At 45.0% G+C, this 288358-nt stretch overlaps 1 protein-coding gene across 1 annotated transcript; it reads left to right on the top strand.

Annotated features, from left to right (window-relative positions):
* Positions 1–116311: 116311 nt before the first annotated feature.
* LOC141258750 (uncharacterized) lies at positions 116312–240651 on the top strand. Its single transcript, XM_073673830.1, has 3 exons — positions 116312–116420; positions 234088–234212; positions 239419–240651. Exons 2-3 carry the CDS (start codon positions 234094–234096, stop codon positions 239984–239986), a joined length of 687 nt encoding a protein of 228 aa, XP_073529931.1. The 5' UTR covers positions 116312–116420; positions 234088–234093; the 3' UTR covers positions 239987–240651.
* The last annotated feature ends 47707 nt before the right edge of the window (positions 240652–288358 follow it).

Below are 288358 nucleotides of genomic sequence, written 5' to 3'. Positions count from 1 at the left end.
GCTGGTGAGAGTGGACTGTGTGGAAGACTGGGTGGTGCTTGCAAGAATGCTGAAACCTTAATCTTCTATCCAACCGACCACCTGCTCACACTGCTGTGGCTTCAGAAGTGGTGTTTCTTACCTCCCTGCAAAGTGGGACAGTAACCTATGTGTCGTGGATGGGTGTGTTTCTTGGGTTCCAGCAACAGGCGCAGTCGCACCTGCTCCACATCCTGTGTGCACCATCATCAGCACTTCCACTTACCCATCCCTTATGGCACTCATTATACAGTTTGCAATTTCCTAGAGTAATTGATAATAAATGTTTTTAATAAAAAAAAAATTTTGGCACCTGCAGCAGTCAAAGCATTTTTTTTTAGTTTAAAACCACCGTAATTTAACATAAAGCAGGTTCAATTGTGTGGATGACAATACAGTGCATTGTTCACAAAAGAAAAAAAACATTTAGTCACCAGAAGCACGCAAAGCAGGGCTGTCGAGTTGGAGTCGTGGATTCGGAGTCGGTGTCCATTTTGGTGGAGTCGGAGTCAGTATAAAATGGAGCTTTTGCTGGTACTAAAAAAAGCAGCTTTTAATTTGCATAAAAAAATGATGCAAAAACGCAATGTGTGAATATAGCTGTAATGCACACGCCCGGGCTGAGTGGCGTGTGCGTGTACAGTATATGTAGTGATTCCACTGGACCGTGCCGGAGAGTGAATGCCTGGAGGGCCGTAACTAAGTATCCACCCGATCCGACTAGGGTCGCACGACGGCATACGATGCCAGTGCACCAAGGAGGAACCGAGCAGAGGGACCAGGTGCTACTCCAGGACAGACCCCGGACACGGCTGTTGACCCACACAGGGGAATACAGGAACAGGCAGGTGAGGCTGGCACACAGACTGCAGGGTATAGGCAGACACGGCTGGTATGCAGACTGGCGGATGCTGGTAAGCACGACTGGTATGCAAGCAGGGAGGTACTGGCAGGTACGACAGGTTGGAGCACCGAGTGGATAGGACCCAATACAGACTAGGATTCAGGAACAGAACCGCAGATGCGGTGGACAAACAGCAGAGTGAGGCCGCCCATAGTGCCGAGCAAGTGCAGAATAAGACGAGACTGCCTGAAGCGGTGAGAGAGAGAGGAGCAGGATAAGGCCGCCTGGAGCGGTGAGTGAGAGAGGAGCAGGACGAGACTGCCGAAGCAGCGAGCAAAGGGTCAGAGCAGAGCGAGACTGCCGGAGCAGCGAGCAAAGGGTCAGAGCAGAGCGAGACTGCCAGAGCAGCGAGCAAAGGGTCAGAGCAGAGCGAGACTGCCGGAGCAGCGAGCAAAGGGTCAGAGCAGAGCGAGACTGCCGGAGCAGCGAGCAAAGGGTCAGAGCAGAGCGAGACTGCTGGAGCAGCGAGCAAAGGGTCAGAGCAGAGAGAGACTGCCGGAGCAGCGAGCAAAGGGTCAGAGCAGAGCGAGACTGCCGAAGCAGCGAGCAAAGGGTCAGAGCAGAGCGAGACTGCCGGAGCAGCGAGCAAAGGGTCAGAGCAGAGCGAGACTGCCGGAGCAGCGAGCAAAGGGTCAGAGCAGAGCGAGACTGCCGGAGCAGCGAGCAAAGGGTAAGAGCAGAGCGAGACTGCCGGAGCAGCGAGCAAAGGGTCAGAGCAGAGCGAGACTGCCGGAGCAGCGAGCAAAGGGTCAGAGCAGACAAGAACCGCCGGAGTGGTGAGCAAGGAAGAGCAGAGGGTACAGGGCTCTGTTCACATGGAACAGACTGGAAGGGAAAGTCAGAACCAGGTACACACAGGATACTTGCAATGAAGTAGTGAGTGGACTCTAAACTCACAAACGGGAGTACAGGGACAATGAGTAGGAGTTAGGTACGGGATCAGATTCTGCAGGAAAAGGGAAGGTACGGACATAGAGAAAAACAGGTAACAGGCTAGGAGAGTATTCAGACAAGAACAGACACAGCAGCAAGATACAGGAGCGGGTCTAGGTATGCGGCCCCTCAAAGGCGGAACGAAAAGGCTAGGAGCGTGTTCAGACAGGTACAGGCAAGATACAGGAACGGGTCTAGGTATGCGGCCCCTAGAAGGCGGAAAGAACAGGCTAGCAGCGAGTTCACCCTGGCCTGGAAATACAGCCTCCAGGATAGGCATAAGACAACAGGCTAGAAGATAGTTCAGACAGGACACAGTTCAGACACGGGAACTGATACCGCAAGGCAGGAAACATAGACAGGACCTGGCACATCAGTGACAGGAAACCAACTGACAGAACACAATGCTCAGGCATGGATTCCAGGGAGGAGCTGGGTTAAATACCAGGTGACAGCAATAGGCTGAGGACGCATAAGGGGTGTGCCTGCAGCAGCTACAAGAAGCAGGAAGTGATCGGGCGCCGCCCTTAAGCAGCAGAAACAGAGGCAAGTAGACAGCATGGAGGGAAGCCAGGCTAGCAGACTGGACTGGAGATCAAGTGCGCGCTCTTGCACAGTGGGAGATGGACCACTATGCAAGGACGCCGCCAGGTATGTTACAATAGCCTTGTGGTCAAACTCTTACTTTCAGTGGGTGAACTATTTCATCCTATGTTTTACAGACGCTGCTGTCAAGATTTTTCGAAAGGTTTCTTTCACTTCATTATTCCTTAAGCTGTAGATCAGAGGATTCAATATAGGAGTTAAAAGTGCGTAAATCAGAGAAATATATTTTAGATAAGATGAAAATCCTCCTGCCTGCCCCATGTACGTGGTCAGAAGTGTAAGAAAATACATCAGGACCACAGTGAGGTGGGAAGCGCAGGTGGAGAAGGCTTTAGATCTTCCATGTACTGAACGGATTTTCAATATGGAAATAATGATACAAACATAAGAGACCATAATGAAGACAATTGGTGATAATAATGTAAAAAACCCAACGGCAAATATCATTAGCTTATAAAAGGAGAGGTCACCACACGCCACCTCTAGAAGAGCCAAAACCTCACAAGCAAAGTGGTTCAATGTGTTCTCTTTGCAGAATACAAGAGGTCTTATCATAGTGGGAACAGTCGATATAAGAAAACTTCCTGCCCACATAATAAAAGTGATGTTCCTACATACCGTCCAGCTCATAATGGTGATGTAATGTAAGGGGAGGCATATGGCGACGTACCGGTCATAGGCCATCACTGCAAGTAAGATGCACTCATTTACTCCTAGAAATAGACTAGTGTTCATTTGTACAAGGCAACCAATGATGAAAATCTTTCTTTGCTTAGAAAATAGATCAAATAACAATTTCGGAATAGAACATGATGTGACGCACAAATCCAGGAAAGATAAATTACATAGGAAATAATACATCGGAGTATGTAACCGAGGGCTGACGATGACGGAGAGGATCAGGAAACTGTTCCCCAGGATGGACAACATATATAACACAAAAAAGATAACAAACTGTAAGATACAAGCCTGAAAGTTCTGAGAAAACCCAATCAGGATGAAATGTTTGATCACAGTTTGATTTCTAAGCTCCATGCTACATTTCACATTATATTGTCCTCAGCCCTGAAATACAATGTATAAAAAAGAGTGGCTTTGTGTTAACATTTATTTTCTTTACATCATTTTTTAAAAAGTATCTGTGACTAATATTCAATGTAAAGTGCTTAACATTTTGTATCTCTTTTGTGAATCTAAACTTAAAACTATTTTATTTTCTAATTTCCTGACATGTTTGGCTGCATTTATTACTTATGTTCTTAATAACAACATATTTATTATGAAACAATAATTATATTGCAAAATTATGATCTCATTAATATTCATTGAAGTCTAGAAATCGACCATTTCCATGTGATGAAGATAAAGTTACACAATTCAGTTATGATCAGGAAATCCAGCCATGTGGATTCATCCATCCTACTTCTTCATGTCACGGTTTACTGTATAAAGAACAATTTCCAAACCAAATACATTGTTACTTTGGATATAACACAAGTTTATTTTATGTCATACATTTTGGGTATCTAATTGCTGATTTCTTGGAAGTAAATTCCAGAGTTCGAAAATAACATTAAGCCTGATGTAAGAAAGCGGAGGCAGAACAGATAAGAGTCAAGTATCTCGAAAAGGGTGACGCAAAGGAAGACACCAATCATGCCATCGTTTGATATTGTATATACCAAACATCCCATGGCAGGTAGGGATGAGATTGGAAGAAGTCTGAATCTTGCAGAAGGTCCCTAAAGTCTGGACACACTGGAATTCTAATTAACTATATATTTTTTTTCTCCACCCAAAAAATTGAACTGCTTTTTCTCAGTGGACGTGAAGGATGGTCATATTGAAAGATGGCAGATGAATTTAATTCACATCTTCTAAGGAGGAGTCCACTTGGCTTTTCCACAATAGCGAAGGTGGTTCGATATTGCAAAGAAAACTTTATACGAGAAAAAAAAAACTATTTTACTAGTGTAAGAAAAATAAATATATAGAAAAAATAGTTTGCGCTTAATAGGACCAACAGTGCTGCGGGCAATTGAGGACTCGTTTGAATGTAGTATCCGAGTGTCCCAGTATACATAAAAATAAGAATTAGCTATATATCTCAATATACTGTACATGAAGTAAAGGAATTAATTATACATCCTTAAAAAGTCCCCAAGTAGATACTATATGAGGGATTAGCACTAATAGTGTTATGGTTTTTAGCTACGTATAAGAAATATTAGTTAGCATAGGCTATTGGATCGTACCGTCAAATGAGGTCCGCTATCAAAGAGTTGATATCACTCACAGAGCAGTGAGGAGTGAGAAATGTACCTCATGCTGTCAGTCTGAAATCCCGATGATATCAGTTCGGCGTGCTGTTTGATGAGAAGATCCAAAGTGCATGAGCGGTGCCCCAGCTGGGCATTTTTATTACTTACTACAAAGTCAAAAGTTTCCATACACTAAGGCTACTATGACTTTAAACAATTCTGGACTGCCCATATGATGATGTTATGTGTTTGGAAGCTTCTGATATGCTTTTTGGCAACATCAGAGTTAATTAGAGACATACCTGTGGATGTATTTTAATGCACACCTGAAACACACTGCTTCTTTGTGTAGCATCATGGAAAAGTCTAAAGAAATCAGCCAAGATATCAGGAAGAGAATTGTGGACTTGAACAAGTCTGGCTCATCCGTGGGTACAATTTCAAGATACCTCAAGGTGCCTCATTCGTCTATACAAACAATTATATGCAAGTACAAACAAGATGGGAATATTCAGCCATCATACCGCTCAGGAAGGAGATGGGTTCTGTGTCCCAGAGATGAATGTGCTATGGTCCGACATGTGCATATCAAACCAAGGACAAAAGCAAAAGACCTTGTGAAGATGATGACGGAATCTGGTAAGATTGTGTCAATATCCACAGTGAAACGAGTACTGTATCAACATGGGCTGAAACGCCACTCTGCCAGGAAGAAGCCATTACTCCAAAAGAAACATAAAAAGGCAGATTAATGTTTGCAAATGCACTCAGGAACAAAGACCTTAATTTTTGGAGACATGTCCTGTGGTCTTATGAAACTAAAATTGAATTTTTTGGCATGATGACCATCGTTACGTTTGGAGGAAAAAGGAGGAAGCTTGGAAGCCTAAGAACACATCCCAGCTGTGAAACAAGGGGGTGGCAGCATCATCTTGTGGGGTTGTTTTGCTGCAGGAGGGACTGATGCACTTCACAAAATAGATGGCAGCATGAGAAAAGAAGATTATGTGGCAATACTGAAGCAACATCTCAAGACATCAACCAGGAAGTTGAAGCTTGGGCGGAAAAGGGTCTTCCAAATGGACAATGACCTGAGACATACTGCTAAAATGGTAACAAGGATAACAAAGTCAATGTTTTGGAGTGGCCTCCACAAAGCCCTGATCTCAATCTTATTGAAAATTTATGGGCAAAGCTGAAAAGGCTGCGAGCAAGACGACCTACACACCTGGATCAGTTACACCAGTGTTGTCAGGAGGAATGGGCCCAAGTTCTGACCAACTATTGTGAGAAGCTTGTGGAAGGATATCCCAAACGTTTCACCCAAGTCATTCAGTTTAAGGGGAATGGTACCAAATACTAATGAAATGTATGGAAACTTCTGACTTTGCAGTAAGTAATAAAAATGCCTTAAAATGACTCACCCCCTGGGCCGTGGGGCACCCGGAACCGGGCTTCAGTGCGATGATGGGGCTAGTAGTGGCAACCTGATCCCGTGGCTCAGGGTTGTCAGACCAAATGCTGTGGCAGTCTATTTTTAGAGCTATGAATGTCCGACTACACCACCCGTGGATTGCGGTCAGGGATGACCGCCGCTGCAAGGCATACCGCTGAGGCTGATGTTGATATGCAGCACAGGGATAGGATAACTCCCCACGGGAAGAGTGTAGCCTCAGGGCAGTGTAATAGAATGCTGGGAGTGATGGTGCAGGCGCAGCATAAATAACACAGAGTCCGATGATGCAGTCCAAGGTTTTTACTCACAGTTGTTATCCATGTCACTGCCCAAGCCATGCTGCGTCCACCAGGTGAGGGGCTCGGTCAACCCCCAGGCAATTCAGGAGTATGGCACAGGTCCCCCTCCAGTCCTTTCTCTGGCCTCCCGTGCCCCACCAGTGACCAAACTTCTGTCCAGCTGCCGTGGATCTACAGTTATATGAAAAAGTTTGGGCACCCCTATTAATCTTAAGCTTAATGTTTTATAAAAATTGGTGTTTTTGCAATAGCTATTTCAGTTTGATATATGTAATAACTGTTGGACACAGTAATGTTTCTGCCTTGAAATGATGTTTATTGTACTAACAGAAAATGTGCAATCTGCATTCAAACAAAATTTGACAGGTGCATAAGTATGGGCACCCTTATCATTTTCTTGTTTTAAATACTCCTACCTACTTTTTACTCACTTACTAAAGCACTTTTTTTGGTTTTGTAACCTCATTGAGCTTTGAAGTTCATAGCCAGGTGTGTGCAATCATGAGAAAAGCAACTTAAAGTGGCCACTTGCAAGTTGTTCTCCTGTTTTAATCTCCTCTGAAGAGTGGCATCATGGGCTCCTCAAAACAACTGTCAAATGATCGGAAAACAAAGATTATTCAACATAGTTGTTCAGGGGAAGGATACAAAAAGCTGTCTCAGAGATTTAACCTGTCAGTTTCCACTGTGAGGAACATAGTAAGGAAATGGAAGAGCACAGGGACAGTTCTTGTTAAGGCTAGAAGTGGCAGGCCAAGAAAAACATCAGAAAGGCAGAGAAGAAGAATGGTGAGATCAGTCAAGGACAATCCTCAGACCACCTCCAGAGAGCTGCAGCATCAACTTGCTGCAGATGGTGTCACTGTGCATCGGTCAACTATACAACGCACTTTGCACAAGGAGAAGCTGTATGGGAGAGTGATGCGAAAGAAGCCGCTTCTGCAAGCACGCCACAAACAGAGTCGGCTGAGATATTCCAAAGCACATTTGGGGAAGCCAATTTCTTTTTGGAACCAAGATTGAGTTGTTTGGTCATACAAAAAGGCGTTATGCATGGCGGCAAAAAAACACAGCATTCCAAGAAAAACGCTTGCTACCCACAGTAAAATTTGGTGGGGGTTCCATCATGTTTTGGGGCTGTGTGGCCAATGCCGGCACCGGGAATCTTGTTAAAGTTGAGGGACGCATGGATTCCACTCAGTATCAGCAGATTCTTGACAATAATGTTCAAGAATCAGTGATAAAGTTGAAGTTACGCAGGGGATGGATCTTTCAGCAAGACAATGATCCAAAACACCGCTCCAAATCTACTCAGGCATTCATGCAGAGGAACAATTACAATGTTCTGGAATGGCCATCCCAGTCCCCAGACCTGAATATCATTGAACATCTGTGGGATCATCAAACTTAACTGAACTGGAATTGTTTTGTAAAGAGGAATGGTCAAAAATACCTTCATCCAGGATCCAGGAACTCATTAAAAGCTACAGGAAGCGACTTGAGGCTGTTATTTTTGCAAAAGGAGGATCTACTAAATATTAATGTCACTTTTCTGGTGAGGTGCCCAAACTTATGCACCTGTCAAATTTTGTTTGAATGCAGATTGCACATTTTCTGTTAGTACAATAAACCTCATTTCAAGGCAGAAACATTACTGTGTCCAACAGTTATTACATATATCAAACTGAAATAGCTGTTGCAAAAAAAACAATTTTTATAAAACATTAAGCTTAATATTAATAGGGGTGCCCAAACTTTTTCATATAACTGTATGCGGGCAAACGTGGGCCCCGTTTCCCGCTATCCTATATGGTGCCTTCCTAGCAGGTTTGGCGGGGGGTCGCACCAATAGATGATCACGACCTCCGGTCTTTGGCTGAGGGATGATTTACCTCCACCATCTTGGGAATCCGGTACCCTTATTCTGCCTGACCCTTCACCCGATATCTCGTGGGTTCTTAGGGTCCCTTCTGCCTTCTTGTTTCTGGAGCCTTTCTACTCCTCTGTCTCTCCTCTTTCCTTCCTTCTCCTCCTTCACTACTCCTCTCTGGCCCCGGCCTTTTCTCTAGGCCTGCCTTCTGAGCAGAGCTCCTACAGAGCCTCTGCTCCCTGTCACCTCTCCACTGTACTGAACCCCCTCCTAAGATGGCCCCCACCTTTTATCTGCTTCTCTGTGTCTGAGCTCAGGTGTCCTGCACCCAATGAGCTCCTTCCTATGCTCCCAGAAACCGTCCCCTACTGCTCCTACATCACTGGGTTCTCTCCCCCCTCCCCACTCCAGCCAGGGACATGGTCAGTTGTGCCTGCAATAAATGGGAGCACCTGCGAACTGTCCCCCGGAAATGAGGAGTGTGTGTGTGTGCAGCTAACTGAGCCCTAGTCCATACTCCATCCTTACCTGGAAGTGGAATATCACACCTCTGGTTGAGGTGCAACACCCCTGTAGCAACCGAACCCTCGGGGCGCCACAAAAACATTCTCTCTCTCTCATTATTCTGCCGTTTGGCAAATATTAAAAATTATGGTATAATCCTAATTGACCTAAAACGAGAAAGGTTTATTCTGATTTCATGTCAGATATTGAGAATAACATGCAGATGTGTCTTTTTATAAAGTGGATGGAAACTTCTGGTTTCAACTGTAGCTACATCAAGTTCAACCTTTCTCCACCAATTGTACATTTTGTCATTAATCTAACTGAAATCCACAATGTTATGTGTATCGAGGAAATCATTGAGCCCTTTTTTGAAAGCTACTATAGTGTCGGCCATCCCTACCTCTTGTGGTCATCATTACACAGTCCAACTGCTCTAAATTTAAAGAATCCTTTCATATTTAGCTGCCGGAATCGCTCTGAGATGTCTTTCTTCTAATCTAAACAAACCCAACTTTTCCAACCTCTCATATGAGAGGCCTCCATTCCTTTGAACTGACTCTAACTTCTGAAAATCCTTTTTAAAATGTGGAGCCCAAAACTGGATCCCATATTCCAGATGTGGCCTCACCAGTGATTTATAAAGGGGTAACGATACATTGGGATCGTGGGATTTTATTTATCTTTTTATACACCCTAGAATCTTGTTTGCTTTTGCGGCTGCTGTCTGACATTGAGTGCTGCTGCTCAGTTACTTGTAACCAGAATTCCCCATCATTCTCTTCTTCTGAAGTCCCAAGTATACTCCCATTTAACCCTTTTGCGACCACAGGTTTTCTGTTTTTGCGTTTTTTCCTCCCTGTCTTCCCAGAGCCATAACTTTTTTGTTTTTCAGTCAGTATGGCAATGTGAGGGCTTGCTTTTTTGTGGAACAAGTTGTACTTTTGAACGACACGATTGATTTTACCATATGGTGTTCTGGAAAACAGGGAAAAAATTCAAAGAACTGTCAGATTTTTTAAAAAAGTGCAATTTTACAATTGTTTTTTTTTTTGTTTTTTTTTTACAATGTTCACCGAATGCTAAAACTGACCTGCCATCATGATTCTCCAGGTCATTACGAGTTCGTAGACATCAAACATGTAGAGGTTCTTTTTTATTTAAATGGTGAAAAAAAATTAAAAGTTTGAAAAAAAAATGGTACCATTTTCCAAGACCCGTAGCGTCTCCATTTTTCGTGATCTGGGGCCGAGTTTATATGATATAACAATGATTATCACATCATTCTCATAAGGAAACTCTTCTTTGATCAACATGTCGCACTCGAGATACAGAAATTAAAAAGTTCAATAGTTTGTAAAAATGGAATCCGCAGAATATCACTGATCACGTTCAATATACAAAAGCAGAAACAGGACTGGAGGGAAGATGGTGGAAAACCCATCAGGAGCCTTTAATGTGCAGCTGACGTGTCCCTCTATGTAGATAATGAAGACGCATAAAAGAGGAAATATTGAAAGTGAAGGAAAAAAGCAACAAAAATAACTCAAAATAGTTTTGACATGAGGTGATGTGAATTCATAGAAGTTGGAGTGTTTTCCTCCTTGGGTGAATTGATAGCAATCACAGTGGAGGGATTTGATATAAAGTGGTGTAAAGCAGTGGGAAAAAACACAGATTTCTCCTTTACATTTTTTTTTTGAGGGTCTTGAAAGATGTAAAGAAAAAGTATAGACATAGTGCATTCTTCCACTTAGTGCGTGATTGACGGCTACGGCTCCAACAACAATAATCCGGGCAATAAATGTCCAAAATGTCAAGATCCATAGATTGGGTTTTTCTTCATATTATTATTGCTGCCTCTCCCCAGGATTGATAAAAACCTACAATGCTGTCCTGTGATAATTCCTGTGATAGCTTAGATACAGCCTAAGAAATACCTGTTCAATTATTATGCTTTGGAATAATACAGTACAAGAATGTAATTATCCAAAATAACATTTTAAGTGAGTTATAAAAGCTAAAAGAAGTTACAAAACTTTTAAAAATAATAACTCACATTTTTTTTATTGAATATTGTTCATAAAACAGCAGCAAAAAACAGAATTGTCTCTTTAGGTATTCTGCTACTAAAATATAATGGGCTGTAAGAAAAACTCTTGGCTGTATGTACAGCAATATGTGCGGCAGAACAATACTCTGAAATCACAAAAATCATAACCTAACACAACTACATCAGCGGAAAAATATAAATGTTATGACTTTCAAGTTCCAGTGAATCTAAACCAATGAATTCTGATGAGTCCTGAAGACCAACATGGACTTTGTTGCTAGATGAGAATATGAAATACACAAAAAGAAGTTTCTAAGGAGACGAGTAATATGTGTTGTGTAAGACGTGGCAGGAGCGCACATTCATCTGCTGTAGACATCTCTTCACATGATAATGGGATCCGATCATTTCTACTTCAATGAAAAGACACAAAGCAGAATAACAACCCCAAGTAGCACCCGACAATAAACCCAAACCTGCTGCTTGTGGATGGAAAAGCTAAATCAGGAATGATAAACTCCCTCCTGCTGATTCCTGCATCGTTCTACCTCATTACATCTCAATAAATATCTATATGAGCGCATGAGCGAGTAACTCCCATATGGAACTCATTGTCTCCAGGTAGAACCTGACAACTCTCCATACACCCAATTATTTCTATATTAATGAATTGTTTAATTATACTCTAGATACATCTATCTAAGCCCATGTAGAATTTTTCTCAACACTATACTCCATGTATTAGCTTCTGATGTCCCCATTATTCTCTCCGCATTCTCCACAATGATCATTTTTTTACTATTCAAATCAATATTACCTAGTGGAGGACTTTTAACCAAATTTTTCATGTTGAGCTGGACACAAGATGGAATAATGGCTGCAATGGTGAATAAAACGTTTGTGTTATTTTATTCATTCCGTCTCTGTTACAGAGTTCACTGAAACCCAAATACTTGGCACAGAAAATGAGTTAACGTTTTAGACTTCAACTGTGTGTTATCATATTGGTTTTTCTCGGGATATGAACTTATTCTCCCTGCATGATGCTGACTGCTGATAAGTGAGCCCTAAAATGTTCGGACCTTTGTTACTCAGACCCAATTCCTAATGATCAGATACTCGTTTCGAGTAACAAGTCAATGGGAAATCCGAGCATTTTTACTGCCAGACCCTACAAGGAGGTCTGGGGGCAGTGAAAATGTTAAAATAGATGGAAAAAAGTGTTGAATAGAAGGAGAACAGCATGGGGAAGATCCCTGGAAGCATCTCTAACTCCCAGATCGCTTCTGAGAGCAATGCTGTCGCACTTAAACTCCACTTTAAGGACTGACAATAAAACATTCAAAATCAAAGAGAAATTGGAGTTTGCAAGAAAAAAATGTGAAGAAACATTCTTTCTTGTATAATGACGTTTATGTATGGCAAAATTTAAAAAGGATTAAAAAAATAATTTAAGTAAATCAAAATAGAAATTTTTATTAAAAAATTGGAAGTTTCAGTCTAATTTATGAAGGAAGCAACAACTGTCAAAAATTAGATGGAAGAGGGACTCAGATACACCCTGTATAAGGAGGGCCTCATACAAATTCTGTTCAAATTGTCATGTAGTAGTACTGATAAACTCATAAAGGCTATGCACTAAGTGTAAAGCCTGGAAAAAATTACAAGAAGGGTCATCCATATACCCTTGAAGGCACCAACTGTAATTCCTCATTCAAATATTGTGAATAAAGGGTAGCTGTGGTAATCCTACACTTATAAAAGCTCTGCACACAGTACAAAGCCTGCCAGATAATACAAACAGGGTCAACCATAGACCCCTGAAGGCACCAACTGTAGTGCCTCATTCAAATATTCTGAACAAAGTGTAGTGGTACCCCTACAGTCATAAAGGCTCTGCACACAGTGCAAAGCCAGAGAAAAATTACAAGCAGAGACATCCATAGAGCCTTGAAGGCAACAACTGGAGGACTTCATTCAAATATTGAAGTTTCAAAACACTTTATGTGCTGCTGTCATCTGGTGGTTTGAAATAGTCGGGGCTAATCCAGGCTTTGTTCATTTTTATCAGAGTGAACCTGTCAGAATTTCTGATGACAGACGTAAGCGAAAAATCGGCAAACATGCAGCTTACCTTGACAAGTACGAGTAAGTCTGGCAAATGGAGGTAGCTTTTCAGAAACTGCTGAACCACTAAGTTGAGCACATGGACAAAGCATGGTACGTGTGTGAGCTTGCCAAGCTTTCAAGCAGCCTTGAGGTGCCTGGTTGCAGGTTCAGTAGAGATCAGTCTGGTCTATTATACCTTTCAATATTTCTGTGGCAGTGTGCTGTTTGTCTCCTAGACAAATTAGCTTCAGCAGAGCCTATTGCCGCTTCACTGAGGCAGAGCTTCCAGCTTTTAGCAGATGTGGACGGCATCCTCTGAGTTGAAAATTCAGAAATGGAGGATGAGGAAGAGAAGGAGGAACTGGTGTAGGAGGAAATGCTGATAGAAGTAGGGACAGCAATCCTCGGTGTCAGTAGCACATGTGCCGTGCCAGGGTGGGTCTCAGCCCCAGTCTCCACAGTGTTCCCTCAGTGTGCTGTCAGGGAAATATAGCGCCCCTGGCCACAAGCGCTTGTCCACGTGTGTGTCGTTAAGTGGACAATCCCAGTAAGTGCCTAGATCACTAGTATCCTGGGACTCAACATGGTGGGAAGAATGAGGATCGCGGAGAGGATTAAGTGATCCAGACTGTATACTGGTAAGACTGGATCGTGTGGAAGATTGGGTGGTGCTGCCAAGCATGCAGGAAGTTTCATCTGCTATCTAACGACCACCTTTTTGCACTGGTGTGGCTTCAGAAGGGGTGTACCGTACCTCCCTGCAAAATGGGACAGGATCCTATGTGTTGTGGATGGGTGTTTCTTGTGCCCAAGCAACAGGCGTACTCGCACTTGTCCCACATCCTCTGGGTCTACTTGCATCATCATCAGCACTTTCACTTCTCTGTCCCTTACCGTATGACTTACGCATTTACTAATTGCTAGGTGTCTTGAAATCAAGTATATTTTTAATAAAAAAATTGGTCACCTGCAGCAGTCAAAGCTTTTTTTTTTTAGTTTACTATACCACCGGAATGTAACACAAAGCGCGTAAAGTGTATGGATGGCAAATTCAATCTATAGATCAAAAATTTAATCCAGAAATTTTTTTGAAAGTTTTTTTGGAGTGTTATATACCAACATAATGTAACACAAAGCAGATAATACTCTATAGACAATAAAGTCAATCCAGAAAAAAATTGGAACTCTTTTTTGAAGAGTTACTTATTTACCACTGAAATTTAACACAAAGCTTGTAATACTCTATGGATGACTAATTGAATGCAGAAAAATTTTGACAGCTTTTTTTGAGTGTTATATATAGAGATGAGCGGTGTTCAACTCGAACTGTTCGCCAATCTCAAATTCGAGCTGTTTGGGCGGTGTTCGAGCCGTTCGACGAACCGGAACGATTTGCAAAAATCCGGCTGTTCGAGGTTATGTTTGATAACTGTTCGTGCACCAAAATCGTAACTGGATTTTTTGACAGTAATACTGTCAATCAATTTTAATAGACAGTTTCAGTGTAGAGTGGGTGGGGGGAGGGGCAGGGGATGGATCTCTGCAGAAATAATACCGATCTCCATTTTTTTTTTTCCCGCATTTACAGTGGGGCAGTGCAGTCTGTCAGCCTATCAGCAGCGCACAAACGGAGCGAACAGCTTTTTTTTCACACAAGCAAGGGCATGTGTCATTGGCTGTGTATGTCACATGTCCTTGCCCTATAAGACCCAGCCATTTTCCCCGTTGCCACCATTTTCTCACTGCTGCAGCTGAGTGTTAGATGGCACCGCTGCTGCTGTGGGCGCTATACTTTGTAACTGTGTGAATTGCAAGCAAATTTGCTCTAAAATAGACAGATAGGTTTAGGGAGTAGGGACTAGTTTGTAATTGCAGCCCTTTTGAGGGCTAGGTTACAGCAGTTCCTAGCACTTTTTGCCAGGCAGGTCTGTGCCAGTGCTGTGCAAGTGTTTTTCACAGTATTTGGCTAAATCTAGCTAAGCCTATCCTTTTGGGCATCTATAGTCAGTGGAGTTGCCTAACTGTGCTCAAGCTACACAACATGTATATCTAATACCAATTTTTTACTGCACCTAGCTCAGTAAATACTTTTGGGCCTGTAGCAGTGTCTAATACTCATTGTAGTAGCCAATCTGTACCAAGTTACACCACGTTTGTATTTAATAACAATATTTTACTGCATCTAGCCCAGTAAATCCTTTTTGGCCTGTAGCAGTGTCTGTTACGCATTGTAGTAGCCCATCTGTACCAAGCTACACCACCTTTGTATTTAATAACAATTTTTTACTGCGTCTAGCCCAGTAAATTCTTTTGGGCCTGTAGCAGTGTCTGTTACTCATTGTAGTAGCCCATCTGTACCAAGCTACACCACCTTTGTATTTATTAACAATTTTTTACTGCATCTAGCCCAGTAAATCCTTTTGGGCCTGTAGCAGAGTCTGTTACGCATTGTAGTAGCCCATCTGTACAAAGCTACACAAACTTTGTATTTAATAACAATTTTTTCCCTCATCTAGCCCAGTAAATACTTTTGGGCCTGTAGGAGTGTCTGTTACTCATTGTAGTAGCCCATCTGTATCAAGCTACACAACCTTTGTATTTAATAACAATTTTTTACTGCATCTAGCCCAGTAAATACTTTTGGGCCTTTAGCAGTGCCTGTTACTCATTGTAGCAGCCCATCTGTACCAAGCTACACCACCTTTGTATTTAATAACATTTTTTTACTGCATCTAGCCAAGTAAAACCTTTTGGGCATAGGAGCAGTGTCTGGTAGTCAGTGGAGTATCCCATCTGTACCAAGCTACACCACCTTTGTATTTAAGAACAATTTTTTTACTTCATCTAGCCCAGTAAATACTTTTGGGCCTGTAGCAGTGTCTGTTACTCATTGTAGTATCCCATCTGTACCAAGTTACACCACCTTTATATTTATTAACAATTTTTTACTGCATCTAGCCCAGTAAATCCTTTTGGGCCTGTAGCAGTGTCTGTTACGCATTGTAGTAGACCATCTGTACCAAGCTACACCAAATTTGTATTTAATAAGAAATTTTTACTGCATCTAGCCAAGGACAACCTTGTGGGCATAGTAGCAGTGTCTGGTAGTCAGTGGAGTAGCCCATCTGTACCAAGCTACACCACCTTTGTATGTAATAATTTTTTACTGCATCTAGCCCAGTAAATCCTTTTGGGCCTGTAGCAGTGTCTGTTTCTCATTGTAGTAGCCCATCTGTACCAAGCTACACCACATTTGTATTTAATAACAATTTTTACTGCATCTAGCCAAGTAAAACTTTTTGGGCATAGTAGCAGTGTCTGGTAGTCAGTGGAGTAGCCCATCTGTACCAAGCTACACCACCTTTGTATTTAATAACAATTTTTTACTGCATCCAGCCCAGTAAATCCTTTTGGGCCTGTAGTAGTGTCTGTTACTCATTGTAGTAGCCCATCTGTACCAAGCTACAACACCTTTGTATTTAATAACAAGTTTTTACTGCATATAGCCCAATAAATCCTTTTGGGCCTGTAGCAGTCTCTGTTATGCATTGTAGTAGCCCATCTGTACCAAGCTACACCACCTTTGTATTTAATAACATTTTTTTACTGCATCTAGCCCAGTAAACACTTTTGGGCCTGTAGTATTGTCTGTTACGCATTGTAGCAACCCATCTGTACCAAGCTACGCCACTTTTGTATTTAATAACAATTTTTTGCTGCATCTACCCAGTAAATACTTTTGGGCCTGTAGCAGTGTCTGTTACACATTGTAGTAGCCCATCTGTACCAAGCTACACCACCTTTGTATTAAATAACAATTTTTTACTGCATCTAGCCCAGTAAATCCTTTTTGGCCTGTAGCAGTGTCTGTTACGCATTGTAGTAGCCCATCTGTACCAAGCTACACCACCTTTGTATTTATTAACAATTTTTTACTGCATCTAGCCCAGTAAATCCTTTTGGGCCTGTAGCAGAGTCTGTTACGCATTGTAGTAGCCCATCTGTACAAAGCTACACAAACTTTGTATTTAATAACAATTTTTTCCCTCATCTAGCCCAGTAAATACTTTTGGGCCTGTAGGAGTGTCTGTTACTCATTGTAGTAGCCCATCTGTATCAAGCTACACAACCTTTGTATTTAATAACAATTTTTTACTGCATCTAGCCCAGTAAATACTTTTGGGCCTTTAGCAGTGCCTGTTACTCATTGTAGCAGCCCATCTGTACCAAGCTACACCACCTTTGTATTTAATAACATTTTTTTACTGCATCTAGCCAAGTAAAACCTTTTGGGCATAGGAACAGTGTCTGGTAGTCAGTGGAGTATCCCATCTGTACCAAGCTACACCACCTTTGTATTTAAGAACAATTTTTTTACTTCATCTAGCCCAGTAAATACTTTTGGGCCTGTAGCAGTGTCTGTTACTCATTGTAGTATCCCATCTGTACCAAGTTACACCACCTTTATATTTATTAACAATTTTTTACTGCATCTAGCCCAGTAAATCCTTTTGGGCCTGTAGCAGTGTCTGTTACGCATTGTAGTAGACCATCTGTACCAAGCTACACCAAATTTGTATTTAATAAGAAATTTTTACTGCATCTAGCCAAGTACAACCTTGTGGGCATAGTAGCAGTGTCTGGTAGTCAGTGGAGTAGCCCATCTGTACCAAGCTACACCACCTTTGTATGTAATAATTTTTTACTGCATCTAGCCCAGTAAATCCTTTTGGGCCTGTAGCAGTGTCTGTTTCTCATTGTAGTAGCCCATCTGTACCAAGCTACACCACATTTGTATTTAATAACAATTTTTACTGCATCTAGCCAAGTAAAACTTTTTGGGCATAGTAGCAGTGTCTGGTAGTCAGTGGAGTAGCCCATCTGTACCAAGCTACACCACCTTTGTATTTAATAACAATTTTTTACTGCATCCAGCCCAGTAAATCCTTTTGGGCCTGTAGTAGTGTCTGTTACTCATTGTAGTAGCCCATCTGTACCAAGCTACAACACCTTTGTATTTAATAACAAGTTTTTACTGCATATAGCCCAATAAATCCTTTTGGGCCTGTAGCAGTCTCTGTTATGCATTGTAGTAGCCCATCTGTACCAAGCTACACCACCTTTGTATTTAATAACATTTTTTTACTGCATCTAGGCCAGTAAACACTTTTGGGCCTGTAGTATTGTCTGTTACGCATTGTAGCAACCCATCTGTACCAAGCTACGCCACTTTTGTATTTAATAACAATTTTTTGCTGCATCTACCCAGTAAATACTTTTGGGCCTGTAGCAGTGTCTGTTACACATTGTAGTAGCCCATCTGTACCAAGCTACACCACCTTTGTATTAAATAACAATTTTTTACTGCATCTAGCCCAGTAAATACTTTTGGGCCTGTAGCAGTGTCTGTTACTCATTGTAGTAGCCCATCTGTATCAAGCTACACCACCTTTGTATTTAATAACAATTTTTTACTGCATCTAGCCCAGTAAATACTTTTGGGCCTTTAGCAGTGCCTGTTACTCATTGTAGCAGCCCATCTGTACCAAGCTACACCACCTTTGTATTTAATAACATTTTTTTACTGCATCTAGCCAAGTAAAACCTTTTTTGCATAGGAGCAGTGTCTGGTAGTCAGTGGAGTATCCCATCTGTACCAAGCTACACCACCTTTGTATTTAAGAACAATTTTTTTACTTCATCTAGCCCAGTAAATACTTTTGGGCCTGTAGCAGTGTCTGTTACTCATTGTAGTATCCCATCTGTACCAAGTTACAGCACCTTTATATTTAATAACAATTTTTTACTGCATCTAGCCCAGTAAATCCTTTTGGGCCTGTAGCAGTGTCTGTTACGCATTGTAGTAGACCATCTGTACCAAGCTACACCAAATTTGTATTTAATAACAAATTTTTACTGCATCTAGCCAAGTAAAACCTTGTGGGCATAGTAGCAGTGTCTGGTAGTCAGTGGAGTAGCCCATCTGTACCAAGCTACACCACCTTTGTATGTAATAATTTTTTACTGCATCTAGCCCAGTAAATCCTTTTGGGCCTGTAGCAGTGTCTGTTTCTCATTGTAGTAGCCAATCTGTACCAAGCTACACCACATTTGTATTTAATAACAATTTTTACTGCATCTAGCCAAGTAAAACTTTTTGGGCATAGTAGCAGTGTCTGGTAGTCAGTGGAGTAGCCCATCTGTACCAAGCTACACCACCTTTGTATTTAATAACAATTTTTTACTGCATCCAGCCCAGTAAATCCTTTTGGGCCTGTAGTAGTGTCTGTTACTCATTGTAGTAGCCCATCTGTACCAAGCTACAACACCTTTGTATTTAATAACAAGTTTTTACTGCATATAGCCCAATAAATCCTTTTGGTCCTGTAGCAGTCTCTGTTATGCATTGTAGTAGCCCATCTGTACCAAGCTACACCACCTTTGTATTTAATAACATTTTTTTACTGCATCTAGCCCAGTAAACACTTTTGGGCCTGTAGTATTGTCTGTTACGCATTGTAGCAACCCATCTGTACCAAGCTACGCCACTTTTGTATTTAATAACAATTTTTTGCTGCATCTACCCAGTAAATACTTTTGGGCCTGTAGCAGTGTCTGTTACGCATTGTAGTAGCCCATCTGTACCAAGCTACACCACCTTTGTATTAAATAACAATTTTTTACTGCATCTAGCCCAGTAAATACTTTTCGGCCTGTAGCACTGTCTGTTACTCATTGTAGTAGCCCATCTGTACCAAGCTACACCACCTTTGTATTTAATAACATTTTTTACTGCATCTAGCCAAGTAAATACTTTTGGGTATGTAGCAGTGTCTGTTACCCATTGTAGTAGCCCATCTGTACCAGGCTATACCACCTTTGTACTTAATAACAATTTTTTACTGCATCTAGCCCAGTAAACCCTTTAGGTTCTGTAGCAGTGTCTGTTACGCATTGTAGTAGCCCATCTGTACCAAGCTACACCACCTTTGTATTTAATAACATTTTTTTACTGCATCTAGCCAAGTAAATACTTTTGGGTATGTAGCAGTGTCTGTTACCCATTGTAGTAGCCCATCTGTACCAGGCTACACCACCTTTGTACTTAATAACAATTTTTTACTGCATCTAGCCCAGTAAATCCTTTAGGTTCTGTAGCAGTGTTTGTTACGCATTGTAGTAGCCCATCTGTACCAAGCTACACCACCTTTGTATTTAATAACAATTTTTTACTGCATCTAGCCCAGTAAATACTTTTGGGCCTGTTTCAGTGTCTGTTACTCATTGTAGTAGCCCATCTGTACCAAGCTACACCACCTTTGTATTTAATAACATTTTTTTAATGCATCTAGCCAAGTAAAACCTTTTGGGCATAATAGCACTGTCTGGTAGTCAGTGTAGTAGCCCATCTGTACCAAGCTACATCACTTTTGTATTTAATAACAATTTTTTACTGCATCTAGCCCAGGAAATCCTTTTGGGCCTGTAGCAGTGTCTGTTACTCATTGTAGTAGCCCATCTGTACCAAGCTACACCACCTTTGTATTTAATAACAATTTTTTACTGCATCTAGTTGTGTAAATCCTTTTGGGCCCGTAGCAGTGTCTGTTACTCATTGTAGTAGCCCATCTGTACCAGGCTACACCACCTTTGTACTTAATAACAATTTTTTACTGCATCTAGCCCAGTAAACCCTTTAGGTTCTGTAGCAGTGTCTGTTACGCATTGTAGTAGCCCATCTGTACCAAGCTACACCACCTTTGTATTTAATAACAATTTTTTACTGCATCTAGCCCAGTAAATCCTTTTGGGCCTGTAGCAGTGTCTGTTACTCATTGTAGTAGCCCATCTGTACCAAGCTACACCACCTTTGTATTTAATAACAATTTTTTACTGCATCTAGTTGTGTAAATCCTTTTGGGCCCGTAGCAGTGTCTGTTACTCATTGTAGTAGCCCATCTGTACCAAGCTACACCACCTTTGTATTTATTAACAATTTTTTACTGCATCTAGCCCAGTAAATACTTTTGGGCCTGTTTCAGTGTCTGTTACTCATTGTAGTAGCCCATCTGTACCAAGCTACACCACCTTTGTATTTAATAACATTTTTTTAATGCATCTAGCCAAGTAAAACCTTTTGGGCATAATAGCACTGTCTGGTAGTCAGTGTAGTAGCCCATCTGTACCAAGCTACATCACTTTTGTATTTAATAACAATTTTTTACTGCATCTAGCCCAGGAAATCCTTTTGGGCCTGTAGCAGTGTCTGTTACTCATTGTAGTAGCCCATCTGTACCAAGCTACACCACCTTTGTATTTAATAACAATTTTTTACTGCATCTAGTTGTGTAAATCCTTTTGGGCCCGTAGCAGTGTCTGTTACTCATTGTAGTAGCCCATCTGTACCAAGCTACACCACCTTTGTATTTATTAACAATTTTTTACTGCATGTAGCCCAGTAAATCCTTTTGGGCCTGTAGCAGAGTTTGTTACGCATTGTAGTAGCCCATCTGTACAAAGCTACACCACCTTTGTATTTAATAACAATTTTTTCCCTCATATAGCCAAGTAAATACTTTTGGGCCTGTAGGAGTGTCTGTTACTCATTGTAGTCGCCCATCTGTACCAAGCTACACCACCTTTGTATTTAATAACAATTTTTTACTGCATCAAGCCCAGTAAATCCTTTTGGGCCTGTAGAATGTCTGTTACGAATTGTAGTAGCCCATCTGTACCAAGCTACACCACCTTTGTATTTAATAACAATTTTTTACTGCATATAGCCCAGTAAATACTTTTGGGCCTGTAGCAGTGTCTGTTACTCATTGTAGTAGCCCATCTGTACCAAGCTACACCACCTTTGTATTTAATAACATTTTTTTACTGCATCTAGCCAAGTAAATACTTTTGGGCCTGTAGCAGTGTCTGTTACTCATTGTAGCAGCCCATCTGTACCAAGCTACACCACCTTTGTATTTAATAACAAATTTGTTACTGCATCTACCCAAGTAAAACCTTTTGGGCATAGTAGCAGTGTCTGGTAGTCAGTGGAGTATCCCATCTGTACCAACTACACCACCGTTGTATTTAATAACAATATTTTTACTTCATCTAGCCCAGTAAATACCTTTGGGCCTGTAGCAGTGTCTGTTACTCATTGTAGTAGCCCATCTGTACCAAGCTACACCACCTTTATATTTAATAACAATTTTTTACTGCATCTAGCCCAGTAAATCCTTTTGGGCCTGTAGCAGTGTCTGTTACGCATTATAGTAGACCATCTGTACCAAGCTACACCACCTTTGTATTTAATAACAATTTTTTACTTCATCTAGCTCAGTAAATCCTTTTGGGCATAGTAGCAGTGTCTGTTACTCATTGTAGTAGCCCATCTGTACCAAGCTACACCACCTTTGTATTTAATAACATTTTTTTACTGCATCTAGCCAAGTAAAACTTTTTGGGCATACTAGCAGTGTCTGGTAGTCAGTGGAGTAGCCCATCTTTACCAAGCTACACCACCTTTGTATGTAATAACAATTTTTTACTGCTTCTAGCCCAGTAAATCCTTTTGGGCCTGTAGCAGTGTCTGTTTCTCATTGTAGTAGCCCATCTGTACCAAGCTACACCACCTTTGTATTTAATAACAATTTTTACTGCATCTAGCCAAGTAAAACTTTTTGGGCATAGTAGCAGTGTCTGGTAGTCAGTGGAGCAGACCATCTGCTGTACCAAGCTACACCACCTTTGTATTTAATAACATTTTTTTACTGCATCCAGCCCAGTAAATCCTTTTGGGCCTGTAGTAGTGTCTGTTACTCATTGTAGTAGCCCATCTGTACCAAGCTACACCACCTTTGTATTTAATAACAATTTTTTACTGCATATAGCCCAATAAATCCTTTTGGGCCTGTAGCAGTGTCTGTTACGCATTGTAGTAGCCCATCTGTACCAAGCTACACCACCTTTGTATTTAATAACATTTTTTTACTGCTGCTAGCCCAGTAAATCCTTTTGGGCCTGTAGCAGTGTCTGTTACGCATTGTAGTAGCCCATCTGTGCCAAGCTACACCACCTTTGTATTTAATAACAATTTTTTACTGCATCTAGCCCAGTAAATACTTTTGGACCTGTAGCAGTGTCTGTTACTCATTGTAGTAGCCCATCTGTACCAAGCTACACCACCTTTGTATTTAATAACATTTTTTTACTGCATCTAGCCAAGTAAATACTTTTGGGTTTGTAGCAGTGTCTGTTACGCATTGTAGTAGCCCATCTGTACCAAGCTACACCACCTTTGTATTTAATAACATTTTTTTACTGCATCTAGCCCAGTAAATCCTTTTGGGCCTGTAGCAGTGTCTGTTACGCATTGTAGTACCCCATCTGTACCAAGCTACACCACATTTGTATTTAATAACAATTGTTTATTGCACCTAGCCCAGTAAATACTTTTGGGCTTGTAGCAGTGTCTGTTACTCATTGTAGTAGCCCATCTGTACCAAGCTACACCACCTTTGTATTTAATAGCAATTTTTTGCTGCATCTAGCCCAGTAAATCTATTTGGGCCTGTAGCAATGTCTGTTACTCATTGTAGTAGCCCATCTGTACCAAGCTACACCACCTTTGTATTTAATACCATTTTTTTACTGCATCTAGCCCATTAAAACCTTTTGGACCTGTAGCAATGTCTGTTACTCATTGGAGTAGCCCATCTGTACGGTTATGCAGCGATACAAAATAACCAATGGTGCCCAAGCTTATGGCCTATGTATTGGGCTGAACAAGTGCTGACAAAAAAACAGACACTCCTGGAACTCTTCTCAATAGTGGTAGCAATAGAAATATGGGGCGCTCGCCAGGCTAACATACGCTTCATAACAAAAAACACCAGCCTAGCGCACTGCATTAATAAGATGGCATCATCGTCTCTCCCAGTGCTAGGCCTAATATGCTAGCTAGCATTCCTGTGCCTAAAACACAATGTATGGGTCCGCAATAGCCACGATGCTGAGGGGTCTAACGCTGCTGCTAATGCTTTATCACAATTCAATTGGCAGATTTTCACAGAGCTCCTCCCCAACTCCCACCCATCGGGCAACAGTTGCCTACCCTCCCTATGGGATCTAGTGGCGAATAGTTGATGCCATTAATCAGAGCGTCAGTTGCCCCATTGACGTGGCAAGCATACGGTAAGACATGGGAAGAGTGGACACGACTAGTAGCAAGCAGACGGGTTGACCAATGTGAACAAGCCAGATTACAAGTCACCATAGAATTTCTACACCAGCTAATGATGAGGGGCATATCAGGGGCGTCAGCGCAGTGGTGTTTGACCGGAGTAGCATTTCACTTCCAACTACCAACTACTACTTCCAATTGGGGAGATGTGACAAAGAGATTCATCATCAGACAATCCATAAAAGGGTGGAAAAGGGGTCAGCCAAGTTAGAAGTGCAGACGTCCCGTCCCGTGTCACTAAAACTGATTTCTCACATCATATCCCTAACACCATTAACATGACACTCACAATTTAAAGCAAAACTACTGTCTACTGCATTTGCGATCGCCTTCTTTGGGACACTACGCAAAAGCGAATTAGTCCCTCAATCCAAAATTACCACCAGTGGAAGCTTATTACACCAGGACGTAGTCATAGCCAATAATGCAATACGTCTACGCATACGCAAATCGAAAACGGTTCCAGCGGGCAGGGGCACGTGGGTACTTCTACAACCCACAAACGGTACACTGAGTTGGGTAACAATAGTAAAAACATATATAACCATCAGATCACAAAGTAATTTCTTCCTATCACACATTGATGGAACGCCATTTTCAACATACCAGTTCCAAGCTATATTTAATAAATGCATAACATCGGCAGGGAACCACCCCAAAGATTACGGGACACACTCATTCCGCATAGGCGCGGCCATGGAAGCAGCAAGAGCAGGACTGTCAGAAATGGAAGTTCAGAGGATAGGGAGATGGCGATCCATGTGTTTGGCAAGATATATAAGACCGGACTTGTTATCCTAATGTGGTTTGTTTCTTTTACAGGTGACGCTAAGCCAACAGTGAGGGTGATAGGCCACTCGTATATATATTGGGCAGAAAAAAGGGCGAAAGTCCGCCCAGGCGGGAGGAAATTAGAGTTTCATAACACATATTTCAACTGGAGAGGTATTAGAGGCCTGCAATGGCCACAGGTACTAATGGAGGTAATCAAGGTAGGGAGAGAGCCAAGAAGTCCAGTCATCTTGTTTATACAGGCCGGGGGAAACGACCTAGGTCATCACAAGAGCGCATAACTAATGGCAATAATGAAACTAGACACTGAGCGCTTCAGAGAATTTTTCACAAAACTAACTATAGTATGGTCAGAGATTGTGCCGATAGCGGGATGGCAAGGTGCGCGAGCCATCACGGCCATCAAACGGACAAGGCGGGTAATAATTATTCGGATGGCAAAATTTAGAAGAGACAGAGGCGGTGTAGTGATACGATACCGACAACTGGAAGGAGATAAGGCAGGCCTCATACGGGCCGAAGGTGTTCACTTAATGGATTTAATGGATATTTGACTGGACATATTCCTGTCAGGACTCCAGGACGGAGTGGAACAAGCGTTAAGAGTGATGGATGGGGGTCAGAGTCCTGCATACGAGTACGCAGGATCCTCCGTGGCCTGGAAATAGAAAGGACATGTTGGAGAGTTACACTTGTTGGCCAACTTGCCGGTGTGGAGGCACAGGGCATGCTGCAACAAGCTGAATTATTTTAGAAATAAAATGCCTTTCTAATGGAATGAGTATAAATAGTTAATAAGGCTGTGACCGAACCTCACCCATCCAGTTGTAAGAGTTACATTATTGTATTGTCAAGGAAAGGGGGGCGGTAGGGGGGCTGAACGTCTGGGTTTGGTTGGGGGTCCCCACAGTCTGCCTAGGCTAGATGCAGTTAAAAATTCTTATTAGATACACAGGTGGTGTAGCTTGCTTCAGAGCTGGGCTACCACACTGACTAGCAGACACTGAAGCTTTGGAGCAGACCTCTGAGTAAACAGCTCTTCAGACTCAACCATCTGTGTTATCCCAAGCCATAGTGTATGTAGTTTCTTACGGTTAAAAGGGGGGGGGGGAGCGACCCAACCCACCTGGAATTGACGATGCCAACGTCACTTAAAACACAGCAAGGGGACTCCAAAAAGAGTCTCCATTTTTTCCAAAAATTGTGGCACAGACACCACTTGAGTGGCATCAATTGCCCCGGAGTTGCTTAAAACGGTTGGTGAGGTGATTTTACCAAATCCTCAAGCTTTTAGTCTCCCCAGGATGACACAGGGGTAGAAAAGTCCTTGCGGATCCATGATTTGTTCATCTTTATGTATGTGAGTCTGTCTACATTCTCAGTGGACAGCCTCATGCGCTTATCTGTCAGCACACCACCAGCAGCGCTGAACACACTTTCAGAGAGAACGCTGGCTGCAGGGCATGACAAGATCTCCAAGGCGTGAGTGGCGAGCTCCGGACATTTTTCCAGATTAGAAGCCCAAAATGAGCAAGGGTCCAGTGACACAGTCATGGCTTCGATTTTCACTTGGAGATACTCCTGTACCATCCTCTCTAGGCGTTGACTATGTGTCAGACTTCTTGTCTCCTGAGGCCTTGCAAAGGATGGGCTAAAAAAGTGGTGAAACGATTCCACAAAATTGCTGTTACCAGCAGATACTGTGTTACTGTTACGATTTGAGTGATGAAGACTCGACAGTCCCACGGTTGGCAAGTTAGAACTGTGAGATTCTGTTATGATCTGCTACAAGAACTAAGGAAAGATAGGAAAACTGTCCCTACAAGAGGACTAAGCTGATTCCCTACGATGCAGCGGGCAACCTGTTACTTGTGAACAGACCCGCCTTCGTCCTCATCTAGTCTGAACACAGACCTATAGATATAAGGGAGGGGTCCCTAAAAGTACTAAGGACTGGGACAAAATTGGACACCTCCTAGCAGAAGTTGTAGTGGAGCAAAAAGACAAATAGACAAATATACTTATAGGACCAAGGACCAAGCAAACTATAGAGATAAGTACAAAGCACCTGGCTAGGTTAAGAGTCAAAGTAACACTGAAGTCCAGCAAAGCCAGAAGGGTGGAGCTGGAATAAATAGGCAGCAGGTCACGGACCACAAAATAGTAAAAAACTAACAGGAGGGTTCTAACAGTATCCCCTCTTCTATGAGGATCCTCTGGATCTTCCAGGCCCAGGCCTATCAGGAAACCTCCTGTGAAACGCTCTGATAAGTCTAGGAGCAGAGACATCATCTGCCCTTACCCAGGAGTTATCCTCAGGACCGAAACCTTTCCAAGCGACGAGATACTGCAATCTCCCTCTATGCCTTCTGGAATGCAGGATACGAGAAATTTCATATTCACCGTCTTCCACCACCGGAGGAACTGTGACAGTGACATCCCTATCCGATACATCAGAATTTTTCAACAAGGAAACACGAAACACCGGATTAATCTTCCAGGAGCAGGGAACCTCCAACCTAACAGCAGACTGGTTAACCACCTGAAGCACCTTAAATGGTCCCACAAACTTAGGACCCAATTTCTTAGAAGGAATCCTCAACCGCAGATTCTTTGAGGACAACCAAACCATGTCACCAACCGTAAACAAAACCTCTTGACGTTTCCTGTAAAAATACTTCCTAGACTTTTTGTTAGCCTCTTGAAGGTTACAACATACATCAGTCCAAACTCTCTCCAAATCACTGGAAAAATTCTCCTCCTCCGGCTCAGCCGACACCAATTTGGAGAACGAACCAAACGACGGATGTCTCCCAGTACAACAAAAAAACGGAGAACACCCAGCAGAAGAGGATGTATGGTTGTTAAGAGCAAATTCAGCAAGTGGCAGAAACTCAGACCACCCCTCTTGATTGTCTGCCACAAAACTGCTCAACATCCTGGTTCTTTCTTTCTGTCTGTCCATTAGACTCAGGATGATACCCAGATGAAAATGACAAAGGGACTCCCAACCTGTCACAAAAAACATGCCAAAAACGAGCCACAAACTGAGGTCCCCTATCAGAAACAATGTCGGTGGGAACGCCATGGAGTCTGACCGCCTTAGCGAGAGTCTTAGCGCAGGGTAGTTTAATGAAAGGAACCAAGTGACACATCTTGCTAAAACGGTCCATGACCACCCAGATGACAGTGAAACCCTCGGACACAGGAAGATCAGTAATAAAATCCATAGCAAGATGCGTCCAAGGTGCACTAGGAACCTCCAGAGGGCAAAGCAACCCCGCAGCAGGAGTATGTGAAGCCTTTTATCTAGCACACACCGTACATTGACGCACCCATTTAATGATTTCCTTCTGCCACCCAGGCCACCAAAAACTGCGACCTACCAGTCTCTTAGTCTCAGAAATTCCTGGATGACCTGCCAACCGAGACTCATGATACTCCACAAACAACTCTCTCCTAAAGGTTCTAGGTACAAACAACCTCCCATGGGGAGTGTTAGATGGGGCATCCTCCTGGGCTTTCAGAATCCCATCTTCCAAAACGGAGTCCAATGCTGCTATCACAACTCCTTCCTGTAAAATGCTCTCCTCCTCCTCGGTACCAACCATGGGAGAAAAGCTGCGAGATAAAGCATCAGCTTTAACATTCTTAGTACCCGGGATATAAGTAACAGAAAAATTAAACCGCGAAAAAAAAAGTGCCCACCTAGCCTGACGGGCATTCAAGAGCTTGGCAGCATCTAGATAGATCAGATTCTTATGATCAGTGAAAACCTGAATGGGAAATTTAGCACCTTCCAAGAAATGACGCCAATGTTCAAATGGGAGTTTGATAGCCAGCAATTCCCGATTACCAACATCGTAATTAAGTTCGGTTTCAGAAAATTTTTTTGAAAAAAGAGCACAGGGATGAACCCCATCCTTGTTCTCCTGAGACAAAACCGCACTGACCCCCACCGAAGAAGCATCAACCTCGACCAAAAAAGGCTTGGTTTCATCAGGCTGCATAAGGATGTGGGCAGAACTGAACCTCTCCTTGAGATACATAAAAGCTTCAATGGCCTCAGTAGTCCACTGGACCGTATTCGCACCTTTCCTGGTGAGATCGGTCAGCGGCTTAACAATTATAGAAAAATTCTTAATGAATTTTCTGTAATAATTGGCAAAACCTAAAAATCTCTGTATCGATTTTAAACCAAAAGGCCTAGGCCATTCCTGCACAGCCTGAACCTTCACCGGGTCCATCTCAAAGCCCTCGCTGGAGACAATGTAGCCCAAAAAACGAATTCTCTGCACAGCGAACTCGCATTTCTCCAGCTTAGCAAAAAGTGAATTGTCACTTAATAACTGCAATACCTCACGTACGCTCTGCCAATGAGACTCCAGATCTGGTGAATAAATCAAAATGTCATCCAAATACACCACCACATTCTTACTAATCAAAGGTCTCAGGATGCCATTAATAAGGTTCTGAAAAAATGCAGGTGCATTGGTAAGACCAAAAGGCATAACCAGATTCTCAAAATGACCCACCGGAGTGTTAAAAGCAGTCTTCCATTCATCACCCTCCTTCATTCGCAACAAATTGTATGCCCCCCGGAGATCAATTTTAGAGAACCACTTGGCCCCCACTAACAGGTTAAACAAGTCAGGAATTAACGGCAGTGGGTAGGAATTGCGTACGGTAATTTTATTAATTTCGCGAAAGTCCAGACATGGACGTAAACCGTCGTCTTTTTTTTTTACCCAAAAAAATCCAATAGCCACAGGTGACTTAGAAGGTCTAATGTGACCAGCAGCCAAGCTCGTCTGTATGTATTCCCCCAAGCCTTTTCTTTCAGGGATAGTAAGATTAAATAAGCGACTCTTGGGAAGAGTAGCTCCAGGAACAAACTCAATGGTGCAACCATAGTCCCTATGAGGAGGTAGAATTTGCGACTCCTCCTCTGAAAAAAACTTTCAAAAATCCTGAATAGGTACAGGTAATTCCCCTCTTTCCACAGCAACAATGCGACCGTTACAACATTTATCATAACACTTAGGACTCCAAGATTTAATCTCATTAGTAGACCAGTCCAGTAAAGGATTGTGCAGTTGTAACCAAGGCAAACCTAACACTACTGGAGAAGGTAAATTATTTAATACCACTAAATCCAAATTCTCTTGGTGAATACCATTAATAGTGAGGGGAAATTCAAAAACCTTGTGAGTAACACATTTCAAAGTAGTGTTATCAACAGCAACCACAGAAATAAGAGATGACAAAGGTTCAGGTTCCAATTTAAGTTTTTCCAAAAATCCCTTATCAATCACATTCAGTGTAGAACCGCAATCCACAAAAACCTGAAATTCAATCAACTCCTCCTGCAATGAGGTACTCCCTGAAATAAATACTCCCTTAGAGTTTAAACAAGCAATACGGGCATAACTGACCTTTTTTTTTTTCTTTGTTTAACAGAAGCTCACAGTTCTTAACAAAATGGTCAGATTTACCACAATAAAAATACAATCCCTTGGAAAACCTGCGGTCTTTTTCCTGAGAGTGTAGTGAAATCGCCCCAATCTCCATCCGTTCTCCGTCGTCCGAGCAGACCCTCTGATGACTAGGAGCTGCCATAGCAGGAGTTTTCTCCTCATTAACCCTGGCACGCAGTCTCCTGTCCACCCGTATAGCTAATTGCATGGCTTCTTGCGAGTTTCCAGGTGCAGGGAAAGCAATCAGCAGATCCTTAACCATTTCACTTAAACCAGCAAGAAACAAACATTTTAATGCTGAATCATTCCATCTCACTTCAGAAGACCACCTTCTGAAGTGTGTACAATAATTTTCAACATCACCTGACCCCTGCTTTAAACATCTCAGCTGTGTCTCAGCAGAAGAGACTCGATCAGGATCGTCATACAACAACCCCATAGCAGAAAAAAAATCTTCCACTGATCTAAAACACGGATCATTAGGTTGGAGAGAAAAGGCCCATCCCTGTGGTTCCTTGTGCAAAAGTGACATGATAAACCCAATGCACTGTGATTCATTCCCAGAGGACCTGGGTCTCAAACGAAAATATAATAAACAAGCATTTTTAAAGGAAAAAAAATCTTGTTGTTTACCATAAAAAAATCAGGCAGTCCTACCTTTGGTTCAACAAAATGCGCTCCAGGACAGCTACTCACGTGTTGTTGGAGCTCGGCCACCTCAAGAGACAATCCCTGTAGGCATTGAGCCAATTCCTGAACAGAGACCATGCTGATCTCCAGATCTCTTTCCTTAGGATTTCTTTTTTTTTTTGGATTTTGGGCTGGACTTGCTGTTTTGATCTGCTAAAAGAACTAAGGAAATATAGGAAAACTGTCCATACAAGAGGACTATGCTGATTCCCTACGATGCAGCGGGCAACCTGTTCCTTGTGAACAGACCCGCCTTCGTCCTCATCTAGTCTGAGCGCAGACATATAGATATAAGGGAGGGGTCCCTAAAAGTACTAAGGACTGGGACAAAATTGGACACCTCCTAGCAAAAGTTGTAGCGGAGCAAAAAGACAAATAGACAAAAATACTTAGAGGACCAAGGACCAAGCAAACTATAGAGATAGGTACAAAGCACCTGGCTAGATTAAAAGTCAAAGTAACACTGAAGTCCAGCAAAGCCAGAAGGGTGGAGCTGGAATAAATAGGCAGCAGGTCACGTGACCACAAAATAGAAAAGAACTAACAGGAGGGTTCTAACAGATTCACTACGTGCACCACTGGTGTTTTGTGGAAAAGCACATGTGAGATTTTGCAACAGCCTCTGCTGATACTCCTGCATGCGTGCATCCCTTTCTATGGCAGGAATTATTTCGGCAAATTTACTTTTGAACCGGGTATCTAAGAGTGTGGCAACCCAGTAGTCGGGATTACTTCGAATTCTGACAATCCGAGGGTCATGTTGCAGGTAGTGCAGCAAGAAGTCACTCATGAGTCTTGCGCATCCAGGAGGACCAAGTCCTTGTTGTGTCTGTAGCGAGGAAAGAATCATGCTTCCTTCCTCTGCCCTCTCCCCCCCAACCTCGCACAACAGAAATGTGATCAAGGTCTCCCTCATCTGATGAGTCTTTCATGCCCATTGCCAGTTCGTCCTCCACTTCTTCCTCAGCTCCTGCACCTTCCTCAACAGATTGGCTGCTACAATGCGCTCTGGTTAATCCCTCTCCCCCACCCTCCCATGCCTGCCGCCTTGGTGCTGCCAACCATCTGGACCTTGGAGATGTTATCCCTTCCGCATACAACTCCTCCTCTACTTCCTCCACCTCCTTTTGTCCCACCACCTGACTCCGAATTCTGTTTAACGTGTGCTCCAGCATGTAAATCACTGGAATAGTCATGCTGATAAGGGCATCGTCAGCACTAAACATCTTCGTCGCCATTTCAAAACTGTGCAGAAGGGTGCATAGGCCCCACCTCTGGATCTCGTTGGCCCAGGCTATACATCAGAACGTATTGCACCAGGGCTTGTCGGTGCTGCCACAGTCGCTGCAACATGTGCAGAGTTGAATTCCACCGTGTTGGCACATCGCATTTCAGCCGGTGAACTGGCAGGCCCAACGACTTCTGTAAAGATGTAAGTCGTTGAGCTTCGGGATGCGAACGGCGGAAGTGAGCACACAGCGACCTTGCCCTCTGCAGAAAGCCATCTAGTCCGGGATAGTGGGCTAAAAATTGCTGGACAATCAGGTTCAACACGTGAGCCATACAAGGCACGTGTGTGACATTGCCTCGGCGAAGGGCCGCACCCAGGTTTGCAGCATTGTCGCACACGGCCTTCCCTGGTTTCAGGTCCAGTGAAGACAACCATTCATGAAACTGGGTCTCCAGAGCTGACCACAGCTGTGTGACTCACATTTCCCAGACATTTCAAAGTAAACATCGCCTGATGCCGTTGAGCCCTACTGCCAGCATAGTAAGGAGGTGTGCAGGATTCCTTCTGCGCAGTTAGAAAGTGGGTGGCATTACCAGACAGGCTTTGGGTGAAGGTGGAAGACCGAGAGGAGGTTGAGGAGGCAGAAGCAGTGGAGGAACTTCTAGATAAAGAGTATTGGCGCACAACTCATGGAGACGGCAAGACTTGGACAGCAGCCCCTTGTCCTGCTGTCACCATAGTTACCCAGTGCCCAGTCAGCGACATGTAACTCCCCTGTCCATGCCTACTCGTCCAAGTATCTGTGGTGAAATGCACCCTGTCACACACAGAGTTTCTCAAAGAAGCGGTGATGTTGTGTGCGACATGCTGGTGGAGCGTAGGCACACCTTTCTTTGAGAAGCAGTGCCGACTGGGCATCTGGTACTGGGGCACTGCGACGGACATAAGGTCTCGAAAATCCTCTGTGTCCACCAGGCGGAAAGGCAGCACTTCTGTAGCCAGCAGCTTGCAGATGGTGAAATTCAAACTCTTAGCTTTGTCATGGCTACGAGGAAATGGTCTTTTACATGTCCACATCTGAGGGACCGAGGGCTGGCTGTTGTGCTTAGACAGGGTTGAGTAGGGTGTCCCCGGCAAACTGCCAGTCTGTGAGGAAGATGCAGGCGGACATGTTAGGTTGCCTTGATCCAAAGATGGTGCTCTCGATGTCGGAGAGCGCTCAACACCAGCTGGTGTTTCCACTTCCAAATGAAATGATGACCTGCCAATCATGCTGGCTGTTGCGGGTAAGGAGGTGGCAGGTCTGCGTCCAAAAACATGTGTGACTGCTGTCCCCCCAGTCACAGAGGATGAAGAGGCCGTGGATGCACAAGATGGGGCAGACGGTGGTTGGCACAGCCGGCTAGGCCGCATTGTAGCACAGTGAGCTTCCCACTACAACTTATGCTTCATATCCATGTGACGGTTCATGCATGAAGTACTTAAACTATGGATTTTTTGGCCTCTACTTAGCTTTTGGTGACAAATGTTACAGATAATACGAGTTGGGTCATCCTTATCGATCTGAAAAAATGCCCAGGCTATGCAAGGCTTAGCACCCATGCGGCCTGAAGAGCCACCATGACTTGTGGTCAGAGGCAGAGTTGTGGTTGAGGATGCAGTTGTTGACGTGCTTCCAGTACTCCGTCTCTGTCCAGGAAGGCGCAGCCTAACCTCGTCGTCAATAGCATCCTCCTCCACCTCCTCTGCTGACCTCATCGACTGGCTGACTGTGGGTTGACAGTAAGTGGGATCTTCAACTTCATCATCATCACCCTGTGTGTTCTCAGACCCGTCTTCCTCAGAGCCAACCTCTTCCTGCCCTGACCGAAAAGTCAAGTTGTCACTCCAATCAGGTATTTGAGTCTCATCATCGTCTTCATCATTGTCTCCAACAACAGGAGTTACAGTTTGGGAACGAGGGTCTACATTATGCTCAGAACCTTCTTCATCTGGTCCTGGATCCGACTCATAAAGATTCTGAGCATCAGTGCAGACCATTTCCTTGTCTGGATTAACAGAAGCTCTGGAGCAGACCTCCATTTCCCAGGCTATAGTATGAGTAAACAGCTGTGCAGACTCAACCATCTGTGTTACCCCATACTCAGACGGGCAGCTGGAGACTTGGGAGCTGTGAGGAAGCAAGTGCGATTGGGGTGACACCTCTGAGGACTGGAGTATTTGTGATGTTGAAGTTGAGGTGGAGGAGAACCCACTTAAAGGAGCACTTGATATTCGTTGAAGCACCTGCTGTTTTTGTGCCTCATCTGGAATTTGTAGCGATGGGCGTGTCCGTAAGAAAGGAATCGTATCACATTGTCCACGAAAAGAAGTAGACATCTTAGTTTGGCTGGAAGATGGTCTTTCTTCTGCAGATGTTACTCTCCCCTCCACCGCAGGGGGGCTCGACCCACCAGCGGACAGGCACCAGTATTGGGAGAGGGGGGCTGGCCGTCAGGGTCCACCGCGGCTCTGGCACAAACCCGGCGACGCGGAGGTCGCATGGGCAGGAACAGACTAGCCGTGTTGGCTTTGCACTCCAGCATAGTCCCTCTGCCCGCTCGCGCCCGTAACCTCAAAGGAATGCGCAAGCGGCTTTTCTTCCCAGGGTTGTTCCCCGCCCAGCAGGAACGTGGGGGAGCTCAGGTCGGCCTTCCACTGTACTCCCTTACCTCTCTCGCCCTCTTTCCTTCTTCCGTTCTCCATCTAACCCCTCGGCTCTGTGGTGTCCGCTCTCCCTCCAGCTCTCTCCTTCTCACAGGTGGACTACCGCGTGTATTCACATTGTGGCGAATCTTTTGGGCCCAGGCATAAGAAGTTGTCGAGGTAATGGATAATATTTGCCCCCTTAGAAACGTCCATTACAACCCATTCGAGGAAGCAACTAAACGCCTCAAATAGTGAGCAGGATCTGGACCACCCCATGGGCAAACAGCGATCTATATAGTATGCTCCTTCCCAGAACAGCCCAATAGGTGGACACTATTCGGAGGCACAGGTAGTAAGTAACCGGAACACCGTATCAATGTCTGTTTTGGCAATTAGGGTGACCCTTCCCAACTTCTTGATCCGCCTGATTGCCTTGGCAAAGGATGTACAGTATATACTACTGTACTTGGTTCCGCGTCGATGTTGTCGTTTACTGACCTGCCCCTTTGGATATGACAAATGGTGGATTAGTCCGAATGTATTGGGTTCCGTTTTTGGCACAACTCACAACAGGGATACCACTACGTCTTGTAAGGAAAGTGTTCTGAATGGAACCGTCATTCTACCTAAATATATTTCTTTTCTTATTTTTCTTATCACGAGTACGACGTCTGGGCGTTGGTAGGCTGATTTTAGATTTTTACTCCAGCCTTTCTTGATTTTAGAAGGGCATGACATGCCTATATCTGGGTCTCCCCCTCCTTTTACTCCTCCACCTCTTTTCTTTTCGCATGACTATATGTACTTGTCACTTTTCCATGTGTTAGTTGTGTCTTCTGAGCAGTTTGTCAGCTTTTGGACACCTTTGAAGGTGTTTTCTATGTGTTTCTATGTGTTTTTGTTTGCCTGCCATTGGTTTTAACGGTGTTCGACGAACAGTTCGATGAACAGTTCAGTGACCACACCGGTGTTCGACAAACCGAACTGAACCCGAACACTACGGGGGTGGCTCAACTCTAGCTATATACCACCAAAATGTAACATAAGGCACATAATAGTCTATGGGTGACTATTTGAATGTAGAAAATTTTTAAACTTTTTTTTGAGTATCAAATACCACCGAAATGTAACACAAAGCACGTAATACTCTATGGATGACTAATTGAATCCAGAAAAAAAATGAACGCTTTTTTGGAGTGTTATATACCACCAAAATTGAACACAAAGTATGTAATCCTCTATCGATGGCTATTTGAATCCAGAAAAAATTTGAACCCTATCCTCCCTCCATCACCACTCATCCACATCTTCCCCTCTCTCCTTCCCTCTCCCATGTACAGCTTCCATGCTCTTCTCATCTTTCTGAAAAATCTCACTCCATCTTGTCTGAAGATATTGCACAAGAAACTATTTCACAAATTCAAAAACTACTTGCGCTTTCTCTTTTTAATGCTTCTACTTATTTCAGGGGATGTCTCTCCTAACCCTGGTCCTCTCTCCACAACTTCAACCCCTCCCCCACCATGCATATTAACCCTGCTAACCGTATTAACATAATTTGTACTCCTTCATCTCCCTCTTTTAATTGTGCACTCTGGCATCCATGGTCGGTATGCAACAAGCTTCCTGTCCTACACAACTACTTTCTGACTAACTCTCTCAATCTGCTGGCCCTCACTGAAACCTGGATTCAGGATACTTCTGACACTGTTTCCTCTGCCGCCATTTCTCATGGCGGCTTACATTTTACCCATTACCTGAGACCTGAGAACCGGCATGGTGGTGCAGTCGGCTTACTCCTGTCCCCACAATGCACTTTCCAGGTCATTTCCCCTGTTCCATCACTCTCATTACCTTCTTTTGAGGTCCACACCATCAGGCCCTTCCATCCCCTCCCCCTCAGAGAAGCAGTCTTATACCATCCACCTGGTTCACCCTCCCAGTTCCTTGACCATATTTCTGCCTGGCTGATGCACTTCGTGTCTTCAGAATTGCCAAATCTTATCCTGGGAGACTTCAACATCCCCATCAACAGCCCCACCTCCCCATCTGCATCTCAGCTTCTATCCCTAACCACTTCTCTTGGCCTCTCACAGCTTTCAATCTCTGAGATACACAAAGACGGGAATACCTTTGATCTGGCCTTTGTCCGGCTCTGTTCAATCCTTTACACAGATTACTCCCCTCTTCCCCTCTCTGACCACAACATTCTCTCCTTCACTGGCTTGCCCCAGCACACTCCAACTTATCACACACTCAGAAATCTACAAGTCATTAACCTTCATACACTTACAGACTTCCTACACTCATCACTGTCCTCAATTTCCTCTTTTTTTCCTTTGCTGATCTGGCTGTAAATCACTACAATGGCACTCTCAGAAGCACCCTTGGCCAAGTAGCTCCCCTCACCCTCAGAACTTGCAAACACAGAGTAAAACAGTCCTTGCTCACACCACAAATTTGATTTTTCCAGCGATGCTCTAGAAGTGCCTGTGATGAAAGCCGGCCGGTGGGTGCAGCTCTCTGGCGCCCCCTTACCTCTCAGGTCAGTCAAGGTACTGCACCTAGAGAAAGTAGTGCCAGGAAGCTGCAACCAGCGCAGGGAACACGGTAGAGTGTTCCCCTTCAACGTCACTAAACCGTAACGTCACTACACAGCACAACTCGCTAGCGCCCTCTTAGCCTCAGGTCAGTCAAGGAACTGCACCTAGGATAAGCGGTCGCCAGAGAGACTGTCCTGTAACCTACTGGGTATCGGGGCCCTCTGTAGTGAGGGGGGTATATATATCTTCCTTGGCCACGCCAGGAATATATATATCTGAACCTCCGACCGTCACTACCAGCCTTCCCCAATCCCCAGTTGGTATGCTGCCACCAGTCCCTATTTTAGATATACGCCCAGTCCGTGAATGGGCCTATATCGGGTCAGGAACCAACCCTGGGTAGCGTTTTTGGCTTGAGCCGAGCTCACACGGACGTGCGTTCGTTATGCAGAATAAAAGGCAGGCCCACAATTACTTGAGGTAATTGATTATAATAATACACTAGATACACGATATACAACTAAATATACACAGGTATAAGGTCAGGCTAAACTATACAACAATGGAATACAACACACAGAATCACCACAGCATATCAGTTACCGGTTTCTTGATTCTCTTGTGACGCAGGGAGAGGATTCTGCGGTCGCAGGCACGGTTCTTTGTTACAGGCTGAGGCCTACCACCGCATGGTCAAACTGCTCCTCCCCTTGGTGGCCTCAGCTGGTGCTCAGATGTTCAGCACCCCACTCTTGGGTCAAGACTGACTTGTCTCTTGTCTGTCCTGCTATCTTACCTGCCCCGTCCCGCCCACTGCTGGTGAGGTCAGCTGGCTCAGTCTCCACCCTCAGGTCTAACTTCGATCAGAAGCCCAAATTCTAAGGAACCCAATAACTTCTTCTGGGATGGTCTCAGGATACCCCCAGGGGTTCCCATGGATTCGGGCCGCCGTAACCGACCTTTTGATATCAATTATGATACCATACGGTCCTCAGGAATGGCTCAGCGCTATATCTTGGCTTCCAGAGCACGTACAAACGTCTACCGCGGAGGCTTGTGTGCGCAATGGCTCCGGGACGCCGTGATATTTTTTTATTGGCCCATCCCACGCAACATGCGTGTACTTTTCATGTTTCTATATCTTATGCCTCCATGCTTGTGACAGACAAAGAAACTAGTCCTATGGGACAAATGGTCAGGTACAGATAGACGAAGCACCCCCCCCCTGCTGGCTGTGTTTCCTCTCGAAGTCTTTGAAGCTCCTAGCATTCAAGTGTTAAGTAGGCCCCGGGGCTTCTTATCTTACAGGAGCCTGGATGGGGGGAAACTATCTAGTTGACGTTTTAACAGAAGGTCCCAAGGGTGGGGGCTGCTGAAGTGTGGCCATCCCTGGATATGATTTATCATTACCAAGATGGCGGCTACAGGTTCATCACACCTCCCCCTATACGAGGGCGCGAGGGGGTAGCACATTCCTGTATTCCCCTGTGCGTCCTTCTGCACCCTCCCCTTGCCGGGATAACCCGTCAGCGTTACCGTGGTCACGGCCTCTTCTGTGGCGAATGGAGAAGTGGTACTGCTGGAGAGCGAGGCTCCAGCGTAGCAACCTGCCATTCGACCCAGAGACCGGGTGTAACCAGCTGAGGGGGTTGTGGTCCGTCTCCACGGTGAAATGGCTCCCGTACAAGTAGGGCTGCAGACGCTGCAGGGCCCATACAATTGCCAGGCATTCTTTTTCCACCGTGGAGTAAGCCACCTCCCGGGGCAGTAGCTTCCTGCTCAGGTACAAGACAGGATGTTCCTGGCCTGTCGTGTTGACCTGACTTAGCACAGCACCGAGGCCAAAGTCACTGGCGTCGGTCTGTACCACAAACGGCCGGTCGAAGTCGGCAGCTTGCAGTACAGGGGAGCTACTTAGGGCGGCCTTGAGTGCCCCGAAAGCTGTCTCGCAGGCGACTGTCCAGTCGACTGCGACGGGCAGCTTCTTCTTGGTGAGGTCCGTCAGGGGCTTGGCCAGGGTGCTATAGTGTGGGACGAACCTCCTATAGTACCCGGCGGTCCCCAAGAAGGACATCACCTGCTTTTTGGTCCTAGGAGTGGGCCAGGATGCGATGGCATCCACTTTCCCCGGTTCTGGCTTCAGAACCCCCCCGCCTACCCAGTGACCCAGGTAGAGGACCTCACTCATGCCCAGCTGGCACTTTTCCGGCTTGATGGTCAAGCCTGCCCGGTGGATCCGACCGAGCACCTGCCGCAGGTGCTCTAGGTGATCCTCCCAAGTGGGACTGAAGACTGCAATATCGTCCAAGTACGCAGCCGCGTACCCTTCAAGTCCCTCAAGCAGCGTATTGACCATCCGCTGAAAAGTGGCAGGGGCATTCTTCATGCCGAATGGCATCACTGTGGACTCGTACAGTCCAAAAGGGGTGATAAAGGCAGAGCGTTCCCTTGCCGCGGGGGTCAGAGGAATCTGCCAGTACCCCCGGCTCAGATCCATGATGGTTAGGTACTTAGCCCCGGCCATCCGATCGAGCAGGTCATCGATGCGTGGTATGGGGAACGCATCGGTGGCCGTTACAGCGTTGAGCCCCCGGTAGTCCACGCAGAACCGTGTAGTTCGGTCCTTCTTTGGTACGAGGACTACAGGCGAGGCCCACGCGCTGCTGGATGCCTGGATCACCCCCAGCTTCAGCATCTCGTCTATCTCTTGGCGCATGTTTCCCTGCACCTCGAAAGAGACCCGATATGCTGAACGCCGGATCGGCGGGTGATCGCCAGTGTCCACGTCGTGGACAGCCATCTCAGTCCTTCCGGGCAGGCTGCTGAACAGCTCCCGGAAGGGGTGCAGGGTGGTCCCCAGCTGGGACCGTTGGTCCTCCGTGAGCTGGTGGCCAACCCCCACATCCTCGATGGACCCACCCGCCTTGGCTTGGGTGAGCAGATCCAGGAGGGTTTCTACCTCTCCTTCCTCGGGAAGGTTGCACACTGGGTGGGCAGTCGCTTCCCGCTCATGATGAGCCTTCATCATGTTCACGTGGAAGGCCTTCCTCCTTCCACGGGCGTGATCCAGGGTGACCAGATAGGTGACGGCGTTGAGTTTCTGGTGCACGAAGTAGGGACCTTCCCAGGCTGCCTGAAGCTTGTTCTGTGGTACGGGGACCAGTACCCACACCTTTTGACCCACCTGGTAGGTCCTCTCACAAGCATTCTGGTCGTACCACCGCTTCTGGTCGGCCTGGGCCTGGGCCATATTGTCCTGCACCAGCTTTGCCAAGGCCATCATCCTGTCCCGGTGGCGCACGACATACTCGATGACCGACACCTCGGGGGTGGCCAAATCCCCTTCCCATACTTCCTTCACCAGAGCCAGGGGGCCCCGTACCCGTCGCCCGTACAGGAGCTCAAAGGGGGAGAACCCCGTTGAGGCCTGCGGAACCTCCCGGTAAGCAAATAGGAGGTGTGGGAGGTAACGCTCCCAGTCTCTCCCGTGGGAGTCGACCAACATCTTAAGCATCTGCTTTAAGGTGCCATTGAACCGCTCACACAGGCCATTAGTCTGTGGGTGATACGGGCTGGCCACCAGATGTTGCACCTGCATTTGCTTACAGAGGGACTCCATCAGCCGCGACATGAACTGGGTCCCTCGGTCGGTGAGCATTTCCTGGGGGAAACCCACTCTGGAGAAGATCTCCAGTAAGGCGGTAGCCACCTTGTCGGCCCGAATGGACGACAAAGCTACCGCTTCCGGGTACCGGGTGGCATAGTCCACTACCGTGAGTATGAAGCATTTCCCGGAGTGGCTGGGAGTGGACAGAGGTCCAATAAGATCCACAGCGACCCTCGAGAAAGGCTCTTCGATGATTGGCAGAGTTACCAGTGGGGCTTTGGGGAGCGGCCCCGCCTTCCCCACCCTCTGACAGGTGTCACACGAACGGCAGTAGGCACCCACCGCGGCTCCCATCCCAGGCCAGTAGAAATGCTGAGCTATCCTGGCCTTGGTTTTAGCGATCCCTAGGTGTCCGGCCATCGGAATCTCGTGTGCGACCCGCAACAATTCCGCCCTGAACGGATAGGGTACCACTAACTGTCGGTCCCTGGGCCACGCCTCCGGTGAACCCTGCTGGACCGTTACCCGGTACAGCCGTCCCTGGTCCCAGACCACCCGCTCGCAGTCTGACTCCATGGGAGGCTGTGCCGCCTGTTCCTTGAGAGCTTTCAGGCTGTCGTCTGCTTCCAACGCAGCCTGAAATTCCTGACTTGATGTGGCCAGAATCGACGAAACTGCCACATCCTCTGTCAGCCCCTCCGGGCATGTCACCTGGCCGCTGTCTGACCCGGCAGACACTTGGTCAGAAGTGGGGAAGCCGTCGGACCTCTGCAAGGCTCCTTGGGCTCCGGCGCTCCCACTCCTGGTGACAGCGGCTATGACCGCTGTGACCGTGGGTAGTGCCCGCTTCCCCTCTGTTTCTGACCAAGCCGCCCGATCAGGCAGGCTTCCTAGGCTTTGGACATCTCGGATGTGGGGAACTCCTGCCCTGGGGTCTTACCTGGCGGCTCCTCTCTTGGGACACCCCCACCCCCCATGGCCTGTTCCTCCCCCTGCAGTGGGCCTATACTCAGCAGCCTGGATACCCCTGGGAGCCCTACACTGCCGGTAGCTGCCCCCCTCTCCATCCCTGAGCTTCCCTCTACAGAATCCTGCCCGCCCCCTCCCTCACCGGAGGACAAGAGGTCACGGCACGCCGGCTGAGCACCTCTGCGGGCATCCCCACACTCCCCACCTGCTTTCACTAACCCTGTTTGTGTTGTGTCTGTGCAGGTGTTACCCTCAGGTTTCACTCCCTCCTCCTCAGCAGGACGCACACTACATACAACATGGTTGGCATTAGCAGCAGACAAATCAATACACTCTTGGGGGGCCGAACTTGGGGGTTCAGAGGGTACATACTGCGATACTAGACGCCCCAAGTCGGTCCCTAATAAAACATTTGCGGGAATATTTGGCGTTACTCCCACCTCCCGCATCCCCCTCCCGGCACCCCAGTCCAAATACACCATGGCAACGGGAAGGGCCGGCTCCACGCCTCCAACCCCGGAGACGGAAAGAGTCTTTCCTGGTACCAAGTCCTGGGGGGACACCACCTCAGGCCGTACCAGTGTTCGTTCAGCGCCAGTGTACCGCAGTCCCATGACCGCAGAACGGCCTATGGTGACGGGTTGGATGTTGTCCAGGGACCTACCACCACCCCCTCCCACACACAAAACATTGGGCGCTCTCTGGGACTGGGATGGGGTCTTTTGGCGCTGGGGACACTCAGCCCTAAAGTGTCCTGGTTTGTTGCATAGATGACAACGTCTTACGTCTGGTCCTTGCCTGGAGAGGGCAACAGGGGGATACACCCCTTGTGTTCTAGGGGCCGGGGAAACAGGGGCATGATTGGGCTTACCCCCTCTCCAGGTGCTGCTGGCAGACTTCTTCAGCTCAGGCGCCCTGTTATTGGCATACTCGTCTGCCAGGGCGGCTGTAGCAGAAGCCCCTGTTGGTTTTCGGTCACGGAGGAACTGTCGGAGGTCCTCTGGGCAGTTCCACAAGAACTGCTCCGTGACGAACAGTTCCTGGACCTCCTGGCGGGTAGTAAGCGCTAGACCCGAGGTCCAGTGCTCTGCGGCTCTCAACAGCGCCCGCATATGATCGGTCCAGGTGTCCTTGGGGCCACGCGGCAGGCTCCGGAACTTCTGGCGGTACGACTCGGGAGTGAGGTTGTACTGCCGGATCAGGGCCCGCTTGATGCAGTCGTAGTTCTGTACCTCCCCGGCAGGTAAGTCCCCCAAGGCATCCAGGGACTTACCCCTCAAACGGGGGGTCAGGTATCTGGCCCACTGATCCCGGGCCAGATGGTGCTGAAGACAGGTCCGTTCAAATGCCACCAGAAAGGAGTCCAGGTCCCCATCCTTCTCCAGTAGAGGGAAGTCCTCAGCTCGGACTTTGGACGACTTGGTCTCCTGATGGGTTGGTTGCTCTAGCGGAAGCCCCCGCTGGGCCAGGTCCAGTTGGTGCTGGCGCTCCGCAGCTCGCTCTGCACGCTCCGCAGCCTCCCGGCACTCCGCAGCTTCGCGCTCCTCCTCCGCTGCCTTCTCTGATGCTGCCAGGAGGGTTTTGTAGACGGCATCGCCATGAGACTGGAGACTTGCCATAGCCGCTTGTAAAAGGGCTTGTGATCTGGACAGGCTGGGCTGGGTAGGTGGTGGGCAGCCCACTGCGGGACCGTATACTGGGGACTGGCTCCCTGAGGTGCCCGGGCTGGACTCCTCCTCGCCATGAGTAACAATGTCCTCCCCTCCTGCCACACGGACCGTAGCATTAGCCTCCTGCAGGGTCTTGCTCCTGGTGCCGTCTGCCATCTTGGTAACCGACACCGCTGCAACCCTGAGTTTGCACACACCTTGTTATACTTTTAGCCTGACCGTCTAACGTTGGGCTGACCTTAAGACTCCAGCAGTGGAAGTTACCACTGGCAGTCTTTAGTGCCTGGGAGTAGGGGTCCCACAACACTATTATTCTGCAATCCCACCGCTCTGCCACCAATGTGATGAAAGCCGGCCGGTGGGTGCAGCTCTCTGGCGCCCCCTTACCTCTCAAGTCAGTCAAGGTACTGCACCTAGAGAAAGTAGTGCCAGGAAGCTGCAACCAGCGCAGGGAACACGGTAGAGTGTTCCCCTTCAACGTCACTAAACCGTAACGTCACTACACAGCACAACTCGCTAGCGCCCTCTTAGCCTCAGGTCAGTCAAGGAACTGCACCTAGGATAAGCGGTCGCCAGAGAGACTGTCCTGTAACCTACTGGGTATCGGGGCCCTCTGTAGTGAGGGTGGTATATATATCTTCCTTGGCCGCGCCAGGAATATATATATCTGAACCTCCGACCGTCACTACCAGCCTTCCCCAATCCCCAGTTGGTATGCTGCCACCAGTCCCTATTTTAGATATACGCCCAGTCCGTGAATGGGCCTATATCGGGTCAGGAACCAACCCTGGGTAGCGTTTTTGGCTTGAGCCGAGCTCACACGGACGTGCGTTCGTTATGCAGAATAAAAGGCAGGCCCACAATTACTTGAGGTAATTGATTATAATAATACACTAGATACACGATATACAACTAAATATACACAGGTATAAGGTCAGGCTAAACTATACAACAATGGAATACAACACACAGAATCACCACAGCATATCAGTTACCGGTTTCTTGATTCTCTTGTGACGCAGGGAGAGGATTCTGCGGTCGCAGGCACGGTTCTTTGTTACAGGCTGAGGCCTACCACCGCATGGTCAAACTGCTCCTCCCCTTGGTGGCCTCAGCTGGTGCTCAGATGTTCAGCACCCCACTCTTGGGTCAAGACTGACTTGTCTCTTGTCTGTCCTGCTATCTTACCTGCCCCGTCCCGCCCACTGCTGGTGAGGTCAGCTGACTCAGTCTCCACCCTCAGGTCTAACTTCGATCAGAAGCCCAAATTCTAAGGAACCCAATAACTTCTTCTGGGATGGTCTCAGGATACCCCCAGGGGTTCCCATGGATTCGGGCCGCCGTAACCGACCTTTTGATATCAATTATGATACCATACGGTCCTCAGGAATGGCTCAGCGCTATATCTTGGCTTCCAGAGCACGTACAAACGTCTACCGCGGAGGCTTGTGTGCGCAATGGCTCCGGGACGCCGTGATATTTTTTTATTGGCCCATCCCACGCAACATGCGTGTACTTTTCATGTTTCTATATCTTATGCCTCCATGCCTGTGACAGACAAAGAAACTAGTCCTATGGGACAAATGGTCAGGTACAGATAGACGAAGCACCCCCCCCCTGCTGGCTGTGTTTCCTCTCGAAGTCTTTGAAGCTCCTAGCATTCAAGTGTTAAGTAGGCCCCGGGGCTTCTTATCTTACAGGAGCCTGGGTGGGGGGAAACTATCTAGTTGACGTTTTAACAGAAGGTCCCAAGGGTGGGGGCTGCTGAAGTGTGGCCATCCCTGGATATGATTTATCATTACCAAGATGGCGGCTACAGGTTCATCACAGTGCCGAACACCTATGGAGGAAAATTCGCACAACAGAAAACTTTATCTACTATAAGTTTATGTTAAGAACCTATAACTCTGCCCTTCACCTCGCCAAACAGACCTACTTCACCACCCTGATTGCTGCACTATCCAACAACCCAACAAAAATTCTTCGATACCTGTCACTTCCTCCTCAGTCCTAAAGTGCGTGCCCCTATCATTATTATTATTATTATTTATTATTATAGCGCCATTTATTCCATGGCACTTTACATGTTAAAAAGGGGTATACATACAAGAACAGTTACAATAATCTTGAACACAATGTGAGAGCGACTGGTACAGGAGGAGCGACGACCCTGCCCGCGAGGGCTCACAATCTACAAGGGATGGGTGAGGATACAGTAGGTGAGGGTAGAGCTGGCTGTGCAGCAGTATGGTGGAGCAGTGGTTACTGCAGGTTGTAGGCTTGTCTGAAGAGGTGGGTCTTCAGGCTCTTTTTGAAGGTTTCCACGGTCGACGAGAGTCTGATGTGTTGGGGTAGAGAGTTCCAGAGAAGAGGGGAAGAACGGGAGAAATCTTGTATGCGATTGTGAGAGGAGGAGATTAGAGGGGAGTAGAGAAGGAGATCTTGTGAGGATCTGAGGTTGCGTGCGGGTATGTAACGGGAGACTAGGTCAGAGACATATGGAGGAGACAGGTTGTGAATGGCTTTGTATGTCATGGTTAGGGTTTTGAACTGGAGTCTCTGGGCAATGGGGAGCCAGTGAAGAGATTGACAGAGAGGAGAGGTCAGGGAATAGCGGGGAGACAGGTGGATTAGTCGGGCAGCAGAGAGTGAGGTGTGAAAGTGTTGGAAGGGAGGCCACAGAGCAGGAGGTTGCAGTAGTCAATCATGGACATTTGTGCTGAGAATCTAACCTCCTACTTCATGGAGAAAATAGAGAATATCCGTCGGGAAATCAGCTCCCAGCTACCAAGTGCCATGACTCCCATCCCTCCCCATATCTCCTCTGGCTCACTCTCCATATGTGACTCAGTCACAAAAGAAGAAGAAGTCTCCAGGCTTCGTTCTTCCGCTCGTTCTACTACATGCACTACTGACCCCATTCCCTCACACCTACTCCAGTCTCTCTCTCCAGTTGTCACTACTCACCTAACTGAAATCTTCAATCTGTCCCTCTCTTCTGGTATCTTCCTCTCCTCCTTCAAACACTCTATCATAAATCTATTATTAAAACAAACCCTCTCTTGACCCATCCTGCACAAACAACTACAAACCAGTTTCCAATCTCTCTTTCATCTCTAAACTCTTGGAGTGCCTGGTCTTCTCCTGCCTTACCCGTTATCTCTCTATATACACTCTTCTAGATCCATCATAGTCTAGCTTTTGCCCCCTGAAATCTACATAAACTTTACTCATCAAAGTGACCAATGACCTTTTGACAGCAAAATGTAACGGCGACTACTCTGCTTATTCTTCTTGACCTCTCTGCTGCTTTCGACACTATTGACCACCATCTCCCACTCTCTATACGCCACTCAATTGGCATAAAGGACAGTACTCTCTCTTGGTTCTCTTCTCTCTCTACACGTCCCCAATTGGACAGACAATCAGCAAATTTGGCTTTCAGTTACATCTTTATGCTGATGACACACAACTATACACTTCATCCCCTGACATTACCCCCAGTGTACTACAGAACACCAGTGACTGTTTATCCACAGTTTCCAACATGATGTCCGCTTTCTATCTGAAACTCAACCTTCCAAAACTGAACTTCTTCTGCTTCCACCATATACTAACCTCTGTAAATCTGACATCCCCCTCTCCGTATGTGGCACCACAATAATGCCGAGCCAGCAGGCTCGTTGTCTGGGTATTAAGTTTGACATCAATCTTTCCTTCACCTCCCATATACAATCTCTTGCCCGCTCTTGCCGCTAGGACCTGAAGAACATCTCTAGAATCCGCCCCAGTCTCACCATGGAAGCAAAACATAACCTCACTGTTGCCCTCATCCACTCCTGCTTTGACTACTGTAACTATTTATTAATTGCCCCCCCTCACTCGACTTTCCCCTCTCCAGTCCATCCTTAATGCAGCAGCCAGGGTCATCTATCTGGCTAATCGTTACTCGGACGCTTACCCACTGTGCCAGTCATTGGACTGGCTGCCAATACATTGTAGGATCCAATTCAAATTGCTTGTTCTCAGCCACAAAGCTCTCCACAGCACGGCACCCCCTACATCTCTTCCCTCATTTCTTTTTATCTGCCTACACGTTCTCTACACTCTTCAAGCGATTTTCGACTAACATCTGCACTAATCCGTACCCCCCATTCCCGGCTCCAAGACTTCTCCTGAATTGCACCTATTCTTTGGAATGCTCTACCCCAAGAAATTAAGATGAACCATAACTTACACGGTTTTAGGTGTTCCCTAAAAACACATCTGTTTAGGGTGGCCTATCATGTTCCCTAATCAAAGTCCCTTTATATATAGCCCATTCACTAGTTCTCTGAGCATAATTCTCCATCAAACTTCACCGCAGATGAAAGCACTACAGAAACTGGATGGTGATGAACTCATGCAGCCTTTATCTATCCCCCATTCCTTCAAGATGGCTGGACCATCCTTGTAAATAATCCACTGTACTTTGTGTCACCCCCACCTCATTGTAGATTGTAAGCTCTTACCAGCAGGGTGGTCATTATTGTTGCTTTAATTATTGTATTATCTTTAACTGTTGCTTATAACTGTTGTGCATCAACCTTTGAATTGTTGCAGAATATGTTGGCGCTAAATATTTAAAGATTATTACTATTATAATATCATTATTGAGCGCTTTTTTGAAGTGTTAAATACCAACGAAATGTAACACAAAGCATGTAATACTCTATGGATGGCTAATTGAATCCAGAAAAAAATTTGAATGCTTTTTGGAGTGTTATATACAACCAAAAATGTAACTCCCTCCCTAGGCTAAATGGAGAATGTATCTGATACAGTCAGTAAAGCACAGGATTAGCCCTTAGAAGGACTGTTAGTATGATGGTTCAGCAGGACACCAGTATCAACACTAGAGGACTCTGATTCGTTAAACTGTGCACACACTAGCCTGGACAACCACCCTCGCTCTCCAATAAGATCTGTCCCTGAGGTTTACATTGGTGTTAGTGTGCCGAGCGAGGCGGCACCTGTTCTTTTATAACCCCTGATGATGTAGTAAGGCCAGCCAATCACAGTAATGCCACTACCAAGATGGCTACCGCATTACAGTGAATGCCGGGCAATCCCCGCAAGTTTATTGGCTGTGTAGCAGGATCCAAACATGTGGGGCAGAGATTCAAGCTTTAAATCCATGCACCGGCCAAAGCTCACCGAGTGCCGAGCATATTCGAGAACCCAGATACTCGAATGATATCTGAGTATTATCGATCACATTCACTCTTCCTTAATTATAAACAATTGAATAAAGAAAAAAGGATCAACAGAAGAAATGTACTAAACCTGATATTGCTGGGTTGGCTCTGACTCTTAGACTCTTCTGAAAGGGGATCTCTTTGTTTTTGTGGGATTAACGCTACAGAACCACAGCACACTGTGTCTCCCAGGACTGACAATTTTTTATAGTTTGGCATATGATTTTATTAACACAAGTCACAGCGACATGCCTCCCATCTGGTGACTAATAACTGGGCTGGTCATGGGATGTGGCTATGTCTTTTTACAAAATTATGGGATTCACAACTTCTACGACATCTTTGCCCATGGAGGTCTCAGGCGGTAGATATTTCTGCTTTGTTTCCTATCACGATTTTATCTATTCATAGAGAGGGAACATGGCATACATATCGTCATCCATCTGCCCAATATTAATTTGGAGCTGTTGCCGCAACCGCCCAGTGATGTAAAATTAAACTTTATGTTTGCCACTCGGAAAATATGACTCTTATATCTGTCATGTCTATGCTGTTCATAAAAATCTCAATATTTATAACTGATGTGTTAAATAAGCTATCTTCTTGCCTTTCTGGTTACATTGAGGCTAGAGGTGAAAATTTATCTTCACCGGCCATAAATCTGTCAGCCCTGCCTAGTCTGTGAGCAAACAGATAATCCTCTTTAATTGTAACATACCTGGCGGCGTCCTTGCATGGTGGTCCATCTCCCACTGTGCAAGAGGGCGCACTTGATCTCCTGTCCAGAATGTCTCTCTGGCTTCCCTCCATGCTGTCTGTTTGTGTCTGTTTCTGCTGCTTAAGGGCGGCGCCCGATCACTTCCTGCTTTTTGTACCTGCTGTGGGTCACACCCCTTGTGCGTCCTCAGCCTATTGCTGTATGTCACTTGGTATATAGCTCAGCAGCTCCCTTCTATCCCTGCCTGAGCATAGTGTTTCCTTCAGTGTGTGCTTGCACTCTGAAGGTGCCAGGTCCCGTCTCTTGTCTCCTGCTTTTTGTATCAGTTCCCGTGTCTGAACTGAGTCCTGTATGTCTCCTGCTTTGCGGTATCAGCTCCCGTGTCTGAACTGAGTCCTTTCTGTGTTCTCTTGTCTGTCCTGTCTGAACACGCTCCTAGCCTGTTCCTCCTGCCTTCTAGGGGCCGATTACCTAGACCCGTTCCTGTATCTTGTCTGACCTGTCTGAACTCGCTCCTAGCCTGTTCCTCTCGCCTTCTAGTGGCCGATTTCCTAGACCCGCTCCTGTGTCTGGTCTGTCCTGTCTGAACACGCTCCTTGCCTGTTCGTTCCGCCTTTTAGTGGCCGATTTCCTAGACCCGCTCCTGTGTCTGGTCTGTCCTGTCTGAACACGCTCCTTGCCTGTTCGTTCCGCCTCTCTGGGGGCCGTATTCCCAGACCCGCTCCTGTATCCCTCTGCAGTGTCGGTCTCCTCCGTACACTCAGTTCCAGTCTGAACTCTCTCCTGTCTTTTACCTGTTTTGCCTCTATGTCCGTTCCCTTCCTTTTTCTGCAGAGTCTGAACTCGTACCTAACTCCTGCTTGTTGTCTCTGCAAGTACTGTGTGAGTATCTGGCTCTGTCTTTCCCTTCCTGTCTGTTCCGTGTGAACAGAGCCCTGTCCTCCCTGCTCAGCCTTGTCTGCACTCTAGCTGAGCTTGCCTGTAATCCTCTGCCTGTATTGTTCCTGAGTCCCGGTGTGTACTGGGTCCTATCCCGCCTGTGTTCCTACCTGCTAGTGCCTCCCTGTCTGCACTCTAGCTGTGCTTGTCTTTACCCCCCTGCCTGCATACCCGCCTGCCTGCATACCAGTCGTGCCTGCCTATACCCACCAGTCTGTGTGCCAGCCTACCAGCCTGTTCCTGTATTCCCCTGTGTGGGTCAACAGCCGTGTCCGGGGTCTGTCCTGGAGTAGCACCTGGTCCCTCTGCTCGGTTCCTCCTTGGTGCACTGGCGTCGTATGCCGTCGTGCGACCCTGGTCGGATCGGGTGAATACCTAGTCACGCCCCTCCAGGCATTCACTCTCCGGCACGGTCCAGTGGAATCACTACCAATCACACGCACACGCCGCTTAGCCCGGGCGTGTGCATAACAGCATGCTCAGGCCATGGTTCCCGTTGAGCCCCATGGCCTTCGCTCTTTGAGAAGTTTTTCCAGCGAATACATGCATTAAAATAAATAAATAAATTTTTTTTTCCCCCTTTAGCTGAGTTCCAGGCGAATTACGCACCCGTCCAGATGGATCTATCAGCTCTCGTTCCTGCGGATCCGCCACGTTACTATGGGGATCCAAGACAGTGTCGTGCATTTGTGGAGCAATGCATGCTACACTTTAAGGCCTACCCTCTCTATTTTCCTTCCGATTGGGCTAAAGTGGCCTTTATGATTGACTACCTAGCGGGTGATGCCTTGAAATGGGTCACCCCTCTATGGGAAGCATGGGATCCTGTCATCCTTGACCTGCAGGCCTTCCTGGTGGCCTTTCGTATGGTCTTCGAGGACCCTAACTCTGAAGCCCCTGCTGAAGCTTCACTTCCCAATATCCCGGAGCAGCCCCGACGGGTAATGTGTGTGGGTAGCGCAATAGTCCTCCAGCCCAATGAGACTACTGCCCACCCAGAATCCTCACAGGGTGACTACGCTTTCCGGAATACTTCTCTCAACCTCAAGAGGCAGTCCAGACGTGCTAGACTTAGAGGCAAGCCGTCACGCCAGGGTCTGTCCTCCCTGAGACCTCCTGACCCCAACCTTGAAGTCCCTACTGAAGCTTCATCTCCCTGTATCCCGGAGAAACCCCAATGGGTAATGTGCGTGGGTAGTGCACCAGTTCTCCTGGCTGAAGAGACTTCTGCCCATCCAGACTCCACACAGGAGAACTTCCTGCACCCGGCATCAGATGCTTCTCTCTCTTTAACCGGTGTGCATGTCCAAGGATGCTCCAAAGCTGTGGTTACCTCAGAGTCTGTGCACCTCTACTACCTGGCGGAGGATCCCCTGTTGCCTCCTGAACCCTCCGGGATACCACTCGATGACAAATGGAGAGAGACTTCTCTACACCCGGTACTCAATACTTTGTCCGCTTCGTCCTGTGAGCCTGACAATGGGTACCCCAAAGTGGTAGTTACCTCCGAGTCTCTACACCCCTCCGACCAGGCGGAGGATCTCCAGTTGTCTCCTGAACCCTTCGGGGTGCTACCTGGTAGCGAAAGGACAGAGACTCTCCTATACTCTGTACCTGATACCTCGCTCGCTTCGTCCAGTGAGTCCAACCTAGTGTACTCCGAAGCAGAGGTTACTCCTGAGTCTCTACACCCCTCCGACCAGGCGGAGGACCTCCAGTTGTGTTCAGAATCCTTCGGGGTGCCACCTGGTGGTGAATGGACAGAGACTTTCCTATATCCTGGATCTGATACCTCGCTTGCTTCGTCCAGTGAGTCCGACCTAGTGTACTCTGAAGCAGAGGTTACCCGTGAGTCTCTACACCCCTCTGACCAGGCGGAGGACCGCCAGCTGTCTCCAGAACCCTTCGGGGTGCCACCTGGTGGTGAATGGACAGAGACTTTCCTATACTCGGTACCCGATACCTCGCCTGCTTCCTCCAGTGAGTCCGACCTAGTGTACTCTGAAGCAGTTGTTTTCTCTGAGCCTCTGCACTCTTCTGACCCGGCGGAGGACCTCCAGTTGTTTCCTGAATCCTCCGGGATACCACCAGATAACAAAGAGACAGTGACTTTTCCTCATTATGTACCTGATAACCCGTCTATTTCTTCCTGTGAGCTTGACAAGATGTACCTCGAAGCAGAGATTACCCTTAAGTCTCTGTCCCCCTCCAACCCAGTGAACGACTGGTCCTCGAATTCCCTGCGGAAGATTCTGGCAGGCCTGAAGAAGAGGGGGCGTAAGGGGGGAGGTACTGTAACATACCTGGCGGCGTCCTTGCATGGTGGTCCATCTCCCACTGTGCAAGAGGGCGCACTTGATCTCCTGTCCAGAATGTCTCTCTGGCTTCCCTCCATGCTGTCTGTTTGTGTCTGTTTCTGCTGCTTAAGGGCGGCGCCCGATCACTTCCTGCTTTTTGTACCTGCTGTGGGTCACACCCCTTGTGCGTCCTCAGCCTATTGCTGTCTGTCACTTGGTATATAGCTCAGCAGCTCCCTTCTATCCCTGCCTGAGCATAGTGTTTCCTTCAGTGTGTGCTTGCACTCTGAAGGTGCCAGGTCCCGTCTCTTGTCTCCTGCTTTTTGTATCAGTTCCCGTGTCTGAACTGAGTCCTGTATGTCTCCTGCTTTGCGGTATCAGCTCCCGTGTCTGAACTGAGTCCTTTCTGTGTTCTCTTGTCTGTCCTGTCTGAACACGCTCCTAGCCTATTCCTCCTGCCTTCTAGGGGCCGATTACCTAGACCCGTTCCTGTATCTTGTCTGACCTGTCTGAACTCGCTCCTAGCCTGTTCCTCTCGCCTTCTAGTGGCCGATTTCCTAGACCCGCTCCTGTGTCTGGTCTGTCCTGTCTGAACACGCTCCTTGCCTGTTCGTTCCGCCTTTTAGTGGCCGATTTCCTAGACCCGCTCCTGTGTCTGGTCTGTCCTGTCTGAACACGCTCCTTGCCTGTTCGTTCCGCCTCTCTGGGGGCCGTATTCCCAGACCCGCTCCTGTATCCCTCTGCAGTGTCGGTCTCCTCCGTACACTCAGTTCCAGTCTGAACTCTCTCCTGTCTTTTACCTGTTTTGCCTCTATGTCCGTTCCCTTCCTTTTTCTGCAGAGTCTGAACTCGTACCTAACTCCTGCTTGTTGTCTCTGCAAGTACTGTGTGAGTATCTGGCTCTGTCTTTCCCTTCCTGTCTGTTCCGTGTGAACAGAGCCCTGTCCTCCCTGCTCAGCCTTGTCTGCACTCTAGCTGAGCTTGCCTGTAACCCTCTGCCTGTATTGTTCCTGAGTCCCGGTGTGTACTGGGTCCTATCCCGCCTGTGTTCCTACCTGCTAGTGCCTCCCTGTCTGCACTCTAGCTGTGCTTGTCTTTACCCCCCTGCCTGCATACCCGCCTGCCTGCATACCAGTCGTGCCTGCCTATACCCACCAGTCTGTGTGCCAGCCTACCAGCCTGTTCCTGTATTCCCCTGTGTGGGTCAACAGCCGTGTCCGGGGTCTGTCCTGGAGTAGCACCTGGTCCCTCTGCTCGGTTCCTCCTTGGTGCACTGGCGTCGTATGCCGTCGTGCGACCCTGGTCGGATCGGGTGAATACCTAGTCACGCCCCTCCAGGCATTCACTCTCCGGCACGGTCCAGTGGAATCACTACCAATCACACGCACACGCCGCTTAGCCCGGGCGTGTGCATAACATTAATTACCTGTTCACGTAAGGGGTCCCCTTGCACCAGGGTCATCTGTAGGTCATAGCCTTGTTTCAATATTCACTATTAACTATGAAATGGCTTGTAGATTTTACAATTACATCTATGACAAACCCTTCGCAATCACACAGTTTTGTTTGTCTGATCTTTAGAGAGTCTCCTCAGGTGTCTAAAATTACTGGGTGTCTGCATACATACACTTGGAAGAAACTGGAAAATGTGCTGCGCTTTATGAAAGAAAGGACAAACAATGTATGTTTAATAATAATAATCTTTTTATTTATATAGCGCCAACATATTCCGCAGCGCTTTACAATTCAGACAATATCGTCGCTGTCCCCATTGGGGCTCACAATCTAGGTCCCCTATCTGTATGTCTTTGGAGAGTGGGAGGAAATCGGAGAATACAGAGGAAATCCACAAAAACACAGGGAGAAGATACAAACTCCTTGCAGATGTTTTCCTTGGTGGGATTTGAACCCAGGACACCAGCGCTGCAAGGCTGCAGTGCTAACCACTGAACCACCGTACAGTGCTAACCACTGAGCCACCGTGCTGCAAAATACACTTATACAGAGATTATAGCAAAACCAAAAAACTAAGCTGGACATTTCATAGGCAAAATCTGAGAAAAAAAGCCACAAAAATGAGCATATATTCCTTAAAGCAAGTAAATCAGTAAATGGTAATAGTGCATGTAAATAACATTGGGTACTTAGTTAACGCTATATAGATAAAAACGCATAAAAGCCATTCTACCATGACACAGTGCATTCATCTGGACGGTTCCAACCTGTCTCTAGTATTCAAACCTCACTTTGGGTCAAACGATGTCAATGTGAATAAGGGTAGAGCAGAACAGGGCCAGACTGAGACACCCTCCCATGGAAAGCTATACACATGGAATATTTAGCTCCGAAGGGGGGGCCATATTCCTGTTTGTACAAAATACAAGAGATTAGAGCAAAAATAAAACACTGATCTGGACTATAAGCTGGTATACATGCAAAGTGTAAGTGCACATTCACACTGTGGACATTTCACAGGCAAAACCCATAAAAAAAGAAAAATACACAAATAAGCATATAACCTACAGCAAGTAAATCAGTAAATGGTAATAGAACTAGTGATGGGCAAGCACTAAAATGCTCGATGCTCAGGTCGAGCACATTGGAATACTCGGGTGCTCGGTCCGGGTAACGAGCCCAATGTAAGTCTATGGGAAACTCCAGCATTTTTCAGGCGGCTCCCCCCAGCGGTCTGCAGAGGCCCTTAAAACTGCCCAAATCGACGGGAACAGTGGTCAAATGACATGGGGACAGCATGGGGAAGACCCCTGGAAGCATTTCTGACTCCCAGGTCACTGCTGTCAGCAACGTGGTCAGAGTATTACACCACTTTTACAGACTCACAATAAAACATACAAAAACAAAACCAAAATGGATTTTCCAGGGAAAAATGTTAAGGAACATCCTTTCCAGGGTAATGACTTGTATATAAAGGCAAAATAAATAACCAAAAACAAAAATGCTCCTCCACACCTTGGGCTATATTCACACGTAGTGTTTTTGATGCATTTTTCCACTTTTGCATTGCTTTCAACTGTGAAAAAAACCCTCACCAGTAAATGTCATTTTAACATTTTACAACCTTATCTTCCCATGTGGTGTGTGAGATATAATCAGACACATAGTGTTTCATTTCTGAAGGAGGGACTACTGAAAGTCACAAAGCCTATTTTTATAGGGCCACCAGGCGTTCCTTACAATTGTTAAAGGGCCAGCAGTCGGCCCCCACTATTGTTATAGTGTCATTAGCCAGCTCTGCTTTGTTGTTCCCATTATTAAAGAGTTGGTCTCCTATACTGTTATTGCGTATGCAGTGACTGCAAGGGCTGACAAAAATTTGAATGCACCCAAATACCCCTTTGAAAAGACATAGAGGAGGGTCTCAGTAAAAAAATGTTCCTATTATAAAGGAGTGTCTCTCCTATAGTGGTAATGCCCATGCTGTGAATGCAAGGGCTGCCTAAATTTGTGAAATACCCCAACACCAATTTGAAGACACATAGAGGAGGGCCTTTGCAACAACATTGTTCCAATTACAAAGGAGCAGTTCTGCTATACAGTTATTGCATATGTAGTGACTACAACGGCTGCCTAAGTTTGGGAAATACCCCAGGACCAATTTAAAGACACATAGAGGAGGGCCTCAGTAGCAAAATGTTTCCATTAGAAAGGAGCAGTTCTGCTATAAAGTTATTGCATATGCAGTGACTACAATGGCCGCCTAAATTTGGAATATACCCAGTACCAATGTGAAGACACATAGAGGTGGGCCTCAGTAACGACATTTTCCCATTAGAAAGGAATGGTTCAGCTGTACAGTTATTCCATATGCAGTAACTACAATGGCTGCCTAAATTTGGGAAAAACCCCATAACCAATTTAAAGACACATAGAGGAGGGCCTCAGTAACAACATGTTCCCATTAGAAAGGAGCAGTTCTGCTATACCGTTATTGCATATACATTTGTGGCACCCTGCTATTACAGGTACCACAGGACCCAAAAGGGTACATGGATGGACTTCCCCACAAGAGGCCCTCATTACATAACAGACACCTCCACCCTTCCACCTCATACCACCAGAGGGAGCCTGTTAGGGATTTATATACTGGAGGGTGGAGTTAGGCAGTCAGAGTGTGTGCTGGCACAGAGATCAGTAAAGAAGCAGCATGTGAGCTGCTGTGCTGAGGGCCAGCCAGGGCCTAAAGCACCTGCTGAAGCCTCAGGGCCTAGAGCGTGGCCGGAGGCAAGGAGAAGAGTGAGAGGAGTTATGGGGGCAGAGGAGCATCTGAAGCTCACCCCAAAACACAAGCCGAACACCGAGTCCGCGCCTACAGGGTCCTCTACGCCCAGTAGGAATAACCGGTATACCAGGAGGATTCTAAATCCCTGGTCAACCTGAAGCTACCATCATTTTACAGAACTAGGAACCACGAAGGCCCCAGCATCCAGGGATAGTGGTAGCCAAAGAAAAGTTCTACTACAAGCAGAAAGGTGAGAGAGTGAAACAGCATAGAAGCTAGGCCTAGTTCCAGGCTGGCCAGAAGCTTTAGAGAAAGGAAGAAACGGACCAGGAGGCCTATTACCCGCTCACTGGGGAGAGTCCAGAAGTGCACTCTTCCTAATAGGTACCCTGGACCATACCTGCTGTTACACCTGTAAAGGTACTGAAGCGAATCCCCTGTGTGCGTGTCCGTCATTCCTCTTGACCCTACTGGGCCATCTCTCACCTGCTTCCCTTTCATCAACTCTGCCCCGGCGGCCCGCTCCGCCTGTGGGGAGCAGAAAACATCCCATATGCCATCCCATCACCCCCGGAGGTCTGCAGCAGCGCCGGTACTCATTTCCGGGAACGACAGGTGGTGTCACGAGACAAAACTGTTAACAAACCCCCTTTTAAAGAGTGACCCCAGGGTACGGGCCCGGGAGCCGACTGCCGTGACATCCCACAGAAGGTCAAGGCCCGGGTACCGAGTCACCCCCCCATATCCCTCTGGGCGAGTCACATTGACTATAACAGCTGCTTAAATTTGGGAAATACCCCAATACCAATTTAAAGACACAAAGTGGTTGGCCTCAGTAACAAAATGTTCTCATTATAAAGGAGCGGGTCTCCCATACTGATCTTGCATATGCAGTGACTGCAACGGCTGCCATAAATTTGGACGCACTCCAATGCCCCTTGGAAGAGACATAGAGAAGGGCCTTATTAATTTTTTTTCCAATTATTAGGAGATGGGTCTCCCATACTGTTATTGCCTTTGCAGTCAATGCAAGGGCTGCCAAAAATTTGGAGGAACTTCAATGCCCCTTGCAAGAGATGTAGAGGAGGGCCTCATGAAAAAAAATGTTCTCATTATTAGGAAATGTATTACGCTGCTATCATTCGGTGGTTTTGAGAAGTCTGGCCCAATCCAGCCCTTGTTCATTTTGATAAAAATCAACCTGTCAGCATTATCAGTTGATAGGCGGATTCGCCTATCAGTTATAATTCCCCCAGCGGCACTAAAACCTGCTCTGACAAAACGCTGGCGGCAGGGCAGGCCAGGACCTCCAAGGCGTAGAGAGCCAGTTCATGCCACGTGTCCAGCTTGGATACTCAATAATTATAAGGCACAGAGGAATCATGGAGAATGTTGGAACGGTCGGCAAGGTACTACTTCAGCATCTTTGTATAATCCTCCTTGTGGGACTATCCCACGCATCAGGGCCTGTGCAATGGGAGGGTCTGAAAAAACTGTCCCAGAACCTTGACAGTGTTCCCCTGCCTCTGCTGGATTGTATTCGTGTCTCTCTCGCCTGTACTCCTTGGTTGTCCAAGGAAGTGCGACTACTGCCGCCAGCGTTTTCAGACGGGAATTTTTTTAATAATTCTGCAACAAGGGCCTTCTGGTACTGCCCCATTTTAGTAGACCTGTCCGCCGCGGGAATAAGAGATAGAAAGATCTCCTTGTAGCGTGGGTCTAGAAGTGTCACCAACCAGTAATGACTGTCACCCTAAATTTGGAGAACGCGAGGGTCACGGGAAAATCAGTGGAACATAAACTCAGCCATGTGTGCCAGATTGCTAACAGGCAAGACTTCTGTGTCCTCACCAAGAGGACGACTGACCATGCTCTTGTCCCCATCCTCCTCCTCCTTCTCCCTTCTCCTCAAGCCATCCACACTGAACAGACGGTATGACAGTTGTGCGGGTAGTACGGTCTATAGAACAGGAAACTAGCTCCGGTTCTTCCTCCTCCTCTTCTTCCACATTGTCACCCAATCCACATTGCGATGAAATAAGGCTGGGCTGTGTGGAATCACCCTGTATAGTTCCTTGCTCCATCTCATTGTGCTCCACCTACAATGCCTCCTCTTTAATTGTGAGCAGCGTTCGTTTCAGAATACAGAGAAGCGGGATGGTGACGCTAATTATTGCGTCATAGCCACTCACCATTTTGGTGGAGTCCTCAAAGTTTTGGAGTATGGCACAGATGTCTGACATCCATGACCACTCCTCAGCTCTTATGTGTGGAGGCTGACCTGAATACCAACGGACATTTTCAAGCTGGTACTGAACAACTGCCCTATGCTGCTCACAAATCCTTACCAACATCTGCAAGGTTGAGTTCCAACGCATGGGGACATCGCACACCAGTCGGTGAGCTGAAAGCTGCAAACGCTGCTGAATCAGGGCAAGGGCGGTAGAAGCTGGAGCTGACTTTATAAAATGGGCACACATGCGGCAGATCTGCGACAGATCTGGGTAGGTTTAGAGAAACTGCTGAACCACGAGGTTAAGCACATGGGTCAGGCATGGTACATGTGTGAACCCACCTTTCTTCAGAGCTGCCACCAGGTTCCAGTCATTGTCACACACGACCATGCCTGGCTGTAGGTTCAGTGGTGACAGCCACAGATCTGCCTTTTCTTTCAGAGCTGTCCACAACTCCCGGCGGCCTGTTGCCGCTTGGCCAAGGCAGTGCTGCAGTGCTTCCAGGTTCTGACTTACGTGGGAATTTCAGAGATATAGGCTGAAGACGAGGAAGAGGAGTTTCAGGAGCAGTAGAATGTGGGGGCAACCCTGATTGACCCAGGGCCCGCAATCCTGGGCATCTTGAGGACGTGTTATGTCCCAAGGTCTTACTGGGTCCCAGGTTTCACTATATTAACCCAGTGTGTCATCAGTAAGTTGTACCGTCCCTGCCCACAAGCACTTGTCCATGTGTCCGTGGTTAGGTGGACCTTCCCAGTAACTGAGTTGTTGAGGGCACGGCTAATGTTCTGGGACATGTGCTTGCCATCAGGTTGCAGAAAGCTTCCATCTCCATGGGCTTAAAAGACAACATTTCGAGTGCAAGCATTCGCTAAATGTCTGAATTTAGTAGTGTGGCCTATGGGGCGTTTGCTGCGTATTTGCTCTTGTGTTCCACCACTGGGGCAGGGACAACTGAACGCTGCGCTGGGACAAGGACGTGGACGTGGTTGTTGATAGTGCTAGTTGAGAGTGTGCAACGACAGGTGCAGGGCAGGAGGCATCTTTGCATGCGCCAAGGACAGGGGATTGGCGTGCACACACAACAGCGGAACAAGCAGTGGTGTCACCCACAGACACTGTTTCTGGACCCTGGCATTCGTCCGACTTAGTCGGGTGCTTTGCTGTCATGTGCCTGATCATGCTGATGATGGTCAGACTGCTAGTTTTGCTACCCCTGCTGATGCTGGCCTGGCAAATGGTGCAAATGGCCTTTTTGGGGCTATCTTCAGATTTTTTAAAAAAGAACCAGACTTGGGAAGACCTAACAATTGTACTTGCAACTTCCGTTGTGTTGGTGTTCCGCTGAACGGTTTCCCGCCTTGTGTCTTTGACCACCACACTGCTTGTTCCTGCCTGTTATAGTGATATGCCTCCCTCCCCGTGTGTGCTGCTGTCATCGTTCTGTATGTCGATGTCACCTTGCCAGGTTGGGTCAGTAACTTCATCGTCCACCACCTCGTCTTCCACTTCAGCACCCTGGTCCTCCTCCTGACTTTCTTGTAATTGTGTCTCATCATCATCATCCACCTCTTGCAACTGTAATTGCACTTTCCCACCGTCACCTTCGCGTGACTGTGTCTGCTCAAATATTTGGGCATCGCAACACGCGTTCTCCTCTTGCCCTGCTTGAAGCTGGTCAGGCAAGAGACCCAAATTTTTAAATGGAAAAGTGAACAGCTCTTTAGAGTGTCCAAGTGTGGGATCAGTTGTATCCAGGCACTAGGCATGGTGGGAGGAAGGAGGATCAGGGTGATGAATATGTGGTCCAAACTCATGGCTACTGAGACTTGACTAGAAATGAGCGAATTTCGGTTCGGAATTGTTCGACGAATATTTGGACATTCACCAAATTTATTTGTCGATAAATTCATCGAACATTACTTAACGCCATAGAGTTCAATGGTGGACCAAAAAAAAGCATATACTGTACAACACCTTCAAAAGGGCCCAAAAGCTGCCAAAACACATCAAATTAGAGGTAGAAACCAGGAAAGTGCCATCAATTGACCCAGAGTTCAAGTACTAAAATTATTATTACTATTATAACATTTATTTTGTGGTGCGTTACATGTGAAAAGAAGTCACCGACTGGTACAAGAGGAGAGAGGACCCTGCCAGCCGGGGTGCACAAACAATGTACAAGGGATGGGTGAGAGTACAGTAGGTCAGGGTACAGCTAGTAGTGCAGCGGTATGCTGGAGCGAGGCTTACCTCAGATTGTATGATTGTCACAAGAAGTGGGTATTCAGCTTCCTTTTCAAGGTTTTCATGGTAGGCGATAGTCTGAAGTGTTGGGGTACAGCGTTACACAGTAGGTGAGATGCATGGGACAAACGATTGTGACAAGAAGAAAGTTGAGGGAAGTAGAGAAGGAGATCTTGGAAGGATGGGAGGTTGCGTGCAGGTAACTAGTACAGGGAGACTAGGTCACACATGTATAGAGGAGAAAGGTTTTCGATGGCTTGGTATGCTAAAGTTAGGCTTTTCAACTAGAGTCTCTGGGCAACAGGAAGACAGGGCAGGGATTGACAGAGGGGAGAAGCCTTGGAATAGCGGGGTGACAGGTGTAATAATCGGCCAGCACAGTTTAGGAAAGGTTGGAGGGGTGCGAGAGTGAAGGAAGGGAGGCCACAGAGCAGGAGCTTGTAGTAGTCGAGGCAGGAGATAATGAGGGCGTGCACTGGTGTTTTTCTAGATTCATGGTTGAGGAATGTGCGGATCCCTAAGCTACTTTGGAGTTGGAGTCAGAAGCAAGTGGAAATGGCTTGAATCTGACATTTGAAGGACTGATCATAGTCAAGCTCGTGGGACTGGGGAGAGTGGGCAGCCATTTACTTTGATGGATAGGTCAGTTGGGGGGAGATGAATGAGAAGGTGGAAAGATGATGCATTCAGTTTTATCCATGTTCATTTTTACAAATCTAGCAGAGAAGAAAGATGAAGTACAGGACACACATTGTGGGATTCTGGTTAGTAAGGAGGTGACATCAGGTCCAGAGAGGTAGATCTGTGTGTCATCAGCATAGAGGTGATACTGAAAGCAGTGAGACTATAAGCTGTCCCAGGCTGAAAGTGTAGATGAAGAAGAGCCAGGGTCCTAGAACTGAACCTTTAGGGACACCGACACATAGGGGTGAGATGAGGAGGTGGTGTGCGAGTGGGAGACACTGAATGTCCTGTCGGTTAGGTATGAAAAGATCCAAGACAGGGCCAAGTCTGTGATGCCGAGAGATGAGAGTCTGTAGTAAGAGGGTATGGTCTACTGTTTCGAAGGCAGATGACAGGTCTAGGAGAAGGAGGACAGAGTTGTCTTGCTTGGATTTGGCAGTTACTAGGTCGTTGTTGACTTTATCAGAACAGTTTCAGAGGAATGGAGAGGTTGGAAGCCTGATTGTAAGCGGTCAAAGAGGAAGCAGTAGGAGAGATGGAAGGACAGTTCAAAATAGACGTGTTGATCCAGTAGTTTGGAGGCATAGGGGAGAAGTGAGATGGAGCGATAGCTAAATATAGGATGGGTCAAAGGAGGGCTTTTAGAGGATGGGTGTGATCGAGGTATGTTTGAATCATGATGGGAAGATGCCAGTTGCTAATGACAGGTAGAAGAGGAGGGTTGGGCTTGGGATGAAGACTATGGTATGGCTTGGAATGAGGTGAGATGGTAATGGGTCAAGTTCACAGATGGTGAGATGTGATTTGGAGAGAAAAGATGTTCTTCCATGTTGGCAGAGAAGCTGGTTTTGAAGGAGGAGAGTCTAGTCATTATAAGAGGCTGTTGGAAGTTTAAGCAAAAGCTTTGCCCTATATTGTCAATCTTCTGCTTGAAGAATCAGGCTCAGTCTTCAGCTGAGATGAGAGGAGAGGAGAGGAGAGGGAGAGAGAGCTGGTGGACAGAGGAGGGACTTGAAAGTACTGAATAGCTGTTTAGGGTTGTGAGACACTTATGATATGAGAGATGAGATGTAGGTTTGTATTGCTGCAATGACCAATAGTGCAGCAAATTGAAAACTTCTGTTACTGCACTCCACTCCCTTTCTTTGGCAGTCGAACAGCGGTATGCCTTGTAGATGAGGGGCAGGAAGAACATGTGCTCCAGTAGATGACAAGTGCTGCATCAAGTGGCCTCTGCTCCTCTTCCTCCACTTTAACATTAGACACGTTACAGTCCTCAGAGGTGCCACCCCAATTTCTATTGTTTTCACCTATGTCACAACTCTCCAACTGGCCAACTGACTGTGGGGAAGCCTAGATGGGCGAATCTGCAGAGCTGTTCACACACTCTATTCCGGGGCATCAGAGGTCTAATCCAAAGCTTCACAGACTCAAGACAGAGAAGGCATGTGTGGTGATTCCCAAAATTTTTTTCAGTTGATCTGGGCCCGGGCGAAGTAGGGTCCGAGAAGAATCCAAACCCTCGTCACCAGACGTTAACCTCCTGGGGGTGGGCATGGATGGGTTGGACAAAGAAATAAATACACACTAGAAAATGGAGAACTAAACTAATATACAAAAGGGGTTGGAAAACTAAACTACTAAACAGCTAAGGTTGGAGAATGAAACAAATATTCACCATAATATGGAGAACTAAACTAATAAGAAAAAAGGGGTCGGAGAACTAATATTCTAAAAAGCTAGGGTTGGAGAACTAAACCACTACACACCAGAGGATGGAGAACTAAACCACTAGACACCAAGGTGTCACTACACTGCAAGTATTGGAATCCCCAAGGCTTGCGGGACAAACCTCTGCATCTAACACTTCCTCAAGTGCATCTGCATCCTCCACCTCATCTAGGGCCTCCGCCTGTGCCCTCAACCTCTGCCTTAATGAGACACATGTTTCAACAGTGCAGAGAGAATCCCCCCCCCCCACCTCCGTACAGCGTAGCCAGGGCTCACCGCAATCAGGAAGTGTTAAAATTAATATGTCTTGGATATCGCAGTTTGAGCAATGGCTGTCTCCACTGAACCTGGAGAAAGGGAAAGCCGTGTGCGATAACGGTGCAAACCCAGTGGTGGCCCTACGCCGGGGCAACCTTAGACACTTGCCTTGCATAGCTCGCATCCTCAACCTGATGGTACAGCAATTTCTCCTCCACTATCCCAGCCTGGATGCACTGCTGTAGAAACCACGGTCTCTGCGTGCTCACTTAAAACTAAAAAAAGTGCAGGATCTTTAGTATAAAAGCCAGACTGCTAGACAACGAGCAAACTCCTTCATGATGATGGAGGCCACCATCTCCTTAACTTTCTGGTACTTTTCTGTGGAAATGAGCTTGTCTCCAACCAGCCAGGAATATCCAGTGTATGGCAAGCCACGGTTTGGTATTCGCACCCAGTACCAGAAGTAAAGCCATCCACAATTTCCGTACCTCAGGAATTTTATTTGGTAGACTGGCTGAGAAAACATTAGTATCTCACAAAGGAGCTGAAGACACTGAGTGACAATAGGTGCAAGTTTCTCCAGCGTGACCTGTTTGTTATTTTTAGATATCAGAGGGAGAACATAACTGGGCTTTACCAAGGTGCCATATTGCATATTAAGTCTTATAGACCCTGCACTTGAGGCCTTACATTCTACAGGATGGTGGGGAAGGAGACCGTAGGTTGTGGAGTTGCATTAGCTCCAGAGGTGTCAGTGAGGCAATGGCAGGCTGTAGGCTGTCTTGAAGAGATGGGTTTTCAGGTTTTGTCTGAAGGATCCGAATGTGGTTGCTAATTGGACGTGTTGAGGCACAGAATTCCAGAGGATGGGGGTATTTGGTAGATGTAGTGGAGGCAATTGGGTGAGGAACAAATAAGTGTGGAAAGAAGGAGGTCTTGGGAGGATCGGAGATTACATAATGGAATATATTGGGAGATTAGTTCAGAGATGTATGGAGAAGAAAGGTTATGAATGGCTTTGTAGGTCAGTGTTAGTAGTTTGAACTGGATACGCTGGGCAATTGGGAGGCAGTGAAGGGATCTTATAGATTGCAATCTTATGGATTGCTGAAGCAAGTCCACAGCAAAAAAACAGCCATAGAGTGTCCAGGAACCTTCACACAGACTTTCACACAGACTTTTTCTTAACCAGGGATGATCCTCGGCAGGGTTGGACTGGCCCACCAGAGAAGATGTTACGGTGAATTGAGAAACATGTTGTGTGCTCAGTGAAACAAACACAGCAGGCATGTCCACTTCTGTTACAGCTGACAGGCTCTCACTCAGCCTGACTGGAGAGAGTATACAACCGTAGATTCTGTGGTCGGAGACCTACGTGACAATACTTGGCATGGTAACAGAGTAGGAGGAAGAAACAGCAGATGCATTTGATGGGGCGGCTGATGGTTGTTTATTGAAGACCAATTTTGAGTTTCATGTTTGTGTACCCCTTTGTGGAGAAAAATATCTGCACCAAATAAATAATTTCACTACAGTATAACTATACTAATGGATGGGGACCAAAACCGCTTCCACTACAGCCAACCCAGGAGATGGAGACCTAACCAGGAGTTTTCACATTTCCCTAAATTAGGGCCTAAGACCAAGAAAGTGGTATCAATTTCACTAGAGTAGAAGTAGTATAGTGGAGACCAAAACCCAATCAGGATTCTTCACATTTCCAAAAATTTGTGGCAGACACCAGCAAAGTGGCATAAATTTCACTACAGTAGAAAAAGTGTAATTAGGACCGACACCTCTTCCAGTACAGCCAACCCAGTAGATGGAGACTCAATCAGAAGTGTTTACATTTCCCTAAATTAGGGCCTAACACCACCAGAGTGGCATCAATTTCACCAGAGGAGACAGAAACATATTCCACTACAGCCAAACCCAATAGATGGAGATCCAATCAGGTTTCTCCCCATTTCCATAAATTAGTTGCAGACACCAGCAAAGTGGCACCAATTTCACTACAGTAGAAATAGTGTAATTAGGTCCGAAACCTCTTCCAGTACAGCCAACCCAATAGATGGAGACTCAATTAGAAGTGTTTGCACTTTCCTAAATATGGGTCCTACACCACCAAAGTGGCATCAATTTCACCAGAGTAGGAGTAGTTTAACACCTTTCTGGCCCAGGGCGTATTAATACATATATGTGCCCTGGGCCTCATGGGCCCGATACGTATTAGTACGCCCTATATTTAATGCGACACCGCGACTTCGGTCACGGTGATCGCATTAAATTTCCGGTGCCATCTTACCTTAGGGTCGATGGCGCCGGCATCTCTTACCTTAGGGTGGATGTCGCCGCCCCCCCACACCCACGAACGCTGTGATTGGCTGTTCAATTCTGAACAGCCTGTCACAGCATTTCTCACTGTTTCTGGCAATCAGATTGCCGGAAACAGTGATGTGCAGCCTAGGATCGGTGCTCCTAAGATCCAGGCTCCTGGATCTCCTACTCCGGGGTCTCCAGCTCCATGTTCTGCTGCTGCAGATCCTGCTCCAGAGTCTCTTCCAGAACCTGCTGCTGATCCTGCTGCTGAAAGAAGAACAGAGAAGACTTGGTAAGTCCCTCTCTGTTCTCCCCTTATCCACCCCTATCCCTACCCCCCCCCCTACTTTTACCCCCAATTCCCCTCCCCCCAGTTTTTTTTTTTTCGTGCGTCCTGCATCGGCCGAGCGCTGACCAGTGACTACGTCACTGATCAACGTCCGTGCTCGCTGCTTTTCTGGACTTTTTTTGGCCCTGTCAATTCTCCCCCCTCTACTTTGCACCACCTCCGTACGTGCATCCAGCAGCCGCCGAGTGTTGATCGGTGACGCAAATCACCGATCAGCACTCGCGCTCGCTACTTTACCTTTTTTTTAACCATTTTCTTTCAAAGAGGGCGGTCGCGTTGTCTGATTGTGCGTCGTGTTGGGCCTTGCGGTGCCATAGAAGCCTGTGACACCACAATTGCCACTCCTGCTCCAGAAGACATCGTACAGAAGACATCTTACAGAAGACATCTGAAAGACGACATCTGAAAGATGGCAACTGTAAGTAGGATTTTTTGATCCATCCTCATCCACCCAAAATCCCCCTCTCTCCCTTCTCCTCCTTCCCCCCTTCCCTGTTATGATCTGCAACATGTCCTAAGGAATGATAGGGGAAAGCTGTCCCTACAGTAAGACTAAGCTGAATCCCTACAATGTAGCGGGCTGCCTGTTCCTTGTGAACAGACCCGCCTTAGTCCTTGGCTAGCCTGATCGAAGACCTATAGAATTAAGGGAGGGGTCCCTAAATGAACTAAGGACTGGGACAAAAATGGGACACCTCCTAAACAGAAGTTGTTGCAGAGCACAAAAGACAAACTGACAAAAAGTACTAGAGGTACCAGAGGACCATGCGAACTGACAGAGATAGGCACCGAAGCACCAGGCTAGCAAGACAGTCAAACAACACTGAAGTCAAGCAAAGCCAGAAGGGCGGAGCTGGAATATATAGGCAGATGGTCACGTGACCGCAAAACACAAGATAGCAAAAACTAACAGGAGGGTTCTAACAGTACCCCCTCTTCTATGAGGATCCTCCAGATCCTCCAGGCCCAGGCCTATCAGGAAACCTCATGTGGAAAGCTTTAACAAGCCTAGGAGCAGAGACATCATCCGTCCTAACCCAGGAGTTGTCTTCGGGACCAAAACTCTTCCAGGAGACAAGATACTGTAATTTCCCTCTATGTCTTCTAGAATTCAAGATACGAGAAATTTCATATTCGCCGTCTTCCACCACAGCAGGAACTGTGACAGTGGCGTTCCTATTAGATACGTCAGCCTTTTTCAATAAGGAAACATGACACACAGGATTAATCTTCCAGGAAGTAGGGACATCCAACCTAACAACAGACGGGTTAACAACCTGAAGCACTTTAAATGGACCCACAAACTTAGGACCCAGTTTTTTAGAGGGAATCCTCAACCGCAGGTTCTTCGAGGACAACCAAACCATGTCACCCACAGTAAACAAAACCTCTTTACGTTTCCTGTCAAAATACTTCTTGGACTTCTTGTTAGCCTCTTGCAGGTTACAACGTACATTAGTCCAAAATCTCTCCAAATCACCGGAAAAATTCTCCTCCTCCGGCACCGCCGACCCCAATTTGGAGAACGAACCAAAAGACGGATGTCTCCCAGTACAACAAAAAAAGGCGAACACCCAGCAGAGGAGGATGTATGATTGTTAAGAGCAAATTCTGCGAGAGGCAGAAACTCAGACCACACCTCTTAAGTGTCTGCCACAAAACAACGCAAACACTGTTCTTTCTTTCAGTCTGTCCATTCAACTCTGTATGATAACCAGACGAAAATGACAAATGAACTCCCAACCTGACACAAAAAGCACGACAAAAGCGAGCCACAAACTGAGGTCCTCTATCAGAAACAATATCCGTGGGAACGCCATGGAGCTTGACAATCTCCTTAACAAACGCCTTAGCGAGTGTCTTGGCGCAGGGCAACTTAATGAATGGAACCAAATGACACATCTTACTAAAATGGTCCACGACCACCCAGATGACAGTAAGACCCTCGGACACAGGAAGATCAGCAATAAAATCCATAGTGAGATGCGTCCAAGGCACACTAGGAACCTCCAGAGGGCAAAGCAACCCCGCAGCAGGAGTATGTGAAGCCTTTGACCTAGCACATACAGTACACTGACGCACCCACTTGATGACTTCCTTCTGTCATCCAGGCCACCAAAAACTGCGACTGATAAGTCTCTTAGTCTCCGAAACTCCTGGATGACCTGCTAACCGAGACTCATGACACTCTACAAACAAATCTCTCCTAAAGGCTCTATGCACAAAAAACTTCCCATGGGGAGTGTTAGATGGAGCATCATCTTGAGCTTTCAGAATCCCATTCTCCAAAACGGAGTCCAATGCCGCCACATCAACTCCTTTCTGCAAAATGCTCTTCTCCTAGGCACCGACCGTAGGAGAGAAGCTGCGAGATAAAGCATCGGCTTTAACATTCTTAGTACCAGGGGTATAGGTAACAGAAAAATGAAACCGAGAAAAAAAAAGTGCCCACCTAGCTTGATGGGCATTCAAGCGCTTGGCAGCATCCAGATAGATCAAATTCTTATGATCTGTGAAAACCTGAATAGGAAATCTAGCGCCTTCCAAAAAATGACGCCAATGTTCAAACGCAAGTTTAATAGCCAGCAACTACCGATTACCAACATCGTAATTCAGTTCGGTTTCCAAAATTTTTTTCGAAAAGAAGGCACAAGGATGTACTCCACCCTTGTTCTCCTGAGATAAAACTGCTCCGACCCCCACCGATGAAGCATCGACCTCGACCAAAAAAAGCTTTGTTTCATCAGGCTGCATAAGGATAGGGGCAGAACTGAACCTCTCTTTGAGACACTCAAACGCTTCAATGGCCTCAGTAGTCCACTGGGCCGTATTCGCACCTTTCCTGGTGAGATCGGTTAGAGGTTTAACAATTACAGAAAAATTCTTAATGAACTTCCTGTAATAATTGGCAAAACCCAAAAATCTCTGTATAGATTTTAAACCAATAGGCCTAGACCATTCCTGCACAGCCTGAACCTTCACCGGGTCCATCTCAAAGCCCTCGCTGGAGACAATGTAGCCCAAAAAACGAATTTTCAGCACAGCGAACACTTGGGGGTTCAAAGTGCTCACCACATATCTAAATAAGTTCCCTGAGGGGTCTAGTTTCCAAATAGGGTCACTTGTGGGGGGTTTCCACTGTTTAGGCACATCAGGGGCTCTCCAAACGCGACATGGGGTCCACTGTGAATTCCAACTAGTTTGGCATTTAAAACTTCAAATGGCGCTCCTTCCCTTCCAAGCCCTGTCGTGTGCCCAAACAATGGCTTTCCCTCACATATGAGGTATCAGCGTACTCAGGAGAAATTGCAAAACAACTTTTGGGGCCCAATTTTTCCTTGTACCCTTGTGAAAATAAAAAATTGGGGTCTCCAAACTCGACATGGGGTCAGCTGTGAATTCCAGCAAGTTTTGCATTGAAAACGTCAAATAGAGCTCCTTCCCTTCCGAGCCCTGTCGTGCGCCAAAACAATGGCTTTCCCCCACATATGAGGTATCAGCATACTCAGGAGAAATTCGACAACAACTTTTCGGGTCCAATTTCTCCTAGTACCCTCGTGAAAATAAAAATATTGTGGCTAAAAGATTGTTTTTGTGGAAAAAAAAAGATTTTTTTCACGGCTCTACGTCATAAACTTTTGCAAAATTCTTTTGGGTTAAAAGTGCTCACCACACATCTAAATAAGTTCCCTGAGGGGTCTAGTTTCCAAAATTGGGTCACTTGTGGGGGGTTTCCACTGTTTAGGCACATCAGGGGCTCTCCAAATGCGACATGGGGTCCACTGTGAATTCCAGCGAGTTTGGCATTGAAAACTTCAAATGGCGCTCCTTCCCTTCCAAGCCCTGTCGTTTCCAAACAATGGCTTTCTCTCACATATGAGGTATCAGCGTACTCAGGAGAAATTGAAAAACAACTTTTGGGGTCAATTTTTCCTCGTACTCTTGTGAAAATAAAAAATTGGGTTCTAAAATAAAATTTTAGTGAAAAAAAGTTAAATGCACATTTTTTCCTTTCACGTTCAATTAATTGGTGTGAAGCACTTGAAGGGTTAATAAACTTATTGAATGTGGTTTTGAGTACCTTGAGGGGTGCATTTTTTAGAATGGTGTCACTTTTGGGTATTTTATGTCATTAAGGCCCCTCAAAGTGACTTCAAGTGTGATGTGGTCCCCAAAAAAATGGTTTTGTAAATTTTGTTGTAAAAATGAGAAATCGCTGGTCAACTTTAAACCTTTATAGCTCCCCAATAAAAAAAAAAAATTTGGGTTCCAGAATTGTGCTGCTGTAAAGTAGACATGTGGGAAATGTTATTTATTAACTATTTTGTGTGACATATCTTTCTGATTTAACTGATTTAAGGGCATAAAAATTAAAATTTTGAAAATTGCAAAATTTTCTAAATTTCTGCCAAATTTTTTTTTTTTTTCACAAATAAACGCCAGTGATATCGAAGAAATTTTACCACTATTGTGAAGTACAATATGTCATGAAAAAACAGTCTCAGAATCAGCGGGATCTGTTGAAGCGTTCCAGAGTAATTACCTCATAAAATGACAGTGGTCAGAATTGTAAAAATTGGCCTGGTCATTAACGTGCAAACCACCCTCGGGGGTAAAGGGGTTAATGGAGACAGAAACCTCTTCCACTACAGCCAAACTCAATAGATGTAGACCAAATCAGGAATCTCCACATTTCCAAAAATTAGTGGCAGACACCAGTAAAGTGGCATCAATTTCACTACAGTAGAAAAAGTGTAATTAGAACCGATACCTCTTCCAGTACAGCCAACCCAATAGATGGAGACTCAATCAGGACTGTTCACATTTAAAAAACTTAAGGCCTATGTCCTTTCCATGGCCTATAGATTGGAGATGGTTGAGTTCAACCTCTAAGCTTTGTTATGTGTAGTGCTCAAATGACATGGGGACAGCATGGGGATCGCCCCAGAAAGCATTTCTGACCCCCAGGTCACTGCTGTCAACAACGTGGTTAGAAGTATTAGCCATTTTTACGGGCTCACAATAAAACGTTCAAAAACAAAACTGAAAGTGCTTTCCTGTGAAATATGTTAAGGAACATCCTTTCCAGGGTAAAGACTTGTGTATAAGGTAAAATAAATAACCAAAAGCAAAAATACTCCTCCACACCTTGGGCTATGTTCACAAGTAGCATTTTTTATGCGTTTTTGCACTTTTGTATTGCTTTCAACCGTGACAAATGCATTCACCGGGAAATGTCATTTTAACATTTTACAACCTTATCTGGCCATGTGCTGCGTGACACATGCATACAGTGCTAAAAAGACATGGAAGCATATCTGACACCCAGGTCACTGCCTAAAAGTGTGCCCATCAGAAGTCATCCTTGCCGCATCAGAAGATGCAGACTTGCAACTATCACCATGCAAGTTCTTGTCCCAGGGCAGTGTTCAATTGTACCTCCCCTATTCCTTGCAATGCAAGCGAAAGTATGCAGCCTGCCACCCACCCACCCCCAGGCTGCAATACCATACTGCTTGCTTGCTTGAACTTGAAATTGGGCCTTTTAGGCATGTGGAGGCGGAATCTGGCCACCACGTCATGGCTGCGTCGGCGGCCTGGTATCCATACTCAGTCCCCAGCTGCCCGGCGGCTGGGTGTCCATGCTTGGTCCCCAGCCGCAAGGGGGCAGCCGGGTGTCCATACTCGGTCCCCAGGCACCCCGCGGCCGGGTGACCACACACGGTCCCCAGCCACCTGGGGGCGGCCGGGTGTCCGTAAACGGTCCCAAGCTGCCCCTATTTGCCCTGGTGTGCCTAATACACAAGCGCGCATACTAAAACATTACCTGTGCCCTCCCCAGTGCATTTAGTGGGAAGGACAGCCTAACCACAAACATGTGGACTAGTGATTGTGGCCAGGTATGGTCCATCTCACTGACGCCTTCACACTGGGTTAATATTGTGGAAGCCGGGACACAGTTGGACACTGGCATGCAACACGTCCTCCAGACATAGAAGATTGCGGGTCCTGGGTCAATCAGGCTTCAACACAAAGTTCAGAAGGTAGACAGCAGCAGTAAATTATTCATGATCATGAGGCAATCTATCTCCTTAGCTTTCTGTTCCTTGGAATGCAAGCGCATGTATGTAGTAGCTGCTAGGCCTGAGGATTGCTGGATGTTTTCCTGCTACTATCCCAGTTCTATGACTCCCATTAAAACAAAGCTTCAGGTGATGAATGATGGATGAGGTGGTAGCAAAGGAGAAAGAGCAGGAGGAACAGGGACCATTCACATCAATATCAGGCCAGTCAACCACACGTGTCTTGTAGGATATGTTTCTGTACCAAAAGGAGCAGTTCGGCTACACAGTTATAGGGCATACAGTGAGTGCAATGCCTACCAAAAATTTCGAGGCACTCAAATGCCCCTTGGAAGTGACATGGAGGTCAGAGGGCCTTAACTAAACCGTTTTTTCCATTTATAGCAACTGGGTCTCCTGTACACTGTTGGCCTAAGCAGTGAATGGAAGGCTTTCCAAAAATTATGAGGAACTGCAATGCCCCTTAAAACAGACGTGGATTACAGCGTACTAAAAACCTTCTACCCATTATTGGGGAGTGGGTCTCCCTTAGTGTTCGCCTATGCATTGAAAAGCAAAAGCTGACTAAAATTAGGAGGAAATGCAATGCCCATTGGAAGAGTCGTGGAGGTTAGAGTTAATTAAAAACAACATTTCAATGCCCCTTGGAAGAGACGTGGAGTTCAGAGTGGTTTAACAAGACCAATTAAATGCCCCGTGGAAGAAACGTGGAGGTCACAGTAGCTTAACGAGACGGTTTTAATGCCCCTTGGAAGGGACGTGGAGTTCAGAGTGGTTTAACAAGACGGTTTTAATGCCCCTTGGAAGAGACGTGGAGGTCAAAGTAGCTTGACAAGACGATTTCAATGCCCCTTGGAAGAGACGTGGAGTTCAGAGTGGTTTAACAAGACAGTTTTAATGCCCCTTGGAAAAGACGTGGAGGTCCCAGTGGAATAAAAAGACAATATCAATGCCCCTTGGAAGAGTGGTGGAGGTGGCAGTGGAATAAAAAGACAATATCAATGCCCCTTGGAAGAGATGTGGAGGTCACAGTAGCTTAACAAGACGGTTTTAATGCCCCTTGGAAGAGACGTGGAGTTCAGAGTAGTTTATCAAGACAGTTTTAATGCCCCGTGGAAGAAACGTGGAGGTCACAGTAGCTTAACGAGACGATTTTAATGCCCCTTGGAAGGGACATGGAGTTCAGAGTGGTTTAACAAGACGGTTTTAATGCCCCTTGGAAGAGACGTGGAGGTCACAGTAGCTTGACAAGACGATTTCAATGCCACTTGGAAGAGACGTGGAGTTCAGAGTGGTTTAACAAGACGGTTTTAATGCCCCTTGGAAGAGACGTGGATTTCAGAGTGGTTTAACAAGATGGGTTTAATGCCCCTTGGAAGAGACGTGGAGGTCATAGTAGCTTAACAAGACGATTTTAATGCCCCTTGGAAGAGACGTGGAGTTCAGAGTGGTTTAACAAGACAGTTTTAATGCCCCTTGGAAGAGACGTGGAGGTCACAGTAGCTTAGCAAGATGGTTTTAATGCCCCTTGGAAGAGACGTGGAGTTCAGAGTGGTTTAACAAGACGGTTTTAATGCCCCTTGGAAGAGACGTGGAGTTCAGAGTGGTTTAACAAGACAGTTAAAATGCCCCTTGGAAGAGACGTGGAGGTCACACTAGCTTAACAAGACGGTTTTAATGCCCATTGGAAGAGACCTGGAGTTCAGAGTGGTTTAACAAGATGGTTTAATGCAAGAGCTGCCAAAAATTAGGACGGAGGAACTTGCAATGCCCCTTACAAGAGCCATGCAGTACAGCATATGAAAAACATTATTCCCATTATTGGGGAGTGGGTCTCCCATAGTCTTTGCCTATGCCTTCGAAGCAAAATCTGCCAAAAATTAGGACAGAGGAACTTGCAATGCCCCTTACAAGAGCCATGCAGTACAGCATATTAAAAACATTATTCCCATTATTGGGGAGTGGGTCTCCCATAGTCTTTGCCTATGCCTTTGAAGCAAAAGCTGCCAAAAATTAGGATGGAGGAACTAGCAATGCTGGCAACAAGGACCACGGTCACCCTGGTGGTATAGTGGTGGTGGAGGCTGAGGATAAGGAGAAGAGCAAAAAACAGCCGAAATGAGGGAGCGTATACCCATGTGTGGGTATGAAGCGGTGCATGGGAATACAACTCCAGAAATAACACAGTGGATTTGACTTTATGTTACTCTGCTGTCATTTGGTGCTGATGAGAAGTCTGGCCCAATCCAGCCCTTGTTCATTTTGATAAGGGTCAGCTTGTCAGCATTATCAGTTGACAGGCGAGTGTGCTTATCAGTTATAATTCCCCCAGCGGCAATAAAAACACGTTAGCGGCAGGGCAGGCCAGGACCTCCAAGGCGTATAGAGCGAGTTCATTCCAAGTGTCCAGCTTGGATACCCAATAATTAAAAGGCACAGAGGAATCACAGAGGATGCTGGTACGGTCGGCAAGGTACTCCCTCACCATCTTTTGAAACTTTCCACTCCTTGTGAGAATACCCCGCGCCTCAGGGCCTGTAAGCTGGGCAGGTCTCAGAAAACTGTCCCAGAACGTTGACAGTGTTCCCCTGCCTCTCCTGGATTGGAGTTGCATCTCTCTCGCCTGTACGCCTTGGTTGAGCAACGAACTGTGACCTCTGCCGCTAGCGTGTTCAGATGGGAATTTTTTTAACAGTTCTGCAGCAAGGGCCTTCTGGTACTGACCCATTTTTGTAGACCTCTCCACCTCAGGAATAAGAGAGTGAAAGTTCTCCTTGTAGCGGGGGTCTAATAGTGTCACCAACCAGTAATGACTGTCACCCAACATTTTGACAACGCGAGGGTCACGGTTAAGGCAGCGTAACATAGAGTCAGCCATGCGTGCCAGACAGGTGATGGGCAAGACTTCCGTGTCCTCACCAAGATGATGACTGACCATGCTCTCATCCTCCTCCTCCTCCTCCCCCCTGTCCTCAAGCCACCCACGCTGCACCGACGGTATGACAGTTGTAGATGTACTACCATCTACAGCGCATGATACCAGCTCCTGTTCTTCCTTCTCCTCCTCCTCCTCTCCCTCATTGCCCCCCAATGCACATTGGGATGAGATGAGGCTGGGCTGTGTGTAATCAATCGCCTGCTATGGCTTCTTGATCCATCTCATCATACTCTGGCTGCAATGCCTCCTCTTTAATTCTCTGCAGAGAGCGTTGCAAAAGACAGACAAGTGGGATGCTGACACTAATGATGGCGTCATCGCCACTCAACATCTTGGTGGACTCCTCAAAGTTTGTCAGGATGGTACATATGTCAGACATCCAGGTCCACTCCTGAGGCCTTATGAGTGGAGTCTGACCTGAATATCGATGGCCTTGTTGCAGCTGGTACTCCACAACTGCTTTCTTCTGCTCACAAATCCTTTGCAACATGTGGAGGGTAGAGTTCCAACGTGTGGGACATCACACACAAGTTGGTGTGCCAGAAGCTGCAAATGCTGCTGCAACACAGCAAGGGCGGCGGAAGCTGTAGCTGACTTCCGAAAATGAGCTGACAGGCGCCGTACTTTGATGAGCAGATCTGGCAACTCGGGGTATGATTTAAAAAACCGCTGAACCACGAGGTTAAGCACATGAGCCAGGCATGGTACATGTGTGATCTCACCTCGCCTCAGAGCCGCCACCAGGTTACGGCCATTGTCACACACGACCATGCCTGGATGTAGGTTCAGCGGTCTCAGCCACAGATCTGCCTGCTCTTTCACAGCTGTCCACAACTCGCAAGCAGTGTGATGTCTATCACCAAAGCTTATGAGTTTCAGCACAGGCTGTTGCCGCTTGGCTGAGGCAGTACTGCAGTGCTTCCAGCTTGTAACTGATGTGGTGATATCTCAGATGGAGGCTGAACATGAGGAGGAGGAGGAGGATGATGTGCAGGAGCTGTACACTGTGGGGGTAACTCTGACTGACATAAAGCCCGCAATCCTCGGTGTGGGGTGGATGTGTACCGTCCCAAGGTCCGACTGGGTCCCGGCTTCCACTATGTTTACCCATTGTGCCGTCAGGGAGATATATTGTCCCTGGCCACAAGCACTTGTCCACGTGTCCGTTGTCAGGTGGACTCTCCTAGTAACTGCGTTGTTGAGGGCACGGCAGTTGTTTTGGGACACGTGCTTGTGTAGGGCGGGGATGGCACACCGGGCAAAATAGTGTCGGCTGGGGACCGAGTACCGAGAGACGGCCACCGCCATATGGTTGTGGAAAGATTCCGTCTCCACCAGCCTAAAAGGCAGCATTTCCAATGCAAGCAGTCGTGAAATGTGCGAATTTAGGACTCTGGCCTGTGGGGCGTTGACTGCGAATTTGCACTTTCGATCAAAGGTCTGGGATATGGACAATTGAGCGCTGCGGTGGGACGTGGACGTGGACGTTGATGCGGTTTCTTGAGAAACTGCCATAACAAGTGAAGACTGAGAGGAGGGGGCATCTTTGCATGCAGTATGGACAGGGGATCGCCTTGCATTCTCAACATGGGGTTCTCTTACACACACAACAGCGGAAGAAGCAGTGGTGACACCCGCTGACACTGGTCATGGACCCTGTGGTTCGCCCCACAAAGTCGGGTGCTTTGCTGACATGTGCCTGATCATGCTGGTGGTGGTCAGGCTGGTAGTTTTGTCACCCCTGCTGATGCTGTCCTGGCAGGTGGAACAAATGGCCTTTTTGGGGTTATCAGCAGAGTCTTTAAAAAAATTCTAGACCCTGGAAGACCTACCGGTTGTACTGGCAACGTCCCTCATGCTGGTGTTATGGGGAACGGTTGCCCGCCTTCTGTGTGCGGCCACCACACTGCTTCTTCCTGCCTCTTGGTGTACTCTGCCTCCCTCTCCCTGTGTGCTGCTGGCCTCACTCTCTGTGTCCTCCTACCATGTTGGGTCAGTTACTAGATCATCCACCACCTCCTCCTCTTCCTCTTCCGCACGACTGTGCTCCTCCTCACTTCGTGGCAATTGTGTCTCGTCATCGTCCACCTCTTGTGACAAATTGCCAGCGTCACCTTCCTGTGGCCGTGGCTGTTCAAATATTTGGCCATCGCTACATGGGATCTCCTCTTCTACCACTTCAAGCAGAGTAGGTGAGGGGCACAAATCTGGAAATGGACCAGTGAACAGCTCTTCAGAGTGTCCAACTGTGGGATCAGTTGCTCTTTGACGACACTCGACATGGTGGGAGGAAGGAGCATCAGGGTGAGGAGGAGTATGCGGTCGAGACTCACGGCTACTAACACTTGACCGTGTCGAAGACAGACCGGAGGTGGTGGTGCCCAGGTGAGTGGAAGTATTATCTGCTATCCAATTAATAACCTGTTCACACTAATCAGTTCGCAATAGTGGTGTTGTTGTGTGCTTCCCTAGTAATTCGGTCAAGAACTGGGAGCGAGAAGATGTGGCTGTTGGTTGTGGCACATTTTCACCTTGGCCACGGCCCCGTCCTATGCACGCACCATCACCAGAACGTCCAGTTCCACGTCCCTTGCCATGCACCTTGCCCATTGTAAATGAAGTAAAATATCTTACACTCGCACTATCAATGGCAAAAGGGTAATAAAAAGGAGATTTGAACCATGGAAGAGGAAAACCACAGTTCTAGTTATCTGGCCTACAGCAGAATCTTTTAAACAGATTTATTTGTGTCTGAACAGTCAGCGAGACACTGAAACTGGATTACACCCAGATTTAAACCGTGGAGGAGGAAAACCACAGTTCTAGTTCTCTGGCCTACACCAGAATCTTTTAAACAGATATATTTGTGTCTGAACAGTCAGCGAGACACTCAAACTGTTTTTTTTTATGGAAAAAATGGAAAAAAAGTGGATAATACAGAGATTTGAACCGTGGAACTGTAAAACCACAGTTCTAGTTATCTGGCCTACACCAGACTCTTTTAAACAGATATATTTGTGTCTGAACAGTCAGCGAGACACAGAAACTGTTTTTTTTATGCAAAAAGGTGGATTACACCCAGATTTGAACCGTGGAAGAGGAAAACCACAGTTCTAGTTCTCTGGCCTACACCAGAATCTTTTAAACAGATATATTTGTGTCTGAACAGTCAGCGAGACACTCAAACTGTTTTTTTTATGGAAAAAAGGCAAAAAAGTGGATAATACAGAGATTTGAACTGTGGAACTGCAAAACCACAGTTCTAGTTATCTGGCCTACACCAGACTCTTTTAAACAGATATATTTGTGTCTGAACACTCACAGACACACTCAATTTTTATTTTGGGGTGGAAAAAATACCAAAAGGGTAATAAGACGGGTATTTGTACAGCCTGACTGAGGAAAAAAAAAAAGAGGATTTAGATGAAAAAAAAAGGATTTTTCCTGGCACCTGAGACCTGGGGCTAAGTCTAGCAATTTGAAAAGCAGCACACAGGACTGTAATGCAGTGTTTGTTGGTATAACCACTGTGTCTCCTATACAGCCTGCCTGCCTGCCTGCCTGATATGTGGGATGGATATTAGTCCTGAGAAGGACTGTTTGTTTGATTTTGCAGGCTTTAGAGACCCTACACTACCTATTTCGTAGTATAAATCTCTCCTTAGCTCAGCAGCACTCTCTCTACACCGTCTGATCCGGAGCGACTGTGTCCAAGATGGCGGCGCCCGGTTTTAAATACTCAAGGTGACGCTGTGGGGCCAGCTAATCACTGTAAAGCCCACAACCAACATGGCTGTGGCATTACAGTGACTGGCTGGCAATCCCTGCATGTTCATTGGCTCTGTAAAGAGCGCCAAACGTGCAGGGCGGAGACCCAAGCTCCCGCCCGAGTAACAAGGAAATGCTCGGTGCTCGCCGAACATCCCGAGTAGTGAGATGCTCGGGCGAGTACCGAGCAGTGTCGAGCATGCTCGCTCAACACTAGTGAACAATCTTTTATGTGACCAGAACTGCGGGACCGAGGGCTGGCTGCAGTGCTGAGAGAGGGCGGAGTACGGTGAAACAGACAAACTGCTGGACCGTGAGTGAGGTGCAGGTGGAGATGTTACGGTGGATTGAGAAACATGTTGTTTGCTCAGTGAAACAAACACAGCAGGTGTGACACCCCAGGGGTCTGGTTGCCACAGTGATAGAGATATTATGTCTGAGAGCAGGTGGGAGGTCCTTTGGTCAGGGATCCTGTGCATGCCACACCTCCTGCCCAGTCTTGGGAGGGGAAGAACTTCCCCTATATAAACCCGGGGCTGAAGCAGGGTGAGCAGTCAAGGAGAGTAGAGACAAGAAGCAGCATAGGAAGAAACAGCAGAAGCTCAGTGGGAGCAATACTACTACGAGTCAGGGGCTGGCAGCTGCAGAGCTCGCCCTGACTGAGAAGATTTCTTACCGGACCCGGAGTCCGAGGCTGTGGGGACTAATTCCTACCCAGCAGCAGAATCCATCAGGCAGGGGATTTCAGGTCCTCTGGCCAAGAAGCCCGAAGGCACGGTCACACGCGTGGGACCAGCACCGCCATCGTGGAGCGGAAGCCATTAGAAGGCCCCGAGTCACCGGCCATACGGGTGAGCACCACACGGTACACTCAGGGACGTGGGCTACTTATATCCGCTTCTAGCAAGGTAGCCAGAAGAGTACAGTCAGTTTGGGAGGCCTACAACTCCGCCTGGCCAGGGGAGATCCCATCTGCTCAAGGACTGACCAGGCCCCGTTCGCTAGCAAGTACTCCGGGAGGGTCTATCGTTGTTACCAGTAAAGACCCTGAATTACACCGCACCGTCTCTGAGTGGTTCCTGCTACCCCCATCATCCACGTCGGCTGCCCTGAGGCCATACCCCTTCCGTTGGGGGTTATACCATCCCCGCTGCACCATCCATCCACCGGCCTCAGCGGACTGTCCTGCAGCGGCAGCTCCATAAGCTGCATTCAACGGGTGGCGTAGTCGTACTACATCTACTACCGTCCAGTTTGACTCCCTGGGCACGGACCGGGTCACCGCCACGAGACTACAACCCTCAACAGATCCGGCTCCGGGTAAGCTCCCGCGTGCGCAACGCAGCGCGACACAGGCCCAGGGGCGCGTCAACTTTGGCGTAGTCGGCAGGATTTCGTGCCCGCAACCACCGGGTACTGCGTGCCTGAAAAAGAGACTTTTAAAACTTACCATCCGTGAAGTTTTCCCGCCATCGGTGAAGATTCCCGCCATCCGGCGCCATTTTCAGCCTTCTTCCCGCCATCTGTGAAGATTCCCGCCATCCGGCGCCATCTTCAGCCTTCTTCCCGCCATCCGTGGAGTTTTCCCGCCGTTGGACGCCATCTTGAGGACGCCGCGCGGGAAGAAGAGGGGCGTGGACTCCGAAAGCGCGCGAGAACTGAAGCCCCGCCTCACGTCCGGACGTTGCGTAAGGTCCTGGAAGGAGCCCAGCAGACGCCGACGTCACCGGAGCGCGACGGAAGGTCCTCAACCCTGACGATCTACTGCGGAGCCGCGGCCTACGGAACAGGATCATCGCAAGGTAGGCCACGGTCCACTAGGGGGGAAGAAGATGTCGGATGCGGAGGAGAGCTTCATTGCCTCAACCCCCGCCAGCGCCACCGCTGCTGCAGTTATGCCCTTCACCATGCCCTATATCCCGGGAGCAGCTTGGCTACCCCAGTACTCAGGGGAGTCACATACCCTGCATGACTTTAGAGAAAAGCTGGATAGCCTCTTCCAGGTGTACCCCCTCACAGAAGAGCAAAAAGTGAGCATCCTGGTGGCTCAACTAACCGGGGCAGCCAAAAGGGAAGTAAAATCCTGGCCACCTGGGAGGAAGACTGTCGCAGGGATACTAACCCGGCTGAAGGACACCTTTGATACCCGCACCTCAGCCGAGATTAAGCTTAGATTCTACGGGTGCAAGCAGCGAGCGCATGAGAGTATAAGGGACTATGCACTAAACCTACAAGAGGCCCTGAGGGCCATTAAGCAGACCGACCCTGATGGAGTGGGAAACGAGGACAGGCTCTTGACCGAACAATTTATAGAGGGACTATATTGTAATGCCCACCGAACCCAGTTGCGGGCGATGGCCTTACAGGATCCCCATCTGGGCTTTGCACAGTTCAAGGACAGAGCCATCCGGGTGCTCCGAGAACCGGCACCGGGTGGCGTTGTGACCCACAGGCGCCCAGCTATCACTTACCACCAGGAGGCGGCGCCCTTGTCGGCAGGGCCTGTGGGAGCTGATGCGCAGGCTTTGGACAATGACCCGGCTCCAGACCTACACCATCAGGTCCAAGAGCTAGCTAAGAGCGTTGCTGCGCTAACCCGAACTGTGCAGTCTTTACAGGTTTCCACCCCAGGGAAGATCCAGCTGGCATCCGGACCGGAGGACATCCCGTGGCGTCGACCAAGGAGGACCCCACCGGCCAGAGGAAGACCCAGTGAAGACGGACGACCCATCTGCCGCCGCTGCAATCAACCCGGACATATGGCAAGGTACTGTTCTTTAAACGGGCACACCCTGGGGTAGAGGGCCAACCCCCAGGAAAAAGATCACCAGGCCCATCGAACTGGCGCGACAGATATGTGGGAGGATGTCCAGTCTTGCCTGTGGTACTGGATGGCATTCCCATGAGTGCCCTACTGGACACCGGGTCACAGGTCACCACCATCCCGTACGTGCTCTTTAAGCAGTACTGGAATGACTCGGATATTACCCGCTACCCTGACGACGACTTGAGTATCATCGCCAGCAATGGCCAGCCCGTGCCACAGATCGGATTTAAAGAGGTGACCATCAAAATCGGTAGAGTCGAACTGGCAGCACAGGGACTGATCATTGTAGATATTGACAAACATGAGAGTCACCCAAAAATAACTCTAGGAACTAATGTAATTGAAAATTGTCTTGCAGAGGTGATTTTCCTTTTACAGCAGGTTGCCAAGAACGCCAGCTCCGGCGAGCAGCGGGTGCTCCAGAAAGAGATCCGGGCACTGATGCGACGGCAACAGGTGGAACTCTCCGGCGGTGAGATTGGTAGCGTAAGAATGTGTGACCCTTTTCCTATTGCCATGCCCCCAAAAAGTGAAATGATGATTTGGTGCCGGGCAGCTATTGGTCTGAGAGGTAGAGATTACCAGGCAATGGTAGAACCAGTTTACTCAGACAGTAGGCCCACCATCTTGACAGCACGGGGGGTGGTTAATGTACGCCATGGGAGGGTGCCCGTTCGCATAATCAATATCGGGAAGAGGGAAGTGTACCTGCCCCGGTATGCCACGCTAGCCAAATTATATACCATTAACCAAAATGCTATACAATCTGTGGAACCCTTGCCTCCATCTCACCCGGAGGAAGGTAATGGCTCTAAGAAAACAAAGGAGGACTGGTGTCAGCAACTACATTTGGGTACTGACTCCACTCCCTCACATCAGAAACAGGGAGTCTATCGGGTGGTTCAAGAGTACGAGAGAGTGTTTAGTAAACACCCGTTAGACTTCGGGCGAGTCAAGGGGGTAGAACACCACATCCCCACGGGAGACCATCCTCCCATAAAAGAGAGGTATCGACCCGTACCCCCTGCACACTACCAACATGCCAAGGGGATGCTTAGAGACATGAAGGAGGCTGGGGTGATCAGGGATAGCTGTAGCCCCTGGGCAGCTCCACTAGTCTTAGTCAGAAAAAAAGACAACACCATGAGGATGTGTGTAGATTACCGGAAAATCAACCGTATCACACACAAGGATGCGTACCCCTTACCAAGGATAGAGGAGTCATTGGCTGCTTTAAGATCTGCTAACTTCTTCTCTACCTTGGATCTCACTAGCGGGTACTGGCAGGTTCCTGTAGCAGAGGCGGACCGGGAGAAGACCGCATTCACCACCCCGATGGGACTTAGCGAGTTCACCTGCATGCCGTTCGGACTCTGCAACGCACCAGGAACCTTCCAACGACTAATGGAGTGTTGTCTGGGCCACAGAAACTTCGAGACGGTCCTGTTGTACCTGGACGATGTCATCGTATATTCCAAGACGTATGAGGACCACCTGAAACACCTGGCGGAAGTGTTCGAAGCTCTGGCGAGTTACGGCCTAAAGGTGAAACCCTCCAAGTGTCACCTCCTGAAGCCAAAGGTGCAGTACCTGGGACACGTGGTGAGCGCTGACGGAGTGGCTCCCGACCCTGATAAGATCACCGCAATTAAGGAATGGCCAAGCCCCTCCAGCGTAAAAGAAGTGCGGCAGTTCCTCGGGTTGGTAGGCTACTACCGAAGGTTTATTCCCGGTTTCACCAAAAAGGCAGCACCTATGCAGGACCTCCTGATAGGCCAGTCCCGGAAGGCCAAGAACCAGAAGCCGCCCTTCAAATGGGAGGAGCTGGAAGAAGAGTCCTTCCGCCAGCTGAAGATGGCCCTCACGGGGGACGAAATCCTGGCGTACCCGGATTATAGCCAGCCCTTTATCCTCTACACCGACGCCAGTAACATCGGGCTAGGAGCCGTACTGTCCCAGATCCAGCAGGGGAAGGAACGAGTAATCGCCTACGCCAGCCGAAAGCTGCGACCCACCGAAAGGAATCCCGAGAATTACAGCTCATTTAAGCTAGAGTTCCTGGCCGTAGTATGGGCAGTCACCGAGCGCTTTAAGCATTACCTCGCTTCTTCCCGGTTCACCGTGTACACGGATAACAACCCGTTGACACACCTGGACACGGCAAGACTCGGTGCCCTGGAGCAGAGGTGGATGGCCCGTCTGTCCAACTACGAGTTCACAATCAAATACCGGGCCGGACGCTCCAATACCAACGCGGACGCCCTGTCCAGGATGCCCAACCTGCCGGACGAAGGAGAAGATCCGGAGGGACTGGAAGAAGTTGAACTCCCTGCGTTCCACCGTCATGGGACTATCCAGTACTCCCACCGGGTAAGGAGTAAGCAGGCTGCTACGTTGAACCCCTTACCTCACTACAACTGGGCGGAAACGCAAGACAGCGACCCTGCCGTCCGACTGGTGAAGGAGATGCTGACTCGCCCGGAGGCTTGCCTTGAACCAGACGCTCCGGAGGAAGCCAAACAACTATGGGCGGAGAGGAGTCGACTGTTCCTTTACAAGGGGAAGTTGTGCCGCAGAATGGTTAACTCCCGGACGCATGAACTACTCTGGCAAGTAGTGGTGCCACGAAGAGACGCAGCCATGGTGATGGAGGCATACCACGACGGAGCTGGACACTTCGGGTGGAAGAAGCTGGAGTTCCTGCTGCGCGAGCGATTCCACTGGGTAGGCATGAGGGGAACCATTGAGAAGTGGTGCAGAGACTGTGGCCCGTGCAACCTAAGAAGGAAGGATCGTGCCAGCCAGAAGACTCCCCTGCAGTTCATCGTCACCCGGCAGCCGTTGGAACTGGTAGCCTTGGATCATGTAAAACTGACCCCAAGCAGAAGTGGCTACGTCTACGCACTAACCATCGTGGATCACTACTCCCGGTTCTTGGTTGTCGTCCCCGTCAAGGACTTAACAGCTCGAACAGCAGCGAGAGCCTTCCAGCAGCATTTCTGCCGTCCACACGGGTACCCGGACCAAGTGTTGACAGACCAGGGACCTGCCTTTGAAGCGGAGGTCTTCCAAGAATTCTGCACTCTGTATGGCTGCCGGAAGATAAGGACGACACCCTATCATCCGCAAACTAATGGACTTTGTGAGAAAATGAACCAGGTGGTAATGGATCTTCTGAAAACGTTGCCCCTGGAAGAACGCAGTCTGTGGCCTGAGAAGCTGCCCGATCTGGTGGACCTATACAACCACATCCCGGTAGGTTCCACCAACTGTACCCCGGCTTACCTAATGAGGGCAAGACCTGGTAAGTTACCTGTTGACCTGGAAATGGGAGTCCTGACACCCGAGGACACTTCACCAGAAGCAGACTGGGACACAGAGAGGCAGCAGCAGTACCGGAGAGTACAGGAGAGCGTGGAGCGAAGTCTCTGTCAGGCTAGGGAGAGACAAGAGAAAACTTACAACCAGTATGCTCCCGCTGTTCCCCTGGTACCCGGAGAGCAGGTCTTGAAGAGGAAGAGACGGCTCCACAAGTTGGACGACCAGTGGGAGAAGGACCCGTACACCGTACTGCCCTCAAGCCACGAAAACCCGAAGGTTTGTACCATCAGTAAAGACGGAGGGGAAACTACAGCCATTGTATCCCGGGACCACCTGAAGAAGTGTCCCGAACAACTGAGGAACCCTGAAGAGGAACAAGAAGACCATCGACCCGTAGAGGAAAGGGAAGATATGGTTAGTACTGTGCTCGGGGACTTCCCTCGGTCTTGGACTCAAGTCAATGGTGCAGTTGTGGTACCCGTACTCACCTTCCTCCAACCAGCATCCCAAGCACCTACGGAGCAACAGGTAGAGCTGGAAGAGCAGCCGGTCCAGGAGGCAGAAGACTCCACACAAGCAGAACAGGAGGATCAACCCTCTGCTTATAGTGAGCCTGCCGTACCCCTAGTGAGACAAAGAGCCGGTAGACAGCTGCCCAGTTTACCCTTGACAGCTCCTACACCCTGTAGTTCAGGGCCAGACAGTCAGCTCCGTAGGTCCACTAGGGCCACTAGGGGCCAGTTACCCGCACGCTGGAGGATTTGAAGTGTATAAATTGTTTTATTTATGTTTATCTGTGTATTGTTGCTTGTGTATAATTTTGTGTTTCCAGTTATTTTTAGGAATCCTTGGTGGATTTACCGGGAATCCTTGTACATAGTTGGAGCGTAACCCAGGATGGACTAGAGACTGTTAAGGACTCGGGGTAGGACAGACCCCTACCTAGTTACGTCTCCCTGTTTTGGTGAAATGGACACCTTGCTTTCTTCAAAGACTGCACCCGGTTACGGACATGCCGTGACCACCTTTATGTGTTTCTTTATTGTATTGTTATTGTTATATCTTGTTATGTTTTTCTAAAATATGTTTAGTCCCGGAGTACTAAATTTCACTAGGGGGGAATGTGACACCCCAGGGGTCTGGTTGCCACAGTGATAGAGATATTATGTCTGAGAGCAGGTGGGAGGTCCTTTGGTCAGGGATCCTGTGCATGCCACACCTCCTGCCCAGTCTTGGGAGGGGAAGAACTTCCCCTATATAAACCCGGGGCTGAAGCAGGGTGAGCAGTCAAGGAGAGTAGAGACAAGAAGCAGCATAGGAAGAAACAGCAGAAGCTCAGTGGGAGCAATACTACTACGAGTCAGGGGCTGGCAGCTGCAGAGCTCGCCCTGACTGAGAAGATTTCTTACCGGACCCGGAGTCCGAGGCTGTGGGGACTAATTCCTACCCAGCAGCAGAATCCGTCAGGCAGGGGATTTCAGGTCCTCTGGCCAAGAAGCCCGAAGGCACGGTCACACGCGTGGGACCAGCACCGCCATCGTGGAGCGGAAGCCATTAGAAGGCCCCGAGTCACCGGCCATACGGGTGAGCACCACACGGTACACTCAGGGACGTGGGCTACTTATATCCGCTTCTAGCAAGGTAGCCAGAAGAGTACAGTCAGTTTGGGAGGCCTACAACTCCGCCTGGCCAGGGGAGATCCCATCTGCTCAAGGACTGACCAGGCCCCGTTCGCTAGCAAGTACTCCGGGAGGGTCTATCGTTGTTACCAGTAAAGACCCTGAATTACACCGCACCGTCTCTGAGTGGTTCCTGCTACCCCCATCATCCACGTCGGCTGCCCTGAGGCCATACCCCTCCCGTTGGGGGTTATACCATCCCCGCTGCACCATCCATCCACCGGCCTCAGCGGACTGTCCTGCAGCGGCAGCTCCATAAGCTGCATTCAACGGGTGGCGTAGTCGTACTACATCTACTACCGTCCAGTTTGACTCCCTGGGCACGGACCGGGTCACCGCCACGAGACTACAACCCTCAACAGATCCGGCTCCGGGTAAGCTCCCGCATGCGCAACGCAGCGCGACACAGGCCCAGGGGCGCGTCACAGGCATGTCCACTTCTGTTACAGCTGACGGGTTCTCACTCAGGCTGAGTGGAGCAAGTGTACAACTGTAGGTTCTGCGGTCGGAGACCTGCTTGATAATACTTGGCACGGTGTAATAAAAAAACAGAGAGGCGCATCCTGAGAAGTACCCGGTGGTCTAGTGGGGAAATGTAGGGGATTATCCGCTCACCTGGTTGGGTTGTGCACCCTTGCACAACACCGGCAACGGCACGATATCAAGGGGCTTCAGGCTGCTTTAGGACCGTTGCCCCGTCCTCCTTCCCGGTGAGGTCACATGGTACGGAGTCCCGGTCAAATGACGTCCGCATCACCGGATAACGTCATTTAAGGTCCTGGAAGGCTCTTGAGCGCTCACTAACAGCTCCAAGCAGCTCCAGCCACAATCCCAAGGTTGGGAAAAGCAAATTTTGAAACAGACAATTTGTGGTCAGGAGTAGTGTTGAGCCACCCCCGTAGTGTTCGAGTTCGGTTCGGTTCGTCGAACACCCGTGTGTTCGCCGAACTGTTCGTCGAACTGTTCGTCGAACACCTTCGAACACCGTTAAAACCAATGGCAGGCAAACAAAAACACATAGAAACACATAGAAAACACCTTCAAAGGTGTCCAAAAGCTGACAAACTGCTCAGAAGACACAACTAACACATGGAAAAGTGACAAGTACATATAGTCATGCGAAAAGAAAAGAGGTGGAGGAGTAAAAGGAGGGGGAGACACAGATATAGGCATGTCATGCCCTTCTAAAATCCAAAAAGTGAGAAGCCGACACGGCCAGTCCGCTCCTGCCCGTGCCACCTCCGTGTCGCCGGGTTTGTGCCAGAGCCGCGGTGAACCCTGACGGCCAACCCCCCTCTCCCAATACTGGTGCCTGTCCGCTGGTGGGTCGAGAGAGCCCCCCTGTGGTGGAGGCAGCTCTAAGCTTTTTAATTTAAATTGTCCCTCTAATTTGAATGAATACACTTTAAATCCATTTACAAGGATCTATTGGAGGGCAAGTCTCATGCCAGCAGCCGCGTAATTCCAGCTCCAGTAGCGTCCACTAAAGCTGCTGCAGTTAAAAAGCTTTTATAAGGATCGAGCTCGGCTGTCCACCGCAAGGCATCCTAGTGCCAGTCCCAGCCCCTATGCCTTGGGGTGCCTCCTGATGCTCTTCACTGAGTATCCCGTGGTCCCGAAGCATTTCCTTTGAAAAAATTAAGTGTCCAAACTACAGGTGGTGTAGCTTGCTTAACAGCCGGGATAATCCGCTGACTAGCAGACACTGCTACTAGGCACAAAGTATTTCCTGGGCTAGATGCAGTTAAAAATTTGTAAGTAGATACTCTCGTTGGATGCTGAGAAAGCATTCCATAGAGTCTCCTGGCACGCCATATATGATTCTCTTAAAAAGCTTGGGGTAGGGGTCTAGGGGACCCTTTTATAGCCAAAATCACGGCCCTGTATCACAATACGTCACCTAGGCTGAAGATAAATGGAACTGTAGCACCGAGGGCTCGGTTGCTACAGACGTATTGCACCTCACCCAGAGGTGTGATATCTCACTCTCAGATAAGGATGGAGTGTGGATCAGGACCCGACACCTGCATGCATTACACCACATTGCCGTGGGGCAGGGCGACCAATATGCCCCTGAGATGGGCACGACAGTCCCTGTCCCTGGCTGGAGTGGGGGGAGGGAACACTGAGGAAGGGGAACCCTGCAGTGCAGGAGCAGGGAGGAAGCAGTTCCTGGGTGCATTGAGAAGGGAGTATAAAAGGTGGGCACCATCTTAGTTCAGTGCAGAAAAGTCTGAGCAGAAGTGGCAGGGAGCAGGGGCTCTGCATGAGCTCTGCTCCGGAGGCGGGCCTAGTAACAGAGGCCCAGGCCTGCAAGAGGGAGAAGGAAGGAAGAGGAGCGGAGAAGGCTCCAGGAACGAGGAATGAAGGGATCCCAGGGGTGCGGACGGGCGAGTCGCCACCGCACGCCCGAATCCACCTGCGTGGAGGGGTCAGGCCAAAGGGGGAGACCGGTCCCCGAACTAGTGGAGGCAGGAAACGACCCTCAGCTAGAAACCGGAGGCTCTGACATTTTATGTGGCGCAGCCCCTTGCTCCACCCGCTAGGAAGGCACCACATAGGGTCAGGGAAACTGGCGCCAATTTTACCAAGAGGAGGCCCGAGGCAGCCGGACAGAAGTGTTGGTAAGAAAGGCCAGACAAAGGACACACAAAGGGGGTCCTGTGAAGCGCTCCAAAGTTATCTGGGAGTTGTCTGAGCCCCTCACCTGGTGAGCACAGTACGACGTGGGCAGCCGTTACCTGCAGACGTGGTCTGGATAATAAGAACTGTGAGTAAAGGCCCTGAACTGCATCACTGACTCCGTGTCGTTACTGCTGCTGCCCTGCACCATCACCCCCATCCTCCGCATACACTGCCCTGAGGCTATACTCCTCCCGTGGGGAGTTATGCTACGCTCTGCTGCACCCACAACACCAGCCTTAGCGGTCTGCCCTGTAGCGGCGGTTCACTCTGACCGCAATCCACGGGTGGCGTAGTCGGACATTTAAACATCAAAACCACATAAATAGTTCCGCCACTGGTTTGACCGCCCTGAGCCACGGAACCGGATCGCCGCCACGAAGACTACAACCACCAGCATCCACCAAAAAGGGTCCGGCTCCGGGTGTCCCAAGGCCCAGGGGGTGCGTCAGAACATTTTCATCACCTTTCACAATCACCAATGGGACAAGGCAGGGATGTCCTCTGTCCCCTCTCTTATACATCCTAGTGACGGAGCACCTGCTCTCATCAATTCGCCATAACCCCAATATTAGGTGGATTGAGGTGGGAGGCACCGAGTACAAGTGCTCTCTATTTGCTGATGATGTCCTAGTATATATCACTCAATCACATATATCCATCCCTGCTGTTATGGCTGAAATAGATCACTTTGTTACATGGTCAAATTTTAAAATCAATGCAGCGAAGTCTGAGGCCCTCGATGTCTCCCTCCCTAAATCCATATAGGATTCCATCCAGTCCAACTTTCCCTTTGCCTGGCCCTCACAGGGTATCAAATACTTAGGAATTCCTATTCATAGAGACCTCTCCCATCTATGTTATCTTAATTTTGGGCCCTTTATTGAACAATTCCATACAGACCACGGTTGGCAAGTTAGAACTGTAAGATTCACTACGTGAACCACTGGTGTTTTGTGGAAAAGCACATGTACACCGCGTTCCAAATTATTATGCAAAAAGTGTTTAGGAGTGATAAGGGAAGAATTTGTTTGTTTGTCAGTTAAACTCATTGATGGTGATGTGTGTCAGGGCTCTTTATATCACTGTAAGCAATTGCAGACACCTGTGCTAATTAGTTTGGCAGGTGTGTCCAATGAAAGGCAAGACTACTTAAGAAGGCTCTCTCACATTATTAAGCAGCCTACATTTTCTGCCAAAATGGGAAAGAAAAAGGATGTGTCGGCTGCTGAGAAGCAACAAATTGTGGAGTGTTTAGGTCAAGGCATGACTACAATCAACATTGTGCGATGATCAGGATGAAGTGTCTTGGCAATCAAGAAGTATGTAGCTGATTCACAGTACACACGTGTGCGTGCTGATAAGGGCAAATTGAGGACTCTTTCCTACAGGCAATTACGTCAGGTTGAAAGAGCAGCGGCAAAAAAGCCTTGTCATAGCAGCAGACAAGTTTTTGAAGCTGCTTGTGCCTCCAACGTCCCCCGAACAACAAGATGCAGGGTCCTTCAGAGGTTTGCAGCTGTGCATACGCCATCCTGTCGACCTCCTCTATCCACTTCACACAAGCAGAAACGGCTCCAGTGGGCCAAACATTACATGAAGACTGATTTCAAAACTGTTTTGTTCACGGATGAGTGCCGTGCAGCGCTCGATGGTCCAGATGAATGGAGTGGAGGATGGCTGGTTGATGGACACCCCACGCAAACACGGCTACAGCGCCAACAAGGAGGAGGTGGAGTAATGTTTTGGGCTGGAATCATGGGGAGAGAGATTGTCGGCCCCTTTAGGATCCCTGAAGGCGCTAAAGATGAACTCCATAATGTATGTGGATTTTCTCAAACAGCACTTCCTGCCATGGTTCAAGAAGAAGAACCGTGTATTTCACAGCAAGATCATTTTTCTGCATGATAATGCACCATCTCATGCTGCACATAAAACATCTGCATCTCTGGCTGATATGGGCATAAAAGGGGACAAACTTATGGTGTGACCCCCATGCTCCCCTGACCTCTACCCCATTCAGAACCTTTGGAGCATCATTAAAAGGAGTGTCTATGATGGCGGGAGGCAGTTCACATCTAAGCAACAGCTCTGGGAGGGTATTCTGTCCTCATGCAAAACAATTGAAGCAGAAACCATCCAAAACCTGACAAATTCAATGGACGAGAGAGTTCAGAAGCTCCTTTCGAACAAGGGGTCCTATGTGAAAATGTAACATCACCTAGAATAAAGTTTTGAGTTGAAAACTGTTTGATTTCAGTTTCTAACAACCTGCTAATGCTTATAATTTCAAAAATGACCATTTTTTTGGTCTTTATTAAAATGAAAAGGTTGATCGAAAAGTTTGGGGGATCTAAGAGTGTGGCAACCCAGTAGTCATGATTACTTCGAATTCTGACAATATGAGGGTCATGCTGCAGGTAGTGCAGCAAGAAGGCACTTATGTGTCTTGCGCATCTCGGAGCCCCAAAATTATTTTCCGGGCTAGATGCAGCTAAAAATTATTTTTAATTTTAAATCTGGTGAAGCTTATTATAGATGGCCTAATAGGATCAGTGCTGCACACTGCTACAAAGCCCAAATTATTTTCCAGTCAAGATACAGATAAACATGATTAGTAATTTGAAAGCTTAAAACGGTTGGTAGGGTGATTTTAACCAATCATCAAGCTTTTACTCTCCCCAGGATGACACAGGGGTAGAAAAGTCGTTTCGGATCCATGATTTGTTCATCTTTATGAACGTGAGTCTGTCAACATTATCAGTGGAGAGCCGCGTGCGCTTATCTGTCAGCACACCACCAGCAGCGCTGAACACACGTTCAGACAGAACGCTGGCTGCGGGGCATGACAAGATCTCCAAGGCGTAAGTGGCTAGCTCCGGCCATTTATCCAGATTGGAAGCCCAAAAAGAGCAAGGGTCCAGTGACACAGTCGTGGCTTCAATGTTTACTTGGAGATACTCCTGTACCATCGTCTCTAGGCGTTGACTATGTGTCAGACTTCTTGTCTCCTGTGGCCTTGCAAAGGATGGGCTAAAAAAGTGGTGAAATGATTCCGCAAAATTGATGTTACCAGCAGATACTGTGGTTCTGTTACGGTTTGAGTGCTGAACACTTGACGGTCCCACGGTTGGCAAGTTGGAACTGTGAGATTCACTACGTGCACCACTGGTATTTTGTGGAAAAGCACATGTAAGATTCTGCAACAGTCTCTGCTGATACTCCTGCATGCGTGCATCCCTTTCTATGGCAGGAATAATTTCTGCAAATTTACTTTTGTACCGGGGATCTAACAGTGTGGCAACCCAGTAGTCAGGATTATTTCTAATTCTCACAATTCGAGGGTCATGTTGCAGGTAGTGCAGCAAGAAGGCACTCGTGTGTTGCGCATCCAGGAGCACCAAGTCCCTGTTGTGTTGGTGGCGAGGTAACAATCATGCTTCCTTCCTCTGTCCTCTCCCCCCAACCTCGCACAACAGAAATGTGATCAAGGTCTCCCTCATCTGATGAGTCTTCCATCAGTTCGTCCTCCACTTCTTCCTGGGCTCCTGCACCTTCCTCACTAGTTTGGCTGCTACCATGCGCCCTGGTAAAATCATCTCCCCCACCCTCACATGCCTGCCGCCTTGGTGCTGCCGACCGTCTGGACCTTGCAGATGTTAGCCCTTCCGCATACAACTCCTCCTCCTCTACTTCCTCCACCTCCTCTTGTGCCACCACCTGACTCCGAATTCTGTTTAACATGTGCTCCAGCATGTAAATCACCGGAATAGTCATGCTGATAATGGCATTGTCAGCACTAAACATCTTCGTCGCCATTTCAAAACTGTGCAGAAGGGTGCATAGGTCCCTGATCTGAGACCACTCCTCCAGCATGATTTGCCCCACCTCTGAATCTCGTTCGCCCAGGCTATACGTCAGAACGTATTGCACCAGGGCTTGTCGGTGCTGCCACAGTCGCTGCAACATGTGCAGAGTTGAATTCCACCGGGTAGGCACATCGCATTTTAGCCGGTGAAGTGGCAGGCCCAACGACTTCTGTAGAGATGTAAGTCGCTGAGCTGCGGGATGCGAACGGCGGAAGTGAGCACACAGCGACCGTGCCCTCTGCAGAAGGCCATCTAGTCTGGGATAGTGGGCTAAAAATTGCTGGACAACCAGGTTCAACACGTGAGCCATACAAGGCACGTGTGTGACATTGCCCCGGCGAAGGGCCGCACCCAGGTTTGCAGCATTGTCGCACACGGCCTTCCCTGGTTTCAGGTCCAGTGGAGACAACCATTCATGAAATTGGTTCTCCAGAGCTGACCACAACTCCTCAGCTGTGTGACTCACATTTCCCAGACATTTCAATGTAAAAACCGCCTGATGACGTTGAGCCCTACTGCCAGCATAGTAAGGAGGTGTGCAGGATCCCTTCTGCGCAGTTAGAAAGCTTGTGGCATGACCAGACAGGCTTTGGGTGCAGGTGGAAGACCGAGAGGAGGTTGAGGAGGCAGAAGCAGTGGAGGAACTTTGACATAAAGAGGATTGACGCACAACTCGTGGGGACGGCAAGACTTGGACAGCAGCCCCTTGTCCTGCTGTCACCATAGTTACCCAGTGCCCAGTCAGCGACATGTAACGCCCCTGTCCATGCCTACTCGTCCAAGTGTCTGTGGTGAAATGCACCCTGTCACACACAGAGTTTCTCAAAGAAGCGGTGATGTTGTGTGCGACATGCTGGTGGAGCGCAGGCACACCTTTCTTTGAGAAGTAGTGCCGACTGGGCATCTGGTACTGGGGCACTGCGACGGACATAAGGTCTCGAAAATCCTCTGTGTCCACCAGGCGGAAAGGCAGCATTTCTGTAGCCAAGAGCTTGCAGATGGTGAAATTCAACCTCTTAGCTTTCTCATGGCTAGGAGGAAATGGTCTTTTACTTGTCCACATCTGAGGGACCGAGGGCTGGCTATTGTGCTTAGACGGGGTTGATAAGGGTGTCCCCGGCAAACTGCCGGTCTGTGAGGAAGATGCAGGCGGACATGTTAGGTTGCCTTGATCCAAAGATGGTGCTATCGATGTCGGACAGCGCTCAAGACCAGCTGGTGTTACCACCTCCAAAGAAAATGATGACCTGCCAATCACGCTGGCTGTTGCGGGTAAAGAGGTGGCAGGTCTGCGCCCCAAAACAGGTGTGACTGCTGTCCCCCCAGTCACAGAGGATGAAGAGGCCGCGGATGCACAAGATATGGCAGACGGTGGTTGGCCCGGCCGGCTAGGCCGCATTGTAGCACACTGAGCTTCCCACTGCAACTTATGCTTCATGTCCATGTGCCGGTTCATGCATGAAGTACTCAAACTATGTATTTTTTGGCCTCTACTTAGCTTTTGCTGACAAATGTTACAGATAACACGAGTTGGGTCATCTTTATCGATCTGAAAAAATGCCCAGGCTATGCAAGGCTTAGCACCCATGCGACCTGAAGAGCCACCACGACTTGTGGTGAGAGGCAGAGTTGTGTTTGAGGATGCAGTTGTTGACGTGCTTCCAGTACTACGTCTCTGTCCAGGAAGGCGCAACCTGACCTCGTCGTCACTAGCATCTTCCTCCACCTCCTCTGCTGACCTCATCTCTTGGCTGACTGTGGGTTGACAGTAAGTGGGATCTCCGACCTCATCATCATCACCCTGTGCGTTATCACACCCGTCGTCCTCAGAGCCAACCTGTTCCTGCCCTGACAAAAAACTAAAGTTGTCGCTCCAATCAGGTATTTGAGTCTTATCATCGTCTTCCTCATTGTCTCCACCAACAGGAGTTACAGTTTGGGAATGAGGGTCTACATTATGGTCAGAACCTTCTGCGTCTGGTCCTGGATCCGACTCATAAAGATTCTGGGCATCAGTGCAGATCATTTCCTCGTCTGGATTCACAGAAGCGCTGGAGTCGACCTCTGATTCCCAGGCTATAGTATGAGTAAACAGCTCTGCAGACTCAACCATCTGTTCTACCTCATACTCAGACGGGCAGCTGGAGATTTGGGAGCTGTGAGGAAGCAAGTGCGATTTGGGTGACACCTTTGAGGACTGGAGTATTTGTGATGTTGAAGTTGATGTGGAGGAGAGCCCACTTAAAGGAGCACTTGATATCCGTTGAAGCACCTGCTGTTTTTGTGCCTCATCTGGAATTTGTAGCGATTGGCGTGGCCGTAAGAAAGGGATCTTATCACATTGTCCGCTAAAAGAAGTAGACATTTTAGTTTGGCTGGAAGATGGTCTTTCTTCTGCACCTACCCCACGGACACAACCTTTTTTCCCCTTCCCAACACGCCTATTCCCCTTTCCACCAGCAGCAGGCCTTTTTCCACTCATTTTGGTGGTTAACTAATTCACAACTCTGGAGTTGTTTGCACAAAAAAACAATGGATGGTAACCGAGCAGAGCTGAGTGGCCAAACTGTGGTATTAGGCCAAAACTATTGGCTGGGTTAGATGCAGAAAAAAATTATTTTTAATTTGCAACCTGATGGAGGTCAGTATAGATGGACTAATAGACCAAGTCCCACACACCGCTAGAAGCCCAAATATTTTTTCAGAGCTAGATGCAGAAAATTTTTTTATTCAATTTGCAACCTGATGGAGGTCAGTATAGATGGACTAATAGACCAAGTCCCACACACTGCTAGAAGCCCAAATATTTTTTCAGAGCTAGATGCAGAAAAAAAATATTTTTAATTTGCAACCTGATGGAGGTCAGTATAGATGGACTAATAGACCAAGTCCCACACACCGCTAGAAGCCCAAATATTTTTTCAGAGCTAGATGCAGAAAATTTTTTTATTCAATTTGCAACCTGATGGAGGTCAGTATAGATGGACTAATAGACCAAGTCCCACACACTGCTAGAAGCCCAAATATTTTTTCAGAGCTAGATGCAGAAAAAAATTATTTTTAATTTGCAACCTGATGGAGGTCAGTATAGATGGACTAATAGACCAAGTCCCACACACTGCTAGAAGCCCAAATATTTTTTCAGAGCTAGATGCAGAAAAAAATTATTTTTAATTTGCAACCTGATGGAGGTCAGTATAGATGGACTAATAGAACAAGTCCCACACGCTGCTAGAAGCCCAAATATTTTTTCAGAGATAAATGAAGAAAAAAATTATTTTTAATTTGCAACCTGATGGAGGTCAGTATAGATGGACTAATAGACCAAGTCCCACACACCGCTAGAAGCCCAAATATTTTTTCAGAGCTAGATGCAGAAAAAATTATATTCAATTTGCAACCTGCTGGAGGTCAGTATAGAAGGACTAATAGAACAAGTCCCACACACTGCTAGAAGCCCAAATATTTTTTCAGAGCTAAATGAAGAAAAAAATTATTTTTAATTTGCAACCTGATGGAGGTCAGTATAGATGGACTAACAGACCAAGTCCCACACACTGCTAGAAGCCCAAATATTTTTTCAGAGCTAGATGCAGAAAAAAATTATATTCAGTTTGCAACCTGATGGAGGTCAGTATAGATGGACTAATAGAATGATGCTATGCCCAAAAGATTTTACTTCACTAGGTGCAGTAAAAAAATTGGTATTCTATACACAGGTGGTATATCTTGCAACACAGATAGGCTACTCCACTGACTAACACACTCTGCAATAGGCCAAAAAGGATTAGCTTTGCTAGATTCAGCCAAATGCTGTGAAAAAAACTTGCACAGCACTGGCACAGACCTGCCTGGCAAAAACTGATAGGAACTGATGTAACCTAGTCCTGAAAAGGACTCCAATTACAATTAGTCTTTACTCCCACAATCTAACTATTTAAGAGCACAGACCTGCTTGATAAAAGTCATAGGAAATGCTGTAACCTAGTCCTTAAAAGGACTGCAATCACAACTATTCCCTACTCCCAAGCTATCTGTATATTTGTGCGAAAATTGGCTTGAAATTAACAAGGTATAGCGCACACAGCAACAGCGGTGCCGTCTAACACGCAGCTGCAGCAGTGAGAAAATGGTGGCGACGGGGAAAATGGCTTGGTCTTATAGGGCAAGGACATGTGACATGCACTGCCAATCACACATGCCCTTGCTTGTGTGAAAAAAAGCACTTCGCTCCGTGTGTGCGCTGCTGATAGGCTGACAGATTGCACCTCCCCACTGCAAATGCGGGAAAGAGAAAAAAAAATGGAGATCTTCATTGTTCCTGCAGAGATCCATCCCCTGCCCCTCCCCCCGCCCCGCTGTACACTCAAACTGCGTATTAACATTAATTTTCATCATTACTGAGAAAAAATCCAGTTATGATTTTGGTGCACGAACAGTTATCGAACATAACCTCGAACAGCCGAATTTTTCTCAAATTTTTCTCAAATTTTTCTCAAAATTGTTCGTGTTCGCCGACCGGCTCGAACACCGCCCAAAACAGCTCGCATTTGAGATTGGCGAACAGTTCGAGTAGAACAACGCTCATCTCTAGTCAGGAGCGGAGCACTAGGTAGCAAAGAGACTCTCAGAGACGAGATGTTATACAGACCTGTTTATTACACATGTATAACATCTCCTCTCTGAGCATCTCCTTGGTACCTAGCGCTCCGTTCCTGACCACAAATTGTTTGTTTGTTTCAAAATACTTGGCACGGTAACAGAGGAGGAGGAATCAGCAAATTTGTTTGATGGGGCGACTGATGGTTGTTTATAGAAAACCAATTTTGAGTTTATCATGTTTGTTTACCCCTTTCTGGAAAACAATATCTGCACCAAATAATTCATTTCACTACAGTATAACTATACTAATGGATGGAGACCAAAACCTTTTCCACTACAGCCAACCCAGCAGATGGAGACCTAACCAGGAGTGTTTACATTTCCCTAAATAGGGCGTAACACCACCAAAGTTGCATCAATTTCACCAGAGTAGAAGTAGTTTAATGGAGACAGAAACCTCTTCCACTATAGCCAAATCCAATAGATGGAGACCCAATCAACATTTTCCAAATTTCCAAAAATTAGTGGCAGACACCAGCAAAGTGGCATTAATTTCACTACAGTAGAAGTAGTGTAATTAGGATCGACACCTCTTCTAGTACAGCCAACCCAATAGATGGAGACTCAATCAGAAGTGTTCAAATTTTAATAAATTAGGGCCTAAAACAACCAAAGTGGCATCAATTTTACTAGAGTTTAAGTAGTATTATGAGGACCGACACAGCTTCCACTACAGCCAACCCAATAGATGGAGAGATACAATCAGGATTCCCCACATTTCCAAAAATTAGTGGCAGACACCAGCAAAGTGGAATCAATTTCACTACAGTAGAAGACTCAGGGGAGACTCAATCAGGAGTGGACCATCCTCTCCATTCGTTCACCATGTGTTAGACTTGTACTCTGTTGTACAGGTGCACGAGCTGGTCTAAAAATGTGTGAAATGACTCACTCTGTATACCTTACAGCTGGCTTGGGGTAAGCCTATCTTAAGGTTGTGTAAAAGCGTGTTTCAATACTCCAGAATTCGCGGGTCCCTTTCCAGGGCGGGAAGCATCTGGCAAAATTTACTCTTAAAACGTGGATCTAACAGAGTGGCAACCCAGTAGTCAGCACTATTTCGATTCACAACTATACGGGGATCATGTTGCAGATAGTGCAGCAAGAACGCACTCATATGTCGGGCTCTTTCATGAGGTTCAAGCCCCTGCTGTGTTGGTGGCTGGGTAATGCTTATTTCCTCCATCCCCTCCCGCCAAACACGAACAGAGAGGGGATGATTATCCTCTTAATGTTCTGACTGTTGCTCGCCCATCACCTCTTCATCATCTTTTGTGGACTCTGCCTAGCAAGACAAAAAATATTTTCTTTTACTCTGAAAAACGCTGTGGTTCACAGCCACTAAGATAACAGGTGGCTTTTATCAGAGTGTATCACGTTTGCCACACTAAAAAAATCTTTGGTGGACTGTGGCTAGCAACAGAAAAAATATATTTGTTTTACTGTGCATACAGCTGAAGTTCATCCACCAAAAAAATGTTAAACTGGGCTAACACAGCTTGCACTACCACATGCGCCATCAGCATCATGTCCACTTCCTCAACCCCTGCCACGCACCTTGCCCATTTTAAATGGAAAACAATATTTTCCACTGTCGCTACAAAGGGCTGGATTAGTACCGCAGTTATATGTGATACCTCTGACAGACGCCCACGGTTTTAAATAGTGGGCTTGTAGTTTCCTATTATTCACAGCGCCCACGTATGAATAGCTTCACTGAAACACTGCTACAAACTGTAAATGGAAGACAATATTTTCCATGGTCGCTACAAAGGGCTGGATTTGTACCGCAGTTATATGTGATACGTCTGACGGACGCCAACAGTTTTAAATAGCGGGCTTGTAGTTTCCTATTATTCACAGCGATCACGTGTGAATAGCTTCACTGACACACTGCTACAAACTGTAAATGAATGATAATATTTTCCATGTTCAATACAAATTCCTGAATTTTTATCACTGTAATATAGGATCATGTCTGATGATGGAAAAGATATGGCTGTATTCTGCAGTGCTAACAAGCAAATGGAGCAGTACAATGATGTACTCTGGATTGCTTTTTAAGCAAATAATCACGATTAAGATCTAAAAAAATATTAGCCCTGTCCTCTGATATCTGGGGCTATGTCTATGGATATCTGTAACAGCAGCAGCACCAGCGGTAGACAGAATGTGCAATGGACCCTCTTGTGCTGCATATTCTGCCACAAACCCTGCCTGCCTAACTCCTGCTATCACCACTGAATGTATGCAGCTGGATTAGTCCTAAGAAAAACTGTTAGTTCAGATGGATATATATATACTCCTGGAGTACCACCACCTAGATGTAACTATTACACTGCCAATTCTGTCCCTCAAACAGCAGCACCTTTCCCCACTCTGCTGTTTCTGGGATAGATTATGATGAGCCTAGCGTCACCTGGTCTTATATAGACCCGATGATGCTATGCAGCCAGCCAATAACTGTAATGCCACAACCAACATTACAGTGAGTGGCAGACAATCCCTGCATTTTCATTGGCTCTATAAAGAGCACCAAACATGCAGAGCGGGGACCCGAGCTCCCGCCCGAGCAACCCGGAAATACTCGCCAAGCGCCGAGCATGTCGAGCAGGGTGATGCTTGGGCGAGTACCGAGCAGTGACGAGCAGGTTCACTCATCACTAAATATAACATGTAAATAACCCGATGCTCGGGTCGGGCAAATTGGAATGCTCGGGTCCTCGACCCGAGCAACGAGCCCAATGTAAATCTATGGGAAACTCGAGCAATTTTCATGCAGCTCCCCCCGGCGGTCTGCAGAGGGCCTAAAAATTGCCCAAAACGATGGGAACAGTGCTCAAATGACATGGAAGCAGCATGGGGAAGACCCCTGGAAGCATATCTGACTCCCAGGTCACTGTTGTCAACAACGTTGTCAGAGGTATTACGCCACTTTTACAGACTCACAATAAAACATACAAAAACAAAACCAAAATGGATTTTCTTGGGAAATATGTTAAGGGTCATCCTTTCCGGTTGAGGCACTCCAATGCCCCTTTGAAGAGACGTGGAGGTCAGAGGGCTTCCTCAAAACAATGTTCCCATTATTAGGAAGTGGGTCTCCCATAGTGTTTGCCTTTGCAGTGAATGCAAGGGCTGAAAAAAAAATTGTGAGGCACTCCATTGCCCCTTGGAAGAGACATAGAGGGCCTCATGAAAAAATATTCCCATTATTAGGATGTGGGTCTCCCATAGTGTTGGCCTATGCAGTGAATGCAAAGGCTGCCAAAAATTGGGAGGCACTCCAATGCCCCTTGGAAAAGACGTGTAGGAGGGCCTCATAAAAAAATGTTCCCATTAGAAAGGAGCGGGTCTCCTATACTTATAATGCCCATGCACTAAGTGTATGGGCTGACAAACATTTACCCCTGGGGGGTATACATGAACATACTGTATAAACGAAAAATTTCTACGGCCGTCATAAACACCCTTTAAAAAAATGATGTGGGTGTTGCATCATGGACCACGGTCACCCTGGTGATATGGTGGTGGATGAGGATGAGGAGAAGGAGGAGGACAAGAGCAAAAAGCCAAAATCAGGAAGTGTATACCCATGTGTGGGAGGGAAAAGGTACATGGGAATTCACCTCCCAAAAAAAGACACTGGATTTGAGTTTATGTTACGTTGCTATCATTCGGTGGTGTTGAGAAGTCTGGCCCAATCCAGACCTTGCTCATTTTTATAAGAGTCAGCCTGTCAGCATTTTCAGTTGACAGGCGGATGCGCTTATCAGTTGTAATTCCACCAGCAGCACTAAAAACCCACTCTGATAAAATGCTAGCTGCAGGGTAGGCAAGGACCTCCAAGGCGTAGAGAGCCAGTTCATTCCGCGTGTCCAGCTTGGATACCCAATAATTATAAGGCACAGAGGAATCACGGAGGATGTTGGTACAGTCGTCAAGGTACTCCCTTAACATCTTCCCAGACTTTGCACTCCTTGTGAGAGTACCCCGCGCCTCAGGGCCTGTGCGATGGGAGGAGCTGAGAAATCTCTCCCAGAACTTTGACAGTGTTCCCCTGCATCTGCTGGATTGGAGTTGCGTCTCTATCGGCTGTACTCCTTGGTTGTCCAACGAACTGTGACCTCTGCCGCCAGCATTTTCAGATGGGAATTTTTTAAAAGTTCCACAACAAGGGCCTTCTAGAAGTGCCCCATTTTTGTAGACCTGTCCGCCTCAGGAATAAGAGATATAAAGTTCTCCTTGTAGTGTATATCTAGAAGTGTCACCAACCGCTGGGACAAGGAGGTGCTTGCTGATGGTGCTAGTTGAGAGTGTACAAGACAGGTGCAGGACAGGAGGCATCTTCACATGCACTATGGACAGGCGACTGGCATGCACGCACAACAGCGGAAGAAGCAGTGGTGTCACCACAGACACTGTTCCTTCACCCTGGGGTTCGGCCCACAAAGTCGGGTGCTTTGCTGCCATGTTCCCAATCATGCTGGTGGTAGTAAGGCTAGTAAATTTGCTACCCTTGCTGATGATTACCTGGCAGGTGGTGCATATGGTCTTTTTGGGGTTATCGGCAGAGTCTTTAAAAAACAAAAAGACTCGGGAAGGCCTAACAGTTGTACTGGTAACTTCCGTCGTGTTGGTGTTAGGGGGAATGGTTGCCCGCCTTCTGTCTGTGGCCACCATACTGCTTCTTCCTGCCTTTTGGGGTGCTCTGCCACTCTCCCCCTGTGTGCTGCTGTCCTCGCTCTGCATATCCTCCTGCCAGGTTGGGTCAGTTACTATATCATCTACCACCTCGTCTTCCACTTCTGCACCCTGGTCCGCCTCCTGACTTTCTGGCAATTGTGTCTCATCATCGTCCACCTCTTGTGACACTTTCCCACCGTCACCTTCATATGACTGGGGCTGCTCAAATATTTGGGCATCGCTACATGCGATCTTCTCTTGCCTCGCTTCAAGTACACCAGGCGAGAGGCCCGAATCTCTAAATAGAAGAGTGAACCGTGTGACAGACAAACCACAGTTTTAAATAGCTGGTGTAATGCAGCGGCTTGCTGCATTGCTAAAATGTCCAGGGGGTGTGTTCTGGCGGACCATTTACCTCCCCCTCAGGTGAATGATCACATGACTGTGACATCATGACAGGCCCTGTGTGCACTAAAGCAGTGATCCCCAACCTTTTTTGCACCAGGGAACGGCTTGAAGCAAGATCATTTTTCCATGGCACAGCAAGGAGGGGGTGGGGTGGGCAGGGCTTTGGTCATATGGGGGCGGGGTAATGGAGGGATTTGGAGTTTAGTGCATACTTATCATATAGTGTAGACCAGGTCCCCGCCAGGAGCTATGCCAGGAGCCGCATCACTGAGGCCCCATCATGCCCTGCAGCAGGACAGGGCAGCTGTCCTGACAGCTGCTGTTCAGCTGCATTTACTTCATCCCAGGGGCGCACACAGACTGTAGTGGGCCCCTGTGCAAGAAATTTTTGGGGGCCCCCCCCGCCCTTCATAAGGCAACAAAGTTATGTAAACATAACCCCCCCATGTGCATCTCTCACCCCCCCATGTGCAGCTCACCCCCCGTGCATCTCTCATCCCCCTCCGTGCATCTCTCATCCCCCTCTGTGCATCTCTCACCCCCCCGTGCATCTCTCATCCACCCCCCGTGCATCTCTCATCCCCTCCGTGCATCTCTCATCCCCCTCGTGCATCTCTCATCCCCCCTGTGCATCTCTCATCCCCCCCGTGCATCTCTCATCTCTCCCCTCCCCCCATGTGCATCTCTCATCTCTCCCCTCCCCCCATGTGCATCTCTCATCTCTCCCCTCCCCCCCATGTGCATCTCTCATATCTCCCCTCCCCCCATGTGCATCTCTCATCTCTCCCCTACCCCCATGTGCATCTCTCATCTCTCCCCTCCCCCCATGTGCATCTCTCATCTCTCCCCTCCCCCATGTGCATCTCTCATCTCTCCCCTCCCCTATGTGCATCTCTCATCTCTCATCTCCCCCTCCATGTGCATCTCTCATCTCTCCTCTCCCCCCCATGTGCATCTCTCATCTCTGCCCTCCCCCCCATGTGCATCTCTCATCTCTCCCCTCCCCCCCATGTGCATCTCTCATCTCTCCCCTCCCCCCCATGTGGATCTCTCATCTCTCCCCTCCCCCATGTGCATCTCTCATCTCTCCCCTCCCCCCATGTGCATCTCCCATTCCCCCCACTCCTAGTTAATTGTATTTAAAAAAAAATAAAACTTGTTATACTTACCCCCATGCGATCCCTGCAGAATCCTGGCGCTCGTCCAAATCGCTGACACCAGGTTCTCCTGCCTTCCGGTCATGTGACGGCGCCATCACATGACCGGAAGTCAGAGAAATTATGAGATGTCCTGGACCCGGCGCTTTGCATGGGGCCGGGGGCCCCATGAGGAGAGAGACGCACAAGAGGGGGGCTCCGAGGGGGCTCCTGCCGGCCGGGCCCCATACTGGAGTCAGGGCAGTCATGCCCTGATGGCGGCCCTGCTGGAGGCTGGATGGGCCCCCTCTCCCTCGGGGCCCCCGTTCAATGAACCGGCTGCACGGGCGGTAGTTCCGCCCTTGCTTCAGGACCTGTGGTGACATCACAGTTATGTACCTTGATGTCATCACAGGTCCTCTACAGGTCTACCCTGCGGGAGTCTAGAACAGCGGGCAGCATCCACCCCACACAGTGTGCTCTGCAGGGGCGGACACAGACTGTAGTGGGCCCCTGTGCAAGAAATTTTTGGGGGCCCCCCCCCTGCGCTTCATAAGGCAACAAAGTTATGTAAACATAACCCCCCCATGTGCAGCTCTCATCCCCCCCATGTGCAGCTCACCCCCCCGATGCATCTCTCATCCCCCCCGTGCATCTCTCATCCCCCCCCCGTGCATCTCTCATCCCCCCCCCGTGCATCTCTCACCCCCCCATGTGCATCTCTCACCCCCCCATGTGCATCTCTCATCCCCCCCATGTGCATCTCTCATCCCCCCCATGTGCATCTCTCATCCCCCCCATGTGCATCTCTCATCCCCCCCATGTGCATCTCTCATCCCCCCCCATGTGCATCTCTCACCCCCCCTCATGTGCATCTCTCATCCCCCCCACTCCTAGTTAATTAATTGTATTTAAGAAAAATAAAACTTGTTATACTTACCCCCATGCGATCCCTGCAGAATCCTGGCGCTCGTCCACGTCGCTGCCACCACGTTCTCCTGACGTTCGGCCATGTGACGGCGCCACATACATAGCCAACAGCTTTTGTTTTGGCCAAAAGATTTTTAAAGCTGCCACTACGATAAGGTAGACTCTTCTGGCCGGGCCCTACTCTAACCTATTAAAATTTTCTTAAAATATCCAATACTCTTTTTAGATATATTTTTATTTAGTTTTCTTTGAGGGAATGTGTCATATACATTTTTTTTTTAAATGACCAATAATACCACATACAGGGAATACCGCCACACCATCACCAGACCACATATTACCACAACATAGTGACCGAATAATACCACACAGAAGGGAGAAAAACTGCCACACCATGACCAGACCACATATTACCACCACATTACTAATATTACCACCACATTACTAATATTACCATAAGTGTCATTATACACGGGAGCTCTATACATGGTATGTATAATGTAAGTGTCCAGGTAATCTAGTGATCACCAGTGACATTATACACAGGAGCTCTGTATATAGTGTCAGTGTACAGGTAATACAGTGATCACCAGTGACATTATACACAGGAGCTCTGTATATAGTGTACAGGTAATACAGGGATCACCAGTGACATTATACACAGGAGCTCTGTATATAGTGTACAGGTAATACATGGATCACCAGTGACATTATACACAGGAGCTCTGTATATATTGTCAGTGTACAGGTAATACAGTGATCACCAGTGACATTATACACAGGAGCTCTGTATATAGTGTCAGTGTACAGGTAATACAGTGATCACCAGTGACATTATACACAGGAGCTCTGTATATAGTGTACAGGTAATACAGGGATCACCAGTGACATTATACACAGGAGCTCTGTATATAGTGTACAGGTAATACAGGGATCACCAGTGACATTATACACAGGAGCTCTGTATATATTGTCAGTGTACAGGTAATACAGTGATCACCAATGACATTATACACAGGAGCTCTGTATATAGTGTCAGTGTACAGGTAATACAGTGATCACCAGTGACATTATACACAGGAGCTCTGTATATAGTGTACAGGTAATACAGTGATCACCAGTGACATTATACACAGGAGCCCGGTACATAGTATATAGTGTAAGTGTACATGTAATGCACTGACTCACTGGTGACGTCTCTAGGTGAAGTCCTTCAGCTACGCTTTCCTCCTTCATCCAGCACAGACCGCCATCACGTCTTCCAGCCAGGACTCGTCTCTGCATAAAATAACACAGTTATCTAGAGCACATTCCCCAACTTCTACATTACGCAGCTGAATACAGACGTGCATCCACCATCAATATATGGTTAGTTATTATGCAACCTACCATTCCAAATATAAATTGTAATCCACCACGGTGCCCCCATTAACTGTAAATAGGCACTTAATATATAATTTAATTAGAACCTCTACTCTATACTTCCTGCTCCCCGCATTCATTATTTACATGCACCCCCTGCCCCAATTCATTATATCATGTCCGTGCTCTCCGCACCCCATCGTCATTTATCATTTACTCTCCCCCACCCCACATTCATTATGTGCAGCTCATTATCCCCCTACTCCTAATTCCCCCATGTGCAGCTCATTTTCTCCCAATTCCCCCATGTGCAGCTCTCACCCCCCCATGAGCAGCTCTCAACACCCCCCCATGTGCCCCTCTCTCATCCCCCTCCCCCACATGTGCCCCTCTCTCATCCCCCTCCCCCACATGTGCCCCTCTCTCATCCCCCTCCCCCACATGTGCCCCTCTCTCATCCCCCCCATGTGCATCTCTCATCCCCCCCACATGTGCACATCTCTCATCCCCCTCCCCCACATGTGCACCTCTCTCATCCCCCCCATGTGCATCTCTTATCTCCCCCCCATGTGCATCTCTTATCTCCCCCCCCAATGTGCATCTCTTATCTCCCCCATGTGCATCTCTTATCTCCCCCCCATGTGCATCTCTTATCTCCCCCCATGTGCATCTCTTATCTCCCCCCCATGTGCATCTCTTATCTCCCCCCCATGTGCATCTCTTATCTCCCCCCCCATGTGCATCTCTTATCTCCCCCCATGTGCATCTCTTATCTCCCCCCATGTGCATCTCTTATCTCCCCCCCATGTGCATCTCTTATCTCCCCCCCCATGTGCATCTCTTATCTCCCCCCATGTGCATCTCTTATCTCCCCCCCATGTGCACCTCTCTCATCCCCCTCCCCCCACGTGCACCTCTCTCATCCCCCTCCCCCCACATGTGCCCCTCTCTCATCCCCCCCACCCCATGTGCATCTTTTATCATCTCCCCCCACCCCATGTGCATCTTTTATCATCTCCCCCCCCCATGTGCATCTCTTATCTCACACACACACACACACACACACCTCCCATTCCCCCCACTCCTAGTAAATTGTATTTTGAAAAAAACAAAACTTGTTATACTTACCCCCATGCGATCCCTGCAGAATCCTGGCGCTCGTCCAAATCGCTGACACTAGGTTCTCCTGACTTCCGGCCATGTGACGGCGCCGTCACATGACCGGAAATCAGGGGAATCATGAAGGCGCAGCGCTGAGATGTCCCGGACCGGCGCTTAGCATGGGGCCGGGGGCCCCATGAGGAGAGAGACGCACAAGAGGGGGCCCCCAACGGGGCTCCAAGAGGGCCCCTACCGGCTGGGCCCCACACTGGAGTCAGGGCAGACATGCAATGATGGCGGCCCTGCTGGAGGCTGGAGGGGCCCCCTCTCCCTCGGGGCCCCCGTTCAATGAACCGGCTGCACGGGCGGTAGTTCCGCCCCTGGTGCTCTGAGCCACCGCAGACCAGAGCACACTGTCAATGTTTAGTGATTGTCTGTGGCGGTGCCGCGGACTGGCTGAAAAACCCCAACGGCCCGGTCCTGGTCCGCGGACCGGCGGTTGGGGACCTCTGCTCTACAGGTCTACCCTGCGAGAGTCTAGAACAGCGGGCAGCATCCACCCCACACAGTGTGCTCTGAGCCACCGCAGACCAGAGCACACTGTCAATGTTTAGTGATTGTCTGTGGGGGTTGGGGACCTCTGCACTAAAGGATACATAAATCCTGGTGGTTTTGAAACAGAGAATGAAAGGCCTGGAAGGCAAGAGGCTGGATCCCTGTGTCTGGGATGCCAGTAGACTTGAAAGGCAAGAGGCCTCGTCCCTGTGTCTGGGACTCCACTAGCCTGGAAGGCAAGAGGCTGGATCCCTGTGTCTGAGATACCAGTAGCCTTGGAAGGCACGTGGCCTGGAGACTACGTCTCGGGAGCCTTAAAGCCACAGCTGTGGCAGAACAGAGCTGATAGAAGCAGCTGAGACCCGGCAAAGGTAAATCGGCGCTTTAAATTAATGTTGTTGCTGTACCTTGCTGAAGTCTGTATCTGTAGCCAAGCGGGCATAGCTGCCACTGAAAAGGCTCGAGGATATACATGTGTAACATTCCTACGAGCCATTGAGATGGACTATGTTATAAACAGTTTATGAGGTGTAATAAACTGCTGAACTACATATTACCGGAAAATGTTACATGCGTGCTTTAATTGACCTGGTGAAGCGAGTGCCCTCAGCATGATGAATAGCGCTACCTTACAGTTGGTTGGAGAATGCGGACAACTGCAGCCTGGTTGCTAGGGGTAACGGCACAGGACGACGAATGTGGCTCGGCGGGGTCACGAAGATTAAAGCATCTGGCTGTAACTCGGCGAGGTTGCGAAAATTGTCGTCGCACTCAAACCTGGTTTGCTGTGGCTTGGTGGGGCCACGAAAATTTTCCGGGGTGAGCGGTGTGAAGTGTCTAGTGTGAACAGTGTACCGCGATGGCTATGAATGGAGCAGTATCCACAGTCGGAATGGAGAAGTGGTTAGCTGACCAGCTGCAAACGCTCTTCAGCAAAATAGAGTTTTCTGAAGAAATGCAGGAGCAGATAAAGATGGCTGTGAAGGGAGCAGCAGATGAGCCTGAAGCTGCTGAGTGGTTAAGGTACCTGTTAAAGTTAAAGCAACAGGACATGGTGCAGGAAAGGCAGAAGCTGTTGGCACCGTATAGAATGGCGGCAGCGGACCATTCTGTGAGTTCTCCTGGGACCCCGGTATTGTCCCAGAGTGCCCGGGGAGGTGGTAAGAGATGTTGTGAACTAGGTCCTAAGACTATCGTGTGTTTTTTTTTAAAAAAATCCCCCTACAGGTGTGGATGTCCAAAAGGGGATGGAGTCTCAAAAGGGGGTGGAGTTACAAAAGAGCGTGGAGTATAGAAAACCAAAATTGGTTACTGGTTGTGGGTTGGTACCGCCTAAAAATGACAATTTGACCGTTGATAACGGGGTAGCTCCCGTAAAAGGGGTTGACGTCAAAGTGGGAGATGACTTGTTGGCCCACAACACCATGGGGAGTGACACAGACCCCATAGCTGATGGTGACACTACGAAAGTAGAAAAAGAGTTCAGTCAGGAGGAGCTAGATGAGGTGAGAAAGTCCCCCTCTCGTCGTCGACGGCGCAAGGGCCACAAAAAAAATTCTCCTGTAGGCTTTGCTGAAAGGGCAAATAAAGAAAATGCAATGTTGTGTGCCTTCATTCCGAGTGTGGATCCTCCTTTAGAAGCAGAAGAGATCAGGAGAGAAGAGGAGGTGACATTGCCAGTAGCAACCTCCGTTACAGTATTAGACAACAATTGGAAGGGAAAGTTCCAGAAAAAGAGGTTTTTCAGTTGGAGCTTGACAAAGCGGAGTTTGAAGATGAGCTGTACGAGATGAAAGATCGTTTCTCCCTGGTACAGTTAGAGCTGATGCAGGTGAAGCAAAAGCTGGATGAGGGTCTACACCAGAGAGATAGAGAGCTGTCTGCCTTAAAAGAGGCGCTGCAGGATAAAGTTTCTAGACGTGATCAAAGCCTAGAACGACTGCGCGAACAGTTCAACCGGGATCTGTGTGAATCCAAGAAGGAGTATGATGAACTCAGTAAGGCTCTGCAACAAACAAAGAGAGACTATGAGGATCTCCTCAAGGTTAAGGAAAAACTAGAGGATGATAAGGCGGATGCAGAACACATGCGCCGAGTGATTGAGACTACTCTACAGGACACCCGGGATGAGAATGATGATCTCCGCAGAAAGATCCCAGGACTGGAAGCTCAGGGGAAGGAGCTGCAGACGTTCTGTGATGATCTCCAGAGGGCAGAGACGTGCCTTAAGGATAGAATCTGCAGGATGGAGGAGTCTATCGGAGAAGGGAGGTATGAAGCAAATGCCTCTTTGAATAATGAAAGCTTGGGTGATTCGGTGGATGTAAGAGCCGAGATAAGGGAGCTCAAGGAGTCGCTACAAGCCCATTTGAAGCAAGAGAAGCTTGAGAGACTGGCTGTCGAGAGCCGAGTGGGCGCACTGGAGACAGAGAGGTCTGACAGAATTCTGCTGATAAAGGAGCAGTTGAAGCAGGAAGAGCTTCAGAGATGGGTTGCTGAGAGGTGAGTAGCTGAGCTAGAGAAAGAAGTTGTCGAGCTCAAAGGTAGCCTGGCAAAGTACCAATCAGTGAACGAGACCTCCTTGGAGAAGGAGAAGGGCAAACAAATTGCGCTTAATCCTTTAAATCATGAAAAGGTGGACCTGAGGAGAGCTGAGAGAGTGTTAAAAGAAGATAAGTATGAAATGGAAGTGGTCAAGATGAGAATTCGTGAATTTGTAGCTGTGAGTCAGCTCAGGGGAAGCATACAGGGTGAAGAAGCTGAAAGTCAGTTGTCCCTGAAATCTGAGCCAGATGATCATTTGGAGACCACTGGTGAGACAGAAACCTCTCGGTACAAGTGTCTCATAGATGTACCCGAAGATTTGAGAGAAGAATGCACCCGTGAGTCCGTGCATGAAGAGTTTAAGAAGGCCGTGGGAGCCCGTAAGGTGTACTCGACCTCAGAAGCTAAACAGCTGGTGGTCCTGTCCACAACCGAAGTCACAGTGAAGAGGGTGGCTATCCTAAGTGACATGCACTGGCGATGTGTTCGCACGAAGCGGTTTGTCCGGTTGAAGACGGAACAAGCCATTAGACAACTGGAGCTTATGAGAAAAGCTCAAAGTCTGTGGGAAGAAGTCATCCGGGTGCCTTATGCTTTGGTAAGAAAGCTCATTGGGAGAAATGGCCGAACCATGCAAATGATGGTAAAGAAGTCTGGCGTGAGGAAAGTAAGCAGTCCACGTGATCGTCAGGACTGGATACCAGATGAAGACGGCATGGTGTCATTCTCCACTGTCGGAACGGAAGAAAATCTTGCATATATACGCATGCTGATGGAGTACCGAGTGACCTACCTGCGAGAGGTAGAACAGTTGAATCTCGCCAGAGTGAGAATGGAAAGACAGAATCGTCTGAGCAGCAGAAGATGGCAGCCGTCTATAAAGTGTGAGACCAGACAGAGAAAGGGCCCTTCAAATAATAGGATGGCTACAGTTGAAGTTAGAGACCTTTCAAGATTTCTTGAGGATAGTGGGCGTGGGTTTAGAGGAAGTGAGACCTCCAGTAACTCAGGTCTGAGAGGCCCATACAAACGACCCAATAGAGTACGGGACAGCACAAAGTCAGACCTGACCTTAGATACAAGGGCAAGTGAGTTGCACTGCTGTATCGACCGCTGGGAGATTGGAGGTTTGACAAGGTTACTACTCGGAAATGTGACTTGACGAAGTTAGTGACAATGACAGATGGTAGGTCCCTAAGGAATGGGCTAATGTTGATGACTAATGTTCCAGGGGCTGTGTCTCTGTGTGAACCGTGGGTTATAATGTGATTGTGTATATTATGTGTTCAACCCCACAAGTTTGAACAGGGGGGGGGGATATATAATACAGCGGCTGGCTGCATTGCTAAAATGTCCAGGGGGTGTGTTCTAGCTGACCATTTACCTCCCCCTCAGGTGACTGATCACATGACTTTGACATCATCACAGGCCGTGTGTGCACAAAAGGATATATAGAGAGAGAGGCCTGGAAGAGAGAGAGAGGCCTGGAAGGCAAGAGGCTGGATCCCTGTGTCTGGGATGCCAGTAGACTTGGAAGGCAAGAGGCCTCGTCCCTGTGTCTGGGACTCCACTAGCCTGGAAGGCAAGAGGTTGGATCCCTGTGTCTGAGATACCAGTAGCCTTGGAAGGCACGTGGCCTGGAGACTACGTCTGGGGAGCCTTAAAGCCACAGCTGTGGCAGAACAGAGCTGATAGAAGCAGCTGAGACCCGGCACTTTAAATTAATATTGTTGCTGTACCTTGCTGAAGTCTGTATCTGTAGCCAAGCGGGCATAGCTGCCACTGAAAAGGCTCGAGAATATACATGTGTAACATTCCTACGAGCCATTGAGATGGACTATGTTATAAACAGTTTATGAGGTGTAATAAACTGCTGGACTTCATATTACCGGGAAACGTTGCATGTGTGCTTTAATTGACCTGGTTAAGCGAGTGCCCTCAGCGTGATGAATAGCGCTACCTTACACTGGCCTGTAGGTAACTTTTTTTAACAGCGTGGACCTCATGTCAATAAATTCACTGACACACTGCAACAAAATTTCAATGGAGGCCAGAAATGGCAGAACTTTCAGCGCAAATATATGTGATCCGTGTGACGGACAAACCACAGTTTTAAATAGATGGACTGTAAGTAACTATGTTTAACAGCAAACTGGTGTCAATAACTGCACTGACACACTGAAACAAAATTTTATTGGAGGCCAGAAATGGCAGAATTTTCAGCGCAATTATATGTGATCCGTGTGACGGACAAACCACAGTTTTAAATAATTGGCCTGTAGGTAACTATGTTTAACAGCAAACTGGTGTCAATAACTGCACTGACACACTGAAGCAAAATTTCAATGGAGGCCAGAAATGGCAGAATTTTCTGCGCAATTATATGTGATCCATGTGACGGACAAACCACAGTTTTAAATAGCTGGTCTTTTATGCTGTAATATGGAAAGGACCTGGCTGTATTCTGCAGTGCCAACAAGCAAATGGCGCAGAAAAACGGTGTTCTCTGGATTGCTTTTTAAGCAAATAATCAGGATTAAGATCCAAAGAAAAGTATTCCTGGCCCCTGATCCCTGATACCTGAAGCTTTTTCTGCAAAAATCTATAATAACAGCAGCAGACAGGACTAGAATGGACTCTCTTGGTATATGCATTGTAGTCTGCTATATATTCTGCCTGCTTGCCTAGCAGTGATATCTCTGCAGCTGGATTAGTCCTCAGAAGGACTGTTAGTTGAGATGGATATGTAGAGAATCTTGTAGAATACCTTCACTATCTAATAAATAACCAAATCTCTCCCTGACGCAGCAGCACCTCTCCCTACATTGTGTGATCCGGAGTGACTGTGACGAGCATGGCGGCGCCTGGTCTGATATAGACCTGATGACGCTGTGCGGCCAGCCAATCACTGTAATGCCACAACCAACATGGCTGCGGCATTACAGTGTGTGGCTGACAATCCCTGCATGTTGATTGGCTCTCTAAAGAGCGCCAAACATGCAGGAAGGGGACCCGAGCTCCCGCCGAGCAACCTCGGAAATACTCGCCGAGCACGTCGTGCAGTGAGATGCTCGGGCGAGCACCGATCAGTAGCGAGCATCCTCGCTCATCACTATTGCTGTAAGGTATATGCTCATTTTTGTTTTTTTCTTGGGTTTTGTCTATGAAATGGCCACAGCGTGAACATGCTCTTACACTCTGCACGTATACCAACTTATAGTCCAGCTCATTTTTTTTAGTTTTGCCGTAATCTTTTGTATTTTGATCAAACATGAATGTGGCCCCCTTTCTGTGCTAAGTATTCCATCTGTATAGATTCCCATAGCCAGTCTGGCTCTGTGCTGCTCTGCCCATATTCACATTGACGTTGTTTGACACATGGTAAGGTTTAAAAGTTAGAGGCAGGTTAGGACTGTCCAGATGGGTACACCTTGGGTTGGCTTTTATGCCTTTTTGACCCAAATAGCATTTACTGAGAACCCTATGTTATTTCCATCTACTATTACCATTTGCATGTACTGGAGTCGGTGCCATACACCACCAATACCGCTCCCCTGAGGGTGGAAATTGATTCGGCTGCTACCAATAGTGATGAGCGAGCATGCTTGCAACTGCTCAGTACTCAGCCGAGCTTCTCACTGCTTGAGATGCTCGGCGCTCGGCAAGTACTTCCGGGATGTTCGGGTGGAAGCTCGAATCCCCACCCCGGATTTTTGACAGCGAATAAACATGCAGGGATTGCCTGCCACGCACTGTAATGCCGTAGCCATGTTGGTTGTGGCATTTCAGTGATTGGCTGGCCGCACAGCATCATCAGGTGTATATCAGACCCAGTGATTAGTGATGAGCGAGTATGTTCGTTTAACCCTTTCGGCGAGTATACTCAGGCGAGTACCGAGTATCATCAGCGTACTCGGAGATATGTTTGAATCGCTCCCGTGTGCATGATTTGCGACTGTTTGACAGCTTTAATACATGTGAGGAATGCGAGAGAAACAAGCATTCCTCACATTTACCGGTGAATGTATTTTTCACTGTTGAAAGCAATGCAAAAGTGCAAAGACGCAACAAAAACGCTACGTGTGAACATAGCCCAAGGTGTGGAGGAGTATTTTTGGTTTTGGTTATTTATTTTGCCTTATATACAAGTCATTACCCTGGAAAGGATGTTCCTTAACATATTTCCCAGGAAAATCCATTTTGGATTCGTTTTTGCATGTTATATTGTGAGTCCGTAGAAGTGGCGTAATACCTCTGACAACGTTGTTGACAGCAGTGACCTGGGAGTCAGAAATGCTTCCAGAGGTCTTCCCCATGCTGTTCCCATGTCATTTGAGCACTGTTCCCATCGATTTGGGCAATTTTTAGGCCCTCTGCAGACCGCCGGGGGGGAGCCCCCTGAAAAATGCTCGAGTTTCCCATAGACTTACATTGGGCTCGTTACCCGGACCGAGCACCCGAGTATTCCAATGTGCTCGACCCGAGAGTTTATGATAAGAAAACTTTCCTGAGAAACACTTATGAAGCTTCCTTTCCACGGAATTGTTTTATTCTGCAATGAGTTACTAAATAATTATTCATTAATGATTAACTGAGTCGTCATGCCAGACATAAAGATATAAAGGCGAGAGCTCAGACAAAACTCAGAACCTGAGCGGAGAACAGAAAACACCAACAACAAGACCGTGCAGGTGACCCCAAGATTCATGGTCTAGAGAATGAGGAAAGATTCACAAATATTATCATTACTAGATTCTAAATATTAATAATCATCATCTCTGTGCAGAAAGCTTATATTCAGTCCTATGTAAGAAATAATGTAGCAATGTAGATGTTACCAGGTGCTGCAGGTGACATCTACTACATTATCTGCACTCAGAGAGTTATCACTGTGTTATCTGTGGTGTTACATAGGACTGCAGGTGATATCTACTACATTATCTGTACTCAGAGAGTTATCACTGTGTTATCTGTGGTGTTACATAGGACTGCAGGTGACATCTACTACATTATCTGTACTCAGAGAGTTATCACTGTGTTATCTGTGGTGTTACATAGGACTGCAGGTGACATCTCCTACATTATCTGTACTCAGAGAGTTATCACTGTGTTATCTGTGGTGTTACATAGGACTGCAGGTGACATCTACTACATTATCAGTACTCAGAGAGTTATCACTGCTATCTGTGGTGTTACATAGGACTGCAGGTGACATCTACTACATTATCTGTACTCAGAGAGTTATCACTGTGTTATCTGTGGTGTTACATAGGACTGCAGGTGACATCTACTACATTATCTGTACTCAGAGAGTTATCACTGTGTTATCTGTGGTGTTACATAGGACTGCAGGTGACATCTACTACATTATCTGTACTCAGAGAGTCATCACTGTGTTATCTGTGGTGTTACATAGGACTGCAGGTGACATCTCCTACATTATCTGTACTCAGAGAGTTATCACTGTGTTATCTGTGGTGTTACATAGGACTGCAGGTGACATCTACTACATTATCTGTACTCAGAGAGTTATCACTGTGTTATCTGTGGTGTTACATAGGACTGCAGGTGACATCTACTACATTATCAGTACTCAGAGAGTTATCACTGCTATCTGTGGTGTTACATAGGACTGCAGGTGACATCTACTACATTATCTGTACTCAGAGAGTTATCACTGTGTTATCTGTGGTGTTACATAGGACTGCAGGTGACATCTACTACATTATCAGTACTCAGAGAGTTATCACTGCTATCTGTGGTGTTACATAGGACTGCAGGTGACATCTACTACATTATCTGTACTCAGAGAGTTATCACTGTGTTATCTGTGGTGTTACATAGGACTGCTGGTGACATCTACTACATTATCTGTACTCAGAGAGTTATCACTGTGTTATCTGTGGTGTTACATAGGACTGCAGGTGACATCTACTACATTATCTGTACTCAGAGAGTTATCACTGTGTTATCTGTGGTGTTACATAGGACTGCAGGTGACATCTACTGCATTATCTGTACTCAGAGAGTTATCACTGTGTTATCTGTGGTGTTACATAGGACTGCAGGTGACATCTACTACATTATCTGTACTCAGAGAGTTATCACTGTGTTATCTGTGGTGTTACATAGGACTGCAGGTGACATCTACTACATTATCTGTACTCAGAGAGATATCACTGTGTTATCTGTGGTGTTACATAGGACTGCAGGTGACATCTACTACATTATCTGTACTCAGAGAGCCATCACTGTGTTATCTATGGTGTTACATAGGACTGCAGGTGACATCTACTACATTATCTGTACTCAGAGAGTTATCACTGTGTTATCTATGGTGTTACATAGGACTGCAGGTGACATCTATTACATTATCTGTACTCAGAGAGTTATCACTGTGTTATCTGTGGTGTTACATAGGACTGCAGGTGAGATCTACTACATTATCTGTACTCAGAGAGTTATCACTGTGTTATCTATGGTGTTACATAGGACTGCAGGTGACATATACTACATTATCTGTACTCAGAGAGTTATCACTGTTTTATCTGTGGTGTTACATAGGACTGCAGGTGACATCTACTACATTATCTGTACTCAGAGAGTTATCACTGTGTTATCTGTGGTGTTACATAGGACTTCAGGTGACATCTACTACATTATCTGTACTCAGAGAGTTATCACTGTGTTCTCTTTGGTGTTACATAGGACTGCAGGTGACATCTACTACATTAACTGTACTCAGAGAGTTATCACTGTGTTATCTGTGGTGTTACATAGGACTGCAGGTGACATCTACTACATTATCTGTACTCACAGAGTTATCACTGTGTTATCTGTGGTGTTACATAGGACTGCAGGTGACATCTACTACATTATCTGTACTCAGAGAGTTATCACTGTGTTATCTGTAGTGTTACATAGGACTGCATATGACATCTACTACATTATCTGTACTCAGAGAGTCATCACTGTGTTATCTGTGGTGTTACATAGGACTGCAGGTGACATCTACTACATTATCTGTACTCAGAGAGTCATCACTGTGTTATCTGTGGTGTTACATAGGACTGCAGGTGACATCTACTACATTATCTGTACTCAGAGAGTCATCACTGTGTTATCTGTGGTGTTACATAGGACTGCAGGTGACATCTCCTACACTATCTGTACTCAGAGAGATATCACTGTGTTATCTGTGGTGTTACATAGGACTGCAGGTGACATCTACTACATTATCTGTACTCAGAGAGTCATCACTGTGTTGTCTGTGGTGTTACATAGGACTGCAGGTAACATCTACTACATTATCTGTACTCAGAGAGTTATCACTGTGTTATCTGTGGTGTTACATAGGACTGCAGGTGACATCTACTACATTATCTGTACTCAGAGAGTCATCACTGTGTTATCTGTGGTGTTACATAGGACTGCAGGTAACATCTACTACATTATCTGTACTCAGAGAGTTATCACTGTGTTATCTGTGGTGTTACATAGGACTGCAGGTGACATCTCCTACATTATCTGTACTCAGAGAGATATCACTGTGTTATCTGTGGTGTTACATAGGACTGCAGGTGACATCTACTACATTATCTGTACTCAGAGAGTCATCACTGTGTTATCTGTGGTGTTACATAGGACTGCAGGTGACATCTACTACATTATCTGTACTCAGAGAGTTATCACTGTGTTATCTGTGGTGTTACATAGGACTGCAGGTGACATCTCCTACATTATCTGTACTCAGAGAGATATCACTGTGTTATCTGTGGTGTTACATAGGACTGCAGATGACATCTACTACATTATCTGTACTCAGAGAGTCATCACTGTGTTATCTGTGGTGTTACATAGGACTGCAGGTGACATCTACTACATTATCTGTACTCAGAGAGTTATCACTGTGTTATCTGTGGTGTTACATAGGACTGCAGGTGACATCTACTACATTATCTGTACTCAGAGAGCCATCACTGTGTTATCTGTGGTGTTACATAGGACTGCAGGTGACATCTACTACATTATCTGTACTCAGATAGTTATCACTGTGTTATCTGTGGTGTTACATAGGACTGCAGGTGACATCTACTACATTATCTGTACTCAGAGAACCATCACTGTGTTATCTGTGGTGTTACATAGGACTGCAGGTGACATCTACTACATTATCTGTACTCAGAGAGTTATCACTGTGTTATCTGTGGTGTTACATAGGACTGCAGGTGACATCTACTACATTATCTGTACTCAGAGAGTTATCACTGTGTTATCTATGGTGTTACATAGGACTGCAGGTGACATCTATTACATTATCTGTACTCAGAGAGTTATCACTGTGTTATCTGTGGTGTTACATAGGACTGCAGGTGACATCTACTACATTATCTGTACTCAGAGAGGTATCACGGTGTTATCTGTGGTGTTACATAGGACTGCAGGTGAGATCTACTACATTATCTGTACTCAGAGAGTTATCACTGTGTTATCTATGGTGTTACATAGGACTGCAGGTGACATCTACTACATTATCTGTACTCAGAGAGTTATCACTGTGTTATCTGTGGTGTTACATAGGACTGCAGGTGACATCTACTACATTATCTGTACTCAGAGAGTTATCACTGTGTTATCTGTGGTGTTACATAGGACTGCAGGTGACATCTACTACATTATCTGTACTCAGAGAGTCATCACTGTGTTATCTGTTGTGTTACATAGGACTGCAGGTGACATCTACTACATTATCTGTACTCAGAGAGTTAGCACTGTGTTATCTGTGGTGTTACATAGGACTGCAGGTGACATCTACTACATTATCTGTACTCAGAGAGCTATCACTGTGTTATCTGTGGTGTTACATAGGACTGCAGGTGACATCTACTACATTATCTGTACTCAGAGAGCCATCACTGTGTTATCTATGGTGTTACATAGGACTGCAGGTGACATCTACTACATTATCTGTACTCAGAGAGTTATCACTGTGTTATCTATGGTGTTACATAGGACTGCAGGTGACATCTACTACATTATCTGTACTCAGAGAGTTATCACTGTGTTATCTGTGGTGTTACATAGGACTGCAGGTGACATCAACTACATTATCTGTACTCAGAGAGTTATCACTGTGTTATCTGTGGTGTTACATAGGACTGCAGGTGACATCTATTACATTATCTGTACTCAGAGAGTTATCACTGTGTTATCTGTGGTGTTACATAGGACTGCAGGTGACATCTACTACATTATCTGTACTCAGAGAGTTATCACTGTGTTATCTGTGGTGTTACATAGGACTGCAGGTGACATCTACTACATTATCTTTACTCAGAGAGTTTTCACTGTGTTTTCTGTGGTGTTACATAGGACTGCAGGTGACATCTACTACATTAACTGTACTCAGAGAGTTATCACTGTGTTATCTGTGGTGTTACATAGGACTGCAGGTGACATCTACTACATTATCTGTACTCGGAGAGTTATCACTGTGTTTTCTGTGGTGTTACATAGGACTGCAGGTGACATCTACTACATTATCTGTACTCAGAGAGTTATCACTGTGTTATCTGTGGTGTTACATAGGACTGCAGGTGACATCTACTTCATTATCTGTACTCAGAGAGTTATCACTGTGTTTTCTGTGGTGTTACATAGGACTGCAGGTGACATCTACTACATTATCTGTACTCAGAGAGTTATCACTGTGTTCTCTTTGGTGTTACATAGCACTGCAGGTGACATCTACTACATTATCTGTCCTCAGAGAGTGATCACTGTGTTATCTGTGGTGTTACATAGGACTGCAGATGACATCTACTACATTATCTGTACTTAGAGAGTTATCACTGTGTTATCTGTGGTGTTACATAGGACTGCAGGAGACATCTACTACATTATCTGTACTCAGAGAGTTATCACTGTGTTATCTGTGGGGTTACATAGGACTGCAGGTGACATCTACTACATTATCTGTACTCAGAGAGATATCACTGTGTTATCTGTAGTGTTACATAGAACTGCAGGTGACATCTACTACATTATCTGTACTCAGGGAGTTATCACTGTGTTATCTGTGGTGTTACATAGGACTGCAGGTGACATCTACTTCATTATCTGTACTCAGAGAGTTATCACTGTGTTTTCTGTGGTGTTACATAGGACTGCAGGTGACATCTACTACATTATCTGTACTCAGAGAGTTATCACTGTGTTCTCTTTGGTGTTACATAGGACTGCAGGTGACATCTACTACATTAACTGTACTCAGAGAGTTATCACTGTGTTATCTGTGGTGTTACATAGGACTGCAGATGACATCTACTACATTATCTGTACTCAGAGAGTTATCACTGTGTTATCTGTGGTGTTACATAGGACTGCAGATGACATCTACTACATTATCTGTACTTAGAGAGTTATCACTGTGTTATCTGTGGTGTTACATAGGACTGCAGGAGACATCTACTACATTATCTGTACTCAGAGAGTTATCACTGTGTTATCTGTGGGGTTACATAGGACTGCAGGTGACATCTACTACATTATCTGTACTCAGGGAGTTATCACTGTGTTATCTGTGGTGTTACATAGGACTGCAGGTGACATCTACTGCATTATCTGTACTCAGAGAGTTCTCACTGTGTTATCTGTGGTGTTACATAGGACTGCAGGTGACATCTACTACATTATCTGTACTCAGACAGTTATCACTTTGTTATCTGTGGTGTTACATAGGAGTGCAGGTGATATCTACTACATTATCTGTACTCGGAGAGTTATCACTGTGTTATCTGTGGTGTTACATAGGACTGCAGGTGACATCTACTACATTATCTGTGCAGAGAGAGTTATCACTGTGTTATCTGTGGTGTTACATAGGACTGCAGGTGACATCTACTACATTATCTGTACTCAGAGAGTTATCACTGTGTTATCTATGGTGTTACATAGGACTGCAGGTGACATCTACTACATTATCAGTACTCAGATAGTTATCACTGTGTTATCTGTGGTGTTACATAGGACTGCAGGTGACATCTTCTACATTATCTGTATTCAGATAGTTATCACTGTGTTATCTGTGGTGTTACATAGGACTGCAGGTGACATCTACTACATTATCTGTACTCAGAGAGTTATCACTGTGTTTTCTGTGGTGTTACATAGGACTGCAGGTGACATCTACTACATTATCTGTACTCAGAGAGGTATCACGGTGTTATCTGTGGTGTTACGTAGGACTGCAGGTGACATCTACTACATTATCTGTACTCAGAGAGTCATCACTGTGTTATCTGTGGTGTTACATAGGACTGCAGGTGACATCTACTACATTATCTTTACGCAGAGAGTTATCACTGTGTTATCTGTGGTGTTACATAGGACTGCAGGTGACATCTCCTACATTATCTGTACTCAGAGAGATATCACTGTGTTATCTGTGGTGTTACATAGGACTGCAGGTGACATCTACTACATTATCTGTACTCAGAGAGTCATCACTGTGTTATCTGTGGTGTTACATAGAACTGCAGGTGACATCTACTACATTATCTGTACTCAGAGAGTTATCACTGTGTTATCTATGGTGTTACATAGGACTGCAGGTGACATCTACTACATTATCTGTACTCAGAGAGTTATCACTGTGTTATCTGTGGTGTTACATAGGACTGCAGGTGACATCTACTACATTATCTGTACTCAGAGAGTTATCACTGTGTTATCTGTGGTGTTACATAGGACTGCAGGTGACATCTACTACATTATCTGTACTCAGAGAGTTATCACTGTGTTTTCTGTGGTGTTACATAGGACTGCAGGTGACATCTAATACATTATCTGTACTCAGAGAGTTATCACTGTGTTATCTTTGGTGTTACATAGGACTGCAGGTGACATCTACTACATTAACTGTACTCAGAGAGTTATCACTGTGTTATCTGTGGTGTTACATAGGACTGCAGGTGACATCTACTACATTTACTGTTCTCAGAGAGTTATCACTGTGTTATCTGTGGTGTTACATAGGACTGCAGGTGACATCTACTATATTATCTGTACTCAGAGAGTTATCACTGCGTTATCTGTGGTGTTACATAGGACTGCGGGAGACATCTACTACATTATCTGTACTCAGAGAGTCATCACTGTGTTATCTGTGGGGTTACATAGGACTGCAGGTGACATCTACTACATTATCTGTACTCAGAGAGATATCACTGTGTTATCTGTGGTGTTACATAGGACTGCAGGTGACATCTACTACATTATCTGTACTGAGAGTTATCACTGTGTTATCTGTGGTGTTACATAGGACGGCAGGTGACATCTACTACATTATCTGTACTCAGAGAGTTATCACTGTGTTATCTGTGGTGTTACATAGGACTGCGGGAGACATCTACTACATTATCTGTACTCAGAGAGTCATCACTGTGTTATCTGTGGGGTTACATAGGACTGCAGGTGACATCTACTACATTATCTGTACTCAGAGAGATATCACTGTGTTATCTGTGGTGTTACATAGGACTGCAGGTGACATCTACTACATTATCTGTACTCAGGGAGTTATCACTGTGTTATCTGTGGTGTTACATAGGACTGCAGGTGACATCTACTACATTATCTGTACTCGGAGAGTTATCACTGTGTTATCTGTGGTGTTACATAGGACTGCAGGTGACATCTACTACATTATCTTTACTCAGAGAGTTTTCACTGTGTTTTCTGTGGTGTTACATAGGACTGCAGGTGACATCTACTACATTAACTGTACTCAGAGAGTTATCACTGTGTTATCTGTGGTGTTACATAGGACTGCAGGTGACATCTACTACATTATCTGTACTCGGAGAGTTATCACTGTGTTTTCTGTGGTGTTACATAGGACTGCAGGTGACATCTACTACATTATCTGTACTCAGAGAGTTATCACTGTGTTATCTGTGGTGTTACATAGGACTGCAGGTGACATCTACTTCATTATCTGTACTCAGAGAGTTATCACTGTGTTTTCTGTGGTGTTACATAGGACTGCAGGTGACATCTACTACATTATCTGTACTCAGAGAGTTATCACTGTGTTCTCTTTGGTGTTACATAGCACTGCAGGTGACATCTACTACATTATCTGTCCTCAGAGAGTGATCACTGTGTTATCTGTGGTGTTACATAGGACTGCAGATGACATCTACTACATTATCTGTACTTAGAGAGTTATCACTGTGTTATCTGTGGTGTTACATAGGACTGCAGGAGACATCTACTACATTATCTGTACTCAGAGAGTTATCACTGTGTTATCTGTGGGGTTACATAGGACTGCAGGTGACATCTACTACATTATCTGTACTCAGAGAGATATCACTGTGTTATCTGTAGTGTTACATAGAACTGCAGGTGACATCTACTACATTATCTGTACTCAGGGAGTTATCACTGTGTTATCTGTGGTGTTACATAGGACTGCAGGTGACATCTACTTCATTATCTGTACTCAGAGAGTTATCACTGTGTTTTCTGTGGTGTTACATAGGACTGCAGGTGACATCTACTACATTATCTGTACTCAGAGAGTTATCACTGTGTTCTCTTTGGTGTTACATAGGACTGCAGGTGACATCTACTACATTAACTGTACTCAGAGAGTTATCACTGTGTTATCTGTGGTGTTACATAGGACTGCAGATGACATCTACTACATTATCTGTACTCAGAGAGTTATCACTGTGTTATCTGTGGTGTTACATAGGACTGCAGATGACATCTACTACATTATCTGTACTTAGAGAGTTATCACTGTGTTATCTGTGGTGTTACATAGGACTGCAGGAGACATCTACTACATTATCTGTACTCAGAGAGTTATCACTGTGTTATCTGTGGGGTTACATAGGACTGCAGGTGACATCTACTACATTATCTGTACTCAGGGAGTTATCACTGTGTTATCTGTGGTGTTACATAGGACTGCAGGTGACATCTACTGCATTATCTGTACTCAGAGAGTTCTCACTGTGTTATCTGTGGTGTTACATAGGACTGCAGGTGACATCTACTACATTATCTGTACTCAGACAGTTATCACTTTGTTATCTGTGGTGTTACATAGGAGTGCAGGTGATATCTACTACATTATCTGTACTCGGAGAGTTATCACTGTGTTATCTGTGGTGTTACATAGGACTGCAGGTGACATCTACTACATTATCTGTGCAGAGAGAGTTATCACTGTGTTATCTGTGGTGTTACATAGGACTGCAGGTGACATCTACTACATTATCTGTACTCAGAGAGTTATCACTGTGTTATCTATGGTGTTACATAGGACTGCAGGTGACATCTACTACATTATCAGTACTCAGATAGTTATCACTGTGTTATCTGTGGTGTTACATAGGACTGCAGGTGACATCTTCTACATTATCTGTATTCAGATAGTTATCACTGTGTTATCTGTGGTGTTACATAGGACTGCAGGTGACATCTACTACATTATCTGTACTCAGAGAGTTATCACTGTGTTTTCTGTGGTGTTACATAGGACTGCAGGTGACATCTACTACATTATCTGTACTCAGAGAGGTATCACGGTGTTATCTGTGGTGTTACGTAGGACTGCAGGTGACATCTACTACATTATCTGTACTCAGAGAGTCATCACTGTGTTATCTGTGGTGTTACATAGGACTGCAGGTGACATCTACTACATTATCTTTACGCAGAGAGTTATCACTGTGTTATCTGTGGTGTTACATAGGACTGCAGGTGACATCTCCTACATTATCTGTACTCAGAGAGATATCACTGTGTTATCTGTGGTGTTACATAGGACTGCAGGTGACATCTACTACATTATCTGTACTCAGAGAGTCATCACTGTGTTATCTGTGGTGTTACATAGAACTGCAGGTGACATCTACTACATTATCTGTACTCAGAGAGTTATCACTGTGTTATCTATGGTGTTACATAGGACTGCAGGTGACATCTACTACATTATCTGTACTCAGAGAGTTATCACTGTGTTATCTGTGGTGTTACATAGGACTGCAGGTGACATCTACTACATTATCTGTACTCAGAGAGTTATCACTGTGTTATCTGTGGTGTTACATAGGACTGCAGGTGACATCTACTACATTATCTGTACTCAGAGAGTTATCACTGTGTTTTCTGTGGTGTTACATAGGACTGCAGGTGACATCTAATACATTATCTGTACTCAGAGAGTTATCACTGTGTTATCTTTGGTGTTACATAGGACTGCAGGTGACATCTACTACATTAACTGTACTCAGAGAGTTATCACTGTGTTATCTGTGGTGTTACATAGGACTGCAGGTGACATCTACTACATTTACTGTTCTCAGAGAGTTATCACTGTGTTATCTGTGGTGTTACATAGGACTGCAGGTGACATCTACTATATTATCTGTACTCAGAGAGTTATCACTGCGTTATCTGTGGTGTTACATAGGACTGCGGGAGACATCTACTACATTATCTGTACTCAGAGAGTCATCACTGTGTTATCTGTGGGGTTACATAGGACTGCAGGTGACATCTACTACATTATCTGTACTCAGAGAGATATCACTGTGTTATCTGTGGTGTTACATAGGACTGCAGGTGACATCTACTACATTATCTGTACTGAGAGTTATCACTGTGTTATCTGTGGTGTTACATAGGACGGCAGGTGACATCTACTACATTATCTGTACTCAGAGAGTTATCACTGTGTTATCTGTGGTGTTACATAGGACTGCGGGAGACATCTACTACATTATCTGTACTCAGAGAGTCATCACTGTGTTATCTGTGGGGTTACATAGGACTGCAGGTGACATCTACTACATTATCTGTACTCAGAGAGATATCACTGTGTTATCTGTGGTGTTACATAGGACTGCAGGTGACATCTACTACATTATCTGTACTCAGGGAGTTATCACTGTGTTATCTGTGGTGTTACATAGGACTGCAGGTGACATCTACTGCATTATCTCTACTCAGAGAGTTATCACTGTGTTATCTGTGGTGTTACATAGGACTGCAGGTGACATCTACTACATTGTCTGTACTCAGACAGTTATCACTGTGTTATCTGTGGTGTTACATAGGACTGCAGGTGACATCTACTACATTATCTGTACTCAGAGAGTTATCACTGTGTTATCTGTGGTATTACATAGGACTGCAGGTGACATCTACTGCATTATCTGCACTCAGAGAGTTATCACTGTGTTATCTGTGGTGTTACATAGGACTGCAGGGGACATCTACATTATCTGTACTCAGAGAGTTATCACTGTGTTATCTGTGGTGTTACATAGGACTGCAGGTGACATCTACTACATTATCTGTACTCAGAGAGTTATCACTGTGTTATCTGTGGTGTTACATAGGACTGCAGATTACATCTACTACATTATCTGTATTCAGAGAGTTATCACTGTGTTATCTGTGGTGTTACATAGGACTGCAGGCAACATCTACTACATTATCTGTACTCAGAGAGTTATCACTGTGTTATCTGTGGTGTTACATAGGACTGCAGGTGACATCTACTACATTATCTGTACTCAGAGAGTTATCACTGTGTTATCTGTGGTGTTACATAGGACTGCAGATTACATCTACTACATTATCTGTATTCAGAGAGTTATCACTGTGTTATCTGTGGTGTTACATAGGACTGCAGGCAACATCTACTACATTATCTGTACTCAGAGAGTGATCACTGTGTTATCTGTGGTGTTACATAGGACTGCAGGTGACATCTACTACATTATCTTTACTCAGGGAGTTATCACTGTGTTATCTGTGGTGTTACATAGGACTGCAGGTGTCATCTACTACATTATCTGTACTCAGAGAGTTATCACTGTGTTATCTGTGGTGTTACATAGGACTGCAGGTGACATCTACTACATTATCTGTACTCAGAGAGCTATTACTGTGTTATCTGTGGTGTTACATAGGACTGCAGGTAACATCTACTACATTATCTGTACTCAGAGAGTTATCACTGTGTTATCTGTGGTGTTACATAGGACTGCAGGTGACATCTACTACATTATCTGTACTCAGAGTTATCACTGTGTTATCTGTGGTGTTACATAGGACTGCAGGTGACATCTACTACATTATCTGTACTCAGAGAGTTACCACTGTGTTATCTGTGGTGTTACATAGGAGTGCAGGTGATATCTACTACATTATCTGTACTCGGAGAGTTATCACTGTGTTATCTGTGGTGTTACATAGGACTGCAGGTGACATCTACTACATTATCTGTGCAGAGAGAGTTATCACTGTGTTATCTGTGGTGTTACATAGGACTGCAGGTGACATCTACTACATTATCTGTACTCAGAGACTTATCACTGTGTTATCTATGGTGTTACATAGGACTGCAGGTGACATCTACTACATTATCAGTACTCAGATAGTTATCACTGTGTTATCTGTGGTGTTACATAGGACTGCAGGTGACATCTACTACATTATCTGTACTCAGATAGTTATCACTGTGTTATCTGTGGTGTTACATAGGACTGCAGGTGACATCTACTACATTATCTGTACTCAGAGAGTTATCACTGTGTTTTCTGTGGTGTTACATAGGACTGCAGGTGACATCTACTACATTATCTGTACTCAGAGAGGTCTCACGGTGTTATCTGTGGTGTTACGTAGGACTGCAGGTGACATCTACTACATTATCTGTACTCAGAGAGTCATCACTGTGTTATCTGTGGTGTTACATAGGACTGCAGGTGACATCTACTACATTATCTGTACGCAGAGAGTTATCACTGTGTTATCTGTGGTGTTACATAGGACTGCAGGTGACATCTCCTACATTATCTGTACTCAGAGAGATATCACTGTGTTATCTGTGGTGTTACATAGGACTGCAGGTGACATCTACTACATTATCTGTACTCAGAGAGTCATCACTGTGTTATCTGTGGTGTTACATAGGACTGCAGGTGACATCTACTACATTATCTGTACTCAGAGAGTTATCACTGTGTTATCTATGGTGTTACATAGGACTGCAGGTGACATCTACTACATTATCTGTACTCAGAGAGTTATCACTGTGTTATCTGTGGTGTTACATAGGACTGCAGGTGACATCTACTACATTATCTGTACTCAGAGAGTTATCACTGTGTTATCTGTGGTGTTACATAGGACTGCAGGTGACATCTACTACATTATCTGTACTCAGAGAGTTATCACTGTGTTTTCTGTGGTGTTACATAGGACTGCAGGTGACATCTAATACATTATCTGTACTCAGAGAGTTATCACTGTGTTATCTTTGGTGTTACATAGGACTGCAGGTGACATCTACTACATTAACTGTACTCAGAGAGTTATCACTGTGTTATCTGTGGTGTTACATAGGACTGCAGGTGACATCTACTACATTTACTGTACTCAGAGAGTTATCACTGTGTTATCTGTGGTGTTACATAGGACTGCAGGTGACATCTACTATATTATCTGTACTCAGAGAGTTATCACTGCGTTATCTGTGGTGTTACATAGGACTGCAGATGACATCTACTACATTATCTGTACTCAGAGAGTTATCACTGTGTTATCTGTGGTGTTACATAGGACTGCAGATGACATCTACTACATTATCTGTACTCAGAGAGTTATCACTGTGTTATCTGTGGTGTTACATAGGACTGCAGGTGACATCTACTACATTATCTGTACTGAGAGTTATCACTGTGTTATCTGTGGTGTTACATAGGACTGCAGGTGACATCTACTACATTATCTGTACTCAGAGAGTTATCACTGTGTTATCTGTGGTGTTACATAGGACTGCGGGAGACATCTACTACATTATCTGTACTCAGAGAGTCATCACTGTGTTATCTGTGGGGTTACATAGGACTGCAGGTGACATCTACTACATTATCTGTACTTAGAGAGATATCACTGTGTTATCTGTAGTGTTACATAGGACTGCAGGTGACATCTACTACATTATCTGTACTCAGAGAGTTATCACTGTGTTATCTGTGGTGTAACATAGGACTGCGGGAGACATCTACTACATTATCTGTACTCAGAGAGTTATCACTGTGTTATCTGTGGTGTTACATAGGACTGCAGGTGACATCTACTACATTATCTGTACTCAGAGAGTCATCACTGTGTTATCTGTGGGGTTACATAGGACTGCAGGTGACATCTACTACATTATCTGTACTCAGAGAGATATCACTGTGTTATCTGTGGTGTTACATAGGACTGCAGGTGACATCTACTACATTATCTGTACTCAGGGAGTTATCACTGTGTTATCTGTGGTGTTACATAGGACAGCAGGTGACATCTACTGCATTATCTCTACTCAGAGAGTTATCTCTGTGTTATCTGTGGTGTTACATAGGACTGCAGGTGACATCTACTACATTGTCTGTACTCAGACAGTTATCACTGTGTTATCTGTGGTGTTACATAGGACTGCAGGTGACATCTACTACATTATCTGTACTCAGAGAGTTATCACTGTGTTATCTGTGGTATTACATAGGACTGCAGGTGACATCTACTGCATTATCTGCACTCAGAGAGTTATCACTGTGTTATCTGTGGTGTTACATAGGACTGCAGGGGACATCTACTACATTATCTGTACTCAGAGAGTTATCACTGTGTTATCTGTGGTGTTACATAGGACTGCAGGTGACATCTACTACATTATCTGTACTCAGAGAGTTATCACTGTGTTATCTGTGGTGTTACATAGGACTGCAGATTACATCTACTACATTATCTGTATTCAGAGAGTTATCACTGTGTTATCTGTGGTGTTACATAGGACTGCAGGCAACATCTACTACATTATCTGTACTCAGAGAGTGATCACTGTGTTATCTGTGGTGTTACATAGGACTGCAGGTGACATCTACTACATTATCTGTACTCAGGGAGTTATCACTGTGTTATCTGTGGTGTTACATAGGACTGCAGGTGACATCTACTACATTATCTTTACTCAGGGAGTTATCACTGTGTTATCTGTGGTGTTACATAGGACTGCAGGCAACATCTACTACATTATCTGCACTCAGAGAGTGATCACTGTGTTATCTGTGGTGTTACATAGGACTGCAGGTGTCATCTACTACATTATCTGTACTCAGAGAGTTATCACTGTGTTATCTGTGGTGTTACATAGGACTGCAGGTGACATCTGCTACATTATCTGTACTCAGAGAGTTATCACTGTGTTATCTGTGGTGTTACATAGGACTGCAGGTGACATCTACTACATTATCTGTACTCAGGGAGTTATCACTGTGTTATCTGTGGTGTTACATAGGACTGCAGGTGACATCTACTGCATTATCTCTACTCAGAGAGTTATCACTGTGTTATCTGTGGTGTTACATAGGACTGCAGGTGACATCTACTACATTATCTGTACTCAGAGAGTTATCACTGTGTTATCTGTGGTATTACATAGGACTGCAGGTGACATCTACTGCATTATCTGCACTCAGAGAGTTATCACTGTGTTATCTGTGGTGTTACATAGGACTGCAGGGGACATCTACTACATTATCTGTACTCAGAGAGTTATCACTGTGTTATCTGTGGTGTTACATAGGACTGCAGGTGACATCTACTACATTATCTGTACTCAGAGAGTTATCACTGTGTTATCTGTGGTGTTACATAGGACTGCAGATTACATCTACTACATTATCTGTATTCAGAGAGTTATCACTGTGTTATCTGTGGTGTTACATAGGACTGCAGGCAACATCTACTACATTATCTGCACTCAGAGAGTGATCACTGTGTTATCTGTGGTGTTACATAGGACTGCAGGTGTCATCTACTACATTATCTGTACTCAGAGAGTTATCACTGTGTTATCTGTGGTGTTACATAGGACTGCAGGTGACATCTGCTACATTATCTGTACTCAGAGAGTTATCACTGTGTTATCTGTGGTGTTACATAGGACTGCAGGTGACATCTACTACATTATCTGTACTGAGAGAGTTATCACTGTGTTATCTGTGGTGTTACATAGGACTGCAGGTGACATCTACTACATTATCTGTACTCAGAGAGTTATCACTGTGTTATCTGTGGTGTTACATAGGACTGCAGATTACATCTACTACATTATCTGTATTCAGAGAGTTATCACTGTGTTATCTGTGGTTTTACATAGGACTGCAGGCAACATCTACTACATTATCTGTACTCAGAGAGTGATCACTGTGTTATCTGTGGTGTTACATAGGACTGCAGGTGACATCTACTACATTATCTGTACTCAGGGAGTTATCACTGTGTTATCTGTGGTGTTACATAGGACTGCAGGTGACATCTACTACATTATCTTTACTCAGGGAGTTATCACTGTGTTATCTGTGGTGTTACATAGGACTGCAGGCAACATCTACTACATTATCTGCACTCAGAGAGTGATCACTGTGTTATCTGTGGTGTTACATAGGACTGAAGATGACATCTACTACATTATCTGTACTCAGAGAGTTATCACTGCGTTATCTGTGGTGTTACATAGGACTGCAGGTGTCATCTACTACATTATCTGTACTCAGAGAGTTATCACTGTGTTATCTGTGGTGTTACATAGGACTGCAGGTGACATCTGCTACATTATCTGTACTCAGAGAGTTATCACTGTGTTATCTGTGCTGTTACATAGGACTGCAGGTGACATGTACTACATTATCTGTACTCAGAGAGTTATCACTGTGTTATCTGTGGTGTTACATAGGACTGCAGGTGACATCTACTACATTATCTGTACTGAGAGAGTTATCACTGTGTTATCTGTGGTGTTACATAGGACTGCAGGTGACATCTACTACATTATCTGTACTCAGAGAGTTATCACTGTGTTATCTGTTGTGTTACATAGGACTGCAGGTGAAAACTACTACATTATCTGTACTCAGAGAGTTATCACTGTGTTATCTGTGGTGTTACATAGGACTGCAAGTGACATCTACTACATTATCTATACTCAGAGAGATATCACTGTGTTATCTGTGGTGTTACATAGGACTGCAGGTGACATCTACTACATTATCTGTACTCAGAGAGTTATCACTGTGTTATCTGTGGTGTTACATAGGACTGCAGGTGACATCTACTACATTATCTGTACTCAGGGAGATATCACTGTGTTATCTGTGGAGTTACATAGGACTGCAGGTGACATCTACTACATTATCTGTACTCAGAGAGTTATCACTGTGTTATCTGTGGTGTTACATAGGACTGCAGGTGTCATCTACTACATTATCTGTACTCAGAGAGTTATCACTGTGTTATCTGTGGTGTTACATAGGACTGCAGGTGACATCTACTACATTATCTGTACTCAGAGAGTTATCACTTTGTTATCTGTGGTGTTACATAGGACTGCAGGTGACATCTACTACATTATCTGTATTCAGAGAGTTATCACTGTGTTATCTGTGGTGTTACATAGGACTGCAGGTGACATCTACTACATTATCAGTACTCAGATAGTTATCACTGTGTTATCTGTGGTGTTACATAGGACTGCAGGTGACATCTACTACATTATCTGTACTCAGATAGTTATCACTGGGTTATCTGTGGTGTTACATAGGACTGCGGGTGACATCTGCTACATTATCTGTACTCAGAGAGTTATCACTGTGTTATCTGTGGTGTTACATAGGACTGCAGGTGACATCTACTACATTATCTGTACTCAGAGAGTTATCACTGTGTTATCTGTTGTGTTACATAGGACTGCAGGTGAAAACTACTACATTATCTGTACTCAGAGAGTTATCACTGTGTTATCTGTGGTGTTACATAGGACTGCAAGTGACATCTACTACATTATCTATACTCAGAGAGATATCACTGTGTTATCTGTGGTGTTACATAGGACTGCAGGTGACATCTACTACATTATCTGTACTCAGAGAGTTATGACTGTGTTATCCGTGGTGTTACATAGGACTGCAGGTGACATCTACTACATTATCTGTACTCAGAGAGTTATCACTGTGTTATCTGTGGTGTTACATAGGACTGCAGGTGACATCTACTACATTATCTGTACTCAGAGAGTTATGACTGTGCTATCCGTGGTGTTACATAGGACTGCAGGTGACATCTACTACATTATCTTTACTCAGAGAGTTATCACTCTGTTATCTGTGGTGTTACATAGGACTGCAGGTGACATCTACTACATTATCTGTACTCAGAGAGTTATCACTGTGTTATCTGTGGTGTTACATAGGACTGCAGGTGACATCTACTACATTATCTGTACTCAGAGAGGTATCACTGTGTTATCTGTGGTGTTACATAGGACTGCAGGTGACATCTGCTACATTATCTGTACTCAGAGAGTTATCACTGTGTTATCTGTGGTGTTACATAGGACTGCAGGTGACATCTACTACATTATCTGTACTCAGAGAGTTATCACTGTGTTATCTGTGGTGTTACATAGGACTGCAGGTGACATCTACTACATTATCTGTACTGAGAGAGTTATCACTGTGTTATCTGTGGTGTTACATAGGACTGCAGGTGACATCTACTACATTATCTGTACTCAGAGAGTTATCACTGTGTTATCTGTGGTGTTACATAGGACTGCAGATTACATCTACTACATTATCTGTATTCAGAGAGTTATCACTGTGTTATCTGTGGTTTTACATAGGACTGCAGGTGACATCTACTACATTATCTTTACTCAGGGAGTTATCACTGTGTTATCTGTGGTGTTACATAGGACTGCAGGCAACATCTACTACATTATCTGCACTCAGAGAGTGATCACTGTGTTATCTGTGGTGTTACATAGGACTGCAGTTGACATCTACTACATTATCTGTACTCAGAGAGTTATCACTGCGTTATCTGTGGTGTTACATAGGACTGCAGGTGTCATCTACTACATTATCTGTACTCAGAGAGTTATCACTGTGTTATCTGTGGTGTTACATAGGACTGCAGGTGACATCTGCTACATTATCTGTACTCAGAGAGTTATCACTGTGTTATCTGTGGTGTTACATAGGACTGCAGGTGACATCTACTACATTATCTGTACTCAGATAGTTATCACTGTGTTATCTGTGGTGTTACATAGGACTGCAGGTGACATCTACTACATTATCTGTACTGAGAGAGTTATCACTGTGTTATCTGTGGTGTTACATAGGACTGCAGGTGACATCTACTACATTATCTGTACTCAGAGAGTTATCACTGTGTTATCTGTTGTGTTACATAGGACTGCAGGTGAAAACTACTACATTATCTGTACTCAGAGAGTTATCACTGTGTTATCTGTGGTGTTACATAGGACTGCAGGTGACATCTACTACATTATCTGTACTCAGGGAGATATCACTGTGTTATCTGTGGAGTTACATAGGACTGCAGGTGACATCTACTACATTATCTGTACTCAGAGAGTTATCACTGTGTTATCTGTGGTGTTACATAGGACTGCAGGTGTCATCTACTACATTATCTGTACTCAGAGAGTTATCACTGTGTTATCTGTGGTGTTACATAGGACTGCAGGTGACATCTACTACATTATCTGTACTCAGAGAGTTATCACTTTGTTATCTGTGGTGTTACATAGGACTGCAGGTGACATCTACTACATTATCAGTACTCAGATAGTTATCACTGTGTTATCTGTGGTGTTACATAGGACTGCAGGTGACATCTACTACATTATCTGTACTCAGATAGTTATCACTGTGTTATCTGTGGTGTTACATAGGACTGCGGGTGACATCTACTACATTATCTGTACTCAGAGAGTTATCACTGTGTTATCTGTGGTGTTACATAGGACTGCAGGTGACATCTACTACATTATCTGTACTCAGAGAGTTATCACTGTGTTATCTGTTGTGTTACATAGGACTGCAGGTGAAAACTACTACATTATCTGTACTCAGAGAGTTATCACTGTGTTATCTGTGGTGTTACATAGGACTGCAAGTGACATCTACTATATTATCTATACTCAGAGAGATATCACTGTGTTATCTGTGGTGTTACATAGGACTGCAGGAGACATATACTACATTATTTGTACTCAGAGAGTTATCACTGTTTTATCTGTGGTGTTACATAGGACTGCAGGTGACATCTACTACATTATCTGTACTCAGGGAGATATCACTGTGTTATCTGTGGAGTTACATAGGACTGCAGGTGACATCTACTACATTATCTGTACTCAGAGAGTTATCACTGTGTTATCTGTGGTGTTACATAGGACTGCAGGTGTCATCTACTACATTATCTGTACTCAGAGAGTTATCACTGTGTTATCTGTGGTGTTACATAGGACTGCAGGTGACATCTACTACATTATCTGTACTCAGAGAGTTATCACTGTGTTATCTGTGGTGTTACATAGGACTGCAGGTGACATCTACTACATTATCAGTACTCAGATAGTTATCACTGTGTTATCTGTGGTGTTACATAGGACTGCAGGTGACATCTACTACATTATCTGTACTCAGATAGTTATCACTGTGTTATCTGTGGTGTTACATAGGACTGCGGGTGACATCTACTACATTATCTGTACTCAGAGAGTTATGACTGTGTTATCCGTGGTGTTACATAGGACTGCAGGTGACATCTACTACATTATCTGTACTCAGAGAGTTATCACTGTGTTATCTGTGGTGTTACATAGGACTGCAGGTGACATCTACTACATTATCTGTACTCAGAGAGTTATGACTGTGTTATCCGTGGTGTTACATAGGACTGCAGGTGACATCTACTACATTATCTGTACTCAGAGAGTTATCACTGTGTTATCTGTGGTGTTACATAGGACTGCAGGTGACATCTACTACATTATCTGTACTCAGAGAGTTATCACTGTGTTATCTGTGGTGTTACATAGGACTGCAGGTGACATCTACTACATTATCTGTAGTCAGAGAGTTATCACTGTGTTATCTGTGGTGTTACATAGGACTGCAGGTGACATCTACTACATTATCTGTACTCAGAGAGTTATCACTGTGTTATCTGTGGTGTTACATAGGACTGCAGGTGACATCTACTACATTATCTGTAGTCAGAGAGTTATCACTGTGTTATCTGTGGTGTTACATAGGACTGCAGGTGACATCTACTACATTATCTGTACTCAGAGAGTTATCACTGTGTTATCAGTGGCGTTACATAGGACTGCAGGTGACATCTACTACATGATCTGTACTCAGAGAGTTATCACTGTGTTATCTGTGGTGTTACATAGGACTGCATGTGACATCTACTACATTATCTGTACTCAGAGAGGTATCACTGTGCTATCTGTGGTGTTACATAGGACTGCAGGTCACATCTACTACATTATCTGTACTCAGAGAGTTATCACTGTGTTATCTGTGGTGTTACATAGGACTGCAGGTGACATCTACTACATTATCTGTACTCAGAGAGTTATCACTGTGTTATCTGTGGTGTTACATAGGACTGCAGGTGACATCTACTACATTATCTGTACTCAGAGAGTTATCACTGTGCTATCTGTGTTGTTACATAGGACTGCAGGTGACATCTACTACATTATCTGTACTCAGAGAGTTATCACTGTGTTATCTGTGGTGTTACATAGGACTGCAGGTATCATCTACTACATTATCTGTACTCATAGAGTTATCACTGTGCTATCTGTGGTGTTACATAGGACTGCAGGTGACATCTACTACATTATCTGTACTCAGAGAGTTATCCCTGTGTTATCTCTGGTGTTACATAGGACTGCAGGTGACATCTACTACATTATCTGTATTCAGAGAGTTATCACTGTGTTATCTGTGGTGTTACATAGGACTGCAGGTGACATCTACTACATTATCTGTACTCAGAGAGTTATGACTGTGTTATCCGTGGTGTTACATAGGACTGCGGGTGACATCTACTACATTATCTGTACTCAGAGAGGTATCACTGTGTTATCTGTGGTGTTACATAGGACTGCAGGTGACATCTACTACATTATCTGTACTCAGAGAGTTATCACTGTGTTATCTGTGGTGTTACATAGGACTGCAGGTGACATCTACTACATTATCTGTACTCAGAGAGTTATCACTGTGTTATCTGTGGTGTTACATAGGACTGCAGGTGACATCTACTACATTATCTGTACTCAGAGAGTTATCACTGTGTTATCTGTGGTGTTACATAGGACTGCAGGTGACATCTACTACATTATCTGTACTCAGAGAGTTATCACTGTGTTATCTGTGGTGTTACATGGGACTGCAGGTGACATCTACTACATTATCTGTACTCAGAGAGTTATCACTGTGTTATCTGTGGTGTTACATAGGACTGCAGGTGACATCTACATTATCTGTACTCAGGGGGGTATCACTGTTATCTGTGGTGTTACATAGGACTGCAGGTGACATCTACTACATTATCTGTACTCAGAGAGTTATCATTGTGTTATCTGTGGTGTTACATAGGACTGCAGGTGACATCTACTACATTATCAGTACTCAGATAGTTATCACTGTGTTATCTGTGGTGTTACATAGGACTGCAGGTGACGTCTACTGCATTATCTGTACTCGGAGAGTTATCACTGTGTTACCTGTGGTGTTACATAGGACTGCAGGTGACATCTACTACATTATCTGTACTGGGAGAGTTATCACTGTGTTATCTGTGGTGTTACATAGGACTGCAGGTGACATCTACTACATTATCTGTACTCAGAGAGTGATCACTGTGTTATCTGTGGTGTTACATAGGACTGCAGGTGACATCTACAACATTATCTGTACTCAGAGACTTATCACTGTGTTATCTGTGGTGTTACATAGGACTGCAGGTGACATCTACTACATTATCTGTACTCAGAGAGGTATCACGGTGTTATCTGTGGTGTTACATAGGACTGCAGGTGACATCTACTACATTATCTGTACTCAGAGAGTTATCACTGTGTTATCTGTGGTGTTACATAGGACTGCAGGTGACATCTACTACATTATCTGTACTCAGAGAGTTATCACTGTGTTATCAGTGGTGTTACATAGGACTGCAGGTGACATCTACTACATTATCTGTACTCAGAGAGTTATCACTGTGTTATCTGTGGTGCTACATAGGACTGCATGTGACATCTACTACATTATCTGTACTCAGAGAGTTATCACTGTGTTATCTGTGGTGTTACATAGGACTGCAGGTGACATCTACTACATTATCTGTACTCAGAGAGTTATCACTGTGTTATCTGTGGTGTTACATAGGACTGCGGGTGACATCTACTACATTATCTGTACTCAGAGAGTTATGACTGTGTTATCCGTGGTGTTACATAGGACTGCAGGTGACATCTACTACATTATCTGTACTCAGAGAGTTATCACTGTGTTATCTGTGGTGTTACATAGGACTGCAGGTGACATCTACTACATTATCTGTACTCAGAGAGTTATGACTGTGTTATCCGTGGTGTTACATAGGACTGCAGGTGACATCTACTACATTATCTGTACTCAGAGAGTTATCACTGTGTTATCTGTGGTGTTACATAGGACTGCAGGTGACATCTACTACATTATCTGTACTCAGAGAGTTATCACTGTGTTATCTGTGGTGTTACATAGGACTGCAGGTGACATCTACTACATTATCTGTAGTCAGAGAGTTATCACTGTGTTATCTGTGGTGTTACATAGGACTGCAGGTGACATCTACTACATTATCTGTACTCAGAGAGTTATCACTGTGTTATCTGTGGTGTTACATAGGACTGCAGGTGACATCTACTACATTATCTGTAGTCAGAGAGTTATCACTGTGTTATCTGTGGTGTTACATGGGACTGCAGGTGACATCTACTACATTATCTGTACTCAGAGAGTTATCACTGTGTTATCAGTGGCGTTACATAGGACTGCAGGTGACATCTACTACATGATCTGTACTCAGAGAGTTATCACTGTGTTATCTGTGGTGTTACATAGGACTGCATGTGACATCTACTACATTATCTGTACTCAGAGAGGTATCACTGTGCTATCTGTGGTGTTACATAGGACTGCAGGTCACATCTACTACATTATCTGTACTCAGAGAGTTATCACTGTGTTATCTGTGGTGTTACATAGGACTGCAGGTGACATCTACTACATTATCTGTACTCAGAGAGTTATCACTGTGTTATCTGTGGTGTTACATAGGACTGCAGGTGACATCTACTACATTATCTGTACTCAGAGAGTTATCACTGTGCTATCTGTGTTGTTACATAGGACTGCAGGTGACATCTACTACATTATCTGTACTCAGAGAGTTATCACTGTGTTATCTGTGGTGTTACATAGGACTGCAGGTATCATCTACTACATTATCTGTACTCATAGAGTTATCACTGTGCTATCTGTGGTGTTACATAGGACTGCAGGTGACATCTACTACATTATCTGTACTCAGAGAGTTATCCCTGTGTTATCTCTGGTGTTACATAGGACTGCAGGTGACATCTACTACATTATCTGTATTCAGAGAGTTATCACTGTGTTATCTGTGGTGTTACATAGGACTGCGGGTGACATCTACTACATTATCTGTACTCAGAGAGTTATGACTGTGTTATCCGTGGTGTTACATAGGACTGCGGGTGACATCTACTACATTATCTGTACTCAGAGAGGTATCACTGTGTTATCTGTGGTGTTACATAGGACTGCAGGTGACATCTACTACATTATCTGTACTCAGAGAGTTATCACTGTGTTATCTGTGGTGTTACATAGGACTGCAGGTGACATCTACTACATTATCTGTACTCAGAGAGTTATCACTGTGTTATCTGTGGTGTTACATAGGACTGCAGGTGACATCTACTACATTATCTGTACTCAGAGAGTTATCACTGTGTTATCTGTGGTGTTACATGGGACTGCAGGTGACATCTACTACATTATCTGTACTCAGAGAGTTATCACTGTGTTATCTGTGGTGTTACATAGGACTGCAGGTGACATCTACATTATCTGTACTCAGGGGGGTATCACTGTTATCTGTGGTGTTACATAGGACTGCAGGTGACATCTACTACATTATCTGTACTCAGAAAGTTATCATTGTGTTATCTGTGGTGTTACATAGGACTGCAGGTGACATCTACTACATTATCAGTACTCAGATAGTTATCACTGTGTTATCTGTGGTGTTACATAGGACTGCAGGTGACGTCTACTGCATTATCTGTACTCGGAGAGTTATCACTGTGTTACCTGTGGTGTTACATAGGACTGCAGGTGACATCTACTACATTATCTGTACTGGGAGAGTTATCACTGTGTTATCTGTGGTGTTACATAGGACTGCAGGTGAGATCTACTACATTATCTGTACTCAGAGAGTGATCACTGTGTTATCTGTGGTGTTACATAGGACTGCAGGTGACATCTACAACATTATCTGTACTCAGAGACTTATCACTGTGTTATCTGTGGTGTTACATAGGACTGCAGGTGACATCTACTACATTATCTGTACTCAGAGAGGTATCACGGTGTTATCTGTGGTGTTACATAGGACTGCAGGTGACATCTACTACATTATCTGTACTCAGAGAGTTATCACTGTGTTATCTGTGGTGTTACATAGGACTGCAGGTGACATCTACTACATTATCTGTACTCAGAGAGTTATCACTGTGTTATCAGTGGTGTTACATAGGACTGCAGGTGACATCTACTACATTATCTGTACTCAGAGAGTTATCACTGTGTTATCTGTGGTGTTACATAGGACTGCATGTGACATCTACTACATTATCTGTACTCAGAGAGTTATCACTGTGTTATCTGTGGTGTTACATAGGACTGCAGGTGACATCTACTACATTATCTGTACTCAGAGAGTTATCACTGTGTTATCTGTGGTGTTACATAGGACTGCAGGTGACATCTACTACATTATCTGTACTCAGAGAGATATCATTGTGTTATCTGTGGTGTTACATAGGACTGCAGGTGACATCTACTACATTATCTGTACTCAGAGAGATATCATTGTGTTATCTGTGGTGTTACATAGAACTGCAGGTGACATCTACATTATCTGTACTCAGAGAGTTATCATTGTGTTATCTGTGGTGTTACATAGGACTGCAGGTGACATCTACTACATTATCTGTACTCAGAGAGTTATCATTGTGTTATCTGTGGTGTTACATAGGACTGCAGGTGACATCTACTACATTATCTGTACTCAGAGAGTTATCACTGTGTTATCTGTGGTGTTACATAGGACTGCAGGTGACATCTACTACATTATCAGTACTCAGATAGTTATCACTGTGTTATCTGTGGTGTTACATAGGACTGCAGGTGACGTCTACTGCATTATCTGTACTCGGAGAGTTATCACTGTGTTACCTTTGGTGTTACATAGGACTGCAGGTGACATCTACTACATTATCTGTACTGGGAGAGTTATCACTGTGTTGTCTGTGGTGTTACATGGGACTGCAGGTTACATCTACTACATTATCTGTACTCAGAGAGTCATCACTGTGTTATCAGTGGTGTTGCATAGGACTGCAGGTGACATCTACTACATTATCTTTATTCAGAGAGTCATCACTGTATTATCTGTTGTGTTACATAGGACTGCAAGTGACATCTACTACATTATCTATACTCAGAGAGTTATCACTGTGTTATCTGTGGTGTTACATAGGACTGCATGTGACATCTACTACATTATCTGTACTCAGAGAGGTATCACTGTGCTATCTGTGGTGTTACATAGGACTGCAGGTCACATCTACTACATTATCTGTACTCAGAGAGTTATCACTGTGTTATCTGTGGTGTTACATAGGACTGCAGGTGACATCTACTACATTATCTGTACTCAGAGAGTTATCACTGTGCTATCTGTGGTGTTACATAGGACTGCAGGTGACATCTACTACATTATCTGTACTCAGAGAGGTATCACTGTGCTATCTGTGGTGTTACATAGGACTGCAGGTGACATCTACTACATTATCTGTACTCAGAGAGTTATCACTGTGTTATCTGTGGTGTTACATAGGACTGCAGATGACATCTACTACATTATCTGTACTCAGAGAGGTATCACTGTGCTATCTGTGGTGTTACATAGGACTGCAGGTGACATCTACATTATCTGTACTCAGGGGGGTATCACTGTTATCTGTGGTGTTACATAGGACTGCAGGTGACATCTACTACATTATCTGTACTCAGAGAGTTATCATTGTGTTATCTGTGGTGTTACATAGGACTGCAGGTGACATCTACTACATTATCAGTACTCAGATAGTTATCACTGTGTTATCTGTGGTGTTACATAGGACTGCAGGCATCATCTACTACATTATCTGTACTCAGAGAGTTATCACTGTTCTATCTGTGGTGTTACATAGGACTGCAGGTGACATCTACTACATTATCTGTACTCAGCGAGTTATCCCTGTGTTATCTCTGGTGTTACATAGGACTGCAGGTGACATCTACTACATTATCTGTACTCAGAGAGTTATCACTGTGTTATCTGTGGTGTTACATAGGACTGCAGGTGACATCTACTACATTATCTGTACTCAGAGAGTGATCACTGTGTTATCTGTGGTGTTACATAGGACTGCAGGTGACATCTACTACATTATCTGTACTCAGAGAGTTATAACTGTGTTATCTGTGGTGTTACATAGGACTGCTGGTGACATATACTACATTATCTGTACTCAAAGAGTTATCACGGTGTTATCTGTGGTGTTACATAGGACTGCAGGTGACATCTACTACATTATCTGTACTCAGAGAGGTATCACTGTGCTATCTGTGGTGTTACATAGGACTGCAGGTGACATCTACTACATTATCTGTACTCAGAGAGTTATCACTGTGTTATCTGTGGTGTTACATAGGACTGCAGATGACATCTACTACATTATCTGTACTCAGAGAGGTATCACTGTGCTATCTGTGGTGTTACATAGGACTGCAGGTGACATCTACATTATCTGTACTCAGGGGGGTATCACTGTTATCTGTGGTGTTACATAGGACTGCAGGTGACATCTACTACATTATCTGTACTGAGAGAGTTATCATTGTGTTATCTGTGGTGTTACATAGGACTGCAGGTGACATCTACTACATTATCAGTACTCAGATAGTTATCACTGTGTTATCTGTGGTGTTACATAGGACTGCAGGCATCATCTACTACATTATCTGTACTCAGAGAGTTATCACTGTTCTATCTGTGGTGTTACATAGGACTGCAGGTGACATCTACTACATTATCTGTACTCAGCGAGTTATCCCTGTGTTATCTCTGGTGTTACATAGGACTGCAGGTGACATCTACTACATTATCTGTACTCAGAGAGTGATCACTGTGTTATCTGTGGTGTTACATAGGACTGCTGATGACATCTACTACATTATCTGTACTCAGAGAGTTATAACTGTGTTATCTGTGGTGTTACATAGGACTGCTGGTGACATCTACTACATTATCTGTACTCAAAGAGTTATCACGGTGTTATCTGTGGTGTTACATAGGACTGCAGGTGACATCTACTACATTATCTGTACTCGGAGAGTTATCACTGTGTTATCTGTGGTGTTACATAGGACTGCAGGTGACATCTACTACATTATCTGTACTCAGGGAGTTATCACTGTGTTATCTGTGGTGTTACATAGGACTGCTGGTGACATCTACTACATTATCTGTACTCAAAGAGTTATCACGGTGTTATCTGTGGTGTTACATAGGACTGCAGGTGACATCTACTACATTATCTGTACTCGGAGAGTTATCACTGTGTTATCTGTGGTGTTACATAGGACTGCAGGTGACATCTACTACATTATCTGTACTCAGGGAGTTATCACTGTGTTATCTGTGATGTTACATAGGACTGCAGGTGACATCTACTACATTATCTGTACTCAGAGAGTTATCACTGTGTTATCTGTGGTGTTACATAGGACTGCAGGTGACATCTACTACATTATCTGTACTCAGGGAGTTATCACTGTGTTATCTGTGGTGTTACATAGGACTGCAGGTGACATCTACTACATTATCTGTACTCAGAGAGGTATCACGGTGTTATCTGTGGTGTTACATAGGACTGCAGGTGACATCTACTACATTATCTGTACTCAGATAGGTATCACTGTGTTATCTGTGGTGTTACATAGGACTGCAGGTGACATCTACTACATTATCTGTAGTCAGAGAGTTATCACTGTGTTATCTGTGGTGTTACATAGGACTGCAGGTGACATCTCCTACATTATCTGTACTCAGAGAGTGATCACTGTGTTATCTGTGGTGTTACATAGGACTGCAGGTGACATCTACTACATTATCTGTACTCAGAGAGTTATCACTGTGTTATCTGTGGTGTTACATAGGACTGCTGGTGACATCTACTACATTATCTGTACTCAAAGAGTTATCACGGTGTTATCTGTGGTGTTACATAGGACTGCAGGTGACATCTACTACATTATCTGTACTCGGAGAGTTATCACTGTGTTATCTGTGGTGTTACATAGGACTGCAGGTGACATCTACTACATTATCTGTACTCAGAGAGTTATCACTGCGTTATCTGTGGTGTTACATAGGACTGCAGGTGACATCTACTACATTATCTGTACTCAGAGAGTGATCACTGTGTTATCTGTGGTGTTACATAGGACTGCAGGTGACATCTACTACATTATCTGTACTCAGAGAGTTATCACTGTGTTATCTGTGGTGTTACATAGGACTGCTGGTGACATCTACTACATTATCTGTACTCAAAGAGTTATCACTGTGTTATCTGTGGTGTTACATAGGACTGCAGGTGACATCTCCTACATTATCTGTACTCAGAGAGTGATCACTGTGTTATCTGTGGTGTTACATAGGACTGCAGGTGACATCTACTACATTATCTGTACTCAGAGAGTTATCACTGTGTTATCTGTGGTGTTACATAGGACTGCTGGTGACATCTACTACATTATCTGTACTCAAAGAGTTATCACGGTGTTATCTGTGGTGTTACATAGGACTGCAGGTGACATCTACTACATTATCTGTACTCAGAGAGTTATCACTGTGTTATCTGTGGTGTTACATAGGACTGCTGATGACATCTACTACATTATCTGTACTCAGAGAGTTATCACTGTGCTATCTGTGGTATTACATAGGACTGCAGGTGACATCTACTACATTATCTGTACTCAGAGAGGTATCACTGTGCTATCTGTGGTGTTACATAGGACTGCAGGTGACATCTACTACATTATCTGTACTCAGAGAGTTATCACTGTTCTTTCTGTGGTGTTACATAGGACTGCAGGTGACATCTACTACATTATCTGTACTCAGCGAGTTATCCCTGTGTTATCTCTGGTGTTACATAGGACTGCAGGTGACATCTACTACATTATCTGTACTCAGAGAGTTATCACTGTGTTATCTGTGGTGTTACATAGGACTGCAGGTGACATCTACTACATTATCTGTACTGAGAGAGTTATCACTGTGTTATCTGTGGTGTTACATAGGACTGCAGGTGACATCTACATTATCTGTACTCAGGGGGGTATCACTGTTATCTGTGGTGTTACATAGGACTGCAGGTGACATCTACTACATTATCTGTACTCAGAGAGTTATCATTGTGTTATCTGTGGTGTTACATAGGACTGCAGGTGACATCTACTACATTATCAGTACTCAGATAGTTATCACTGTGTTATCTGTGGTGTTACATAGGACTGCAGGTGACGTCTACTGCATTATCTGTACTCGGAGAGTTATCACTGTGTTACCTGTGGTGTTACATAGGACTGCAGGTGACATCTACTACATTATCTGTACTGGGAGAGTTATCACTGTGTTATCTGTGGTGTTACATAGGACTGCAGGTGACATCTACTACATTATCTGTACTCAGAGAGTGATCACTGTGTTATCTGTGGTGTTACATAGGACTGCAGGTGACATCTACAACATTATCTGTACTCAGAGACTTATCACTGTGTTATCTGTGGTGTTACATAGGACTGCATGTGACATCTACTACATTATCTGTACTCAGAGAGGTATCACGGTGTTATCTGTGGTGTTACATAGGACTGCAGGTGACATCTACTACATTATCTGTACTCAGAGAGTTATCACTGTGTTATCTGTGGTGTTACATAGGACTGCAGGTGACATCTACTACATTATCTGTACTCAGAGAGTTATCACTGTGTTATCAGTGGTGTTACATAGGACTGCAAGTGACATCTACTACATTATCTGTACTCAGAGAGTTATCACTGTGTTATCTGTGGTGTTACATAGGACTGCATGTGACATCTACTACATTATCTGTACTCAGAAAGTTATCACTGTGTTATCTGTGGTGTTACATAGAACTGCAGGTGACATCTACTACATTATCTGTACTCAGAGAGTTATCATTGTGTTATCTGTGGTGTTACATAGGACTGCAGGTGACATCTACTACATTATCAGTACTCAGATAGTTATCACTGTGTTATCTGTGGTGTTACATAGGACTGCAGGTGACGTCTACTGCATTATCTGTACTCGGAGAGTTATCACTGTGTTACCTTTGGTGTTACATAGGACTGCAGGTGACATCTACTACATTATCTGTACTGGGAGAGTTATCACTGTGTTGTCTGTGGTGTTACATGGGACTGCAGGTTACATCTACTACATTATCTGTACTCAGAGAGTCATCACTGTGTTATCAGTGGTGTTGCATAGGACTGCAGGTGACATCTACTACATTATCTTTATTCAGAGAGTCATCACTGTATTATCTGTTGTGTTACATAGGACTGCAAGTGACATCTACTACATTATCTATACTCAGAGAGTTATCACTGTGTTATCTGTGGTGTTACATAGGACTGCAGGTGACATCTACTACATTATCTGTACTCAGAGAGTTATCACTGTGTTATCTGTGGTGTTACATAGGACTGCAGGTGACATCTACAACATTATCTGTACTCAGAGAGGTATCACTGTGCTATCTGTGGTGTTACATAGGACTGCAGGTGACATCTACTACATTATCTGTACTCAGAGAGTTATCACTGTGTTATCTGTGGTGTTACATAGGACTGCAGGTCACATCTACTACATTATCTGTACTCAGAGAGTTATCACTGTGTTATCTGTGGTGTTACATAGGACTGCAGGTGACATCTACTACATTATCTGTACTCAGAGAGTTATCACTGTGCTATCTGTGGTGTTACATAGGACTGCAGGTGACATCTACTACATTATCTGTACTCAGAGAGGTATCACTGTGCTATCTGTGGTGTTACATAGGACTGCAGGTGACATCTACTACATTATCTGTACTCAGAGAGTTATCACTGTGTTATCTGTGGTGTTACATAGGACTGCAGGTGACATCTACTACATTATCTGTACTCAGAGAGGTATCACGGTGTTATCTGTGGTGTTACATAGGACTGCAGGTGACATCTACTACATTATCTGTACTCAGAGAGTTATCACTGTGTTATCTGTGGTGTTACATAGGACTGCAGGTGACATCTACTACATTATCTGTACTCAGAGAGTTATCACTGTGTTATCAGTGGTATTACATAGGACTGCAGGTGACATCTACTACATTATCTGTACTCAGAGAGTTATCACTGTGTTATCTGTGGTGTTACATAGGACTGCATGTGACATCTACTACATTATCTGTACTCAGAGAGGTATCACTGTGCTATCTGTGGTGTTACATAGGACTGCAGGTCACATCTACTACATTATCTGTACTCAGAGAGTTATCACTGTGTTATCTGTGGTGTTACATAGGACTGCAGGTGACATCTACTACATTATCTGTACTCAGAGAGTTATCACTGTGCTATCTGTGGTGTTACATAGGACTGCAGATGACATCTACTACATTATCTGTACTCAGAGAGGTATCACTGTGCTATCTGTGGTGTTACATAGGACTGCAGGTGACATCTACATTATCTGTACTCAGGGGGGTATCACTGTTATCTGTGGTGTTACATAGGACTGCAGGTGACATCTACTACATTATCAGTACTCAGAGACTTATCACTGTGTTATCTGTGGTGTTACATAGGACTGCAGGCATCATCTACTACATTATCTGTACTCAGAGAGTTATCACTGTTCTATCTGTGGTGTTACATAGGACTGCAGGTGACATCTACTACATTATCTGTACTCAGCGAGTTATCCCTGTGTTATCTCTGGTGTTACATAGGACTGCAGGTGACATCTACTACATTATCTGTACTCAGAGAGTTATCACTGTGTTATCTGTGGTGTTACATAGGACTGCAGGTGACATCTACTACATTATCTGTACTCAGAGAGTGATCACTGTGTTATCTGTGGTGTTACATATGACTGCAGGTGACATCTACTACATTATCTGTACTCAGAGAGTTATCACTGTGTTATCTGTGGTGTTACATAGGACTGCTGGTGACATCTACTACATTTTCTGTACTCAAAGAGTTATCACGGTGTTATCTGTGGTGTTACATAGGACTGCAGGTGACATCTACTACATTATCTGTACTCGGAGAGTTATCACTGTGTTATCTGTGGTGTTACATAGGACTGCAGGTGACATCTACTACATTATCTGTACTCAGGGAGTTATCACTGTGTTATCTGTGGTGTTACATAGGACTGCAGGTGACATCTACTACATTATTTGTACTCGGAGAGTTATCACTGTGTTATCTGTGGTGTTACATAGGACTGCAGGTGACATCTACTACATTATCTGTACTCAGGGAGTTATCACTGTGTTATCTGTGATGTTACATAGGACTGCAGGTGACATCTACTACATTATCTGTACTCGGAGAGTTATCACTGTGTTATCTGTGGTGTTACATAGGACTGCAGGTGACATCTACTACATTATCTGTACTCAGAGAGTTATCACTGTGTTATCTGTGGTGTTACATAGGACTGCAGGTGACATCTACTACATTATCTGTACTCAGGGAGTTATCACTGTGTTATCTGTGGTGTTACATAGGACTGCAGGTGACATCTACTACATTATCTGTACTCAGAGAGGTATCACGGTGTTATCTGTGGTGTTACATAGGACTGCAGGTGACATCTACTACATTATCTGTACTCAGATAGGTATCACTGTGTTATCTGTGGTGTTACATAGGACTGCAGGTGACATCTACTACATTATCTGTACTCGGAGAGTTATCACTGTGTTATCTGTGGTGTTACATAGGACTGCAGGTGACATCTACTACATTATCTGTACTCAGAGAGTTATCACTGTGCTATCTGTGGTATTACATAGGACTGCAGGTGACATCTACTACATTATCTGTACTCAGAGAGGTATCACTGTGCTATCTGTGGTGTTACATAGGACTGCAGGTGACATCTACTACATTATCTGTACTCAGTGAGTTATCACTGTTCTTTCTGTGGTGTTACATAGGACTGCAGGTGACATCTACTACATTATCTGTACTCAGCGAGTTATCCCTGTGTTATCTCTGGTGTTACATAGGACTGCAGGTGACATCTACTACATTATCTGTACTCAGAGAGTTATCACTGTGTTATCTGTGGTGTTACATAGGACTGCAGGTGACATCTACTACATTATCTGTACTCAGAGAGTTATCACTGTGCTATCTGTGGTGTTGCATAGGACTGCAGGTGACATCTACTACATTATCTGTACTCAGAGAGTTATCACTGTGTTATCTGTGGTGTTACATAGGACTGCAGGTGACATCTACTACATTATCTGTACTCAGAGAGTTATCACTGTGTTATCTGTGGTGTTACATAGGACTGCAGGTGACATCTACTACATTATCTGTACTCAGAGAGTTATCATTGTGTTATCTGTGGTGTTACATAGGACTGCAGGTGACATCTACTGCATTATCTGTACTCGGAGAGTTTTCACTGTGTTACCTGTGGTGTTACATAGGACTGCAGGTGACATCTACTACATTATCTGTACTGGGAGAGTTATCACTGTGTTGTCTGTGGTGTTACATGGGACTGCAGGTTACATCTACTACATTATCTGTACTCAGAGAGTTATCACTGTGTTATCTGTGGTGTTACATAGGACTGCAGGTGACATCTACTACATTATCTGTATTCAGAGAGTCATCACTGTGTTATCTGTTGTGTTACATAGGACTGCAAGTGACATCTACTACATTATCTGTAGTCAGAGAGTTATCACTGTGTTATCTGTGGTGTTACATAGGACTGCAGGTGACATCTACTACATTATCTGTACTCAGAGAGTGATCACTGTGTTATCTGTGGTGTTACATAGGACTGCAGGTGACATCTACAACATTATCTGTACTCAGAGAGTGATCACTGTGTTATCTGTGGTGTTACATAGGACTGCAGGTGACATCTACTACATTATCTGTACTCAGAGAGTTATCACTGTGTTATCTGTGGTGTTACATAGGACTGCTGGTGACATCTACTACATTATCTGTACTCAGAGAGTTATCACTGTGCTATCTGTGGTATTACATAGGACTGCAGGTGACATCTACTACATTATCTGTACTCAGAGAGGTATCACTGTGCTATCTGTGGTGTTACATAGGACTGCAGGTGACATCTACTACATTATCTGTACTCAGAGAGTTATCACTGTGTTATCTGTGGTGTTACATAGGACTGCAGGTGACATATACTACATTATCTGTACTCAGAGAGTTATCACTGTGTTATCTGTGGTGTTACATAGGACTGCAGGTGACATCTACTACATTATCTGCACTCAGAGAGATATCACTGTGTTATCTGTGGTGTTACATAGGACTGCAGGTGACATCTACTACATTATCTGTACTCAGAGAGCTATCACTGTGTTATCTGTGGTGTTACATAGGACTGCAGGTGACATGTACTACATTATCTGTACTCAGAGAGTTATCACTGTTCTATCTGTGGTGTTACATAGGACTGCAGGTGACATCTACTACATTATCTGTACTCAGAGAGGTATCACTGTGTTATCTGTGGTGTTACATAGGACTGCAGGTGACATATACTACATTATCTGTACTCAGCGAGTTATCCCTGTGTTATCTCTGGTGTTACATAGGACTGCAGGTGACATCTACTACATTATCTGTACTCAGAGAGGTATCACTGTGTTATCTGTGGTGTTACATAGGACTGCAGGTGACATCTACTACATTATCTGTACTCAGAGAGGTATCACTGTGCTATTTGTGGTGTTACATAGGACTGCAGGTGACATCTACTACATTATCTGTACTCAGAGAGTTATCACTGTGTTATCTGTGGTGTTACATAGGACTGCAGGTGACATCTACTACATTATCTGTACTCAGAGAGTTATCACTGTGTTATCTGTGGTGTTACATAGGACTGCTGGTGACATCTACTACATTATCTGTACTCAGGGAGTTATCACTGTGTTATCTATGGTGTTACATAGGACTGCTGGTGACATCTACTACATTATCTGAGCTCAGAGAGTTATCACTGTGTTATCTGTGGTGTTACATAGGACTGCAGGTGACATCTACTACATTATCTGTACTCAGAGAGTTATCACTGTTATCTGTGGTGTTACATAGGACTGCAGGTGACATCTACTACATTATCTGTACTCAAAGAGTTATCACGGTGTTATCTGTGGTGTTACATAGGACTGCAGGTGACATCTACTACACTATCTGTACTCAGAGAGGTATCACTGTGTTATCTGTGGTGTTACATAGGACTGCAGGTGACATCTACTACATTATCTGTACTCAGAGAGTTATCACTGTTATCTGTGGTGTTACATAGGACTGCAGGTGACATCTACTACATTATCTGTACTCAAAGAGTTATCACGGTGTTATCTGTGGTGTTACATATGACTGCAGGTGACATCTACTACATTATCTGTACTCAAAGAGTTATCACGGTGTTATCTGTGGTGTTACATAGGACTGCAGGTGACATCTACTACACTATCTGTACTCAGAGAGGTATCACTGTGTTATTTGTGGTGTTACATAGGACTGCAGGTGACATCTACTACATTATCTGTACTCAGAGAGTTATCACTGTGTTATCTGTGGTGTTACATAGGACTGCAGGTGACATCTACTACATTATCTGTACTCAGAGAGGTATCACGGTGTTATCTGTGGTGTTACATAGGACTGCAGGTGACATCTACTACATTATCTGTACTCAGATAGGTATCACTGTATTATCTGTGGTGTTACATAGGACTGCAGGTGACATCTACTACATTATCTGTAGTCAGAGAGTTATCACTGTGTTATCTGTGGTGTTACATAGGACTGCAGGTGACATCTCCTACATTATCTGTACTCAGAGAGTGATCACTGTGTTATCTGTGGTGTTACATAGGACTGCAGGTGACATCTACTACATTATCTGTACTCAGAGAGTTATCACTGTGTTATCTGTGGTGTTACATAGGACTGCTGGTGACATCTACTACATTATCTGTACTCAAAGAGTTATCACGGTGTTATCTGTGGTGTTACATAGGACTGCAGGTGACATCTACTACATTATCTGTACTCGGAGAGTTATCACTGTGTTATCTGTGGTGTTACATAGGACTGCAGGTGACATCTACTACATTATCTGTACTCAGAGAGTTATCACTGTGCTATCTGTGGTATTACATAGGACTGCAGGTGACATCTACTACATTATCTGTACTCAGAGAGGTATCACTGTGCTATCTGTGGTGTTACATAGGACTGCAGGTGACATCTACTACATTATCTGTACTCAGTGAGTTATCACTGTTCTTTCTGTGGTGTTACATAGGACTGCAGGTGACATCTACTACATTATCTGTACTCAGCGAGTTATCCCTGTGTTATCTCTGGTGTTACATAGGACTGCAGGTGACATCTACTACATTATCTGTACTCAGAGAGTTATCACTGTGTTATCTGTGGTGTTACATAGGACTGCAGGTGACATCTACTACATTATCTGTACTCAGAGAGTTATCACTGTGCTATCTGTGGTGTTGCATAGGACTGCAGGTGACATCTACTACATTATCTGTACTCAGAGAGTTATCACTGTGTTATCTGTGGTGTTACATAGGACTGCAGGTGACATCTACTACATTATCTGTACTCAGAGAGTTATCACTGTGTTATCTGTGGTGTTACATAGGACTGCAGGTGACATCTACTACATTATCTGTACTCAGAGAGTTATCATTGTGTTATCTGTGGTGTTACATAGGACTGCAGGTGACATCTACTGCATTATCTGTACTCGGAGAGTTTTCACTGTGTTACCTGTGGTGTTACATAGGACTGCAGGTGACATCTACTACATTATCTGTACTGGGAGAGTTATCACTGTGTTGTCTGTGGTGTTACATGGGACTGCAGGTTACATCTACTACATTATCTGTACTCAGAGAGTTATCACTGTGTTATCTGTGGTGTTACATAGGACTGCAGGTGACATCTACTACATTATCTGTATTCAGAGAGTCATCACTGTGTTATCTGTTGTGTTACATAGGACTGCAAGTGACATCTACTACATTATCTGTAGTCAGAGAGTTATCACTGTGTTATCTGTGGTGTTACATAGGACTGCAGGTGACATCTACTACATTATCTGTACTCAGAGAGTGATCACTGTGTTATCTGTGGTGTTACATAGGACTGCAGGTGACATCTACAACATTATCTGTACTCAGAGAGTGATCACTGTGTTATCTGTGGTGTTACATAGGACTGCAGGTGACATCTACTACATTATCTGTACTCAGAGAGTTATCACTGTGTTATCTGTGGTGTTACATAGGACTGCTGGTGACATCTACTACATTATCTGTACTCAGAGAGTTATCACTGTGCTATCTGTGGTATTACATAGGACTGCAGGTGACATCTACTACATTATCTGTACTCAGAGAGGTATCACTGTGCTATCTGTGGTGTTACATAGGACTGCAGGTGACATCTACTACATTATCTGTACTCAGAGAGTTATCACTGTGTTATCTGTGGTGTTACATAGGACTGCAGGTGACATATACTACATTATCTGTACTCAGAGAGTTATCACTGTGTTATCTGTGGTGTTACATAGGACTGCAGGTGACATCTACTACATTATCTGCACTCAGAGAGATATCACTGTGTTATCTGTGGTGTTACATAGGACTGCAGGTGACATCTACTACATTATCTGTACTCAGAGAGCTATCACTGTGTTATCTGTGGTGTTACATAGGACTGCAGGTGACATGTACTACATTATCTGTACTCAGAGAGTTATCACTGTTCTATCTGTGGTGTTACATAGGACTGCAGGTGACATCTACTACATTATCTGTACTCAGAGAGGTATCACTGTGTTATCTGTGGTGTTACATAGGACTGCAGGTGACATATACTACATTATCTGTACTCAGCGAGTTATCCCTGTGTTATCTCTGGTGTTACATAGGACTGCAGGTGACATCTACTACATTATCTGTACTCAGAGAGGTATCACTGTGTTATCTGTGGTGTTACATAGGACTGCAGGTGACATCTACTACATTATCTGTACTCAGAGAGGTATCACTGTGCTATTTGTGGTGTTACATAGGACTGCAGGTGACATCTACTACATTATCTGTACTCAGAGAGTTATCACTGTGTTATCTGTGGTGTTACATAGGACTGCAGGTGACATCTACTACATTATCTGTACTCAGAGAGTTATCACTGTGTTATCTGTGGTGTTACATAGGACTGCTGGTGACATCTACTACATTATCTGTACTCAGGGAGTTATCACTGTGTTATCTATGGTGTTACATAGGACTGCTGGTGACATCTACTACATTATCTGAGCTCAGAGAGTTATCACTGTGTTATCTGTGGTGTTACATAGGACTGCAGGTGACATCTACTACATTATCTGTACTCAGAGAGTTATCACTGTTATCTGTGGTGTTACATAGGACTGCAGGTGACATCTACTACATTATCTGTACTCAAAGAGTTATCACGGTGTTATCTGTGGTGTTACATAGGACTGCAGGTGACATCTACTACACTATCTGTACTCAGAGAGGTATCACTGTGTTATCTGTGGTGTTACATAGGACTGCAGGTGACATCTACTACATTATCTGTACTCAGAGAGTTATCACTGTTATCTGTGGTGTTACATAGGACTGCAGGTGACATCTACTACATTATCTGTACTCAAAGAGTTATCACGGTGTTATCTGTGGTGTTACATATGACTGCAGGTGACATCTACTACATTATCTGTACTCAAAGAGTTATCACGGTGTTATCTGTGGTGTTACATAGGACTGCAGGTGACATCTACTACACTATCTGTACTCAGAGAGGTATCACTGTGTTATTTGTGGTGTTACATAGGACTGCAGGTGACATCTACTACATTATCTGTACTCAGAGAGTTATCACTGTGTTATCTGTGGTGTTACATAGGACTGCAGGTGACATCTACTACATTATCTGTACTCAGAGAGGTATCACTGTGTTATCTGTGGTGTTACATAGGACTGCAGGTGACATCTACTACATTATCTGTAGTCAGAGAGTTATCACTGTGTTATCTGTGGTGTTACATAGGACTGCAGGTGACATCTACTACATTATCTGTACTCAGAGAGTGATCACTGTGTTATCTGTGGTGTTACATAGGACTGCAGGTGACATCTACAACATTATCTGTACTCAGAGAGTGATCACCGTGTTATCTGTGGTGTTACATAGGACTGCAGGTGACATCTACTACATTATCTGTACTCAGAGAGTTATCACTGTGTTATCTGTGGTGTTACATAGGACTGCTGGTGACATCTACTACATTATCTGTACTCAAAGAGTTATCACGGTGTTATCTGCGGTGTTGCATAGGACTGCAGGTGACATCTACTACATTATCTGTACTCGGAGAGTTATCACTGTGGTATCTGTGGTGTTACATAGGACTGCAGGTGACATCTACTACATTATCTGTACTCAGAGAGTTATCACTGTGTTATCTGTGGTGTTACATAGGACTGCTGGTGACATCTACTACATTATCTGTACTCAGAGAGTTATCACTGTGTTATCTGTGGTGTTACATAGGACTGCAGGTGACATCTACTACATTATCTGTACTCAGAGAGGTATCACTGTGTTATCTGTGGTGTTACATAGGACTGCAGGTGACATCTACTACATTATCTGTAGTCAGAGAGTTATCACTGTGTTATCTGTGGTGTTACATAGGACTGCAGGTGACATCTACTACATTATCTGTACTCAGAGAGTGATCACTGTGTTACCTGTGGTGTTACATAGGACTGCAGGTGACATCTACAACATTATCTGTACTCAGAGAGTTATCACTGTGTTATCTGTGGTGTTACATAGGACTGCAGGTGACATCTACTACATTATCTGTACTCAGAGAGTTATCACTGTGTTATCTGTGGTGTTACATAGGACTGCTGGTGACATCTACTACATTATCTGTACTCAGAGAGTTATCACTGTGTTATCTGTGGTGTTACATAGGACTGCAGGTGACATCTACTACATTATCTGTACTCGGAGAGTTATCACTGTGTTATCTGTGGTGTTACATAGGACTGCAGGTGACATCTACTACATTATCTGTACTCAGAGAGTGATCACTGTGTTATCTGTGGTGTTACATAGGACTGCAGGTGACATCTACTACATTATCTGTACTCAGAGAGTTATCACTGTGTTATCTGTGGTGTTACATAGGACTGCAGGTGACATCTCCTACATTATCTGTACTCAGAGAGTGATCACTGTGTTATCTGTGGTGTTACATAGGACTGCAGGTGACATCTACTACATTATCTGTACTCAGAGAGTTATCACTGTGTTATCTGTGGTGTTACATAGGACTGCTGGTGACATCTACTACATTATCTGTACTCAAAGAGTTATCACGGTGTTATCTGTGGTGTTACATAGGACTGCAGGTGACATCTACTACATTATCTGTACTCGGAGAGTTATCACTGTGTTATCTGTGGTGTTACATAGGACTGCAGGTGACATCTACTACATTATCTGTACTCAGAGAGTTATCACTGTGCTATCTGTGGTATTACATAGGACTGCAGGTGACATCTACTACATTATCTGTACTCAGAGAGGTATCACTGTGCTATCTGTGGTGTTACATAGGACTGCAGGTGACATCTACTACATTATCTGTACTCAGTGAGTTATCACTGTTCTTTCTGTGGTGTTACATAGGACTGCAGGTGACATCTACTACATTATCTGTACTCAGCGAGTTATCCCTGTGTTATCTCTGGTGTTACATAGGACTGCAGGTGACATCTACTACATTATCTGTACTCAGAGAGTTATCACTGTGTTATCTGTGGTGTTACATAGGACTGCAGGTGACATCTACTACATTATCTGTACTCAGAGAGTTATCACTGTGCTATCTGTGGTGTTGCATAGGACTGCAGGTGACATCTACTACATTATCTGTACTCAGAGAGTTATCACTGTGTTATCTGTGGTGTTACATAGGACTGCAGGTGACATCTACTACATTATCTGTACTCAGAGAGTTATCACTGTGTTATCTGTGGTGTTACATAGGACTGCAGGTGACATCTACTACATTATCTGTACTCAGAGAGTTATCATTGTGTTATCTGTGGTGTTACATAGGACTGCAGGTGACATCTACTGCATTATCTGTACTCGGAGAGTTTTCACTGTGTTACCTGTGGTGTTACATAGGACTGCTGGTGACATCTACTACATTATCTGTACTGGGAGAGTTATCACTGTGTTGTCTGTGGTGTTACATGGGACTGCAGGTTACATCTACTACATTATCTGTACTCAGAGAGTTATCACTGTGTTATCTGTGGTGTTACATAGGACTGCAGGTGACATCTACTACATTATCTGTACTGGGAGAGTTATCACTGTGTTGTCTGTGGTGTTACATGGGACTGCAGGTTACATCTACTACATTATCTGTACTCAGAGAGTTATCACTGTGTTATCTGTGGTGTTACATAGGACTGCAGGTGACATCTACTACATTATCTGTATTCAGAGAGTCATCACTGTGTTATCTGTTGTGTTACATAGGACTGCAAGTGACATCTACTACATTATCTGTAGTCAGAGAGTTATCACTGTGTTATCTGTGGTGTTACATAGGACTGCAGGTGACATCTACTACATTATCTGTACTCAGAGAGTGATCACTGTGTTATCTGTGGTGTTACATAGGACTGCAGGTGACATCTACAACATTATCTGTACTCAGAGAGTGATCACTGTGTTATCTGTGGTGTTACATAGGACTGCAGGTGACATCTACTACATTATCTGTACTCAGAGAGTTATCACTGTGTTATCTGTGGTGTTACATAGGACTGCTGGTGACATCTACTACATTATCTGTACTCAGAGAGTTATCACTGTGCTATCTGTGGTATTACATAGGACTGCAGGTGACATCTACTACATTATCTGTACTCAGAGAGGTATCACTGTGCTATCTGTGGTGTTACATAGGACTGCAGGTGACATCTACTACATTATCTGTACTCAGAGAGTTATCACTGTGTTATCTGTGGTGTTACATAGGACTGCAGGTGACATATACTACATTATCTGTACTCAGAGAGTTATCACTGTGTTATCTGTGGTGTTACATAGGACTGCAGGTGACATCTACTACATTATCTGCACTCAGAGAGATATCACTGTGTTATCTGTGGTGTTACATAGGACTGCAGGTGACATCTACTACATTATCTGTACTCAGAGAGCTATCACTGTGTTATCTGTGGTGTTACATAGGACTGCAGGTGACATGTACTACATTATCTGTACTCAGAGAGTTATCACTGTTCTATCTGTGGTGTTACATAGGACTGCAGGTGACATCTACTACATTATCTGTACTCAGAGAGGTATCACTGTGTTATCTGTGGTGTTACATAGGACTGCAGGTGACATATACTACATTATCTGTACTCAGCGAGTTATCCCTGTGTTATCTCTGGTGTTACATAGGACTGCAGGTGACATCTACTACATTATCTGTACTCAGAGAGGTATCACTGTGTTATCTGTGGTGTTACATAGGACTGCAGGTGACATCTACTACATTATCTGTACTCAGAGAGGTATCACTGTGCTATTTGTGGTGTTACATAGGACTGCAGGTGACATCTACTACATTATCTGTACTCAGAGAGTTATCACTGTGTTATCTGTGGTGTTACATAGGACTGCAGGTGACATCTACTACATTATCTGTACTCAGAGAGTTATCACTGTGTTATCTGTGGTGTTACATAGGACTGCTGGTGACATCTACTACATTATCTGTACTCAGGGAGTTATCACTGTGTTATCTGTGGTGTTACATAGGACTGCTGGTGACATCTACTACATTATCTGAGCTCAGAGAGTTATCACTGTGTTATCTGTGGTGTTACATAGGACTGCAGGTGACATCTACTACATTATCTGTACTCAGAGAGTTATCACTGTTATCTGTGGTGTTACATAGGACTGCAGGTGACATCTACTACATTATCTGTACTCAAAGAGTTATCACGGTGTTATCTGTGGTGTTACATAGGACTGCAGGTGACATCTACTACACTATCTGTACTCAGAGAGGTATCACTGTGTTATCTGTGGTGTTACATAGGACTGCAGGTGACATCTACTACATTATCTGTACTCAGAGAGTTATCACTGTTATCTGTGGTGTTACATAGGACTGCAGGTGACATCTACTACATTATCTGTACTCAAAGAGTTATCACGGTGTTATCTGTGGTGTTACATATGACTGCAGGTGACATCTACTACATTATCTGTACTCAAAGAGTTATCACGGTGTTATCTGTGGTGTTACATAGGACTGCAGGTGACATCTACTACACTATCTGTACTCAGAGAGGTATCACTGTGTTATTTGTGGTGTTACATAGGACTGCAGGTGACATCTACTACATTATCTGTACTCAGAGAGTTATCACTGTGTTATCTGTGGTGTTACATAGGACTGCAGGTGACATCTACTACATTATCTGTACTCAGAGAGGTATCACTGTGTTATCTGTGGTGTTACATAGGACTGCAGGTGACATCTACTACATTATCTGTAGTCAGAGAGTTATCACTGTGTTATCTGTGGTGTTACATAGGACTGCAGGTGACATCTACTACATTATCTGTACTCAGAGAGTGATCACTGTGTTATCTGTGGTGTTACATAGGACTGCAGGTGACATCTACAACATTATCTGTACTCAGAGAGTGATCACCGTGTTATCTGTGGTGTTACATAGGACTGCAGGTGACATCTACTACATTATCTGTACTCAGAGAGTTATCACTGTGTTATCTGTGGTGTTACATAGGACTGCTGGTGACATCTACTACATTATCTGTACTCAAAGAGTTATCACGGTGTTATCTGCGGTGTTGCATAGGACTGCAGGTGACATCTACTACATTATCTGTACTCGGAGAGTTATCACTGTGGTATCTGTGGTGTTACATAGGACTGCAGGTGACATCTACTACATTATCTGTACTCAGAGAGTTATCACTGTGTTATCTGTGGTGTTACATAGGACTGCTGGTGACATCTACTACATTATCTGTACTCAGAGAGTTATCACTGTGTTATCTGTGGTGTTACATAGGACTGCAGGTGACATCTACTACATTATCTGTACTCAGAGAGGTATCACTGTGTTATCTGTGGTGTTACATAGGACTGCAGGTGACATCTACTACATTATCTGTAGTCAGAGAGTTATCACTGTGTTATCTGTGGTGTTACATAGGACTGCAGGTGACATCTACTACATTATCTGTACTCAGAGAGTGATCACTGTGTTACCTGTGGTGTTACATAGGACTGCAGGTGACATCTACAACATTATCTGTACTCAGAGAGTGATCACTGTGTTATCTGTGGTGTTACATAGGACTGCAGGTGACATCTACTACATTATCTGTACTCAGAGAGTTATCACTGTGTTATCTGTGGTGTTACATAGGACTGCTGGTGACATCTACTACATTATCTGTACTCAAAGAGTTATCACGGTGTTATCTGTGGTGTTGCATAGGACTGCAGGTGACATCTACTACATTATCTGTACTCGGAGAGTTATCACTGTGTTATCTGTGGTGTTACATAGGACTGCAGGTGACATCTACTACATTATCTGTACTCAGAGAGTTATCACTGTGTTATCTGTGGTGTTACATAGGACTGCTGGTGACATCTACTACATTATCTGTACTCAGAGAGTTATCACTGTGTTATCTGTGGTGTTACATAGGACTGCAGGTGACATCTACTACATTATCTGTACTCGGAGAGTTATCACTGTGCTATCTGTGGTGTTACATAGGACTGCAGGTGACATCTACTACATTATCTGTACTCAGAGAGTGATCACTGTGTTATCTGTGGTGTTACATAGGACTGCAGGTGACATCTACTACATTATCTGTACTCAGAGAGTGATCACTGTGTTATCTGTGGTGTTACATAGGACTGCAGGTGACATCTACTACATTATCTGTACTCAGAGAGATATCACTGTGTTATCTGTGGTGTTACATAGGACTGCTGGTGACATCTACTACATTATCTGTACTCAAAGAGTTATCACGGTGTTATCTGTGGTGTTACATAGGACTGCAGGTGACATCTACTACATTATCTGTACTCGGAGAGTTATCACTGTGTTATCTGTGGTGTTACATAGGACTGCAGGTGACATCTACTACATTATCTGTACTCAGGGAGTTATCACTGTGTTATCTGTGGTGTTACATAGGACTGCAGGTGACATCTACTACATTATCTGTACTCAGAGAGGTATCACGGTGTTATCTGTGGTGTTACATAGGACTGCAGGTGACATCTACTACATTTTCTGTACTCAGAGAGGTATCACTGTGTTATCTGTGGTGTTACATAGGACTGCAGGTGACATCTACTACATTATCTGTAGTCAGAGAGTTATCACTGTGTTATCTGTGGTGTTACATAGGACTGCAGGTGACATCTACTACATTATCTGTACTCAGAGAGTGATCACTGTGTTATCTGTGGTGTTACATAGGACTGCAGGTGACATCTACTACATTATCTGTACTCAGAGAGTTATCACTGTGTTATCTGTGGTGTTACATAGGACTGCTGGTGACATCTACTACATTATCTGTACTCAAAGAGTTATCACGGTGTTATCTGTGGTGTTACATAGGACTGCAGGTGACATCTACTACATTATCTGTACTCGGAGAGTTATCACTGTGTTATCTGTGGTGTTACATAGGACTGCAGGTGACATCTACTACATTATCTGTACTCAGAGAGTTATCACTGTGTTATCTGTGGTATTACATAGGACTGCAGGTGACATCTACTACATTATCTGTACTCAGAGAGGTATCACTGTGCTATCTGTGGTGTTACATAGGACTGCAGGTGACATCTACTACATTATCTGTACTCAGAGAGTTATCACTGTGTTATCTGTGGTGTTACATAGGACTGCTGGTGACATCTACTACATTATCTGTACTCAGAGAGTTATCACTGTGTTATCTGTGGTGTTACATAGGACTGCAGGTGACATCTACTACATTATCTGTACTCAGGGAGTTATCACTGTGTTATCTGTGGTGTTACATAGGACTGCAGGTGACATCTACTACATTATCTGTACTCAGAGAGGTATCACGGTGTTATCTGTGGTGTTACATAGGACTGCAGGTGACATCTACTACATTATCTGTACTCAGATAGGTATCACTGTGTTATCTGTGGTGTTACATAGGACTGCAGGTGACATCTACTACATTATCTGTAGTCAGAGAGTTATCACTGTGTTATCTGTGGTGTTACATAGGACTTCAGGTGACATCTCCTACATTATCTGTACTCAGAGAGTGATCACTGTGTTATCTGTGGTGTTACATAGGACTGCAGGTGACATCTACTACATTATCTGTACTCAGAGAGTTATCACTGTGTTATCTGTGGTGTTACATAGGACTGCAGGTGACATCTACTACATTATCTGTACTCAGAGAGTTATCACTGTGTTATCTGTGGTGTTACATAGGACTGCTGGTGACATCTACTACATTATCTGTACTCAAAGAGTTATCACGGTGTTATCTGTGGTGTTACATAGGACTGCAGGTGACATCTACTACATTATCTGTACTCGGAGAGTTATCACTGTGTTATCTGTGGTGTTACATAGGACTGCAGGTGACATCTACTACATTATCTGTACTCAGAGAGTTATCACTGTGTTATCTGTGGTGTTACATAGGACTGCAGGTGACATCTACTACATTATCTGTACTCAGAGAGTTATCACTGTGTTATCTGTGGTGTTACATAGGACTGCTGGTGACATCTACTACATTATCTGTACTCAAAGAGTTATCACGGTGTTATCTGTGGTGTTGCATAGGACTGCAGGTGACATCTACTACATTATCTGTACTCAGAGAGGTATCACTGTGCTATCTGTGGTGTTACATAGGACTGCAGGTGACATCTACTACATTATCTGTACTCAGAGAGTTATCACTGTTCTTTCTGTGGTGTTACATAGGACTGCAGGTGACATCTACTACATTATCTGTACTCGGAGAGTTATCACTGTGTTATCTGTGGTGTTACATAGGACTGCAGGTGACATCTACTACATTATCTGTACTCAGAGAGTGATCACTGTGTTATCTGTGGTGTTACATAGGACTGCATGTGACATCTACTACATTATCTGTACTCAGAGAGTTATCACTGTGTTATCTGTGGTGTTACATAGGACTGCAGGTGACATCTACTACATTATCTGTACTCAGAGAGGTATCACTGTGTTATCTGTGGTGTTACATAGGACTGCTGGTGACATCTACTACATTATCTGTACTCAGAGAGTTATCACTGTGTTATCTGTGGTGTTACATAGGACTGCAGGTGACATCTACTACATTATCTGTACTCACAGAGGTATCACTGTGCTATCTGTGGTGTTACATAGGACTGCAGGTGACATCTACTACATTATCTGTACTCAGAGAGTTATCACTGTGTTATCTGTGGTGTTACATAGGACTGCAGGTGACATCTACTACATTATCTGTACTCGGAGAGTTATCACTGTTCTTTCTGTGGTGTTACATAGGACTGCAGGTGACATCTACTACATTATCTGTACTCAGCGAGTTATCCCTGTGTTATCTCTGGTGTTACATAGGACTGCAGGTGACATCTACTACATTATCTGTACTCAGAGAGTTATCACTGTGTTATCTGTGGTGTTACATAGGACTGCAGGTGACATCTACTACATTATCTGTACTCAGAGAGTTATCACTGTGCTATCTGTGGTGTTGCATAGGACTGCAGGTGACATCTACTACATTATCTGTACTCAGAGAGTTATCACTGTGTTATCTGTGGTGTTACATAGGACTGCAGGTGACATCTACTACATTATCTGTACTCAGAGAGTTATCACTGTGTTATCTGTGGTGTTACATAGGACTGCAGGTGACATCTACTACATTATCTGTACTCAGAGAGTTATCATTGTGTTATCTGTGGTGTTACATAGGACTGCAGGTGACATCTACTGCATTATCTGTACTCGGAGAGTTATCACTGTGTTACCTGTGTTGTTACATAGGACTGCAGGTGACATCTACTACATTATCTGTACTGGGAGAGTTATCACTGTGTTGTCTGTGGTGTTACATGGGACTGCAGGTTACATCTACTACATTATCTGTACTCAGAGAGTTATCACTGTGTTATCTGTGGTGTTACATAGGACTGCAGGTGACATCTACTACATTATCTGTATTCAGAGAGTCATCACTGTGTTATCTGTTGTGTTACATAGGACTGCAAGTGACATCTACTACATTATCTGTAGTCAGAGAGTTATCACTGTGTTATCTGTGGTGTTACATAGGACTGCAGGTGACATCTACTACATTATCTGTACTCAGAGAGTGATCACTGTGTTATCTGTGGTATTACATAGGACTGCAGGTGACATCTACTACATTATCTGTACTCAGAGAGGTATCACTGTGTTATCTGTGGTGTTACATAGGACTGCAGGTGACATCTACTACATTATCTGTACTCAGAGAGTTATCATTGTGTTATCTGTGGTGTTACATAGGACTGCAGGTGACATCTACTGCATTATCTGTACTCGGAGAGTTATCACTGTGTTACCTGTGGTGTTACATAGGACTGCAGGTGACATCTACTACATTATCTGTACTGGGAGAGTTATCACTGTGTTGTCTGTGGTGTTACATGGGACTGCAGGTTACATCTACTACATTATCTGTACTCAGAGTGTTATCACTGTGTTATCTGTGGTGTTACATAGGACTGCAGGTGACATCTACTACATTATCTGTATTCAGAGAGTCATCACTGTGTTATCTGTTGTGTTACATAGGACTGCAAGTGACATCTACTACATTATCTGTAGTCAGAGAGTTATCACTGTGTTATCTGTGGTGTTACATAGGACTGCAGGTGACATCTACTACATTATCTGTACTCAGAGAGTGATCACTGTGTTATCTGTGGTGTTACATAGGACTGCAGGTGACATCTACAACATTATCTGTACTCAGAGAGTTATCACTGTGTTATCTGTGGTGTTACATAGGACTGCTGGTGACATCTACTACATTATCTGTACTCAGAGAGGTATCACTGTGCTATCTGTGGTGTTACATAGGACTGCAGGTGACATCTACTACATTATCTGTACTCAGAGAGTTATCACTGTGTTATCTGTGGTGTTACATAGGACTGCAGGTGACATATACTACATTATCTGTACTCAGAGAGTTATCACTGTGTTATCTGTGGTGTTACATAGGACTGCAGGTGACATCTACTACATTATCTGTACTCAGAGAGTTATCACTGTGTTATCTGTGGTGTTACATAGGACTGCAGGTGACATATACTACATTATCTGTACTCAGAGAGTTATCACTGTGTTATCTGTGGTGTTACATAGGACTGCAGATGACATCTACTACATTATCTGTACTCAGAGAGATATCACTGTGTTATCTGTGGTGTTACATAGGACTGCAGGTGACATCTACTACATTATCTGTACTCAGAGAGCTATCACTGTGTTATCTGTGGTGTTACATAGGACTGCAGGTGACATGTACTACATTATCTGTACTCAGAGAGTTATCACTGTTCTATCTGTGGTGTTACATAGGACTGCAGGTGACATCTACTACATTATCTGTACTCAGCGAGTTATCCCTGTGTTATCTCTGGTGTTACATAGGACTGCAGGTGACATCTACTACATTATCTGTACTCAGAGAGTTATCACTGTGTTATCTGTGGTGTTACATAGGACTGCAGGTGACATCTACTACATTATCTGTACTCAGAGAGTTATGACTGTGTTATCCGTGGTGTTACATAGGACTGCAGGTGACATCTACTACATTATCTGTACTCAGAGAGGTATCACTGTGTTATCTGTGGTGTTACATAGGACTGCAGGTGACATCTACTACATTATCTGTACTCAGAGAGTTATCACTGTGTTATCTGTGGTGTTACATAGGACTGCAGGTGACATCTACTACATTATCTGTACTCAGAGAGTTATCACTGTGTTATCTGTGGTGTTACATAGGACTGCAGGTGACATCTACTATATTATCTGTACTCAGAGAGTTATCACTGTGTTATCTGTGGTGTTACATAGGACTGCAGGTGACATCTACTACATTATCTGTACTCAGAGAGTTATCATTGTGTTATCTGTGGTGTTACATAGGACTGCAGGTGACATCTACTGCATTATCTGTACTCGGAGAGTTATCACTGTGTTACCTGTGGTGTTACATAGGACTGCAGGTGACATCTACTACATTATCTGTACTGGGAGAGTTATCACTGTGTTGTCTGTGGTGTTACATGGGACTGCAGGTGACATCTACAACATTATCTGTACTCAGAGAGTGATCACTGTGTTATCTGTGGTGTTACATAGGACTGCAGGTGACATCTACTACATTATCTGTACTCAGAGAGTTATCACTGTGTTATCTGTGGTGTTACATAGGACTGCTGTTGACATCTACTACATTATCTGTACTCAAAGAGTTATCACTGCGTTATCTGTGGAGTTACATAGGACTGCAGGTGACATCTACTACATTATCTGTACTCGGAGAGTTATCACTGTGTTATCTGTGGTGTTACATAGGACTGCAGGTGACATCTACTACATTATCTGTACTCAGAGAGTTATCACTGTTCTTTCTGTGGTGTTACATAGGACTGCAGGTGACATCTACTACATTATCTGTACTCAGCGAGTTATCCCTGTGTTATCTCTGGTGTTACATAGGACTGCAGGTGACATCTACTACATTATCTGTACTCAGAGAGTTATCACTGTGTTATCTGTGGTGTTACATAGGACTGCAGGTGACATCTACTACATTATCTGTACTCAGAGAGTTATGACTGTGTTATCTGTGGTGTTACATAGGACTGCAGGTGACATCTACTACATTATCTGTACTCAGAGAGTTATCACTGTGTTATCTGTGGTGTTACATAGGACTGCAGGTGACATCTACTACATTATCTGTACTCAGAGAGTTATCACTGTGTTATCTGTGGTGTTACATAGGACTGCAGGTGACATCTACTACATTATCTGTACTCAGAGAGTTATCATTGTGTTATCTGTGGTGTTACATAGGACTGCAGGTGACATCTACTGCATTATCTGTACTCGGAGAGTTATCACTGTGTTACCTGTGGTGTTACATAGGACTGCAGGTGACATCTACTACATTATCTGTACTGGGAGAGTTATCACTGTGTTGTCTGTGGTGTTACATGGGACTGCAGGTTACATCTACTACATTATCTGTACTCAGAGAGTTATCACTGTGTTATCTGTGGTGTTACATAGGACTGCAGGTGACATCTACTACATTATCTGTATTCAGAGAGTCATCACTGTGTTATCTGTTGTGTTACATAGGACTGCAAGTGACATCTACTACATTATCTGTAGTCAGAGAGTTATCACTGTGTTATCTGTGGTGTTACATAGGACTGCAGGTGACATCTACTACATTATCTGTACTCAGAGAGTGATCACTGTGTTATCTGTGGTGTTACATAGGACTGCAGGTGACATCTACAACATTATCTGTACTCAGAGAGTGATCACTGTGTTATCTGTGGTGTTACATAGGACTGCAGGTGACATCTACTACATTATCTGTACTCAGAGAGTTATCACTGTGTTATCTGTGGTGTTACATAGGACTGCTGGTGACATCTACTACATTATCTGTACTCAGAGAGTTATCACTGTGCTATCTGTGGTATTACATAGGACTGCAGGTGACATCTACTACATTATCTGTACTCAGAGAGGTATCACTGTGCTATCTGTGGTGTTACATAGGACTGCAGGTGACATCTACTACATTATCTGTACTCAGAGAGTTATCACTGTGTTATCTGTGGTGTTACATAGGACTGCAGGTGACATCTACTACATTATCTGTACTCAGAGAGTTATCACTGTGTTATCTGTGGTGTTACATAGGACTGCAGGTGACATCTACTACATTATCTGTACTCAGAGAGTTATGACTGTGTTATCCGTGGTGTTACATAGGACTGCAGGTGACATCTACTACATTATCTGTACTCAGAGAGGTATCACTGTGTTATCTGTGGTGTTACATAGGACTGCAGGTGACATCTACTACATTATCTGTACTCAGAGAGTTATCACTGTGCTATCTGTGGTGTTGCATAGGACTGCAGGTGACATCTACTACATTATCTGTACTCAGAGAGTTATCACTGTGTTATCTGTGGTGTTACATAGGACTGCAGGTGACATCTACTACATTATCTGTACTCAGAGAGATATCACTGTGTTATCTGTGGTGTTACATAGGACTGCAGGTGACATCTACTACATTATCTGTACTCAGAGAGTTATCATTGTGTTATCTGTGGTGTTACATAGGACTGCAGGTGACATCTACTGCATTATCAGTACTCATATAGTTATCACTGTGTTATCTGTGGTGTTACATAGGACTGCAGGTGACGTCTACTGCATTATCTGTACTCGGAGAGTTATCACTGTGTTACCTGTGGTGTTACATAGGACTGCAGGTGACATCTACTACATTATCTGTACTGGGAGAGTTATCACTGTGTTGTCTGTGGTGTTACATGGGACTGCAGGTGACATCTACAACATTATCTGTACTCAGAGAGTTATCACTGTGTTATCTGTGGTGTTACATAGGACTGCTGGTGACATCTACTACATTATCTGTACTCAGAGAGTTATCACTGTGCTATCTGTGGTATTACATAGGACTGCAGGTGACATCTACTACATTATCTGTACTTAGAGAGGTATCACTGTGCTATCTGTGGTGTTACATAGGGCTGCAGGTGACATCTACTACATTATCTGTACTTAGAGAGGTATCACTGTGCTATCTGTGGTGTTACATAGGACTGCAGGTGACATCTACTACATTATCTGTACTTAGAGAGGTATCACTGTGCTATCTGTGGTGTTACATAGGACTGCAGGTGACATCTACTACATTATCTGTACTTAGAGAGGTATCACTGTGTTATCTGTGGTGTTACATAGGACTGCTGGTGACATCTACTACATTATCTGTACTCAGAGAGTTATCACTGTGCTATCTGTGGTATTACATAGGACTGCAGGTGACATCTACTACATTATCTGTACTTAGAGAGGCATCACTGTGCTATCTGTGGTGTTACATAGGACTGCAGGTGACATCTACTACATTATCTGTACTTAGAGAGGTATCACTGTGCTATCTGTGGTGTTACATAGGACTGCTGGTGACATCTACTACATTATCTGTACTCAGAGAGTTATCACTGTGCTATCTGTGGTATTACATAGGACTGCAGGTGACATCTACTACATTATCTGTACTTAGAGAGGTATCACTGTGCTATCTGTGGTGTTACATAGGACTGCAGGTGACATCTACTACATTATCTGTACTCAGAGAGGTATCACTGTGTTATCTGTGGTGTTACATAGGACTGCAGGTGACATCTACTACATTATCTGTACTCAGAGAGGTATCACTGTGCTATCTGTGGTGTTACATAGGACTGCAGGTGACATCTACTACATTATCTGTACTCAGAGAGTTATCACTGTGTTATCTGTGGTGTTACATAGGACTGCAGGCATCATCTACTACATTATCTGTACTCAGAGAGTTATCACTGTTCTATCTGTGGTGTTACATAGGACTGCAGGTGACATCTACTACATTATCTGTACTCAGCGAGTTATCCCTGTGTTATCTCTGGTGTTACATAGGACTGCAGGTGACATCTACTACATTATCTGTACTCAGAGAGTTATCACTGTGTTTTCTGTGGTGTTACATAGGACTGCAGGTGACATCTACTACATTATCTGTACTCAGAGAGTTATGACTGTGTTATCCGTGGTGTTACATAGGACTGCAGGTGACATCTACTACATTATCTGTACTCAGAGAGGTATCACTGTGTTATCTGTGGTGTTACATAGGACTGCAGGTGACATCTACTACATTATCTGTACTCGGAGAGTTATCACTGTGTAATCTGTCGTGTTACATAGGACTGCAGGTGACATCTACTACATTATCTGTATTCAGAGAGTCATCACTGTGTTATCTGTTGTGTTACATAGGACTGCAAGTGACATCTACTACATTATCTGTAGTCAGAGGGTTATCACTGTGTTATCTGTGGTGTTACATAGGACTGCAGGTGACATCTACTACATTATCTGTACTCAGAGAGTTATCACTGTGTTATCTGTGGTGTTACATATGACTGCAGGTGACATCTACAACATTATCTGTACTCAGAGAGTGATCACTGTGTTATCTGTGGTGTTACATAGGACTGCAGGTGACATCTACTACATTATCTGTACTCAGAGAGTTATCACTGTGTTATCTGTGGTGTTACATAGGACTGCTGGTGACATCTACTACATTATCTGTACTCAAAGAGTTATCACGGTGTTATCTGTGTTGTTACATAGGACTGCAGGTGACATCTACTACATTATCTGTACTCGGAGAGTTATCACTGTGTTATCTGTGGTGTTACATAGGACTGCAGGTGACATCTACTACATTATCTGTACTCAGAGAGTGATCACTGTGTTATCTGTGGTGTTACATAGGACTGCATGTGACATCTACTACATTATCTGTACTCAGAGAGTTATCACTGTGTTATCTGTGGTGTTACATAGGACTGCAGGTGACATCTACTACATTATCTGTACTCAGAGAGTTATCACTGTGTTATCTTTGGTGTTACATAGGACTGCTGGTGACATCTACTACATTATCTGTACTCAGAGAGTTATCACTGTGTTATCTGTGGTGTTACATGGGACTGCAGGTGACATCTACTACATTATCTGTACTCAGAGAGGTATCACTGTGTTATCTTTGGTGTTACATAGGACTGCTGGTGACATCTACTACATTATCTGTACTCAGAGAGTTATCACTGTGTTATCTGTGGTGTTACATAGGACTGCAGGTGACATCTACTACATTATCTGTACTCAGAGAGCTATCATTGTGTTATCTGTGGTGTTACATAGGACTGCAGGTGACATCTACTACATTATCTGTACTCAGAGAGTTATCACTGTGTTACCTGTGGTGTTACATAGGACTGCAGGTGAAAACTACTACATTATCTGTACTCAGAGACTTATCACTGTGTTATATGTGATGTTACATAGGACTGCAGGTGACGTCTACTGCATTATCTGTACTCGGAGAGTTATCACTGTGTTACCTGTGGTGTTACATAGGACTGCAGGTGACATCTACTACATTATCTGTACTGGGAGAGTTATCACTGTGTTGTCTGTGGTGTTACATGGGACTGCAGGTTACATCTACTACATTATCTGTACTCAGAGAGATATCACTGTGTTATCTGTGGTGTTACATAGGACTGCAGGTGACATCTACTACATTATCTGTATTCAGAGAGTCATCACTGTGTTATCTGTTGTGTTACATAGGACTGCAAGTGACATCTACTACATTATCTATACTCAGAGATTTATCACTGTGTTATCTTTGGTGTTACATAGGACTGCAGGTGACATCTACTACATTATCTGTACTCAGAGAGTGATCACTGTGTTATCTGTGGTGTTACATAGGACTGCAGGTGACATCTTCTACATTATCTGTACTCAGAGACTTAGCACTGTGTTATCTGTGGTGTTACATAGGACTGCAGGTGACATCTACTACATTATCTGTACTCAGAGAGGTATCACGGTGTTATCTGTGGTGTTACATAGGACTGCAGGTGACATCTACTACATTATCTGTACTCAGAGACTTATCACTGTGTTATCTGTGGTGTTACATAGGACTGCAGGTGACATCTACTACATTATCTGTACTCAGAGAGGTATCGCTGTGTTATCTGTGGTGTTACATAGGACTGCAGGTGACATCTACTACATTATCTGTACTCAGAGAGTTATCACTGTGTTATCCGTGGTGTTACATAGGACTGCAGATGACATCTACTACATTATCTGTACTCAGAGAGGTATCACTGTGTTATCTGTGGTGTTACATAGGACTGCAGGTGACATCTACTACATTATCTGTACTCAGAGAGTTATCACTGTGTTATCTGTGGTGTTACATAGGACTGCAGGTGACATCTACTACATTATCTGTACTCAGAGAGTTATCACTGTGTTATCTGTGGTGTTACATAGGACTGCTGGTGACATCTACTACATTATCTGTACTCAAAGAGTTATCACGGTGTTATCTGTGGTGTTACATAGGACTTCAGGTGACATCTACTACATTATCTGTACTCAGAGAGTTATCACTGTGTTATCTGTGGTGTTACATAGGACTGCAGGTGACATCTACTACATTATCTGTACTCAGAGAGTTATCACTGTGTTATCTGTGGTGTTACATAGGACTGCTGGTGACATCTACTACATTATCTGTACTCAAAGAGTTATCACGGTGTTATCTGTGGTGTTACATAGGACTGCAGGTGACATCTACTACATTATCTGTACTCGGAGAGTTATCACTGTGTTATCTGTGGTGTTACATAGGACTGCAGGTGACATCTACTACATTATCTGTACTCAGAGAGTGATCACTGTGTTATCTGTGGTGTTACATAGGACTGCATGTGACATCTACTACATTATCTGTACTCAGAGAGTTATCACTGTGTTATCTGTGGTGTTACATAGGACTGCAGGTGACATCTACTACATTATCTGTACTCAGAGAGGTATCACTGTGTTATCTGTGGTGTTACATAGGACTGCTGGTGACATCTACTACATTATCTGTACTCAGAGAGGTATCACTGTGTTATCTGTTTTGTTACATAGGACTGCAGGTGACATCTACTGCATTATCAGTACTCAGATAGTTATCACTGTGTTATCTGTGGTGTTACATAGGACTGCAGGTGACGTCTACTGCATTATCTGTACTCGGAGAGTTATCACTGTGTTACCTGTGGTGTTACATAGGACTGCAGGTGACATCTACTACATTATCTGTACTGGGAGAGTTATCACTGTGTTGTCTGTGGTGTTACATGGGACTGCAGGTTACATCTACTACATTATCTGTACTCAGAGAGATATCACTGTGTTATCTGTGGTGTTACATAGGACTGCAGGTGACATCTACTACATTATCTGTATTCAGAGAGTCATCACTGTGTTATCTGTTGTGTTACATAGGACTGCAAGTGACATCTACTACATTATCTATACTCAGATAGTTATCACTGTGTTATCTGTGGTGTTACATAGGACTGCAGGTGACATCTACTACATTATCTGTACTCATAGAGTGATCATTGTGTTATCTGTGGTGTTACATAGGACTGCAGGTGACATCTACAACATTATCTGTACTCAGAGAGTGATCACTGTGTTATCTGTGGTGTTACATAGGACTGCAGGTGACATCTTCTACATTATCTGTACTCAGAGACTTATCACTGTGTTATCTGTGGTGTTACATAGGACTGCAGGTGACATCTACTACATTATCTGTACTCAGAGAGGTATCACGGTGTTATCTGTGGTGTTACATAGGACTGCAGGTGACATCTACTACATTATCTGTACTCAGAGACTTATCACTGTGTTATCTGTGGTGTTACATAGGACTGCAGATGACATCTACTACATTATCTGTACTCAGAGAGGTATCGCTGTGTTATCTGTGGTGTTACATAGGACTGCAGGTGACATCTACTACATTATCTGTACTCAGAGAGTTATCACTGTGTTATCTGTGGTGTTACATAGGACTGCAGGTGACATCTACTACATTATCTGTGCTCAGAGAGTTATCACTGTGTTATCTGTGGTGTTACATAGGACTGCAGATGACATCTACTACATTATCTGTACTCAGAGAGTTATCACTGTGTTATCTGTGGTGTTACATAGGACTGCAGGTGACATCTACTACATTATCTGTACTCAGAGAGGTATCACTGTGTTAGCTGTGGTGTTACATAGGACTGCTGGTGACATCTACTACATTATCTGTACTCAGAGAGTTATCACTGTGTTATCTGTGGTGTTACATAGGACTGCAGGTGACATCTACTACATTATCTGTACTCAGAGAGTTATCACTGTGTTATCTGTGGTGTTACATAGGACTGCAGGTGACATCTACTACATTATCTGTACTCAGGGAGTTATCACTGTGTTATCTGTGGTGTTACATAGGACTGCAGGTGACATCTACTACATTATCTGTACTGGGAGAGTTATCACTGTGTTATCTGTGGTGTTACATAGGACTGCAGGTGACATCTACTACATTATCTGTACTCAGAGAGTTATCACTGTGTTATCTGTGGTGTTACATAGGACTGAAGGTGACATCTACTACATTATCTGTACTGGGAGAGTTATCACTGTGTTATCTGTGGAGTTACATAGGACTGCAGGTGACATCTACTACATTATCTGTACTCAGAGAGTTATCACTGTGTTATCTGTGGTGTTACATAGGACTGAAGGTGACATCTACTACATTATCTGTACTGGGAGAGTTATCACTGTGTTATCTGTGGAGTTACATAGGACTGAAGGTGACATCTACTACATTATCTGTACTCAGAGAGTTATCACTGTGTTATCTGTGGTGTTACATAGGACTGCGGGTGACATCTACTACATTATCTGTACTCAGAGAGTTATCACTGTGTTATCTGTGGTGTTACATAGGACTGCAGGTGACATCTACTACATTATCTTTACTCAGAGAGTTATCACTGTGTTTTCTGTGGTGTTACATAGGACTGCAGGTGACATCTACTACATTATCTGTACTCAGAGAGTTATCACTGTGTTATCTGTGGAGTTACATAGGACTGAAGGTGACATCTACTACATTATCTGTACTCAGAGAGTTATCACTGTGTTATCTGTGGTGTTACATAGGACTGCAGGTGACATCTACTACATTATCTGTACTCAGAGAGTTATCACTGTGTTATCCGTGGTGTTACATAGGACTGCAGGTGACATCTACTACATTATCTGTACTCGGAGAGTTATCACTGTGTAATCTGTCGTGTTACATAGGACTGAAGGTGACATCTACTACATTATCTGTACTCAGAGAGTTATCACTGTGTTATCTGTGGTGTTACATAGGACTGCGGGTGACATCTACTACATTATCTGTACTCAGAGAGTTATCACTGTGTTATCTGTGGTGTTACATAGGACTGCAGGTGACATCTACTACATTATCTTTACTCAGAGAGTTATCACTGTGTTTTCTGTGGTGTTACATAGGACTGCAGGTGACATCTACTACATTATCTGTACTCAGAGAGTTATCACTGTGTTATCTGTGGAGTTACATAGGACTGAAGGTGACATCTACTACATTATCTGTACTCAGAGAGTTATCACTGTGTTATCTGTGGTGTTACATAGGACTGCAGGTGACATCTACTACATTATCTGTACTCAGAGAGGTATCACTGTGTTATCTGTGGTGTTACATAGGACTGCAGGTGACATCTACTACATTATCTGTACTCGGAGAGTTATCACTGTGTAATCTGTCGTGTTACATAGGACTGCAGGTGACATCTACTACATTATCTGTATTCAGAGAGTCATCACTGTGTTATCTGTTGTGTTACATAGGACTGCAAGTGACATCTACTACATTATCTGTAGTCAGAGAGTTATCACTGTGTTATCTGTGGTGTTACATAGGACTGCAGGTGACATCTACTACATTATCTGTACTCAGAGAGTTATCACTGTGTTATCTGTGGTGTTACATAGGACTGCAGGTGACATCTACTACATTATCTGTACTCAGAGAGTGATCACTGTGTTATCTGTGGAGTTACATAGGACTGCAGGTGACATCTACTACATTATCTGTACTCAGAGAGTTATCACTGTGTTATCTGTGGTGTTACATAGGACTGCAGGTGACATCTACTACATTATCTGTACTCAGAGAGTTATCACTCTGTTATCTGTGGTGTTACATAGGACTGCTGGTGACATCTACTACATTATCTGTACTCAAAGAGTTATCACGGTGTTATCTGTGGTGTTACATAGGACTGCAGGTGACATCTACTACATTATCTGTACTCAGAGAGTTATCACTGTGTTATCTGTGGTGTTACATATGACTGCAGGTGACATCTACAACATTATCTGTACTCAGAGAGTGATCACTGTGTTATCTGTGGTGTTACATAGGACTGCAGGTGACATCTACTACATTATCTGTACTCAGAGAGTTATCACTGTGTTATCTGTGGTGTTACATAGGACTGCTGGTGACATCTACTACATTATCTGTACTCAAAGAGTTATCACGGTGTTATCTGTGTTGTTACATAGGACTGCAGGTGACATCTACTACATTATCTGTACTCGGAGAGTTATCACTGTGTTATCTGTGGTGTTACATAGGACTGCAGGTGACATCTACTACATTATCTGTACTCAGAGAGTGATCACTGTGTTATCTGTGGTGTTACATAGGACTGCATGTGACATCTACTACATTATCTGTACTCAGAGAGTTATCACTGTGTTATCTGTGGTGTTACATAGGACTGCAGGTGACATCTACTACATTATCTGTACTCAGAGAGTTATCACTGTGTTATCTTTGGTGTTACATAGGACTGCTGGTGACATCTACTACATTATCTGTACTCAGAGAGTTATCACTGTGTTATCTGTGGTGTTACATAGGACTGCAGGTGACATCTACTACATTATCTGTACTCAGAGAGGTATCACTGTGTTATCTTTGGTGTTACATAGGACTGCTGGTGACATCTACTACATTATCTGTACTCAGAGAGTTATCACTGTGTTATCTGTGGTGTTACATAGGACTGCAGGTGACATCTACTACATTATCTGTACTCAGAGAGCTATCATTGTGTTATCTGTGGTGTTACATAGGACTGCAGGTGACATCTACTACATTATCTGTACTCAGAGAGTTATCACTGTGTTACCTGTGGTGTTACATAGGACTGCAGGTGAAAACTACTACATTATCTGTACTCAGAGACTTATCACTGTGTTATATGTGATGTTACATAGGACTGCAGGTGACATCTACTACATTATCTGTACTCAGAGAGCTATCATTGTGTTATCTGTGGTGTTACATAGGACTGCATGTGACATCTACTGCATTATCAGTACTCAGATAGTTATCACTGTGTTATCTGTGGTGTTACATAGGACTGCAGGTGACGTCTACTGCATTATCTGTACTTGGAGAGTTATCACTGTGTTACCTGTGGTGTTACATAGGACTGCAGGTGACATCTACTACATTATCTGTGCTCAGAGAGTTATCACTGTGTTATCTGTGGTGTTACATAGGACTGCAGATGACATCTACTACATTATCTGTACTCAGAGAGGTATCACTGTGTTATCTGTGGTGTTACATAGGACTGCAGGTGACATCTAGTACATTATCTGTACTCAGAGAGTTATCATTGTGTTATCTGTGGTGTTACATAGGACTGCATGTGACATCTACTACATTATCTGTACTCAGAGAGTTATCACTGTGTTATCTGTGGTGTTACATAGGACTGCAGGTGACATCTACTACATTATCTGTACTCAGAGAGGTATCACTGTGTTAGCTGTGGTGTTACATAGGACTGCTGGTGACATCTACTACATTATCTGTACTCAGAGAGTTATCACTGTGTTATCTGTGGTGTTACATAGGACTGCAGGTGACATCTACTACATTATCTGTACTCAGAGAGCTATCATTGTGTTATCTGTGGTGTTACATAGGACTGCAGGTGACATCTACTACATTATCTGTACTCAGAGAGTTATCACTGTGTTATCTGTGGTGTTACATAGGACTGCAGGTGACATCTACTACATTATCTGTACTGGGAGAGTTATCACTGTGTTATCTGTGGAGTTACATAGGACTGCAGGTGACATCTACTACATTATCTGTACTCAGAGAGTTATCACTGTGTTATCTGTGGTGTTACATAGGACTGAAGGTGACATCTACTACATTATCTGTACTGGGAGAGTTATCACTGTGTTATCTGTGTAGTTACATAGGACTACAGGTGACATCTACTACATTATCTGTACTCAGAGAGTTATCACTGTGTTATCTGTGGTGTTACATAGGACTGAAGGTGACATCTACTACATTATCTGTACTGGGAGAGTTATCACTGTGTTATCTGTGGAGTTACATAGGACTGAAGGTGACATCTACTACATTATCTGTACTCAGAGAGTTATCACTGTGTTATCTGTGGTGTTACATAGGACTGCAGGTGACATCTACTACATTATCTGTACTGTTAGAGTTATCACTGTGTTATCTGTGGTGTTACATAGGACTGAAGGTGACATCTACTACATTATCTGTACTCAGAGAGTTATCACTGTGTTATCTGTGGTGTTACATAGGACTGCGGGTGACATCTACTACATTATCTGTACTGGGAGAGTTATCACTGTGTTATCTGTGGAGTTACATAGGACTGAAGGTGACATCTACTACATTATCTGTACTCAGAGAGTTATCACTGTGTTATCTGTGGTGTTACATAGGACTGCAGGTGACATCTACTACATTATCTGTACTCAGAGAGTTATCACTGTGTTATCTGTGGTGTTACATAGGACTGCAGGTGACATCTACTACATTATCTGTACTCAGAGAGTCATCACTGTGTTATCTGTGGTGTTACATAGGACTGCAGGTGACATCTACTACATTATCTGTACTCAGAGAGTTATTGTGGCACCCCAGGGGTCTGGTTTTCCACAGTAATGTAATGTTATGTCTGAGAGCAGGTGGGAGGTCCTTTGGTCAGGGATCCTGTGCATGCCACACCTCCTGCCCAGTCTTGGGAGGGGAAGAACTTCCCCTGTATAAACCCGGGGCTGAGGCAGGGTGAGTCAGACAAGTGGAGTAGAGACAAGAAGCAGCATAGGAAACAGCAGAGTTACAAGGAGTCAGGGGCTGGCAGCTGCAGAGCTCGCCCTGACTAAGAAGACTTCTTTCCGGACCCGGAGTCCGAGGCTGTGGGGACTAACTCCTACCCAGCAGCAGAATCCGTCAGGCAGGGGATTTCAGGTCCTCTGGCCCAGAAGCCCGAAGGCACGGTCACACGCGTGGGACCAGCACCGCCATCGTGGAGCGGAAGCCATTAGAAGGCCCCGAGTCACCGGCCATACGGGTGAGCACCACACGGTACACTCAGGGACGTGGGCTACTTACATCAGCTTCTAGCAAGGTAGCCAGAAGAGTACAGTCAGTTTGGGAGGCCTACAACTACGCCTGGCCACGGGAGATCCCATCTGCTCAAGGACTGACCAGGCCCCGTTCGCTAGCAAGTACTCCGGGAGGGTCTATCGTTGTTACCAGTAAAGACCCTGAACTACACCGTACCGTCTCTGAGTGGTTCCTGCTACCCCCATCATCCACGTCGGCTGCCCTGAGACCATACCCCTCCCGTTGGGGGTTATACTATCACGCTGCATAATCCTACCATCGGCCTCAGCGGTCTGCCCCGCAGCAGCAGCTCCCTGGCTGCACTCAACGGGTGGCGTAGTCATCAACTATTTACTACTAGTAGACTGCCGTCCAGTTTGACTCCCTGGGCACGGACCGGGTCACCGCCACGAGACTACAACCCTCCACGGATCCGGCTCCGGGTAAGCTCCCGCGTGCGCACCGCAGCGCGACACAGGCCCAGGGGCGCGTCAACTTTGGCGTAGTCGGCAGGATTTCGTGCCCGCAACCACCGGGTACTGCGTGCCTGAAAAGCAAAGACTGTTCAAACTTACCAGTGGTGAAGATTCCCGCTATCCGTGGAGGTTTCCCGCCATCCGGCGCCATCTTCTACCTTCTTCCCGCCATCCGCGAAGTTTTCCCGCCATCCGGCGCCATCTTCGACCTTCGTTTTCCCGCCATTGGACGCCATCTTGAGGACGCCGCGCGGGAAGAAGAGGGGCGTGGACTCCGAAAGCGCGCGAGAACTGAAGCCCCGCCTCACGTCCGGACGTTGCGTAAGGTCCTGGAAGGAGCCCAGCAGACGCCGACGTCACAGGAGCGCGACGGAAGGTCCTCAACCCTGACGATCCACTGCGGAGCCGCGGCCTACGGAAGAGGATCATCGCAAGGTAGGCCACGGTCCACTAGGGGGGAGGAAGATGTCGGATACGGAGGAGAGCTTCACTGCCTCAACCCCCGCCAGCGCTACCGCTGCTGCAGTTATGCCCTTCACCATGCCCTATATCCAGGGAGCAGCTTGGCTACCCCAGTACTCAGGGGAGTCACATACCCTGCATGACTTTAGAGAAAAGCTGGATAGCCTCTTCCAGGTGTACCCCCTCACAGAAGAGCAAAAAGTGAGCATCCTGGTGGCCCAACTAACAGGGGCAGCCAAAAGGGAAGTAAAATCCTGGCCACCTGGGAGGAAGACTGTCGCAGGGATACTAACCCGGCTGAAGGACACCTTTGATACCCGCACCTCAGCCGAGATTAAGCTTAGATTCTACGGGTGCAAGCAGCGAGCGCATGAGAGTATAAGGGACTATGCACTAAACCTACAAGAGGCCCTGAGGGCCATAAAGCAGACCGACCCTGATGGGGTGGGAAACGAGGACAGGCTGTTGACTGAACAATTTATAGAGGGTTTATATTGCAATGCCCACCGAACCCAGTTGCGGGCAATGGCCTTACAGGATCCCCATCTGGACTTTGCACAGTTCAAGGACAGAGCCATCCGGGTGCTCCGAGAACCGGCACCAGGTAGCGTTGTGACCCACAGACGCCCCACTACCACTTACTACCAGGAGGCGGCGCCCTTGTCAGCAGGGCCTGTGGGAGCTGATGCGCAGGCTTTGGACAATGACCCGGCTCCAGACCTACACCATCAGGTCCAAGAGCTAGCTAAGAGCGTTGCTGCGCTAACCCGAACTGTGCAGTCTTTACAGGTTTCCAACCCAGGGAAGATCCAGCTGGCATCCGGACCGGAGGACATCCCGTGGCGTCGACCAAGGAGGACCCCACCGGCCAGAGGAAGACCCAGTGACCGATACAGTGAGGACGGACGACCCATCTGCCGCCGCTGCAATCAACCCGGACATATGGCAAGGTACTGTTCTTTAAACGGGCACAACCTGGGGTAGAGGGCCAACCCCCAGGAAAAAGATCACCAGGCCCATCGAACTGGCGCGACAGATATGTGGGAGGACGTCCAGTCTTGCCTGTGGTACTGGATGGCATTCCCATGAGTGCCCTACTGGACACCGGGTCACAGGTCACCACCATCCCGTACGTGCTCTTCAAACAGTACTGGAATGACTCGGATATTACCCGCTACCCCGACGACGACTTGAGTATCATCGCCAGCAATGGTCAGCCCGTGCCACAGATCGGATTTAAAGAGGTGACCATCAAAATTGGTAGAGTCGAACTGGCCGCACAGGGACTGATCATTGTAGATATTGATAAACATGAGAGTCACCCAAAAATAACTCTAGGAACTAATGTAATTGAAAATTGTCTTGCAGAGGTGATTTTCCTTTTACAGCAGGTTGCCAAGAATGCCAGCTCCGGCGAGCAGCGGGTGCTCCAGAAAGAGATCCGGGCACTGATGCAACGGCAACAAGTGGAACTCTCCGGCGGTGAGATTGGTAGCGTAAGAATGTGTGACCCTTTTCCTATTGCCATGCCCCCAAAAAGTGAAATGATGATTTGGTGCCGGGCAGCTATTGGTCTGAGAGGTAGAGATTACCAGGCAATGGTAGAACCAGTTTACTCAGACAGTAGGCCCACCATTTTGACAGCACGGGGGGTCGTCAATGTACGCCATGGGAGGGTGCCCGTTCGCATAATAAATATCGGGGAGAGGGAAGTGTACCTGCCCCGGTATGCCACGCTAGCCAAATTATATATCACTAATCAAAATTCTATACAATCTGTGGAACCCTTGCCTCCATCTCACCCGGAGGAAGGTAACGGCTCTAAGAAAGACATGGAGGACTGGTGTCAGCAACTACATCTGGGGACTGACTCCACTCCCTCACATCAGAAACAAGGAGTCTATCGGGTGGTTCAAGAGTATGAGAGAGTGTTTAGTAAACACCCGTTAGACTTCGGGCGAGTCAAGGGGGTAGAACATCGCATCCCCACGGGAGATCATCCTCCCATAAAAGAGAGGTATCGACCCGTACCCCCTGCACATTACCAACACGCCAAGGGGATGCTTAGAGACATGAAGGAGGCTGGGGTAATCCGGGATAGTTGTAGCCCCTGGGCAGCCCCATTAGTTTTAGTCAAAAAGAAAGACAACACCATGAGGATGTGTGTAGATTACCGGAAAATCAACCGTATCACACACAAGGATGCGTACCCCTTACCAAGGATAGAGGAGTCATTGGCTGCTTTAAGATCTGCTAACTTCTTCTCTACCTTGGATCTCACTAGCGGGTACTGGCAGGTTCCTGTAGCAGAGGCGGACCGGGAGAAGACCGCATTCACCACCCCGATGGGACTTAGCGAGTTCACCTGCATGCCGTTCGGACTCTGCAACGCACCAGGAACCTTCCAACGCCTAATGGAGTGTTGTCTGGGCCACAGAAACTTCGAGACGGTCCTGTTGTACCTGGACGATGTCATCGTATATTCCAAGACGTATGAGGACCACCTGAAACACCTGGCGGAAGTGTTCGAGGCTCTGGCGAGTTACGGCCTAAAGGTGAAACCCTCCAAGTGTCACCTCCTGAAACCAAAGGTGCAGTACCTGGGACACGTAGTGAGCGCTGACGGAGTGGCTCCCGACCCTGATAAAATCACCGCAATTAAGGAATGGCCAAGCCCCTCCAGCGTAAAAGGAGTGCGGCAGTTCCTCGGGTTGGTAGGCTACTACCGAAGGTTTATTCCCGGTTTCACCAAAAAGGCAGCACCTATGCAGGACCTCCTGATAGGCCAGTCCCGGAAGGCCAAGAACCAGAAGCCGCCCTTCAAATGGGAAGAGCTGGAAGAAGAGTCCTTCCGCCAGCTGAAGATGGCCCTCACGGGGGACGAAATCCTGGCGTACCCGGATTATAGCCAGCCCTTTATCCTCTACACCGACGCCAGTAACATCGGGCTAGGAGCCGTACTGTCCCAGATCCAGCAGGGGAAGGAACGAGTAATCGCCTACGCCAGCCGAAAACTGCGACCCACCGAAAGGAACCCCGAGAATTACAGCTCATTTAAGTTAGAGTTCCTGGCCGTAGTATGGGCAATCACTGAGCGCTTTAAGCATTACCTCGCTTCTTCCCGGTTCACCGTGTACACGGATAACAACCCGCTGACACACCTGGACACGGCAAGACTCGGTGCCCTGGAGCAGAGGTGGATGGCCCGTCTGTCCAACTACGAGTTCACAATTAAATACCGGGCAGGACGCTCCAATACCAACGCGGACGCCCTGTCCAGGATGCCCAACCTGCCGGACGGAGGAGAAGATCCGGAGGGACTGGAAGAAGTTGAACTCCCTGCGTTCCACCGTCATGGGACTATTCAGTATTCCCACCGGGTAAGGAGTAAGCAGGCTGCTACGTTGAACCCCTTACCCCACTACAACTGGGCGGAAACGCAAGACAGCGACCCTGCCGTCCGACTGGTGAAGGAGATGCTGACTCGGCCGGAGGCTCGCCTTGAACCAGACGCTCCGGAGGAAGCCAAACAACTATGGGCAGAGAAGAGTCGACTGTTCCTTTACAAAGGGAAGTTGTGCCGCAGAATGGTTAACTCCCGGACGCATGAATTACTCTGGCAAGTAGTGGTGCCACGAAGAGACGCAGCCATGGTGATGGAGGCATACCACGACGGAGCTGGACACTTTGGGTGGAAAAAGCTGGAGTTCCTGCTGCGCGAGCGGTTCCACTGGGTAGGCATGAGGGGAACCATCGAGAAGTGGTGCAGAGATTGTGGCCCGTGCAACCTGAGAAGGAAGGACCGAGCCAGCCAGAAGACTCCCCTGCAGTCCATCGTCACCCGGCAACCGTTGGAACTGGTAGCCTTGGATCATGTAAAACTGACCCCAAGCAGAAGTGGCTACGTCTACGCGTTAACCATCGTGGATCATTACTCCCGGTTCTTGGTTGTCGTCCCCGTCAAGGACTTAACGGCTCAAACAGCAGCTAGAGCCTTCCAGCAGCACTTCTGCCGTCCACACGGGTACCCGGACCAAGTGCTGACGGACCAGGGACCTGCCTTTGAAGCGGAGGTCTTTCAGGAATTCTGCAATCTGTATGGCTGCCGGAAGATAAGGACGACACCCTACCATCCGCAGACTAATGGACTTTGTGAAAAAATGAACCAGGTGGTAATGGATCTGTCACGGGTGTGTTGCCACGAAGATCGTCACGAGTACACAGCCTGACTTCTCGCAGCTGACTTGTTGGTGCTTTGTGTTTTCTCGGCAGTGAAGGAGTTAATTCTCTCTCTCTCTGGGCTAGCTGAGGTCCAGCCTCGCCCAGCTGCAATCAATGCTTCGTTAGTGAGACTCCTTTATATTCCTGCAGGTCTGTTTGTGAGGTGTCGGTGAAAGCTTTTCATTCAGACTTACAGAGCGGATCGTGGTGTTTGGAGTTGCTGAGATAAGTGTATTTGAAAGTGTTATTTCCCTTTCCTCGCTTTATCATTTATCTCCTTTCCCGTTGGTGTTCCCTCTGTTGTAGTTTTGTTGAAGTTGTATGCAAGGTGGTTTTGGTTTTTCCCTTGTACTGTCTCGTTCGTCTAAATACTGTGTGTGGGCATATTATCGCTGGTTCCCAATTGTTGTGATCGGGGTCCTTCTCAGGACTAGATTACTGTGGTGCAGGGATCCTCAGGAGGTAGGGGTTACGCTGGCGGCCTGGACCTCTGTACCTTTAACAGTACCTCCAGGATGAGGGATTAGTCAGGGCCCCAGCTTAGGGTCAGCTTAGGCCCCCTACCTCCAGTATTCTGTGACAGTGTGACATTTTCACCGACCAACTTAGTTTTTCTCCAGCTACCATGGATCCAGTAGCCGGTCTAGCTCAGCAGTTGCAGAGTTTGTCCATGGGGCTGGCGGACGTTAGGTCCAAGGTTTTGCATCCTCTGGAGCAAGCCGGACCAGAACCTAAAGTAGCTCTCCCTGACAGGTTCACTGGGGGGCGGGACAAGTTTTTTGTTTTCCGGGAGGCATGCAAATTGTACTTTCGGCTGCGGCCTCGGTCATCGGGCAGTGAAGAACAAAGGGTGGGAATTGTCATCTCGCTCCTACAAGGGGACCCACAATCTTGGGCGTTCTCTCTTCCCCCTAGCTCCCCAGTTCTCCAGTCAGTGGATAGGTTTTTCGCTGCTTTGGGACTCGTATATGATGACCCAGATCGGATCTCCCTTGCTGAGTCTAAGTTACGTAGGATTCAGCAGGGAGATCGTCCGGCGGAGGAATTCTGTTCGGAGTTCCGTAGGTGGGCCACGGACACCCAGTGGAATGACCCGGCTCTTAGGAGCCAGTTTTGTCATGGTTTATCCGACAAATTACAGGATGTGTTGGCACAGTATGACTCTCCCGCGTCACTGGAAGCCGCTATGGCCCTTGCTATTCGCGTTGACAGACGGCTTCGGGAGAGGTGCGGGATAACTCTACCCCCTGTAATGTCTCCACCTCTTACAAGGTCCCCTCATATGGTGGTTCCCCTGGTCAGTCCGGAGGAGCCTATGCAATTAGGAGGGACATCATTTCGGGGAAGGGGACCGGTGGTGCGCCATAAGACAGGAAGGTGTTTCCTCTGCGGGAAAAAGGGACATTTTATTGGGGGGTGTCCATCCCGCCCCTTGCTGAGTAAAGAGTCGTCGAAAAAACTGTTGATCCCAGGTTGTGTGGTGGACGGCAATCTGGGAGTAGGTATTACGTCCCTAGGTTCGTCTCAGTTTCTCGTACCGGCGGAGGTGGTGGTGGGTACGAGAACTGAGAGGATATCTGTTCTTCTGGATAGTGGGGCCGGGGCTAATCTGGTTGATGCTCGGTTTGCCCGGGTTCAAGGTATGCGATTGAGTGAGTTGGCTAAACCCATCCCCATATTCTCGATCGATGCCAGGCCTCTCGGTCAGGGAAGTTTTTTGCAAGCTGTGCATGGCGTAAAACTTCAAGTGGGGGCAATACATAAAGAACTGTTGTCTTGCTACGTGTTGGAGGGTCTTCCCACTCCTATAGTGTTGGGCCTTCCTTGGTTAGCTAAGCATAACCCTGTTATTAATTGGCAAACCAGAGAGATAAGCCAATGGAGTAAATTCTGTAATAAAAACTGCATGAACACGGTCATCGGTGCGGTTACTCCTTGGGTCTTACCTCCATTTCTGGCAGACTTTGAGGATGTATTCTCGGAGAATGGGTGTCAGGAACTACCTCCTCATCGCGAGTATGACTGTTCTGTTAAACTGCTCCCTGAGGCCAAGTTACCTAAAGCTAGGTTGTATAACCTTTCTGGTCCTGAGAGGCAGGCCATGAAGGATTATATTTCTGAAAGTCTGGCTAAGGGGCATATTAGACCTTCATCTTCACCGGTGGCCGCGGGGTTCTTCTTTGTTAAGAAGAAAGATGGAGGCCTACGCCCTTGCCTGGATTTCCGTGAACTTAATCGGATTACGGTCCGAGATCCGTATCCGCTCCCACTTATTCCCGATCTCTTTAATCAGATCGTGGGCGCCAAATGGTTCTCTAAGTTGGATCTCAGGGGGGCGTACAATTTGATTAGGATGAAGGAGGGGGATGAGTGGAAGACGGCTTTTAACACTCCGGAGGGGCATTATGAGAACCTTGTCATGCCATTCGGTCTGACTAATGCCCCGGCGGTGTTTCAACACTTTGTTAATGATATTTTTCGCCACCTGGTGGGACAGTTTGTTGTCATATATCTGGATGATATCTTAATTTACTCGCCGGATCTGGTGTCTCATCAGGAGCACGTTAGACAGGTGTTACAGATCTTGCGGGATAATAAACTGTATGCCAAGTGGGAAAAGTGTGTGTTCGCCGTACAGGAACTCCAGTTTTTAGGCTTCCTGGTTTCTGCGTCCGGTTTTCGTATGGACCCTGGGAAAGTGCGGGCAGTTCTTGAGTGGGATCGGCCGGAGAATCTTAAGGCACTACAACGTTTCCTGGGGTTTGCTAACTATTACCGGAAGTTCATTCGTAATTTCTCGTCCGTGGTTAAGCCTCTCACAGACATGACTAAAAAGGGGACGGATTTTTCTAGGTGGTCTGACAAGGCTTGTCAAGCATTCTCCTCCTTGAAAAAATGTTTTGCCTCGGCACCCATACTCATTCAACCTGATGCGTCTCAGCCATTCTTTGTAGAGGTAGACGCTTCCGAGGTAGGGGTGGGAGCAGTATTGTCACAGGGTTCGTCCCCTGGTAAGTGGCATCCGTGCGCCTTTTTCTCTAAAAAATTGTCGTCCGCTGAGAGGAATTACGATGTCGGCAATAGGGAACTCCTGGCCATTAAGTTAGCTTTTGAGGAGTGGCGCCATTTTTTGGAGGGGGCAGTTCATCCGGTCACCGTCATCACCGATCACAAGAACCTGCTATATCTGGAGTCCGCTAAACGTCTGAATCCCAGACAAGCTAGGTGGTCATTGTTTTTTACCAGGTTTAATTTCGTCGTTACATATCGTCCTGGGTCTAAAAATGTAAAGGCGGATGCCTTATCTCGTAGTTTCCCTGGGGCCGGGAATACGGACGACCCGATTCCTGTTCTTCAGGAGGGGGTGGTGGTTTCGGCAGTATGCTCTGAGCTGGAGGAGGAGATATTGGAGGCTCAGGGGGACGCCCCTGTTGGACCTCCGGGGAGACTGTTCGTTCCAGATCAGTTGCGACAAAAGGTGATCGAGGCACACCATAACTCAGTTTTTGCAGGACACCCGGGGAGTAAAGCAACTGTGGATCTCCTCTCGCGTCGGTTTTGGTGGCCTAACTTACATAAAGAGGTGGTAACTTTTGTCGCGTCCTGTGGGGTTTGTGCGCGCTCTAAGACCTCACATACCCGTCCGTCTGGGGCCCTCTTACCTTTGAAGATCCCGGAGCGTCCTTGGACTCATCTGTCTATGGACTTTATTACGGACCTCCCTCCGTCTTCGGGTAAAACGGTCATACTCGTTGTAGTGGACAGGTTCAGCAAGATGGCACATTTTATCGCTCTTCCGGCTCTCCCTAATGCTAAAACTCTTGCGCAGGTGTTCATTGGGGAGATTGTGAGGCTTCACGGGGTACCCTCCGAGGTGGTGTCTGATCGGGGGTCTCAGTTTGTGTCCAAGTTCTGGAAGGCGTTTTGTGCACGGCGGGGGATGCATTTGTCATTCTCGTCGGCTTTTCATCCTCAGACCAATGGTCAGACGGAACGTATGAACCAGAGCTTGGAGACATATCTCCGGTGTTTTGTGTCAGAGAACCAGGAGGACTGGGCTTCTTTCCTACCTCTGGCAGAGTTTGCTCTCAATAATAGGCGAAGCGAGTCCACTGGTAAGTCCCCGTTTTTTGGGGCATATGGTTTTCACCCCCAGTTTTGTACTTTCAGTAGGGGGGGCTCTTCGGGGGTTCCGGAGGAGGAACGATTTTCCTCATCTCTCGCTTCAGTATGGAGAGGGGTGCTGAAGAATCTGAATACTATGGGGAACCGATACAAACGTATGGCTGATAGGAGGAGAGTGTCTGGTCCGGACCTAAGTGTGAACGATCAGGTATGGTTGTCTACCAGGAATATTAAACTTAAGGTTCCCTCCTGGAAACTGGGTCCCAGGTTCATCGGGCCGTACAGAATCAGTTCTGTTATTAATCCGGTGGCATTCCGTCTTGACCTCCCCCCTACGTTTAAAATTCACAACGTGTTTCACAGATCATTGCTTAAGAGGTATGTGGCGCCGGTGGTACCGTCACCTTTACCTCCCCCTCCTGTGGTTGTCAATGGTAACTTGGAGTTCCAGGTATCGAGGGTCATTGATTCACGCTTTAATCGCCGGTCCCTTCAGTACTTGGTTCATTGGAAGGGGTATGGTCCTGAGGAGAGGATGTGGGTTCCTGCGTCGGATATTAACGCAGACCGATTAGTTCGGGCCTTCCACACGACTCACCCGGATAAACCTGGCCCTGAGGGTCCGGAGGCCCCTCGTAGAAGGGGGGGTACTGTCACGGGTGTGTTGCCACGAAGATCGTCACGAGTACACAGCCTGACTTCTCGCAGCTGACTTGTTGGTGCTTTGTGTTTTCTCGGCAGTGAAGGAGTTAATTCTCTCTCTCTCTGGGCTAGCTGAGGTCCAGCCTCGCCCAGCTGCAATCAATGCTTCGTTAGTGAGACTCCTTTATATTCCTGCAGGTCTGTTTGTGAGGTGTCGGTGAAAGCTTTTCATTCAGACTTACAGAGCGGATCGTGGTGTTTGGAGTTGCTGAGATAAGTGTATTTGAAAGTGTTATTTCCCTTTCCTCGCTTTATCATTTATCTCCTTTCCCGTTGGTGTTCCCTCTGTTGTAGTTTTGTTGAAGTTGTATGCAAGGTGGTTTTGGTTTTTCCCTTGTACTGTCTCGTTCGTCTAAATACTGTGTGTGGGCATATTATCGCTGGTTCCCAATTGTTGTGATCGGGGTCCTTCTCAGGACTAGATTACTGTGGTGCAGGGATCCTCAGGAGGTAGGGGTTACGCTGGCGGCCTGGACCTCTGTACCTTTAACAGTACCTCCAGGATGAGGGATTAGTCAGGGCCCCAGCTTAGGGTCAGCTTAGGCCCCCTACCTCCAGTATTCTGTGACAGTGTGACAGGATCTTCTAAAAACGTTGCCCCTGGAAGAACGCAGTCTGTGGCCTGAAAAGTTGCCCGATCTGGTGGACCTATACAACCACATCCCGGTAGGTTCCACCAACTGTACCCCGGCTTACCTAATGAGGGCAAGACCTGGTAAGTTACCTGTTGACCTGGAAATGGGAGTCCTGACCCCCGAGGACACTTCACCAGAAACAGACTGGGACACAGAGAGGCAGCAGCAGTACCGGAGAGTACAGGAGAGCGTGGAGCGAAGTCTCTGTCAGGCTAGGGAAAGACAAGAGAAAACTTACAACCAGTATGCTCCCGCTGTTCCCCTGGTACCCGGAGAGCAGGTCTTGAAGAGGAAGAGACGGCTCCACAAGTTGGACGACCAGTGGGAGAAGGACCCGTACACCGTACTGCCCTCAAGCCACGAGAACCCGAAGGTCTGTACCATCAGTAAAGACGGAGGGGAAACCACAGCCATTGTATCCCGGGACCACCTGAAGAAGTGTCCCGAACAACTGAGGAACCCTGAAGAGGAAGAAGAAGACCATCGACCCGTGGAAGAAAGGGAAGATATGGTTAGTACCGTGCTCGGGGACTTCCCTCAGTCTTGGACTCAAGTCAATGGTGCAGTTGTGGTACCCGTACTCACCTTCCTCCAACCATCATCCCAAGAACCTACGGAGCAACGGGTAGAGCTGGAAGAACAGCCGGTCCAGGAGGCAGAAGACTCCACACAAGCAGAACAGGAGAATCAACCCTCTACTTATAGTGAGCCTGCCGTACCCCTAGTGAGACAAAGAGCCGGTAGACAGCTGCCCAGTTTACCCTTGACAGCTCCTACACCCTGTAGTTCAGGGCCAGACAGTCAGCTCCGTAGGTCCACTCGGGCCACTAGAGGCCAGTTACCCGCACGCTGGAGAATTTAAAGTGTATAAATTGTTTTATTTATGTTTTTCTGTGTCTTGTTGCTTGTGTATAATTTTGTGTTTCTAGTTATTTTTAGGAATCCTTGGTGGATTTACCGGGAATCCTTGTACATAGTTGGAGCGTAACCCAGGATGGACTAGAGACTGTTAAGGACTCGGGGTAGGACAGACCCCTACCTGGTTACGTCTCCCTGTGTTGGTGAAATGGACACCTTGCTCTCTTCAGAGACTGCACCCGGTTGCGGACACGCCGTAACCATCTTTATATGTTTTCTTATTGTATTATTAATGTTTTTGCCTTGTTATGTTTTTCTAAATGTGTTTAGTCCCGGAGTACTAAATTTCACTAGGGGGGAATGTGGCACCCCAGGGGTCTGGTTTTCCACAGTAATGTAATGTTATGTCTGAGAGCAGGTGGGAGGTCCTTTGGTCAGGGATCCTGTGCATGCCACACCTCCTGCCCAGTCTTGGGAGGGGAAGAACTTCCCCTGTATAAACCCGGGGCTGAGGCAGGGTGAGTCAGACAAGTGGAGTAGAGACAAGAAGCAGCATAGGAAACAGCAGAGTTACAAGGAGTCAGGGGCTGGCAGCTGCAGAGCTCGCCCTGACTAAGAAGACTTCTTTCCGGACCCGGAGTCCGAGGCTGTGGGGACTAACTCCTACCCAGCAGCAGAATCCGTCAGGCAGGGGATTTCAGGTCCTCTGGCCCAGAAGCCCGAAGGCACGGTCACACGCGTGGGACCAGCACCGCCATCGTGGAGCGGAAGCCATTAGAAGGCCCCGAGTCACCGGCCATACGGGTGAGCACCACACGGTACACTCAGGGACGTGGGCTACTTACATCAGCTTCTAGCAAGGTAGCCAGAAGAGTACAGTCAGTTTGGGAGGCCTACAACTACGCCTGGCCAGGGGAGATCCCATCTGCTCAAGGACTGACCAGGCCCCGTTCGCTAGCAAGTACTCCGGGAGGGTCTATCGTTGTTACCAGTAAAGACCCTGAACTACACCGTACCGTCTCTGAGTGGTTCCTGCTACCCCCATCATCCACGTCGGCTGCCCTGAGACCATACCCCTCCCGTTGGGGGTTATACTATCACGCTGCATAATCCTACCATCGGCCTCAGCGGTCTGCCCCGCAGCAGCAGCTCCCTGGCTGCACTCAACGGGTGGCGTAGTCATCAACTATTTACTACTAGTAGACTGCCGTCCAGTTTGACTCCCTGGGCACGGACCGGGTCACCGCCACGAGACTACAACCCTCCACGGATCCGGCTCCGGGTAAGCTCCCGCGTGCGCACCGCAGCGCGACACAGGCCCAGGGGCGCGTCATTATCACTGTGTTATCTGTGGTGTTACATAGGACTGCAGGTGACATCTACTACATTATCTGTACTCAGAGAGTTATCACTGTGTTATCTGTGGTGTTACATAGGACTGCAGGTGACATCTACTACATTATCTGTACTCAGAGAGTTATCACTGTGTTATCTGTGGTGTTACATAGGACTGCAGGTGACATCTACTACATTATCTGTACTCAGAGAGTTATCACTGTGCTATCTGTGGTGTTACATAGGACTGCAGGTGACATCTACTACATTATCTGTACTCAGAGAGTTATCACTGTGTTATCTGTGGTGTTACATAGGACTGCAGGTGATATCTACTACATTATCTGTATTCAGAGAGTTATCTCTGTGTTATCTGTGGTGTTACATAGGACTGCAGGTGACATCTACTACATTATTTGTATTCAGAGAGTTATCACTGTGTTATCTGTGGTGTTACATAGGACTGCAGGTGACATCTACTACATTATCTGTATTCAGAGAGTTATCACTGTGTTATCTGTGGTGTTACATAGGACTGCAGGTGACATCTACTACATTATCTGTATTCAGAGAGATATCACTGTGTTATCTGTGGTGTTACATAGGACTGCAGGTGACATCTACTACATTATCTGTACTCAGAGAGGTATCACTGTGTTATCTGTGGTGTTACATAGGACTGCAGGTGACATCTACTACATTATCTGTACTCAGAGAGTTATCACTGTGCTATCTGTGGTGTTACATAGGACTGCAGGTGACATCTACTACATTATCTGTAGTCAGAGAGTTATCCCCGTGTTATCTGTGGTGTTACATAGGACTGCAGGTGACATCTACTACATTATCTGTACTCAGAGAGTTATCACTGTGTTATCTGTGGTGTTACATAGGACTGCAGGTGACATCTACTACATTATCTGTGCTCAGAGAGGTATCACTGTGTTATCTGTGGTGTTACATAGGACTGCAGGTGACATCTACTAAATTATCTGAACTCAGAGAGTTATCACTGTGTTATCTGTGGTGTTACATAGGACTGCAGGTGACATCTACTACATTATCTGTACTCAGAGAGTTATCACTGTGTTATCTGTGGTGTTACATAGGACTGCAGGTGACATCTACTACATTATCTGTACTCAGAGAGTTATCACTGTGTTATCTGTGGTGTTACATAGGACTGCAGGAGACATCTACTACATTATCTGTACTCAAAGAGGTATCACTGTGTTATCTGTGGTGTTACATAGGACTGCAGGTGACATCTACAACATTATCTGTACTCAGAGAGTTATCACTGTGTTATCTGTGGTGTTACATAGGACTGCAGGTGACATCTACTACATTATCTGTACTCAGAGAGTTATCACTGTGTTATCTGTGGTGTTACATAGGACTGCAGGTGACATCTACTACATTATCTGTACTCAGAGAGTTATCACTGTGTTATCTGTGGTGTTACATAGGACTGCAGGTGACATCTACTACATTATCTGTACTCAGAGAGTGATCACTGTGTTATCTGTGGTGTTACATAGGACTGTAGGTGACATCTACTACATTATCTGTACTCAGAGAGTTATCACTGTGTTATCTGTGGTGTTACATAGGACTGCAGGTGACATCTACTACATTATCTGTACTCAGAGAGATATCACTGTGTTATCTGTAGTGTTACATAGGACTGCAGGTGACATCTACTACATTATCTGTACTCAGAGAGGTATCACTGTGTTCTCTGTGGTGTTACATAGGACTGCAGGTGACATCTACTACATTATCTGTACTCAGAGAGGTATCACTGTGTTATCTGTGGTGTTACATAGGACTGCAGGTGACATCTACTACATTATCTGTACTCAGAGAGGTATCACGGTGTTATCTGTGGTGTTACATAGGACTGCAGGTGACATCTACTACATTATCTGTACTCAGAGAGTTATCAATGTGTTATCTGTGGTGTTACATAGGACTGCAGGTGACATCTACTACATTATATGTACTCAAAGAGTTATCACGGTGTTATCTGTGGTGTTACATAGGACTGCAGGTGACATCTACTACATTATCTGTACTCAGAGAGGTATCACTGTGTTATCTGTGGTGTTACATAGGACTGCAGGTGACATCTACTACATTATCTGTACTCAGAGAGGTATCACTGTGTTATCTGTGGTGTTACATAGGACTGCAGGTGACATCTACTACATTATCTGTACTCAGAGAGTTATCACTGTGTTATCTGTGGTGTTACATAGGACTGCAGGTGACATCTACTACATTATCTGTACTCAGAGAGTTATCACTGTGTTATCTGTGGTGTTACATAGGACTGCAGGTGACATCTACTACATTATCTGTACTCAGAGAGTTATCACTGTGTTATCTGTGTTGTTACATAGGACTGCAGGTGACATCTACTACATTATCTGTAGTCAGAGAGTTATCACTGTGTTATCTGTGGTGTTACATAGGACTGCAGGTGACATCTACTACATTATCTGTACTCAGAGAGGTATCACTGTGTTATCTGTTTTGTTACATAGGACTGCAGGTGACATCTACTACATTATCTGTACTCAGAGAGTTATCACTGTGTTATCTGTGGTGTTACATAGGACTGCAGATGACATCTACTACATTATCTGTACTCAGAGTTATCACTGTGTTATCTGTGGTGTTACATAGGACTGCGGGTGACATCTACTACATTATCTGTAGTCAGAGAGTTATCCCTGTGTTATCTGTGGTGTTACATAGGACTGCAGGTGACATCTACTACATTATCTGTACTCAGAGAGTTATCACTGTGTTATCCGTGGTGTTACATAGGACTGCAGGTGACATCTACTACATTATCTGTACTCAGAGAGTTATCACTGTGTTATCTGTGGTGTTACATAGGACTGCAGGTGACATCTACTACATTATCTGTACTCAGAGAGTGATCACTGTGTTATCTGTGGTGTTACATAGGACTGTAGGTGACATCTACTACATTATCTGTACTCAGAGAGTTATCACTGTGTTATCTGTGGTGTTACATAGGACTGCAGGTGACATCTACTACATTATCTGTACTCAGAGAGATATCACTGTGTTATCTGTAGTGTTACATAGGACTGCAGGTGACATCTACTACATTATCTGTACTCAGAGAGGTATCACTGTGTTCTCTGTGGTGTTACATAGGACTGCAGGTGACATCTACTACATTATCTGTACTCAGAGAGGTATCACTGTGTTATCTGTGGTGTTACATAGGACTGCAGGTGACATCTACTACATTATCTGTACTCAGAGAGGTATCACGGTGTTATCTGTGGTGTTACATAGGACTGCAGGTGACATCTACTACATTATCTGTACTCAGAGAGTTATCAATGTGTTATCTGTGGTGTTACATAGGACTGCAGGTGACATCTACTACATTATATGTACTCAAAGAGTTATCACGGTGTTATCTGTGGTGTTACATAGGACTGCAGGTGACATCTACTACATTATCTGTACTCAGAGAGGTATCACTGTTTTATCTGTGGTGTTACATAGGACTGCAGGTGACATCTACTACATTATCTGTACTCAGAGAGGTATCACTGTGTTATCTGTGGTGTTACATAGGACTGCAGGTGACATCTACTACATTATCTGTACTCAGAGAGTTATCACTGTGTTATCTGTGGTGTTACATAGGACTGCAGGTGACATCTACTACATTATCTGTACTCAGAGAGTTATCACTGTGTTATCTGTGGTGTTACATAGGACTGCAGGTGACATCTACTACATTATCTGTACTCAGAGAGTTATCACTGTGTTATCTGTGTTGTTACATAGGACTGCAGGTGACATCTACTACATTATCTGTAGTCAGAGAGTTATCACTGTGTTATCTGTGGTGTTACATAGGACTGCAGGTGACATCTACTACATTATCTGTACTCAGAGAGGTATCACTGTGTTATCTGTTTTGTTACATAGGACTGCAGGTGACATCTACTACATTATCTGTACTCAGAGAGTTATCACTGTGTTATCTGTGGTGTTACATAGGACTGCAGATGACATCTACTACATTATCTGTACTCAGAGAGTTATCACTGTGTTATCTGTGGTGTTACATAGGACTGCGGGTGACATCTACTACATTATCTGTAGTCAGAGAGTTATCCCTGTGTTATCTGTGGTGTTACATAGGACTGCAGGTGACATCTACTACATTATCTGTACTCAGAGAGTTATCACTGTGTTATCCGTGGTGTTACATAGGACTGCAGGTGACATCTACTACATTATCTGTACTCAGAGAGGTATCACTGTGTTATCTGTGGTGTTACATAGGACTGCAGGTGACATCTACTACATTATCTGTACTCAGAGAGTTATCACTGTGTTAACTGTGGTGTTACATAGGACTGCAGGTGACATCTACTACATTATCTGTACTCAGAGAGTGATCACTGTGTTATCTGTGGTGTTACATAGGACTGTAGGTGACATCTACAACATTATCTGTACTCAGAGAGGTATCACTGTGTTCTCTGTGGTGTTACATAGGACTGCAGGTGACATCTACTACATTATCTGTACTCAGAGAGGTATCACTGTGTTATCTGTGGTGTTACATAGGACTGCAGGTGACATCTACTACATTATCTGTACTCAGAGAGGTATCACGGTGTTATCTGTGGTGTTACATAGGACTGCAGGTGACATCTACTACATTATCTGTACTCAGAGAGTTATCACTGTGTTATCTGTGGTGTTACATAGGACTGCAGGTGACATCTACTACATTATATGTACTCAAAGAGTTATCACGGTGTTATCTGTGGTGTTACATAGGACTGCAGGTGACATCTACTACATTATCTGTACTCAGAGAGGTATCACTGTGTTATCTGTGGTGTTACATAGGACTGCAGGTGACATCTACTACATTATCTGTACTCAGAGAGTTATCACTGTTTTATCTGTGGTGTTACATAGGACTGCAGGTGACATCTACTACATTATCTGTACTCAGAGAGGTATCACTGTGTTATCTGTGGTGTTACATAGGACTGCAGGTGACATCTACTACATTATCTGTACTCAGAGTTATCACTGTGTTATCTGTGGTGTTACATAGGACTGCAGGTGACATCTACTACATTATCTGTACTCAGAGTTATCACTGTGTTATCTGTGGTGTTACATAGGACTGCAGGTGACATCTACTACATTATCTGTACTCAGAGAGTTATCACTGTGTTATCTGTGGTGTTACATAGGACTGCAGGTGACCTCTACTACATTATCTGTACTCAGAGAGTGATCACTGTGTTATCTGTGGTGTTACATAGGACTGCAGGTGACATCTACAACATTATCTGTACTCAGAGAGTGATCACTGTGTTATCTGTGGTGTTACATAGGTCTGCAGGTGACATCTACTACATTATCTGTACTCAGAGAGTTATCACTGTGTTATCTGTGGTGTTACATAGGACTGCAGGTGACATCTACTACATTATCTGTACTCAGAGAGTTATCACTGTGTTATCTGTGGTGTTACATAGGACTGCAGGTGACATCTATTACATTATCTGTACTCAGAGAGTTATCACTGTGTTATCTGTGGTGTTACATAGGACTGCAGTTGACATCTACTGCATTATCTGTACTCAAAGAGTTATCACGGTGTTATCTGTGGTGTTACATAGGACTGCAGGTGACATCTGCTACATTATCTGTAAACAGAGAGGTATCACTGTGTTATCTGTGGTGTTACATAGGACTGCAGGTGACATCTACTACATTATCTGTACTCAGAGAGTTATCACTGTGTTATCTGTGGTGTTACATAGGACTGCAGGTGACATCTACTACATTATCTGTACTCAGGGAGTTATCACTGTGTTATCTGTGGTGTTACATAGGACTGCAGGTGACATCTACTACATTATCTGTACTCAGAGAGATATCACTGTGTTATCTGTGGTGTTACATAGGACTGCAGGTGACATCTACTACATTATCTGTACTCAGAGAGTGATCACTGTGTTATCTGTGGTGTTACATAGGACTGCAGGTGACATCTACTACATTATCTGTACTCAGAGAGGTATCACTGTGTTATCTGTGGTGTTACATAGGACTGCAGGTGACATCTACTACATTATCTGTACTCAGAGAGTGATCACTGTGTTATCTGTGGTGTTACATAGGACTGCAGGTGACATCTACAACATTATCTGTACTCAGAGAGTTATCACTGTGTTATCTATCGTGTTACATAGGACTGCAGGTGACATCTACTACATTATCTGTACTCAGAGAGTTATCACTGTGTTATCTGTGGTGTTACATAGGACTGCAGGTGACATCTACTACATTATCTGTACTCAGAGAGTTATCACTGTGTTTTCCGTGGTGTTACATAGGACTGCAGGTGACATCTACTACATTATCTGTACTCAGAGAGATATCACTGTGTTATCTGTGGTGTTACATAGGACTGCAGGTTACATCTACTACATTATCTGTACTCAGAGAGTTATCACTGTGTTATCTGTGGTGTTACATAGGACTGCAGGTGACATCTACTACATTATCTGTACTCTGAGAGTTATCACTGTGTTATCTGTGGTGTTACATAGGACTGCAGGTGACATCTACTACATTATCTGTACTCAGAGAGTTATCACTGTGTTATCCGTGGTATTACATAGGACTGCAGATGACATCTACTACATTATCTGTACTCAGAGAGTTATCACTGTGTTATCTGTGGTGTTACATAGGACTGCGGGTGACATCTACTACATTATCTGTAGTCAGAGAGTTATCCCTGTGTTATCTGTGGTGTTACATAGGACTGCAGGTGACATCTACTACATTATCTGTACTCAGAGAGTTATCACTGTGTTATCCGTGGTGTTACATAGGACTGCAGGTGACATCTACTACATTATCTGTACTCAGAGAGATATCACTGTGTTATCTGTGGTGTTACATAGGACTGCAGGTGACATCTACTACATTATCTGTACTCAGAGAGTGATCACTGTGTTATCTGTGGTGTTACATAGGACTGCAGGTGACATCTACTACATTATCTGTACTCAGAGAGGTATCACTGTGTTATCTGTGGTGTTACATAGGACTGCAGGTGACATCTACTACATTATCTGTACTCAGAGAGTGATCACTGTGTTATCTGTGGTGTTACATAGGACTGCAGGTGACATCTACAACATTATCTGTACTCAGAGAGTTATCACTGTGTTATCTATCGTGTTACATAGGACTGCAGGTGACATCTACTACATTATCTGTACTCAGAGAGTTATCACTGTGTTATCTGTGGTGTTACATAGGACTGCAGGTGACATCTACTACATTATCTGTACTCAGAGAGTTATCACTGTGTTTTCCGTGGTGTTACATAGGACTGCAGGTGACATCTACTACATTATCTGTACTCAGAGAGATATCACTGTGTTATCTGTGGTGTTACATAGGACTGCAGGTTACATCTACTACATTATCTGTACTCAGAGAGTTATCACTGTGTTATCTGTGGTGTTACATAGGACTGCAGGTGACATCTACTACATTATCTGTACTCTGAGAGTTATCACTGTGTTATCTGTGGTGTTACATAGGACTGCAGGTGACATCTACTACATTATCTGTACTCAGAGAGTTATCACTGTGTTATCCGTGGTATTACATAGGACTGCAGATGACATCTACTACATTATCTGTACTCAGAGAGTTATCACTGTGTTATCTGTGGTGTTACATAGGACTGCGGGTGACATCTACTACATTATCTGTAGTCAGAGAGTTATCCCTGTGTTATCTGTGGTGTTACATAGGACTGCAGGTGACATCTACTACATTATCTGTACTCAGAGAGTTATCACTGTGTTATCCGTGGTGTTACATAGGACTGCAGGTGACATCTACTAAATTATCTGTACTCAGAGAGTTATCACTGTGTTATCTGTGGTGTTACATAGGACTGCAGGTGACATCTACTACATTATCTGTACTCAGAGAGTTATCACTGTGTTATCTGTGGTGTTACATAGGACTGCAGGTGACATCTACTACATTATCTGTACTCAGAGAGATATCACTGTGTTATCTGTGGTGTTACATAGGACTGCAGGTGACATCTACTACATTATCTGTACTCAGAGAGTTATCACTGTGTTATCCGTGGTGTTACATAGGACTGCAGGTGACATCTACTACATTATCTGTACTCAGAGAGTGATCACTGTGTTATCTGTGGTGTTACATAGGACTGCAGGTGACATCTACTACATTATCTGTACTCAGAGAGTTATCACTGTGTTATCTGTGGTGTTACATAGGACTGCAGGTGACATCTACTACATTATCTGTACTCAGAGAGATATCACTGTGTTATCTGTGGTGTTACATAGGACTGCAGGTGACATCTACTACATTATCTGTACTCAGAGAGTTATCACTGTGTTATCTGTGGTGTTACATAGGACTGCAGGTGACATCTACTACATTATCTGTACTCAGAGAGGTATCACTGTGTTATCTGTTTTGTTACATAGGACTGCAGGTGACATCTACTACATTATCTGTACTCAGAGAGTTATCACTGTGTTATCTGTGGTGTTACATAGGACTGCGGGTGACATCTACTACATTATCTGTAGTCAGAGAGTTATCCCTGTGTTATCTGTGGTGTTACATAGGACTGCAGGTGACATCTACTACATTATCTGTACTCAGAGAGTTATCACTGTGTTATCTGTGGTGTTACATAGGACTGCAGGTGACATCTACTACATTATCTGTACTCAGAGAGTGATCACTGTGTTATCTGTGGTGTTACATAGGACTGTAGGTGACATCTACAACATTATCTGTACTCAGAGAGGTATCACTGTGTTCTCTGTGGTGTTACATAGGACTGCAGGTGACATCTACTACATTATCTGTACTCAGAGAGGTATCACTGTGTTATCTGTGGTGTTACATAGGACTGCAGGTGACATCTACTACATTATCTGTACTCAGAGAGTTATCACGGTGTTATCTGTGGTGTTACATAGGACTGCAGGAGACATCTACTACATTATCTGTACTCAGAGAGGTATCACTGTGTTATCTGTGGTGTTACATAGGACTGCAGGTGACATCTACTACATTATCTGTACTCAGAGAGTTATCACTGTTTTATCTGTGGTGTTACATAGGACTGCAGGTGACATCTACTACATTATCTGTACTCAGAGAGGTATCACTGTGTTATCTGTGGTGTTACATAGGACTGCAGGTGACATCTACTACATTATCTGTACTCAGAGAGTTATCACTGTGTTATCTGTGGTGTTACATAGGACTGCAGGTGACCTCTACTACATTATCTGTACTCAGAGAGTGATCACTGTGTTATCTGTGGTGTTACATAGGACTGCAGGTGACATCTACAACATTATCTGTACTCAGAGAGTGATCACTGTGTTATCTGTGGTGTTACATAGGACTGCAGGTGACATCTACTACATTATCTGTACTCAGAGAGTTATCACTGTGTTATCTGTGGTGTTACATAGGACTGCAGGTGACATCTACTACATTATCTGTACTCAGAGAGTTATCACTGTGTTATCTGTGGTGTTACATAGGACTGCAGGTGATATCTACTACATTATCTGTACTCAGAGAGTTATCACTGTGTTATCTGTGGTGTTACATAGGACTGCAGGTGACATCTACTACATTATCTGTACTCAGAGAGTTATCACTGTGTTATCTGTGGTGTTACATAGGACTGCAGGTGACATCTATTACATTATCTGTACTCAGAGAGTTATCACTGTGTTATCTGTGGTGTTACATAGGACTGCAGTTGACATCTACTGCATTATCTGTACTCAAAGAGTTATCACGGTGTTATCTGTGGTGTTACATAGGACTGCAGGTGACATCTGCTACATTATCTGTACTCAGAGAGGTATCACTGTGTTATCTGTTTTGTTACATAGGACTGCAGGTGACATCTACTACATTATCTGTACTCAGAGAGTTATCACTGTGTTATCTGTGGTGTTACATAGGACTGCAGATGACATCTACTACATTATCTGTACTCAGAGAGTTATCACTGTGTTATCTGTGGTGTTACATAGGACTGCGGGTGACATCTACTACATTATCTGTAGTCAGAGAGTTATCCCTGTGTTATCTGTGGTGTTACATAGGACTGCAGGTGACATCTACTACATTATCTGTACTCAGAGAGTTATCACTGTGTTATCCGTGGTGTTACATAGGACTGCAGGTGACATCTACTACATTATCTGTACTCAGAGAGGTATCACTGTGTTATCTGTGGTGTTACATAGGACTGCAGGTGACATCTACTACATTATCTATACTCAGAGTTATCACTGTGTTATCTGTGGTGTTACATAGGACTGCAGGTGACATCTACTACATTATCTGTACTCAGAGAGGTATCACTGTGTTATCTGTGGTGTTACATAGGACTGCAGGTGACATCTACTACATTATCTATACTCAGAGTTATCACTGTGTTATCTGTGGTGTTACATTGGACTGCAGGTGACATCTACTACATTATCTGTACTCAGGTAGTTATCACTGTGTTATCTGTGGTGTTACATAGGACTGCAGGTTACATCTACTACATTATCTGTACTCAGAGAGATATCACTTTGTTATCTGTGGTGTTACATAGGACTGCAGGTGACATCTACCACATTATCTGTACTCAGAGAGTTATCACTGTGTTATCTGTGGTGTTACATAGGACTGCAGGTGACATCTACCACATTATCTGTACTCAGAGAGTTATCACTGTGTTATCTGTGGTGTTACATAGGACTGCAGGTGACATATACTACATTATCTGTACTCAGAGAGGTATCACTGTGTTATCTGTGGTGTTACATAGGACTGCAGGTGACATCTACTACATTATCTGTACTTAGAGAGTTATCACTGTGTTATCTGTGGTGTTACATAGGACTGCAGGTGACATCTACTACATTATCTGTACTCAGAGAGTGATCACTGTGTTATCTGTCGTGTTACATAGGACTGCAGGTGCCATCTACTACATTATCTGTACTCAGAGAGTTATCACTGTGTTATCTGTGGTGTTACATAGGACTGCAGTTGACATCTACTACATTATCTGTACTCAGAGAGGTATCACGGTGTTATCTGTGGTGTTACATAGGACTACAGGTGACATCTACTACATTATCTGTACTCAAAGAGTTATCGCTGTGTTATCTGTGGTGTTACATAGGACTGCAGGTGACATCTACTACATTATCTGTACTCAGAGAGTTATCACTGTGTTATCTGTGGTGTTACATAGGACTGCAGGTGACATCTACTACATTATCTGTACTCAGAGAATTATCACTGTGTTATATGTGGTGTTACATAGGACTGCAGGTGACATCTACTACATTATCTGTACTCAGAGAGGTATCACTGTGTTATCTGTGGTGTTACATAGGACTGCAGGTGACATCTACTACATTATCTGTACTCAGAGTTATCACTGTGTTATCTGTGGTGTTACATAGGACTGCAGGTGACATCTACTACATTATCTGTACTCAGAGAGTTATCACTGTGTTATCTGTGGTGTTACATAGGACTGCAGGTGACATCTACTACATTATCTGTACTCAGAGAGGTATCACTGTGTTATCTGTGGTGTTACATAGGACTGCAGGTGACATCTACTACATTATCTGTACTTAGAGAGTTATCACTGTGTTATCTGTGGTGTTACATAGGACTGCAGGTGACATCTACTACATTATCTGTACTCAGAGAGTGATCACTGTGTTATCTGTGGTGTTACATAGGACTGCAGGTGACATCTACAACATTATCTGTACTCAGAGAGTTATCACTGTGTTATCTGTCGTGTTACATAGGACTGCAGGTGACATCTACTACATTATCTGTACTCAGAGAGTTATCACTGTGTTATCTGTGGTGTTACATAGGACTGCAGGTGACATCTACTACATTATCTGTACTCAGAGAGTTATCACTGTGTTATCTGTGGTGTTACATAGGACTGCAGTTGACATCTACTACATTATCTGTACTCAGAGAGTTATCACTGTGTTATCTGTGGTGTTACATAGGACTGCAGGTGACATCTACTACATTATCTGTACTCAGAGAGTTATCACTGTGTTATCTGTGGTGTTACATAGGACTGCAGGTGACATCTACTACATTATCTGTACTCAGAGAGTTATCACTGTGTTATCTGTGGTGTTACATAGGACTGCGGGTGACATCTACTACATTATCTGTACTCAGAGAGTTATCACTGTGTTATCTGTGGTGTTACATAGGACTGCAGGTGACATCTACTACATTATCTGTATTCAGAGAGTTATCACTGTGTTATCTGTGTGTTACATAGGACTGCAGGTGACATCTACTACATTATCTGTACTCAGAGAGTTATCACTGTGTTATCTGTGGTGTTACATAGGACTGCAGGTGACATCTACTACATTATCTGTACTCAGAGAGTTATCATTGTGTTATCTGTGGTGTTACATAGGACTGCAGGAGACATCTACTACATTATCTGTACTCAGAGAGTGATCACTGTGTTATCTGTGGTGTTACATAGGACTGCAGGTAACATCTACTACATTATCTGTACTCAGAGAGTTATCACTGTGTTTTCCGTGGTGTTACATAGGACTGCAGGTGACATCTACTACATTATCTGTACTCAGAGAGATATCACTGTGTTATCTGTGGTGTTACATAGGACTGCAGGTTACATCTACTACATTATCTGTACTCAGAGAGATATCACTGTGTTATCTGTGGTGTTACATAGGACTGCAGGTGACATCTACTACATTATCTGTACTCAGAGAGTGATCACTGTGTTATCTGTGGTGTTACATAGGACTGCAGGAGACATCTACTACATTATCTGTACTCAGAGAGGTATCACTGTGTTATCTGTGGTGTTACATAGGACTGCAGGTGACATCTACTACATTATCTGTACTCAGAGAGGTATCACTGTGTTATCTGTGGTGTTACATAGGACTGCAAGTGACATCTACTACATTATCTGTACTTAGAGAGTTATCACTGTGTTATCTGTGGTGTTACATAGGACTGCAGGTGACATCTACAACATTATCTGTACTCAGAGAGTTATCACTGTGTTATCTGTCGTGTTACATAGGACTGCAGGTGACATCTACTACATTATCTGTACTCAGAGAGTTATCACTGTGTTATCTGTGGTGTTACATAGGACTGCAGGTGACATCTACTACATTATCTGTACTCAGAGAGGTATCACGGTGTTATCTGTGGTGTTACATAGGACTGCAGGTGACATCTACTACATTATCTGTACTCAGAGAGTTATCACTGTGTTATCTGTGGTGTTACATAGGACTGCAGGTGACATCTACTACATTATCTGTACTCAAAGAGTTATCGCTGTGTTATCTGTGGTGTTACATAGGACTGCAGGTGACATCTACTACATTATCTATACTCAGAGAGTTATCACTGTGTTATCTGTGGTGTTACATAGGACTGCAGGTGACATCTACTACATTATCTGTACTTAGAGAGTGATCACTGTGTTATCTGTGGTGTTACATAGGACTGCATGTGACATCTACTGCATTATCTGTACTCAGAGGGTTATCACTGTGTTATCTGTGGTGTTACATAGGACTGCAGGTGACATCTACTACATTATCTGTACTCAGAGAGTTATCACTGTGTTATCTGTGGTGTTACATAGGACTGCAGGTGACATCTACTACATTATCTGTACTCAGAGAGATATCACTGTGTTATCTGTGGTGTTACATAGGACTGCAGGTGACATCTACTACATTATCTGTACTCAGAGAGGTATCACTGTGTTATCTGTGGTGTTACATAGGACTGCAGGTGACATCTACTACATTATCTGTACTCAGAGAGTTATCACTGTGTTATCTGTGGTGTTACATAGGACTGCAGGTGACATCTACTACATTATCTGTACTCAGAGAGTTATCACTGTGTTATCTGTGGTGTTACATAGGACTGCAGGTGACATCTACTACATTATCTGTACTCAGAGAGGTATCACTGTGTTATCTGTGGTGTTACATAGGACTGCAGGTGACATCTACTACATTATCTGTACTCAGAGAGTGATCACTGTGTTATCTGTGGTGTTACATAGGACTGCAGGTGACATCTACAACATTATCTGTACTCAGAGAGTTATCACTGTGTTATCTGTCGTGTTACATAGGACTGCAAGTGACATCTACTACATTATCTGTACTCAGAGAGTTATCACTGTGTTATCTGTGGTGTTACATAGGACTGCAGGTGACATCTACTACATTATCTGTACTCAGAGAGTTATCACTGTGTTATCTGTGGTGTTACATAGGACTGCAGGTGACATCTACTACATTATCTGTACTCAGAGAGCCATCACTGTGTTATCTGTGGTGTTACATAGGACTGCGGGTGACATCTACTACATTATCTGTACTCAGAGAGGTATCACTGTGTTATCTGTGGTGTTACATAGGACTGCAGGTGACATCTACTACATTATCTGTACTCAAAGAGTTATCACTGTGTTATCTGTGGTGTTACATAGGACTGCAGGTGACATCTACTACATTATCTGTACTCAGAGAGTGATCACTGTGTTATCTGTGGTGTTACATAGGACTGCAGGTGACATCTACTACATTATCTGTACTCAGAGAGGTATCACTGTGTTATCTGTGGTGTTACATAGGACTGCAGGTGACATCTACTACATTATCTGTACTCAGAGAGGTATCACTGTGTTATCTGTGGTGTTACATAGGACTGCAGGTGACATCTACTACATTATCTATACTCAGAGTTATCACTGTGTTATCTGTGGTGTTACATAGGACTGCAGGTGACATCTACTACATTATCTGTACTCAGAGTGTTATCACTGTGTTATCTGTGGTGTTACATAGGACTGCAGGTGACATCTACTACATTATCTGTACTCAGAGAGGTATCACTGTGTTATCTGTGGTGTTACATAGGACTGCAGGTGACATCTACTACATTATCTGTACTCAGAGAGTTATCACTGTGTTAGCTGTGGTGTTACATAGGACTGCAGGTGACATCTACTACATTATCTGTACTCAGAGAGTTATCACTGTGTTAGCTGTGGTGTTACATAGGACTGCAGGTGACATCTACTACATTATCTGTACTCAGAGAGGTATCACTGTGTTATCTGTGGTGTTACATAGGACTGCAGGTGACATCTACTACATTATCTGTACTCAGAGAGGTATCACTGTGTTATCTGTGGTGTTACATAGGACTGCAGGTGACATCTACTACATTATCTGTACTCAGAGAGTTATCACTGTGTTATCTGTGGTGTTACATAGGACTGCAGGTGACATCTACTACATTATCTGTACTCAGAGAGTTATCACTGTGTTATCTGTGGTGTTACATAGGACTGCAGGTGTCATCTACTACATTATCTGTACTTAGAGAGTTATCACTGTGTTATCTGTGGTGTTACATAGGACTGCAGGTGACATCTACTACATTATCTGTACTCAGAGAGTGATCACTGTGTTATCTGTGGTGTTACATAGGACTGCAGTTGACATCTACTACATTATCTGTACTCAGAGAGTGATCACTGTGTTATCTGTGGTGTTACATAGGACTGCAGGAGACATCTACTACATTATCTGTACTCAGAGAGGTATCACTGTGTTATCTGTGGTGTTACATAGGACTGCAGGTGACATCTACTACATTATCTGTACTCAGAGAGGTATCACTGTGTTATCTGTGGTGTTACATAGGACTGCAGGTGACATCTACTACATTATCTGTACTCAAAGAGTTATCGCTGTGTTATCTGTGGTGTTACATAGGACTGCAGGTGACATCTACTACATTATCTATACTCAGAGAGTTATCACTGTGTTATCTGTGGTGTTACATAGGACTGCAGGAGACATCTACTACATTATCTGTACTCTGAGAGGTATCACTGTGTTATCTGTGGTGTTACATAGGACTGCAGGTGACATCTACTACATTATCTGTACTCAGAGAGTTATCACTGTGTTATCTGTGGTGTTACATAGGACTGCAGGTGACATCTACTACATTATCTGTACTCAGAGAGGTATCACTGTGTTATCTGTGGTGTTACATAGGACTGCAGGTGACATCTACTACATTATCTGTACTCAGAGAGTGATCACTGTGTTATCTGTGGTGTTACATAGGACTGCAGGTGACATCTACAACATTATCTGTACTCAGAGAGTTATCACTGTGTTATCTGTCGTGTTACATAGGACTGCAAGTGACATCTACTACATTATCTGTACTCAGAGAGTTATCACTGTGTTATCTGTGGTGTTACATAGGACTGCAGGTGACATCTACTACATTATCTGTACTCAGAGAGTTATCACTGTGTTATCTGTGGTGTTACATAGGACTGCAGGTGACATCTACTACATTATCTGTACTCAGAGAGCCATCACTGTGTTATCTGTGGTGTTACATAGGACTGCGGGTGACATCTACTACATTATCTGTACTCAGAGAGGTATCACTGTGTTATCTGTGGTGTTACATAGGACTGCAGGTGACATCTACTACATTATCTGTACTCAAAGAGTTATCACTGTGTTATCTGTGGTGTTACATAGGACTGCAGGTGACATCTACTACATTATCTGTACTCAGAGAGTGATCACTGTGTTATCTGTGGTGTTACATAGGACTGCAGGTGACATCTACTACATTATCTGTACTCAGAGAGGTATCACTGTGTTATCTGTGGTGTTACATAGGACTGCAGGTGACATCTACTACATTATCTGTACTCAGAGAGGTATCACTGTGTTATCTGTGGTGTTACATAGGACTGCAGGTGACATCTACTACATTATCTATACTCAGAGTTATCACTGTGTTATCTGTGGTGTTACATAGGACTGCAGGTGACATCTACTACATTATCTGTACTCAGAGTGTTATCACTGTGTTATCTGTGGTGTTACATAGGACTGCAGGTGACATCTACTACATTATCTGTACTCAGAGAGGTATCACTGTGTTATCTGTGGTGTTACATAGGACTGCAGGTGACATCTACTACATTATCTGTACTCAGAGAGTTATCACTGTGTTAGCTGTGGTGTTACATAGGACTGCAGGTGACATCTACTACATTATCTGTACTCAGAGAGGTATCACTGTGTTATCTGTGGTGTTACATAGGACTGCAGGTGACATCTACTACATTATCTGTACTCAGAGAGGTATCACTGTGTTATCTGTGGTGTTACATAGGACTGCAGGTGACATCTACTACATTATCTGTACTCAGAGAGTTATCACTGTGTTATCTGTGGTGTTACATAGGACTGCAGGTGACATCTACTACATTATCTGTACTCAGAGAGTTATCACTGTGTTATCTGTGGTGTTACATAGGACTGCAGGTGTCATCTACTACATTATCTGTACTTAGAGAGTTATCACTGTGTTATCTGTGGTGTTACATAGGACTGCAGGTGACATCTACTACATTATCTGTACTCAGAGAGTGATCACTGTGTTATCTGTGGTGTTACATAGGACTGCAGTTGACATCTACTACATTATCTGTACTCAGAGAGTGATCACTGTGTTATCTGTGGTGTTACATAGGACTGCAGGAGACATCTACTACATTATCTGTACTCAGAGAGGTATCACTGTGTTATCTGTGGTGTTACATAGGACTGCAGGTGACATCTACTACATTATCTGTACTCAGAGAGGTATCACTGTGTTATCTGTGGTGTTACATAGGACTGCAGGTGACATCTACTACATTATCTGTACTCAAAGAGTTATCGCTGTGTTATCTGTGGTGTTACATAGGACTGCAGGTGACATCTACTACATTATCTATACTCAGAGAGTTATCACTGTGTTATCTGTGGTGTTACATAGGACTGCAGGAGACATCTACTACATTATCTGTACTCTGAGAGGTATCACTGTGTTATCTGTGGTGTTACATAGGACTGCAGGTGACATCTACTACATTATCTGTACTCAGAGAGATATCACTGTGTTATCTGTGGTGTTACATAGGACTGCAGGTGACATCTACTACATTATCTGTACTCAGAGAGGTATCACTGTGTTATCTGTGGTTTTACATAGGACTGCAGGTGACATCTACTACATTATCTGTACTCAGAGAGTTATCACTGTGTTATCTGTGGTGTTACATAGGACTGCAGGTGACATCTACTACATTATCTGTACTCAGAGAGTTATCACTGTGTTATCTGTGGTGTTACATAGGACTGCAGTTGACATCTACTACATTATCTGTACTCAGAGAGCCATCACTGTGTTATCTGTGGTGTTACATAGGACTGCGGGTGACATCTACTACATTATCTGTACTCAGAGAGGTATCACGATGTTATCTGTGGTGTTACATAGGACTGCAGGTGACATCTACTACATTATCTGTACTCAAAGAGTTATCACGGTGTTATCTGTGGTGTTACATAAGACTGCAGGTGACATCTACTACATTATCTGTACTCAGAGAGTTATCACTGTGTTATCTGTGTGTTACATAGGACTGCAGGTGACATCTACTACATTATCTGTACTCAGAGAGTTATCACTGTGTTATCTGTGGTGTTACATAGGACTGCAGGTGACATCTACTACATTATCTGTACTCAGAGAGTTATCATTGTGTTATCTGTGGTGTTACATAGGACTGCAGGAGACATCTACTACATTATCTGTACTCAGAGAGTGATCACTGTGTTATCTGTGGTGTTACATAGGACTGCAGGTAACATCTACTACATTATCTGTACTCAGAGAGTTATCACTGTGTTTTCCGTGGTGTTACATAGGACTGCAGGTGACATCTACTACATTATCTGTACTCAGAGAGATATCACTGTGTTATCTGTGGTGTTACATAGGACTGCAGGTTACATCTACTACATTATCTGTACTCAAAGAGATATCACTGTGTTATCTGTGGTGTTACATAGGACTGCAGGTGACATCTACTACATTATCTATACTCAGAGAGTTATCACTGTGTTATCTGTGGTGTTACATAGGACTGCAGGTGACATCTACTACATTATCTGTACTCAGAGAGTGATCACTGTGTTATCTGTGGTGTTACATAGGACTGCATGTGACATCTACTGCATTATCTGTACTCAGAGGGTTATCACTGTGTTATCTGTGGTGTTACATAGGACTGCAGGTGACATCTACTACATTATCTGTACTCAGAGAGTTATCACTGTGTTATCTGTGGTGTTACATAGGACTGCAGGTGACATCTACTACATTATCTGTACTCAGAGAGATATCACTGTGTTATCTGTGGTGTTACATAGGACTGCAGGTGACATCTACTACATTATCTGTACTCAGAGAGGTATCACTGTGTTATCTGTGGTGTTACATAGGACTGCAGGTGACATCTACTACATTATCTGTACTCAGAGAGTTATCACTGTGTTATCTGTGGTGTTACATAGGACTGCAGGTGACATCTACTACATTATCTGTACTCAGAGAGTTATCACTGTGTTATCTGTGGTGTTACATAGGACTGCAGGTGACATCTACTACATTATCTGTACTCAGAGAGGTATCACTGTGTTATCTGTGGTGTTACATAGGACTGCAGGTGACATCTACTACATTATCTGTACTTAGAGAGTTATCACTGTGTTTTCTGTGGTGTTACATAGGACTGCAGGTGACATCTACTACATTATCTGTACTCAGAGAGTGATCACTGTGTTATCTGTGGTGTTACATAGGACTGCAGGTGACATCTACAACATTATCTGTACTCAGAGAGTTATCACTGTGTTATCTGTCGTGTTACATAGGACTGCAGGTGACATCTACTACATTATCTGTACTCAGAGAGTTATCACTGTGTTATCTGTGGTGTTACATAGGACTGCAGGTGACATCTACTACATTATCTGTACTCAGAGAGTGATCACTGTGTTATCTGTGGTGTTACATAGGACTGCAGGTGACATCTACTACATTATCTGTACTCAGAGAGTGATCACTGTGTTATCTGTGGTGTTACATAGGACTGCAGGTGACATCTACTACATTATCTATACTCAGAGAGGTATCACTGTGTTATCTGTGGTGTTACATAGGACTGCAGGTGACATCTACTACATTATATATACTCAGAGTTATCACTGTGTTATCTGTGGTGTTACATAGGACTGCAGGTGACATCTACTACATTATCTGTACTCAGAGAGTTATCACTATGTTATCTGTGGTGTTACATAGGACTGCAGGTGACATCTACTACATTATCTGTACTCAGAGAGGTATCACTGTGTTATCTGTGGTGTTACATAGGACTGCAGGTGACATCTACTACATTATCTGTACTCAGAGAGTTATCACTGTGTTAGCTGTGGTGTTACATAGGACTGCAGGTGACATCTACTACATTATCTGTACTCAGAGAGGTATCACTGTGTTATCTGTGGTGTTACATAGGACTGCAGGTGACATCTACTACATTATCTGTACTCAGAGAGTTATCACTGTGTTATCTGTGGTGTTACATAGGACTGCAGGTGACATCTACTACATTATCTGTACTCAGAGAGTTATCACTGTGTTATCTGTGGTGTTACATAGGACTGCAGGTGACATCTACTACATTATGTGTACTCAGAGAGTTATCACTGTGTTATCTGTGGTGTTACATAGGACTGCAGGTGACATCTACTACATTATCTGTACTCAGAGAGTTATCATTGTGTTATCTGTGGTGTTACATAGGACTGCAGGTGACATCTACTACATTATCTGTACCCAGAGAGTTATCACTGTGTTATCTGTGGTGTTACATAGGACTGCAGGTGACATCTACTACATTATCTGTACTCAGAGAGTTATCACTGTGTTATCTGTGGTGTTACATAGGACTGCAGGTGACATCTACTACATTATCTGTACTCAGAGAGTTATCATTGTGTTATCTGTGGTGTTACATAGGACTGCAGGTGACATCTACTACATTATCTGTACTCAGAGAGTTATCACTGTGTTATCTGTGGTATTACATAGGACTGCAGGAGACATCTACTACATTATCTGTACTCAGAGAGTGATCACTGTGTTATCTGTGGTGTTACATAGGACTGCAGGTGACATCTACTACATTATCTGTACTCAGAGAGTTATCACTGTGTTTTCCGTGGTGTTACATAGGACTGCAGGTGACATCTACTACATTATCTGTACTCAGAGAGTTATCACTGTGTTATCTGTGGTGTTACACAGGACTGCAGGTGACATCTACTACATTATCTGTACTCAGGTAGTTATCACTGTGTTATCTGTGGTGTTACATAGGACTGCAGGTTACATCTACTACATTATCTGTACTCAGAGAGATATCACTTTGTTATCTGTGGTGTTACATAGGACTGCAGGTGACATCTACCACATTATCTGTACTCAGAGAGTTATCACTGTGTTATCTGTGGTGTTACATAGGACTGCAGGTTACATCTACTACATTATCTGTACTCAGAGAGTTATCACTGTGTTATCTGTGGTGTTACATAGGACTGCAGGTGACATCTACTACATTATCTGTACTCAGAGAGGTATCACTGTGTTATCTGTGGTGTTACATAGGACTGCAGGTGACATCTACTACATTATCTGTACTCAGAGAGTGATCACTGTGTTATCTGTCGTGTTACATAGGACTGCAGGTGACATCTACTACATTATCTGTACTCAGAGAGTTATCACTGTGTTATCTGTGGTGTTACATAGGACTGCAGTTGACATCTACTACATTATCTGTACTCAGAGAGGTATCACGGTGTTATCTGTGGTGTTACATAGGACTGCAGGTGACATCTACTACATTATCTGTACTCAAAGAGTTATCGCTGTGTTATCTGTGGTGTTACATAGGACTGCAGGTGACATCTACTACATTATCTGTACTCAGAGAGATATCACTGTGTTATCTGTGGTGTTACATAGGACTGCAGGTGACATCTACTACATTATCTGTACTCAGAGAATTATCACTGTGTTATATGTGGTGTTACATAGGACTGCAGGTGACATCTACTACATTATCTGTACTCAGAGAGTTATCACTGTGTTATCTGTGGTGTTACATAGGACTGCAGGTGACATCTACTACATTATCTGTACTCAGAGAGGTATCACTGTGTTATCTGTGGGGTTACATAGGACTGCAGGTGACATCTACTACATTATCTGTACTTAGAGAGTTATCACTGTGTTATCTGTGGTGTTACATAGGACTGCAGGTGACATCTACTACATTATCTGTACTCAGAGAGTGATCACTGTGTTATCTGTGGTGTTACATAGGACTGCAGGTGACATCTACAACATTATCTGTACTCAGAGAGTTATCACTGTGTTATCTGTCGTGTTACATAGGACTGCAGGTGACATCTACTACATTATCTGTACTCAGAGAGCCATCACTGTGTTATCTGTGGTGTTACATAGGACTGCGGGTGACATCTACTACATTATCTGTACTCAGAGAGGTATCACGATGTTATCTGTGGTGTTACATAGGACTGCAGGTGACATCTACTACATTATCTGTACTCAGAGAGATATCACTGTGTTATCTGTGGTGTTACATAGGACTGCAGGTGACATCTACTACATTATCTGTACTCAAAGAGTTATCACGGTGTTATCTGTGGTGTTACATAGGACTGCAGGTGACATCTACTACATTATCTGTACTCAGAGAGTTATCACTGTGTTATCTGTGGTGTTACATAGGACTGCAGGTGACATCTACTACATTATCTGTATTCAGAGAGTTATCACTGTGTTATCTGTGTGTTACATAGGACTGCAGGTGACATCTACTACATTATCTGTACTCAGAGAGTTATCACTGTGTTATCTGTGGTGTTACATAGGACTGCAGGTGACATCTACTACATTATCTGTATTCAGAGAGTTATCACTGTGTTATCTGTGTGTTACATAGGACTGCAGGTGACATCTACTACATTATCTGTACTCAGAGAGTTATCATTGTGTTATCTGTGGTGTTACATAGGACTGCAGGAGACATCTACTACATTATCTGTACTCAGAGAGTGATCACTGTGTTATCTGTGGTGTTACATAGGACTGCAGGTAACATCTACTACATTATCTGTACTCAGAGAGTTATCACTGTGTTTTCCGTGGTGTTACATAGGACTGCAGGTGACATCTACTACATTATCTGTACTCAGAGAGATATCACTGTGTTATCTGTGGTGTTACATAGGACTGCAGGTTACATCTACTACATTATCTGTACTCAGAGAGGTATCACTGTGTTATCTGTGGTGTTACATAGGACTGCAGGTGACATCTACTACATTATCTGTACTCAGAGAGGTATCACTGTGTTATCTGTGGTGTTACATAGGACTGCAGGTGACATCTACTACATTATCTGTACTTAGAGAGTTATCACTGTGTTATCTGTGGTGTTACATAGGACTGCAGGTGACATCTACTACATTATCTGTACTCAAAGAGTTATCACGGTGTTATCTGTGGTGTTACATAGGACTGCAGGTGACATCTACTACATTATCTGTACTCAGAGAGTTATCACTGTGTTATCTGTGGTGTTACATAGGACTGCAGGTGACATCTACTACATTATCTGTATTCAGAGAGTTATCACTGTGTTATCTGTGTGTTACATAGGACTGCAGGTGACATCTACTACATTATCTGTACTCAGAGAGTTATCACTGTGTTATCTGTGGTGTTACATAGGACTGCAGGTGACATCTACTACATTATCTGTATTCAGAGAGTTATCACTGTGTTATCTGTGTGTTACATAGGACTGCAGGTGACATCTACTACATTATCTGTACTCAGAGAGTTATCATTGTGTTATCTGTGGTGTTACATAGGACTGCAGGAGACATCTACTACATTATCTGTACTCAGAGAGTGATCACTGTGTTATCTGTGGTGTTACATAGGACTGCAGGTAACATCTACTACATTATCTGTACTCAGAGAGTTATCACTGTGTTTTCCGTGGTGTTACATAGGACTGCAGGTGACATCTACTACATTATCTGTACTCAGAGAGATATCACTGTGTTATCTGTGGTGTTACATAGGACTGCAGGTTACATCTACTACATTATCTGTACTCAGAGAGGTATCACTGTGTTATCTGTGGTGTTACATAGGACTGCAGGTGACATCTACTACATTATCTGTACTCAGAGAGGTATCACTGTGTTATCTGTGGTGTTACATAGGACTGCAGGTGACATCTACTACATTATCTGTACTTAGAGAGTTATCACTGTGTTATCTGTGGTGTTACATAGGACTGCAGGTGACATCTACAACATTATCTGTACTCAGAGAGTTATCACTGTGTTATCTGTCGTGTTACATAGGACTGCAGGTGACATCTACTACATTATCTGTACTCAGAGAGTTATCACTGTGTTATCTGTGGTGTTACATAGGACTGCAGGTGACATCTACTACATTATCTGTACTCAGAGAGGTATCACGGTGTTATCTGTGGTGTTACATAGGACTGCAGGTGACATCTACTACATTATCTGTACTCAGAGAGTTATCACTGTGTTATCTGTGGTGTTACATAGGACTGCAGGTGACATCTACTACATTATCTGTACTCAAAGAGTTATCGCTGTGTTATCTGTGGTGTTACATAGGACTGCAGGTGACATCTACTACATTATCTATACTCAGAGAGTTATCACTGTGTTATCTGTGGTGTTACATAGGACTGCAGGTGACATCTACTACATTATCTGTACTCTGAGAGGTATCACTGTGTTATCTGTGGTGTTACATAGGACTGCAGGTGACATCTACTACATTATCTGTACTCAGAGAGATATCACTGTGTTATCTGTGGTGTTACATAGGACTGCAGGTGACATCTACTACATTATCTGTACTCAGAGAGGTATCACTGTGTTATCTGTGGTTTTACATAGGACTGCAGGTGACATCTACTACATTATCTGTACTCAGAGAGTTATCACTGTGTTATCTGTGGTGTTACATAGGACTGCAGGTGACATCTACTACATTATCTGTACTCAGAGAGTTATCACTGTGTTATCTGTGGTGTTACATAGGACTGCAGGTGACATCTACTACATTATCTGTACTCAGAGAGGTATCACTGTGTTATCTGTGGTGTTACATAGGACTGCAGGTGACATCTACTACATTATCTGTACTTAGAGAGTTATCGCTGTGTTATCTGTGGTGTTACATAGGACTGCAGGTGACATCTACTACATTATCTATACTCAGAGAGTTATCGCTGTGTTATCTGTGGTGTTACATAGGACTGCAGGTGACATCTACTACATTATCTGTACTCTGAGAGGTATCACTGTGTTATCTGTGGTGTTACATAGGACTGCAGGTGACATCTACTACATTATCTGTACTCAGAGAGATATCACTGTGTTATCTGTGGTGTTACATAGGACTGCAGGTGACATCTACTACATTATCTGTACTCAGAGAGGTATCACTGTGTTATCTGTGGTTTTACATAGGACTGCAGGTGACATCTACTACATTATCTGTACTCAGAGAGTTATCACTGTGTTATCTGTGGTGTTACATAGGACTGCAGGTGACATCTACTACATTATCTGTACTTAGAGAGTTATCACTGTGTTATCTGTGGTGTTACATAGGACTGCAGGTGACATCTACTACATTATCAGTACTCAGAGAGGTATCACTGTGTTATCTGTGGTGTTACATAGGACTGCAGGTGACATCTACTACATTATCTGTACTCAGAGAGGTATCACTGTGTTATCTGTGGTGTTACATAGGACTGCAGGTGACATCTACTACATTATCTGTACTTAGAGAGTTATCACTGTGTTATCTGTGGTGTTACATAGGACTGCAGGTGACATCTACTACATTATCTGTACTCAGAGAGTGATCACTGTGTTATCTGTGGTGTTACATAGGACTGCAGTTGACATCTACTACATTATCTGTACTCAGAGAGGTATCACGGTGTTATCTGTGGTGTTACATAGGACTGCAGGTGACATCTACTACATTATCTGTACTCAAAGAGTTATCGCTGTGTTATCTGTGGTGTTACATAGGACTGCAGGTGACATCTACTACATTATCTGTACTCAGAGAGATATCACTGTGTTATCTGTGGTGTTACATAGGACTGCAGGTGACATCTACTACATTATCTGTACTCAGAGAATTATCACTGTGTTATATGTGGTGTTACATAGGACTGCAGGTGACATCTACTACATTATCTGTACTCAGAGAGTTATCACTGTGTTATCTGTGGTGTTACATAGGACTGCAGGTGACATCTACTACATTATCTGTACTCAGAGAGGTATCACTGTGTTATCTGTGGTGTTACATAGGACTGCAGGTGACATCTACTACATTATCTGTACTTAGAGAGTTATCACTGTGTTATCTGTGGTGTTACATAGGACTGCAGGTGACATCTACTACATTATCTGTACTCAGAGAGTGATCACTGTGTTATCTGTGGTGTTACTTAGGACTGCAGGTGACATCTACTACATTATCTGTACTCAGAGAGTTATCACTGTGTTATCTGTCGTGTTACATAGGACTGCAGGTGACATCTACTACATTATCTGTACTCAGAGAGCCATCACTGTGTTATCTGTGGTGTTACATAGGACTGCGGGTGACATCTACTACATTATCTGTACTCAGAGAGTTATCACTGTGTTATCTGTGGTGTTACATAGGACTGCAGGTGACATCTACTACATTATCTGTACTCAGAGAGTTATCACTGTGTTATCTGTGGTGTTACATAGGACTGCAGGTGACATCTACTACATTATCTGTACTCAGAGAGATATCACTGTGTTATCTGTGGTGTTACATAGGACTGCAGGTGACATCTACTACATTATCTGTACTCAGAGAGTTATCACGATGTTATCTGTGGTGTTACATAGGACTGCAGGTGACATCTACTACATTATCTGTACTCAGAGAGATATCACTGTGTTATCTGTGGTGTTACATAGGACTGCAGGTGACATCTACTACATTATCTGTACTCAAAGAGTTATCACGGTGTTATCTGTGGTGTTACATAGGACTGCAGGTGACATCTACTACATTATCTGTACTCAGAGAGTTATCACTGTGTTATCTGTGGTGTTACATAGGACTGCAGGTGACATCTACTACATTATCTGTATTCAGAGAGTTATCACTGTGTTATCTGTGTGTTACATAGGACTGCAGGTGACATCTACTACATTATCTGTACTCAGAGAGTTATCACTGTGTTATCTGTGGTGTTACATAGGACTGCAGGTGACATCTACTACATTATCTGTACTCAGAGAGTTATCATTGTGTTATCTGTGGTGTTACATAGGACTGCAGGAGACATCTACTACATTATCTGTACTCAGAGAGTGATCACTGTGTTATCTGTGGTGTTACATAGGACTGCAGGTAACATCTACTACATTATCTGTACTCAGAGAGTTATCACTGTGTTTTCCGTGGTGTTACATAGGACTGCAGGTGACATCTACTACATTATCTGTACTCAGAGAGATATCACTGTGTTATCTGTGGTGTTACATAGGACTGCAGGTTACATCTACTACATTATCTGTACTCAGAGAGATATCACTGTGTTATCTGTGGTGTTACATAGGACTGCAGGTGACATCTACTACATTATCTGTACTCAGAGAGTGATCACTGTGTTATCTGTGGTGTTACATAGGACTGCAGGAGACATCTACTACATTATCTGTACTCAGAGAGGTATCACTGTGTTATCTGTGGTGTTACATAGGACTGCAGGTGACATCTACTACATTATCTGTACTCAGAGAGGTATCACTGTGTTATCTGTGGTGTTACATAGGACTGCAGGTGACATCTACTACATTATCTGTACTTAGAGAGTTATCACTGTGTTATCTGTGGTGTTACATAGGACTGCAGGTGACATCTACAACATTATCTGTACTCAGAGAGTTATCACTGTGTTATCTGTCGTGTTACATAGGACTGCAGGTGACATCTACTACATTATCTGTACTCAGAGAGTTATCACTGTGTTATCTGTGGTGTTACATAGGACTGCAGGTGACATCTACTACATTATCTGTACTCAGAGAGGTATCACGGTGTTATCTGTGGTGTTACATAGGACTGCAGGTGACATCTACTACATTATCTGTACTCAGAGAGTTATCACTGTGTTATCTGTGGTGTTACATAGGACTGCAGGTGACATCTACTACATTATCTGTACTCAAAGAGTTATCGCTGTGTTATCTGTGGTGTTACATAGGACTGCAGGTGACATCTACTACATTATCTATACTCAGAGAGTTATCACTGTGTTATCTGTGGTGTTACATAGGACTGCAGGTGACATCTACTACATTATCTGTACTCTGAGAGGTATCACTGTGTTATCTGTGGTGTTACATAGGACTGCAGGTGACATCTACTACATTATCTGTACTCAGAGAGATATCACTGTGTTATCTGTGGTGTTACATAGGACTGCAGGTGACATCTACTACATTATCTGTACTCAGAGAGGTATCACTGTGTTATCTGTGGTTTTACATAGGACTGCAGGTGACATCTACTACATTATCTGTACTCAGAGAGTTATCACTGTGTTATCTGTGGTGTTACATAGGACTGCAGGTGACATCTACTACATTATCTGTACTCAGAGAGTTATCACTGTGTTATCTGTGGTGTTACATAGGACTGCAGGTGACATCTACTACATTATCTGTACTCAGAGAGGTATCACTGTGTTATCTGTGGTGTTACATAGGACTGCAGGTGACATCTACTACATTATCTGTACTTAGAGAGTTATCACTGTGTTATCTGTGGTGTTACATAGGACTGCAGGTGACATCTACTACATTATCTCTACTCAGAGAGTGATCACTGTGTTATCTGTGGTGTTACATAGGACTGCAGGTGACATCTACAACATTATCTGTACTCAGAGAGTTATCACTGTGTTATCTGTGGTGTTACATAGGACTGCAGGTGACATCTACTACATTATCTGTACTCAGAGAGCCATCACTGTGTTATCTGTGGTGTTACATAGGACTGCGGGTGACATCTACTACATTATCTGTACTCAGAGAGGTATCACTGTGTTATCTGTGGTGTTACATAGGACTGCAGGTGACATCTAGTACATTATCTGTACTCAGAGAGTTATCACTGTGTTATCTGTGGTGTTACATAGGACTGCAGGTGACATCTACTACATTATCTGTACTCAGAGAGGTATCACTGTGTTATCTGTGGTGTTACATAGGACTGCAGGTGACATCTACTACATTATCTGTACTTAGAGAGTTATCACTGTGTTATCTGTGGTGTTACATAGGACTGCAGGTGACATCTACTACATTATCTGTACTCAGAGAGTGATCACTGTGTTATCTGTGGTGTTACATAGGACTGCAGGTGACATCTACAACATTATCTGTACTCAGAGAGTTATCACTGTGTTATCTGTCGTGTTACATAGGACTGCAGGTGACATCTACTACATTATCTGTACTCAGAGTTATCACTGTGTTATCTGTGGTGTTACATAGGACTGCAGGTGACATCTACTACATTATCTGTACTCAGAGAGTTATCACTGTGTTATCTGTGGTGTTACATAGGACTGCAGGTGACATCTACTACATTATCTGTACTCAGAGAGTTATCACTGTGTTATCTGTGGTGTTACATAGGACTGCAGGTGACATCTACTACATTATCTGTACTCAGAGAGATATCACTGTGTTATCTGTGGTGTTACATAGGACTGCAGGTTACATCTACTACATTATCTGTACTCAGAGAGATATCACTGTGTTATCTGTGGTGTTACATAGGACTGCAGGTGACATCTACTACATTATCTGTACTCAGAGAGTGATCACTGTGTTATCTGTGGTGTTACATAGGACTGCAGGAGACATCTACTACATTATCTGTACTCAGAGAGGTATCACTGTGTTATCTGTGGTGTTACATAGGACTGCAGGTGACATCTACTACATTATCTGTACTCAGAGAGGTATCACTGTGTTATCTGTGGTGTTACATAGGACTGCAGGTGACATCTACTACATTATCTGTACTTAGAGAGTTATCACTGTGTTATCTGTGGTGTTACATAGGACTGCAGGTGACATCTACAACATTATCTGTACTCAGAGAGTTATCACTGTGTTATCTGTCGTGTTACATAGGACTGCAGGTGACATCTACTACATTATCTGTACTCAGAGAGTTATCACTGTGTTATCTGTGGTGTTACATAGGACTGCAGGTGACATCTACTACATTATCTGTACTCAGAGAGGTATCACGGTGTTATCTGTGGTGTTACATAGGACTGCAGGTGACATCTACTACATTATCTGTACTCAGAGAGTTATCACTGTGTTATCTGTGGTGTTACATAGGACTGCAGGTGACATCTACTACATTATCTGTACTCAAAGAGTTATCGCTGTGTTATCTGTGGTGTTACATAGGACTGCAGGTGACATCTACTACATTATCTATACTCAGAGAGTTATCACTGTGTTATCTGTGGTGTTACATAGGACTGCAGGTGACATCTACTACATTATCTGTACTCTGAGAGGTATCACTGTGTTATCTGTGGTGTTACATAGGACTGCAGGTGACATCTACTACATTATCTGTACTCAGAGAGATATCACTGTGTTATCTGTGGTGTTACATAGGACTGCAGGTGACATCTACTACATTATCTGTACTCAGAGAGGTATCACTGTGTTATCTGTGGTTTTACATAGGACTGCAGGTGACATCTACTACATTATCTGTACTCAGAGAGTTATCACTGTGTTATCTGTGGTGTTACATAGGACTGCAGGTGACATCTACTACATTATCTGTACTCAGAGAGTTATCACTGTGTTATCTGTGGTGTTACATAGGACTGCAGGTGACATCTACTACATTATCTGTACTCAGAGAGGTATCACTGTGTTATCTGTGGTGTTACATAGGACTGCAGGTGACATCTACTACATTATCTGTACTTAGAGAGTTATCACTGTGTTATCTGTGGTGTTACATAGGACTGCAGGTGACATCTACTACATTATCTGTACTCAGAGAGTGATCACTGTGTTATCTGTGGTGTTACATAGGACTGCAGGTGACATCTACAACATTATCTGTACTCAGAGAGTTATCACTGTGTTATCTGTGGTGTTACATAGGACTGCAGGTGACATCTACTACATTATCTGTACTCAGAGAGCCATCACTGTGTTATCTGTGGTGTTACATAGGACTGCGGGTGACATCTACTACATTATCTGTACTCAGAGAGGTATCACTGTGTTATCTGTGGTGTTACATAGGACTGCAGGTGACATCTAGTACATTATCTGTACTCAGAGAGTTATCACTGTGTTATCTGTGGTGTTACATAGGACTGCAGGTGACATCTACTACATTATCTGTACTCAGAGAGGTATCACTGTGTTATCTGTGGTGTTACATAGGACTGCAGGTGACATCTACTACATTATCTGTACTTAGAGAGTTATCACTGTGTTATCTGTGGTGTTACATAGGACTGCAGGTGACATCTACTACATTATCTGTACTCAGAGAGTGATCACTGTGTTATCTGTGGTGTTACATAGGACTGCAGGTGACATCTACAACATTATCTGTACTCAGAGAGTTATCACTGTGTTATCTGTCGTGTTACATAGGACTGCAGGTGACATCTACTACATTATCTGTACTCAGAGTTATCACTGTGTTATCTGTGGTGTTACATAGGACTGCAGGTGACATCTACTACATTATCTGTACTCAGAGAGTTATCACTGTGTTATCTGTGGTGTTACATAGGACTGCAGGTGACATCTACTACATTATCTGTACTCAGAGAGTTATCACTGTGTTATCTGTGGTGTTACATAGGACTGCAGGTGACATCTACTACATTATCTGTACTCAGAGAGCCATCACTGTGTTATCTGTGGTGTTACATAGGACTGCGGGTAACATCTACTACATTATCTGTACTCAGAGAGGTATCACGGTGTTATCTGTGGTGTTACATAGGACTGCAGGTGACATCTACTACATTATCTGTACTCAAAGAGTTATCACGGTGTTATCTGTGGTGTTACATAGGACTGCAGGTGACATCTACTACATTATCTGTACTCAGAGAGGTATCACTGTGTTATCTGTGGTGTTACATAGGACTGCAGGTGACATCTACTACATTATGTGTACTCAGAGAGTTATCACTGTGTTATCTGTGGTGTTACATAGGACTGCAGGTGACATCTACATTATCTGTACTCAAAGAGTTATCACGGTGTTATCTGTGGTGTTACATAGGACTGCAGGTGACATCTACTACATTATCTGTACTCAGAGAGTTATCACTGTGTTATCTGTGGTGTTACATAGTACTGCAGGTGACATCTACTACATTATCTGTACTCAGAGAGTTATCACTGTGTTATCCGTGGTGTTACATAGGACTGCAGGTGACATCTACTACATTATCTGTACTCAGAGAGGTATCACTGTGTTATCTGTGGTGTTACATAGGACTGCAGGTGACATCTACTACATTATCTGTACTCAGAGAGTTATCACTGTGTTATCTGTGGTGTTACATAGGACTGCAGGTGACATCTACAACATTATCTGTACTCAGAGAGTTATCACTGTGTTATCTGTCGTGTTACATAGGACTGCAGGTGACATCTACTACATTATCTGTACTCAGAGAGTTATCACTGTGTTATCTGTGGTGTTACATAGGACTGCAGGTGACATCTACTACATTATCTGTACTCAGAGAGGTATCACGGTGTTATCTGTGGTGTTACATAGGACTGCAGGTGACATCTACTACATTATCTGTACTCAGAGAGTTATCACTGTGTTATCTGTGGTGTTACATAGGACTGCAGGTGACATCTACTACATTATCTGTACTCAAAGAGTTATCGCTGTGTTATCTGTGGTGTTACATAGGACTGCAGGTGACATCTACTACATTATCTATACTCAGAGAGTTATCACTGTGTTATCTGTGGTGTTACATAGGACTGCAGGTGACATCTACTACATTATCTGTACTCTGAGAGGTATCACTGTGTTATCTGTGGTGTTACATAGGACTGCAGGTGACATCTACTACATTATCTGTACTCAGAGAGATATCACTGTGTTATCTGTGGTGTTACATAGGACTGCAGGTGACATCTACTACATTATCTGTACTCAGAGAGGTATCACTGTGTTATCTGTGGTTTTACATAGGACTGCAGGTGACATCTACTACATTATCTGTACTCAGAGAGTTATCACTGTGTTATCTGTGGTGTTACATAGGACTGCAGGTGACATCTACTACATTATCTGTACTCAGAGAGTTATCACTGTGTTATCTGTGGTGTTACATAGGACTGCAGGTGACATCTACTACATTATCTGTACTCAGAGAGGTATCACTGTGTTATCTGTGGTGTTACATAGGACTGCAGGTGACATCTACTACATTATCTGTACTTAGAGAGTTATCACTGTGTTATCTGTGGTGTTACATAGGACTGCAGGTGACATCTACTACATTATCTGTACTCAGAGAGTGATCACTGTGTTATCTGTGGTGTTACATAGGACTGCAGGTGACATCTACAACATTATCTGTACTCAGAGAGTTATCACTGTGTTATCTGTGGTGTTACATAGGACTGCAGGTGACATCTACTACATTATCTGTACTCAGAGAGCCATCACTGTGTTATCTGTGGTGTTACATAGGACTGCGGGTGACATCTACTACATTATCTGTACTCAGAGAGGTATCACTGTGTTATCTGTGGTGTTACATAGGACTGCAGGTGACATCTAGTACATTATCTGTACTCAGAGAGTTATCACTGTGTTATCTGTGGTGTTACATAGGACTGCAGGTGACATCTACTACATTATCTGTACTCAGAGAGGTATCACTGTGTTATCTGTGGTGTTACATAGGACTGCAGGTGACATCTACTACATTATCTGTACTTAGAGAGTTATCACTGTGTTATCTGTGGTGTTACATAGGACTGCAGGTGACATCTACTACATTATCTGTACTCAGAGAGTGATCACTGTGTTATCTGTGGTGTTACATAGGACTGCAGGTGACATCTACAACATTATCTGTACTCAGAGAGTTATCACTGTGTTATCTGTCGTGTTACATAGGACTGCAGGTGACATCTACTACATTATCTGTACTCAGAGTTATCACTGTGTTATCTGTGGTGTTACATAGGACTGCAGGTGACATCTACTACATTATCTGTACTCAGAGAGTTATCACTGTGTTATCTGTGGTGTTACATAGGACTGCAGGTGACATCTACTACATTATCTGTACTCAGAGAGTTATCACTGTGTTATCTGTGGTGTTACATAGGACTGCAGGTGACATCTACTACATTATCTGTACTCAGAGAGATATCACTGTGTTATCTGTGGTGTTACATAGGACTGCAGGTTACATCTACTACATTATCTGTACTCAGAGAGATATCACTGTGTTATCTGTGGTGTTACATAGGACTGCAGGTGACATCTACTACATTATCTGTACTCAGAGAGTGATCACTGTGTTATCTGTGGTGTTACATAGGACTGCAGGAGACATCTACTACATTATCTGTACTCAGAGAGGTATCACTGTGTTATCTGTGGTGTTACATAGGACTGCAGGTGACATCTACTACATTATCTGTACTCAGAGAGGTATCACTGTGTTATCTGTGGTGTTACATAGGACTGCAGGTGACATCTACTACATTATCTGTACTTAGAGAGTTATCACTGTGTTATCTGTGGTGTTACATAGGACTGCAGGTGACATCTACAACATTATCTGTACTCAGAGAGTTATCACTGTGTTATCTGTCGTGTTACATAGGACTGCAGGTGACATCTACTACATTATCTGTACTCAGAGAGTTATCACTGTGTTATCTGTGGTGTTACATAGGACTGCAGGTGACATCTACTACATTATCTGTACTCAGAGAGGTATCACGGTGTTATCTGTGGTGTTACATAGGACTGCAGGTGACATCTACTACATTATCTGTACTCAGAGAGTTATCACTGTGTTATCTGTGGTGTTACATAGGACTGCAGGTGACATCTACTACATTATCTGTACTCAAAGAGTTATCGCTGTGTTATCTGTGGTGTTACATAGGACTGCAGGTGACATCTACTACATTATCTATACTCAGAGAGTTATCACTGTGTTATCTGTGGTGTTACATAGGACTGCAGGTGACATCTACTACATTATCTGTACTCTGAGAGGTATCACTGTGTTATCTGTGGTGTTACATAGGACTGCAGGTGACATCTACTACATTATCTGTACTCAGAGAGATATCACTGTGTTATCTGTGGTGTTACATAGGACTGCAGGTGACATCTACTACATTATCTGTACTCAGAGAGGTATCACTGTGTTATCTGTGGTTTTACATAGGACTGCAGGTGACATCTACTACATTATCTGTACTCAGAGAGTTATCACTGTGTTATCTGTGGTGTTACATAGGACTGCAGGTGACATCTACTACATTATCTGTACTCAGAGAGTTATCACTGTGTTATCTGTGGTGTTACATAGGACTGCAGGTGACATCTACTACATTATCTGTACTCAGAGAGGTATCACTGTGTTATCTGTGGTGTTACATAGGACTGCAGGTGACATCTACTACATTATCTGTACTTAGAGAGTTATCACTGTGTTATCTGTGGTGTTACATAGGACTGCAGGTGACATCTACTACATTATCTGTACTCAGAGAGTGATCACTGTGTTATCTGTGGTGTTACATAGGACTGCAGGTGACATCTACAACATTATCTGTACTCAGAGAGTTATCACTGTGTTATCTGTGGTGTTACATAGGACTGCAGGTGACATCTACTACATTATCTGTACTCAGAGAGCCATCACTGTGTTATCTGTGGTGTTACATAGGACTGCGGGTGACATCTACTACATTATCTGTACTCAGAGAGGTATCACTGTGTTATCTGTGGTGTTACATAGGACTGCAGGTGACATCTAGTACATTATCTGTACTCAGAGAGTTATCACTGTGTTATCTGTGGTGTTACATAGGACTGCAGGTGACATCTACTACATTATCTGTACTCAGAGAGGTATCACTGTGTTATCTGTGGTGTTACATAGGACTGCAGGTGACATCTACTACATTATCTGTACTTAGAGAGTTATCACTGTGTTATCTGTGGTGTTACATAGGACTGCAGGTGACATCTACTACATTATCTGTACTCAGAGAGTGATCACTGTGTTATCTGTGGTGTTACATAGGACTGCAGGTGACATCTACAACATTATCTGTACTCAGAGAGTTATCACTGTGTTATCTGTCGTGTTACATAGGACTGCAGGTGACATCTACTACATTATCTGTACTCAGAGTTATCACTGTGTTATCTGTGGTGTTACATAGGACTGCAGGTGACATCTACTACATTATCTGTACTCAGAGAGTTATCACTGTGTTATCTGTGGTGTTACATAGGACTGCAGGTGACATCTACTACATTATCTGTACTCAGAGAGTTATCACTGTGTTATCTGTGGTGTTACATAGGACTGCAGGTGACATCTACTACATTATCTGTACTCAGAGAGCCATCACTGTGTTATCTGTGGTGTTACATAGGACTGCGGGTAACATCTACTACATTATCTGTACTCAGAGAGGTATCACGGTGTTATCTGTGGTGTTACATAGGACTGCAGGTGACATCTACTACATTATCTGTACTCAAAGAGTTATCACGGTGTTATCTGTGGTGTTACATAGGACTGCAGGTGACATCTACTACATTATCTGTACTCAGAGAGGTATCACTGTGTTATCTGTGGTGTTACATAGGACTGCAGGTGACATCTACTACATTATGTGTACTCAGAGAGTTATCACTGTGTTATCTGTGGTGTTACATAGGACTGCAGGTGACATCTACATTATCTGTACTCAAAGAGTTATCACGGTGTTATCTGTGGTGTTACATAGGACTGCAGGTGACATCTACTACATTATCTGTACTCAGAGAGTTATCACTGTGTTATCTGTGGTGTTACATAGTACTGCAGGTGACATCTACTACATTATCTGTACTCAGAGAGTTATCACTGTGTTATCCGTGGTGTTACATAGGACTGCAGGTGACATCTACTACATTATCTGTACTCAGAGAGGTATCACTGTGTTATCTGTGGTGTTACATAGGACTGCAGGTGACATCTACTACATTATCTGTACTCAGAGAGTTATCACTGTGTTATCTGTGGTGTTACATAGGACTGCAGGTGACATCTACTACATTATCTGTACTCAGAGAGTTATCACTGTGTTATCTGTGGTGTTACATAGGACTGCAGGTGACATCTACTACATTATCTGTACTCAGAGAGTTATCATTGTGTTATCTGTGGTGTTACATAGGACTGCAGGAGACATCTACTACATTATCTGTACTCAGAGAGTGATCACTGTGTTATCTGTGGTGTTACATAGGACTGCAGGTGACATCTACTACATTATCTGTACTCAGAGAGTTATCACTGTGTTATCTGTGGTGTTACATAGGACTGCAGGTGACATCTACTACATTATCTGTACTCAGAGAGTTATCACTGTGTTATCTGTGGTGTTACATAGGACTGCAGGTGACATCTACTACATTATCTGTACTCAGAGAGTTATCATTGTGTTATCTGTGGTGTTACATAGGACTGCAGGAGACATCTACTACATTATCTGTACTCAGAGAGTGATCACTGTGTTATCTGTGGTGTTACATAGGACTGCAGGTGACATCTACTACATTATCTGTACTCAGAGAGTTATCACTGTGTTATCTGTGGTGTTACATAGGACTGCAGGTGACATTTACTACATTATCTGTACTCAGCGAGTTATCACTGTGTTATCTGTGGTGTTACATAGGACTGCAGGTGACATCTACTACATTATCTGTACTCAGAGAGTTATCACTGTGTTATCTGTGGTGTTACACAGGACTGCAGGTGACATCTACTACATTATCTGTACTCAGAGAGTGATCACTGTGTTATCTGTGGTGTTACATAGGACTGCAGGTGACATCTACTACATTATCTGTACTCAGAGAGTTATCACTGTGTTATCTGTGGTGTTACATAGGACTGCAGGTAACATCTACTACATTATCTGTACTCAGAGAGTTATTACTGTGTTATCTGTGGTGTTACATAGGACTGCAGGTGACATCTACTACATTATCTGTACTCAGAGAGTGATCACTGTGTTATCTGTGGTGTTACATAGGACTGCAGGTGACATCTACTACATTATCTGTTCTCAGAGAGTTATCACTGTGTTATCTGTGGTGTTACATAGGACTGCAGGTGACATCTACTACATTATCTGTACTCAGAGAGTTATCACTGTGTTATCTGTGGTGTTACATAGGACTGCAGGTGACATCTACTACATTATCTGTTCTCAGAGAGTTATCACTGTGTTATCTGTGGTGTTACATAGGACTGCAGGTGACATCTACTACATTATCTGTACTCAGAGAGTTATCACTGTGTTATCTGTGGTGTTACATAGGACTGCAGGTGACATCTACTACATTATCTGTACTCAGAGAGTTTTCTTTATTCAAATCTCAACTCAAATACTGTATGAGCTGAACTGCAGTACTTGTGAACGGCCACTACATGGAGCAGAGTGTTGTGCTAGTCCACCTCAGTACATTATTTAGTTGTGTCTGTATCGGGGAGGTTGCCAGTTGTCAGACTCCCAAAAATGTGAAATGAATGATCTTTTCTACAGATGGCCAATCAATGTCGTAAGCCTGAAACTTCTCTCTAATTTCTCGCTATTGTTACAGGTGAGGATGGGACCCGCTCTCCTGGCCGCGCTCTGCCTGTGGAGCTGTATACTGACAGTGACTCCAGCGTTAAATGAGGAACAAGTGGGGAGAGTGACGGCGTACATTCATGATCACTTCACTTCGTAAGTGCCATGGTATTTCTCCTTGGTGTTTTGTTTCTGTGGCAGGCAGAGTACATGAAGTGAGCGTTTCAGATAAACCCTTTACAAGCAGCTCCTGTCACAGATTCACCCTTTAGAAGCAGCTGTATCTCCCCACTGTATATGGGCAGCAGAATACACATAATGCATCTTATTACATGGATAAAAAAAAAATGTGTGAACGAAGGTTTAGACTCCTGATGGTGGAAGTGAGATGCAGTGCCTTGAAAACATATTCATAACCAGAGAACTTTTCCACATTTTTTCACATTACACCCACAAACTTAAATGTATTTTATTGGGATTTATCTGATCTGGTCTCATCTGACTAGAGCACCTTCTTTCACAAGCCACATAGGTGACACAATGAAATATTTTGTGAACTGTACCAGGCCGAGCAGTTTTTAAAAATTCTAACCACGTTAAACTGCATGGATGACTAATTTAATCCAGAAAAATATTTTGAAAGTGTAGTTCTTGCACTCCTACACTCATAAATGCTTTTCAGAAAGTTCAAAGTCAAGAAAAATTTATAAGGAGGCTAATACAGTAATCCTCTTCAGGTGTCTGCTTCTTCTTCCCCTTCCTTTCGATGCTGGGGGGACTGCCTCCACCTGCTTCTTGGAGCCTAATTCCCAGGTGCTTGGACTGTAAGTGACCCAGCTTCGGGTAGTGCTGGAGTCCACAACATGTAGATATGGGCGACAGCCCCCTATGTCACCTGCACCATCACCTGCTCCCGTATAGAAGGTGGGGAACCCCAAGGATAGTACGATCTCTCGGGGATGGTAGCCCCTTGTTCAGCCGCCTTTCCCAGGCCCATTCATTTCTCAAGAAGGGTTCATCCAGCTCCCTTTCTTCTTGGATCACACCCACTGAATACCAGCAATGTTCCCCCTCCATTTTGAGGAACGTGACCTTTATTCCAGCCATCAGCTCTTGCAGCCTTCGAGGCAAGTATTGTGTCTCTACTGCCCACTGGTTGAATGAGATGTGATGATGGGTCCCAAACTCTTCAATGGACCCCATTCTCCACTGCCAGTTGTACTTAACTACCACCCCTGCTGGATGCCAACTGTCGGTACCTTGTGGCTAGCATGTCCATTAGCATTTTTCCAGCTTTTGTCCTGGCTCGCCTTCTTGTCTCTTCCGACCAGCCTAGGCCCTACAGTCTGCTTACCAGTTCTTGGATCCTGGCTCTCCCGTCCACAGTCCGCAATGGATCACTCTATGAATCACAATATAGTAAATTTTTTTCACAAAAAAAAAAAAGAATATGGTCAACTGCCGCAGCTATATATTTAGCAAAGGACTGCAATTAGGTGAGGAACGAATAAGTGTGGAGGAGAGAAGGAGGTCTTGGGAGGATCGGAGATTACGTAAAGGAATATATCGGGAGATTTTTTCATAGATGTACGGAGGAGAAAGGTTATGGATAGCTTTGTAGGTCAGTGTTAGTAGTTTGCAGAGTTAAGGATGGACTAATGAGGTTCGAGAGTGCTAGCAGGTAGGCCACAGAGGAGGATGTTGCATTAATCGAGGCAGGAGATGATGAGGGCATGCACAAACAGTTTAGTAGATTGAGGGTTGAGGAAAGGACGGATTCTGGAAATATTTTTGAGTTAGTGGTGACTGGAGGTGACGAGAGCTTGGATGTGGGGTTTGAAGGACAGGGCAGAGTCAAAGGTTACTCCGAGGCAGCGTATTTCCGGTACAGGGGAAAGCGTGATGTCATTTATTGTGCTAGAAAGATCAGGTGGGGAAGATACACGAAATGGAGGAAAAATGATGAGTTCAGATTTGCTCACATTGAACTTGAGGAAGCGGGAGGAGAAGAAAGAGGATATGGCTGATAGACACGCTGGGATTCTGGACAGCAGAGAGGTGACATCTGGGCCACAGAGGTAGATCTGAGGGTCATCAGTGTACAGATGGTACTGGAAGCCATGGGACTTTATGAGCTGTTCCAGGCCAAGGGTATAGATTGAGAAAAGTAGGGGTCCTAGGACAGAGCCTTGAGGTACTCCCACAGAGAGAGGGTGGGATGAAGAGGTATTGTGGAAGTGGAAGACGCTAAATGTACAGTTGAAAAGGTATGAGGAGATCCAGGATAGGGCAAGGATTTTGACGCCAAAGGAAGAGAGGATCTGTAGTAGGAGGAAGTGGTCAGCTGTGTAGAAAGCAGAGGACAGGTCAAGAAGGAGGAGTATAGAGAATTGTCTGTTAGCTTTGGCTGTAAGCCAGTCATTTGTAATTTTGGTAAGAGCAGTTTCGGTGGAATGGTGGGGGCGGAAGCCAGATTGTCGGTTGTCAAAGAGAGAGTTAGATGAGAAGTGAGAGGAAAGTTCAACTTGAACGTGTTGCTCAAGGAGTTTGGAGGCAAATGGTAGCAGCGATATGGAGCAGTAGCTGTTTAAGGCAGTTGGGTTGAGGGATGACTTTGAGGATGGGCGTGATTGTGGCATGTTTGAAGACAGAGGGGAAGGTACCAGAAGTTAGTGATAGGTTGAAGAGATGGGCTAGGGATGACCTGAGTGTGGGGGTGAGGTGCGATGGGATGGGGTGAAGTGCCCAAGTGGTGAGGTATGATTTGGAGAGAAGATGACTAAGGTCTCTTTCAGTGATGTTGGAAAGGGAGGTTTATGTGGGAAGGGCAATGTTCTGGAAAACAAAGGGATTTTGGTGGTCGGACAGTAAAGACTTGTTTGGTCAATCTTGTTTTTGAAGCGTGTGGCAAACTCCCCAGCAGAGATGAGGGAGGTTGGAGGGGCCAGTGTAGGGTGGAGGAGAGAGTTAAAAGTGATGAATAACTGTTAGGGGTTGTAAGATGTTATGCACACGCCCGGACTGACTGGCGTGTGCGTGATTAGTGATCCCACTGTACCATGAACCGGGGAGTGCCTGGAGGGGCATAACGAAGTATCAACCCGATCCGACCAAGGTCGCACGGCGGCTCAGTAGACTCCATGCACCAGGGAGGAACTGAGCAGAGGGACCAGGTGCTACTCCAGGTCAGACCCCGGACACGGCTGTTGACCCACACCGGGGAATGCAGGAACAGGCAGGTTAGGCTGGCATACAGACAGGTGGGTATTGGCAGGCACAACTGGTATGCAGACAGGTGGGCACTGGTAAGCACGGCAGGTATGCAGACAGGGGGGTACTGGCAAGCACGGCTGGAGTGTAGACAGGGAGGTACTAGCAGGTTGGAGCGCAGGCTGGATAAGGTCCAGTACAGACTGGGATACAGGAACAGAACCGCAGATGCGGTAGACAAGAAGAGTAAAGCGAAACCGCCGGAGCGGAGGACAAGGCAGAGCGAAATCGCTGAAGTGGTGGACAAGGCAGAGCAGAGCGAAACCGCAGGTGCGGTAGACAAGGCAGAGCAGAGAGGAACCGTTAGAGCGGTAGACAAGGCAGAGCAGAGAGGAACCGCTGGAGTGGTGAGCAAGCAGAGCAGGGCGAAACCACAGGTGCGGTGGACAAGGCAGAGCGAAACCGCCGAAGCGGTGGACAAGGTAGAGCAGAGCGAAACCGCCAGAGCGGTGGACAAGGCAGAGCAGAGAGGAACTGCCAGAGCGGTGAGCAAGCAGAGCAGAACAGGGTGGAAGGTGCAGGCAGAGAGGACAGGACTCTGTTCACATGGAACAGACTGGAAAATACAGGAAGATGGTTAGAACACAGGTGGTAGATACGGAGGAAGGGAAAAGGGAAAAGCAGAACCAGATACACACAAGGTACTTACAATGAAGTAGCAAGTGGACTCTAAACTCACAAACAGAAGTACAGAGACAACAAGTTGGAGTTAGGTGCAGGTTCAGACACTGTAGGAAAAGGGAAGATACGGACATAGAGACAAGCAGGTAACAGGCTAGGAGACAGTTCAGACAGGAACTGACACTGCAACGAGATACAGGAACGAACCTGGGTATACAGCCCCCAGAATGGCGGAAACAGACAAGAAGTCACAGATAACAGGTCTGGGTATACAGCCCCCAGAGATGGCGGAAACAGACAAGAAGTCACAGATAACAGGTCTGGGTATACAGCCCCCAGAGATGGCGGAAATAGACAAGAAGTCACAGATAGCAGGTCTGGGTATACAGCCCCCAGAGATGGCGGAAACAGACAAGAAGCAGAACTGGACCTGGCAACTTCAGAGTCAAGGAGCACACTGAATGTTAGTGTTGCTCAGGCACCTCCTTCTGGGTGAAGGGGGTTTAAATATCCAGAGACTCACAGCAATAGGCTGGGGACGCATTAGGAGTGTGCCCACAGCAGCTATAAGAATCAGGAAGTAACCGGGCCACCGCCCTAAGCAATTAGACCAGAGGCATGCACACAGCATGAACAGGAGCAAGGTTTGCAGACTGGACTGAAGGGTAAGATTGCAATCTTGCATAGTGAGAGGTGGTGCACTATGCAAGCACGCCGCCAGGGATGTTACATAAGATAAGGAAGAAACGAGGGTTGTGACATAGTTCTGTTTAACTGAGGTGAGGGCTGATTTGAATGCGAGTGTTGCTTGTTTGAATGCAGTAATGTCATCTTGCAAATGTGTTTTCTTCCAATGCCGCTCCACAACCCTGGATGCTTTCTGAAGCTTTTTAGTGAAGTTGTTGTGCCAGGGTTGTCTATTGACTTGTTGGGCAATGCCATGCGCTAGAGGGGCGACTGAGTCAATAGCTGATGTGAGAGCGGCATTGTAGAAAGTAGTGGAGCAGTCTGTGTTGCAGAGTGAAGATATGGATGTCAGTGGTAGAATATAACCCCCTTTTAAAACCCCGGATGATGTCGTACGACCAGCCAATCACAGTATTGCCACTATCAAGATGGCTATGGCATTACAGTGCCTCGCTGGCAATCCCCGCATGCTTAGTGGCGGTGTAACAGGCGCCAAAATGCGGAGCAGAGGTTTGAGTTTGAAATCGAGCATCACCTAATGATCGCCGAGTAACGAACACATCCGAGCACCCAGATAGTCAAGTGATATCCGAGTATCACTGAGAATGTTTGCTCATCCTACTAATTTTCAATGTTGTGAGTAATTTGTGATTGCAACTGTATTTGTCTCCCCTTACCTATTAGCTCTGGTTGTATATGTATTTTTACTAGAGAAAGGACGCTTTATACAAAATCTATGTACACAACTTTTTATCATTATTTTTTCCATTTCCCTTGAATTTAGGCAATTTGATTATGAGTTTGCCTACTTTGTCAAGTTTGATGAACAAGAATGTAACCGAGGCTTAAAAAATCAAGATATTCAGAACGCCCTAAGAGAGGAAGACAAAGATGTCATGTTTCGGGAAGTGGATGCTTTTCGTATCTATGAGGGTAAAAGAATGGTGGCCTGTTCATATGAGAAATATAAAAAGGGCAATAAAGAATATAGCATTCATGCCGAATATCGCTTGTTAGATGGGGCGACAAATTCGCCGATCAGCCGTCTGATGTTCAAAGCACCCCATGGTTCTTGTGGCATACTTTATTCCTGGTACTCTCCATGTGTATCCAAATGTTTACTTCCATCTGGAACATATAATATAATTAACAAGATGTCCTCAGTCGTTCTTCCTCAAGATAAGGTATTTGCTTTTGCAGAGGTATTCCATAATGACCAAGGAAAAGAACAGCTGGTTTGGGAATCTTGGAGAACACTCAATGATAACATACATTTGTATCGCTGTACTGGAAATAACTGTCGTCAATGCTTTAAAAATGAAGTTCAGCAAAACCAATGTTATAATGGTTAATCACATAATACAGTTGTGTGAAAAAGTGTTTGCCCCTTTGCCGATTTCTTATTCTTTTTTTATGCTTGTCACACTTAAATGTTTCAAATCACAAAACAAATTTAAATATTAGACAAAGTTAACACAAGTAATCACAAAATGCAGTTTTTAAGTGAAGGTCTTTATTATTAAGGGAAAAAGAAATCCAAACCTTGCCCAGCCGTTAATAGGGCGATGCGCGCTTGCTTATGACGTCACTGGGTTATTTACCCTCCACGCGCATGACGCCAGTGACTCCAGCGCTCATCCGTCGCATTACCTGGTACCTGATTAAAGGGGTGTATATACATGACAGGATACCATTTACTCCTCACCTTCCCTTAAGAAAGCCGTATGCGAAATGCACGTTGGGCAGTTGTGATGGGCTCATCTATTCCTCCCCCACCTATGAGTAAGCAAGACATTGGATACTAAACAGCACAAGTCACATTACACTTATGTCTTTCCATTATTTTTATTACTTCATATTGTTTTCTTCTTATTATGGTAGATTGGAATTGACTTGGCACATGTTCTTGCTTTGGATTATGATGTCCAATTTATTCCCTTCTTAGACCTGTGTACTTATTTGTATTGGTGATGATTTGTTATCCCATTAATAATAAAGAGTGATTTTTTATTCAGCATTCTTGCTTTGTGGTTTTTGGTTACTCCATTTTTTGTGTTTTTTGTCAGTTCTGTCATGGGAGTACTCCATTTTATATATATATATATATATATATATATATATATTTTTTTCTATTTAGGGAGGGATCTTGTACTTCCTGCTCCCAACCCTTATTTATATTATGTGTTTTTTGAACATTTTGGGGTTTTTTTGGAGGAAAAATGTGCGTCTTATAGTCTGGAAAATATGGTAGATTCTATTCTCTATAATGCTGCTCTTCTCTGCTATTCGTTTAGAGTTAGCTGGCAGAGTAGGGATTAGTGTATTAGAGGCATTTCTGCACAGACCTTGTTACTGCCACGTACAAGCAAAACTCCTTACAGGGACATTTTAAATATATTCTATTCTCTAATAATATCGCTCTTATCTGCAATTCATTTAGGGTTAGCTGGAGGTGGAGGGATGGTGTATTACAGGCGTCTACTCAGGGTTGATTGCGTTACAGACCAAAATACATTTTTCTAATCTGCAACCATATCTGTGGGAGTAATGTGCTAAAAAAAATACTTTACTACTCTTATGCACCCATGTCTGTGATAGTAATGTGCATAAAAACAAATTGTTCTAATCTGCAACCGTATCTGTGGGAGTACTTTTTCTAAAAAACACTTAAAAAAAGGAGAGCATCAAATAGGAGATGTGGACGTGGCCGTCAAGTTCTTGCTTTTTCCATCTTGTTGTGTTTCTTGTTGTCTCATATAGATATCATCTGCGGGAAATGAGTGTTAATTTTGGTTGCATATTGTACATCTCATTCACAGTCTATAATTGCATACCTTTTTTCCATACAGTCATTGACAGATTCATGTTTTTGTACGCTGATCTGTAGTCAGAAGTTAATCAAATCAGGCCAAATTAACTCTTCAATGACCATTTGCAGGTTCAATGTACCATTCTTATGTACACAGTAGTCGTGGTTCAGTGCCTCATCTTCAAAAATTTTTTTTCACCTAATCCACTTAACAATATTTTTTAATTTGTCACAAAATTTATCAGAGGCTAAGTAAGATTTTTGCCTTTTGTCATCTTGTTCTGTTTCTTTTTTCATATTGATATCAAATGAATGTTGATTCTGGTCACATACATCTCTTCCACAGTGCATAACTTCATACCTTTTTTTCCATACATTAATTGACAGATTCGTTCTTTTCATGCTGAGCTGTAGTCAGAAATTCAAAGCAGGAAACAATTAACTAATTTAATGACCATTCGCAGTTTCACTGTACCAGGGCCAGCTCCAAGTTTTTGTGGGCCCCGGTTGAAAGAGTCTCAGTGGGCTCCTTTAACACATCAAGTTCATTGACTATATAAAATATAACTTTTAATAGATAAATTTAAAATATTTTTTGTAAGACAGTTATAATGAAGACAATGTGCAAGTACTTCCCAGGTCGGACTTACAACTAAGTAGGGGAGTAAAGCACATCACCAGGGTGGCGTACCAAACCCTGTTCCAAAAGGATCATTCAATATTACCTAGATGAAACAGGGTTTCCAAGCAACGTCCAACAATTAAGTGGACAAAGTTAGACGTTTCTCGAATAATCAAATAGTTTTCTATTAATGATGTCATTGTCATATTTCTACCTTATCTATTCTTGAAACGCATATGAGAAACGTTTTTCAATCATTCAAAGATGTTTTTTCTTGTTATGAGTAGGATTATCACTCTGCTACTATTTGATTATTCGAGAAACGTCTAACTTTGTCCACTTAATTGTTGGACGTTGCTTGGAGACCCTGTTTCATCTAGGTAATATTGAATGATCCTTTTGGAACAGGGTTTGGTACGCCACCCTGGGGATGTGCTTTACTCCCCTACTTAGTTGTTACTCCGACCTGGGAAGTACTTGCACATTGTCTCCATTATAATTGTCTTACAAAAAATATTTTAAATGTATCTATTAAAAGTTATATTTTATATAGTCAATGCCCTTGCTGTAGTTTCTTGATGACTGGGTATGAGATATATATTTGAAAAACAAATCTAAATATTGCTACTTACTCCTTTAACACATACCACGATTCATGATGCACAGATACCACAGAGAAATATAGGTATAGAATAATGCCAAAGATTTCTCTTAATTCTTCCATTACATGAGTGATATCTATTGTAAATTCTACAATAGCTCAGAAACTGGCAAATCCTCGCAGCGCACAGTGCAGACCGGACAGTATACTCCTCCATACAGTATTATGGGTACCACATAGTCCTCCATATAGTATAATGAGCCTCATAAATTGCTCCATACAGAATAATGAGCCTTATATAATGCCCCATACAGTATAATGGGCCTCATATATTGCTCCATACAGAATAATGAGCCGCATACAGAATAATGGGCCCTATATAGTGCTCCATACAGTATAATGAGCTCCATATAGTGCTCCATACAGTATAATGAGCCTCATATATTGCTAAATACAGAATAATGGGTCCCATATAATCCTCCATACAGAATAATTGGCCCCATATAATGCTGCATACTAGAGATGAGCGTTGTTCTACTCGAACTGTTCGCCAATCTCAAATTCGAGCTGTTTTGGGCGGTGTTCGAGCCGGTCGGCGAACACGAACAATTTGAGAAAAATTCGGCTGTTCGAGGTTATGTTCGATAACTGTTCGTGCACCAAAATCATAACTGGATTTTTTCTCAGTAATGATGAAAATTAATGTTAATACGCAGTTTGAGTGTACAGCGGGGCGGGGGGAGGGGCAGGGGATGGATCTCTGCAGGAACAATGAAGATCTCCATTTTTTTTTCTCTTTCCCGCATTTACAGTGGGGAGGTGCAATCTGTCAGCCTATCAGCAGCGCACACACGGAACGAAGTGCTTTTTTTCACACAAGCAAGGGCATGTGTGATTGGCAGTGTATGTCACATGTCCTTGCCCTATAAGACCAAGCCATTTTCCCCGTCGCCACCATTTTCTCACTGCTGCAGCTGTGTGTTAGACGGCACCGCTGTTGCTGTGTGCGCTATACCTTGTTAATTTCAAGCCAATTTTCGCACAAATCTACAGATAGCTTGGGAGTAGGGAATAGTTGTGATTGCAGTCCTTTTAAGGACTAGGTTACAGCATTTCCTACGACTTTTATCAAGCAGGTCTGTGCTCTTAAATAGATAGATTGTGGGAGTAAAGACTAATTGTAATTGGAGTCCTTTTCAGGACTAGGTTACATCAGTTCCTATCAGTTTTTGCCAGGCAGGTCTGTGCCAGTGCTGTGCAAGTTTTTTTCACAGCATTTGGCTGAATCTAGCAAAGCTAATCCTTTTTGGCCTATTGCAGAGTGTGTTAGTCAGTGGAGTAGCCTATCTGTGTTGCAAGATATACCACCTGTGTATAGAATACCAATTTTTTTACTGCACCTAGTGAAGTAAAATCTTTTGGGCATAGCATCATTCTATTAGTCCATCTATACTGACCTCCATCAGGTTGCAAACTGAATATAATTTTTTTCTGCATCTAGCTCTGAAAAAATATTTGGGCTTCTAGCTGTGTGTGGGACTTGGTCTATTAGTCCATCTATACTGACCTCCATCAGGTTGCAAATTAAAAATAATTTTTTTCTTCATTTAGCGCTGAAAAAATATTTGGGCTTCTAGCAGTGTGTGGGACTTGTTCTATTAGTCCTTCTATACTGACCTCCAGCAGGTTGCAAATTGAATATAATTTTTTTCTGCATCTAGCTCTGAAAAAATATTTGGGCTTCTAGCAGTGTGTGGGACTTGTTCTATTAGTCCATCTATACTGACCTCCATCAGGTTGCAAATTAAAAATAATTTTTTTCTGCATCTAACTCTGAAAAAATATTTGGGCTTCTAGCAGTGTGTGGGACTTGGTCTATTAGTCCATCTATACTGACCTCCATCAGGTTGCAAATTAAAAATAATTTTTTTCTTCATTTATCTCTGAAAAAATATTTGGGCTTCTAGCAGCGTGTGGGACTTGTTCTATTAGTCCATCTATACTGACCTCCATCAGGTTGCAAATTAAAAATAATTTTTTTCTGCATCTAGCTCTGAAAAAATATTTGGGCTTCTAGCAGTGTGTGGGACTTGGTCTATTAGTCCATCTATACTGACCTCCATCAGATTGCAAATTAAAAATAATTTTTTTCTGCATCTAGCTCTGAAAAAATATTTGGGCTTCTAGCAGTGTGTGGGACTTGGTCTATTAGTCCTTCTATACTGACCTCCATCAGGTTGCAAATTGAATAAAAAAATTTTCTGCATCTAGCTCTGAAAAAATATTTGGGCTTCTAGCGGTGTGTGGGACTTGGTCTATTAGTCCATCTATACTGACCTCCATCAGGTTGCAAATTAAAAATAATTTTTTTCTGCATCTAGCTCTGAAAAAATATTTGGGCTTCTAGCAGTGTGTGGGACTTGGTCTATTAGTCCATCTATACTGACCTCCATCAGGTTGCAAATTAAAAATAATTTTTTTCTTCATTTAGCTCTGAAAAAATATTTGGGCTTCTAGCAGTGTGTGGGACTTGTTCTATTAGTCCATCTATACTGACCTCCATCAGGTTGCAAATTGAATATAATTTTTTTCTACATCTAGCTCTGAAAAAATATTTGGGCTTCTAGCAGTGTGTGGGACTTGTTCTATTAGTCCATCTATACTGACCTCCATCAGGTTGCAAATTAAAAATAATTTTTTTCTGCATCTAGCTCTGAAAAAATATTTGGGCTTCTAGCAGTGTGTGGGACTTGGTCTATTAGTCCATCTATACTGACCTCCATCAGGTTGCAAATTAAAAATAATTTTTTTCTTCATTTATCTCTGAAAAAATATTTGGGCTTCTAGCAGCGTGTGGGACTTGTTCTATTAGTCCATCTATACTGACCACCATCAGGTTGCAAATTAAAAATAATTTTTTTCTGCATCTAGCTCTGAAAAAATATTTGGGCTTCTAGCAGTGTGTGGGACTTGGTCTATTAGTCCTTCTATACTGACCTCCATCAGGTTGCAAATTGAATAAAAAAAATGTCTGCATCTAGCTCTGAAAAAATATTTGGGCTTCTAGCGGTGTGTGGGACTTGGTCTATTAGTCCATCTATACTGACCTCCATCAGGTTGCAAATTAAAAATAATTTTTTTCTGCATCTAGCTCTGAAAAAAAATTTGGGCTTCTAGCAGTGTGTGGGACTTGGTCTATTAGTCCATCTATACTGACCTCCATCAGGTTGCAAATTAAAAATAATTTTTTTCTGCATCTAGCTCTGAAAAAATATTTGGGCTTCTAGCAGTGTGTGGGACTTGGTCTATTAGTCCATCTATACTGACCTCCATCAGGTTGCAAATTAAAAATAATTTTTTTCTGCATCTAGCTCTGAAAAAATATTTGGGCTTCTAGCAGTGTGTGGGACTTGGTCTATTAGTCCATCTATACTGACCTCCATCAGGTTGCAAATTAAAAATAATTTTTTTCTTCATTTAGCTCTGAAAAAATATTTGGGCTTCTAGCAGTGTGTGGGACTTGTTCTATTAGTCCTTCTATACTGACCTCCAGCAGGTTGCAAATTGAATATAATTTTTTTCTGCATCTAGCTCTGAAAAAATATTTGGGCTTCTAGCGGTGTGTGGGACTTGGTCTATTAGTCCATCTATACTGACCTCCATCAGGTTGCAAATTAAAAATAATTTTTTTCTGCATCTAGCTCTGAAAAAATATTTGGGCTTCTAGCAGTGTGTGGGACTTGGTCTATTAGTCCTTCTATACTGACCTCCATCAGGTTGCAAATTGAATAAAAAAATTTTCTGCATCTAGCTCTGAAAAAATATTTGGGCTTCTAGCGGTGTGTGGGACTTGGTCTATTAGTCCATCTATACTGACCTCCATCAGGTTGCAAATTAAAAATAATTTTTTTCTGCATCTAGCTCTGAAAAAATATTTGGGCTTCTAGCAGTGTGTGGGACTTGGTCTATTAGTCCATCTATACTGACCTCCATCAGGTTGCAAATTAAAAATAATTTTTTTCTTCATTTAGCTCTGAAAAAATATTTGGGCTTCTAGCAGTGTGTGGGACTTGTTCTATTAGTCCTTCTATACTGACCTCCAGCAGGTTGCAAATTGAATATATTTTTTTTCTGCATCTAGCTCTGAAAAAATATTTGGGCTTCTAGCAGTGTGTGGGATTTGTTCTATTAGTCCATCTATACTGACCTCCATCAGGTTGCAAATTAAAAATAATTTTTTTCTGCATCTAGCTCTGAAAAAATATTTGGGCTTCTAGCAGTGTGTGGGACTTGGTCTATTAGTCCATCTATACTGACCTCCATCAGGTTGCAAATTAAAAATAATTTTTTTCTGCATCTAGCTCTGAAAAAATATTTGGGCTTCTAGCAGTGTGTGGGACTTGGTCTATTAGTCCTTCTATACTGACCTCCATCAGGTTGCAAATTGAATAAAAAAAATGTCTGCATCTAGCTCTGAAAAAATATTTGGGCTTCTAGCGGTGTGTGGGACTTGGTCTATTAGTCCATCTATACTGACCTCCATCAGGTTGCAAATTAAAAATAATTTTTTTCTGCATCTAGCTCTGAAAAAATATTTGGGCTTCTAGCGGTGTGTGGGACTTGGTCTATTAGTCCATCTATACTGACCTCCATCAGGTTGCAAATTAAAAATAATTTTTTTCTGCATCTAGCTCTGAAAAAATATTTGGGCTTCTAGCAGTGTGTGGGACTTGGTCTATTAGTCCATCTATACTGACCTCCATCAGGTTTCAAATTGAATAAAAAAATTTTCTGCATCTAGCTCTGAAAAAATATTTGGGCTTCTAGCGGTGTGTGGGACTTGGTCTATTAGTCCATCTATACTGACCTCCATCAGGTTGCAAATTAAAAATAATTTTTTTCTGCATCTAGCTCTGAAAAAATATTTGGGCTTCTAGCAGTGTGTGGGACTTGGTCTATTAGTCCATCTATACTGACCTCCATCAGGTTGCAAATTAAAAATAATTTTTTTCTTCATTTAGCTCTGAAAAAATATTTGGGCTTCTAGCAGTGTGTGGGACTTGTTCTATTAGTCCTTCTATACTGACCTCCAGCAGGTTGCAAATTGAATATAATTTTTTTCTGCATCTAGCTCTGAAAAAATATTTGGGCTTCTAGCGGTGTGTGGGACTTGGTCTATTAGTCCATCTATACTGACCTCCATCAGGTTGCAAATTAAAAATAATTTTTTTCTGCATCTAGCTCTGAAAAAATATTTGGGCTTCTAGCAGTGTGTGGGACTTGGTCTATTAGTCCATCTATACTGACCTCCATCAGTTTGCAAATTAAAAATAATTTTTTTCTGCATCTAGCTCTGAAAAAATATTTGGGCTTCTAGCAGTGTGTGGGACTTGGTCTATTAGTCCATCTATACTAACCTCCATCAGGTTGCAAATTGAATAAAAAATTTTTCTGCATCTAGCTCTGAAAAAATATTTGGGCTTCTAGCGGTGTGTGGGACTTGGTCTATTAGCCCATCTATACTGACCTCCATCAGGTTGCAAATTAAAAATAATTTTTTTCTGCATCTAACCCAGCCAATAGTTTTGGCCTAATACCACAGTTTGGCCACTCAGCTCTGCTCGGTTACCATCCATTGTTTTTTTGTGCAAACAACTCCAGAGTTGTGAATTAGTTAACCACCAAAATGAGTGGAAAAAGGCCTGCTGCTGGTGGAAAGGGGAATAGGCGTGTTGGGAAGGGGAAAAAAGGTTGTGTCCGTAGGGTAGGTGCAGAAGAAAGACCATCTTCCAGCCAAACTAAAATGTCTACTTCTTTTAGCGGACAATGTGATAAGATCCCTTTCTTACGGCCACGCCAATCGCTACAAATTCCACATGAGGCACAAAAACAGCAGGTGCTTCAACGGATATCAAGTGCTCCTTTAAGTGGGCTCTCCTCCACATCAACTTCAACATCACAAATACTCCAGTCCTCAAAGGTGTCACCCAAATCGCACTTGCTTCCTCACAGCTCCCAAATCTCCAGCTGCCCGTCTGAGTATGAGGTAGAACAGATGGTTGAGTCTGCAGAGCTGTTTACTCATACTATAGCCTGGGAATCAGAATTCGACTCCAGCGCTTCTGTGAATCCAGACGAGGAAATGATCTGCACTGATGCCCAGAATCTTTATGAGTCGGATCCAGGACCAGACGCAGAAGGTTCTGACCATAATGTAGACCCTCATTCCCAAACTGTAACTCCTGTTGGTGGAGACAATGAGGAAGACGATGATAAGACTCAAATACCTGATTGGAGCGACAACTTTAGTTTTTTGTCAGGGCAGGAACAGGTTGGCTCTGAGGACGACTGGTGTGATAACGCACAGGGTGATGATGATGAGGTCGGAGATCCCACTTACTGTCAACCCACAGTCAGCCAAGAGATGAGGTCAGCAGAGGAGGTGGAGGAAGATGCTAGTGACGACGAGGTCAGGTTGCGCCTTCCTGGACAGAGACGTAGTACTGGAATCACGTCAACAACTGCATCCTCAAACACAACTCTGCCTCTCACCACAAGTCGTGGTGGCTCTTCAGGTCGCATGGGTGCTAAGCCTTGCATAGCCTGGGCATTTTTTCAGATCGATAAAGATGACCCAACTCGTGTTATCTGTAACATTTGTCAGCAAAAGCTAAGTAGAGGCCAAAAAATACATAGTTTGAGTACTTCATGCATGAACCGGCACATGGACATGAAGCATAAGTTGCAGTGGGAAGCTCAGTGTGCTACAATGCGGCCTAGCCGGCCGGGCCAACCACCGTCTGCCATATCTTGTGCATCCACGGCCTCTTCATCCTCTGTGACTGGGGGGACAGCAGTCACACCTGTTTTGGGGCGCAGACCTGCCACCTCTTTACCCGCAACAGCCAGCGTGATTGGCAGGTCATCATTTTCTTTGGAGGTGGTAACACCAGCTGGTCTTGAGCGCTGTCCGACATCGATAGCACCACCTTTGGATCAAGGCAACCTAACATGTCCGCCTGCATCTTCCTCACAGACCGGCAGTTTGCCGGGGACACCCTTATCAACCCCGTCTAAGCACAATAGCCAGCCCTCGGTCCCTCAGATGTGGACAAGTAAAAGACCATTTCCTCCTAGCCATGAGAAAGCTAAGAGGTTGAATTTCACCATCTGCAAGCTCTTGGCTACAGAAATGCTGCCTTTCCGTCTGGTGGACACAGAGGATTTTCGAGACCTCATGTCCGTCGCAGTGCCCCAGTACCAGATGCCCAGTCGGCACTACTTCTCAAAGAAAGGTGTGCCTGCGCTCCACCAGCATGTCGCACACAACATCACCGCTTCTTTGAGAAACTCTGTGTGTGACAGGGTGCATTTCACCACAGACACTTGGACGAGTAGGCATGGACAGGGGCGTTACATGTCGCTGACTGGGCACTGGGTAACTATGGTGACAGCAGGACAAGGGGCTGCTGTCCAAGTCTTGCCGTCCCCACGAGTTGTGCGTCAATCCTCTTTATGTCAAAGTTCCTCCACTGCTTCTGCCTCCTCAACCTCCTCTCGGTCTTCCACCTGCACCCAAAGCCTGTCTGGTCATGCCACAAGCTTTCTAACTGCGCAGAAGGGATCCTGCACACCTCCTTACTATGCTGGCAGTAGGGCTCAACGTCATCAGGCGGTTTTTACATTGAAATGTCTGGGAAATGTGAGTCACACAGCTGAGGAGTTGTGGTCAGCTCTGGAGAACCAATTTCATGAATGGTTGTCTCCACTGGACCTGAAACCAGGGAAGGCCGTGTGCGACAATGCTGCAAACCTGGGTGCGGCCCTTCGCCGGGGCAATGTCACACACGTGCCTTGTATGGCTCACGTGTTGAACCTGGTTGTCCAGCAATTTTTAGCCCACTATCCCAGACTAGATGGCCTTCTGCAGAGGGCACGGTCGCTGTGTGCTCACTTCTGCCGTTCGCATCCCGCAGCTCAGCGACTTACATCTCTACAGAAGTCGTTGGGCCTGCCACTTCACCGGCTAAAATGCGATGTGCCTACCCGGTGGAATTCAACTCTGCACATGTTGCAGCGACTGTGGCAGCACCGACAAGCCCTGGTGCAATACGTTCTGACGTATAGCCTGGGCCAACGAGATTCAGAGGTGGGGCAAATCACGCTGGAGGAGTGGTCTCAGATCAGGGACCTATGCACCCTTCTGCACAGTTTTGAAATGGCGACGAAGATGTTTAGTGCTGACGATGCCATTATCAGCATGACTATTCCGGTGATTTACATGCTGGAGCACATGTTAAACAGAATTCGGAGTCAGGTGGTGGCACAAGAGGAGGTGGAGGAAGTAGAGGAGGAGGAGTTGTATGTGGAAGGGCTAACATCTGCAAGGTCCAGACGGTCGGCAGCACCAAGGCGGCAGGCATGTGAGGGTGGGGGAGATGATTTTACCAGGGCGCATGGTAGCAGCCAAACTAGTGAGGAAGGTGCAGGAGCCCAGGAAGAAGTGGAGGACGAACTGATGGAAGACTCATCAGATGAGGGAGACCTTGATCACATTTCTGTTGTGCGAGGTTGGGGGGAGAGGACAGAGGAAGGAAGCATGATTGTTACCTCGCCACCAACACAACAGGGACTTGGTGCTCCTGGATGCGCAACACACATGAGTGCCTTCTTGCTGCACTACCTGCAACATGACCCTCGAATTGTGAGAATTAGAAATAATCCTGACTACTGGGTTGCCACACTGTTAGATCCCCGGTACAAAAGTAAATTTGCAGAAATTATTCCTGCCATAGAAAGGGATGCACGCATGCAGGAGTATCAGCAGAGACTGTTGCAGAATCTTACATGTGCTTTTCCACAAAATACCAGTGGTGCACGTAGTGAATCTCACAGTTCCAACTTGCCAACCGTGGGACCGTCAAGTGTTCAGCACTCAAACCGTAACAGAACCACAGTATCTGCTGGTAACATTAATTTTGCGGAATCATTTCACCACTTTTTTAGCCCATCCTTTGCAAGGCCACAGGAGACAAGAAGTCTGACACATAGTCAACGTCTAGAGACGATGGTACAGGAGTATCTCCAAGTAAACATTGAAGCCACGACTGTGTCACTGGACCCTTGCTCTTTTTGGGCTTCCAATCTGGATAAATGGCCGGAGCTAGCCACTTACGCCTTGGAGATCTTGTCATGCCCCGCAGCCAGCGTTCTGTCTGAACGTGTGTTCAGCGCTGCTGGTGGTGTGCTGACAGATAAGCGCACGCGGCTCTCCACTGATAATGTAGACAGACTCACGTTCATAAAGATGAACAAATCATGGATCCGAAACGACTTTTCTACCCCTGTGTCATCCTGGGGAGAGTAAAAGCTTGATGATTGGTTAAAATCACCCTACCAACCGTTTTAAGCTTTCAAATTACTAATCATGTTTATCTGTATCTTGACTGGAAAATAATTTGGGCTTTGTAGCAGTGTGCAGCACTGATCCTATTAGGCCATCTATAATAAGCTTCACCAGATTTAAAATTAAAAATAATTTTTAGCTGCATCTAGCCCGGAAAATAATTTTGGGGCTCCGAGATGCGCAAGACACATAAGTGCCTTCTTGCTGCACTACCTGCAGCATGACCCTCATATTGTCAGAATTCGAAGTAATCATGACTACTGGGTTGCCACACTCTTAGATCCCCCAAACTTTTCGATCAACCTTTTCATTTTAATAAAGACCAAAAAAATGGTCATTTTTGAAATTATAAGCATTAGCAGGTTGTTAGAAACTGAAATCAAACAGTTTTCAACTCAAAACTTTATTCTAGGTGATGTTACATTTTCACATAGGACCCCTTGTTCGAAAGGAGCTTCTGAACTCTCTCGTCCATTGAATTTGTCAGGTTTTGGATGGTTTCTGCTTCAATTGTTTTGCATGAGGACAGAATACCCTCCCAGAGCTGTTGCTTAGATGTGAACTGCCTCCCGCCATCATAGACACTCCTTTTAATGATGCTCCAAAGGTTCTGAATGGGGTAGAGGTCAGGGGAGCATGGGGGTCACACCATAAGTTTGTCCCCTTTTATGCCCATATCAGCCAGAGATGCAGATGTTTTATGTGCAGCATGAGATGGTGCATTATCATGCAGAAAAATGATCTTGCTGTGAAATACACGGTTCTTCTTCTTGAACCATGGCAGGAAGTGCTGTTTGAGAAAATCCACATACATTATGGAGTTCATCTTTAGCGCCTTCAGGGATCCTAAAGGGGCCGACAATCTCTCTCCCCATGATTCCAGCCCAAAACATTACTCCACCTCCTCCTTGTTGGCGCTGTAGCCGTGTTTGCGTGGGGTGTCCATCAACCAGCCATCCTCCACTCCATTCATCTGGACCATCGAGCGCTGCACGGCACTCATCCGTGAACAAAACAGTTTTGAAATCAGTCTTCATGTAATGTTTGGCCCACTGGAGCCGTTTCTGCTTGTGTGAAGTGGATAGAGGAGGTCGACAGGATGGCATATGCACAGCTGCAAACCTCTGAAGGACCCTGCATCTTGTTGTTCGGGGGACGTTGGAGGCACAAGCAGCTTCAAAAACTTGTCTGCTGCTATGACAAGGCTTTTTTGCCGCTGCTCTTTCAACCTGACGTAATTGCCTGTAGGAAAGAGTCCTCAATTTGCCCTTATCAGCACGCACACGTGTGTACTGTGAATCAGCTACATACTTCTTGATTGCCAAGACACTTCATCCTGATCATCGCACAATGTTGATTGTAGTCATGCCTTGACCTAAACACTCCACAATTTGTTGCTTCTCAGCAGCCGACACATCCTTTTTCTTTCCCATTTTGGCAGAAAATGTAGGCTGCTTAATAATGTGAGAGAGCCTTCTTAAGTAGTCTTGCCTTTCATTGGACACACCTGCCAAACTAATTAGCACAGGTGTCTGCAATTGCTTACAGTGATATAAAGAGCCCTGACACACATCACCATCAATGAGTTTAACTGACAAACAAACAAATTCTTCCCTTATCACTCCTAAACACTTTTTGCATAATAATTTGGAACGCGGTGTACATGTGCTTTTCCACAAAACACCAGTGGTTCACGTAGTGAATCTTACAGTTCTAACTTGCCAACCGTGGTCTGTATGGAATTGTTCAATAAAGGGCCCAAAATTAAGATAACATAGATGGGAGAGGTCTCTATGAATAGGAATTCCTAAGTATTTGATACCCTGTGAGGGCCAGGCAAAGGGAAAGTTGGACTGGATGGAATCCTATATGGATTTAGGGAGGGAGACATCGAGGGCCTCAGACTTCGCTGCATTGATTTTAAAATTTGACCATGTAACAAAGTGATCTATTTCAGCCATAACAGCAGGGATGGATATATGTGATTGAGTGATATATACTAGGACATCATCAGCAAATAGAGAGCACTTGTACTCGGTGCCTCCCACCTCAATCCACCTAATATTGGGGTTATGGCGAATTGATGAGAGCAGGTGCTCCGTCACTAGGATGTATAAGAGAGGGGACAGAGGACATCCCTGCCTTGTCCCATTGGTGATTGTGAAAGGTGATGAAAATGTTCTGACGCACCCCCTGGGCCTTGGGACACCCGGAGCCGGACCCTTTTTGGTGGATGCTGGTGGTTGTAGTCTTCGTGGCGGCGATCCGGTTCCGTGGCTCAGGGCGGTCAAACCAGTGGCGGAACTATTTATGTGGTTTTGATGTTTAAATGTCCGACTACGCCACCCGTGGATTGCGGTCAGAGTGAACCGCCGCTACAGGGCAGACCGCTAAGGCTGGTGTTGTGGGTGCAGCAGAGCGTAGCATAACTCCCCACGGGAGGAGTATAGCCTCAGGGCAGTGTATGCGGAGGATGGGGGTGATGGTGCAGGGCAGCAGCAGTAACGACACGGAGTCAGTGATGCAGTTCAGGGCCTTTACTCACAGTTCTTATTATCCAGACCACGTCTGCAGGTAACGGCTGCCCACGTCGTACTGTGCTCACCAGGTGAGGGGCTCAGACAACTCCCAGATAACTTTGGAGCGCTTCACAGGACCCCCTTTGTGTGTCCTTTGTCTGGCCTTTCTTACCAACACTTCTGTCCGGCTGCCTCGGGCCTCCTCTTGGTAAACTTGGCGCCAGTTTCCCTGACCCTATGTGGTGCCTTCCTAGCGGGTGGAGCAAGGGGCTGCGCCACATAAAATGTCAGAGCCTCCGGTTTCTAGCTGAGGGTCGTTTCCTGCCTCCACTAGTTCGGGGACCGGTCTCCCCCTTTGGCCTGACCCCTCCACGCAGGTGGATTCGGGCGTGCGGTGGCGACTCGCCCGTCCGCACCCCTGGGATCCCTTCATTCCTCGTTCCTGGAGCCTTCTCCGCTCCTCTTCCTTCCTTCTCCCTCTTGCAGGCCTGGGCCTCTGTTACTAGGCCCGCCTCCGGAGCAGAGCTCATGCAGAGCCCCTGCTCCCTGCCACTTCTGCTCAGACTTCTCTGCACTGAACTAAGATGGTGCCCACATTTTATACTCCCTTCTCAATGCACCCAGGAACTGCTTCCTCCCTGCTCCTGCACTGCAGGGTTCCCCTTCCTCAGTGTTCCCTCCCCCCACTCCAGCCAGGGACAGGGACTGTCGTGCCCATCTCAGGGGCATATTGGTCGCCCTGCCCCACGGCAATGTGGTGTAATGCATGCAGGTGTCAGGTCCTGATCCACACTCCATCCTTATCTGAGAGTGAGATATCACACCTCTGGGTGAGGTGCAATACGTCTGTAGCAACCGAGCCCTCGGTGCTACAGTTCCATTTATCTTCAGCCTAGGTGACGTATTGTGATACAGGGCCGTGATTTTGGCTATAAAAGGGTCCCCTAGACCCCTACCCCAAGCTTTTTAAGAGAATCATATATGGCGTGCCAGGAGACTCTATGGAATGCTTTCTCAGCATCCAACGAGAGTATCTACTTACAAATTTTTAACTGCATCTAGCCCAGGAAATACTTTGTGCCTAGTAGCAGTGTCTGCTAGTCAGCGGATTATCCCGGCTGTTAAGCAAGCTACACCACCTGTAGTTTGGACACTTAATTTTTTCAAAGGAAATGCTTCGGGACCACGGGATACTCAGTGAAGAGCATCAGGAGGCACCCCAAGGCATAGGGGCTGGGACTGGCACTAGGATGCCTTGCGGTGGACAGCCGAGCTCGATCCTTATAAAAGCTTTTTAACTGCAGCAGCTTTAGTGGACGCTACTGGAGCTGGAATTACGCGGCTGCTGGCATGAGACTTGCCCTCCAATAGATCCTTGTAAATGGATTTAAAGTGTATTCATTCAAATTAGAGGGACAATTTAAATTAAAAAGCTTAGAGCTGCCTCCACCATAGGGGGGCTCTCTCGACCCACCAGCGGACAGGCACCAGTATTGGGAGAGGGGGGCTGGCCGTCAGGGTTCACCGCGGCTCTGGCACAAACCCGGTGACACGGAGGTGGCACGGGCAGGAGCGGACTGGCCGTCTCGGCTTCTCACTTTTTGGATTTTAGAAGGGCATGACATGCCTATATCTGTGTCTCCCCCTCCTTTTACTCCTCCACCTCTTTTCTTTTCGCATGACTATATGTACTTGTCACTTTTCCATGTGTTAGTTGTGTCTTCTGAGCAGTTTGTCAGCTTTTGGACACCTTTGAAGGTGTTTTCTATGTGTTTCTATGTGTTTTTGTTTGCCTGCCATTGGTTTTAACGGTGTTCGAAGGTGTTCGACGAACAGTTCGACGAACAGTTCGGCGAACACACGGGTGTTCGACGAACCGAACCGAACTCGAACACTACGGGGGTGGCTCAACACTACTGCATACAGAATAATGGACCCCATATATTGCTCCATACATAATGGGCCTCATATAATGCTCCATACAAAATGGGCTCCATATAAAATGAGCCCCATATATTGCTCCATATATAATGGGCCCAATATATTGGTCCATACATAATGAGCCCCATATAATGCTTCATACATATTGGGTCCCATATATTGTTTCATAGATAATGGGCCCCATATAATACTCCATACATAAAAACACAAATACTCACCTGTCCTCGTTCCCTGCTGCCACTGCAGTGCTCCAGACTCAACATTGCCATTCTCCGGCTCTCTGCAATGTGACTGCTCACAGCAGAGGGTGCGCTGTAGTGACGCCCTATTCCCTGAGACGTCACAGTCAGAAGAAGCGGAAGACACCAGAGCTATGGTGGAACAGGGAGTAAGTATTGCAAGTGCCGGGGCCCTGAGCAAGATGGGGGAACAACTTGTGGGTGCTGGCACCGGGCTCCCATGACTTACGGACCCCATTGAGTGCCAGTGTCCCCACTTGCTCAGAGCCTGGTACTTGCCCGGGTGTACCGGGTGCTGATGCTGGGCCTGCACTGTACCATCCATGTGTGCACGGTAGTGGTGGGAGACTTTAGTGTACACTACTGGTGCTGGAACTCTTTTTTTAATTAGAAAAATACAAAACATTATAATAAATATCTTAAAACTATAACTGGAAAAGCATGACAAACCCCATAACCAAAGATAAAAATCCAGCAGAAACCCCAGCAAAAAAGAACCATAAACTCAACCACTTTGTTCCGTCTTCTCTTTCAGGAAGTTTGGGTCTTTCTTGTTTTCCTCTTGACTCGAGTATTGTAGAGGCTGTGATTCCACCATGGCTACTTTCCTTTTTCACAATCCTTTTTCCTCTCATGAATAAAGACAGACCTGAATGTTGGATTAAATTGGCCAAATCGGCCTTTATTATAACAAACATAACAATAATAATAATAACTTTTGGCTCAAGGAGGTTCTTGGAGCTCCAAAAGGCCTGACGTTACCCAAAATATTTGTTAAAAACTTCCAGCATTACCCCCAGCCGCGACCACCAGCTTGAGGGCACCGTCATCACCAGAAACATTCAACATGCCACCAACTTCCCAGGGACCCCGTCCTGGACAGTCCCAAAAAGTCCATCAGGCCATTACCAAATTCCAAATACAATTGGAGGGTTACATCTACTTGATGCACAACCCCCACACCACAATTTTCCACCAACTCCAATGACCCCTTCACACCGCCTCAGTGAGCATCACATTATGTGAGTCACCCCATTCAAAGAAGTGTCCTCTCCACACCCTCTTGAATCCTCAAGGTCCACAGATCTATCCCAACTGCTTTCAGATGCACACTGTCATTGTGCCAGAAATTTGCCTCCCTCGCCTCGAAATCCGTATGCCTAACCACTACATCACTATTTCTTGCTATAAAACTCCCCACCTGCCTATTTACTTTGATTCTTATTTCATTGTTTTCTGCTGCATCACCTCAGCAGGAAGACCCCTAGACTCTGCCTCCGCTGCTGCTCCAATTCTAAATGAATGAGGAACGAATCTGTCTGCTTCTAAACCCAACCCCGTTAGACATTTCTTAAAAACCACAGTAAACTGATACCGTGTTAAAATGGAGACATTTTCATGTTGCAATAAAAGACCCCCAATGATCCCTTTCAGCCCCAGGTATGCCTTAATGCAAGCTACAGGACACATCCTAGAACCCTTCAAAGGGCCTAATACGTACCACTTTTTTCCCTCTTCCCGTTTTAGAGTGACGTACCCAGAATTCAACTGAATCCCATAACATCCCCACATAATGTCTCAACAAACCTCCTCCTGTAACCGAAGATGGTGATATCAACTCCCCTATCCTCATAGCCCCGAAAAAGGCCCAAGAAAAAGCAAACTGAAATAACGCCACTTCAAATGGTGAACTGCACACCTGGACCAACATGTCCCCCAATTCCTCCAGTAACTTAAACTAAATAGGCCTACTGGCAGGGCAATATTTTGTGTTCATGCTGCTCTAGGAACTCTAAATCCTGATGCCCCCTACTGATAAATCAGACTAAAATTGTACATACACTTTAGACCCTTTAGAAAATAGTTTAAGCCCCCATACACACCAGACTAATGTTGTCCAAACTCGCCAGTATCACTGGGTTCGGCTGACAGTTTAAGTAGCCTGTAGACTAGTGTATGAGAAATCACCTGAGTTTCATTCAGAAAACTTGGATGATTTTTTCTAATTTTCATCAGATTTTAATCCATGTGCCATCCATGTGTCTGCTTGTTATGTGTGTGCGATCCGCTTTTATACAACTATTTTAGAACATGTACAGTACAGACCAAAAGTTTGGACACACCTTCTCATTTAAAGATTTTTCTGTATTTTCATGACTATGAAAATTGTACATTCACACTGAAGGCATCAAAACTATGAATTACCACATGTGGAATTATATACTTAACAAAAAAGTGTGAAACAACTGAAAATATGTCTTATATTCTAGGTTCTTCAAAGTAGCCACCTTTTGCTTTGATGACTGCTTTGCACACTCTTGGCATTCTCTTGATGAGCTTCAAGAGGTCGTCACCAGAAATGGTCTTCCAACAATCTTGAAGGAGTTCCCAGAGATGCTTAGCACTTGTTCACCCTTTTGCCTTCACTCTGCAGTCCTGCTCACCCCAAACCATCTCGATTGGGTTCAGGTCTGGTGACTGTGGAGGCCAGGTCATCTGGAGTAGCACCCTATCACTCTCCTTCTTGGTCAAATAGCCCTTACACAGCCTGGAGATGTGTTTGGGGTCATTGTCCTGTTGAAAAATAAATGATGGTCCAACTAAACGCAAACCGGATGGAATAGCATGCCGCTGCAAGATGCTGTGGTAGCCATGCTGGTTCAGTATGCCTTCAATTTTGAACAAATCCCCAACAGTGTCACCAGCAAAGCCCCCCCCCACACCATCACACCTCCTCCTCCATGCTTCACGGTGGGAACCAGGCATGTAGAGTCCATCCGTTCACCTTTTCTGCGTCACACAAAGACACGGTGGTTGGAACCAAAGATCTCAAATTTGGACTCATCAGACCAAAGCACAGATTTCCACTGGTCTAATGTCCATTCCTTGTGTTCTTTAGCCCAAACTTGTCTCTTCTGCTTGTTGCCTGTCCTTAGCAGTGGTTTCCTAGCAGCTATTTTACCATGAAGGCCTGCTGCACAAAGTCTCCTCTTAACAGTTGTTGTAGAGATGTGTCTGCTGCTAGAACTCTGTGTGGCATTGACCTGATCTCTAATCTGAGCTGCTGTTAACCTGCGATTTCTGAGGCTGTTGACTTGGATAAGCTTATCCTCAGAAGCAGAGGTGACTCTTGGTCTTCCTTTCCTGGGACGGTCCTCATGTGAGCCAGTTTCTTTGTAGAGCTTGATGGTTTTTGCAACTGCACTTGGGGACACTTTCAAAGTTTTCCCAATTTTTCGGACTGACTGACCTTCATTTCTTAAAGTAATGATGGCCACTCATTTTTCTTTACTTATCTGCTTTTTTCTTGCCATAATACAAATTCTAACAGTCTATTCAGTAGGACTATCAGCTGTGTATCCACCAGACTTCTGCACAACACAACTGATGGTCCCAACCCCATTTATAAGGCAAGAAATCCCACTTATTTAACCTGACAGGGCACACCTGTGAAGTGAAAAACATTTCCGGTGACTACCTCTTGAATCTCATCAAGAGAATGCCAAGAGTGTGCAAAGCAGTCATCAAAGCAAAAGGTGGCTACTGTGAAGACCCTAGAATATAAGACATATTTTCAGTTGTTTCACACTTTTTTGTTAAGTATATAATTCCACATGTGGCAATTCATAGTTTTGATGCCTTCAGTGTGAATGTACAATTTTCATAGTCATGAAAATACAGAAAAATCTTTAAATGAGAAGGTGTGTCCAAAATCTTGGTCTGTACTGTATATGATCACACACACTTTCCTGGCTTATAATAGAAATCTATCGGTAAATAGTGGATGCCACTTGGATGTTCCGTGTGCGATCAGATCCATGGTGTTAACGATGTGTGAATACATCCATTCTACTTTATGGGAAAAAGTTCTGTCCGAGGAAAAAATAAAAAATGGATAGCACTCGGACATGAATTGGCGTCACTCTGTGCCTGTGACGTCGGCTTCTCGAGAGGAAATCTCACACATGTCCATTACTGTTCTCTCCTTTCCACTGCAGTCTTCTGTCCCTCTATGGACACATGCATCAAGTGCTTTCTGCACTGGTGCCGTTCCCAGTGTTCTCGGCACAAGCGTCTAATCACGCTGGGAACACTGGAACAGAACCTGCGCAGGAGGCACCTGGTGCCTATAGAAGGATGGAAGACTGCGGAGGAGAGAAGAGAACAGTAATGCTCACGTGCGAAATTTCCTCTTGAGCAGCCGACATCACAGGGACAGAGAGACGCTGATAGGAGACAAGATACGTGGATATAAAGTGCGGAGGCAGCGTTATCTTCCAGGCAGTGTCCTCCTCAGAGCCTGTAAGAACTCATTTATAAAAAGTAATAAAAGGTGATTTATCAACAACAAGCCATCTGATATGAGACATACAGGTATCACTCTCCTTAGCAGTCTATAACCTGTATGCCCATATTAATAGTTTAAAAAGGTCAAATGTGGTGACAGATCTCCTTTAAAGAGGTATTCCCATCTCCAAGATCCTATCCCAATATGTAGTAGGTATAATAATTATCCACTGTGAGGAACATAGTAAGGAAATGGAAGAACACAGGGACAGTTCTTGTTAAGGCCAGAAGTGGCAGGCCAAGAAAAACATCAGAAAGGCAGAGAAGAAGAATGGTGAGATCAGTCAAGGACAATCCTCAGACCACCTCCAGAGACCTGCAGCATCAACTTGCTGCAGATGGTGTCACTGTGCATCGGTCAACTATACAACGCACTTTGCACAAGGAGAAGCTGTATGGGAGAGTGATGCGAAAGAAGCCGTTTCTGCAAGCACTCCACAAACAGAGTCGGCTGAGGTATGCAAAAGCACATGTGGAGAAGCCAATTTCTTTTTGGAAGAAAGTCCTGTGGACTGATGAAACCAAGATTGAGATGTTTGGTCATACAAAAAGGCGTTATGCATGGCGGCAAAAAAACACAGCATTCCAAGAAAAACACTTGCTACCCACAGAAAAATTTGGTGGAGGTTCCATCATGCTTTGGGGCTGTGTGGCCAATGCCGGCACCAGGAATCTTGTTAAAGTTGAGGAACGCATGGATTCCACTCAGTATCAGCAGATTCTTGACAATAATGTTCAAGAATCAGTGACAAAGTTGAAGTTACGCAGGGGATGGATCTTTCAGCAAGACAATGATCCAAAACACCACTCCAAATCTACTCAGGCATTCATGCAGAGGAACAATTACAATGTTCTGGAATGGCCATCCCAGTCCCCAGACCTGAATATCATTGAACATCTGTGGGATCATTTGAAGAGGGCTGTCCATGCTCAGCGACCATCAAACTTAACTGAACTGGAATTGTTTTGTAAAGAGCAATGGTCAAAAATACCTTCATCCAGGATCCAGGAACTCATTAAAAGCTACAGGAAGCGACTAGAAGCTGTTATTTTTGCAAAAGGAGGATCTACTAAATATTAATGTCACTTTTCTGGTGAGGTGCCCATACTTATGCACCTGTCAAATTTTGTTTGAATGCAGATTGCACATTTTCTGTTAGTACAAAAAACCTCATTTCAAGGCAGAAACATTACTATGTCCAACAGTTATTACATATATCAAACTGAAAGAGCTGCTGCAAAAACACCAATTTTTATAAAACATTAAGCTTAAGATTAATAGGGGTGCCCAAACTTTTTCATATAACTGTACCCAGGCTCTCCAGAGATTCTCTGGTGATAGAAGCATTTTCCTCTGTTCAGGCCTGGAGATTCTAGCTGTCGGCTAGATTCTTCTTAGAGGTCCTTTGTGATCGTTGTCGTGATTACTCTGTTGACTTCTCAAAACTAAGTGTATCCCCTTGTCTATTTAACTTGTTTGTCTTTAGTTGCAGCGGAGATGACTAATGCTCCCTATCTAGGGCTTAGCTCTAGGGTCAGTAGGGATTAGGTTTCCAGCTCGGCGATAGGTGAGGAACCTATTTAGGGACGATAGGTGGGCCAGGGTGTTGTAAGATCTATGTAGGGGTCTCAACTTTCCCCTTTCCCTAGTTGCTGGGCTCCTCACCCTTTTCCCCTCGTCATACGCTGGGTCTTTCCCATACCTAGCATGACAGCTAGTGGTTGTAACTAGAGATGAGCGTTGTTCTACTCGAACTGTTCGCCAATCTCAAATTCGAGCTGTTTTGGGCGGTGTTCGAGCCGGTCGGCGAACACGAACAATTTGAGAAAAATTCGGCTGTTCGAGGTTATGTTCGATAACTGTTCGTGCACCAAAATCATAACTGGATTTTTTCTCAGTAATGATGAAAATTAATGTTAATACGCAGTTTGAGTGTACAGCGGGGCGGGGGGAGGGGCAGGGGATGGATCTCTGCAGGAACAATGAAGATCTCCATTTTTTTTTCTCTTTCCCGCATTTGCAGTGGGGAGGTGCAATCTGTCAGCCTATCAGCAGCGCACACACGGAGCGAAGTGCTTTTTTTCACACAAGCAAGGGCATGTGTGATTGGCAGTGTATGTCACATGTCCTTGCCCTATAAGACCAAGCCATTTTCCCCGTCGCCACCATTTTCTCACTGCTGCAGCTGCGTGTTAGACGGCACCGCTGTTGCTGTGTGCGCTATACCTTGTTAATTTCAAGCCAATTTTCGCACAAATATACAGATAGCTTGGGAGTAGGGAATAGTTGTGATTGCAGTCCTTTTAAGGACTAGGTTACAGCATTTCCTACGACTTTTATCAGGCAGGTCTGTGCTCTTAAATAGATAGATTGTGGGAGTAAAGACTAATTGTAATTGGAGTCCTTTTCAGGACTAGGTTACATCAGTTCCTATCAGTTTTTGCCAGGCAGGTCTGTGCCAGTGCTGTGCAAGTTTTTTTCACAGCATTTGGCTGAATCTAGCAAAGCTAATCCTTTTTGGCCTATTGCAGAGTGTGTTAGTCAGTGGAGTAGCCTATCTGTGTTGCAAGATATACCACCTGTGTATAGAATACCAATTTTTTTACTGCACCTAGTGAAGTAAAATCTTTTGGGCATAGCATCATTCTATTAGTCCATCTATACTGACCTCCATCAGGTTGCAAACTGAATATAATTTTTTTCTGCATCTAGCTCTGAAAAAATATTTGGGCTTCTAGCAGTGTGTGGGACTTTTTCTATTAGTCCATCTATACTGACCTCCATCAGGTTGCAAATTAAAAATAATTTTTTTCTTCATTTAGCTCTGAAAAAATATTTGGGCTTCTAGCAGTGTGTGGGACTTGTTCTATTAGTCCTTCTATACTGACCTCCAGCAGGTTGCAAATTGAATATAATTTTTTTCTGCATCTAGCTCTGAAAAAATATTTGGGCTTCTAGCGGTGTGTGGGACTTGGTCTATTAGTCCATCTATACTGACCTCCATCAGGTTGCAAATTAAAAATAATTTTTTTCTGCATCTAGCTCTGAAAAAATATTTGGGCTTCTAGCAGTGTGTGGGACTTGGTCTATTAGTCCATCTATACTGACCTCCATCAGGTTGCAAATTAAAAATAATTTTTTTCTGCATCTAGCTCTGAAAAAATATTTGGGCTTCTAGCAGTGTGTGGGACTTGGTCTATTAGTCCATCTATACTGACCTCCAGCAGGTTGCAAATTAAAAATAATTTTTTTCTGCATCTAGCTCTGAAAAAATATTTGGGCTTCTAGCAGTGTGTGGGACTTGGTCTATTAGTCCATCTATACTGACCTCCATCAGGTTGCAAATTAAAAATAATTTTTTTCTGCATCTAGGTCTGAAAAAATATTTGGGCTTCTAGCAGTGTGTGGGACTTGTTCTATTAGTCCTTCTATACTGACCTCCAGCAGGTTGCAAATTGAATATAATTTTTTTCTTCATTTAGCTCTGAAAAAATATTTGGGCTTCTAGCAGTGTGTGGGACTTGTTCTATTAGTCCTTCTATACTGACCTCCAGCAGGTTGCAAATTGAATATAATTTTTTTCTGCATCTAGCTCTGAAAAAATATTTGGGCTTCTAGCGGTGTGTGGGACTTGGTCTATTAGTCCATCTATACTGACCTCCATCAGGTTGCAAATTAAAAATAATTTTTTTCTGCATCTAGCTCTGAAAAAATATTTGGGCTTCTAGCAGTGTGTGGGACTTGGTCTATTAGTCCATCTATACTGACCTCCATCAGGTTGCAAATTAAAAATATTTTTTTTCTGCATCTAGCTCTGAAAAAATATTTGGGCTTCTAGCAGTGTGTGGGACTTGGTCTATTAGTCCATCTATACTGACCTCCATCAGGTTGCAAATTGAATAAAAAAATTTTCTGCATCTAGCTCTGAAAAAATATTTGGGCTTCTAGCGGTGTGTGGGACTTGGTCTATTAGTCCATCTATACTGACCTCCATCAGGTTGCAAATTAAAAATAATTTTTTTCTGCATCTAACCCAGCCAATAGTTTTGGCCTAATACCACAGTTTGGCCACTCAGCTCTGCTCGGTTACCATCCATTGTTTTTTTGTGCAAACAACTCCAGAGTTGTGAATTAGTTAACCACCAAAATGAGTGGAAAAAGGCCTGCTGCTGGTGGAAAGGGGAATAGGCGTGTTGGGAAGGGGAAAAAAGGTTGTGTCCGTGGGGTAGGTGCAGAAGAAAGACCATCTTCCAGCCAAACTAAAATGTCTACTTCTTTTAGCGGACAATGTGATAAGATCCCTTTCTTACGGCCACGCCAATCGCTACAAATTCCAGATGAGGCACAAAAACAGCAGGTGCTTCAACGGATATCAAGTGCTCCTTTAAGTGGGCTCTCCTCCACATCAACTTCAACATCACAAATACTCCAGTCCTCAAAGGTGTCACCCAAATCGCACTTGCTTCCTCACAGCTCCCAAATCTCCAGCTGCCCGTCTGAGTATGAGGTAGAACAGATGGTTGAGTCTGCAGAGCTGTTTACTCATACTATAGCCTGGGAATCAGAGGTCGACTCCAGCGCTTCTGTGAATCCAGACGAGGAAATGATCTGCACTGATGCCCAGAATCTTTATGAGTCGGATCCAGGACCAGACGCAGAAGGTTCTGACCATAATGTAGACCCTCATTCCCAAACTGTAACTCCTGTTGGTGGAGACAATGAGGAAGACGATGATAAGACTCAAATACCTGATTGGAGCGACAACTTTAGTTTTTTGTCAGGGCAGGAACAGGTTGGCTCTGAGGACGACGGGTGTGATAACGCACAGGGTGATGATGATGAGGTCGGAGATCCCACTTACTGTCAACCCACAGTCAGCCAAGAGATGAGGTCAGCAGAGGAGGTGGAGGAAGATGCTAGTGACGACGAGGTCAGGTTGTGCCTTCCTGGACAGAGACGTAGTACTGGAAGCACGTCAACAACTGCATCCTCAAACACAACTCTGCCTCTCACCACAAGTCGTGGTGGCTCTTCAGGTCGCATGGGTGCTAAGCCTTGCATAGCCTGGGCATTTTTTCAGATCGATAAAGATGACCCAACTCGTGTTATCTGTAACATTTGTCAGCAAAAGCTAAGTAGAGGCCAAAAAATACATAGTTTGAGTACTTCATGCATGAACCGGCACATGGACATGAAGCATAAGTTGCAGTGGGAAGCTCAGTGTGCTACAATGCGGTCTAGCCGGCCGGGCCAACCACCGTCTGCCATATCTTGTGCATCCGTGGCCTCTTCATCCTCTGTGACTGGGGGGACAGCAGTCACACCTGTTTTGGGGCACAGACCTGCCACCTCTTTACCCGCAACAGCCAGCGTGATTGGCAGGTCATCATTTTCTTTGGAGGTGGTAACACCAGCTGGTCTTGAGCGCTGTCCGACATCGATAGCACCACCTTTGGATCAAGGCAACCTAACATGTCCGCCTGCATCTTCCTCACAGACCGGCAGTTTGCCGGGGACACCCTTATCAACCCCGTCTAAGCACAATAGCCAGCCCTCGGTCCCTCAGATGTGGACAAGTAAAAGACCATTTCCTCCTAGCCATGAGAAAGCTAAGAGGTTGAATTTCACCATCTGCAAGCTCTTGGCTACAGAAATGCTGCCTTTCCGCCTGGTGGACACAGAGGATTTTCGAGACCTTATGTCCGTCGCAGTGCCCCAGTACCAGATGCCCAGTCGGCACTACTTCTCAAAGAAAGGTGTGCCTGCGCTCCACCAGCATGTCGCACACAACATCACCGCTTCTTTGAGAAACTCTGTGTGTGACAGGGTGCATTTCACCACAGACACTTGGACGAGTAGGCATGGACAGGGGCGTTACATGTCGCTGACTGGGCACTGGGTAACTATGGTGACAGCAGGACAAGGGGCTGCTGTCCAAGTCTTGCCGTCCCCACGAGTTGTGCGTCAATCCTCTTTATTTCATTTTTCCTCCACTGCTTCTGCCTCCTCAACCTCCTCTCGGTCTTCCACCTGCACCCAAAGCCTGTCTGGTCATGCCACAAGCTTTCTAACTGCGCAGAAGGGATCCTGCACACCTCCTTACTATGCTGGCAGTAGGGCTCAACGTCATCAGGCGGTTTTTACATTGAAATGTCTGGGAAATGTGAGTCACACAGCTGAGGAGTTGTGGTCAGCTCTGGAGAACCAATTTCATGAATGGTTGTCTCCACTGGACCTGAAACCAGGGAAGGCCGTGTGCGACAATGCTGCAAACCTGGGTGCGGCCCTTCGCCGGGGCAATGTCACACACGTGCCTTGTATGGCTCACGTGTTGAACCTGGTTGTCCAGCAATTTTTAGCCCACTATCCCAGACTAGATGGCCTTCTGCAGAGGGCACGGTCGCTGTGTGCTCACTTCCGCCGTTCGCATCCCGCAGCTCAGCGACTTACATCTCTACAGAAGTCGTTGGGCCTGCCACTTCACCGGCTAAAATGCGATGTGCCTACCCGGTGGAATTCAACTCTGCACATGTTGCAGCGACTGTGGCAGCACCGACAAGCCCTGGTGCAATACGTTCTGACGTATAGCCTGGGCCAACGAGATTCAGAGGTGGGGCAAATCACGCTGGAGGAGTGGTCTCAGATCAGGGACCTATGCACCTTTCTGCACAGTTTTGAAATGGCGACGAAGATGTTTAGTGCTGACGATGCCATTATCAGCATGACTATTCCGGTGATTTACATGCTGGAGCACATGTTAAACAGAATTCGGAGTCAGGTGGTGGCACAAGAGGAGGTGGAGGAAGTAGAGGAGGAGGAGTTGTATGCGGAAGGGCTAACATCTGCAAGGTCCAGACGGTCGGCAGCACCAGGGCGGCAGGCATGTGAGGGTGGGGGAGATGATTTTACCAGGGCGCATGGTAGCAGCCAAACTAGTGAGGAAGGTGCAGGAGCCCAGGAAGAAGTGGAGGACGAACTGATGGAAGACTCATCAGATGAGGGAGACCTTGATCACATTTCTGTTGTGCGAGGTTGGGGGGAGAGGACAGAGGAAGGAAGCATGATTGTTACCTCGCCACCAACACAACAGGGACTTGGTGCTCCTGGATGCGCAACACACATGAGTGCCTTCTTGCTGCACTACCTGCAACATGACCCTCGAATTGTGAGAATTAGAAATAATCCTGACTACTGGGTTGCCACACTGTTAGATCCCCGGTACAAAAGTAAATTTGCAGAAATTATTCCTGCCATAGAAAGGGATGCACGCATGCAGGAGTATCAGCAGAGACTGTTGCAGAATCTTACATGTGCTTTTCCACAAAACACCAGTGGTGCACGTAGTGAATCTCACAGTTCTAACTTGCCAACCGTGGTCTGTATGGAATTGTTCAATAAAGGGCCCAAAATTAAGATAACATAGATGGGAGAGGTCTCTATGAATAGGAATTCCTAAGTATTTGATACCCTGTGAGGGCCAGGCAAAGGGAAAGTTGGACTGGATGGAATCCTATATGGATTTAGGGAGGGAGACATCGAGGGCCTCAGACTTCGCTGCATTGATTTTAAAATTTGACCATGTAACAAAGTGATCTATTTCAGCCATAACAGCAGGGATGGATATATGTGATTGAGTGATATATACTAGGACATCATCAGCAAATAGAGAGCACTTGTACTCGGTGCCTCCCACCTCAATCCACCTAATATTGGGGTTATGGCAAATTGATGAGAGCAGGTGCTCCGTCACTAGGATGTATAAGAGAGGGGACAGAGGACATCCCTGCCTTGTCCCATTGGTGATTGTGAAAGGTGATGAAAATGTTCTGACGCACCCCCTGGGCCTTGGGACACCCGGAGCCGGACCCTTTTTGGTGGATGCTGGTGGTTGTAGTCTTCGTGGCGGCGATCCGGTTCCGTGGCTCAGGGCGGTCAAACCAGTGGCGGAACTATTTATGTGGTTTTGATGTTTAAATGTCCGACTACGCCACCCGTGGATTGCGGTCAGAGTGAACCGCCGCTACAGGGCAGACCGCTAAGGCTGGTGTTGTGGGTGCAGCAGAGCGTAGCATAACTCCCCACGGGAGGAGTATAGCCTCAGGGCAGTGTATGCGGAGGATGGGGGTGATGGTGCAGGGCAGCAGCAGTAACGACACGGAGTCAGTGATGCAGTTCAGGGCCTTTACTCACAGTTCTTATTATCCAGACCACGTCTGCAGGTAACGGCTGCCCACGTCGTACTGTGCTCACCAGGTGAGGGGCTCAGACAACTCCCAGATAACTTTGGAGCGCTTCACAGGACCCCCTTTGTGTGTCCTTTGTCTGGCCTTTCTTACCAACACTTCTGTCCGGCTGCCTCGGGCCTCCTCTTGGTAAACTTGGCGCCAGTTTCCCTGACCCTATGTGGTGCCTTCCTAGCGGGTGGAGCAAGGGGCTGCGCCACATAAAATGTCAGAGCCTCCGGTTTCTAGCTGAGGGTCGTTTCCTGCCTCCACTAGTTCGGGGACCGGTCTCCCCCTTTGGCCTGACCCCTCCACGCAGGTGGATTCGGGCGTGCGGTGGCGACTCGCCCGTCCGCACCCCTGGGATCCCTTCATTCCTCGTTCCTGGAGCCTTCTCCGCTCCTCTTCCTTCCTTCTCCCTCTTGCAGGCCTGGGCCTCTGTTACTAGGCCCGCCTCCGGAGCAGAGCTCATGCAGAGCCCCTGCTCCCTGCCACTTCTGCTCAGACTTCTCTGCACTGAACTAAGATGGTGCCCACCTTTTATACTCCCTTCTCAATGCACCCAGGAACTGCTTCCTCCCTGCTCCTGCACTGCAGGGTTCCCCTTCCTCAGTGTTCCCTCCCCCCACTCCAGCCAGGGACAGGGACTGTCGTGCCCATCTCAGGGGCATATTGGTCGCCCTGCCCCACGGCAATGTGGTGTAATGCATGCAGGTGTCGGGTCCTGATCCACACTCCATCCTTATCTGAGAGTGAGATATCACACCTCTGGGTGAGGTGCAATACGTCTGTAGCAACCGAGCCCTCGGTGCTACAGTTCCATTTATCTTCAGCCTAGGTGACGTATTGTGATACAGGGCCGTGATTTTGGCTATAAAAGGGTCCCCTAGACCCCTACCCCAAGCTTTTTAAGAGAATCATATATGGCGTGCCAGGAGACTCTATGGAATGCTTTCTCAGCATCCAACGAGAGTATCTACTTACAAATTTTTAACTGCATCTAGCCCAGGAAATACTTTGTGCCTAGTAGCAGTGTCTGCTAGTCAGCGGATTATCCCGGCTGTTAAGCAAGCTACACCACCTGTAGTTTGGACACTTAATTTTTTCAAAGGAAATGCTTCGGGACCACGGGATACTTAGTGAAGAGCATCAGGAGGCACCCCAAGGCATAGGGGCTGGGACTGGCACTAGGATGCCTTGCGGTGGACAGCCGAGCTCGATCCTTATAAAAGCTTTTTAACTGCAGCAGCTTTAGTGGACGCTACTGGAGCTGGAATTACGCGGCTGCTGGCATTAGACTTGCCCTCCAATAGATCCTTGTAAATGGATTTAAAGTGTATTCATTCAAATTAGAGGGACAATTTAAATTAAAAAGCTTAGAGCTTCCTCCACCACAGGGGGGCTCTCTCGACCCACCAGCGGACAGGCACCAGTATTGGGAGAGGGGGGCTGGCCGTCAAGGTTCACCGCGGCTCTGGCACAAACCCGGCGACACGGAGGTGGCACGGGCAGGAGCGGACTGGCCGTCTCGGCTTCTCACTTTTTGGATTTTAGAAGGGCATGACATGCCTATATCTGTGTCTCCCCCTCCTTTTACTCCTCCACCTCTTTTCTTTTCGCATGACTATATGTACTTGTCACTTTTCCATTTGTTAGTTGTGTCTTCTGAGCAGTTTGTCAGCTTTTGGACACCTTTGAAGGTGTTTTCTATGTGTTTCTATGTGTTTTTGTTTGCCTGCCATTGGTTTTAACGGTGTTCGAAGGTGTTCGACGAACAGTTCGACGAACAGTTCGGCGAACACACGGGTGTTCGACGAACCGAACCGAACTCGAACACTACGGGGGTGGCTCAACACTAGTTGTAACCATGGATACCTAAGGTCCTGCAATGCCTGCATGTGAAGGAAACATATAATCATTAGGGGAAATCATGACAGCAGTAGAGTTACATGTAATTGACAAAAGGGTGAAACTGGATATACCAGTATTGTAAGCACAAAGGGGCTCTGCTGGAGGTAGCTGGTAATCCTGACACTTTAGCTCTGGTATTCTGAGCTTAGAGGGGGGTTAGCACATGGTCTCTACTATGCAGAATATTTTCTATTGTCTGGATAGGAAGACACAGGTATCTAAAAGGCCATAACGTGGCTCAATGGCCGTTTACAGACAGCATAGTTTAAATAGACCAATCCTGGTCATCCTGGAAATATGAGTCTATGATCCGGTCTATAAAAAGCTGGGTTACACAAACAGTAGTGTTTGCATGTGAGGGCAGCCTGAAAGGTTGATGTGCGCCGTGAATCTCTTCTTTCTCCCGCAGGAAAACAGACAATAACTGCAGACAGAAAGGTTTTAGGTATTTCTGTTGTTTCTCCCTTTTTATTTTATAACTGTTTTGCATATTTGTGTGTCATTGGGTCTCCCATAGTGTTAGCCTATGCAGTGAATGCAAGGGCTGCCAAAAATTGGGAGACACTCCAATGCCTTTTGGAAGAGACGTGGAGGAGGGCCTCATAAAAAAATGTTCCCATCAGAAAAACATTTACCCCTGGGAGGTATACATGAACATAATGTATAAACAATTTTTTTTTATGGGCATCATAAAGACCCTTTAAAAAAATTATGTGGGTGTTGCATCACGGACCACGGTCACCCTGGTGATATGGTGATGGAGGATGAGGAGAAGGAAAAGAGCAAATAGCCAAAGTCAGGAAGCGTATACCCATGTGTGGGTGTGAAAAGGTGCATGGGAATACACCTCCCAAGAAAAGACACTGGATTTGAGTTTATGTTACGCTGCTATTATTCAGTGGTGTTGAGAAGTTTGGCCCAATCCAGCCCTTGTTTATTTTTATAAGAGTCAGCCTGTCAGCATTTTCAGTTGACAGGCGGATGCGCTTATCAGTTATAATTCCACCAGCGGCACTAAAAACCCGCTCTGAAAAAACGCTGGCGGCAGGGCAGGCCTGGACCTCCAAGGCGTGGAGAGCAAGTTCATTCCACGTATCCAGCTTGGATACCTATTAATTATAAGGCACAGAGGAATCACAGAGGATGTTAGTATGGTCGGCAAGGTACTCCCTCAGCATCTTCCCAAACTTTTCACTCCTTGTGAGAGTACCCCGCGCCTCAGGGCCTGTGCCATGGGAGGGGCTGAGAAAAGTCTCCCAGAACTTTGACAGTGTTCCCCTGCCTCTGCTGGATTGGAGTTGTGTCTCTCTCACCTGTAGTCCTTGGTTGTCCAACGAACTGTGACCTCTGCCGCCAGCATTTTCAGATGGGAATTTTTTTAATAGTTCCGCAACAAGGGCCTTCTGGTACTGCCCCATTTTTGTAGACCTGTCCGCCTCAGGAATAATAGATATAAAGTTCTCCTTGTAGCATGGGTCTAGAAGTGTCACCAACCAGCAATGACTGTCACCCAAAATTTTGAGAATGCGAGAGTCATGGGAAAGGCAGTGTAGCATAAACTCAGCCATGCGTGCCAGACTGCTAACAGGCAAGACTTCTGTGTCCTCACCAAGAGAACGAGTGATCATGCTCTCTTCCTCCTCCTCCTCTCTGTCCTCAGGCCATCTACGCTGAACAGGCGGTATGACAGTTGTGCAGATAGTACCGTCTATAGCGCATTAAACTAGCTCCTGCTCTTCCTCCTCCTCCTCTTCCTCATTGTCACCCAATCCATGTTGGGATAAGATAAGGCTGGGCTATGTGTAATCACCCTGTATGGTTCCTTGCTCCATCTCATCATGCTCAGCCTGCAATGCATCCTCTTTGATTGTGAGCAGAGAGCGTTTCAGAAGACAGAGAAGCGGGATGGTGACGCTAATTATGGCGTCATCGCCACTCACCATCTTGGTGGAGTCCTCAAAGTTTTGGAGGATGATACATATGTCTGACATCCATCGTGTGGTTTGTCACCTAAGCATATTAGCTTCAGCACAGCCTGTTACCGCTTGGCCGAGGCAGTGCGGCAGTGCTTCCAGCTTGCAACTGATGTGGTCATTTCGGAGATGGGGGCTGAAGAGGAGGAAGTGCAGGAGCTGTAGAATGAGGGGGCAAACCTGATTGACCCAGGGCCCACAATCCTCGTCTGGAGGATGTGTTCCATCCCAGGGCCTGACTGAGTCCCTGCTTCCACAATATTAACCCAGTGTGCTATCAGTGAAATGTACTGTCCCTGGGCACAAGCACTTGTCCACATGACCGTGGTTAGGTGAACCTTCCCAGTAACTGCATTGGTGAGAGCAAGGGTAATGTTCTGGGACACGTGCTTGTGTAAGGGACAACACACCGGGAGAAATAGTGGCTGCTGGGGACCGAGTACCAAAGACAGCCGCCGCCATGAGGTTGCGGAAAGCTTCCATCTCCATGAGCCTAAAAGGCAACATTTCAAGTGTAAGCAGTCGAGAAATGTGGCAGTTTAGTAATGTGGCCTGTGGATGGGTGGCTGCGTATTTGCACTTGCATTCAAAGGACTAGGGTAGGGACAGCTGAATGTTGCACTGGGACAAGGACATGGACGTGGTTGCTGATGGTGATGGTTCAAGTGTGCAACGACAGGTGCAGGGTGGGAGGCATCTTCGCCTGTGTCATGGACAGGGGATTGGCGTGCACGCACAACAGTGGAACAGGCAGTAATGTCACCTGCAGACACCACCTCTGGACCCTGGCATTTGGACCAACTTGTCGGGTTCTTTGCTGTCATATGCTTACGCATGCTGGTGGTGGTCAGGCTGGTAGTTTTGCTGCCCCTGCTGATGCTGGCATGGCAGATGTTGCAAATGGCTTTTTTGAATTAACAGGACAGTGTTTAAAATTAGCCAGACTCGGAAAGATCTAACAGTTAGACTGGCAACTTCCTTTGAGAGAGGCCAAAATCTATTAATGTAACTGTGAACAGCTCTGCGGGGTGTCCAAGTGTGGAATCACTTGTCTCGGGGGCGGAAGGTTGGGTTGGGAGGAAGGCGGATCAGGGTGATGTTTTGAACACAGAACTGCCACACATTAAATGGAGTACAATATTTTTCAGCTTGCAAAATTGTCACGGTTATTACCGCAGTAATATTTGATCACGTCTGATAACCAATTTTTTTAGGCAGTGCCGGTATAGCGATGCTATTGGTCAGTGAAGAAGTGTGGATATATTTTGAACACACAACTGCCACACTTTAAATGGAGTATAATACTTGTTAGCTTCCAAAACAATTCAAGATTAATACTGCAGTAATATTTGACCCCCTGAGATGATGGACAAGTTTTTCTTCTTGCACAATACTGCAATGCTATTCAAATCAACCAAATCTGGATTTATGCTGCTAACAAGTAGTGTTGAGCCGCCCCCGTAGTGTTCGAGTTCGGTTCGGTTCGTCGAACACCCGTATGTTCGCCGAACTGTTCGTCGAACTGTTCGTCGAACACCTTCGAACACCGTTAAAACAATGGCAGGCAAATAAAAACACATAGAAAACACATTCAAAGGTGTCCAAAACCTGACAAACTGCTCAGAAGACACAACTAACACATGGAAAAGTGACGAGTACATATAGTCATGCGAAAAGAAAAGAGGTGGAGGAGTAAAAGGAGGGGGAGACACAGATATAGGCATGTCATGCCCTTCTAAAACCAAAAAAGTGCGAAGCCAACACGGCCAGTCTGTTCCTGCCCGTGCGACCTCCGTGTCACCGGGTTTATGCCAGAGCTGCGGTGGACCCTGATGGCCAGCCCCCCTCTCCCAATACTGGTGCCTGTCCCCTGGTGGGTCGAGCGAGCCCCCTGTGGTGGAGGCAGGTCTAAGCTTTTTAATTTAAATTGTCTCTCTAATTTGAATGAATACACTTTAAATCCATTTACAAGGATCTATTGGAGGGCAAGTCTCATGCCAGCAGCCGCGGTAATTCTAGCTCCAGTAGCGTCCACTAAAGCTGCTGCAGTTAAAAAGCTTTTATAATTATCGAGCTTGGCGGTCCACCGCAAGGCGTCCTACTCCCAGTCCCAGCCCCTGTGCCTTGGGGTGCCTGCCGATGCTCTTCACTGAGTGTCCCGGGGGCCCGAAGAATTTCCTTTGAAAAAATTAAGTGTCCAAACTACAGGTGGTGTAGCTTGCTTAACAGCTGGGATAATCTGCTGACTAGCAGACACTGCTACTAGGCACAAAGTATTTCCTGGGCTAGATGCAGTTAAAAATTTGTAATTAGATACTCTCGTTGGATGCTGAGAAAGCATTCCATGGAGTCTCCTGGCACGCCATATATTATTCTCTTAAAAAGCTTGGGCTACGGGTCTAGGGGACCCTTTTATAGCCAAAATCACGGCCCTGTATCGCAATACGTCACCTAGGCTGAAGATAAATGGAACATTTTCATCACCTTTCATAATCACCAATGGGACAAGGCAGGGATGTCCTCTGTCCCCTCTCTTATACATCCTAGTGACGGAGCACCTTCTCTCATCAATTCGCCATAACCCCAATATTAGGTGGATGGAGGTGGGAGGCACCGAGTACAAGTGCTCTGCATTTGCTGATGATGTCCTAGTATATATCACTCAATCACATATATCCATCCCTGCTGTTATGGCTGAAATAGATCACTTTGTTACATGGTCAAATTTTAAAATCAATGCAGCGAAGTGTGAGGCCCTCGATGTCTCCCTCCCCAAATCCATACAGGATTCCATCCAGTCCAAATTTCCCTTTGCCTGGCCCTCACAGGGTATCAAATACTTAGGAATTCGTATTCATAGAGACTTCTCCCGTCTATGTTATCTTAATTTTGGGCCCTTTATTGAACAACTCCATACAGACCACGGTTGGCAAGTTAGAACTGTAAGATTCACTACATGAACCACTGGTGTTTTGTGGAAAAGCACATGTACACTGTGTTCCAAATTATTATGCAAAAAGTGTTTAGGAGTGATAAGGTAAGAATTTTTTTGTTTGTCAATTAAACTCATTGATGGTGATGTGTGTCTGGGCTCTTTATATCACTGTAAGCAATTGCAGACACCTGTGCTAATTAGTTTGGCAGGTGTGTCCAATGAAAGGCAAGACTACTTAAGAAGGCTGTCCCACATTATTAAGCAGCCTACATTTTCTGCCAAAATGGGAAAGAAAAAGGATGTGTCGGCTGCTGAGAAGCGACAAATTGTGGAGTGTTAAGGTCAAGGCATGACTACAATCAACATTGCCAAGACACTTCATCCTGATCATCGCACAATCAAGAAGTATGTAGCTGATTCACAGTACACACGTGTGCGTGCTGATAAGGGAAAATTGAGGACTCTTTCCTACAGGCAATTAAGTCAGGTTAAAAGAGCAGCGGCAAAAAAGCCTGGTCATAGTAGCAGACAAGTTTTTGAAGCTGCTGGTGCCTCCAATGTCCCCCGAACAACAAGATGCAGGGTCCTTCAGAGGTTTGCAGCTGTGCGTAAGCCATCCTGTCGACCTCCTCTATCCACTGTACACAAGCAGAAGCGGCTCCAGTGGGCCAAACAATACATGAATACTGACTTCAAAACTGTTTTGTTCACCGATGAGTGCCGTGCAATGCTCGATGGTCCAGATGGATGGAGTGGAGGATGGCTGGTTGATGGACACCCCACGCAAACACGGCTACGGCGCCAACAAGGAGGAGGTGGAGTAATGTTTTGGGCTGGAATCATGGGGAGAGAGATTGTCAGCCCCTTTAGGATCCCTGAAGGGGTAAAGATGAACTCCATAATGTATGTGGAGTTTCTCAAACAGCACTTCCTGCCATGGTTCAAGAAGAAGAACCGTGTATTCCGCAGCAAGATCATTTTCATGCATGATAATGCACCATCTCATGCTGCACATAACACATCTGCATCTCTGGCTGATATGGGCATAAAAGGGGACAAACTTATGGTGTGACCCCCATGCTCCCCTGAACTCAACCCCATTGAGAACCTCTGGAGCATAATCAAAAGGAGTGTCTATGATGGTGGGAGGCAGTTCACATCTAAGCAACAGCTCTGGGAAGGTATTCTGTCCTCATGCAAAACAATTGAAGCAGAAACCATCCAAAACTTGACAAATTCAATGGACGAGAGAGTTCAGAAGCTCCTTTTGAACAAGGGGTCCTATGTGCAACTGGAACATTACCTAGAATAAAGTTTTGAGTTGAAAACTGTTTGATTTCAGTTTGTAATAACCTGCTAATGCTTATAATTTCAAAAATGACCATTTTTTTGTTCTTTATTAAAATGAAAAGGTTGATCGAAGAGTGTGGGGGATATAAGAGTGTGGCAACCCAGTAGTCAGGATTATTTCAAATTCTGACAATCTGAGGGTCATGTTGCAGGTAGTGCAGCAAGAAGGCACTCATGTGTCTTGCGCATCTAGGAGCCCCAAAATTATTTTCCGGGCTAGATGCAGCTAAAAATTATTATTAATTTGAAAGCTGGTGGAGCTTAGTATAGATGGCCTAATAGAATCAGTACTGCAAACTGCTACAAGGCCCAAATTATTTTCCAGTCAAGATACAGATAAACATGATTAGTAATTTTAAATCTGGTGGAGTTTAGTATAGATGGCCTAATAGAATCAGTACTGCAAACTGCTACAAGGCCCAAATTATTTTCCAGCCAAGATACAGATAAACATGATTAGTAATTTTAAATCTGGTGGAGTTTAGTATAGATGGCCTAATAGAATCAGTACTGCACACTGCTACAAGGCCCAAACTATTTTCCAGCCAAGATACAGATAAACATGATTAGTAATTTGAAAGCTTAAAACGGTTGGTGAGGTGATTTTAACAAATCATAAAGCTTAGACTCTCCCCAGGATGACACAGGGGTAGAAAAGTCGATTCGGATCCATGATTTGTTCATCTTTATGAACGTGAGTCTGTCTACATTATCAGTGGAGACCCGCGTGCGCTTATCTGTCAGCACACCACCAGCAGCGCTGAACACACGTTCAGACAGAACGCTGGATGCGGGGCATGACAAAATCTCCAAGGCGTAAGTGGCGAGCTCCAGCCATTTATCCAGATTGTAAGCCCAAAATGAGCAAGGGTCCAGTGACACAGTCATGGCTTCAATGTTTACTTGGAGATACTCCTGTACCATCGTCTCTAGGCGTTGACTATGTGTCAGACTTCTTGTCTCCTGTGGCCTTGCAAAGGATGAGCTAGAAAAGTGGTGAAATGATTCCGCAAAATTGATGTTACCAGCAGATACTGTGTTTCTGTTACGTTTTGAGTGATGAAGACTCGACGGTCCCACGGTTGGCAAGTTGGAACTGTGAGATTCACTACGTGCACCACTAGTGTTTTGGGGAAAAGCACATGTAAGGTTCTGCAACAGTCTCTGCTGATACTCCTGCATGCGTCCATCTCTTTCTATGGCAGGAATAATTTCTGCAAATTTACTTTTGTACCGGAGACCTAACAGTGTGGCAACCCAGTAGTCAGGATTATTTCTAATTCTCACAATTCGAGGGTCATGTTGCAGGTAGTGCATCTAGAAGGCACTCATGTGTCTTGCGCATCCAGGAGCACCAAGTCCCTGTTGTGTTGGTGGCGAGGTAACAATCATGCTTCCTTCCTCTGCCCTCCCCCCCCAACCTTGCACAACAGAAATGTGATCAAGGTCTCCCTCATCTGATGAGTCTTCCATCAGTTCGTCCTCCAATTCTTCCTGGGATCCTGCACCTTCCTCACTAGTTTGGCTGCTACCATGCGCCCTGGTAAAACCATCTCCCCCACCCTCACATGCCTGCCGCCTTGGTGCTGACGACCGTCTGGACCTTGCAGATGTTAGCCCTTCCGCATACAACTCCTCCTCCTCTACTTCCTCCACCTCCTCTTGTGCCACCACCTGACTCTGAATTCTGTTTAACATGTGCTCCAGCATGTAAATCACCGGAATAGTCATGCTGATAATGGCATCGTCAGCACTAAACATCTTCGTCGCCATTTCAAAACTGTGCAGAAGGGTGCATAGGTCCCTGATCTGAGACCACTCCTCCAGCATGATTTGCCCCACCTCTGGATCTCGTTGGCCCAGGCTATACATCACAACGTATTGCACCAGGGCTTGTCGGTGCTGCCACAGTCGCTGCAACATGTGCAGAGTTGAATTCCACCGGGTAGGCACATCGCATTTTAGCTGGTGAAGTGGCAGGCCCAACGACTTCTGTAGAGATGTAAGTCGCTGAGCTTCGGGATGCGAACGGCGGAAGTGAGCACACAGTGACCATGCCCTCTGCAGAAGGCCATCTAGTCCGGGATAGTGGGCTAAAAATTGCTGGACAACCAGGTTCAACACGTGAGCCATACAAGGCACGTTTGTGACATTGCCCCGGCGAAGGGCCGCACCCAGGTTTGCAGCATTGTCGCACATGGCCTTCCCTGGTTTCAGGTCCAGTGGAGACAACCATTCATGAAACTGGTTCTCCAGAGCTGACCACAACTCCTCAGCTGTGTGACTCACATTTCCCAGACGTTTCAAAGTAAAAACCGCCTAATGACGTTGAGCCCTGTTGCCAGCATAGTAAGGAGGTGTGCAGGATCCCTTCTGCGCAGTTAGAAAGCTTGTGGCATGACCAGACAGGCTTTGGGTGCAGGTGGAGGACCGAGAGGAGGTTGAGGAGGCAGAAGCAGTGGAGGAACTTCGAGATAAAGAGGATTGACGCACAACTCGTGGGGATGGCAAGACTTGGACAGCAGCCCCTTGTCCTGCTGTCACCATAGTTACCCAGTGCCCAGTCAGCGACATGTAACGCTCCTGTCCATGCCTACTCATCCAAGTGTCTGTGGTGAAATGCACCCTGTCACACACAGAGTTTCTCAAACAAGCGGTGATGTTGTGTGCGACATACTGGTGGAGCACAGGCACACCTTTCTTTGAGAAGTAGTGCAGACTGGGCATCTGGTACTGGGGCACTGCGACGGAAACAAGGTCTCGAAAATCCTCTGTGTCCACCAGGCGGAAAGGCAGCATTTCTGTAGCCAAGAGCTTGAAGATGGTGAAATTCAACCTCTTAGCTTTCTCATGGCTAGGAGGAAATGGTCTTTTACTTGTCCACATCTGAAGGACCGAGGGCTGGCTGTTGTGCTTAGACGGGGTTGAGAAGGGTGTCCCCGGCAAACTGCCGGTCTGTGAGGAAGATGCAGGCGGACATGTTAGGTTGCCTTGATCCAAAGGTGGTGCTATCGATGTCGGACAGCGCTGAACACCAGCTGGTGTTTCCACCTCCAAAGAAAATGATGACGTGCCAATCACGCTAGCTTTTGCGGGTAAAGAGGAGGCAGGTCTGCGTCCCAAAACAGGTGTGACTGCTGTCCCCCCAGTCACAGAGGATGAAGAGGCCGTGTATTCACAAGATGTGGCAGACGGCGGTTGGCTTGGCCGACTAGGCCGCATTGTAGCACAGTGAGCTTCCCACTGCAACTTATGCTTCATATCCATGTGCCGGTTCATGCATGAAGTACTCAAACTATGTATTTTTTGGCCTCTACTTATCTGTTGCTGACAAATGTTACAGATAACACGAGTTAGGTCATCTTTATCGATCTGAAAAAATGCCCAGGCTATGCAAGGCTTAGCACCCATGCGACCTGAAGAGCCACCACGACTTGTGGTCAGAGGCAGAGTTGTGTTTGAGGATGCAGTTGTTGACGTGCTTCCAGTACTACGTCTCTGTCCAGGAAGGCGCAACCTGACCTTGTCGTCACTAGCATCCTCCTCCACCTCCTCTGCTGACCTCATCGACTGGCTGACTGTGGGTTGACAGTAAGTGGGATCTCCAACCTCGTCATCATCACCCTGTGTGTTATCACACCCGTCGTCCTCAGAGCCAACCTCTTCCTGCCCTGATAAAAAACTAAAGTTGTCGCTCCTATCAGGTATTTGAGTCTCATCATCGTCTTCCTCATTGTCTCCACCAACAGGAGTTACAGTTTGGGAACGATGGTCTACATTATGGTCAGAACCTTCTGCGTCTGGTCCTGGACCCGACTCATAAAGATTCTGGGCATCATTGCAGATCATTTCCTCGTCTGGATTCACAGAAGCTCTAGAGCTGACCTCTGATTCCCAGGCTATAGTATGAGTAAACAGCTCTGCAGACTCAACCATCTGCTCTACCACATACTCAGATGGGCAGCTGGAGACTTGGGAGCTGTGAGGAAGCAAGTGCGATTGGGGTGACAACTCTGAGGACTGGAGTATTTGTGATGTTGAAGTTGATGTGGAGGAGAGCCCACTTAAAGGAGCACTTGATATCAGTTGAAGCACCTGCTGTTTTTGTGCCTCATCTGGAATTTGTAGCGATTGGCGTGGCCGTAAGAAAGGGATCTTATCACATTGTCCGCTAAAAGAAGTAGACATCTTAGTTTGGCTGGAAGATGGTCTTTCTTCTGCAGATGTTACTGTTGCTTTAACACCTACCCCACAGACACAACCTTTTTTTCCCTTCCCAACACGCCTATTCCCCTTTCCACCAGCAGCAGGCCTTTTTCCACTCATTTTGGTGGTTAACTAATTGACAACTCTGGAGTTGTTTGCACAAAAAACAATGGATGGGAACCGAGCAGAGCTGAGAGGCCAAACTGTGGTATTAGGCCAAAAGTATTGGCTGTGTTAGATGCAGAAAAAAATTATATTGAATTTGCAACCTGGTGGAGGTCAGTATAGATGGACTAATAGACCAAGTCCCACACACTGCTAGAAGCCCAAATATTTTTTCAGAGCTAGAAGCAGAAAAAAATTATATTGAATTTGCAACCTGATGGAGGTTAGTATAGATGGACTAATAGAATGATGCTATGCCCAAAAGGTTTTACTTCACTAGGTGCAGTAAACAAATTGGTATTCTATACACAGGTGGTATATCTTGCATCACAGATAGGCTACTCCACTGACTAACACACTCTGCAATAGGCCAAAAAGGATTAGCTTTGCTAGATTTAGCCAAATGCTGTGAAAAAAACTTGCACAGCACTGGCACAGACCTGCCTGGCAAAAACTGATAGGAACTCATGTAACCTAGTCCTGAAAAGGACTCCAATTACAATTAGTCTTTACTCCCAACCTATATATTTAAGAGCACAGACCTGCCTGATAAAAGTCGTAGGAAATGCTGTAACCTAGTCCTTAAAAGAACTGCAATCACAACTATTCCCTACTCCCAAGCTATCTGTAGATTTGTGCGAAAATTGGCTTGAAATTAACAAGGTATAGCGCACACAGCAACAGCGGTGCCGTCTAACACGCAGCTGCAGCAGTGAGAAAATGGTGGCGACGGGGAAAATGGCTTGGTCTTATAGGGCAAGGACATGTGACATACACTGCCAATCACACATGCCCTTGCTTGTGTGAAAAAAAGCACTTCGCTCCGTGTGTGCGCTGCTGATAGGCTGACAGATTGCACCTCCCCACTGCAAATGCGGGAAAGAGAAAAAAAAATGGAGATCTTCATTGTTCCTGCAGAGATCCATCCCCTGCCCCCCCCCCCGCCCCGCTGTACACTCAAACTGCGTATTAACATTAATTTTCATCATTACTGAGAAAAAATCCAGTTATGATTTTGGTGCACGAACAGTTATCGAACATAACCTCGAACAGTCGAATTTTTTTCAAATCGTTCGTGTTCGCCGACCGGCTCGAACACCGCCCAAAACAGCTCGAATTTGAGATTGGCGAACAGTTCGAGTAGAACAACGCTCATCTCTACTAACAAACAAATGGAGGAGTAAAAATGGTGTATTATACTGTTTTTCATCAAAATTATCAGGATTAAGAGCAAAAAGAATATTATTAGCCCTGAAAACTGGGGCTATTGATAGGAGTTCCAGCAGCAGAAAGAACGTGCAATGGACCCTATTCTGTACTATACTAGATACCAGGAATAATATTCATCAGAATGAGCCCTTACAGGGACTGTTAGTGTAGATTAATAATTGTGGTGTATAATCCCTGCTTAAAATAACCGCCACTTCTCTTCCTCGCTCAGCTGCAGCTCTCCCTACTCTGCCTGTTTAACTGGTAGGCTGTGATGAGCATAGTGTCACCAGGTCTTATATAGACCCGGTGATGCTATGGGGCCAGCCAATCACTGTAATGCCGCAACCAACATGGCTGCGGCATTACAGGGACTGTCAGGCAATCCTTGCATGGTAATTGGTTGCACGCCGAGTAACGAGCATCTAGAGCACTGGGATGCTCGGGCGAGTAACGAGTAATGATGAGCATGCTTGCTTATCACTAATGCTGAATGAGCCGAAATTTATTTGGCTCCTTCTTAGGCACTGCTCCCAAAGGGGAGACTACCAAATTAGACAATAGAGGGGAATTAAAAGGACCGACCATTCGACCGCAAGCCACCTCCCACTGAATTTTTTGAGTTACTACTGATGGATGTTGATAAGCAGACTTCAAATTCTTCAGTTTAAATGAGACCTCATGATCCGATGCAGGAATCCTAAAATCAAACTGAAAACCACTTTCTAACAACGAAGCCATATCCCTATTGGGATATCTATTTAGAAAAGGGGCCATCCCGTGAAGATTCACTGGAGTCTGTTCCCTTTCCAATGTCCCCACTCAGCTTACCCTTTTCTTTTCTAAAGCAACTAAATGTTCCGTGTGACGATCCGGCACACCAGAAGCACTGGTGTTTAAATTTACAGCTAGCCCAGATCTTACATTGGCCCTCATTAAACTGCCAACAAAGTCTGAATTTTGACCCTACATTCCCAGCCTGTGCTATGGCCCCCAATGTTTCAAGTTGGCCGGAAGAACTAGCTACCCCATGAAAGAAATACCAAAAACATGACAGTGCCGTCACCGTCAACCACAAGTCTATATCATTTTGATTCCAGTGTATTCTGGGCCGCACTGCCTTTGACGGTCTAAACTGCTCATCGTTCCTCAACCACATCTGACCATCATAAGTACGATACGCCTTCCTGATCACATCCAGATAACAAAAAAGCCCAGAACAATTCTCTGGAGCTTATTCCCCAAATACACTTGCTAGTATAATAAAAGCCTGCAACCAATTCACAAAAGTCTGGGGAATTAATCGCCATTTACTTTTTTCTTCCTCTTGTTTTTTACTCTTTACTTCTTCTTCCCTTTATCTAAATTAAATTTTTCTAATGGAAGTAGTGAGAATATCGTCTTTCCAAATTTTCTACTTCACTTCCTTCCTTAAATGAGCCCACAGAAGGCCTTCAACACAAATATATACTTCTTCTTCTTTTGCAATATCATCAAGTAAAATTTTATCACCCTCTTTTTCTTTTTCAGTCTGAACCGATACTGGCATACTGTTCCCACCACTTGCTTGACCTGAAGCAGCTTCCACTATCTGAGCTGCCGAACTACCTCTGACTGTCCATACTGAGACAGGGGAGCCCCCAAAAACACTTACCTCTATCAAGGCGATCCAACAATTCCCGTACACCCCCTAGCAAATTCCCAATATATGCATTTTCTGGGACTAAGATGCCCCCCCTTGATGCACTATTCAGATTATCCTGTGATGGACCTGCCAATATACTACTCCCCTGTCATAACTGCACTAGGAAAAAACGAACAGCACATTGAAATATACTCACTAGGCTAGGCTGCGTCGGCACACGAAACTCACCAGCCACAGGTCCTGAATCCCAATGCTCCTGATCATTAGAATCCAGCGTAGATTTGTTAGCTCGCTGACCGTATCCTCCTAATCCAGGCAGATCCCGTCCTGCAGGCACGACCACTGATGACCAGACCGATTGCTCCTCCCCTTCACTTGAAAATCCATCACGCTGCAGTGACTTCTCATGTGGCACAAAAGACACCAGCCCTCCTGGGCTGGGCCTCGCAGAGGAAACATTGTGCAAGAACCAGCAGGCCCGTTGATGGACACCTCAGCAGAAGGCCCCGTTGTTGAAGCCTGATGCAGTAGAGACCGGAAGCCTGGTCACACGGTAAGCTGCAGGACTAGGCTCCACCTCCGCTGGCCTCGGCTGCCTAATAGGATTCCTCCTCGGCCTGGATCTGTGTCCCGAAGCTGGACATGGCAGTTTCTGGCAGGAAGAGTCCCTGGTGGGGCTCCTGCGGTGCCACTGAGGCCTAGGAGCCATGTTGGGGAAGAGACGCTCTGGCGGCCTGGCCCGCTACGCCTGCCATGCCAGAGTTGCCTCTGCCTCACCACTGCAGCCCGGAGATGCTCCAAGATCTGGTCCACCGCAGAAATTGCTGGCTGTGTCACCGTAGGATGACAGGTAAGAGGACGGGGAGACCTTTTACTGTGGTGCCTATTCTAAATGAATGCCCCACAGCCCCACCCACCCTATTTATATGTATTTGACATATACACTAACCACCACCTTAATATCTCCTCCTTAAACTTTTGATCCCACTACCCCAGCTATGTGCAGAGTAATTAACTCCTTGTTGGCCTTACAAAGCGGAGTCATGTGTCACTATGCCACCGGCGGATTACCTTCAGAACCAGGTTAGCAGATGCCGGAAGATGTCCTTGCAGTGTCCAAAAGTCCTTCACTTGCCCTCCTGTCTCCCATTGCTGGAAGAAAGACCAAAATAACCCATTGGGGGAGAATACCCACAGAGGAGCCCTCTCTAACCAGAGGTTGGCGATGTTTGCCTTAAGAAAGGTGTTTACTAGAAATACCACTGTGTTGACCATACCAAAAGCAACCAAGTCTCCTTATGTGGTATGTGACCTCCCTATTGACTAGGTTCAACCTGTTCCTCCATAATAGATGGAAAAACAGGCTGTACACCCATGCCTAAATAGGCTCTGGCAACATGCAGAAACTGCCCAAGTATATTGACAAAGGAAGCAAGAAACCGTTGACTGTATTAACCCTTTCTGTCAGGGTCAAGGACGAAAACTTTTATGGATCCACCTTCTCGGCGTTGATCCTAAGTCTGCCCTTTCAATTTTGCAGGGGTTACGGTTAGTCCCTCGGGCCAAATTCGATGCCTAAAATTTTTACTGAGGCCTGGGGACCTGGAAGGGTGTCCGGGAGATCAAAACTTGTATCTCCACCTCCCAGTAAGAGACTTACATACTTTTCCCTATTAATTATGGACCCGGAAGCCTCCAAGGAGCAATCAACCTCAGACATGACCTATTCTGCCTCTCCTCTCGAGGACACAAAAAGAGAGACCTCATCGACATATGCTACCACCCTCAGAGTGACTTCTAATTCCACCAGGTCCATTCCAGCTCCCCTCAATGGTCTGAGCACAATCCTTCTTAAAAGGAAATTGAACAGACATAAAAGTGGGCTCAAAAGACAGTCCTGGCGGACCCCAGACTCAACCACAAAAGGATGATCAATCCAACCATTCACAAGTGAAAAAGTCTTTGTCCCTCCATACAAAACTTTTAGCCATTTGATGAACCTTCTAGGCAGACCGTACCTCAGAAAGATGGACCAGAGGTACTCATGATTCACCCGGTCAAAATCCTTTGTTTGGGCTAACAACAGCAAGGGCCGCTTCCAGAGACTTACCCCACTCTGCTCCATTGCCCCCGAAAGGAGCGGGGTGCAAATTCCCCAGCCGACTAAACAGCACCTTCACCAGAACCTTTCGGTCCATATTGGGAAGCGCTATGGGATGGCAATTCTCAATACTGAACGAGTCTTTACCCTTTGTAGGTTAATCAGGGCTGACCGTCTCATTGATCTGGGCAGAGTGTTCGAGGAGAAACACTCGTTAAACACCTCAGTCAAGAGGAGTCCCTAAAGGTCATAAAAAAGTTGAATATTAAGCCATCTGGACCTGGTAATCTTTTGGTCTGGAGTCCATCAATCGTCAGTCTCACTTCCTCTTCCCTGAGTCCCTCTGCCAGAACGTGAAGAGAGGGGTATTCCCCTGGACCATGAATGATTTCATCCCGGAAAGCCAACAACACATCCCGATCTAGATCCTTCTTTCCCAAGAGATGTGAGTAGAAATAGCTGACCACATCCAGGATCATTGATTTGGATCTGTTCAGGGAACCCATCCTGTTGATCTGACCTATAACCACTTTACAACTGATTGACATCCTGCAGTTTCTGTCAGAGTTAGGCAAGCGGTACCGCCCGAAATCCCTGTCAAAAAACAAGGATGTGTGCCTTTCATACTGACACCTCTTGAGCAAAGATTGCACCCTAGAGATCTCCTCAAGATCACGCCCAATTCGAGACGAGCTGTTTGAGTTTCCTCCTTAGATGCAAGCCGTACTTGTACAGACCTCTAAGGCTCAAGTACTGATGGAAGAAACTCGCCACACTTTCTTTGAAGATCTCCCACCACTCTGACTTACTGCTACAGAGAACCAAAAGTGGTACCTGGCTCTGAAGAAGTTCTGCGGTGGGAGACCTGCCTGACAATACTTTACACAGTAACAGAGGAGGAGGAATTAGCAGCAGCAGATGCGGTTGATGGGGTGGCTGATGGTTGTTGAGGTCCACATTTTATCTCAGTGAGATTGCCAGAGTTACGCATGTTGATTGCGCATGTGAAGGTTCATGCATGTAGTAGTCAAATTATTGCATTTTTTACCTCTACTGAGTTTTTTAGCGTGCTGCAGACCCACGACCACCATTATACAAACACCACCATTTTCGTGGCCAACAGATTGGAGATGGTGGAGTTCAACCTCTTAGCTTAGTCATGTGTAGGATGAAACAATCTTTTACGTGACCACAAATGTGGGACCGAGGGCTGACTGCAGTGCTGAGAGAGGGCGGAGTATGGTGAACCGGACAAACTACTAAACCATGAGTGAGGTGCAAGGGGAGGTGTTTCAGTGGATTGAGAAACAAGTGGTGTGCTCGGTGAAACAAACACAGCAGGCATGTCCGCTTCCATTACAGCTGACGAGCTCTCACTCAGCCTGACTGGAGCGGGTAGAAAACCAGAACTTCTGCAGTGGGAGACTGTTAGGAGGGCGGTTGCAAACAACTTTAATATAATGGAATGCATCCGACCCCGGGGTCCGCGATGAAGCCTCGTGTACTGCTGCCGAACACTTTC

Source organism: Phyllobates terribilis, unplaced genomic scaffold, assembly GCF_046119375.1.
Source record: "Phyllobates terribilis strain yellow unplaced genomic scaffold, ASM4611937v1 Scaffold_3__8_contigs__length_932513732, whole genome shotgun sequence".
Taxonomy (NCBI): Eukaryota; Metazoa; Chordata; class Amphibia; order Anura; family Dendrobatidae; genus Phyllobates; species Phyllobates terribilis.
This window is presented reverse-complemented; position numbering and strand designations above follow the sequence as displayed.

Bases quoted from the DNA above. Each gene is read 5' to 3' on its own strand.
- LOC141258750 (XM_073673830.1), top strand. From the start codon at position 234,094: ATGGGACCCGCTCTCCTGGCCGCGCTCTGCCTGTGGAGCTGTATACTG. The intron at 234,213-239,418 runs GTAAGTGCCATG...CCTTGAATTTAG, and splicing joins ATTCATGATCACTTCACTTC to GCAATTTGATTATGAGTTTG.